Here is a 288,358-nt window from a genome sequence, read left to right on the forward strand (position 1 = left end):
GGTTAATCTCTGCTAGTTTCACAAAGGATGTATCCTCCTGTCCAAAGAGCCGCTGCTTTGTAAATTACACTAAGAGAATTCTGCTTCTTTTGGCTCTGGTTCCATCAAGACGTGAAAGGTGATGATTTCAGAATTCTGTCAGTGCTCTGGCAAGCCCAAAAGATTCTCAAAGTGATTTTCCGGGAGAATATCCTACTGGCGAAGTAGGTCGAATCCATCTGGTGTCTTTTAAAATGTTCCAGGTCACCCACTGTCCTCTCATGAGGCCATGAACTCGTTCCATCCACCTGTTCTTAGAAGGCAACCCATCAGCTGTGCTGTGCACCTGCCCTGCTGTGCACAACACATCACCTGTGCTGTGCACCTACCATCAGGGTATGCCTGCAAGCCATAGAGCTGGAACCCATTTCTTAGACTCTGGCTGGGCAGGAGTCTGCTGATGGGTGATACACACCCACCTGACCATCTACACCTGTGTCGGGGACACTGCAGCAGCTAAGCAGAGGGTTGGTTGATGGGGTTTTTAGAACTTACCACAATATGACATTTCTCTTTTGACTGAATTCACCACAATCTTTTTAAAGCAAAAATATATTTAACCTTCTTAGCATGAGGCTGTAGGGCTATAATTTTAATCTTTCCTTGATCTTCTTCCTTCCTAATCTTTTCCCTACAAAAAACCCATCTTGGGGCTTCCCTGGTGGCTCAGTGGTTGAGAGTCCGCCTGCCGATGCAGGGGACACGGGTTTGTGCCCCGGTCTGGGAAGATCCCACATGCTGCGGAGCGGCTTGGCCCGTGAGCTGTGGCTGCTGAGCCTGCGCGTCTGGAGCCTGTGCTCTGCAATGAGAGAGGCCACAACAGTGAGAGGCCCACGTACCGCAAAAAATATTAAAAAATTTAAAAATTTTTAAAAACCCCATCTTGGAAACTCAAAAATGAATATCAGCATTTCTACTCACCATTGGGTTTAAGTTATATTGGCGGTTGAGGGTCCAGAGGACCAGGTCATACACCCCTAAGTCTCTCCTTTTGCTTCCAACACCTGGTCCAGGAAAAACAAGTTCTGAATCTCTCTGTGCCTGGAAGTCTTCGTTCATAGAGTGGAATAAAAATGCGTGGTCTCTCCTGAGGTGAATGAGATCATAGGTACCAAAGTGCTTTGAGCAACTCAAAGGGAAGGTGCGTAACCCAAACCTTTATTACCTAAGAGATTGAGACCAGGTCAGAAGGGCCCATAGGCTCACAATCATTCTACTGCTTTGAACACTGCAAGGACTGGAGAGCTTTCGTTTTCATCTTCCCCAGCCTCACGGGAAGAATCCTTTTTCAAGGGTACATCAGTTATGAAGAACATAGTGTCATGAGATACAAAAACTGTCACAGAATGACAGTCAAACAGGCCTGCACTTTACCTGCTGATCATGCAGACAAGCCAGCCAGTTACTGCTCGGGGAGCTGGCATACAACAGAGTAGACCTAACCACCAAATGCGGGTACAGAATTCAGAATAAAATTCCATCCCTTGGGGCGTATTCCATGGGCTTTTTCTGCTCCTGCTTCCACTGGTATCTGGCCTTCTGGTAGAAGATGATGATGACCACGGTGAGTGTGTTTAAAAGAATGACGAGCAGGATGAGCCAGAAGGAGTATCCATAACTGTGGGAGGTTCCTTGGTGAGTGATTGCTGGATAAAGCGGGTAGAGCCTCTGGGCCAGCTCTTCTGAGAGGTGATTGGACTGTGTGTTCCCCACAAAGAGCACCATGGTTAGGAATACGAAGGATGCTGAAAGGAAGAAATAGTTTCATAGGTAACATGGTGATACATGTTTTAATGTCACTGCTTTCCTTTATCACACGTTCTCTATGGGTATTCACTGAATATCTACACTGGGCTTTACTCTCTCTTAAGCATTAGGGAAAATGTAAAAGAAATGAAAGGCACGAGCCAGATCCTAGGCTCCAAATGCTAAAGAGGGTGCAGGGCAATTGTGGACAGGGACCAACATTCAGCTCAAGTCCTTTCAGAAGGAGCTGCTCTGCCCACTTGCCTGGGCAATGAACCTAGCAGGTGTACTGCCTGAGTGATGAATAAATGCTTGAACACGGGGGTCAACGGGGAAACTCTCTAGAGAGACCCGCGGGATGGGAAGGCTGAGGAAGGACAAACAGAAAAGGCAGCCCAAACAGAGACTCGTGGTGGTTGATGAACTCAGAGCATCCGGGTCTGTGAGGCACAAGCTCATCTGATGGGGAGGGGTACTGAGGGTCCTGAGCACTGGATACAGAGGATGAGCCCACCTGGAGAGCTCTGAATGCCGGCTCGGGAGCCGGGGTTTCATTCTACACACAATAGAGCACAGCATTTAACCAGGAAGGATCTCTTTACTAAACTCATTTTAGAAGAGCATTTTAGTAGCGTATATATGTCCATGCCACCACCAAACGTAAAATGGATAGCTAGTGGGAAGCAGCCCAGCTCGGTGCTTTGTGACCACCTAGAGGGGTGGGATAGGGAGGGTGGGAGGGAGACGCAAGAGGGAGGAGATACGGGGATATATGTATGCGTATAGCTGATTCACTTTGTTTTACAGCAGAAACTAACACAGCATTGTAAAGCAATTATACTCCAATAAAGATGTTTAAAAAAGTAATAATAATAATAATACCTACCTGGAAGGGTTGTTGTAGGAATTAAATGAATTCATATTAAAAAAAAAAAAAAAGAAGAGCATTTAAAATTTTTATCTTCCCTTTTTTATTCTTCACAATGTCCTTCACTAGAGCACATTCCCGCATTTTGACTTTGGAAAGCTCCTTTGGCCTAGTTAAGGAACATAGCTCTGGAGTCAGAGAGAGCAGGGTTCAAGGGCTCCAGCTACTGGCGCTGGGAGATGAGTTTAGCTTCTCTGAACCTCATCCCTCATCTTCCAAATTGGGCGAGCTACAGACACATAGTAGATTCATGGCTGCTTAGGACTGGGGATGGGCTGGGGGGAGGAGTTTCCTTCTGAGACCATGAAAATATTCTAAAATCAACTGTGGTGATGGTTGCACAGATCTGTGAATATACTAAAACCACTGAATGGCACAGGTTAAATGGGTGAACTGTATGGTATGTGAGTGATCTCTCAATAAAGCTGTTTAAAAAGGCGGGAGGAGGAAGGTCAGGGCGCAGACGTTCCAGACGGCGTGATGCTGCCAGTGCACCGTCCGGTGGGGTGGGGCCTGAGCGCGCCAGCTGGCTGTCCGGGAATCCCCAGGACTGAAGTCCTTTGGGACACAGGCTGCATGACTCGTCATCTGCTGACATTTACCCAGAACTAGAAGGACATTTTGGCATCAAACTTGTCCTGATCGTAACCCACACCCAGGGAACGGCCCTCCAGACGCCCTAATGAGAGGGCTTCTGCATGAGGAGTTCTCACTCTCCATGATGACGGTCTTTCATCCTCAACCTAATGGTTTTATTGCTTAATAATAAAAGGAGTGGGTACATACAAAACCCCTCCTCTCTGTGCTATGCGTCTCACACCCCTTAATTATCCTTCATCCTGCTCTTGGGAAGTTTCTAATGAAAGCTTAGTCATAAAGGGGTAGGATGGAAATGGGTTAAATGCTTTTTCCTGAAGTGGATGCTTTGATTTGAATTGGGAGGGGCCGCCATGGACACGGATGCTGACCTGAGCCCCCTGAAAAAGGGCACGCCTCTCACAGCCTGTCGTCCGGCTTCTGGGACAGAAGATTTATTGGGCCTGGAGGGAGCCCCTGGTAGAAGGAGGAGGCCCTGAAGGCTCGGGACACTGGCTTCCCACCCCAGCCTGTCCCCATCGGGCCGTGTGGCCTGCCGGGTTACTCTCTGCTCTCGGTTCCTGGACTGAGGATCAAATGTGTTGGGACACACCGTCTGCAGGGTTCTCTCGGGCTCCATCATCTCTCAGACTACAGTTCTATCCCCTGGGGTCAGGGTTGCGCCATGCCAGGCTGGGGTCAGAGGGCACAGGGGCCTGGGAGGTGATGCTGGTATTTTTCTCCTCAAAGCAGAATCCCAGGGCTTCCCTGGTGGCGCAGTGGTTAAGAATCCACCGGCCAATGCAGGGGACACGGGTTCGAGCCCTGGCCTGGGAAGATCCCACATGCTACAGAGCAACTAAGCCCGTGTGCCACAACTACTGAGCCTGCGCTCTAGAGCCCGTGCGCCACAACTACTGAGCCTGCACTCTAGAGCCTGTGAGCCACAACTACTGCAGCCCGTGCTCCTAGAGCCCACGTGCCACAACTACTGAGCCCGTGTGCCACAACTACTGAAGCCCGTGTGCCTAGAGCCCGTGCTCCGCAACAAGAGAAGCCACCGCAATGAGAAGCCTGTGTACTTCAAAGGAGAGTAGCCCCCGCTTGCCACAGCTAGAATAAGCCTGCACACAGCAACGAAGATCCAAGCCAAAAATAAATAAATAAATATTTCAAAAAAGCAGAACCCCCACCCGATCCTTCAGAAACAAACTAGCGAACCACGCCCTCTTCTTCCTTGCAGCCAAGGAGAGGGTGTCCAAGCCCAGCCTGGAGAGGGGTGTGTGGCCCTTTCCTCTGCCTCCAGGACCCCTGTGGGCAGCCTGACCCTTGCCCTCTCCCCACGGTGACCCAAGGCAAGGACACAGTGATGGCATCTCTGTGGCCAAAACCCTCTGCAGGCTGAGCCTCCCGTGAACTGAGTTTTCACGAAGTTCCCCGACCAAACTCGAGGCCCAAGTCTGCCCTATCAAAGCTGGAGGCTGTGAAGGCCTTCAGAGGCAAAGCCAAATGCTGAACAGAGAAGCAAAGTCAAAGTCTCCGAGTGTGTTTCTGCCCAGCTCACAGCCTCTCTGTGTGTCAGGACTTGCCCCAAGCCTGGGAGGGAACGTGGCGGGAGTTTGCTGCCTGGTAAACAATTCTTTGTCGTTAGAAGCAGGTGGGGACCAGGGTGAGGGAGGCTGCAGGCCCCATGTTCCATGTTTTCCTCCACAAACGTGCCCTGTGCAAAGCCAGCTTAGACTCGATCATGGAGAAAGAGACTGAAAGCCTGGGGCTCCCTCCTGCCGAGCTGGAGGGATGCGCTCCGAGCCCTGCAGGTGGAGACCGACGAACGGGGTCCGGCTTTGTCCCACTGGGCCCACATCGGACCTTCCCGTCTGGTCCGAGAGCCCGATGTTCCTCTCGGATCCATCCTCCCCAGCTCCCAGGTGGTCAGTCCTCTGCCAAGGGGCTCAGTCTGTGAATTCAACCCTGCCGGCCATGGAGCTTGCTCCAGAAATGGAGAAGGGCAATTCCAGTGAGAGTCAGATTTGGGGGGAAAAGTCGTCTTTCCTCCTGGGGTTGCTGCATTGGTGATGGGCCAAGAAGGGCTGGCAGCCCTCCTGCCTTTAAGAGGACCAGCCCAGCTGCTTAATGATACAGGGAACACTGGAGGAGAACAGAGTTCTGACGGTGCTGGCTGAGACCCTGGATCCAGCTGTACCTGAAGCCACAGCGTCACTTAGCTTCTTAATCATATGAGCAAAAATTAATAGAATCTATTTTTTACCCTGGCAATGAGTGCCAATGAGTCTTGCCTTTGCTTTGGTTGATGGAGGTGAACGAGCATACTAGAAACAGCTTGGGGCTAGGAACCCTGGCATCTGGATGAGGATCTCTGACTTTAGAGCCAATTCCCTCAGCTCCACTGTGAGCCAGGCAGCAGGAATACTCATTCCGCAGGACTGTTGTGCCTGGTCCACAGCAGATGCCCTTTAAATTGGGACATTTGTTTGTTTTTACCACCGGGTAGTAAAATCACAGAAAGAAAGGAAAGGGCTAGTCTTGTGTGGATGTGGCTACACCAGCCTGACACCAAACGCTCAGAGCTGAGGGGTGAGCGTGCAACGTGGCCATGGTGCAGGCTTGCCCAGGGCAGCCCAAGTTTCCACCATTGTGGTGCACGATAGTTATGAACTGCGCTTGCTTGAGCAGTGAGTTGCATGGCTCTCCCTTGTATCCATGCTGGGCTGGGACTGGCTCACACATCTCCTCAACCATTAGCTTGAAAAAGGCCTCAGTGGAAGTGTTTACACACTCGCACCAGCCAGGGCTGCAGTCAGGGCTTCCCTCCCCCAAGAGCCGGGTGTTCGTTCTCAGCACAGCACCATGGGGAGCCACAGCACAGGGGCCCCTCCAGCCACCTGCAGTGGCCCGTGTGAGGACGGCCTCTCAGCAGGAGGACAGGAGAAAGCTGCTGCCCAGAGCGCCTCCTCCGAGGCTTCCTTACAGCCTAATATCCAGGCCACCTTTCTTTGCCCCTGAACGTTCCTGGTCTGTGTTAAAAATGCACCACCGGGCTTCCTTGGTGGCGCAGTGGTTAAGAATCCACCTGTCAATGCAGGGGACACGGGTTCGAGCCCTGGTCCAGGAAGATCCCACATGCCATGGAGCAACTGAGTCCATGGGCCACAACTACTGAGCCTCCACTCTAGAGCCCGCGAGCCACAACTACTGAGCCCACGTGCCACAACTACTGAAGCCCATGCGCCTAGAGCCCATGCTCCGCAACAAGAGAAGCCACCGCAATGAGAAGCCCGCGCACCACAACGAAGAGCAGCCACAGCTCGCTGCAACTAGAGAAAGCCCGCGCGCAGCAACGAACACCCAACACAGCCAAAAATAAAATTAAAAAAAAAATTTATAAAAATAAATAAATAAATAAAGTATCTTATTTTTTAAAAAATGCACCACCTGTGGCTTATACACGAGCACCTCCAGAGCCGTCTGGTTAGTAGGATGGGCTGCTTCTGACCCGATCTCGAGATCAGGTTCTCATGGTGGAGGGAGGGAAAGAGAAGGAGAGACCCGGCTGCCCGGCAACGAGGCTCCCACGTGACCACGTCCCTGGGCAGACACAGTGGCCACAGAGTCCATGAGACCCAGAGAAAGTCCAAAACACTGTGACTCAAGCTGGGCTCCACTTCCCATCCCCCACCCCAATACCTTTCCCAGCAAACAAGTAACACAACCTAGCAACACCGCCCAGCAACATCCGGGACTCACAGGTTGCCCATAAGAAGGGCACTGGCCCCAGAGTCTCCAAAATGACATTCTTGGTGGCTCTCCGTGCCACAATCAGGTTTAGATTTTAAGCCAAGTTGACTGCTGTTCTATGAGGGCAAGAAGGAGACTAAATAACACACATGCATGTGTGTGCATGTGTGTTCACGTGTTGACTTCCACACACCACATGGAGCCTAATTTGGAGTCAAGCACACCACAGGAGCCCAGGGAATGCTTTGTGGATGCGTGTGTTCAACTCCTTACACCAGATACTCCAAAGCAAAGACTGGGTACGTCATATATTTTAACTCCTAACACGCCTTCCTCACCTCACTCCGGTCTCTTACCTGGGCACCTAAAACAGAATTTTATTTCCAAAGATACTGAATAAATGCTGTAAGTTTACAAAAATAAACCTCAGCCGCCAGCACGCAACTCAGCACACAGGGGGCCCTCTTAATGCCCATGGCTCGACCATGACCGTGTGTGTCCACGTGTGTGAGAGGGAAGCAGGGGGACAGAGGCAGAGAGCGCGTCCTCTCGGTCGATACTCACCGCTGAGTCCACTCCAGGTGTACACCCCCATCGGCCCCAAGAACGTCTGATAGGGATTCCTGATGCTGTTGTACAAGGTGAACACAGAGCTCAGCAGCGACATTAACAAACTGAGGACCAGGAACACGATGACCACGAAGTGCAGAGTCTTTGGGGAAGAACTGTTCAATGTCCCTAAAACTAAAGCAATGATTGGTAAGTACACAGCACCAAATGCAAAGACCGACTCTGGACCGGAGGCCAGGTCCACCCTCGCGTGCCCCATTCTACCCGCTTAGGCGCTGGGGTTAGAAACTGTCAGCCTTTTCATAAAATTTGCTTTTTTTTTTTTTTTTTTTTTTTTGCGGTACGCCGACCTCTCACTGCTGTGGCCTCTCCCGTTGCGGAGCACAGGCTCCGGATGCGCAGGCTCAGTGGCCATGGCTCACGGGCCCAGCCGCTCCGCGGCATGTGGGATCTTCCCGGACTGGGGCACGAACCCATGTCCGCTGCATCGGCAGGCGGACTCCCAACCACTGCACCACCAGGGAAGCCCTGCAGTTTTCTTAAGGGCAGGGGAGCTCCAGAGGTGGATATGCACTTGCGTAAAATGAAACACAGGTGCCCTGGGCCGTTTGCCATCAGTTCCTGCTTTTGCCATTCTCCTCTTTCTAACCACCACCAGCCAGCCTCCCCAGACATCTGTTTCCTCCGCTCCCTCCTTGGTTTACAAATTGAGCAGACACCAGAGACGCACTCTCCCCACACTTACCTGGAAACCCAGCCACGCGTTTATAAACATCTCCAAGAGCAGCCAGTGTGTTTCAGGCCCTTAGGAGATTGCCACCACATTCAATAAAGTGTTTACCAAGAGGGTCTGTGAAAGTCACAGCGACAGAAGGAAAAAAGTAAATTGGGAAAAAGATTTCAGAGTCCTTAGCAATGTACTAACACCATCATTGGGAATTACAAGGTGTTAGAACCATGATGGGGGTGGGAAAGAAAAAGTAAAAGCTTCCTTCTTTCTATTCCTGATTTTCAGGTCCCCTGGGAGCGGGCAGGAGCCTCTCACATCTTCACCCCAGAGCAGCTTTAAAGAACAGAAACCAGAACGGCCACGGAAGCCTTCTTGTTCCGCTGTGGATGGCACATTTTCAGGAATGGGGCCCTGGGAGCCAGAGGAGATCTGGAGCCTCCTCCCGAAACGTGTCCTGGCAGCAAGGAGCCCTCTCTTTGCAAGGTGGCCTTTTCCATCACTGTGTCTCCTTAGTCATTTAAAGGTTTTTCATTCTGTGTCTCTACAACATTTACCCTGGATCCTAATGCTCCTTTTGGAGCGACGCAGAATCCACTCCCTCCTCTCCTGCCTGGAGCCTTTCCCAGTATTTGAAAAGGGATATAAACCCCAGTGTGTTCTTCATAAGACGGGATTCCAAAGCTCCTGCCAGCCTGGCCCCGACTCTGCACACATTTAGTCTGACTCTACCTCCCTACCCGTGCTGGCCAGACGGGCTCAACTCTCCTGATAAGATGTGACGATACATGTGCGGGGTCCATCCTCTCTCCATCTCTGAAGACCCACATGTTATTAGTTCGGGTGTTCTTCTTTTTAAATCAGCGGTACTTTGTGAGGGAGGTAAATTTCCTGTCATCGGACGGAGGGTGGGCATGAAAGAGATTTGGCCAGCAAATCTGCCTTCAGACATCTGGACGTTGGGGGTCTGGTTGTAAAGACCCTCGTGTGAGAGAATTCATCCTGGTGGCCATGTCACGTGGCCAAGCCCAGGGCTGGAAGTGTCTCCAGACAGAGTGGGGATACAGGCAGGCAGGAGGGTGTGGCCAGCGGACAAGAAAGGAGTCAGGAAAGACAAGGAGCGGGAGAAAAGAAATGTGGGTATTGGGCTTCCCTGGTGGCGCAGTGGTTGAGAGTCTGTCTGCCAGTGCAGGGGACACGGGTTCGTGCCCCGGTCCGGGAAGATCCCACATGCTGTGGAGCGGCTGGGCCCGTGAGCCATGGCCGCTGAGCCTGCGCATCCGGAGCCTGTGCTCCGCAACGGGAGAGGCCACAGCAGTGAGAAGCCTGCGTACCGCAAAAAAAACCCCAAAAAAACAACAAAAAAAGAGGAAGAAACGTGGGCATGGTCTCCCATGAGCACAGCTACAGCCCTTCAAACCCCACGGGAGACCAGAGAGGACAGAAGAGGGAAAAACCAGTTCAGCAACACGGAGCCATGAGTTCACCACTCAGTGAGATGGGCCTGGGTACAAAGTTCAGCGCGCACACGTCCAGTCTGCTCATCCCTAGCAGTGCCCAGCCCTCGTCGAAGTTTCTGTTATTAACCCATGGGAAGGGCTAAGTCTCAGCGCAGCCCCCTTTGTTATGCACTCCAGGTAAGAACTCTGAAAGGCATCCGTTAAACTGAGAATTCGGTCCTCTCTGCCACCCCCTGTTGCCTGCATGGGGATGGGTGGGACCCCATGGGCCCCCTGCCCTCCGGGAAGCCGTCTGGGCTGGGACAGTTCCGAAAGCCCTGCCCTCGAGCCCGAGGCTCTAGCTCCTTTGCCTGGCTCACCCCGGAGATGCAGTGGTGAGGGCTTGGTGTGGCTGTGATGTAGCACACACCTATTTTGTAGCTCGTGGAAGATGACACCAGAATAGGAAAAACAAGAAGCAGGACACACCTGTTCAGAGGTGCAGGGTCAGATGCTGCAGATGTTTCCAAGCTTAGTCACCACGGCAAGAACCACTCCCCTCTGTTAGACGCTCCCACAGCCTCTGCCTGAGCTGGAAGGAGGCAACCCCAGCATCGAATCAGAAGTTTGCTGGGGACTAAATGACCTCTGCCCTTAGCCAATAAGACAAAATTTGGATACTTAACTAGAAAATAAAAATTTCAGCATGGGAAAAATGTCCTGTGTCCAAGGCACAAAATTGCCCTGGGGAAACTTTCTTATTAAAAGCTGTAAATGGATGTTCATTTGCAAATGGTGAACATTCCACCTTTCCAGAGTAGATTAGAAAGTGACAGTCAGGTTTGACCTTTTTTTTGACTGTTGGTAAGATCTACTAGACATCAGTTCTCAAAAGGGAGTCCATTTGGAGCCTACTGACTCACAGTTTTCTATGAATTAATGTGACAATTTATCTTAATTTTAACTGCCATATTTCCAAATTCTGTTTCGGCCTTCTGAATTCCCTGCCACACAGGTATGACAGCTGTATCTCCCCTCCCATTCCTGGCTCAGAACTCAGACAATGAAAGCTGGAAATTCAGTGAAAGTTGGCGAGCATGAAATCACGATCAACCTCCACAGCATCTGACAGCTGCTCTCTGCCTACAAAATTAGCAAATACATTCTGTTCTTTTTCCTTCCTTTGAGGGGTCAAGCGTCGGAATCGAGAAAGCCACCTCACAATTGAAACTAATCGCTCGGATTCTGGCAGCCCCGGGGAAAGAGGCCACGGCTCCCGCAGCTGGGAGGCCGAAATGTACTGGGTGGTGGGCAGTGCACAAATGGGGGTCATCGGGACATCCGGGCTTCCTGTGCATGGACATTTATACTCAAGCCCCACTGGCCACCTGGCCCTTCTAGCTCTGGTTTTCAGGAAGTCCTCGGAAATTGAGGGAGAGCCGGTGGCTTTTTTGTGTGGAGGAATGGCCTCCACCCCCTCTTCAAGCACCTGGTCACCAGGGGGCCTGACCCAGTGGAGCTTCTCAGTCCCTGGACCACAGTGTATCCCTGGAAGGGCTCGTTAACTCCATGGATCCCAGAGTGTGGCCTAGGAGCTCTCCCAGGACATCCCAGCGGATGGCTTCAGCCTCTCGGAAATTGACGAGGGGTGTCTCAGAAAGAAGGATGGGCTGAAGCTTTTTCTGACCCTTTCTGCTACACCGTCCAGTGTGGTCATGTCTCTGGGGGAAATGATAGGTTGCCCCCACCGTGAGGGAAAGTATGGGATGTGTATGGGGTGGGGTGGGCAGATAGGAGAAGTAAGAAGGGGCTTTTTGTAAATTCTGGAGATATAAACCTCTTTTCTTCAGTTCAGCCTTTCTTGCAGTTCATTGATTTTTGCAGCCGACTCACTTTCCTCATTATTTTTAGCTTGAGCCAATAGTACAACTTTGAGTTCCCCCGGAACAAAAGGGGTAGGTAGTGAAAAGGGACTGGTGGGCAGGGGGAGGCACATCTGGGGTGAAACTGCCCCTTGTTCTCAGAGTGACCTGCACACACCTTTGTCCTACAAGTAGTGTGGGCTGATGGATTTAACTGATGGGGTCGGGGCCTTTCTCTAGAAAGACTAGGTGGTGAGTCCACCCAGCTCCGTGCAGTTCCGCTTGGGATCCAAGCCCCTCACTCACATAGTAGCTGCTCAGGAAGATTGTTTTGAACCAAAATTAAATATCCAGAGTCTTTGGAGTAGCAGGGCAACGTGCTCACTGGTGGACACCTGGCACTTTTCATCTGGGTGTTGGACAAGCTGGGATGCCTCTGGATGAGGCTAGTAGAGTTTCTGGTGAGCCTGAGCTGCCTGAACAATCTAGCTACACCACGGAGAGTTTCCTCCCCAGGTTGGACTGATTCTTTTCCTCACCAACTGGTGTATTGTAGGCGGAATTATTTTGGCAAGTTGAACTCAGCCATCATCACTTCATTTCAAAATCTATAGCCCCAAATCGGCACCATGTAATAAATCCTATGTAGAAATATAGCAGAGCTTTGCAATATTCATTACTCTCTGGAGATTTCAGTGTGAACTCATCCTAGCTAAGAAACTGACATGGTTAACTTCTCATAGGAAAAGGCAATCCACCACAGCAGGGCAGGAAAGTGGCATTTATACGATGATTTTATTGTACTGCCAATGGTTGGTTTCTGATTGGAACTAAGCCCATGTGGTCCTAAAGAACCTGTCTCACTGCGCGTTTGCAGTTCTGCTCCCGGGGGACCATGTCCACACACCTGCACCAGCTGAACCACCATCTACATTCGGGTTACGTGACTTTTCCCTCTCCGAGAGGACTGTTTGCAAGTGTTCCCAGTTCAAGGACTGCTAAAACCATCAACACTGAAGACCCCCTGGGCTCTGAGGGGTCCCTAGCACATTTTAACGCCCTGCAATTGTGCAGCATCTCAGTGCTTGGGAGGTCATTTATTTTCTACAGCCCCTGGGGTGACTGGAGGCAGTGACTTGAAGTTGGAATGTGGTTCTCTGGGGAAAAGAGGAAAAGTAGGAAAAAAAAAAAAAAAAAGAAAAGAAAAGAGTAAAAATAGAGAGCCAGGCAAAGCGAATGCAAATATTCCACCTCCTCTGTGGTCCCACTGGGCTGCCTGCCGCCTTCAGAGCTATCCTTGACCACAGCTGTCCCTGCCCTCCCAAAGCCACCATGCTCACATCACTCCCATGGGGTTCTAGAACCAGGCGCTGACCCACCCGGGCCTCCTCGGTGCTGCTCTGGATGTAGGGAGTCAGGGATCTCATTGAAGCCAGTTATCTCAGATTGGAGCCAACTGGTTCCAAACAGACACTGTATGAAAATCAAAAAGTTCCCAGGCTGTTTTCTCATATTTTAAAAATTTTACAAGTGTCTGGAAATTCAGGAAGTAGAACAAATTTTGGTTTTGCAAATGCTATTCACAGAACTGAAAGTGGTAGTGAATCTTTGAAAGTCTTCTTTTCTAGTCGCCGCAAAGAGAATAGTCCTCATTTTCCTGAGGACCTGAGGCTGGTACCGGAGGAGATGTGCAACGCTGCTAAAATACTGGGGGAGTCGCTGCTTTTGCTAAAGTCTAAAAGGCAAATTTGTAATTTGGAAATATAACTATGTTGCTCTGGATTTAAGGAAATCATTTCATTAATAAAGTCACAAATTAGAGCTAGAACTTGGAGCTAATGTCAAAAGCTAATGTCCCACCATTATGCACGGCATGAGGGCTAAACATTACATATTTGTATAAGGCAGAAAATGATGTACGTTTATAAGGAAAGAGGTAATGACTGCATAATACCTGATAAAGCCTGTGTAGTGAGCTGCACGCAACACCCTTCGAAACAAAGTCAATTTAAGGTGGTAAACAAGTTACAAATTTGGTTTTAAATTTAGAAAACATAATGGTATATATTCAAACTTCAAATGCCAAACAAATAGCTAAATTCAACTTATCATTCTCAAGGAATTTTTGTTTTCCATCCATTGAGAGTGGGACATTAGTGTGTATGAAATCAGAAAAAATATTTAGGAATTCCTGTAAAATTTTCGATTTTATAAATCGAATCGGCTTTATAAATAAATCGACTTTATAAATAAAGTCGAATTTATTCGACTTTAATATCAGTTCCAACAGCAATGAGATATTTTGGAGGTAAGACTGCAAATTCAAATCAGTGAAAGAAATGAATTTGAGATATAAGGATAAGAAATTGTCCATATTTTCTACTTTATTTTTTCCTTGTGTAGATGCCAGTAATTAAGTTCTGGACAGAGGTTCTTGCTCCAACTAAAAATCCAGTCAATACAGTTAAAAATGCTGTCACTACTGGCTGTAGATTACCATGTTGGTGCTCCATATTTTTACTTAACTATTTACCTATCAGTACACTCTGTAGTACTCTTTAAGCATAGCCTCTGCTAGAATGATTTAGACTGTTTTTCTAATAGACACAACCAGAACCGAGGAAGCTGAAATAATGATTCAGTGAATTTTCAAAATTAAAGATATGCGTTCATATCTACAGCCCAGCTAAGTTCACAAGGAAATTATTTTTGAAGGGCTATTTGGCCCAAATACAGGACGGTATGAATCTTACCCAGTTAATTCAATCTCACTGTATCCATTCAAATGAGTTATGATTTACCTCCAAAACTTTTGTCTGCTTCTGCAAGTCCATGATTCAATTCTTGAACACTCTTCCCATGAAAGAGTCCGTAGGTAATAATCACACTACCATTCGAAGAAGGGTCACTAATGCTAACTGTACTGCGAATCCATTCTTGAGTTGTAAGAATAGAACAAATTACGATGAAAGCCCCCAAGCTTGTGACAAAGCTGGATAAGAACATCAATCTTTTCGTTGCCGTAGGCATCTTCTCAGGAAAATAAGGATCCTAGGGTAAAAAAACAAAGATCTTTTTATAATATTTCTGGACCTTCTCATTTGGAGTCCAGTATTTAGAAATGGAGTCTAACACTTGCTTGTAAAATATAAAACCTCTCTCTCCATGAGGAAGGGTCATACTAATGAACATTGGACTATGAACATGGTCATAAAGATTTACAGTAGCTGAACTTTGGTCTGGAGTAAGAGGTTGCTGTGGTTACAGCCAACCAGCAGGAACAAGGGGGTAGGCATGGTCTTTCCAAGACTTCCTCAATCACACAATTAATTTATAACTCTTTTCAAATGCCTTGGAAGGAAGTTCAGCCTGTTACGTCCGGAGAGAACTAGAATTCCTAAATAATGAGGGAGCGGAGGATCCGTACCCCCCAAATGTTGCTGATTCTAGCAGCCGACAACATAGAGCCCCACTTACCAAGGTTAATGACTTGACCCTGACAAATGTTCCAAAAGGAAACCCTAAGGAGATGAAGCCCTTGCTAAAGATACTGGAGAGTGGAAAGAGAAAAGTTGACACCTTATTTGTAGACCTTGATAAAGAAGTGCACCTTGCAAATTTCCTCTTTCAAATTGGATCACACCTGCACATTATTTAAATGATAACTTGAGAGGTTTCATCTCTCTTTCTCTTTCGTTCTCTGATGGAAGTTGTTCTGAGCATTCCTGCTTTAAGTCTTCAGGACTCCATTCTCCCTGCTGAGTGGCGAATAGTTTGTAAATGATCATTTCTGGCCCTCAGAGAAAGTCCCCCATTTGGCAAGAAGATCATTTCTCGAGATAATAAATAGATGTTCACAGCACATTATGTACACTTCTTTTTATTATATTCTTTATCTGGCTATAAAGTAATATTGTATATGAACATTTTCATCCTGTACTTTTCTTGGATAGCACCTAAATTATTTGTGGAATGAGTTGATAATGTCTGTCTTTCCCACTAGAATAACTAGACTATGGACCAGGAGGTGGACATGTTTGTTTGGGCCACCACTAGACCCAGGGTCTGCCAAAGAGCCTGGCACAGCAGACACTCAGCAAATATTTGTTGAATGAGTTATTGGGGATATATGTACAAATATTCCACTATTATGGACATTTATGTTGCTCCAAACTTTAAATTATAATTGAAAAAGAACAATGCATGAACATCCTTCTAGATAAAGCATATCTCTGAATATTTCCTTGCTTAGATTTCTAGATGAGAGTCAAAGCATGTGAACGTTTTCTGAAGCTGTTGCTATGCATTGCTAAGTTGCTCATCAGAAAAAGTTGTACCAAGTTAACCACACACCCTTAACACAGTGAATGTGCATCTTTATCTTCACAACATTGTATATTATGGGGAAAACTAGTTTTTTCTACTTAAGTCTATTCATTTTAACTACATTTTTAGGGATAGGACAGAATTTCCGTAGTTATGTCCTTCTAGTCCTTCTTCCAGTCTGAAAATAATGTTATATCATGATACAAGCATTATATATGCTCGTTAGAAAAAATATCAAATGGAACTCACAGAAAAAAGGAAGATAGCAAATATAATTTTAAAATTCATCCTAAAAGAAAAAATTGTGTTCATACTTGGGCAATGACTTTTATACCCATATCCTTATGCCCATACACGTTTATATTAAAATCAAGTTCTACTCTGTGTTCTATTTCATAATCCTCTGTTAAAAATCTCAACAGTTTGTCATAGGACTCCCTTTCATGCCAGTACAGCAGGTTTACCATGGTATGAAGTAATCAGAATTTATTTATACATATCCTTCTTGGTGGACATTTTCGTTTTAAGAGTTTTTTATATGGTACATTCTGCATGTAAGTCCTTTACTAGATATATGTTTTGCGACTATTTTCTCCCAGCCTCTGGCTTATCTTTTCGTATTCTTTGTAGTATCTTTTGAAGAGAAAAATTTTCTAATTTGGATGAAGTCTAATTACCAATTGTTTTCATTTTGTGGATTGTGCTTGAAATGTCATATTTAAGAAATCTTTTCCTAACCCAAGATTGCAAAGGTATTTTTCTCCTATGCTCTCTTCTAGAAGTTTTATAATTTAAATTCTTACATTTATGATTATTTGCTTATTTTGAGGTTTTTTTCTTAATATAGTATGAAGTAATGGCTGAGATTCATTCTTATACATGTGCGTATGCAATTGTGTAAGCTTGATTTCTTGAAAAGATTACCTTTTCCCTGATAGATTGTCTTGGCATCTGGCATCTTTGTTGAAAATCAGATGACCACATTGGTGGGTCTCTTTCTGGATTCTCTATTACAAAATCTTTTTTCCCAGCTCTGTGTCAACTCCAGGAACTGTTTGTCACACTGCTTTCCAGTGGCTCTTTTCCTGTGACCTCAGATGGCTTCCTCTCACCCTTATGTACCAGCACCCAACCAAAGATTTGAGGGATCTCCCTGCAGATCTCTAGAGCTTGCCTGGGCAGCCATCTCTCTCCAGGACTCTGCACCACCAATTTTAGCCACTTTTGCTTCCCCAAACTCTGATCTCTTTCTCTTCAAATCCAGATGATTACTGGCTCTTCCTGGTTTCTTCTCTTGCACCATTGCCTGTGAATTCCTCCTTGGAAACTCCCTGGTGCAGTGGTCAGTAAAACCTCATTTTGGGGGGCTTCCCTCGTGGTGCAGTGGTTGAGAGTCCGCCTGCAGATGCAGGGGACACAGGTTCGTGCCCCGGTCTGGGAAGATCCCACATGCCACAGAGAGGCTGGGCCCGTGAGCCATGGCCGCTAAGCCTGCGTGTCCGGAGCCTGTGCTCCGCAACGGGAGAGGTCACAACAGTGAGAGGCCCATGTACCGCCAAAAAAACCCCCACAAAACCTCATTTTTTTCTTTTCTTTCAGGAATTAAAGCCCTATTCTGCCTAGTGTCCAGTGTCTAGAAACCCTTTTTTAAATATATATAATTTTCTGTTTTATTACTGGAGGGCCAATCTGGTCTCTGTTCCTCCATCAGGGTCAGAAGAAGCAGTCAGCTTTTATTCTTGAATGACAGCATGGCTGCTACATTTTCTTCCCCTCAAAATTTTGTGCATATTACTCTGTTGTCTTTTGGCATTGAATGTTGCTGTGGAAGTGTCTGAGGTCAGCTTTATTTCTTCTCTCTGATTGTGACTTTCTTATTCTGATAGCATAGTTATAAAAGCCTTTATTCATGAAATGCAGTAGCTTGACCTGAATACATTTTGTATAGATTGTTCTGTATCATTTTTTTTCCTCATTGTTAAGTTGTCTTTTCAATCTGTTCACTCAGTTCATGGCAGATACATTTTTTCTGTATCCTGTTTCTGAATTGTGAGCCCCATTCGCTGAAATCTTACCTTGAGGCACATCAGTCATTCTTGGGTTGGGTTATCTTTGACCTCCACATCCACCATCTCTCTCTAATGGCTTTGGTCTCTTTACCTTCTTCCTCTGCACTCACCATTACTTTCCTCTGTGGAGATAACTAGTCTTTCAGTCAAGTCTTTTTCTCGCTTATGTATTTAATCTGAAATGGTGTGGTTTGGAGTTTCGGTTCGTTTCTATTGCTTTATTATCTCATTATTCATTTCTTATTTGAATAAATTCTTCTTCGTATAAGTCTTTACATGGCATAATACATGCAGAGGAAACTCTTCATTGGATTGTGTTTTCCCAGCCCCAGAGGGTTTGCTGTGTCTCTCTTTCCTTTGGCTGTATGTTTACATAGTCCCCTTGGCATTTCTTTTTACCTTGTTTATGCTTAACCTGGGCAGTTCCGTCCAACCATTGCTTTGTTCTAATGCATTGTGAGTGATTTCCGCTGATATTCTTCTTACCTTATCTGGGCTCACTTTGTCTTATCTCCACCAAGCTTCAGTTTTTGGCTGGATGACTTTCTTTCACTTTTTCCACCGAATGCATCCAGGAGGAAAGAACGTACAGCGCTTTGACAAAATACCTAAATCAAGGTGACTTAAGCTCACACACGTTTCAGGTAAGGGAAGTCCCATGCGTAACCTGGCACAGGGCCTCAGACGAGGTCACCTGTCTTGTTCTCTTTCCTGGTTATGTTTCCTTTGGATCTGCTCCTGAGTTCATGGACTTTCATCCTCGTCCAGAACTTTTATCCTCTCAGCTTTAAGTTATTGCAAAAAACAATTATATGCCTCTACCCCAGACATCTCTTGGCATTTTATGAGCTCTAAAGCTGTCACACACATACCTCCTAGAGTTGGGGGGAGGTGGTCTTGCTTTTGATTCATGTGAGTTTGGGGAGGCAGAATCTGTGATCTTGCTTCAAGTCAAGAACCTTTTCCAACTAGGTTTGGGAATCTCAGAGGGCTTGACATTGGGGACCGTCTCTCCCTCTGTTAAGAGTGAAGGATGTCTGGGGACTCCTCCAGGGGCAGGGCCTGCATGAAGTATGGGCTGAGATAGACAGAGCTGGGTGTGGCGGACAAAAGAAAAGTGATGTCAGAGCCTGTGGTATAGAGGCTGCTGCAAATAGAGCACAGTCCGGAACACAATGACTTCATAGACTGGAGAGCAAGACCAAAATCTGGGGTGAAGGTCATGTCAGCGCCTGGGCAGTGGCCCTGGCTCCAGACTTCCCACAATTCCATCATTCCAGCTCCACTGGTGCCATTTTTGACAGATGTGAATTCCCACCTCTAATTCCTTAATATTTTTTCTATATTCATATTTTTAAAAATTAATTGACTATGATACTATCTCCATTAGCCTACTTGTAATAAAATCTCAGATGATGTACCAATATGAAAATAAATACATGAAAATAAATATGCAACTCATATATGAAGTTTAAAAATGGCCGTTTTGTACTGTCTACCATATACAATCATCTCTGCCTTCCTCCGCAATATAGCGTTACTAAAGGATTCTTGCTTTGGAAAGTGCTAGTCTAGCTGAGAAAGCACTGGGACAAGCTGTTAGCTTTCTTGTTTATTTCTACAATTTGAGGCTGCTGATTTCTTCTTTTGTTTGTCATGTGGGTTATTAAAGGTCAACTTTTTTTTAATCGCAAGTATACATCTTACAGCACCTAGAACTCTAAAGAATATAACAGGATTTATTTTACTATTTTTAATTAATTCAAGTACATTTTCACTTTTGTTATTAAATGTATGTAGACTGTGTGTACTTTGGGATCATTTTAATAGAGAAACTACCTAGACATACTCATAATTTTCCTTTAAAGAGGCAATTAAAAATTTTTTTAATTATTAATTTTTTTATTTTTTATTAAAGTATAGTTGATTTACAATGTTGTGTTAATTTCTGCTGTACAGCAAAGTGACTCAGTTATATACATATGTATTCTTTTTCATATTCTTTTCCATTATGGTTTATTACAGGATATTGTATATAGTTCCCCGTGCTATACAGTAGGACCTTGTTTTTTATCCATCCTATATATAATAGTTTACATCTGCTAATCCCAACTCCCACTCCACCCTTCCCCCACCCCCTCCCCATTGGCAACCACAAGTCTGTTCTCTATGTTTATGAGTCTGTTTCTGTTTTGTAGATAAGTTCATTGTGTGGTATTTTAGGTTCCATACGTAAGTGATATCATATGGTATTTATCTTTCAAATAGGCAATCCTTTAATACATAAAAGCCTTTCTTAACATTGCAATACTTCCAGAAATTAAACATTTAAGAACTAAATTTCTATCCTGCTTTAATAGCTGATAAGAAATAGCTGTCTATCTCCTATTTACCAAGAGACTTTCCTTGGTATCTCGGTGCTCTATTATATTCTATTACCAACATTTTTCCTCAATTCCTGAAGCAAGTCAAAAGTATACACAAGGTGGGCTTCCCTGGTGGCGCAGTGGTTGAGAGTCCGCCTGCCGATGCAGGGGACATGGGTTCGTGCCCTGGTCCAGGAAGATCCCACATGCCGCGGAGCGGCTGGGCCCGTGAGCCATGGCCGCTGAGCCTGTGCTCCGCAACGGGAGAGGCCACAACAGTGAGAGGCCCGCGTACTGCAAAAAAAAAAAAGTATACACAAGGCAAAACCTAGGTGGATACTAAATCATTCCACAAATAATAATGTTCTGTGGATTATAGACACTAATTTCATGGTGAAAAATAAAGAAACTGTCATTTCGTTCTGCCAGAAATCCACTGAAGGTCTTCAAGTTTCTCAAAGAAGTTGAGGAAAAAATATACTTTTGCCAAAGCATAAACATTTATGATTTTTTGAGTGGGGACTAGGAGGGAATTCCATGCATCCCTTGAAGCAGATCATGGAAGGTGCTGAATTGTTTTATTATTTGGCCTTCCAATGGTATTTACTCCAGTTTCTATGTCAGTTTACTTAAGGGATTGAATCAAACTTTCTTAATCATATAAGAAGAGAAGTAATTAATGCTATTTGTCATTACAGGTGGAATGGTAACTGCACTCATACTCACATAGTGAAAACGTATCTCCAAAGAATCACACACACACACACACACACACACACACACGTATTGCTCATCTATTTTTTTAAAAAAAACCTGGATCCAGTGACCAAGAATTCTATATTCACACATATACTCATATACTTGAAATGACATATGAATGACATATGAACAAGGATATTCCACATAGCTGTTTTCGTATTAGAAAATGACTGGGAATAACCTATGTGGTCTACAACAGAAGCAGAGTTAAATACATTCTGGTGCAACCACATATTGACTCCAGTGGCTAAAATGAACAAAGTAGGTCTATAAGTACTAGTATGGAAAAATACCCATATCTTGCAATTTAGTTAACAGAAGATTCATATATATATATACATATGTTTGCAAATGCCTAGTATTCCTCTGGAAGATTAGACAAGAAACTGGTAACTAAATTTGTCTCAAAAAAAGGCGAACTGGTTGTCTGGGGAACAAGGAAGCAAGGAGACATGTTTTTCATTATTTCACTTTTTGAACCTTTTTCATTTTGAGCCATGTATGTGTTCCCTAAGTATAAAGTTAACTGCTATTTAAATAACATAACCACATAACTTTACTAAACTAATTACAATTCTAAACAGCACATAACATAAAACTTGAATTGACACACACACACACACACACCCACACACATATACACACATATATATTAGTTCATTCATTCAAAAATCATTCACTCTGCACCATTTAAGGTGCTTGATAGGGACTAAAGATGCAAAAATGACTTAGACCAAGCCTTGGGGGGAAGGGATCCATATAGATAATTACAAAACAATGCAATAAATATTTAAAATAAACGTAGGAAATCCTGTGTTAGCCATGACAAAGTAAAGATATCAAACTTATCTTCCCGCCATATAAAAGTATATAAAACTGGAAAAACACATATGGTAAAGTTTTTCTGTTTTTGTTTTGTTTTGTTTTGTTTTGTTTTGATCAGTGGAAGGCTGTGATCCTTGAAAGAAAGGAAACGTATGAAATGATTACAACATTAACCCCAGCATTCTGACTGGGAAGTTTTCTAAACTGCAGCACAGGGAAGTAAAGCCCAAAGAGAGAGCAGCTTTGTGGCTGAGTAGAGGAACAGAAATCAAAGTTTGTGGCTACTGGGGAGGCTGGAATGTGTGAGACGGGGTTCCAAAGCAGAATAAATCTGTGCAGAAAAGAAGTTCTAGAGGTCTGCATAAGAGTTCCTGAAGTCTTCCATAGAATACTAACTTGTACATTATCAGGGTGAAACTTCAGTGAAGTCTGTCATAAAACTGGGGCTACTCTCAACTAAAAGGATTTCTACAGACTTATTCTAACAAAAGCTCAACCAATCTAAACTCTCAGGAATGTTGCATCCTGAAAACGATTAAAAAAAAAATTAGACCTGTAAAGGAGCAGGAAAATAATCAGGACCAAAAAACTCAATAGATGCACATTCAAAGATGACATAGGTGTTAAAATTAGCCAAGAACTTATAAGTGCTATAATGAATATATTCAAGGATTTAATGGAAAAGCTGAATACAATAAACAAACTTATGAAGAAACTTGGCAGAGAAATAAAAATTAGTTTTAAAATAACCAAATAAAAATTCTATGACCTAAAAATACAATATCTGAATGAAAATTTCACTGGATGGACTTAAGAGAAGATTAAGCTCTGTAAAAGAAAAGATTAGCAAGCTTAAATATATAGCAATAAAAACTAGGCAAACTGAAATACAGAGGAAAAAATGGCTTAAAAGTTTAAAGAGCTTCAGTAACTTATGGGACAATATTAGGATATACCACATACATATAAATGAAGTCCCAGAAATGAGGGCAGGCAGAAAACATTTTAAAATAAATAATGGCTGAAAAGTTCCCAAATTTGATGAAAACTATAAACTAGATATTATAAACTATATTATATACATTATGAACAAGAAGTACAACTAATCCCAAGTGTGATAGAGACAAAGAAAACTGCGCTAAGACATATTTTAATCAAATTAAAAAAAATGAGAAAATCTTTGAAGCAAAGAGAGAAAAAAGGTACATTACCTAAATTACTGATATAGGTAATAAAGCATGAAACTCAAAGAGGTTTTGCTGTGTGAAAGAAACTAGAAATAAAAAAGTGTATTCTGTACGATTCCATTTATATGAAGATCTAGATCAGGTTAAACTACCTATGGTAATAGACATCAGAACAGGTGCTGCCTTTAGCAGGAGTAGGAGATTTTCTGGGAAGAGGCATGAGAGAACTTTTGGGGGTGATGTAAATGTTCACTATCTTGATAGATGCATTTGTCTTTATTTATTAAACTGTACATTAGGATCTCTATAATACATGATATATTATTCAACAATGAAAAGTAATCCAAGAAAAAAAGGGTAAAGGAAAATTCCAGCAAAGGGTCTGTCCTCATGATTTCACTGGTTAGCAAATGTTAATACTTGGGCATAACTTGGGAAAAGAGGAGGGAGAAGGATAGATGGGTAATGTAAAAATGGAAAGTTCTGGATCCACTAGAGTTACTCATTCTGGCACATTCTAGAGATTGGAATAGCCATCCATCCTGAGTTTTCTCTATGTGGGGACAGGTCCTGAAATCAGTCTTCCTGGGCTTCCCTGGTGGCGCAGTGGATAAGAATCTGCCTGCCAGGGCTTCCCTGGTGGTGCAGTGGTTGAGGGTCCGCCTGACGATGCAGGGGACACGGGTTCGTGCCCCGGTCCAGGAAGATCCCACATGCCACAGAGCGGCTGGGCCTGTGAGCCATGGCCGCTGAGCCTGTGCGTCTGGAGCCTGTGCTCCGCAACGTTAGAGGCCACAACAGTGAGAGGCCCGCGTACCGCAAAAAAAAAAAAAAAAAAGAATCTGCCTGCCAATGCAGGCTACACAGGTTCGATCCCTGGCCCGGGAAGATCCCACATGCCACGGAGCAACTAAGCCCGTGCGCCACAACTACTGAGCCTGCGCTCTAGAGCCCGTGTGCCACAACTACTGAAGCCCGCGTGCCTAGAGCCTGTGCTCCACAACGAGAGAAGCCACCGCAATGAGAAGCCCACACACCGCAAGGAAGAGTAGCCCCTGCTCTCCGCAACTAGAGAAAGCCCGCGTGCAGCAACGAAGACCCAATGCAGCCAAAAATAAGTAAGTAAGTAAATAAATAAATAAATAAAAATTAAAGAAAAAAATCAGTCTTCCTTCCTTGCCCTGCTCTGTAGCCAACAGTCACCAAGACCTTCTGATTTTGTCTCCTAAATTTGAGCAAGTTTATGTTAATGTTTCTGGACAATGTTTAAAAGCAAACTCTGATTTCTGTCTACATACCAATTTTGCCTTTTTTGCTTATTCTTCTAGAGATCTTTTCTGGCCTCAGCATTTTAACTTTGACTGGCATCTGTTGAGCCCTTAAAGCATGACGGGCATTATCTGGGTTACTGCAGAGAAATGCAAAGGCCGGGTCCTCCAGTAAAATGGAAGATGAGACACATAACTATAGTTAACATTACCAGTCACAGGAAAACTGCCTCCAGCTGTGTTTTAAAGGAAAGGAGCTGCATGGCTTGGTGAAGAGGAGGAGGTGAGAGACAGGTGGGAGGATGGCGTATGTGAAACCGATGGTGGTTTAAACAGGAAGTGCGTCAGGGGCTAAAGAGGAAGCTGTGGAGGTAAAGAGGGCCATGTCCTGGGGTCATGAAAGATGAGAGTACGGAGGTGTTCAGGATGGCAAGAGGCTGGGGCTGGTCCTCAGAGCCTAGGAGGGGAATAAGGGAATTGATTCTGATGTCAGGAGGGGCCTTGAGCCCATGAGAGGTGGAAGGAAGATGGATACGGAGGATCAAGGGGCTTCCGAATGGGAATCAACACAACCCTGGATCGATGTCTCTGACGACACACTCTTGTACGACAATGATGAATGTCTTCAGACTTCAGAGGTGGAGGGATATTGCTTAATTCTGGGAAGAATCGCTGGGGTCCAGCAGAGAGGATCTCACCCGGAGAGAGGCACCATCTGCCCCTCATCATGTTCCCCCAGCTGCTGACTTTCCAACAGCAGATGTCTGACAAAGGCAACTTGTTCCTCTCTTCTTGCATCACAGTCTCTGCCTCTGCAGCCCCGCAGGGTTAACAAGCAAAACTGTGCTCATCAGAGTTTGAAGTGATCGCCTCCTGTACAGAAGGCTGGCTCTGGAGGCCACCACGGCAGGGACATTGACAGCTGGGTGGAGTCACTGGGCTACCTAGCGCCACCTGACCTGGGCTGTTCCCCCAGGGCGTGCTCAGGAGGGAGCCGCCCACCTGCTGGTCTCCAGGGCGACCAGGCTGCCTGGCGCTGGGGCTGGCGCCCCTCCTCTGTTCTGTCAGCCCACAGGCTTTTATTGGGCACCTCCTGGCTATCCTGTTGCGTCAGGAGCTGGAGATGGAGAGTTGATGGGGAGAGGCACAGCGTGGACGCTCTTGGAGCTCACAGCCCTGAGAGAGGGGGCAGGAGGGGGCCATGACTGACGCCCTACAAGTGAACAAACCTTGTGAGAGAGGACCCGAGGGGAGGGGTGCAGGGTGACTTTCCAGAGGCAGTCAGGAAGAAGGCGCAGGCCAGGTACCATGGAGGGGAGTCTCAGGTGGGGAAGAGCTGGGCTCTGACCCTGAGAGACGGACCTGGGGGCTGGAGCCCAGGGAACCGGGTGAGGGGCTCAGGAGCAGCTGAGACGTCAGGCAGAGCCTCCCACGCGTTTGGATTTTGTTCGGAACGGAGGCTTTTAAGCAGAGGACTGGCAGCACCGGGTTCCATTTGTAGGGGTCCCCCTGGATGGTGTGCTTAGAATGGATTGCCTAAACAACAGTGAGTCAGAAGTTGGCGGACCACTGCAGTCATCAGATGAAGGCAGTGGAGTGGGGAGGAGGGGCACATTCAAGAGGCGTTTTGGAGCTAGAGCAGGAAGTAGACGTAGGGATGGATTCGAGGTGGGAGGGGAGGTGGAGATAGGATGCCTGCCGAGAAACAGAGTCAGAGCAAGAGTTGGGTCTGCCATGGTAGACAACCAGGAGGACCAGAGCCTGGAGGAGACCACCAGACGAGCTGTGCTTTTCTGGAGCTCCCTGCATAGACATGGTATTTAAAGTCCTGGCGCTGGACAAGATCCCCCAGGGACAGCATGGACAGGGCAAAGCAAGAAAGTTGAGTTCAAGTTCTCCACTCTTTGACCCCTCTTTACACCCTGTGGAAAGGAAGTTGCATTGTGGATGGTCTCAGCCAATAGGTGGCCATCCTCCTCAGCCTTTGGGGTCTACAGCTCTGTCCAGAACAGGTCCCAAGTGTCCCAGAAGGTGGTCTGCTGGCTACTGATACAAGGTGGGGTAACATACCCTGAATATCACCTTCTCACCATTGGTTCCTTCATTCACAAGCCATAATGAGTGAGGTCCCTGCAACAGGGATGCACTATCCTTCCTGAGGGCGGGGGCCTTGGACCAACGTGGAGGGCACAGCAGGAAGGCTCAGAACCAAGATGAGACAACATGTATCCTTTCTGCCCTTCCCCATGGAATCTCCTTTACTGATAGCTTGCAAGAGGTCACCTGGAAAGCCGTGCCCCAGGAGAGCCGGTCCAGACCCCTCTGGCAGTCGCTCTTCCTCCTGCGTGCACTGGATATCGCCTTAACGACAAGTAAGCCCTTTTCAACATCCACCAAGTGGCCGCCCTTATTCCCGCTTTACAGAGGAAGATACCAGGTCAGGAGATTTCCCGGCTCTCCCTACTTCTCCGAACCGGAGACAGTACAGGGTGCCTGCCCTCTGCTCTCCTGGACCGACTGCATGGCCCAGAGCTGGCGCCCAGCCACGCCACTTCCTGGTGTCCAGGACCAAGGCTGGGTAGGACGGGCCTTTCCCGCTCGTAAAAGTGGCTGTCACACCCTGACCCCCTACATGATGCCTGGGTCCGGGCACTGGGGCCCCGGCCAGGGTCTCCGCGCGGGGCACCAGCCTGGGCTAACGCCCAGGCTGGCCGGGTCCCGGCCGGGCGCCGGCCATCCCTGCGGGGCGGAGCCGCGGCCTCAGGTGGGGCGGGCGCCGGGTGCGCTCCCCGCGCCGGACACCAGGCGTCGCCCCCGCTCCTCGCGGCGCCGGGCCCCCGCCCCCGCCGCGGAGCCCGAGCCGAGCGGCGCGCAGGAGCAGCGGGAGCGGCCGGACAAATTTCCTGCTCGGCTGCGGGCGGCGCGGGTGCGGCGGCGCCCGGACCCCGCGGCCTCCGCGCGTCCCCACGACCCTCCTGCGCGCCCGGCGGGGACGGCGGGGCGCCCCGGAGGGCGGCGGGCGGGCGCCCGGGAGATGCGGAGCCGCCGCGGCGGCGGGATCGGCGCGACCGGACCGGCCCCCCCGAGGTGAGCGTGCGCGGGGTGCGGGCCGGGGGCCGCGCGCCCGGGGCGGCCGGAGCAGGCCGGGTACGCCGCCTCGGCCGCCGCCGCGGGAGGGGCCGCGCCGGGGTGCCGGGTCCCCGAGCCCGGTCCCTGCCGGCCCGCGGCGCGCCCGGTGCCAGCGTCAGGGGACCGCGCGACCCCGGCCCTCGGGCCCCGGGCCCCCCCAGCCCAACTTGGCGACCAGGTTGGCAGCTCTCGCGCTCCCTCTGGGTAAGCGGACCAGAGGAGCGTGTGTGTCTGCGGGTGGCGACGGCGCTGGGGGGACGGCGACAGGGAGGACGCGTGTGAAAGCAGACGAGACCGAGAGGGGGTGCCGAGCGGGTGTGTTGGGGGCTGCCGCACGCAGGGGTCGAGACGAGACGGGCGCCTTTGGAGGAAACGACTCCGAGTTGCACCAACTCCGGGAGGGCGTGCGCTGCTGTCCAAGCGCCCCTTGCCTTCCCAGGGAGAGGAGCGGAGTGGGATGCCGCTGGGGGCTCAGAGATGCGGCAGGGAGTGCGGAGGAAGTGGGCAGGCCCCGCTGGCCCAGGCCGGCCCGCGGCGTCAGCGGGGTGACCTGTCAGAGTTCCTGGGCCAGAGGGCAGCGCAACGGCAAGCCCGCGGGCTTCCCGGGACCATCTGGGAAAGGCCGGACAACCCCTAGGATGGAGAGGCATAGCCAAGCCCTGAGTGATTGTGCTGGACTTGACCTAAATTCCTTCCTGGCATGGCAAACGTTTCTAGAAAGGTGAAACAATTATACTGGCAGAATCGTGATATCGATCTGTCTCGGAAGAGGACCTCTCTACCAGAGTTTCAACCCAGGAAGCTCAAGGAAAGAGGAATCCGGCTCTGTGTGGGCTTGTATTCTAGAGTGAGAGGTGGTAGAACTGGATCAAAACCGGCAAAGGCTGGTCACGTGTTTCAGAAGTCCCTGGGCCCATGTCCAGCCATCTCCTGACCCCCGGTGCCTCTTGACCCAGGGTCCCTGGAGGTCTTTGTGTCTGGAAATGTCAGTGAATTCCGGCCTGTGCAAAACAGACTCATGCCCATATAAACTGTGGCAGGGAGGGGGTAAAGGGAGGGCCGTGCCTTTTCAGAACCAGAGCTCTCAGCCAAAGGAGGGTGTGAAAGGGTGAGTGCCGGTGGCCCAGGCTGCCTCCTGACTGCCATGGTCACTCATCCTTCGTGGTATGGGGCAGAACTCTGTGTGCGAATAGGGCTGAGGTCTGGGCTTTCTGAGCACAGGCTCTAAGCCTTCGGGGAGCAAAGGGCCAGGTGGTGACATGAAACAGGCCCTTCCCCGATGTGACACTGCCTCTGACCGTGATCTCAGGGGCTGAGGTCTTTGTTCATTGGTGTTAGTGATGCCCGTGAACCAGCAACTGCCCCTCCCCTCCCCACAAAATCCCCAGACTTTCCACGTGTCAATGAGACTTAAGAGCTAGATTTGTCCCTGTAGAAGGCCAGGTCGTTAGATGCATCCAGATGGTTTTAGATTTAAAGCCATACCTACTTAGCGCCCCCAGCCAAGTGAGTTGTGGGCAGTGGTTGAGGAAGTTCATGTTACTGTCACTGTGATGCCTCCCGGGACCCCTGTGGAGGCACAGAGGGAATGTGAAGCATTGTGGTCAGGTCCACAAGCCCTGCACGGGGACCACCTCTCACTTCTGTGGAGGGACACCTGGCCCCGAGATGGCCAGGGACAGTGCCTCCAAGGAAGCCTCCCGGAGCTCTGTGTCCTCGTGCTTTACCCCTTCCCGTCCAGGGATGTGTGTGTGAGCAAATCATCAACCCCTGAGAGCGCTGCAGCAGCTGTAGGATGGGGGTCCGGGGTCCGCAGGGGGGGCGTATTGAAGGTGGATGTGTGAGAGTTGACAGCAGTTGATGGTTGGTTAGCAATGAAGCTGGAATGTGAAGGTGGGTCTCCTTTGAACTGTGCCCCCGTTGGTCCACTTGTCTCTCCTTCTGCTGCCATCATCCCAGTCCAAGCCATCCCCCCCCCACCTTTTTTTTTGCCGTACGCGGGCCTCTCACTGTTGTGGCCTCTCCCGTTGCGGAGCACAGGCTCCGGAGGCGTAGGCTCAGCGGCCATGGCTCACGGGCCCAGCCGCTCCGCGGCATGTGGGATCTTCCCGGACCGGGGCACGAACCCGCATCCCCTGCATCGGCAGGCGGACCCCCAACCACCGCGCCACCAGGGAAGCCCAAGCCATCCCCCCTTTTAACAAAACTCCCTTCTTCCAGGTCAGAGGCACATCCTAGCCCAGACCAGTCCTCTGCGACTCCCAGGCTCAGGTGCCCACTCTCCCTTTCTTCTGGGATGTCAAATGCCCCCAACTCAACATGTCCCAAATCAAACTTGTGAACTCCCCTGACCTAGCCCAACACTTTCCTAATGTTTTCTTTATCCGTCTAGTCTAATCACACCAGCCTCCACCCTGCTGTGGAAGAACATGCTGGATTGTCATTTCCCTGAGGACCATACTGTGTCCTCTGCGCCCAGCCAGGCAGGTACCTGACAGGAGGCTCTAAAAACTATCATTGGACGAATTGAAACATTTTAGGAGTGTGTCTGCGGATGTAGGGGAGTTTGTGTCTTTTTAGGGGATGTCCGTTGTGGCTGATAGTCAGCCACTCATTTTTTTTTTTTTTTAATGTGATTGAACTGGATCCTGGAGAGATAAGAGAGGTCTGTCTAGGGACCACATTGACAGTGTTTCTGGAGATGCCCGACATACTTGCTAAAATGACTGTCTGAACTGGACCAGAGTGACCCCAGATGACCTCCCAAGGAGGCGGGTTGGAGATCAGTCAGGAGCCCCATGGACACCACCCTCCGTTCCTTTATTTGACATGTCTTTTTAGTTTATAATGTTTGCGTTACACTTACAGAGGTTCTGCTGTCAAAACAAGAACAAATATATCCATTAGGCTAAAGACTGGCCTTCTTAATATTTGATTATCACTAGGAAGAAATTGCGTGTCCCAAGATCGCCTTTAGCACTTCTCTTGGCGTGCCATCTCCTAGTGAACCAATGGCTGGCTGTGTGCTCCCTGAAGGCACCCCTGTGCTTTCCAGATTTTCAGAGATGGAGCCTGCTCAGCCCCCTACTCTGAATCTCCTTCCCCTTTATCTCCATCTTCGGGACTCCTACTCATACCTCAAGGCCCACAAATGCTTGTCTCCACAAAGCCTTCCTAAGCCCTCTCCATAAGAGATATCTCTCTTCCTTTTAGTTCTATAGAAGGTTACCTGTCCTGAAGCAGCTATGAGAATCTGTTTTGATTTCCAGTTGACTTGTTTATCTCCTCTACCAGGTCATTTGTGTTTTCAGGGTGGAAGGTATGTCTCTGAGAGCCTGGGCTTTGCGTTCAGGTATGGATTCAAATCCTGGTTCTGGTATGACCTTGGCTGAGTTATTCAAGATTCATGCCTCAGTGTTCTCTCCTCTAGAATGGGAGTGATAATCTCTACTTCACAGGACTGTTGTGAGAGTGACAGTTGATGCATATAAAGTACCAGGCACATGGCTGGCACTCCGTAAACTGTGGTTATTAGTCCCCTCCAATACCCGAGGCTGTGTATTGCATGCAGTAAGAAACAGTGATGTTTGAATGAATAAATGAACAAACTCAGAATCCACATGAGTAGATAGATACCTTTTGTGTGCCTTCCACAGTGCTAGATCAAATCAATACGGTGGGCCATGCCAGTTAACTTTATTTTTTTGCGTGATAATTTGAAAGGTGATGTAAAATTTGCGTGATTAAGTATTTTAATCTGTGCTCTGTGAACAAATCCATTCTTTAACACACGCCATTGACTCTTCAATGTGTGAATGATCTGGTAGGCGGAGATGCAGTGTTTTATGTGCATTAGCCTGGGTTCCTGGGCTGGAATAAACCAGGCTGTGTGCCAGATGCAAGTGAGCCAAACCCGGCCTCGAGAAGTGGTGTGGTCTGGAACCAGCGTGGCCCCAGGGTCAACAGAATGGCTTCTAGACGAGAAAACAAAGGCTGTGACACTGTGGACTGCCCCCCAAACCCTCAGAGCTTCACTTTTCTTACCTGCAAAGAGAGATGTGTGGCACTGGGCCATCCCTGAGCCCCTCCCAACCCCAGTGTGCTGATTGATTTCACCCATCCACGCTGGTGCAGGCGGTGCTACTGCCGACCGCACGCCTGGCTGCATCCACAGCCGGGCGGCCTCCCGTTCCTGGTTCATCGCGGGGGCCACATCCTCTCTGCGCTGGGTACCAGATCTACCCAGAGTAGCACTAGGCTCATGGGTATATCCAGCATGGCGTTAGTTTTACATGCTGACCCCAGACATACCGAAAGGCTTTTTTTTGGAAAGTTAACGTCTCACTGTTGTGTCACTTGGGTTTTTCTCCAAAAGCAGAGTGCTGGATAACATTCTAGATGGTTGGAGTTTTAGATCAGCTGCACCGGAGGAAAACGGGTTTCCTTGAGTTTTACTAAATCCTCCAACAGATATGCAGGTGTACGGCTGTGGGGCTGGGGGAGCGTCTGCCGGATTCAGGCTGGGAGACCCCTAGTTTGGGGATTACCAAACTGGCTTCCTTTTCTTCTCTCAGTCTGGCTGCTGTTCCCCAAACCTTGTCCATCAAGGGCCGCCCCAGGTGTTCTACCTGGGGAGTTTTGATGTGGTTCGCAGCCTCTTTGAACTCACACGGCTCCCGGCCCAGAGCCAGAAACGTGAGCCTGATGTCTTTCTTTCAACTGTGCAAATACTTCAAAGGAGTTGTCAAAGCCTACGAAATAAAAAAATTTAGCAATATCTTTCAGAAAAACAAACATACCCTTTTATATTGATTCCCAGCGAAATAAGAAGCAAGTAAATATATGTTTTTTTAATGTGTGTTTTTAAATAGGTTTCAAATATAATCAAGAGTATATTGGATGAGAGATCCAAAAAGGTGACAACGTTTTCTTTCTCCCTGAAACAAATATAAACTCCAGCAGGGGACAGAGGAGAGTTTGAAGGAAAAAAATGATCCTTGGTTATGTGCTAAAAACCTGAAGCGTTTTGGGCAGGTGTTTTGCTGTTCTGTTTATTGGGTGGGGAATGAAGAATTGATAGGAAAACTTGTCTGGACCCCAAGTCTGGGTTCCAGCAATGCTAAATATGATCTGGCAGAAAGGCTCATGCCGGAATGAGTGTTCGGCGTTCAGCCATGCTCCCCGGCAGGTGCACTGGCTGCGTCATCCTCTCCAGGGATGCTGGGTTGCTCGCCAGGTGCCTGGAGCTCACAGGGCATCCAGGCTTCCAAGAGAAGTGGAAAGTGGAGCAGTGGAGGGAGGGGAGGAAGTGACAGACCCGAGTGTGAGCTCCCGGGCAGCGGAGGAGGCTCTATGCGTAGGGCTCCCCCAGCAGTGATTTTACTCTGTCTGAGAACCAGCAGTGGATCTGAGCCCCGGGCTTTGCTTTTCACTGGCACGTGCCCAGCCCAGGACTCAGAGCACAGGCTTTGGAGCAGAGGGATGGGGTCAGGCTGGGGCTCTTGACACTGAGGCTCTGGGCAAGTGACTTACTATCTCCCAGTGTGACCCCTCCTCTTTCTGCTGGGGACAATGACACTTCCCAAACAGGGTTGTTATGTGGATGGATTGAGGTCACGTACAGAGAGCACGGCCTCCTGCTTACCAGACGGTCACTGGTACTGCTATCACGTCCAGGAGTCCAGGGGCGACAGGACTGGCATCAAAGGCTCGAGACGATCTGAGCTCTGATTTCTGCTCAGCTGCACTTGCTTGTCCTCAAAGCAAGTCACTCCATTTCCATTCTGTAAACACAGGCATTTTTGGTTATTAACATCCTTAAATCTATTTGGTCGTTTCCAGCTGAAGATTAGTCAACGATTTTTGTACTAGGGAGCAAATTACTTCCATCTTTCTTCTCAGCTAAGATTTTTGGACGTCCTGTCGCCTAGCTCCTTGGTTACAATGTGTTATTCTGAGTGACCTTTGTACTCAGCCTTGTTATTTTGTTTCTGACCCCCAAAGGACTTGGCGTTTTCAGGCTGTGTCCCAGGGACGGGGCTTCCATGGGTCTGCTCGGCTGAGTTCAGCAGACTTGGCCTTGACTCCTTTGTCAATATGCACGCGTGCCGGGGGTGGAAGCCCGCTGGGGCAGAGCCCGGCCAGTGCCAGCTCCTGTCCCAGCAGGTACCCCGTTAAACCGTGGGAGCTCCGGCCTCCCTTTCTTCCTCTCTGGGTCAAAAGGCTGGCCTCAAAGGGGGACACCCACTTCCATGATTTGATGTCACAGCCCTGGGGCTTCCCCTCCCTCACTCACCAGTCTGGCTGGATTCTTGTCACCGGATAAAGCTTTTCTCTGGTCGTTTGAAATATGGCTCAGGAGGGGCTTTGAGGGCTTTGAGGACACCAGTGGTCAGTTTTTCTTACGTCGCAATTTTCCCCAGGGCTGGCCTGCTCTTAGCCATTTTATACTAATCCACTTGTTACAAAACAGGGGAACTATCAAGATACTCAGCTTTTTATCTTCTAATGATTGTCCTCTGAGGAGGCCTCCAAGTTTTTCATTCCAGAATGGGAGCCCTGGATCCTAGTACCTGTAGGCAAGCGTTAAGGACCAAGGCATAGCCTGAGACGATTTCAGAGAGCAAGGGGGTGACCTGTCACTTCCATTAGGGGCGGAGCTATCATTTAGACCCAGACACACTGCATCTCAGAAGCGGAAGCTCTCTCAACAATTCCAGGGGCGCAGGGGTAGGGAGTCAGTACGAATTAACAAAAAGTCAGGATACTTGTATCCTTTTATGACATTCAGGGATTTACAGTACCTCAGTCTGGGCTCACAAAATGTTGCCTTAGGGCACTTGCTTTAATGACCAGAAGACACATAAATGCTCTTTCAAAGAGATTAAAATACTTTAGCTTCTTAAACATGTAAAAATAAACCCATCTTAGTTGCACTAGGACATTGGCTAATCAAAAGAAACTCTCCTTTGCAACCACATTATTTCAGGTCATCTCAAAACCTGCCTGGTTACTAGTAAAAGTATTCCTTGTAATGAACGCTTTTCTTCAGTAGGTGGTTTTTCTGGCTCTGAAAGTGGCCCTAGTTTTGTAAACAGCCGAACATTTAAGTCCTGGACATCAAAATGCTTTGAAACAGTCACCCCGTCCTTCAAGTTCAAATACAGTTGGCTCAGCACTGTCTCCTCCTGAGCTTCTGGCAGCACTTCATTAAGTGCATCAGTAATTCAATAAATTACTTTTCGCCAGTGTTGCGAACATCAGCTAAAGTTCAGTCGTCTATTGGAGATGGTATCAGTCTGCTCATTTAAATTCCTTTGAGCAAAGTCCTGATTTTGGCCCAACATAATATAAGAATGCAAGAGCCAGAAATTTAATAATTTTCCACAGAATTGGGCCAAGCTAGGCCTATTCTTAGCCAGCCAGTGATATTCTTTCAAAGGATATTTCTTGGTTTTCATCAAATGTGGGTAGTATTTAAAAGAGTCTGTAAGGTCGTATAGAAGGGACAAATGGGGATTTAAACATTTATTGAGTATCTACGATGTACTTGCACTGGGCTTAACACTGGTGTTACAGAAAAGTCACAGTGCCTGTCCTATGGGTGCCCCACACCCATAGGCGGGCAAAATGCATCATTTCCAGGGCATATATAATGTAAAGGTGGATGCAGAGGTGGAACAGAGCTGTCAAGACGGGCTTTTGAAGCGGGGGCCTGGAAGGGCTTCACCAAATAGAGCAGGCTTCATTTTCAAGGATGTTTTCTTGGCAGCCAACAGGGCTAGAACATTCCAGACAGAGGGGCCTCCGTGTGCTAGCCCAGCGGTGAAAAGTAGCGTGACCTATCTGAGGAACAGCGGGTATCTGAGTGCCGCTAAAGCCCAGGGATGATGAGAGTGGGACAAGACAGATGGAAAAGCTTGGGATTCTCCAGACACTTCTAAGAGTCTGGGTTCTGTGTGATGGCCCAGCGGTTCTTAGCCTGTTTGAGCTCACGTCCTCCTTTGAGATTCTGAGGAAGACTACAGACTCATCCTGCAGAAAAATGCATGTGTCTACAGTTTGTTTGTTCTTACAGTTTCACACATGAGTCTTGCCTGACCAAGGCCCTGACGTTTTTGGCTGGGAAGACTGCTTTGCACCTGGCCAGATGCAAGATTAAGGGATGATGATAAGACCAGATTGTAGGCTGAGTTGGAGGTGCCTTTGGCGGGGAGCCAAGGTATTTGGTGACTAGAGGCAGGTGATTCTACTACGGAGAGTCTGCCCAACGAGGCTTGAGGACAGTTTTTCATCTTAAAACTGGTAATGACAATGTTTGTGCATCACCCTGCTAACAGTTTATCTTTCTTTTTATGAGAAATTTGGTTACAGCATACATTGTACATGGAGGATTGGACAGTATTCCTAATAAAATAACATGAAATAGGTCATTTAATGGTGGCTGTTGTCATCAGAGAAGCCGGCTCAGAGGAACTGTGGTAGGAGGGGCTCACGAACCTGCATGTGGCCACCGTTGGCCTCTGACAGGTATAGACTGGGAGTCACCCCACTCTCTCCCTGCACCCAGGACTCTTGCCTTGCAGACCTCAGTCTAGCTTGCTGCATCACATTTTAGGTTTCCTTTTTAAGTGGAGAAAAGCCAGATTTGAAGCAATGACGTTTATTAAAGGAGTGGAACACAGCAGCTGGGGGAGAGGCTCGAAGAATCATGGTCACTTACGCAAACCAAATCTGAGGGATGCTTAATGCAGCTGGCCCGCCCCAGCTGGTCAGCATCCTGGCAGTTGTCCCTCTGGCAGAAAGAGAGGAAAGACGCACACTTACAAGAGTGAAGAAGCCCGGCTGCCCCCGAGGAAGAGCTTCTGACAGAGGTTGAGTGCCTTTGCCGATTTCTTAGCCGGCCGGAGTGAGAACCTTCCCTGTAGATTTACACGAACTGGCCCAACTGGGAAACTCAAGTCCTGTCTTCCATGCCGGGGAAGGGGAGTTTTCCTGAGGGCTCCCTGGGCTGTAAAACACCCTTCAGAGTCATGGAGGTCAGGAATGATGGTGAGCCCCGCAATTGCATTGCATTAAAAATTCATTTTCTCGGGCTTCCCTGGTGGCGCAGTGGTTGAGAGTCCGCCTGCCGATGCAGGGGACACGGGGTTCGTGCCCCAGTCCGGGAAGATCCCACATGCCACGGAGCGGCTGGGCCCGTGAGCCATGGCCGCTGAGCCTGTGCGTCTGGAGCCTGTGCTCCGCAACGGGAGAGGCCACAGCAGTGAGAGGCCCGCGTACCGCAAAAAAAAAAAAAAAAAAAAATTCATTTTCTCAGGATTTCCCTGGCGGTCCTGCGGTTAAGACTCTGTGCTTCCACTGCAGGGGGCGCGGGTTCGATCCCTGGTCGGGGAACTAAAATCCACGTGCCGTGCAGCCAAAAAAAAAAAAAAAATTCATTTTCTCCCTTCATTTTACAAATGGAGCCAGGTCCAGGTACCTTTGTGTGCAGAACAGTGCCCAGGACGGACATACGACCTGGCTCAACACAACCACGGTTTTGTGCTCAGGAAACTGAATTCACTGCACACTAAAGAGTCACCCGTCCCACTGATTTTCATCAAATAAAAAAGAAAACACTTGGGCTTCCCTGGTGGTGCAGTGGTTGAGAGTCCGCCTGCTGATGCGGGGGACGCAGGTTCGAGCCCTGGTCTGGGAGGATCCCACATGCCGCGGAGCAACTAGGCCCGTGAGCTACAACTACTGAGCCTGCGCGTCTGGAGCCTGTGCTCCACAACAAGAGAGGCCATGATAGTGAGAGGCCCGCGCACCCCGATGAAGAGTGGCCCCCGCTTGCCACAACTAGAGAAAGCCCTCGCACAGAAATGAAGACCCGGGCTTCCCTGGTGGCGCAGTGGTTGAGAGTCCGCCTGCCGATGCAGGGGACACGGGTTCGTGCCCCGGTCTGGGAGGATCCCACATGCCGTGGAGCGGCTGGGCCCGTGAGCCATGGCCGCTGAGCCTGCGTGTCCGGAGCCTGTGCTCCGCAATGGGAGAAGCCACAACAGTGAGAGGCCCACGTACCGCAAAAAAAAAAAAAAAACAGAAATGAAGACCCAACACAGCAAAAATAAATTAATTAATTAATAAACTCCTACCCCCAACATCTTCTTTAAAAAATATATATATATATGTATATGCTGGGATAAACTGTAATGGAAAAGAAAATAAATGAATAAATACCAAAGCCAAGTCTACCTTTTTGCTTTAGACATTTTCTCTTTCAGAAGTTTGGGGAACTGTGTGAGCTCCCTGTTTAGAGTCTGAGGACAATGCCTGCCTTAGGTGAGCAGCCTGAGACTTGCCGGGGTCACAATGCCTGTTCCTGGTACCATGTCCTGACCGGGACTCAGCATCTTTTTTTTTTTTTTAATGTAACTTACTTTTTATTGAAAGTATCTTGCATTCGTGACTGATGCCTTCTGCGTTACGCCACACATTTTAACATTAAAGGTTAAATTATTTTTTACACACAAGTAGTGTTTATGGTTTTCCCCACATAGGATTACTGATTATAAAAAGATGACACACCATATGGGTCAAGTGTCTTTTTTAATTGAAAAGCCAGCAAACTGTCTAATTCTATTTCCTCTCAGACCACAAGCTGAGTAGTAACTGAGCCTCTAGCCAACATATTCAAAGCTGAGAGGATTAAAAATGCAAAAACACGTCCTCAGATCCAATTAAGGGAGCCCTGCTACATACAGGGTAATCAATACCGGTGGACTCCAGGAAGCTGGAAGACATTCTGATAACCCCACTCTGACAACATTTACCTCAAGTAGCCTTTTTCCAGTTTCCAACCCATGAATAAAGATAATACGTTGTTAATTCTATTTCAGAAAATTTTTTGCAGGTTGTTTTATTTACAATGCCAGCTTTTAAAAGTCACTAAACTGAAGTTAACTGGACAATAAACTAGGCAGAAATTGCTTTACAAAAAGAGGGAAAGCCCCAAATGCCACTTTCTATGGAGAACCCACAGTTCAGTTTTATTCAGAGCAAAGAAAAAAGAACTTTTGATCATACTAGAAGAAACTGAGCCATAAGTTTGGAATCTGTACTGAAACTACACGTGCAATGAGGACAGCATTCTGCTCATACAACTGATTTGCTGCTGCATTTGTGGACTGTTTTTCTAATATTAACAATGATAAAGCAGTGCAACTAGTATTTGGAACAATCCTTACAGTGTTACAGCATCAGACACAAAGTTTCACTTCTCCTCACACCACTGGTTCTCTTTGCGTACCTGGGCTTCCTCTTCTGCAGTAAAATCGTTTTTGATATTGAGTGTCTTTCAAATCTCCTCAGGAGTTTTCTCCTTGATCATATTGGCAGCAGTCTTGCAGGTAACATCAAGCAAACCTTTCATGTCTAAGTAGTTTGCTGCCAGTATAAGCTCAAAAAGTGTTCCTTGGTCAACTTTCAGGAATTCTTGGTCCCAAACAGGGATGTCATCTGTTCACTTTTCTTTGTTCTCATCATCCTCAGGAGGGGGAGGATCAGCCTATTGGTTGGGTGCACCACTGAATGACCTTTTTTTTTTTTTTTTTTTTTTTTGGCGGTACGCGGGCCTCTCACTGTTGTGGCCTCTCCTGTTGCGGAGCACAGGCTCCGGACGCGCAGGCTCGGCGGCCATGGCTCACGGGCCCAGCCGCTCCGCGACATGTGGGATCTTCCCGGACCGGGGCACGAACCCGTGTCCCCTGCATCGGCAGGCAGACTCTCGACCACTGTACCACCAGGGAAGCCCTGAATGACCTTTTTTAATATTGCTGCCTTAACGTTTGGCAAGGGGACTGGATCATCATCTCCTCCATCGTCCATTCCCAAATCTTCCAACATGGTCTTAATAGTCACAGATTGTTTCACAATTTCAACATCAACTTCAAATATCTATCCGTCAGAACTCTGCAACTTAACTGAAGGCATGGTGTTAGGACTCAAGGAGACGACGGGCCAGAGACTGATGAGAGTGGGGCGGCGTCTGCAAAAAGAAAAACAGACAAGCGGAGAACAAGGCCAACCGAGCATCCTTTTCCTGTTCTCACCACCCTGGTGGGCTGACCTCTTTATGCTCCCTCCTGTGTCTGACCCCCTGTTCAGTTTTGGGGCTTCGGGAAATGGGGGCCCCTCGTGTGGAGGCCCCGCATGAAAGCCTACCTTATGTGTCTGTTTCGACAGGAGTTGAACGTTCCAGCCTCGAGCAGAGTCTGGAGGTGAGGGGCTATGGCCTCACTGCTGGGCCTCCATCCTGTGTCTGCTTGGCCTGACTCTCGCCAGCCTGTTCCTCTGGGTGTGGTTTCGGCCCGGCCAGCTGCGTCCAGGCGGTATTTTAGAAGGCAGTCACGTGTGTTTCTTGCACGTGGCATGCTTTTGTTTAGCAAATGATTTATTGTTTGTTATAGTAAAATGCACATCCTGAATGGGCAGGCAGTGCCGGGCAGAAATCAATGACATCAATCCTCGTTATTTTACTTTGCAATGGATTTTTTTGTTGTTTCGTTTTGTGTCAGTATAGCAGTGATTTGTAAGTGCTTTACAGAGATTATGCTTTCTTTAGTGACCGGCAGCTTGGAGATTGGAGCAGCCAGGCTCGACGTGCTGTGTCCATTTTCAGACCTGGCAGGCAGGGAGCGTGGCCATGCTTCCCAGACTGACTTCTGAGCCGATGGCCTGAACGATGCTGGATGGGAATTGCTTGGCTGTGTGGATGTAATGGGCTTGGTTGATGGCGACTATGTGCATTGAAACGTGTGGAGTGATTGGTATCTGGTACCCTGGGGCTCGACCCCTGTTGCCAATGATACGAGACATCGGTTAGGTGCCCATGAGGAGAGTCCCTTGGCCTCCCTGGAGCCTGAGGGGGGCCTGCCTTCTGGGAGGAGCCCTTTGCTGCCTCCACTCTGAGCCTGGTTGAGGGTCCACTCTGTTCCCCACCCCCAGCCAGGGTACATATCCCCAAGGAGCTGGTGGGTGTGCAACTGCCCTTAGGTCACCACACTCCCCTCTGATCACTGGTGCTAGCTGGTGGGGGTCCCGGTGGCGGGGCGGAAGAAGCAGCTCCCATTACTGATGTGGCTGTAGCCTCCCGGGCCCGTCTGTGGGCGGGTCTGCTGGAGAGTCTGTACCTGGGTGTGGGCTGACCCTTCCTCCACGACTCCCCTGGCCTTCCTGGGGGCCCCAGTGCAGAGGAAGGTGTGATGTCGCCCCGCAGACTGGGAGAGGCGGGCTGTGTATTGTCAGGGATCTGAGGGTGTCAGACGTGGAGACACGGTTCATTCCACTCGGGTTCACAAGAGGCCTCCTTGACTTACGTAACCGAAGGTTCCGGAAGAGCGGGATCCAGTCGCTCAGCGTTGCCATCAAGGTCCGCCGTCCTTTCCCCTTTGCCTGCACAGGCTCTTTCCCCAGCAGCCTCTCATCCCCCCAGGAGAGAGCCTTTCCAGCAGGTGCAGCCGTAGACTCCCAGGTGGGTCTCCTTGGCTCTGATGAGCCAGGCCTCGGCCACTTGCCGTCCCCAAAGCTTGCACCGTGGCCAGGGCTCACCCTATTCTGACTGTCCAGGCTTGGGCCCTGTGTCCTGCCAGGGGTCGGGGGTGGAGCAGCTCCCTCCAGATCACCTTGGGGTGGGGTGGCTGGGGCCTTCAGGGGAGGGGAAGAGGCTGGACCACTCAGGGAGCAGGATGCGAGGACCCCTGGGCCTCCTGGGAAGGGTCTTGGAATCAGAGGAGGGACTTGGACTGGGGGAGGTGAAGGCGGGTTCTGAGGAAGGGGAGGTGGCTGATGAGGGGTGGGCTGGGGGCCCGGGGGGCCGTCAGTGGTCTCCTTCAGTGGGCCGTGCATCAGGCAGGTCCCAGAGCATCCTGCATGCCGTGAGGTCGGCAGCTGCATGTTTCACAGAGCTCCCCAGGGCATCCCGATGTGTGGCCAGGTGGAAGACGCCAGGGGCTTTTTGCAGGGGCCCAGGAACGAGGTCGGGACTCTCCACAGTGACAGAGGGCAGAGGGTGGCCCCGGAGGTATAGGCGGCCCCGTGGCTGCCTGGGCAGGTGGAGGAGAGGCACCGATTCCTCGCAGGGCCGACAGCGGGACTGAGATGGTTCCTGGTACCCACGGCTCTCAGGACTGAAATGCAGCCGTCGTCGGGAGGGGCCGGTCCCGAGCGCCTGCACCGAGGCGGGCTTGTGACCTCGGCGAACCCCCTTCGTTCGTGCTCCGCTCCCCTTTCAGTCCGGCCGCTTCTGTCCTAAAGGGGAGCTCTTGGGTAGACTAACCCACGACGAGCTGTTAGGGACTCGGGGGGCCAGTTTCAAGCGTTGCTTTTTATAAGACGACAGCTTGGGAAAGCCGAGGCCTAAACAGATAAACAGTGGAGGGTGGGATTCCCAGCAGCGTGCTGGTGATGGTGGAGGCTCCTGCCCGCGGCCCTGAAGCCCCAGGAGACTTGTAGTCACGTCCGTCCGTCCATTCACTCATCCGTTCAGCACATATGAACGGAAGACCTACTCTGTGCTGGGGCTCCAGTGCTGAACAGAATCCACGGGTCCTGCCCTTGCATCCTCTACCGGGCGCCTGGGCTTCCATGTCTGTCTGTCTGTCTGCCCCCAGGATTCCCCTTAGAGGCCGGTGGCGCCCAGCTCAGCCTTGCTCTGGGGACCGTGTGTGGCGAGGGGACCGCCCCGAGGTCCTGGTGTCATCCACGTGGGACTGAGAGGCTCTCCTGTGCCGGGAACCGTGCCCGCTTCCCTACCCCGTGGATCCGGAGCAGCGTGTGTTCATTAGGGGCCCCATTTCCACGTGGGTGTTGATGGCTGAGTGGCCGCCGCCTGGGACTGAAATTTTGCCAGCCTCTCTTTAAAGAGCCCATCTATCTTGTAGTGAATACAGATTCCTGCGACTCTCTTCCTAACCTTAACGTTCAAAGGAGGTCGGACTCGAAGGCCAAAGTGGGCGGCAGGGCCACCCACCGGCTGTGGCCGGGCTTGTCCCCCCCAGGCCCCCTTCTGCTCCCCGCTTCCCCACTCTGCTCTCTTGTGTTTCCCCAGTCTCAGCTCCACCCCTGGGGCTTCTTCTTCCAGAACCCCAGACCCCGCTGAGCTCACCCTCCCGCGGTGGGGACACTCGCGCTGTGGAGGGAGCTCAGGCCCTGACCCCAGACACCAGCCCCGCTGGTGGCAGTGGCCATGTCAGCGGCTGTGGCCTCGTGCCTCTGGCAGCTTTCCCGCCCGCTGCACGCCTGCTCAGACCAGTGGCCCCGAGAGCCGGCACTTCACCTTCAGAATGGCCGGCGTGCTGTTCTTTTGAAACGACTAACAGCAAAGCTAGTTCAAGAAATGCCCGTTGTTTCCTCCCTCCTATTACCCAGTCTCCAAAAAATGAAAAGATCCGATGGCCTCATCACATGAGGAGGCCAGGGGGACAGGCTTCCGGGAGCAGGGGCCACCCCGGGGGCTACAGGAGAGACCCTGACTCAGGCCCGAGGAACCACAGGTGCCCAGGGCTACGTGCTGCAAGCCTGGCAGAACCGAATAGCAGAATGATTTTGCCCAGCTGCTCCTGATTCGAAAATCATTTTAGATTCGTTTTAAGGGCTCCATGGAGAGTTTCTACTTTGGGAAAAATTCTATCAAGACACCCTAGCATTGGAGTCACAGTCTTTCTTTAATGCAATGTCCAAACCACACATAATGTTACTTCTTGTCACCTCTGGCAGGATCTGGATGAACCCGGGATTGGAGCTGACCTTCAGGTGGGGTGCCCACACCTTGCATTCATCTCCCGCTGCCTGATTTCTGGTCGGTGGGAGCTCAGCCCCTTAAAAGAGCGGCGTGGATCCTGATGAAATCCGTGCGATCGCTGCACTGTCTGGCCTGGCAGGCGGGCAACTATTTCCCTGCAGGAGGCTTAAGCTGGAAAATATCCATGACGAGTACAAGGCGTATTTGGGTGGAGGTTTAAATGCTGCGCCAAAATGCATAAAAAATACAATTAACCACGGTGTGAGGTGGACCATGTCTCTGAGAAACTGAGTGTCTGAACAAATCAGAGGAGCACGTGAGAACGACCTCTGAAGTGTTTTTATCGAGAAAGAGTTTGAGCTGGAAATGGGGTTGAGTTATAGGGTCACAGGCCTGCTTCTTCATCAGGAAGGACAAGGGGATGTTTTCAAGATGCGTGACGGGGCAGACGTATGTCTGTCGGAAGGATCTCACCAGTGGCCTACGGTCGGTATGTTCCTCTCTGCCCACCGTCCCTTCCTGTGTTCAGGGGGTATTTAATGACCCAAGCAATAAAAACTGCAACATTAACCAGCACAGCGTGGGTGAAGTGTTCAGTAGGGTCCCATTTGGTTACAGAACACAGAAACATTGGCACGGACCCCCGTATCTTAGTGCTTTCATCTTTCCTAAAAACTATTGATAATATATAATTTTTAAATCTAGAAGTTATCTAGTACAACTGTAGCTGAGCTCGCTAGAAGGTAGCTGCTTTAATGAATGAGCAAAGTGAGAAAACCTCAGCCATCAGTACCATTTCTATTTTAAGCAGAGGCATTTGGAGGAGTCCCTGGGATACTTTGAAATGCACATTCCCAGGTACCGAAGAGGTTGTCCTGTGGACTAAGCAAATGCAGCCTTCGGCAGTTTTGTCTCAGCTCACCTGTCTGAAGCTAGTACGTCTGAGGCTTGGCTGATCCACTTCCATGGCTGCCAAGCTGACGTCGCCTGTGGTCAGGAGGCCTCAGGGCCTCCCCATGTGGACACACATCCATAGGACAGCGTGAGCATCCTTATGACTGGCAGCTGGCTTCCCCCAGAGAGAGTGGTCCCAGAGAAAGCAAGGCAGAAGTTGCAGCATCTTAGCCTCAGAAGTCACAAGGTCTCTTCTGCAATATTCTACTGGTCACACAGCTTAGCCCTACTTATGCAGAGAAGGGTGACCAGCCCTTTCCACAGAGTGGGTGCTGGTGAGGAACCTTCCTTCGTTTATTATCCTGGGTGTATTAGTTGTGGCTTTTGGCTGTATGCCACAGAATTGAGAAAAGCAACTGGACAGAGGTTACTGAATAGTCCTTAGAATCAAATGGAAGACTGGAGAACCAGTTTCAGAAAAGGGGCAGGAACCCGAGAGGCTCACAGCCTGAACCACAGTCCAGGCCAGGCTACAGGACGTTTTGATGAGGATGTGGCCTGTGGTCCGTGGCTGCTGGGTCTGCTGGACATCGCTGCCCCTGGGCCCTCGCAGCTGTGGCCTCTGCCTGCAGCTCCAGAGCATCCCTGGATACACAGCTCGCCCGCAAGAGTCAGTCCTGGGTAGGATCGATTGTTGGAGCCTGCGTCACCTCCCTGCCAGAGTTTGGCTGCCGGTGCGTGGAGGTGGGACCACAGGTAGTATCCTGCACTGGGTGGAGCGCTTTGAACCACCGATGGTGCACGTAAGAGGGATGCCAGGAAGTAGGACAAGAGTTGGGGCTGCTAAGGGTGGCCCCCAAACACAGGCATTCATGCTGCCTGGTTTGTACTGAACTCAAGGGCTATTTTTGTCTCCAAGTAAACCCAGGATTACATATTAATATATTCCTGAAAAGTTATGTTAATTTGAATCGTGGTTTATATACACTGGCTAAGCTTAATACCTTTTAGAAGTCTGTAGATAATCCTTTTGTAAAGCAGCTAATCCTTTTAGGGAACAAATAATCACTTCTTAACAATTTTTTTTAAGGTCAAGACTCTATATATTGTGTTTTCTTTTTTTTTTTTTTTAATTGTGTTTTCTCAAGGCAGAGTATCCAACTTTTAGGTTTCCTCCTTTGTTCATAGTGAGGAAATGTTACAGCTTTATAGATAACTGTTTGCAATGTCTCGTGCTGTGTGAAAAAATAAACACTGAGGTTTTTTTTTTTTCATTTTCTCCTTCTCTACTGTAATTGATTGTCTTCTGGAAGGAAGTATAGGCTATTAAAATTTTTAAAGAGCTTGTTTTTATTTTGTTCTCACCCATGAGGCTGTTTTCATATGAGCATGCTTAGCCGTGAACGAGTAAAGAAACAAGCGTTTATAGTTGTTCTGTCTGGGAAGTCAGATTTGGAAAATTCACCTTTAATATTAGTTCTTTTTTCTTCTGTGGGAAGCTTTCACGTCACAGCAGGAATATTTGGTTCCATTTCCTAGAGCTGCTTTCACGTTTCCTGGTTAACTGAGTGCAGGAGCCTGGACAGCAGGGACGTGGAGCAAGACAGAGACATGGGCACTGCTCCATGTGACCTGGCGACAGGTTCCGTGTGTGCAGAGTAATCCTAGGGGTACAGGGGCAGGGAGAGCCAGCAGACGGGGAATGGGAAGCAGTCGGGAAGTGGCTGTCGTGATCTAATAGGGAGACGAGAGAGACAGAGACAGAGACAGAGGGACAGAGAGAGAAAGAGACAGAGAGCTAGAGAGAGACAGAGATGAGAGAGAGACACAGAGAGACAGAGACAGAGAGACAGAGACAGAGAGCTAGAGAGACAGAGACAGAGATGAGAGAGAGACACAGAGAGACAGAGAGAGACAGAGACAGAGAGCTAGAGAGAGACAGAGATGAGAGAGACACAGAGAGAGAGAGAGACAGAGACAGAGAGCTAGAGAGAGACAGAGGTGAGAGAGAGACACAGACAGAGACAGAGAGAGACACAGAGAGACAGAGACAGAGAGAGACAGAGATGAGAGAGAGACACAGAGAGACAGAGACAGAGAGAGACAGAGACAGAGAGAGACAGAGATGAGAGAGAGACACAGAGAGACAGAGACAGAGAGAGACACAGAAAGACAGAGACAGAGAGAGACAGAGATGAGAGAGAGACACAGACAGAGACAGAGAGAGACAGAGACAGAGAGACAGAGACAGAGAGAGACACAGAGACTAGTAACAGCTGCCATTCAGGGGCCTCCACGTGTCAGGCGCGTGCATAGCTCTTGTCTCTTTCCTCACGGAGTTACAGGAGCAGGCGGGTTTACTGGAGTGGCCTCCGCCCCAGGGCAGGTCACACACCTGCAGGAAGGTGGCACGTGTGTTCCTATGTCAGTAAGACTAATTCAGCTACCTTTTCCTCCAGCGTTGGAACCCGTGGGTGTCATTGGTTGACACTAGAGGAAATACTGACTTCTATTTTCAGAGGCCGTGTTATTCAAAAATACATTCCTTTAGCTACTGGAATCATACTCATTGGGACAAGATGCCCCCTTCTGAGAAGGCACAGGAGGACACAGTGGATTCACTCCGTGTGGCTGCATTTTCTTAAGCTGAATATGTGTAAGATGTCAGGCCATCTTATGGTTAGCAAAACTGAGGCTTGGACAAGTGACATGAGTTGTTCAGGGCCATTTCCCTAGAAGGTGGCAGAGCTGGGCTTCCAACCCGGGTCTGTCCGCTTTCTAAGCAGGGCCTGTCACCAGACCTGCGCACTGGGCTGTGAGGAGCAGAACAGCGTGGAGGGGATGGGCCTGGGGATCTAGGCCGCTTGTTTTGAGCCTCTTTCTGCAATTCCAGACCATGATTCTGAGATGGCCACATCTTTGAATAAAATACGTGGCTAAAGAAAATACAATAAGTAACATTTGTGAGTGGGTTATTTTGGTCCTTTATATCAGAATACAGGTGATTCTGATTCCGTGGTGGGACATAGAGTGAATGACTTTCCTGATTTAATTTTACTTTTAAGAGTGAATAGTAATATCCATTTATCTGGCGCATTTTACTGTGTTATTTATTATGATTATTATATTACTATTATTATTAAAATGGATTTTTCCATATTTTATATTGTATTTCAGTATAAAATACAAAAAGCACCATCATATTTTGGCCAGAAAAATTAATGCACTCTGCAAAAACCATCAGAGGGAATATTGATTTCCTAGATACAATAACCCTGAATTACTTTTTTTCTCAAGATTCGTAAATTGCATTTGGTAGCCTTCAGATTTATAGTTAAAGCAAAACGTTAAAGAAGATTTATTTGGGATATTGGCTGTTTTTCACTCATTTTCCAACCATTCTCATGCAATATCTGAACAGACTTTAAAATTCCTTTCACTTAACAGCGAAACAATCCTCTGAGTTGCTCTTGTTCTGTTTATCCAGTTGTCATCGTGTGCTGGCTTCCTGCCCCTTTCAGTAAATCGTGTTTGTTATTGACAAGCCTGTTTGTTTCCTTGGAGCTTGGAATTTCTGAGCGGGAAGGAAATAGTAGAAAACTTAGTGCAGATACAGCAATTCTCTGTTTTTAAATGCACATGTTACCATCCGTTTGTATTGATTCTATCCGGCCTCCTTTTGGAAGTTTTCCAGTGCCAATCCATTCCCTTTTTACGTCTTTACTGGTTTTTCTCTGTGCGTCTAGAACCATTTGTTCTGGGTGTGTGACAGAGTTGCTGTGCTGGGTTAGACAGCATGCTCGTCTGATGCTGAATCCACCTACAAGGCTGAGTGAATAGGAAACATCCTACCCTCAGTACAGACTTGGAGGTGTATACTGGAAATGTGTATCTATCTTTGAAATAACATTTTGGAAAGCACAGTGTTAGGTAGATAAGGACTTCACCGATGTCACATCAGAAAAAAAAATAATGGGACTTCCCCGGCAGTCCAGTGGTTAAGACTCCGTGCTTCCAATGCAGAGGGCACGGGTTCAATCCCTGGTCGGGGAACTAAGATCCCACATGCCGTGTGGTGCGGCAAAAAAATTTTTGAGAAAAGAAAATCGTAGCCTTTGGTTTCATAGTGTTTTTTGTCCAGCCCAACTTTTATAGCTGAACAAAATGCTGAGAGCAGTGTTGGAGGTCAAGGTCACCATAAATCAGCTTTCACACTGGAGAATGAAAATTAACTGTATAGTCATGCAAAGTGACATGTCTGTTAAATACAGAGATTGTTGTGAATAGATTTATGCATTCAATTAGTTTGCTGTTGTCAAAACTACATTAATTGTAAGCCCAATGACATTGTTTGCTGTTTCAAATCACTTTTAAATTACACATGTGCTACTTAATCTTAAAAGCAAAATTAAACCTTGGATTGGCATACATTTCAGGTTACAACATTAAGCCATTGTATTTGGGGGGAAGGAGTTTAATACGCATTGTAAAATAAAATTAGGAGGTGCTTTGCATTCATGGTGGCTTATGCAATTAGATTCTGTCAACTGTAATTTTTCAGGTTAATTTCTTCCACCATGTGTGCTGTGTAAATAATAAAGTTATCAATCCCGATTCATGTTAAAATTATTATATAAATCCTTAGTATTAAAACAACAAAGTATTTTAAGTAAATTACTTGGAAGTTTGAGTTCTGTGGTAAATTGGTAAAATTGATTGTTTTTTTTGTTTTTTTAGAAGTAAAAAGAAGATGGATATTTTATTTGTTTAACAAATACAGGTGTTTATTGAGTCTCTACCTGGGCCAGGTGCTGGGGACCCAAAGGTCAGGAAACCGTGGGCACCGCCCTCAAGAATCTTCTAATCTAACATGGTATTTCCAAAGGGTTCTCTGTGACATGTATCCCCTCCCCAAGGGCCATGTGTGGTCAGGTGCACTGAGAGCTGTAGCTGCATCAGGTGCCACTTGGGAAGGTGTGAGGACGCCAGCATTTCCAAACTGTTTTGGCCACAGAGACTCTTCTCATAACATCGCTGATCATGTTGGTCTGCACTCGGGGATTCTTAACCTGGGATTTCATGGGAGTCTATGGATAGAATTCAGAGGGTCTGGAAATTTAGATGGGGAAAAATTTACACTTTATTTTCATACGACTGGCTTCCTTTGTCATCCTATATTCCTCATCCCTTAAAACACTTTTTTATGGTGGGAACAATATATATATATATATTTTTTTACTTTATGGTTAGTTTTTACTTATTTTTTTATTGAAGTCTAGTTGATTTACAATGTTGTGTTAGTTTCAGGTGTACAGCAAAGTGATTCAGTTATACATATATAATTCTTGTTTTTCAGATTCTTTTCCCTTATAGGTTATTACACAATATTGAGTAGAGTTCCCTGTGCTGTACAGTAGGTCCTTGTTGGTTATCTATTTTATATATAGTACTGTGATATATATGTTAATTTCAAACTCCTAATTTATCCCTCCCCCCACCTTTCCTGTTTGGTAACCATAAATTTATGTCTGTGGGTCTATTTCTATTTTGTATATAAGTTCATTTGTATCTTTTGTTTTAGATTCCACATATAAGTGATATCACATGATATTCGTCTTTCTCTGCCTGGCTTACTTCACTTACGAACAATTAAAAAAATCTTTTTTCAGGATTTAAAAGTCACTCTTTTTGGTGTACAGCTCCATGAGTTTTGACAAGTGCATAGAGATGCGTGACCACCAGCACAATCAAGACACAGTCTTTGCCTCCCCAACTAAAACTACTCTTATGCTGTTCCTTTACAGTCAGACCCTCCAACTCCACCCCTAACTTCTGGCAGCGATTGATCTGTTCTCCATTCCTAGAGTGTTTGCCTTTTCTAGAATGTTCTATAAATAGGATCATACAATATGTAGCCTTTTGAGTCTGGCTTCTTTCACTTAGCATATGGGTTTAAGAATCATTCTTGCTGTGCTGTGTATCAATATTGCTGAGTAGTATTCCATGTATGGAAGTACTCACTTGTGGTTAACCATTCTCCAGATGGGGAGAATTTGGGTTGTTTCCGTTGGGGACACTTATGAATAAAATGGCTCTAACATGTGCGTATAAGTTTCTGTGTGAATCTAGTTTCGTTACACTTGGATAAGTAAGTAGGATGGGGTTGCTGAATCACATGTATGTTTAACTTTATAAAAAACGTTCAAACTATTTTCCACAGTGTTGTACTATTTGCTTTTCCATCACCAGCGTATGAGCGTTCCAGTTGCTCTGCATCCTTGCCAACATTTACTGTTGTCTGTTGTTTACTTTTCTAATTTTGCCATTCCTATAGGTGAGTAGTAGTAGCTCATGGCAGTTTTAATTTTCATTTCCCTAATGACCAATGGTTTTGAGCAACGTCTCCTGTGCTTATTTGCCAAACTGTACATCTTCTTTGGTAGTGTCTGTTCAAATATTTCGCCCATTAAAAATATTGGGTTGTTAGCCCTATATATTTCATTTTATGCAATTAAAAACATTATTCTGAGAATAAGCTTCACTAGATGGCCAAAGGGATCCATGTCACCAAAAAGATTGAGAACCCTTGGGAGACACACTAGCTTTAAAATATCTTTATTATTTACATTTTTGCATTTTATTGTGGTAGAGCTACCTTGCTCAGAGACTGACTGCCACACCGTTTCCAAGGTAGTAGCTTGCCCACAATAGAATACACCACCATGCCATCTTTCTTTCTTTCTGTTCTGAGTACATTAAATAGGATTTCACAAAATCACTCTCAACTGTGGGCAGGATCCCCTATGCCTCCCTCCTCTTTGGTGAACTGTAAAGCATTTCTTCTGTTTTTATTAATGAAATTCCTTAGCCGTCCTTGATTCTTTACCCAAAAGGAAGGAATCCTAAATTGCAGGAAAAATGTGAACCAACATATTCCAGGAGAGTGGTCCTGTTCCACCTTTTAAGTTAAGAGCTCTTTCTTAAGGCAGGACACAAGTGTGTGTGTTTCATCACTGCTTGTGATTATGTCCGCAGCACCACGGACTGTCATATTTTTCTGCCTTGATCTCTGTCTTTTTCATCACAACAGAACTCATCTCCCAGCAAAAATGTTTTTTTATCTAGTGGAGCTATTTTTTTAAAGCCTCTGTGGGCTCTTTAAGTGGGCAGCTAAATACTGACTCAGTCGTATCTGAATCTATGGGTCAATATCATCTTCAGTGGCTAACGTTTTTAGGAACCATATGCTTATTTATGATCAATATATCCGTTTTGTGGTTCTCCTAGTAAGGAATATAAGGAAGATACAAGGTACAGAAATTTGTGCCATAATATTTTAATTCAGTGAAAGGCCTTACGTAGGATTCTCTTCTTCCCCATTGGAAGGAAAAAAAAATTGGAAAAGAAAAGTAAATGCACTGTGTGTGCTGAAAATTTGGCAACACGCAAAAAATCGTGCCATGGTGAAGAGCTCTGCCATGTGTTAGTTATTGCTTTAGAGTGAGTTTTAGTGATAAATAGATGCCCTACATTTTATATTTGGCACACTTAGCATATGCAAATATATATATGTTAAGTGCTTGTCATTTGGGAAATCAGAGACATAAAAATACATTCTGACCTTCCAGCTGTGCACAATCCCTCTGGGAAAATGAAGAGCCACACAGGTAAAGTGACAAGGACAGTTATAAGGAAGAGTCAAGTCTTGTGACTCTCACGTGGGCACATCACTGTAGTTTTTAGTGTCACTTCTCTGTTTTTCTCTTAGAGAAAGGAGGGTGGGAAACGGCACTTTTGCTCATATGCACACGTGTGTGCCCACGGCCACTCTCCCACTCGTGCTTATCAGTTTCCTGTTGCCAATGTGATAAATTCCTGCCAATTTAGCAGCTTAAAGCAATACCCACTTCTGATCCCACAGTTTCCATGGGTCAGGAGCCCAGGGCGCAGCTTCTCTCTGGCTGGTTCACTGCTTGGAGTCTCACAGGATGAGATCAGTGTGTCGGCAGGGCTGTGCTCCTTGCTGGAGACTCTGGGATGTGTCCTCTTCCAAGGTCATTTAGACGAGGTCCCGTTTCCATGCTGGCTGAAGGTGGAGGGTGGGCCTCAGGTTCTAGAGGCTCCTTGGCTCCTGGCCCCCTTCCCCCATCTTCAGAGCCAGCAGGGTGGGGGGAGTCCCTCCCCTGCTCCCACCATCTGTGCCCACCCTCTGCTCCTTTCCTGCCTTTAAGGGCTCGCGTGACTGCACTGGACCCACCCGGGTAATCCCGGATGCGCTCCCTACTGTAAATTCGGCTGGTTGGGAACCGTCACCCCCCTGCCAAGTCCCTTCCGAGCAGCACCTAGACTAGTGTTTGATGGGTTGGAATCTGGGGGATATATATATATTTTTTAAACATCTTTATCGGAGTATAATTGCTTTACAATGGTGTGTTAGTTTCTGCTTTATAACAAAGTGAATCAGTCATACATATACATCTGTCCCCACATCCCTTCCCTCTTGCGTCTCCTTCCCTCCCACCCTCCCTATCCCACCCCTCTAGGTGGTCACAAACCACCGAGCTGATCTCCCTGTGCTCTGCGGCTGCTTCCCACTAGCTATCTACCTTACGTTTGGTAGTGTATATGTGTCCATGCCACTCTTTCACTTTGTCACAGCTTACCCTTCCCCCTCCCCATATCCTCAAGTCCATTCTCTAGTAGGTCTGTGTCTTTATTCCTGTCTTACCCCTAGGTTCTTCATGACTTTTTTTTTTTCTTAGATTCCATATATATGTGTTAGCATACGGTATTTGTTTTTCTCTTTCTGACTTACTTCACTCTGTATGACAGACTCTAGGTCCATCCCTGCCAAGTCCCTTCCGAGCAGCACCTAAACTAGTGTTCGCTGGGTTGGAATCTGGGGGATATTTTTAGAATTCTGCCTCCCAGCCCCCTGCACGTGCACATTAACATCAAAATAACAAAATGTCAGGTTCTCCTGAGGGACTGTTTGCAGCAAAGGGATTCGTTTCCCTTTCCGAGACAATATGTGCAGAGATAATTCTGTGATATTTACACATTCGGTGTTTACGCCTCGCAGATTCCATTATCGTATCTTTAGGAATACTCTTTACATAAATTAAGATGATTTGTCTATTTCCTGAAAACATAGCAACATGCCACACATTCTGGATGAAAATGAGGGATTGTTTACATCATGGGCCAAATTAAACTCTGGGAGAATTCTGAAGTAGGATAGATGGAAATGTGCTCAACTGTGTGGCATATTTTAGGTTTCCTAGGAATTTCCTTTCAAGTATAATCGCAAATTAATATTACAAAGCTATTATAATATCATCTAATATCCTAATATGTATCTGAGGTCCCCTGGCATTTAACAGAGAAAGTAATCCTAAACACACATTGTTTTCCTCCATGGGGTTGCCCAGGACAACCTCTATCACCTGGGAAAGACAGATCTACCCCATGTGGTGGAGGACAGGGGCTGGGGTCAGAGAATTTGGATTCTGCTTTCTTCCCCCACCCCTCCTGGCTGGGCTATTTGGGGCAAGTTCTGTGTTCTCAAGCCTCAGTGTTAACCATCTGGGAATAATAATCCTGACTAGACTTTAATGAAGTGACGTCTAAGAAAATAATTTGTGGGGCTTCCCTGGTGGCGCAGTGGTTGAGAGTCCGCCTGCTGTTGCAGGGGACACGGGTTCGTGCCCCTGTCCGGGAAGATCCCACATGCCACGGATCGGCTGGGCCCGTGAGCCATGGCCGCTGAGCCTGCGCGTCCGGAGCCTGTGCTCCGCAACGGGAGAGGCCACAACAGTGAGAGGCCCGCGTACCGCAAAAAAAAAAAAAAAAAAAAAAAAAGAAAAAGAAAAAGAAAATAATTTGTGAATTAGGAAGAGTTAGACACCTACTAGTTAAGCAACCAAAGAGAGAGAGAGAACGCAAGTGATTGAAAGTCACTCAGCTTTCTCACACTCGTTCTGACAAATTCTGGAACCAGTATAGAGGAGGTGGGGTTTCTCCAAGGAAGGCTCTTTGCAGGGGATAATCTTGGAATCAAAACCAAAAACGCTGGGGTTCGTCTTCCCTTTTTCTCAGCACTAGAGCGGGTTCATTGAGAGGAAGGGTACCAGGTCCGTCCTCAGCTCCCTGGTCTCCATGTCATGGCTTCCCTGTTGAGAGCCCGAGTGTGAATCTCTTACGTTAAGAGGATATTCCTGTCCTTTAATGTGTTAGAATTTTACTTGCTTTGGAGAGAGAGTCACACACGTTTGCCTTTTGGGACATGTCTTTGAAATCCATCCTCAAGAAATAAGATACTGTCTGCAAACTGAGCTTGGCTATCTCTCCAAACTGGGAACCCTAATCTACTCCGTGGCTAGCCTGGGGAGGGTTTGAGTTTCCCGGAATTCCGCATCTTTTCCCAGGATAAGCACATCTGTAGGAGATGTGCTGGCCCCTCCTCACCTCCCTAGTTAGCCTTGGTTTAGGAAACTCAGAAGCTGACACCATGCAGCAGGAACAAGACACCTCTGTCCCATGTTTGCTTTCATGGGGAAGGAGACAACCTGTCCGCGAGGGAGCCAGGTGTCTCTGACGCTGTGGCCCAGGGCAGCACCCGCTGGAGGCCTCCTTCTTTAGACCCGTGAGGAGGGGACTGCTGTGTCCCTCACTGGCTGCGCTGAGCGTGGGGCTGGCATTTGGGGTCCCGCGATGAGCATCCTCCCTGAGAGTGAATTTCCTGCCAGCCCTGCCCACCTCCCCCCGCTGCCCTCCCCGGCCCCGCCCCGCCCCGCCCCGGCCCCCATGCACCTCATGCAAACCCTCTAATTAGCGGGTGCCCCCATCTTCATCTGCCCTTTTGTCCTCCGGTTTCCATGGAGAGGCCGGCAGTAGGGACACGTGACTGACGGTGCCGCCCTCCCCCTGGAGCAGCCCTCTGGGTGCTGTGGGGGGTGAGGCTCCCCTCTGACTCCCCCGCCCCCGTACAAAGCTTTATGACACAGGCCCTTCCGCCCAAGCTGGTGTCTAAAATCTGCCGCTCTGTTCTTTGCCCCCAGTTCTGTCCCTGGGGATCCCCCTTCTCCCACAGGACCCACCCCGTCTCCACCCAAGGGCACCTTCTCTGACCCGTTTTGCAGGGCACCCTGGCTTGGAGATGGGTCTAGCTCCCTGGCAGCTCCAGGCTGGAGGCTTTCGGGGGCTGTGGTCTCCCTCCAGTGCCCGAGACAGGGTCTCCTAAGAGTCCAGAGGGTCACAGAGACTTCCCACAAGGGCCTCACCAAGGTAGAAGCTCCTGGAAGGAGCACCTGGTGTCCGTCATTAAACTAAGCCTTGAAACCACATGATTTCTTACTAAGGCAGTAACCTTCCTCCTTGCTGTGCAGGTGGCAGAGGCCTCTGAGCCTCAGGTATGTGGCCCCTGGGGCACCCTGTCCTGGTGTGACAGAGCGGTGTGTGTGTGTGTGTGTGTGTGTGTGTGTGTGTGTGTGTGTGTGTGTGAAGGGACGCTCTTTCCTGAGCTCCCCAGACTGCAGCCCAGCCCTTCACGTTTCACTGAACACAACCCACCTCTTATTTCTTACTTAAATTTGAAAATTACTCTCTCTAAGATAACCCAGGGATATCTGATGTCATCCTTTAAATGGTGATAGTATTGTATCCTCCATGATACTTAAAAACAATTTTACAAACCTCACCAATCACAGCCCGGTAGAGATGATCCCATAGTGAAGTTCATGTCAAGACTGTTTCATAAATGGGTACGGATTTGGGGTTTATCTTTTTTAAAAATGTAGCTTGAAACGACATTATTGGAGCTGTTTATTCAATATTTGTGATATTTAATTAATAGCGGCCAGTGTGTATATATGTACACACACACACGTACACATGTCTGAGTTTGCCTGGACCATTAACCCTATTGAAGAGAGAACTGATTCTGACACCCAGGCGGGTGGGTGTCATAACCCCCGAACCGCTTTCTCAGATTGCTGACTGTGCAGAATCATTCCCTGGCTGATCTAGTTGCAATTAGCTGAGAATTCCTAATTCCAGTTCAGCTTAAAGATGACCAAGTGTTTGTTGTTGTCATCCTGTAAAAGGCATGAATAATGATTCTTGAAACAGTGAAGGCGGCCTGTGTAGGAAGTGACAGGGGTGTTGAGAGCTGAGACTCGTAATCCCTACATCTATGTCCTCCACCCTCCATATTCTGTTCTCCTGGAGACAGAACTCTGATATTTTTATTCCTGAAGAGGCTTGGAAAGCAAACACAATGCAAAAGTAAAGGTGCCGATTCCAGTGATCTGGCTGCAAAATTTTTATTAATGGGATGCAGGTTTTAAATACGTGATTTAAATTGTATTTATTCAGATGACAGTGTCTGTTGAAAAAATATCTGCATTTTTCCCCACCTCGGGAAGAAATCAAAGGCACTTTGTCATGAATCATTTGGCTAAAATTCCTCTCCAGCACCCTGTACAGTTCACTCATATCGGAATTGGTGAAAATCGGGTGATTTGCAACTCTGCACTTGCCCAAATTAAACCACGAGTGTAATTTGTAATTAGAATCCTGGACTTTCCAAGCTGAAAGGAGGTTCTAGCAGTTGCCCAACAAGGGATGGCATTTCGCTGATGAGGAAACAGAGGTCCCGGGGTCGTTTCTCACCTATCTCAGTTGGGAAAAAAGGGGGAATTCCATGAGTATGCCTTTTTTAAAAAAATTGAAGTATAGTTGATTTACAATGTTGTGTTAGTTTCTGGTGTACAGCAAAGTGATTCAGTTATACATATATATATATTACTTTTCATATTATTTTCCATTGTGGTTTATTACAAGATATTGAATATAGTTCCCTGTGCTATACAGTAGGTCCCTGTTGTTTATCCATTCTATATATAATAGTTTGGCGTATGCCTTTTTTTTTTTTTTTTGCGGTACACGGGCCTCTCACTGTTGTGGCCTCTCCCGTTGCGGAGCACAGGCTCCGGACGTGCAGGCTCAGCGGCCATGGCTCACGGGCCCTGCCGCTCCGCGGCATGCGGCATCCTCCCGGACCGGGGCACGAACCCGCATCCCCTGCATCGGCAGGCGGACCCCCGACCACTGCACCACCAGGGAAGCCCTGGTGTATGCCTTTTTAAAATAAGCTTCTTGTAAGTTTGTGTGTATACATATGTGTGTGTAAACTCCATGGCTCTTACTTATAGATATTAATAAAGATGTATGACTAATATTCAAGTAGATGATACTATCTCTCATATTCTTTTTAAAAAGCTTTCATTCCCCTATGTCTCCGAATAGCAGCCTAGTAGCGTGCAGAGCTGGTTAAAAGTCAGGAGCCCTGCTATACTCGCCAGGCCCCGCCATGACCCTTGTGTGCAAAACTGCTTTCGTGTTGGGACTCAGTTTCTTCACTGTGAAGGGAATTGACAAACAAAATCTCTCAATGAAATAATAGTTGTGAACAAGCCAGCATGGCAGCCCCTTAATTGGGGGGGGGCGGTGCCATCAAGCTGGAATCCTCTAAGTTCTAATCATGGAGCACAGCTCAGTCATGACTAATTGTTGGTTAAATGGACATTTTGAAAGTAGTCGTATACTTTCTTCAATCCAGAACATTTTTAGAATTGATATTACTTTTTTTGTTGTATATGTTTAAGGTATAGAACATGATTTGATATGTATACATTAGGAAATAATTACCACAATCCAGCTAATTAACATACACCTCACCTCAAGTAATTACCTTTTGTGTGGTGAGAACACTTAAGATCTACTCTCTTAGCAAATCTTAAGTATACGATACAGTGTTATTAACTGTAGTCACCATGCTGTGCATTAGATCCTAGGTCTTATTTACCTTATAACTGAAAGTTTCTGTGAAACGACGTCTCCCCATTTCCCCACCCACAGTCCCTGGCAACCACCAGCCTACTCTCTGCTTCTATGAATTTGATACTTTTTAGATTCCACATATAAGTGAGATCATAAACTATTTGTTTTTCTGTGTCTGACTTATTTCACTCAGCGTACTGCCCTCCAGTTTCACCCATGTTTTTGCAGACGGGAAGGTTTCTGTCTTTTTTAAGGCTGAGTAGTATTCCATCATCTCTCTCTCCCTCTCTCTCTCTCTCTCTCTCTCTCTCTCTCTATATATATATATATATATATATATATATATATATATATATATATGTATATATAAATATATATATAAAATATATTTGAGTGTGTGTGTCTCACATTTTCTTTATCCATTTGTCCATCAGTTGGCACTTGGTTTGTTTCCGTATCTTGTCATAATGCTGCAGTGAACATGGAGGGGCAGATGTTTCTTTGAGGTAATGATTTCACTCCTTTTGGATATTTACCCAGAACTGGGGTTGCTGGATAGATATTACTTTTTAAATTTTTTTTCACAGCTTTATGATACATTTCACCTGATATTACCTCTTAATATTCTTTTTTGATACTGGTGAGAAGTATGTAAGTTGATAAAAATTAGTATCCTTGCTTCTGCATTTGGAATTGGAAAAACAGAAACAGAGCCAGTCACCTTTGTCAAGGCATTATGTCCATCCTCAAGCCCCAAATATGTGCTCTCTGACCCTGTCTGGACCTGCACATCCCAGGGCGCTCCGTGTTGACGTGAGTTAGGATGTCGTGTTATCAAACCTTCCATGAAGAACTCGAGGAACCTGACATGCAAAAGCCTGCTACCGCACAGGGATGCTTCCCTCTCTTGGAACAAAATTGTGTGAATGCCTTTCTGAACAAAGGCTATGAACTAATCCCCATCGTTCATTATCTTTAAATAGCATAATAACATTCCAGTAAAATGCTTTTCCAGATATTTCAGCAAGTGAAATCACTTGCTTGTGCTTCACATTGTAGCTTTTTCAGTAAAATATGACTTTAGAACTTTTCACTCCTGTGAACAAAAGGGACACATTCCATCAATTATAGAATTCTTCTTGGGATCTTTTTTAAAAAATTCTTTCATCTTTCTTTATTTTTCAAACATCCTAGCCTCCTGTAGCAAAAACACCCAGGACATATTAAACTTTATCTTTGGAAGATGACTGCAGTGTATGATTTTCCAAAAAAGGAATCTTACATTTTAGGTCTAGTTATTCCAGAAAAAAAAAAAAAACCAAACCAAAAAGAGGCCCAAGCTCAGAATTGTTTGTGATCACTGGCGATCGCAACGCACATTTTGAACGTTCAGTTGAGCACAGGTCACTATATCTCCATGTAGGGGATACGAGGGGAGGGAAAGCATGGCCCGGCCCTCACTGGGATTCCAGTCCAGGTGGGAAGGCAGTTCAGGTACACGGGAAGTGGGAATAACAACCATGGAGACGGGTTCCGCACAGCCAGGGAGGAGGCAGCACCTGTAGGGCAGAGAGAAGAGATGGACCCCACGGGGAGGCAGCTGGGGGCGGGCCACTGGGATGGCTGACGCTGCAGCCCGCCCAGGCTTCTGGTCTACCCCATACACCCATCCCCACAACATCTCTGAAAACTCTGCCCTGACCTTGTGCTTCCTTGATTAAACACCCTGGAGGCTCCTGGTCATCTTCATGCAAGAATCCCATCTGCTTAGTCCCAGGGACAAGTTCCCTACCAGGCCCCTGCTGACCTTGGACACCTCCCATCCCGCCGTCCCCCGGGCACGCTCCAGTACTCAGAAGGGCCCCAGCATGGGCTTCTGAATGGACAGACGAAGGGCTTCCCACACGAGCCCATGCAGAGCAGAACATCGGCCGGAAGGAGGCACTGAGCTGGCCAAGGCAGACATCTGTCCGTAGGTGCTCCTGGAACAAGGCTGGGCAAGATGGGAAAGAGCAGTAGGGTTGGTGTCAACAGGAGGTCCTGCGGTGTCTGAGAGGTCAAGGTCAAGGTCAGGACCACTGAAAAGGCTGGGCCTGCACCAGGCTGTGGAGGGTGCACTGATGCTGAATGTCTCCAAATGTTAAAGTCAAGAACTTCAGATTAAACTTTCTTTCCAACTAGAATCTCCTTCTTCTCCATCCCCGGGTTCCTGGACAGCCACCATTCAGTGGGAACAGCACAGATTTCCTGTGTGCCCATTCCGTTGTGTGCCCGGCCCCGTCGCCGCAGGAGGGTCACAGGGCACAGGCCAGGCAGATGTGGTCCAGGGACCGGCAGAGCCAGGCTGGGAGGAGCAGCACCTGCCCCGGTCACAGGGGCCGCCCCACTCAGGTTCAGCCCAGTGCAGCCCGGGTGGGCACGTCTGAGTTTTGAAAAGATGCTGGACATCTTTTTTGTGTGAAATGCTACAATTTAAAAATGTGGACAGGGCTTCCCAGGTGGCGCACTGGTTAAGAATCCGCCTGCCAGTGCAGGGGACTCCGGTTCGATCCCTGGTCTGGGAAGATCCCACATGCCGCGGAGCAACTAAGCCCGTGCGCCACAACTACTGAGCCTGCGCTCTAGAGCCCGAGAGCCACAACTACTGAAGCCCGTGTGCCACAATTACTGAAGCCCGTGCGCCACAACTACTGAGCCTGTGCTGTAGAGCCCGAGAGCCACAACTACTGAGCCCACGTGCCACAACTACTGAAGCCCGTGCGCCTAGAGCCCATGCTCCGCAACAAGAGAAGCCACCACAATGAGAAGCCCGCGCACCACAATGAAGAGTAGACCCCGCTCACTGCAACTAGAGAAAGCCCATGTGCAGCAACAAAGACCCAATGCAGCCAAAAATAAATAAATAAAATAAATAAATTTAAATAAATAAAATAAAAATAAAATAAAAAATAAAAATGTGGACAACTGAATAAAATATTCTTTTACATAGGTGAGCTAAACAGGCTGTTTCCTGCCGGCCTTTGGTCTCTGGGCAGTCAGCTTTCCACCCCAACTGATGCATTCTTCGTTCATTTCTTTACCTCCGGGAATCCATTCCTCTGCCCTTTCCACAATCTAACTCCGCCTCCTCCGTCTTGCTAAAACCACTTGAGCCAAGTCCCCGTGGGCATCCTTGAAGGCTTTGTCTTTATATCCAGGCTCCTTTGGTTCATGGACACAGGCCCAGGGGCCCTTACCTACAGACAGGTGATTTGTAGAGCAGGAAACAGGTAAGGTGGTAAGGCAGCCCAGTCCTCCCCCTGGGCCAAGTGCAGAGCAACGGTGAAATTGTGCACTGTGTCACCTGTGGGAAAAAAGGCAAAGGAAATGGGCAAAATGTTGACACTTATCTGCAAAGCTGAGTGTCTTTTTATAATATCTCACAGGGAGAAAGTAGGTCAGCATCCCCCAATGCAGGCCACTTCTCCTGCAGTCCAATCAAGAGCGTGTAGATGCTCCACTTTACGTGCCAGGGATCACCAAGCCAGAAGTAATGAGAATGAGCGGAAATGAAAAGAGAGCCTTACATTCCAGGAAGGCATTTTAAGGAAAGGGAACCAAGGAATCTCACTCCGTCTGCTCACTAGCAGCTCAGAGGCTGTAAAAACCGCTAGGGATGGAAGAGAATTGGGGAGATGAGGAAGTCAGGGGATTGGGTGCTGTGTATCTGCCTGTCTGAAGTGAAATTTTATAAAATAAAAATTTTTCTTTATATTATATGATAGCTTTGATTTTAAAAATTGACTTAACTAACAAGCCCATGCCTTTCATAGGTCAACTTGATCGAATTCAATTTGACCCTTTGTCTTTAGACCTGAAAGCCCAGTGCATACAAAGTGCCCATCAATGGGTGGATGAATAGATAAACAAAACAAAGTCCATCCATACAGTGGAGCATTATTCAGCCTTGAAAAGGAAGGAAGTTCTGACCCAGCTACAGCAGGGATGAACCTTGAGCGTCCTGTGCTCAGTGAGATAAAGCCAGAGAACAAATACGTGTGATGCCCTTCAAGCGAGGTCCCTAGAATAGTCCGATTCACAGAGATGGAAAGTAGAATAGAGGTTCCCAGGGGCTGGGGGAGGGGAATGGGAGCTGTTGAACGCGTGTGGAGTTTCACTTTGGGAAAAATTCTGGAGATGCTAGTGGTGAAGGTTGCCCTGTGAACGGACTTAATGCCACCGAACTGTGCACTCAGAAGGGGTTCAAATGGTAAATTTTATGTTAAGTATATGTTACCACAATTTTGAAAAGAATCCTGCAGGAGCAGGAACCTGAGGGTGGCGTCTGGGATCACAAGGCCAAGACGGCTTTGAGACTCGGAAGTCATTTTTATCACACAGCCCGGGATTCTTGAGTGATTTTCTTCTTCCCTCTTCGGTCCAACAGAAACGTCAATGATTTTTTTTCCCCTCAGTTTTGTCCTTGTCTTGTTACTCTGCCAGGTACCACCACATCCTGTCCTAACGAAAACAGTCAGGTTCTTTAAACTAGAAAGAGGTCTTTTCAGGAAGCCTTCCGTACGTGTGCCGTTCCAAGCAAAATGCGGTCATGTCTCTATCAACTTTTGAGAAATGTATTTTTTCTGAATACTGCAGTGGTATGTGTTCATCTCTAAAAATCGAGACCATATCAAGATGCTTTCAATTCTTTCTCCTGTCCGGTCTCGTCTCCTCTGGGACATCTGTATTGAGGAATAACGCCTTCCCGGTCCCTTCTTAGCCGCTCTCTCCCGTTAGGCCCAAGGGCCTGGGGATCCCTTCGGTTCTGATTTTAGTTCCGTCGATTCCGGAAGTTCCCTGCCTTGTCTTCTCCCACACGGAAGGAAGGTCAGGGATTGGGAACAGCCCATCTCAGGGTCCCCGTTCGGAGGAAGCGCGGGGCAGGACCCTCCCACGCGGGGCCAGGCTACAGGCACGCAAGGACCCCCGCTCCCACCCCCCGGCTGAGGCCCCAGGCATCCGGAGTCTCGCTGCCTGGAGTTCTCTGGAGGCCTCCTCGGCGGCGGCGGCGGCGGGAGAGCTGCACCCGCTATCATTTTCTCAGGCAGATGGGGTTGGAGAGACTTGTACCACTTGATTCTGCAGCTGGCCAGCACTTCCCACAGGGGTTTTGTCTGTCCTCCCATGTCTCCTAATTCTGGGCGTTCCCAGCCCTCACATCCACGAGAAGAGAGCTGGGGAGGCCTGCTCTTCAGCAGCTGGACAGGCGGACTGGACGGGCACTGACCATGCCGGAGCTGGGCCTGCCTGCTGGCGTGGACAGTGGGGCTGGGGGGCCGTGCGCACATGGAGGGGAAGTGCTGCTCTGGCTGTAGACTTTGCGGAAGGAGGAGGAGGGGTCCGCATGGGCACCGGGGCTGCAGAGTCTCATAAGAAGCACTGGGGCTGTCCCCGCAAGCTGGCGAGCTCAGCGCTGTGGAACTCGAGAGCAGGCGGAGGTGTTCCCATCAGGGAAACACATCAGCCAGTGGACGGGGTGGAGGACGGCAGCAGACCAGGGCCCTCCTGCCGGGAAGGCTGAGGTGCAGGTGGGCAAAGGGCCTGGTGGGGGTTCAGGAACCACACGGGGGGATAAAGCAGGACTTGGGGTCAAGAGTAAAGCCTTAGCTGCTGTGTCCTAATGACAGTGTGGTCACTGTGAGGTCAGGGCCAGATGAGCAGCCCTGGGAGGTGAGACAGTGATTGGATGGGTAGATGGATAGGTAGGTGAGTGCATTACCCCTGGATGCATAGGTTGATGAAGCTAGAAAAGTAGGCAAAGATCAGATCCTGAAGGCCCTATAGGGAGCTTGAGGATAGTCTGAAAGCCATTTACAGAGTGTAAGCAGGAGATCTGTGTATATGAAAAGTGCTGCTGGCTCCACGTGGATGAGAGGCTGATGGAAGCAAAAACCAGTTGGAAGGTTGATGCAGTGAGAGAGAATAGTGCCTTGCAGTTAGGTCAGTGGAGAAAGTGGGCCGATTCCACAAATTTCAGGAAGCACGATTCTCAGGTAACAGTGCCTTCGATGTTTGGGGTAAGAGCTGGAGACACGAGGATGACCCCCAGTCGATTAGACAGCTGGGGGGACAGCAGCACCCTCCACGGGGGCAGCAGGAAAGGGGGAGGGTCAGGTTTGGGGAGAGGAGGGATTATGGTGACGGTCACAGCGCTGCGGACTTGGTGGCCTTGAGCTTCTGGCAGGCGCCTCCTCTCCAGGACCCTGACGGCAGGCCCCGCATCATTCTCGCTCCTTCTCTGCATCCGCAGAGCCTAGCTCAGGGCGTTTGCAGGTGGGCTCCCTAGGGAACGTGGAGCTGGGATCAGAGCATCTCCAAAAGCCTTCCTCCCCTCTGATCTGTGCCGCTCCCGCGACACGTCCGCGGGGCAGAACGCGGTCACTTGAGGAGCTGGCAGGTCAACACGGAGAAGCCTCCAGGGCCGTGTGGCCCTGTCCGGCCGCGTGCCTCAAGCCCGGGCCGTGTGCCAGCCAGACTCTCGGGTCCTCGCCTGGAGGCCCCCGCCTCGCTCCCCGCTCTGGGCGCTTGCGTGCGGAGGCCCCTTGCTCACGACAAGTGTCGCCAGCACTGAACGCAGGGAAGCTACTGTGGACGGAGCGTGTGCCGTCTCCCTCCGCGGGAGCGGGGCTGGGCAGTTAACCAAAGACCCGCTGTTCCGACACATCCTCAGGGAAGGAGGTCCTGTGTGCCCGGGGCCGTCACAGAGGCCATCGAGGGTGAGAGCTCCGAGGGTGGAGGCCGCGGCCACTTTGTTTTCCTGTCGGTGAGGCACTTCCTTCCCGAGATTCATCACCCCCTCCTCGTATGCTTGCACAGAAATGCATCGTCTGGTTCATCCATCTTCCCTCCTGACCCCTGCGTTTTCCCCTGGCCCGACGCTGGAGTTGAAGAAGAGAGAGCGGTGGGTCACCTCTGGGGGCCATGTGCTGACCTGGGGTGCCTCCTCGGGCTCCTGAGAGAGGCCTGCTCTGCTGCGGCCTCACCTGGAGGCGAGGGCGGCCCCGGATGGCTGGGATGGGGCAGGGAGCAGGCTGGAGGAGGACGGTCAGATCCTGTGGGGAGGCTCCTGAGGTCTGACAGGCCAGGCGAGGCGTCTTTCTTCTAGGGGCGGGGGCGGGGCTTCTCCAACAGCCTGAGTTACGCTGATGATTCATTGCTGTGACAGAAGAAAGAGGGAGCTCCTTGTTTCTCACCGTTATTGCAGGAATATGTTTGCTTCCCTCAGCACTTCTGAGACAGTCAGAGACGACTTCCAGGGTCCCCAGCTGACCTTCCAAACGAAGTAGTTGAGCCGCATGCGCTTGGTGGGCTTCTCTTGTCAAGGTCCAGTTAGAAAGATGAGCCAGGACATGGAAGCAACTTAAGTGCCCTTCGACAGAGGAGTGGATAAAGAAGGTGTGGGACAGGGCTTCCCTGGTGGCACAGTGGTTGAGAATCTGCCTGCTAATGCAGGGGACCCGGGTTCGAGCCCTGGTCTGGGAGGATCCCACATGCCGCGGAGCAACTAGGCCCATGAGCCACAACTACTGAGCCTCTGCGTCTGGAGCCTGTGCTCCGCAACAAGAGAGGCTGCGATAGTGAGAAGCCCGCGCACCGCGATGAAGAGTGGCCCCCGCTTGCCACAACTAGAGAAAGCCCTTGCACAGAAACAAAGACCCAACACAGCAAAAATAAATTAATTAATATCCTTCTTAAAAAAAAAAAAAAAAAAGAAGGTGTGGGACAAATATACAATGCAACGCTGCTCAGCCATAAAAGGGAACGAAATAATGCCATTTGCAGCCACATGGATGGACCTAGAGATGATCATGCTAAATGATGCCGACTTGCTAGTCAGAGAACGACAAGTGCCATCCGATATCACTTACATGTGAAATCTAAAACAAGATACAAATGAACTTATTTACAGAACAGAAACACGCTCACAGAGGCAGAAAACAAATTTAGGGTTACCAAAGGGGAAAGGAGTACGGGGAGGGATAAATTAGGAGTTTGGGATGAGAAGATACAAACTACTATGTATAAAATAGATCATCGACAAGGACCTACTGTATAGCATAGGGAACTCTACTCAGTACTGTGTAATAACCTACGGGGGAAAAGATTCTGAACAAGGATCTATACATATATATAACTGAATCACTCTGCTGTACACCTAAAGCTAACACAACATTGTAAATCAACTATACTCCAGTATTAAAAGTTAAAAAGAGGAAAGATTCCACAAGCTCAGCTCATTCTGAGAAAACCCACACCACAACACTTTTATTTTTTGAACTTTCCTTATCTTGCTTCAAAGTAATTTCAATTTTCTCAATATCCTGTCCCAAAGATGTGGTAACATAGTTGGTGCTGTATGTTGGGAAAATTGTCCCTGGGACAAATTGTAGTGGTGTGAATGAAATGATGGTTCTCCTCTAAATGATTCCATATTTATGTTAAAAGATAGATACATAGAATGCATTGTAATCCTCAAGTGATTAAAAATAAATGTACGTATCAATTTAGTTTCATTATCAAATTAAATAATTTATTTATTTGATTGGAGACTCTGCCACAGGGCCTAAACACAAAGAAAAAAAGGTGTCAGAATTCACGGCGGGTGAATGGCCATTTGTGCCTATATTGTTTGATGGGTACTGATCACCTCCTAAGTGGCCAAACCTGCTCAAGGCCGTAGGAGGAAAGAGATGAAAAATCAGACTCTCTGCCCTCATTTCAGGGCCAGTGAGTAAGAGCACATGCACAAAGATGTTTACTGTGGCAAAAAATAAAATTAAATAAAAAATGTAAAGGCCCATCCATAGGGAAAGGTCGATAAAATATTGTTTCCACTTCTGCATCAGGGACCAAAATGCTGTCCTTCAGAGGCATGCATTGGACCTCTAGGGGCTGATGGGGTGGGGTGTCTGCGACGCTTCATAAACGAGAAGAACAAGATACATCAACGTGTTGTCGTCTCCCCAAAGCCTGCACCTGTGAGCACTTGTCTGCCTCTAACTGTGGTCAAGGACAAAGGTGTGCAGGTTATCACGTATCTGTACTGGACCACATACACTCAGGAAAAGTCCCTGACTTTTAAAATTTGATATACAAACTAAAACGGCCTTACCCTGTAACCGGGATGGGGAAAACATGGTTGGCCGTGGATCACCAAAGTTCAGTGTTCCTGGACCCCAGGGGAATGATGTGGGGGAGGATGGCATGTATGTAGAACAGTTTTTTCATAAACTTGTCATCTGTATATTTCTTCCCTGAGGTATCTTTTTGGCTCTTTTGCCCAATTTTTAATCAGGCTGTTTATTTTCTTATTGTTGAGTTTTGAGAATTCTTTGTATATTATTGATAACAGTCCTTTATCAGGTATGCGTTTTGCAAATAGTTTCCCCCAGTGTGTGGCTTCCCTTCTCATTCTCTTGACACTGTCTTTCACTAAGCAGAATTTTTTTAAAAAACTTTATTTAATGTCATTTTATGTGTTTTTTTTTTTTTTTTTGCGGTATGTGGGCCTCTCACTGTTGTGGCCTCTCCCGTTGCAGAGCACAGGCTCCGGACGCGCAGGCCCAGCAGCCATGGCTCACAGGCCCAGCCGCTCCACGGCATGTGGGATCCTCCTGGACGAGGGCACGAACCCGTGTCCCCTGCATCGGCAGGTGGACTCTCAACCACTGCACCACCAGGGAAGCCCCAGAAAATTTTAATTTTAATGAAATCCAGATTATCAATGACTTCTTTAATGGATCACGCCTCCAGTGTTGCATCTAAGAAGTCATCACCATACCCAAGGTCATCTAGATTTTCTCCTATGTTATCTTCTAGGAGTTTTAGAGTTTTCAGTTTTACATTTAAGACTGATCTATTTGGAGTTAATTTTTGTGAAGGGTGTAAGATCTGTGCCTACATGCATTTCTTTGCTTGTGGATGTCCAGTTGTTCAAGCACCATTTGTTGAAAAGACTGTCTTTGCTCTATTGTATTGCCTTTGTTCCTCTGTCAAAAATCAGCTGACTATATTGATGTGGGTCTCTTTGTGGGCTCTCTGATATGTTCCATTAATCCATTTGTCTGTTCTTCTGCCAATACCACATTGTCTTGATTACCATAGTTTTGCAGTAAATCTTGAAGTCCAGGTAATGTCAGTCTTCCAACTTTTCTTCTCTTTTAGTAATGTGCTGGCTCTTGTCAGTCTTTTGCTTCTCTCTATAAAAGTAGCATCAGTTTGTCAATATCCACAAATAATTTGCTTATATTTCAATTGGAACTGTATTGAATCAATAGATCAACTTGGGAAGAACTAGCATCTTGACAATATTGAGTTTTCCTATACATGAACATGGAATATCTATTTATTTAGCTCTTCTGTGAGTTCACTCATCATAGTTTTGTAGTTTTCCTCATAGAGATTTTGAAATTTATTTTGTTTGATTTATACCTATTTCATTTTGGGGGGTGCTGGTATAAATGGTATTGTGTTTGTAATTTCAAATTTCATTTGTTCATTGCTGATATATAGAAGAGCAATGACTTTTTTTATATTAACTTTGTGTATTGCACCTTTGCTCTAATTGCTTATTAGTTCCAGGAATTCTTTTTTTCCCCCCGCTGTCAATTCTTTCAGATTTTCTACATAAATAATTACTATTATCTGTGAACAAAAACAGTTTTACTTCTTATTCCCTTTCAGTATACCTTTTATTTCCTTTTCTTGTCTTCTTGCATTAGCTCGGATTTCCAGTATGATGTTGAAAAAGAGTGATGAGAGGGGACATCCTTGCCTTGTTCCTGATCTTAGTGGGAATGCTTCTAGTTTCTCACCATTAAGTATTGTTAGCTGTAGATTTTTTAGTAGATGTTCTTTATCAAGTTAAGGAAGTTCCCCTCTATTAGTTTGCTGAGAGTTTTTATCATTCATGGGTGTTGTGTTTTGTCAGATGGTTTTTCTCTTTCAATTGATATGATCATGGGATGTTTCCTCTTTAGCCTGTTTATATGATGGATTACATACATTGATTTTCAAATGTTGAACATACTTAGCCTTACATACCTAGGATAAATCCTACTTAGTCATGGTATATAATTCTTTTTATACAGTGTTAGATTCTATTTGCTGATATGTCATTGAGGATTTTTGTATCTATGTTCATAAGGGATATGGGTCTGTGGTTTTCATGTAATGTCTTTGTCTGACTTTCGTATTACGGTAATGCTGGCCTCATAGAGTGAGTTAGGAAGTATTTCCTCTGCTTCAGTCTTCTGGAAGACATCGTAAAGAGTTGGTACAGTTTCTTAAATGTTTGGTAGAATATACCAATGACCCATCTGTGCCTGGTGCTTTCCGCTTTGGAAGGTTATTAATTATTGTTTCAATTCCTTTAATAGATAGAGTCCTGTTCAACTGGTCTATTCCTTTATTTTTTAAAAAAGAGAAATCCAGGTTAATTACAGGTCAGGGCTTGAGGGCAGTGAAGTACAGTGCATGTGCATCCTAAAAGGCCCCCCACTTCATGCATACTCACTCATTCATCATTCATTTTCACATTCATTCATTTAACAGCCACCTACTGAACCTGTTTAATAGGAACAAACCCTGCATCAAGATGACAGCCTATGCATTTCTTAGGTCTTCCTCTGCTTGTTCTTGAATTCCTTACCATTTTTGTTTCTAAAGTGTAACTGCACAACTTCAATAATTTAGATTTAATTAGTCTATATTTTGTAATAACCATTGAAATTAGCTTGATAAAAGGCAGTCTTCCTGAATTTGCAAACAAAGTGATTGCCAGGCAAGACAGAAGCGTGAGTCCATTGCTGAGAAGATGTTTGTGTTTAAACCACACGCTGTTCAGATGGAGGTCAGCACGTTCTCCGTAGGGGTTTAGGACATCACAAGAGTCAGACCCACTTGGAGTGACCCTGGTTCAGCCACTTGCCAGGAGGGAGACCTAGGATAGTCTCCTTACCTCTTTAATCCTCCCTTCTCTCACTTGTAAAATCCAAATAATGATACCAACCTTGCAGGCCGCTTGTGCGGATAGATGGAAGAATGCTACAGAGCTTCTAGCCCAAGGCTTGGCAGGCTGCCAGTGGTAGCTCTTGTACTTATCTTTTTTTTTTGCGGTACGCGGGCCTCTCACTGCTGTGGTCTCTCCCGTTGCAGAGCACAGGCTCCGGACGTGCAGGCTCAGCGGCCATGGCTCACGGGCCCAGCTGCTCCGCGGCACGTGGGATCTTCCCAGACCAGGGCACGAACCCATGTCCCCTGCATCGGCAGGCGGACTCTCAACCACTGCGCCACCAGGGAAGCCCACTCTTGTACTTATTAAAGTGAGGGAAGCTGTATTGAGGGGAGCTGTATTGAGCTTCTCCTCGGTGTTGCAGGGGATGCAAAGTTCCTGTCCTCACAGAGAATACAGTTGCTTGGGAAGCTAGAACAGAGGGAAGATTATTACTATAGAAGATGGAAAGTGATCAGAGATGAGGGGAAATGAATGCATGGCAGAAGCTGGTCAGAAAGGAGACCCCCTCCCGCCGCGTGGTCGAGGCTTGCTGGTGTGCGTAGTACCTGGTGGACTCAGGGTGCCTGGCGCTGGATGGTCAGATGGTGGCATCTGAAGTGGCCTTTGGAGGGCAAGGTGGGATGTGCATGGGAGAGCGGACCGTTCCCCCCCTGCAGCCCACAGCATCTACACTGTGCTCTGCATGGAGCAGGCACATAGTATGTGGGCACTGAGTTGGATTTCACAAAGAGAGAACAGTATAAGGAAAAGCACACAGGGGAAAGCCTCCTCTGTTTGCTAAGAGCCATGATTTCCTATCTGCACGTTTAAAAGCTCCTTTATTAACTTCTCCTGGCCTTGGGCCCTTGGATGATTTCCCGGCTATAACTTAGGCCTCGCAGGATTCATTCTTGTTCATCTGCATCCAACTCCAGTCTCCTTGGGGTTGGGTCTCACTTGTGACTTCACCTGGTCCCCTGTGACCCGGAGCTCCTAGGGACACAGACGCGTGCACACACACACACACACACACACACACACACACACATACATCTTTTCACAACTGTAGCTTTGTGTCCCTGCAGCCGGGAATGGGTCCAAGTCATGTGTGACCCCTAACTCGATCAGTGTGTGAATTTACCATCACCCAGACCTTGCTGGAATTTATGAGCCCATAGTTCCATTAGCCCCCAAATGTGAGACTTTTTCTTCTACGGGAACAGGTGGTTCCCACTGGCCCCTCCTCTCGGCTGTGAGCACACATTCAGATGATGCCAGCGACTCGGCTGGTCAAGGCAGAGTCTTGGGTTTAAGAGGGGCCTCTCCTCCTCCCCAGCGTGTCCCGCATGTATATGGCCTTCTCCGGGGCACATAAGTGCTTTTTTCAGCTCCCACAAATGAAAACGATTAGACATTCAGCAAAATATCCCAGCTGCAGTCTAATTATTTCATATCATTATCAGTGACAGCCTCCCCTTTTTGGAGCTGGGATGGTGGGAGGGGAGTGAGAACACTGTTGGCTTGTTGTGGAGCTGTTTGTAGGGCACCCGGCGGGGAGAATCGAAAATGCTGCCTTAGAGGCCCCTCTTTGGGGCTGGGTGGGGCGAGGGTGTGTTTGGAAGCGGGGGAAGCGTGGTACAGGCCAACAGCAGCCTTGGCATTTCCCTCCGGGAAGATGCCCCTCTTCCTGCCCAGGACCGGAGACAGTGCAGCACGACAGTGGTCAGGTGGGGGTGGGCTCTCCCAGGAGGCTGTGGGGTGGCCTGGCACCCGAGAAGGAACGAGGCGGGCACACAGGGTGGAGTCGTCTTGACCAAGGCGGGCACCCCTTCATCGGGTGGCCGCCCTTTACGGCTGTGTGACCCTCTCCACCGGCATCTGTCCCCTTCTGCACTTGGTAGTCGTGTGTGTCTTTGTGTGTCAATGTTCTCATTCCCGTCCTCCACCCGCAATGCCACCTGACAGCAAGCTGAGCAGGGCCGGGACCCTCTTGCTCACATGCTGTCCCCAGGTGGGGCAGGTCCTGGCATGAGTGCAGGTACTTGGCAGGTGCTTGTGGAATGAATGAATGAATGAGTGAATGAATGAGTGAATGAACAGATGAAAGAAGACATGAACTACACCTTGGACGATGCCTGGCGTGTAATGACCGCCCAGGAGATGCTCGCTCTGGTGGATGGGAGAGAGACTCGCCCTTTCCTTCATGGATTACTGGGTGGTTTTCATTTCATTGAACAATAAACCTTCATTATCTCTCTTTTTTTTAAGTTTTAGGTAATGACAGGGAAACACAGTAAACATTCAGTCAGTCCTCCTCGCCATGGCCCAGGGGTCAGGGGAAGTCTGGCCACCCAGGGCACACGGCTCTGGCCCCCAGCAGGAGAGGCTTCCCCCAGGCACTGCTCCTAAACCTGCAGGAAGGCTGACACCAGTGGAGCACAGGCCCCGTGCCTGGTCGTGTGTCCTTCTCAGAGAGAAAGGGAGGCCGGCAGAGAGGCCGGTCAGGGAGCCCAGGCCAAAGGGTCAGGTGACTTGTCTCTGCTCACCAGACAGTGAGCCCAGGTCCACTGCTACATCCTCTGCCTGCGGCTACTCTGCTTTGCCAGGCACAGACCCGCGCCCGTGAATAGAGGCCACCATCATCTGGAGGGGAGGGGTTGTGCCCTGACGCGCAGAGTCTGTGGGGCTGGGGACTGGCCGAGCCCGCAGGCACCCATCCAGTTCTCACTAGCACTTCCACGTCCCCTGCATTGTCAGCGCACTGTCAGAACGAGACCCGTGCATTTTTAATCAGCTGCAGTCAAACAACTTTCAGTGTTTATAGAACAAATGCCCTGTTCAAGGCACAGCAGTGGGGCAGACATGGGAGGCTCCGTCTCTGGGATCCCTGCCCACGCCAGCGCCCAGGGGGGTGTGCGCTCGGGGTTAGGGTTCCTCACGTTCTGTAGGGGAGGAAGGAACAAAGCCCTGTCCCGAGAAGCCCCCCGACTGCTCACGTCACTGTCCTTGAGAGACTAATGATGCTCGTTATCAAGAAGGTTGATTTTTTTCCCTACAGTCTGATCTCTGGGGCCGAGCCTCTGTGAGAGCCTAAGCTGGACCACTTAACAGGTCCAGGCAGAGAGAGTGTCTTGGCAAGTGTTTCCCTTACGTGGCTGGTTAGGATGGGTGAAGCTTTCATCACTGGGGTCCGTCCCACAGATTAAGGATGATCTTCCTGGCCTCAAAAGGACCTCAAAGCTTTATCCTAGGGAGTTCCCAGACACTCTCCCATTCTCCCATCCATCCCCTCCATCAGTATGTTCCAGGCCACCTCCTGAGCATTCTGGGATCTCTCTCAAGCATTTACCACTGGGAGAAAGACAAGGTGTATTTGTGAAAAAGCAGTGCTTCATTTGGCTTAAGATCAGTTCAGGGTAAACATGGGGATGAGGCAGAGGTGGTTTGGAAAAGTAGTTTGCCAGCCTGATCATTGGAGACGTGCGTGGGGAGCCATAGAATGTTTTAGAGCAAGGTCATGGCAAGGTCAGATCTGCACCTTAAAAGGTAGCAACTGGCCAAGAGGAGAGGAGGCTTGGAGACTATTTGGGACACTACTGCAGGAGTCTGTTCATCACACAAACAGACGTGTGCTAAACATGAATTACGTACCCAGGCTTGTGTTGAGCGCTGGGAGGATGAATTGGAAATGGTGATGCCTCTGACTGAATCCGGACAAAAGTAGCCAGAGCTGAACTGAGACCAGAGGTGGTAGAGAACAGGGAGCTCTCAGCAGCCTCACAGGCGGTGGATGAAGCCGAGGATGCCCTGTGTGGGTTAGGAGTGCAGCAGTGGTTCTCTCTTGCCCCCCACCCCAGGGCATTTGCTGGAGACATGTTTGATTGTCATGACTGGAAAGATGGGGGGAAGAGTGTTACTGGCGTTTAGTGGGTAGAGGCAGGGATGCTGCTAAACATCCTACGATGCCCAGGACAGACCCTATGACAAAGGGTTATCTGGTCCAAAATGTCATCTTGCCAAAGCAGAGGACCTCCAGGCTAAGGTAATGTCTAGGTTGGTAGGAAGGGATCTTACCATCCGCAGAAACCAGGGCCTGGGAGAGGAGCTAGGTTGGGGATCTCTGTATTGCCTAGTCAGGGTATTTTCAGGTTCCTATATGGAAGTGGAAATGTGCATCCAGAGACCTTGGCTGGGGAGGCCTGGGCTGAGAAACCTTGGCTGAGGCTGGAGGAAGGATGTGCCTGAGGAAGGGGGTCCATGGGGGACAGCCACTGAGGTGGCAGCTAGGCACCGCCCCCACCGAGGCACGTGAAAGTCCAGATAACCCAGATACCGAGATACCGAGGGTCCTTCGCCTGCCCCTGAGGGGCTGGGGCGAGCAGACTCAGCCGAAGGCCTGTGGTGTGGGCCGTTTCTCCATGCGCTGGCTGGATGCGATGTCTGGAATGCTCTCTCCCACCACCCTTGCATCTAATTAACTCCCTCACCTCCTTTAGCTCTCAGCCAAGGTCGCTTCCTACAGGAAGGCCTCCCTGACTACTAGTCTGGGTCAGGTTGCATCCTCTCAAAGAACTGTTTGTGAATGTAAACACGTGACTCCCATCTGTCTCACCCCGCCGCCCTGTGAGCTGCCTGAGAGCCAGAGGGGCTTCTGAGTTGGCCCCTCGTGATATCTTCAGAGCCCAGCACATAGTAGGCACTCAGAAAATATTTCATAAATGAGTGCACTTTGTCCTTGATAACTGAGAAAGAGTCTTCTTTGCATCACTTGTATGGCAAAATCGAGTTGACAAATCCAAATCAGGGGGAGCGCTTCCAAACCTGGAGAGGTCTCCCCCCACCCCTGCCTCACCTAGAGGGGCAGCATGTGTGCCTGTGTGTGTGTGTGCAGAAGCCACTGGGCTGGGGGTGTTCTCCAGCAGTCTGAGGCCACAGCACATGCTCACCTTCTGGGAAAGCCTGGGGCCCTGGGTACCAGGTCCTCTGTGAGAGAGAAGAAGCAGCGTATGCTCCGGCCGAGGGTCTCCAGCCCCTGTGCCCCAGCTGCCTTGCCCTCTGTGCTGAGATGGAAAGATAGTTCCTCCCTCCTGGAGGAGAAAGCAGGCCCCATACCTTCCATCTCTCTTACTGCTCATCCTTTGGTCCAGGGGTTCAGGCTTATTTTCGTAAAGCAAACATCAGGGTTAGTGCTGGCCCCCAGGTTTTAAAATCTTCCTCCCGGTGTTGTCTAGCCTCTTTCCTGTCGAGGCCACTCCCTGCAAAGCTAATTGCATTTGAAGTTGAACCCAGTGTAATTGGAGTCCATTACCTCCTCCTGGTTGGCAGGGTATCCTTTTCCTTTATTAAATTTAAACTTTTAGGGATTTATTTGTATAGGTGATACTTCTAGCCATCTATAAGAATTAATGAAATGCCTCATTCCCATGACTAAGAGTAGACAATTCTCAATTTTAAGGGAAAGATTTACTTCTTTATTTATAAACCTAAGTGCCACAGCGACCCTTTTCATATTCCAAGGGCGCTTGCATTACATGGCAATCCTTTCTGCAAAGACACAGGTTGGTAACATTCGGGAATATTATTGAATACTTTGGGGAATGCAAATTCTGTGCAAGTAATGATTTAACAAACAAACCCAAAAAGCACTCTGCATCAGTGAATGCCGTGAAGAGTTTCATTTTCAATAAGCACTTGCGGTCAGATGTCTAATTTTCAGAACACGGGCTCAGCAGCAATCTTGTAGATGTCGGCGTTTTGCTGGGAGATTGGCGAGTTCTCTGGATTGCAGGAAACTGCGGTCTGGGTGAGCGACAGGGTCCAGCCAGCCAGCCTTTCATGTCTTCTCCCACTGAAATGTCCTGGAAGCATTTGGGTTTTAAATGTCTCTTTTCCCAAATCTCATAAACCTATGAAGATCTTGCACTCTACATGTGCAATTCGGTCCAAGATGGATTTCCTTAATAAGCATGTCACTACAGCAATAAGCGAGTTTTACTTCTGAAGAAGCTTCTTTAATTTGAACTTCCATAACGATATTTTTATAATCATCAAATGGAAGGAAATAGATGCCGGCTCCCTGACTTTTATCTTTCTAAATGTCACAGGAATGGCAAGGATGTTGAAAAGACAAAAGAAGCGCTTCAATTAGTAATTCCCATGGTGACTAATAGAGGTTGATCGTTTTTTTTTACCCTTTCTGTGGCTATTTTAAGTACTTAAATTGATTTATATCCCCGTGGAGATGTGAAAAAAGCATGGATTGCGTTTGTCCACTCCGCTGGGAGTTTGGGAGTTTTTCTGTTAGAAGCCATGTTCTTTTCATTTTTCCCCAGGTATTTGCAGTAGAAGGTAAGAGCCAGATCCCAATCGGAAATGTTTACATTTCCTTTAATTAGGAAGAAGTCACGATTCCCCTTTGTATTTCTTCCACTGTTTATATTAAAACATAAGTGCATAACCAATTTCATTTTGTATTCCTCTTACAGTTTCTATGAAAACATAAATATAAATGTGTTTCAGTGGCCAGACATTAGATGAGAAAACTGGCTTAATTTGAGCTGAGCAGGGGGACCAACTCGTTGGGTACCGTGAGGGTCTGAGCCCAGAAACCTTGTCTCTGTCTGGTACCCACTGTGGAGCATTTAGACCATGGCCAGCGTGGGGTTGGGCCCATCTCTCACCTTGTTCACTGGCTGTGAACCACACCCCGGACCCTGAGGTCTCCTGTCTTTCCTCACTGGCCCCTTTGCCTGCACCGCCCGGCCCCTGGATGCCTCTGCATGGTCGCTGGTCCACAGGTGGCCCTGGCTGAGTGCAGTGCCAGCTCCCACACCCACTGAACTGGGCAATGAGCAGATGCGCCGGGTCTTCACTACGCATACGGACACCTGAACAAATGGACGGGCATTTCATCCTCGTTTTAACACAAGGAGTGGAACTCAGCGGTCCAGGCGCTGCATCTTGGGTCGGCAGTGTTCGCTGTCTCTGGCTGGACGTCCATGTTCTGATAGGAACTGTTCTGATAGGAACTGCTAGAAGGTTACCCATCATTTATGTTTTAAAGTGTGTCAGGAAAGGTAGGACTAGGGGAGGTGTCTCAGGTATAATACGTCAACAGATATCACAGGCGAAACATACACAGAGGGAAACTTTTGGGAGAAGGTTGTGGTCCTGGTTATGATAAAAAGTCAGTATTTATTAAGCCTGTGGCCTGAGCCAGACACCGTAGAAGTTCCATTATGAACGTTACCTGGCACATCCCACATCTTTACAAGGTGGCCAGCCACTCAGTTTTCCAGGGAGTGGGTGGTTCACCGGCCCGTGGGATTTTCAGTGGAGAACAAGAAGGTCCGGGGCAAAGCTGGGCCAGTCGGTCACTACATTTCCGACTTTCCCAGGGTAAAGGGGGACTCCCCTCATTTTGTACATGGAAACCCCACAGCTCAGAAAGGGGAGCCTTTCTCCTCTGGCAGAAGGACAGATCCGAATCCATGTGCTTTGACCACAGCCCCTGATCAGCCCCTGAGAGGCAGTCCCTCCCACCACTGAAGGGTCAAGGTCATCCGTAGGGTCAACATCATAAAAAGATTTACATGCAGATTGAAGATTCCTGTCCTTTTGCAAACAAAAGTCAGAAAGTCATTTCAAATAAAGTTCGTGCCTAAAGGTAAACAAGCTTGTGCCCTAAGAAATCAGGCTTCTGATGGCGAACAAGCAAACACGCCAAGGGCACAGTCAGGCCAGGGGTACTGTGCCCTTCGACCCTTTAAGTCTCTTGATGCTAAAGGTCATCTGTCGCCCTGTTGGGTGAGAAGCAGGTAAAGCGAGGATGTTTCTTAGTTGATCATATTTGCAAATTGCTTTTTTTTTTTTTAACATCTTTATTGGAGTATAATTGCTTTACAATGGTGTGTCAGTTTCTGCTTTATAACAAAGTGAATCAGCTATACGTATACATAGATCCCCATATCCCCTCCTTCTTGCGTCTCCCTCCCACCCTCCCTATCCCACCCCTCTAGGTGGTCGCAAAGCACCGAGCCGATCTCCCTGTGCTATGCGGCTGCTTCCCACTAGCTATCTGTTTTACATTTGACAGTGTATATATGTCCGTGCCACTCTCTCACTTCGTCCCAGCGTACCCTTCCCCCTCCCCGTGTCCTCAAGTCCATTCTCTATGTCAGTGGCTTTATTCCTGTCCTGCCCCTAGGTTCTTCAGAACCATTTCTTTTTTTAGATTCCATATATATGTGTTAGCATACGGTATTTTTTTTCTCTTTCTGACTTACTTCACCCTGTAGGACATACTCTAGGTCCATCCACCTCACTACAAATAACTCAATTTCGTTTCTTTTTATGGCTGAGTAATATTCCATTGTATATACGTGCCACATCTTCTTTATCCATTCATCTAAAGACACATTAGTTAATTTGTTTGCTTATTTATACAGGGTAAAAAGCAATACCAGCAATGATCCAAAATAGTAGCTCAAATGACGACTACTGAGCATCCCTCCCGATGTGGGTATACTCACAAAGGGAGCCGCTGAACAACCAGCAGGGCCGAGGGACAACACGGAACCAGCTGCCACACAAGCCTCCTGCTGCTTTATCCCTGCTTCCTTTCCTCCTTCTGGGGCAAACACTCTCCCCACCTCTAAGCCCTCCGTTTGTTTGACTTGCTTTTGAACTTTACGTAATTATAGAGTATGTAACACCTTTTATTCATGTTTTGTGAAAACGTACGATGAGCACGGCGCTGTGCAGTTTCTCAGTGAGTCCCCATGACTTGGCTTTGACGGCATCCCAGTTGGCTCTTATGGACGCGTGTGTCCCCGTGTAGGTCACAGAGTCGTCTTAGTGGCCAGACCTCAAAGGCCGTGCTCACCGATGACCAGCTCACAGACCGTGTGTGTTCAGGAAGGCGCCGCCACCACGTGAATCGATGGTTTAGCATTCGGTGTAGCTGTGATTCGGCGGAGCGCTTTGGGCTCTGTGCGGCTGGGAAGGTTTCGGAACATTGCAGTCGCCTGCGCTCTGGGCTGCAGCAGGCAAGTTGGGACGAGGAAGTGGCAGCCGCCTGGGGTGGGGGGGTGGGGGTGGAGGAGGGAGGGGAGGAGCCTTCAGACGTCATCTTACGGGGCAGCTACCACAGACCTGGTGTCCAGGGAAGGCACAGCCATCTCGACAGACGGTCCCCGGGCAGCCCCGGCTCTACCCAGCAAAACGTTCGCCCACCCTGGCCACCCACAGGGGTTGTCTCTAACAACCAGAGAGCTGTGGGTCAGAGCCCGGGGCAGGAAATGCCCATCGAGTCCATCCTGGGGACGGGCGTTACCGGTGTGTCGTCTTGGTAATCTGTGCTCTTTACCCCCAAGAAGGGTTTGGGGCAACTTGGGGAAGGGAGGCTGCACTGTGTCAGGATGGTCGTAATTCGGGTGGGTTTGGGTCTGCGTGCTGCCTCCGCCTGGAGCTCCTGAGTCTGCGTCTCTAACTCTGCGTTTCTACCCTGTGAAGCTGGAATAATAACCAGGCGGTCGTGAGAATTCAGTTAAAACTATTTGGTGGAAGACCCTGCACAAGTAGGCATTCCACACATGCCAGCTCCCTTTCCCTGGAGATAAGTTGTGATTGCAGTTGTACCTTAAATTCGGTCCTAAGCTTCCTGGCTGACATGGCAAAAACGGAAACACAATGGCTCGTATTGTTCTAGTCTGATTAAAAGAATGTTCCCAGTTTTCCAGGAAGCATCAACACTTTCCTGGTGCTAGATTCTAAGACAGCTTTATTTTGAAAGCCAGCGTCATTCAGTTGATGGTGTTTGCAGCAATGATTTTTTTTTCCTCCAGAAGATGGAGAAATCCCCGTTCTATCTCCACAGCATGTATTAATCCCTTAATTTAAGAAATACTGATCTGAGAGTATAGTACTAAATTAAGTATGGAAAGCTAATACCTTGGCATAGGATTAAGTAAGTTGTGTTTCTCCATTTCTTTCACCATCGCTTTTTCGTGGAATCTTATGATAATAACATAAAGCAAAAGAGCGTAAAATCTGGAAGAACTAGAGGGGACCCTGGGTTCACCCAGTGCTCTGGAGCCTTCCAGGGTCACCGTGCGGGTGAAGGAGGTGACATCCGTACCCGCGCCCGGTGGTCTCTTGGCGTCGGCATCTGTACAGGAGCCAATCGCACTAGGGGTCTGTAGAATCATAGCGAGTGTAAACTAGTTAGTCGAGACCGGAGTGAGCGGCCGCCACCGTCCTCAGCATTTGTGGACATGCTGGTGCCTGTGGTGGTCTCTGCTCCCCGGACTCACGGGCACCGGGTCCAGGAGGCAAGGAGCCTTGCAGAGGGAAGCGTGGGTGTCTCCCTCCCCTGCCCGGCAGCTCAAGAATTTGGATTCCTTTGCCCAAAACATTGCAGTTGAGTTCTTTGTTTTTCTCCTAGAGGAAACTTCACACACACACACACACACACACACACACACACACACACACACATAGAATAGTGTGTAACCAAGGTGTTTCCCTGGCCTGCAGTGGCCTGGGAGCCCACCACTCACACATGCAGACTCTGGACCAAGAGAGGCAAAGGTGAGGGGGCTGGGAAAGGTAGGGGCCACTGCACAGCGAGGTTCTTGGGGACCCTGTCCTCGCAGGGCCTTTGAGAACAGAGCTGCTGTGTGACAGCGAGAGTGCCTTAGACCTCGGAGCTGACCAGGCCAGGGAAGGGCAGTGAGGGGCCTTATCACTGTAACCACAGCTTTGCAGGTGAAAGGTCTGCATTTGCAGAATTAGCTGGAATCAGAGCTACAGGCCTGGAGCGCCCTCCTCCTGCCCTCCTCCTGCCCAGGACCAGAGCCCAGATTCCTGTCCTTAGAGGCAGCCCATCTCTCCTCCCTCGTTGCCTGTCCCGGGGGGTTGGGGGGGACCCTTCCTTCACCACTGTTGACAACGCATCTGTTGTAGTTTTTTGTGTAGCCCAAAGCATCTCATCAGATGCTTCAAACATGGTAGGCATTCGAGAAATATCTGCTGATCAATTGATTACATGTTATAGCCACAGATGGAACGATCCTACAGCCTCCTAAAAGTACTTTATAAAATGATTATTCTAAACTCTGAAGCTTGAAAATTTTGACGATTCTTTCATTAATCCTACAGCAGTCTGAGTTTACTAACGGACTCTAAAGTTTTCATTACAGCTGCATTCATGAACGAGATAACCTGATGTTTCCCTCCATGTCGAAGATTTTAGGTGGATAATATTCCTACTCAAGTCATAAGAGCCATTTATTGGAGAGAGCCCATTTTGTTTTAATTATGAACGATTAGTCATTTGAAAAATAACCCATCCCCCCAGGTGAAATTTATCAGGGGCTAGTGGTTGGACAGAAAGGCTTCTATGCCATCAAAATTAGTTGACACAGCAAAGTCAACTGGGTCATTATCCCGACCCATATCTGTGACGGAACCAGAGGGCTGCCTGTCTAACACACGGCAGCAAAGGCCGCTGTGTGCTTGTCCCACGCAGAGGGCCTGCCTGTATGTCACACGAAACTGAAATGTTAGGGAAGGTCTTTTTGTTGCTGTCATTTAATGGGTACAGAGTTTGTTTTGCAAAATGAAACAGTTCATCTTGCATATTACATAACAATGTGAATATACTAAATACTACTGAACTGTACACTTGAAAGTGATTGAAATGATACATTTTGTGTTATGTGTATTTTTTTAATTTTTAGTTTATATTGAAGTATAGTTGATTAACAATGTTGTGTTACCAGTCAGAATGGCCATCATCAAAAAATCTAGAAACAGGGGCTTCCCTGGTGGCGCAGTTGTTGAGAATCTGCCTGCCGATGCAGGGGACACGGGTTCGTGCCCTGGTCCGGGAAGATCCCACATGCCGCAAAGCGGCTGGGCCCGTGAGCCATGGCCGCTGAGCCTGCGCATCCAGAGCCTGTGCTCCGCAACGGGAGAGGCCACAACAGTGAGAGGCCCACGTACCGCAAGAAAACAACAACAACAACAAAAAAAATCTAGAAACAATAAATGCTGGAGAGGGTGTGGAGAAAAGGGAACACTCTTGCACTGCTGGTGGGAATGTGAATTGGTACAGCCACTATGGAGAACAGTAGGGAGGTTCCTTAAAAAACTACAAATAGAACTACCATATGACCCAGCAATCCCACTACTGGGCATATACCCTGAGAAAACCATAATTCAAAAAGAGACATGTACCAAAATGTTCATTGCAGCTCTATTCACAATAGCCCAGAGATGGAAACAACCTAAGTGCCCATTATCGGATGAATGGATAAAGAAGATGTGGCACATATATACAATGGAATATTACTCAGCCATAAAAAGAAACGAAATTGAGCTATTTGTAATGAGGTGGAGAGACCTAGAGTCTGTCATACAGAGTGAAGTAAGTCAGAAAGAGAAAGACAAATACCGTATGCTAACACATACGTATGGAATTTAAGAAAAAAAAATGTCATGAAGAACCTAGGGGTAAAACAGGAATAAAGACACAGACCTACTTGAGAATGGACTTGAGGATATGGGGAGGGGGAAGGGTAAGCTGTGACAAAGCGAGAGAGAGGCATGGACATATATACACTACCAAACGTAAGGTAGATAGATAGTGGGAAGCAGCCGCATAGCACAGGGAAATCAGCTCGGTGCTTTGTGACCGCCTGGAGGGGTGGGATAGGGAGGGTGGGAGGGAAGGAGATGCAAGAGGGAAGGGATGTGGGAACAGATGTATATGTATGACTGATTCACTTTGTTATAAAGCAGAAACTAAAAAAAAAAAATCAATGTTGTGTTAGTGTCAGGTGTACAGCAAAGTGATTCAGTTATACATATACACGTATCTATTCTTTTTTGAATTCTTTTCCCATTTAGGTTATTACAGAATATTGAGCAGAGTTCCCTGTGCTATACAGTAGGTCCTTGTGGATTATGTATTTTAAATATAGCCGTGTGTACGTGTCAGTCCCACACTCCCCAATATGACCTGCGGTGTGAGCTTCGTTCATCGCGAGGGTTACACACAGTTGGACGTGGCAGTCACTGAGGCCGGCACATTTGCACAGAGGGTCACCCAAATGCTCAGGGCCTGCTGAGTCCACTGCACAGAAGGGCCCCGCTGGGCACAGGGGCTCCGGCCCTGGGCGAAGGGTCAGGGAACTGTTGGGAACACGGCTCTTAGACTAACAGACTCGGGTGGAGGATGAGGTTTGTCCTCACTGAGGGATGTCACCCATGTCTCAGCGCTTCTGTTTCCTCCTCGGTCGTGGGGAGGGTAGTCCTTGGCCCTTCGCTCTAAGGGGAGGCTTCGGGGAGGAGGTGCCTGCCCGGGGCTTGACACGCAGCGCGGCCACGGGGTACACAAGCCCGTGCATGACAGCCCATCCTTGCTGTCCTCACAGTCACGGTTATTTCAGTTCTCAGATAGAATGACTAAATGGGTAAGGTGGGTGCCATCCAGCCCTGCCCTGAGTGCTTCTCCCTCACGAGGTGGTTTTGGGAGGGGGTCCCAAGAGCCCGTGGTTTCCAGTTTAGTTAAAGTGGAAGGGGGTTCGTTAGAAACTTGGCTGCTTTGGAGTGAGACTCCCAGCTCTCTGCTGGGCAAAGATACGGGCCAGGGGTCAGGCGGCTCGCTCGGGCCAGTCGGGGACACCTGCTGGGGTGGCCAGCGGGCCGAGACAGGGTCTGTTCAGTGCCTTAGGTCCTGCCAAGTTCAGGCCTGCTCTTGAGCTCTGGGCAGTTTTCCCAAATTCAACTTCCAGAGTTTTACCTTTTCAGAGACCCAGCTCTGTTTTAAATGAGCTGAACATTCTTTGAATTTGCTCATGAATCATTGATCTGAGTTTGGGCTTAGATGGGAAGATGGTTCTTTGGTGTCCTTGGCTGCAACACATTCCATAACCAGTGGCCGTTTAAGGAGACAAGGGCGTTGTGGCTGGGGAGACATCTCTGGAGTGTCCTTCCCCTGGCCGGCTGGGTCGCGACTGCTTCCTTGGCCATGGCCCTGGGCACTGCTCCTTGTATGCAGCTTGTCTCCCAGGAAGGGATTCCTGGCCCGGGCATCAAAGCATCAGGATTCCCAAACGTTGGAGGTATCATTGCCCAGGGGCGGGAGCACATATGCAGCTGGATATTGCTTCAGGCCTGACCTCTTTCTCACCACGTGCAACTGGCTTCCAGGTCGTCCTGTGGATCAGAGAGGCCCCTGTACTGGAGGTGTCCAGCCTTGAGCCTGACAGGTCATCAGTGCCCCTCTGACCCCTGTGCACATGGCCCCAGCCCACTGCCACCCCCAGGGGGCAAGCAGTGGCCCCTCTGTCCTGAGCCACCCCTTACCTGGACCTTCCCCTCTCACCTTCACAGCCCACAAGCTCATTCACACAACGCTGTGTGCTTGGATCTTCCTCTGAAGCCATATGTGACCTCATGTGTAGAGGCCACTGAAGTACAGACAGGACATGGGACCTGCCCAAGTTCACCTAGGTAGGAAGGTCACCCGCCTTCCATGGCAGCAGTGGTGGGGCCTGGCTTGGGGAGCAAATGCGCTGCTTCTCCCTCCCTCCCTCAGATCTGGGTCACAGGGCAGACCACCGGCCGGCCATACGCGAGGCCGGGGAGGGCCCTGGGGTCCCTGCAGCCTCTGACATCTCCACGTTTACCCCAGTGCCCGGGACTGTACAGATTGTTTGTGGAAGCAGCTCAAATCCATTCATTTTCAGATGACTCCTTGAGTGGTAAAGGAAGAAAATCATTTTCTTTGAGAATGATGGGTACGCTGCCTGCCAGTGGAAGAGGAGGGCTGACCTTTCTAGGTAGACAAAAGAGAATGCGAGTCAAACACGACACTTCTGTCGCAGTATATTGTTCCCAAATGGAGCGCTGCATATTTGTGTTATAATGCCGTTTTTGTTTTCAGATGAATACTGCAGTTTTCTTACGTGTGGAGGAGGGATTCCTTACAAGTTCACAGGACTTTTCCTGTGGCAGGGCAGGGGGAAAATGGGCGCCCGTCCTCAGCAACAACGCATATCAAGCCTGGAGGCTTTTTTTTTTTCTTACAACTTTATTGGAGTATAATTGCTTCACAATGGTGTATTAGTTTCTGCTTTATAACAAAGTGAATCAGTCATACATATACATCTGTTCCCATATCCCTTCCCTCTTGCGTCTCCCTCCCTCCCACCCTCCCTATCCCACCCCTCCAGGCGGTCACAAAGCACCGAGCTGATCTCCCTGTGCTATGCGGCTGTTTCCCACTAGCTCTCTGCCTTACGTTTGGTAGTGTATATATGTCCATGCCTCTCTTTATTAATAACTCAGTGATGTATGAATTCCCCGAAAGCTCACCTTCCATCATGAGCTCTCTGTCAAATGGCCGCATTTAGTTTTTCCTCTTTAGGACAACACATTTAATGCTCAAGATGATCTCTTTCCCCTCGTTGTTTTAAAACCGGCGTCTTCTCTGAGCATTTTCCACAGATTCTTAATAATGAACTAGTTTAGATGGTTCAGATCAGCCAGTTAAGGTGGGGAAAAAATCATAAAGTGTTTGAGGGGTTCTGGGCAAAATAACTTGTTGCTTAGTAGATCTCTTAGTTATCTGGCTTACTGGGTTTCAAAGCCTTTCTTGGAAGACTTTATTCCAAGTTCGTTATTACTAACCAACTGCTCTGCTCTGGAGGCCGTGTTCCTGAAAAAGAACTGCGCCATTTTATAAAAGGTTTTCTCTTATGATGCTTATATATGTTCTTAGTCTCTCAGTGACATCCTCTGGGTGTCTGTGAGGGATTCCCATACACATCACTTCCTGGCGACTCTGAGACTAGGACCCCACCTCCAGGAATGGCAAACCTTCTACCTGGGTGCCCAACTCAGGTCCAAGGTTACCTTGATTTCTTCCTTCCCTTTCTTTCCTCTTCACATCCATTCCCCAAGGCTGGTGGGCTCTTCCCCCCTTGATCTGTAAATAGCCGCCTCCCCCGGCTCCATCCCCACTGCCAGTGCCCTCAGGGGCACCTCCCCGTCAGATCCACTAGCCACGCTCAGCTCACCCCAGCCTTTGACCTCTCCGCAGCCAGCACAGTGACCTTCCTTGCAGAGAGCAGAAAGCGATGTCCAGGCTGCCAGACTTCTGCAGCCCTCTCATGGCTACAACCCCAATCCAAATGCCTTTGCAGCTTCCCAGGCCCTGCCCATCTCACATTCCAGATCCGTATTAGTGACTCGCTGGGTATCTACGGAGTTCAGTGCTGGATCCTGTGTGTGGGTTTACCTCATCTGTTAACCCAGCACAGTGGGATTCTTATCCTTATTTTGCAGGGGGGGAACGAAGGCTCAAAAAAGTTAAGTGACTTGTTTTAAGGTCAAAGCCAGGATTCAAATCATCTGCCATTTTTAGAATGTTCCATGAGCTCCCCAGCTTCCTAGCCTTTTTGTCATCTGCCTGGAGATCTTAATCTTGAGAAAGATGCCCTGACTTCGGCCAACATGGGTTAGGGGCTGCCGCTGCCATCTCTCACAGCCCCTGGGCTCCCGTGATCAGAACACTCACCCCCGCCTTTCCGTGATTTGTTTTGTTTTGTTTTGTTTTGTTTGCGGTACACGGGCCTCTCACTGCAGTGGCCTCTCCCATTGCAGAGCACAGGCTCCGGGCGCGCAGGCTCAACGGCCATGGCTCACGGGCCCAGCCACTCCGCGGCATGTGGGATCTTCCCAGACCGGGGCACGAGCCCGTGTCCCTTGCATCAGCAGGAGGACTCTCAACCACTGCACCACCAAGGAAGCCCCTACTCTACTTTTTGACTCTGAACATTTCATACAAGTGGAATCTGGCCTTTCGTGATTGGCTTTTACTTAGCCCAGTGTTTTCCAGGTTCAGCCATGTTACAGAGTGCATCAGAAGTTCATTCCTTTTTCTTACCAAGTAATAGTCCATTGTATGGATAAACCGTATTTTATTTCTTTATTCATTTGTTGATAGACATTTGGGTTGGTTCCACTTTTTGGCTGTTAGAAATAATGCAAGTTTGTGTGTGGATATGTGTTTTCCATTCTCTTGGGTTTCTACTTAGGAGTGGAATGGCTGGATCCTGTGGTAACTCTGTGCTTAACCTTTCTCATACTGTTCTCCAGAGTGGCTCTATTACTTTACAATCCCACCAGCAGTGTATGAGGGTCGTGGTATGCGTTTTGAAAGATAAAGTCTCATTTAACAAGGAGATCATAGTGTTCCAGCACCGGTTGTTCAGTCCCCTTTAAGAGCCATTTAAAGGTTGTAGCCCGTGGCTACAGTTCTCGTCTCTGTCTCAGGCCCCATCCTCTGCTGATCCTAAAGGCTTGGAGGGAGTCTTGAGTATTTTCAGGTATAAAAGGAAGGCTGTGAGTTGAATGTGTTAGGAAACTAGGGTGAGGTGTCCTGGCCTCTGGTGGATGAGCTCTTCCATTTTCCTCCTGCTCTTTGGTCCTTAGGAAGAACCACACCTGCTGTAAATTCTGTCTGTGGGTTTTTCTACAGTGTGTGGGACAGCGCTTGCGTACCTGGAGAACTTTGGTCCATAACAGGGATTCAGGGACTATTTTGTGAGTGACACGCTGAAGGTAATGCTCTCATACTTGGACTTTCCAAAGTCACCTTTCTTCCCCAAATCTGCCTTGTTGATTTAGAGCAGCTCTGAGGGTGGAGCAAACACCTGTGCTCAGAGCCCCCAGGCCACCCAGAAGTCCCCTGCAGACAGTCCTGTTGGAAGGGGGCTGCTTTGTGTCTCTCTCTGCCCGAGGGACATCTCTGGTCACAGAGGATATCTGGCCTGCATGTGGCCCAGCCAGAATTTCTGGGGACCCCAGGAGCAACTCCTTTTATTCCAGGTAGAACGGACCAGCAGATGAGTGATTGGTCGTGGAGAAAAAGTAAAGCGATCAAATTAATCTACTGATCTTATTGCTCTGTAAACTGGAAAGTGATGCTGACATTTGATGTTTTTAGTAGAAAGTTGTGACCCAACCTGAGGAGCCTGGGTGCCCATCCTACAGATCAGGACCCTGAGGTCCACGGGCGCAGTGGAAAGAATGTGCCAGCGTTGTCTTGGGACCTGGCTGAGCGTGACTCAGTTTACTGTGGTCCAGTGGGATGGGATGGGGGTACAAGAGCCAACACCCAGGAAGCAAGAGGGCTGGGGCCAGGGCTTAGGGTGGGACCTTGCTTCATAAGAAGAGTGTGTAAAGTGAAGCAGGCTTGGTCACAGGCGTGTGACTAAAAACAGGGGTGAAGGGGGAACTGGCTCACACGTGACCCATAAGGAAGGGGCAGACCTCCAAGGAGGTGACCCGATTGAAGAAACGTCACCTGCTGATAAGCTGAAGGGCTCCTGGGTTTCCTCTGTGGATGAGAAATATCCGTTTGTCCAGTACTGCAGAAGAGATAGAACCATCGTTTATGAGGCAGGATTGCCAGTACTGGTATGTTTCCAACAATAGCCACTTTTTTCCCTCTCGGAAGTTTGTTTTCGTTTTTAATTGGAGTCTAGTTGATTTACAATGTTGCGTTAGTTTCTTCTGTAGAACAAAGTGAATCAGTTATACATGTGCATATATCCACTCTTTTTTAGATTCTTTTCCCATATAGGTCTTTACGGAGTATTGAGTAGAGTTCCCTGTGCTGTATAGTAGGTCCTTTCTAGTTATTTATTTTATATCTAAGAGTGTGTATATGTCAATTCCAATCTCCCAATTTATCTCTCCATTTTCCCGGCTGGTAACCATAAGTTTGTTTTCTACATCTGTGACTCTATTTCTGTTTTGTAAATAAGTTCATTTGTATCAGTTTTTTTAGATTCCACATATAAGCAATAGCATATGATATTTGTCTTTGTCTGACTTACTTCACTTAGTATGATAATCTCTAGGACCATCCATGTTGCTGCAAGTGGCATTTTTTGGTTCTTTTTTATGGCTGAGTAATATTCCATCGTATATATGTACCACATCTTCCTTATCCATTCCTCTGTAGATGGACATTCAGGTTGCTTCTATGTCTTGGCTATTGTAAATAGTGCTGCAGTGAACATTGGGGTGCATGTACCTTTTCAAATGAGAGTTTTCTCCAGATATATGCCCAGTAGTGGGATTGCTGGATCACATGGTAGCTCTATTTTTAATTTTTTAAGGAACCTCCATACTGTTCTCCATAGTGGCTGCACCCCTCTTGGAAGCTTTTGAGGGAGAGTGTGAAATCTGCACCCCTACCCCAACATTAGGAGACTCAAGGGCCCTGGGCAGTTTCCAAGGCAAAGATAACAAAGCAGAGAGGGAAGCTGGACCCCTGGTATTGGGACTGGATTTTACATGTGGGCGGGAGTGACCATCCAGGGGGAGTCAAGGGCCCAGGGGCTGCATCTCGGTGGGACTAGGCCCGCTTTAGTCCTTTTGGATTCCTCAAGGTGGGCTGGGTGGGGTGGGAGAGCACGTGCCTTACATGTGGGAACAGGTGCACTTCAGGACTCCCATTTCCCATCCTCTGAATCTCCTCACCTGCTTCTCAATGCTCAGAATCTCCTGCAGGGCTCTGAGCCCGGCTCTGCACATTGAGAGAGAAAGAGCATCACTAACGTAGCAGGTGGACACGTGCACACAGGAGGACATGTGCACACAGGAGGACAGTACACCTGTCGCCGAGCCTGGCTGTGTGATGCGTTGGAGGGCGGAGGGGAGGGGTCAGAGGGGCGAGCCGTGGACCTCACAGACCTGCCTTCCTCTCGCCCTCTGGGCCTGACAACCTCCCCCAGCAGAGGCTGAGCTGAGCGTGCTGCGGGCACCAGGCCCTACTCAGAGCCCCGGGTGGGCCTCACAGCAGTAGGCCCACCTAGGGACATGCACAGACCACACAGCCCAGGCAAAGAGCCCTTGTGCCTTTTAAGGACTTAGTGCAGCTGGTTCCGTTTCCCAAGAACTCCGGGAGGCAAGCAAGCCTGTGCCCAGGCCCTGGAGAGGGATCCTTATGGCAAGTTACTTTATCTCTGGACCTCAGTCTTCCCATCTGCAAAGTGGGTCTAAACCAGACTCTTCATCAGAGTATTGAGAGGATTCAGTGAGCACTTAGCAGGATGTCTGGCTAAGTGAGCACCTGGAAAGATACCTGTCCTCAGGGTTGATACTTTCTCCAGAGATGTTCACACCATCCCTGCCCTCAAGCACTGGAGCCCCCACGAAGAAGCTACTCATGGCGAAAACACTTTTTGAAAGATGACAGTGACTAACTGCCACTATATAAGAAGCGTTTGTGCCGAATGAGAGAGGTGGGCATGTGAATTAATAACGCCCAAACTGGGGGCAGGAGGACGAGCCCAGGGAGCCCTGGCACCGGGCAGGGGGCGGGGCATGTGCTTGACCCACACCTGCAACCTGCACAGATGGCCCGTGAGATGGGAGCTGGGATAGACCACCCTCCCCTCTGGGGCTTCAGAAGGGAACTCAGAGAATCCATGTCCTGTGTTCCTAAATTCCATGGCAGTGATCATGGCATAGACAGACGTGGAAGAGTGGAAACGAGCAGTCGTTTGTACTTGCAAAAATGGAGTCCTTGGCGTGCTAATTTGCATAGTTTCCTAGTCCAAAGAGGGGACCCCCAACTGTGGGGTAGAGAGGTGCCCTTATGTGCACTTTGGGGGCTGGGGATTGTGCTTCAGAAAACACTCTTGAGAAGCAGGCAACGATGCACATGGATTTTCTGAGCAGCTGCCCATGAATAATTTTAAAAAGTTGCCAAATATTTAGAAGTCCAGCTTGTTCGTCATAGATTCACAGAATGGGTGCCTGGGGAAATGGACTTCTTTTCAACCTTGGCAACATCGTTTTAAGGACCCTCCCCCTTTTCCAGGATGGACAAAAGATTCTCCCAAACTGCTCATCATTCAGAGAGGTTTCCTTCCAGCCTTTCTTTCATGCATTAGAAAATACAGAAATTAGGGCTTCCCTGGTGGCGCAGTGGTTGAGAATCCACCTGCCAATGCAGGGGACACGGGTTCGTGCCCTGGTCCGGGAAGATCCCACATGCTGCGGAGCGGCCGGGCCCGTGAGCCATGGCCGCTGAGCCTGCACGTCCGGAGCCTGTGTTCCACAACAGGAGAGGCCACAGCAGTGAGAGGCCCGCGTACCACAAAAAACAACAACAACAACAACAACAGAAAATACAGAAATTAACAGCTTTGCTGATGCCTGGATGGTAAACAAGGAAACCGTGAGACTTGGCAGAGTATGAGATCAGTGAGGACCTGAAGGGATGGTTCAGAGGCGTTTTGCCTTCTCCCTATCCTTTGAATCAGCAGCAGGAAGCAGGGTGAACTTGGTCCTGCTTGGACACAATGCTGAAGCAGCGATGGTTTCATCCATTTCCACTGCCTTTGGTGGATGTGATGGGGTTTCAGTTGCTTTCCCGTGTGTAGTGATTTTCCTGCTCGTTGGACCCCCAGTCGTCCTAGTCGTTGTTATTGAGTGTCACCATGACTGAGAGTGAATGACGCTCCTGCTATTCCAAGGGCTCTGACAAGTGGATCAGGAGAAGCCGGTCTTGGGGAACCCGGGAGCCCAGGAGAGTGCCGCCACGATGGAGGAGCCTCACGCTGGGGTCTGATTATCCCAGGAAGATTACTTCAAGTCTAGGGTCCATAGTGTCTAATTACGTGTGTTAGATTTTTATTTGTGTGGCCTTGCTTTTTAAGATTTTAACCCATTGTTAAAAGTTCACATTTTAGGTGCCCTGTACATGTAGAAATACATATACAAACATTTAAAAGTAAAATGCAGGGGCTTCCCTGGTGGCGCAGTGGTTAAGAATCTGCCTGCCAATTCAGGGGACACGGGTTCAAACCCTGGTCCGGGAAGATCACACATGCCGCAGAGCAACTAAGCCCGTGAGCCACAACTACTGAGCCCACGAGCCACAACTACTGAGGCCCGTGCACCTAGAGCCTGTGCTCCGCAGCAAGAGAAGCCACCGCAGTGAGAAGCCCACACACCACAACGACCTGCTCACCACAACTAGAGAAAGCCGCACGCAGCAACGAAGACCCAATGCAGCCAAAAATAAATACATTTATATATTAAGAAAAAAAGTAAAATGCAGATGAGCATCCCAAAATTTTTAAAATGCTGCTGCCCATTTAAAAGAGAAGCTTGTAGATACACCCTCGGCAGCATACAGTCCACCCACTCGAGTGTTTACAATGCTTCAGGCCCAGGGTGTGTACAAAAGGCATTTTTACTTTTGTCTGAACTTGGAAAGATTACCGAGTTCTGTCCATCTCAGAGCTTGACAAGTCAGAATAATTTTAATTTTTTCCTTAAATAGAGCTGTTCCGATGGACTGATTCTAAATTGTGCGGTTTTATTCTCTGCTTAGCAAGGTCTGGATGCACAATAACGTTGCTGGGTCTTTCCATATCTTGTGAGCGATCAGGACCAACCCTGCAGTGCAGCCACTTCCTGTGGGAGTGCCTGCCCCCATGACCTTGCCTGCCCTCCCCGCCCCCAGGGTGGACTTCCCCTGCTCCATGGCCTCGCTTGGCCTCTTTCCCAGGGTCTAGCTGGGCATCCTCCTGCCTCTTCTCCCTGGAAGCAGAGCGGCTGCCCTGTAGGCCCCAGGGCCAGACCTCCACACTTCCGTGGTCAGGAGGCCCAGGGCTTCTGTGAACCCAGCCGCTCCCATAGGGTTATTTCTCCCCACAGGAAGTATGTGGCCAGCCTGGGCCTTTCTAGATCTTTCCAGCCCATAGACCACAGTGGAGCTCCTTCTAGGGTTAGAAGGGACTTTACGAAATTCTGCAGTATGCATGTCGCCCTGAACAGAAGGTCGTTTTGTGGGCCCTCCTCCTGGCAGGCAGTGCCCCACACGCTAGGAATGTAAAGAAAAGGAAGACGGTCCCTGGAGGAATTACAGCTTTGCTGGGGGGATGGAGACAAGAAAAGAAAAAACAAGCAAACCAGAGGAAACCACATTGTAGGCTGATCTCAGCATCCCTGGGTTAGCATCCCTGCTGCCGTGCTTCCTTGTTCTGTGTGACACAGGTCAAGGAGCTCACCGAGCCTCAGTCTTCTCATCCTTAAAATGGGTCTCATCTTGCCTCCTAGGATTGGCTGTGGGCAGCGGGTGAGATGCCACAGGAGCCACCAACGCACTCGACTGACCCAATGAATCAGTAGCTTCTCTCGTTTCCTTTTTTAGAGGACGGTGCTGTTCTAGTAAGACCAGGAGCCTTTCCAGCTGTGGCACTGCCCCGTGCAAGCTCCTCAGAGACACCCCCCTCCAGAGGGACGTGGGTCTGTCCATGGGAACCAGCTTCCCCCACCCCCGCTTTTTAATGTGCTTATTTCACCATTTTAGCGATTTGCTCATATTACAGTAGCCATCTGCAGGAGGGCCTTGGGCTAAGGGAAGTGTTCATGTGATAAAGGCTGACTTCAGAGGATATTCTGGTTGCTTGATTTTTGCTCTAATTCTGCACTTTAGAGAAGCTGATGGCTGTGGTTTCACGTGAACGTGTGTGAGCCCCAAGCCAATATAATCTGCGATCTGTTTGTAGAGCCCACTGTTTCATGTATTTTTGCTTTGCTTTAAAAATCACTTCAAAGTTTAATTCAAAATTATTAATCGGGCTCGTTTGGGATTTAGTCCACGGTACTTTTACTCATTTATTTAACCATCCGTTGACTGTTCTTTTTCGCCCTGTGGTTTTTAGCTGGGTTTGACTCAAGGCTGCAGCCCTGCTAATGCCTATCGCTGGGTTTTGTTTTACATTAAAATGACTCAGCATTGCATTGGAAGGGAGTTTTGAGCATTTCTATGAATCCTCCTGAAATATTAAGGGTACCTTGCACTCCTGGCTTGTCGCCATGCTTGGCCCCAGGCAAACACCACAAGTCACTCTTTCCAGCATCTTCCCAAGCTCTCTGGGGGGATTGGAAGGAGTGGACTCTTGTAATAAGTTATTTCTACGAAAAAGTGGTTCCCATACCCCCAGTGAGCCCCTGCCGCCCAACACTCAGTTCTCCCCTTACCCTCCCCCCACTTGCTTTGTGTGATGCTGGGCTCCTTTGTACTCTGGGAGCTCTGTGACTTTATATGCTACTCAACAGATATGTCCTCCATTGCTTTTTTGTAGATTTGTGGAACTTTCTATATCCAGAATCTTGTCATCTGAGCATAAAGAAGAAGTCCTATTTTTTTCTTTTCAATTTCTGTGTATCGTTTTCTTGCCTTAATCACATTGACTAGGACTTCCAGGGCAAATATGAGTGGTGAGAGTGGGTATCCCTGCCTTTGTCCCGATCTTAGGGGAGAAGCATTCAGTCTTCCACTGTGAAGAACAATGTTAGCTGTGAATTTGCCCAAGTAGATTTCAAGATTCCTCAGTATCAGAAGAACTAGTTAGTCTCCTTCTGTGGCTTCAAACCTGCTTCCCAGGTCAACTTTGTAATTGGTGCAACCACTTGTTATACTTGTGTGCTGTAGAGGATAGTCTTTGGTTTAACATATCTATAGCCTGACCGTGGCTAAGATAAGTAGTCTATTTGGTGGAAAACGCCGTGAACTGCATTAGCTGTTAAAAATAGCGACATCAAAACATGATTCCACCGTGCAGCAGGCTGAAGCGTGATAAACACAGTGCACGGTCTCCAGCCACGGGGTGATGAAGGCTCACAGCCCTGGTGTGAGGCTGCCTTACTGGCCTCTCCCACAAGAGCAAGGTCATGTCTGTCACCTGAGCAGAATGGATAAACAAAAGGTGGTCCATCCATATAATGGAAGAGTATCCATCCATAGAAAGGAGTCAGTCCTGGTAACAGGCCACAACATGGGTTAACCTCAAAAACATACTAAGTGAAAGCAGCTAGTCACTAAAGGCCACATACTATACAATCCCATTTATATGAAATTTCCAGAATCAGCAAATCCATATCGGAAAATAGATTAGTGGTTGCAGGGGCCAGTGGGTGGGGAGAGGGTGGTCTGGGGGAGTCATGAGCTAATGGGCAGGGCGTTTCCTTTGGGATGATGAAAATGTGCTACAGTGAGATGGTGAGAATGGTGGCAAAACTGTGATGGTGCTAAATACCATTGAATTGTATACTTTAAGCAGGTGGACTTTATGGGATGTAAATTATATCCCAGTAAAGCTGTTGAAAACCAAAGAGCATGAAAGCTAAATGAATGGGGAACGAGCAAGCTGGATACTGACTGAGCTGGAAAACTGGGGTGAAGGGGGGTGTCCTGTGTGGGTTTTAAGAGGCTGTCTGTGGGGAGCTGGGCTGAAGGGATGGCTGGGGGTGGGAGGGGACATTGTAGGTCACAGAAGGAGCCGCTAACAGATGGAGCACCTTAGGGGCCAGAGGCTAACACTTCAGATCCAGGGCTGCCATGCTCTACCATCAACCAGTGACTGTAGGAGCATTTGGGGCAGGACACTTTTGAAAGCTGATGATGGCAGCAAAAAGAAGTTATTATTACAGAGATTAAAAGGCCTCAAGAAGACCCCACATCATGAGGCAAAAACGGGCACATTCAACTAGTGCTGTAGAAAAAGCAGTGGCTAGAACGAGCACTTTTTTTTTTTTAAACCAGAAAACTGACCCTCTCTTTTTTTCTTTCTTTTTCAGACTATAGCCTTCGTTTTCTCTTGGTAAGTACAAAACTTTAAAAAATTTTTCTCTGATGTGTAGCTAACTAGCGAAAAAAAAAATGTTTGGGCTTTCAATGTTTGAGAAGTATTATCTTCTAGAGAAAGAAGGCCATATGGTCAGCGTGTTATATTTGAATTTTATGCCTTAACTGGCTTGAACAGGCTCATATCACACTTTTGGTTACATCATTTTTTTTTTTTTTTTTTGGCGTTTAGAATCTGGCTCAGCTGCTCAGAATCCTGAAATGTATTGTTGAGAACACAATTTCCACACGCGTGCCCCTCACGGACTTGTCCTTACTTTTGAAAGGGCCTCGCCTTATCGCAGTGGCACGCATTTGGGGACCGCTGGCAGCACAGTGGCACATAATTGCATTGATGGTAATTGCTTCTTAAATTGATCTGCTGTGGGGAAAACTGCTGAAAAGGAGTTTTTCCAGACTGCACTTTTAGTGAAAAAAAGAAAAACAACAGTGTTGGCATTCCATAATTTTTTACCTTTTGAGGCAATATTCCATGGCCTCCAGGTCCTAGTACTTTGTAAAAGAAACACCATCGCCTTTTTTGTGTTCGCTTAATCAACTTAATGCTGTCAAGTTTCCTAAGGAAATTGAGCGAAGACCATCTAAGAGCTTTTGAAGTGGCTGCAGCCTGTGGGCAGGTAACACATGGTCTGCCCTGGTATGTGCACACCTCTTGTGAGTGAACCAGGATGTGGGCCGCTGGGATGTTGCATTTCTCAAATGAATCACCTTATTTGAAATACCTTGACTCTGTTCAGAATTAGTCTAAGGCTGATGGGTGGATTCTTTGGCCCCGGCTGGCCCCTCTTTTCGGGGGTGTGCCTTTCATTTGGGCATCAGGGCTTATGGTTATTCCTGGTGTGATCAAGGGCATTTTGGTGTACAGACTGTTTCTCCTTATCTTGAAAAATGCTAAATATAGTCAAAGATTTATCAAGACAGAGAAGAGGAAAACTTCCATTTCCTACCTACTCAACTAATTTTGTTGTCCGTGTTCTTTATCCTATAATTATTGGATGTTGATGATTCTGAATGGCACACTTTACTTGGGCAAATGGTCATGGTGGGATCAAAGAGAAGGGTCATTACTGGAATAATATTAATGGGATGGAGACTTAATTAGAGGAAGTCTGCGATGCCTTCTTGCCTCAGAATCCCAAGCGAGAGGTATTGCTCGCTCGTGTGGGTTGGAATGGATATTAAACCTGCTGCCATCAAAAGCAGTGGACCCTGACCGCACTGAAATTCAACATTTGAGGGCAGGCCCCGCAGACTCATCTCCTTCCGAGATACAAGGCGCAGGTTATGATGCGTTAGAAGTGTCTGACCTTTGCTTCCCTCAGCTCTCGACTCAGCACTGGCCCCTCCACACCCAGGTGCCATGCACCTGCTCTAGGATTTCCTGGCCTCTTGGAGGGTTGACCTGCTGCCTGGCCATGCCTGGGTCAGCCTCACTTTCAGCTGAGTGAGCCCATGACCTGTGCTTCTAGGGGCCCCTAGCCTCCAGTGTCTCAAACCAGCCCCACGTTCAGAAGTTCATGCCCCGTCCAAAGGCAGCTGAGCCTGTGTCCAGGAGAAGACTTCTGACCTCTGGTTCTACCATAGGTGCTTGGCAGCCACCAGCTTCAGGCAGCGACTCTTCCACCTGGTCCCATCCTTTGCCTCCTTTTCAATAGGAAAGTAAAGTTGTGCTTAGGGAGCTGTGAGTCCTCAGACTAAGAGCGTTTCTGAGTTCCAGAGTCTTTCTCTTCCATGTGAGGAAAGTGTGTTGGAAGCATGAACTCCCCAACCATGGCTACCTTAGGCTCTGCCTTTGTTTGGAATTGTAGGTCTTTTAGCCTATGGCAAGTTCATTGCCAAACATTTCAGACTCCTTCCAGAGCATCAGGATTTCAGCTAACAGAATGGGATTTATTTTTCATTGGTGAGGTTGGAAACTTGCTTTTGAGTCAGTTAGAACTAAATAAATAGGTCACCTTGGGCAGATCGGGAGAGAGTAAATGCCCTGAGGTTGGCCACCCCAGGCCACCGTCCACACTCGGTGCAGTGGCTCCAGAGGAGTGAACATGCCAGCGTCTCAGGTGTCAGCTCTTCCTAGGATTCTTATGACATTTAAGTGAAATAACCCAAAGTCTAAGCATTTAGTAAAATGGTTATTGTCCACGTCATCAGAAAATGATGAAAATTGTTTCCAATGTTTAAAGAAGGCATTTAACTGTATAGTGATGTATTCGCTGTATTATAATGGATATTTAAAGGCATTTCCTTGTCTAGAAATAATCCCTGATTTTTCATTTAACAAAAGACTCTCCGTGTTAATATTTGACTTTTTTTTTTTAATTTATTTTTGGTTGCGTTGGGTCTTCATTGCTGTGCGCGGGCTTTCTCTAGTTGTGGAGAGCGGGGGCTACTCTTCGTTGCAGTGCGCGGGCTTCTCATTGTGGTGGCTTCTCTTGTGGAGCACAGGCTCTAGGCACGTGGGCTTCAGTAGTTGTGGCACGCAGGCTCAGTAGTTGTGGCTCACGGGCTCTAGAGCACAGGCTCAGTTGTTATGGCACACGGGCTTAGTTGCTCCGCGGTATGTGGGATACTCCCGGACCGGGGCTCGAACCCGTGTCCCCTGCATTGGCAGGCAGTTTCTTATCCACTGCACCACCAGGGAAGCCCAATATTTGACTTCTTAAAAAAAAAAGTCAATTTTAAACTGGAGAAAGAGGAGTCCTTTTAGTACAACCACCCATTCTCATATTTTTCTTCTTCTTTTTTTCAGTATCTAAAAATAGATTTGGGAAGTAATACTATAGTTCATATTGATCATCAGATACGACCAAAGTTCCCTCAACTGGGGAATGCGTGCAACTCTGTGGGTCTCGGTTGCATAGCGTTCAAAAAATGCAGTGGACTTTCAGAATTAAGAATATACGGAAGACACATAATTAAGGTTTAAATATTTTCTCCAGGCTCTTTGGGGTCTTACGTTGTTATACCAAAGCGTATCCACCAGTAAGTAAAATTAAATGACACTGCAGTTTGACGATTTCACTTTGGTTCATGGAAATACCCAAGGAGTAAAAGAAAACCAAATTAAAGTGCTAATGTTAAATAACAGTGAATTTAATTTTTAAAGTAACTTAGAATATTCATTCACTAGCCTTGTCCTCTGTAAGGATCTATGAGTCCAACTCTACCAGTTTCAATACATGTGATTTTCCTCTTCCAAGTCATTTTTCTTCCTTGGTGTTGGTCTGAACAGTCACCATGGTAGAGAGGAAAAAAATAAAGAACCTGAAGGTTTTTAAATCAACTGCAGGGGCCTTGTTCTCCCAGGGTGGGGTGTTCAACTCCAAGCATCCTTTCTGCCTGTCTCAGCTGGGGTTGCATTTCTGTTGGCAGAACAGGTATTCTATGTCCTGTCCTGGTTTCTGAATCTGTAGGCAGAACAGAGAAGCATGATGGGCAGAGCACAGGAGATTTGAAAACTTTCTAAGAGATTCAATTCCCGTTTCCTTCCTTTGCCACGTTCTCGGGGTTTTATTAGCATGCATGGACTGCGCGGGTTTCCTATCCGAGCAAAATGTGTTTCTCCCAACAACGAAGCAGTTATTCTCCCGCAAACTGAGAATAGAAACTGACAGCCAGTTGGAAGAATGCCTTTGGATCTGATGGTGACAAACAGCTTAATCCCTCATTTATTTCCATTTCCATTTTCCCCCAGGAAAGTTTCAACATTCTTCCAAGAAGTACCTCCTAAAAGCGTCCAATAAGTAATCGTTTGTCATATAGCAAAGGCATGGATATTGAGCTGTCAGAGTTTCCATTTAGAGGAAATAGGAACATAGCTCTCCTATATAAACGCGTGTCTCATCTCTGAGCTCCCAGCAGACCCAGTTCAGAGCTGGAATTCTTCTTCTAGAAATCCTGTTCCTGCTGACAGGAAAACATGGATTCTCGCAGGCCAGGATGGCTCCCCAGCGTCGTCCCCGTAGGACAAGAGGTAAAGGGAAACTGAAAGGGGAGCCTTTCTTGTCCCTTGGGATTTATGTCATGGTTTATTTTTATGTAATGTAATTCCTAAGGTATTTAAAAATTGGGTTAAAGAATATTATCAGGACGCATCCGTTAAATGCAACATTGGCAAGCACTTTGGTTAACTTTGTGCAGCCCTGGGCAGGAAATCTGGTACTCATGCTTCAGGAAACTGTTTAATGCACCACGGCTCTGCCAAGTGGTGCATGGGGATGGTACGGAGGAACGGTCTGCTTTGGGGCTGCCAGGAAGCCAAGTAAGGCTCACTTTTTAGGAAAACAATCCCCAACTATTGTTGGGGCCCTGGGTTGCCTGGATGACACATCAAAATCCCACCCATTTTAAGCTGGACATTTTCTATTTTTATAATCAAAACCGCCCTCTTAATTTTCCTTAGCAACTAGATTTGTGAAGTGGCATTTTAGTTAAAAGTGACGCATTGAGAAAGTGGGAGGTAGTACCTAGGTGGCCGGGCAGCAAGCTGGTTTTCCAGGAGCTGGTGTCTGGGTTCATGAGGGCAGGGCCAGCAGTCTGGTGACAAGGTTGTCCCGTCTGTGTAGCTGACGTTGTAGGGACAGATGGCATCGTCAGCTGCAGATCTGTGCCGACTGCCTGGCTAAAGGCAGCGTTCACACTGGGGAAAGAAGACAAGATGTTTATAAAACCGTAGGGTGTGTGACTTACAGAGAACGTTCTCAGACCCACTGGGCCACAGAGTCAGGCAGGAGTCCTGCCACCACAGGGAACGGTCATGGACCAGTCCCCACTGGATACGGGACCTCACCCCCAGCTGCAGTCCGATCCACCGGGGACGTCCCTGTGTGAATCGGGACATTCAGCCAGCAGGAGACTCGGTGCATTCTGTTCCAAAATTACCAATTGGGAGTGACTTTTTAAAGACTGCTTATTGCGATGCAGAGTTTGCTATAAACTATTTAAAATGTTGGGAAAGGAAAGGTCCCTGTGGAATTGCTGAACAAAAATGTGTCACATAATGGATTCTCTGAGTAGCTTCTCTCCTTGTTTTGAATCGAAATGAACATAAGCTAAAACCAGAACTTGGATTTGTGTTATTTCATGATGGGGGCTGATGGAATTCTAGCAACTTTTAAAAAATATGTTGACGGTGTTCAACTGATTTCAAACAACTCTCCCAAGATTGATCTGCTCTCAGAAATGGTACAGATTTTGTGTTCAGGTCTTACATATATGTAACTATTTTTAAAGCTACCGTGTTGCTGATGAGAAGTTAATTTTTTAAAAAAATGTCATGTTGGTGGAAATTATTATTTGCAAAAGCAGGACTTGATCTATTTCCTGTTTTGCCAGATAATGTTGTAAATGCCTTATGCTGAAAACCTAAATGGCATTGCTGATAACTCACGTGCAGTTCATTGTCTTCTTTGGGCCCCATTGACACGTGGGTGCGGTCTAGGTGTGGTTCTCACCTCCGCCGTAAAGATGGGGAGACGGAGACTCGGGCAGGCATGGAGGGGTGAGAGTACAGTGGGAAGGGGCTCACGGGTCCCCGTGTTCCCTGCACTGAGCCCAGGTTCCTCTCAAACCTAAAAACCAGTCAGGTCTCATGACCACCTCCAAAGGTAAGGTGCAGACCTGCCAAAAAAAACAAAAACAAAAAAACACACAACGCATTTTCCGTTATGGAAAATGTGATTTTTCTGTTATGAAAGTAGTAGAGCTCATTACTGACTAAGGACATATCCTGTGGATTCTGCAAACAGTTTTCTGGTAAATAATTATGTTTGGGAACAGTTTTATGATTGCCTAAGTTGATCTTGGCCAGGGTTCCAAACCGTTTCCTCACGTTATCTGCTGACCGAATCCAGTTTTCTAATCTCTTCCCACACTCTTGCCAGGCTTCCTTTCGGCGTGGCCAGTGGTCTGTCCAGTCACTCGCCCAGCGTTTATCAGGTGTCTCCTGCAGGCTTATGACTGTGCCAGGTCTTGAAAAATGCAGCAGTAGATGCTAGTTCTGATTTCAGGAAATATTGCCTGCAGGGTCGATGTCTGAGTCCTTTCTTGAGCAGTTCTGATTGTGTGTTCTGCGCAGTAGCCTAGAAAAGGATTGGTCAGAAATCAAGCTTAGTTCTAGAAAGCTGAATGACTTGGACGTGTCCCTTCACGCCCTGAGTCACACCTTCTTTGTTTAAAACATAAAGAGCCCTGTAAGGATTTTTTAAAGGTCCCTTCATGACATAAAGTTCTGTGATCGAGGGCAATGCTTCTCTGGGTTTTGAGTTAACAGCAGAAAGGCCCCTCAGGTAACCACTGCTGTGTATCCTCCGTGTTTGGGGGCTGTCACCTTCATTGCCTTCCCTTCTGGGATGAAATTTGTACCTTGTGATGTAAAGGTTCTATAATCTTTGCTTTGAAAAAGAAGCAGCTGTGTTGGTGCTTTCTCGTCCCTTCTCTCTCTTACTTGTATCTGCTCTCTTGCTGTCCTCCGAAAGAAGCAGGAACCTGTAAAAGAGGGTTTTATTCCTGGAAAACACTATTGGAAAAGCAACCTTCTTCTTTCTGTGAAGTTGCTTCCATATATGCGGGAAGTAAAAGCTGGGATTCCGTGGGTTTTGATTTTAAAACTTAAGCAGGAACATTAGTTAACAAAACAAAGGTCCTTTCTCCACTGTTTTGCAATCCATCCTGGCAAAGGGTTCTGGGAGCCTGCTATGGTGTATTTTACCTGAAGAACTGTTGGACGGGGAAGGTGAGTTGCTTCGTCTCATCAGATACCATGGAAACCCCAGTACCACTCTGCCCCCCTCTTGTGAGCGTCCTCCAAAAAAGATCCTGGCTGCAAAGTGTGTGTTGCTGAGATGAAGTTGGAGATCCTGAAAGCACACGATGTGAGCGTGATCAGATTCAGAGGCATCACTGTTTCCAGGATCTATTTTTGGCTTCCTTCCAATGTGAAGCCAACACCGACATTCTGTTGTGCTGTTTCCCGCTGTGGGTGGATTTATTTAATTTTTCATGAGTGATTCAGTACCCATGGCTGTCTGTTTTCCTCCTGTGCAGCTGAGGATTAAGTCATGTTTCCTTTTAAAAATTACTTTTGATAGAATCTGAGTAACGTGGTACTCAGAGGGTTTGAGACTGAGGGACACAGTAGTATCACTAAGATAAGGCGCTTAGCTTACAAAATGGCAGTGATGGTGTCACCCTGTGACTGGGATGATCTCCCCCAGAGGGAACTGCGTCTTATCAAACAGCCAAAAACATCTCTCTCTATAAAAATGTTCTTGTAAGTTGTGTGATTTTTTTTAAACATTTTTTTTTCACGTTGCAACAAATCCAGTCCACTTGGAACGCCACATGGTAGGGTTCCCTAACAGAAAGCCTAGTAACGGAATCAGTTTCCATGCAGGTCCACGCTTTTTCCCCCGAGTGGCCTCTGTCTGCCCGGCTGGGTTCTAGTAACCCCTCTGTGTCCATCACCGTAAGTGACAGTAGCTCTGGACAGCAGAGCTGTTCTGCTGCCGTCTCAGGCTCACTCCTTGCCAAACGGCTTGCACTCAGCGGCATCCCAGCCCTGCATGAGGAGTGAAGATCATCCGTCTTTACCATGAGGCACTCCCTCCTGGCCCGAGCACAGACCAGGGATCCTCCAGACAAGCAGTCCAGGCGCCTGCCCTGCACCCAGGGCCTCCAGCATCAGATCTCCACGGTGCTGCCTGAGAAGATGGGTGAGCACCAGGAGGGCAAATGCAGGGACCACAAAGGTCTGAAAGCAGTAGGAGATGGTACAAATCAGAGAAGAATAACAAAGGAAGATGGGGATGCGGTGGGAGGGCAGGTGGGCAGTTCCGTGGGGTCAGTCCAGCCGAACAACATGACCAGGAAAGGGGCAGAGGAGGGGCCGGCCGAGGGGTCAGGAGGCTCTTGCCGTCCCTCCCAACGGGCTGGGTGGCTTTAATCAAGTCGCCCACCTCCTAAGAGCACCGTCTCCTTAATCGCCCACCCCTGGAAGCCTCCGGCATTCTTTCCATCCAAGATGGGACCCCAGGAAATAGCAAAGCTCTAGTACAACATTAACAGCACAAGAAGTCATCTGTGTTCTGGGTGAGGACACTGGAAGGTGCACGAGGCCATGGCTGGGGGGTTGCTTTTCTTTAGGGACGATCTGCCTTTAACCAACATCCTAGGTTCAGGCTCAGGGCTTCCCCGAGCTGTTTCGCTGTAAAAGAGACACCCCTTCATCAGGGTGGCTGCTCCTGGACCTGGTAAAGCTCAGGAGAACCAGATTCCCTGAGAGCCAAACTGCAGGCCTGGAGCAGGAACCTCCGATGCTCCATCCGTATGTACATGCACCACTGTCAGACCTTCAGCTACCACACCAGACATCCAGGTACCACTCCAGACATCCAGATACCGTGCCGAAAATCCACACAGCATGTCAGAAATCCAAATATTGTGTGGGAAACCCAAGTACCTGGTCAGAAAATCAAGAACTGTATCTGGGCCTTTGTAATAATGGTACAAATGGGAGTCTTCATTTTCACCGGACCATGGTGAGCCCTTTCTGAAATTCATTTTAGAGATTAAAAATTTAACTTTTATTTCAGCTGGGCTATAACACTCCTTATAAAAATGTGTCTGTTGTATATATCACAGTGTCCCTGGCAAATCTGAAAAAAAAGTTGAAATTGCCCCTAATCACAGAACCCAATGGGCTTGACTGAGGGTAAACAGATGATCGAGGAGACGGTTCCTTGAAATTTCTACACCAGATTCTGGGAAAGTCAGAGAACCGTATCAGTGGTGTCTGAGCAATCCTGGCAGTGCTCTCCAAAAATCCACAGGAAAGGGTTTCCTTCAAGGGTATGGTTAAAAGAGAATTAAATACTAATCTTGAGGAATGAAAAGTCAAATTCAGAGAATGGTCTGATGGCATAGGACTGCCTGTTCAGCTTTAGAAAATGCATATTTAAAAAAAAACTTCTGTTTTCTACTTTTTCCCATGATTTATGTAATGTGTGACACTTAACGTGAAACTAATGCTTGATTGGATCCTTGCAGAGGGACAGAAAACAATCGATTTGGCCCCCATGGCTGACTGTGACATGTAGGGACGTGTCAGCTCCTGGAGGACAGCAAATGTCCTAATTCAGATCCCCAGGGGTGGCCTGGCACGTAGCAGACCTCCGCGTACAGTGGATGAATGAGTTAATGAATGAATGGACTGAGGGAGACTGGGGAGCGAGGCAGTTAGTAGAAAGAAAACTGCATTTTGCCTTCTCCGCAGTGCCTGGGGCGGCACTTAGCAAGAGCAGGGCCACCTACAGAAGATGCCAGATTGCTTGTTCAAAAGGCAGGATAAAATCTTTTTCCTTTCTTCCGTGGTCTCTCTCTGGACCTGCCAGAGCGTTTTATACCTTCCATGTAATGTCATGCTCCCTGAGGGTACGGGGATTCTCTCAGGCAGTATAGACCCTCAGAGATGCCTGGCACCTGCCCTGGAACTTGGCAGGTGGCGTTTGCGTATCAGGGGCCAAAAAGGGACCTTTAGGAACCAGTCCTGGGAAGGAGGCAGAAGGTGTGAGTCGAGGCCCCGAGCCCCTGGCAGGACGCAAAATTGTTCCATCAGACTTCACTTGCCAAACACAAATGCAGAGACAAAATTCCTCCAAATTCAAGAAAGTGGCTGCAGCATTAAGCCCCAGGCCCTGAGCCCCTTCTGAGTCTCTGGTCTCAGACCCCGAAGCCGGCTCTGGTGTGAGAAATGGTGGTCAGAGCACTGGAATGTTCCCCCGGGGCATTTTGCGATAAGGGATTTCACACCCCCCCCCCCCCATCATGATCTATTTCCAGCTAGATCTTTACTTCTCCCTGCTTCCATCATTAGTTTCTGGAAAGGTCTCCCCCACCACCCCCCACCGCCAGCGCTGCCAGCCCCCCAATCCCGGGTGACTTTCTGCCACCCTGTTTCGATTTCTTTATATTGTTGTGGAAACACTCACTACTCTTTGGAATGGCCATATTCATCCACTCTCTCCCCTTCTGGAATGTAAGTCCTGTGTGGACAGGGATCTTGTCCCTGTGTCCCTGCACACAAGTGCTGGCACATGAATGAATGAATATGCTTTATTACCCCTTACACTGCTTTAGCTCCATTTTGGAGCAAGAGGGATATAAATAAATAAATGAAGGCAACTAACAAGCCCCAAGATTTCCAGTAAATCCCCCAGGATTTCGTCTAACGCCAGACTGGCTTCAATGATTTCTTTCACAGGTGAGACTGAGCTGGTATTGTTTTACCTTGTGCCTGCATGGCAGATGGCAAATGGACATGCTGGTACTTCTGGCCCACTTTTGCCTGAACTCGGGGGAGACCAGTGTTCCAGGTGTGCACTGGTCCCCAAACCAGGCCAGAACTACATGTTTCAGCTCCATTTGGTTGTTTTCTTTTTTTTTTTTTTTACGGTGCACGGGCCTCTCACTGTTGTGGCCTCTCCCGTTGCGGAGCACAGGCTCCGGACACGCAGGCTCAGCGGCCATGGCTCACAGGCCCAGCCGCTCCGTGGCATGTGGGATCTTTCCGGACCGGGGCACGAACCCGTGTCCCCTGCATCGGCAGGTGGACTCTCAACCACTGCGCCACCAGGGAAGCCCTCCATCTGGGATTTTAATGGCAGTTCTCTTACCAACCCCTTCACTCATTTTAGGCAGATTCCTAAGAGCTAAGGGGTATGCTTTCCAATCAAAGGCACCTACACGCCTTGAAATTCCTTGTCTTGAAAGGCATGTGTTTTAGGCCAATCAATTAAAGGTGTAGTCTAATATGAGGACCTGTTATCCACCAAAGGTTTTATACACCAAGAAGAATGACCGAGGTTCAAGCCCAGCACATCGCCATGTAAAGGAGCTGGCACAGCACAGCGCTGAACAGTGGGGGGTGCCAGCTGGACCCAGCTCTCAGAGCAGCCCCCAGACCCCGGGGGAGAGGCGGGCAGGGCTAGGCACCTCGATTTGGAGAGCTCTCACTGCCCGGGACCCCTAATTATCACCTTCCTACACCAAGCTGCTGGTTGCAGCCTTACCCTCCCAGTCCTGGGAGAGTAGGTGACATGGGTAACTGAAGAAAATACAAGGAAATTAGGTGAAAAAGACCTGAATGTGCCAAATAAATCATGCTAGCCTGAACTGACCCTGCGGCGTGGAGTAGGATAGGATCTCGGAATTAACAGTGTGTTTTGTGTTATCCCACAGGGGGTTTGGTCAAAACCCCCTGAATTTCAAGCAGGTAAGCTTTTAGCTTTTTTGCAGCCCACTGTCATAGAAGGAGTTACATTCAGAAGCCGAGTCTCACCACTTCGCTGTATTTTTAGAGAGTGAGAACACCATCCCCTCCACGACCCACAGCCCTCGTAAGCCCTGCAGCCTGGACCTCCGACTCGGCACTGTCACATCCAGGAAGCTCCTGGCTGCAGCGGCCTCCTCCTCGCTGCCTGGGCTTCAGACACGTTGAGCAAGAGGCAAAGCACACCATCTCTCCAGGGAAATGGATGGAGCAAAATCAGGAAAACAAAAACAAGGAAACTGCCTATAGCCGAGTGGGTTGGTATATCTCATGAGTAGACTTGGTGCCTCTCAAAATCTCCTTATCCTCAGAACTCAGAGCACCTTAAGCCAGGAGCCATGCTTGGGGTTCTCCCCTCTGAGAAGGAAGACTTCAGATCTCTGTGGCTGGGGGTTGAATACTGGGGTCATCCTGGCTCCTGGGGAAGGGGTGCGGAGAGTTCTTTGCTCTGATGGAAGGTGGCACCACGGGATTGGTGCTGAGGGCGGAGTGATTCTTCCTGGTGTGTAAGACCTATGGTTGATAACAGGTTCTCATCTTAGACTGCATCTTCAGTTGATTGATTTAAACATATCCCTTTTCAAGGCACGGGATTTCAAGGCTGGTAGGTGGCTTTGCTTGGTGGGCATATCCCTTGAATCTTGAAATACATCGGAACTGGATGGAGCTATTTTTCTCCCTCTGAAGCAGAGGAGGTTAGCTCATGGCGGCCCCCCCTCCAGGAAGAGAGGGTGCAGCCCGGGGGCTTGCCAGAATGTGGGTGTCGCAGCCAGGAGGCCAGGTTCAGGGTGTCGCAGCCAGGAGGCCAAGTTCAATCACCAGGGGCTGCCTGACAACCAGTGAGTCCTGTGCTTTGTAGGGCCTCCATGTAAAGGACTTAGGTCCCAGAGGCCCCTAAATTCTCGGGGTCTGTAGATCCAGAAGAGCACCACAGAACTACTGGTACTCAGCTGATGGCCCAGAGCATGCAGGCAGGGTTTGGAACTGGACGGTACCCAAGGCTTCTATAGTTTCATAAATAGCTCCATGCAATGGATTGTTATAAACACCTATGCAAACCTCCTGTTTTCCAATGATGCTGCAATAGTTGATTAATGCTTCTGGATGGCATCACAGGATGACTGAAGCAAGCAGTGCTTGGAGTTGTGGTGAATTTGCTGAGCATGAGAGGAAAATTGTCAGGTCAGGAGCCTAATCATTTTTAACTTGTCTCATTTGGCATTCTGTCCGAGTTTACACTCAGGCTACACATGCACACACACTGGAAAAAAAAAAAATCCCAGACCACCTTGAACGAAATGGTTTTGACCTCTATTTCTAAAATGTGTGTTAGCATGAACAGGGAGCTTTCTCTGAGGGTTCAGCAAGCAATCTACTGCACCTGCTTCTGTCTTAGCTGCCAACCTTGGGTGTTAGAGTGTCAGGTTTCTCTGGGAAAATTCATGTCATGGACATCTTGTTGCCAGGAAGCGGCACCATTCACTTCTCATTTCAAGATGATGTAAAGTCTCCCATGTTACTCCCAGCGTGGATGCAGAGCAGTGAATGATGTCTAATTGTTTGGAAGGGAGAGAGCTGCTCTAAGAAGCTCCTCTAAGAAGCGTGCAATGTCGGAAGCTTCCATTGCTCCGCAGCATTATAACTTTACTTCTGTTTCACCAAAGGCAGTTAATAGGGCTGAAGACTCTCATGCATATGATAGTAGAGAGAGGGGAGTATCTTCAACCTGCCCTGCTGAAAACATTGCTTCCACCGTAGAAAATAACCCCCTAGGAGAAGATGGGGGATGGGGGCAGGCTGCATGTTGCATACCAGGGGGCAGCATGTGGAGGGAGATAGTGGGGCCCCCATTCCTCCTGCATTACACTAACTCTAGATAAAGTCTATTCAAATTGCTCAGGATTCTAACCAGACAAACTCCAGCTTAAGGATTTTTTTTTTTTGTCAGAATATCATCACTGGAAGCTTCCCCAGGTTTTATAACTGTGGTGCCTCAATACGGAAGCCAAGTCAGTGGATCCCCGTCCATTCAGCGCACCTCCCAGCTCTCAGCGGCCACCCTCCGCCTCATTTCGTGTCCAAGCTGAGCTCAGGAAGACCCTTCTCTCCCCTGAAGGAGGAGTCAGAGAGGTGCAGAGGTGGCTCAGACCACACACACTCAGGCTGTGAACCCACAGACCCAGGCTGATGCGCCCCGGCTGCCGGGAGTCACTCTGAATGTTACAGCCCTCCTTCCTTCCTTCCTTCCTCCCTCCCTCCCTCCCTCCCTCCTTTCTTCTTTTCTCCCTCCCTTCCTCCCTCCCTCCCTCCCTTTCTTTCTTTCTTTCTTTCCCAGGGCACAATGAAAAGGCACACAAAGCAGAAAAAAAGCGTTAAGGGTCTTAAAATATAAAGCTTGTTCCTTTCTTCCACAGTCTCTCTCAACTTGCCCTGGTGGTGTTTTTTTGCTATTTTTTAAATTAATTTTTTATTGAAGTTTAGTTGATTTACAATGTGTTAAGTTCTGCTGTACAAAGTGATTTAGTTATACATATATATACATTCTTTTTTTTAACATCTTTATTGGAGTCTAATTGCTTTACACTGTTGTGTTAGTTCCTGCTGTATAACAAAGTGAATCAGCTATACATATACCTACACCCCCATATCTCCTCCCTCTTGCATCTCCCTCCCACCCTCCCTTTCCCATCCCTCTAGGTGTTCACAAAGCACCGAGCTGATCTCCCTGTGTTATGCAGCTGCTTCCCACTAGCTAGCTATTTTACATTTGGTAGTGTATACATATATATACATTCTTTTTAAAGATTCTTTTCCATTATGGTTCATCATAGTATATTGAATATAGTTCCCTGTGCTATACAGTAGGACCTTGCTGTTTATCCATTTTATTTTATTTATTTATTTATCTTGGGCTGCTTTGAGTCTTCGTTGCTGTGCGCGGGCTTTCTCTAGTTGCGGTGAGCAGGGGCTACTGTTTGCTGCGGTGCGCGGGCTTCTCACTGCGGTGGCTTCTCTTGTTGCGGAGCACGGGCTCTAGAGCGCAGGCTCAGTAGTTGTGGCTCGCGGGCTTAGTTGTTCCGCGGCATGTGGGATGTTCCCGGACTGGCAGGAGGATTCTTAACCACTGCGCCACCAGGGAAGTCCCTATCCGTTTTATATGTAATAGTTTGCATCTGTTAATCCCAAACTCCCACGCCATCCCTCCCCCACCTCCTCCCCCTCATTTCTTTATGAAGTGGGAGTTGTAAGAAGTGTGTCTATTCATCGTTGCCGCCTCAGTTTCTTAGGCCCCCACGGCATTCCTTCCTACCTGGAGAGAGTTCTCTTTCTGTCCCTAAAACAACAAGCTTCTCAGCTTTGAGCCTGGCCAATCTTAGTGTCATGGCAAAAAAAGAAATGGAAAAAGGCAAAAGAAAACAAACACCAAACAAATAGAGTGTCGGAAGAAAAAAAGACCAGAGTGCACAGGTAACATGAGTTCAACTCAGGTTAACGTAATGAATTGGGGCCAAACTTAGATTTGGCATTTTCCTTGAAGTTTGGCTTTGGTAAATGACCTACCTGCCTCTTCCAAAAAGTGACCTCTGAAATCCAATCCAGGTGATTTGATTTCTCCCCTTTCGATTAACACTGTGGAGTCAGGAGTCCAAGCCGGCTCTCAAGACCATTTGCAGTAGGAGGTAAGGACAGCTGACTGCTCACCCTGAGTGTCCAGATAAATTTTGTGTTTGCTCAGAAGGAAATGTGGTGAAGTCCGTGTGCTCCAAAGGAAGGCTCCCACCTGCCATTTTCCTGGCGATCTCCCATTTCCCTCCTCTGCTTTGGGGCTGTCACGGGGTGGACACCCCTCCCACGATCTGGAGTCAGGGCTAGAGCCTCAGAGAACCAGCATCTTTGAGTTCAAAGTGAGTTCCGCACTTGAACGTTTCATGCTCAGGAAATCAGGGCTTAAAGACTGAAAAGTCAAATCAGTAATTTCATTTATTTAAGCTACACTTCACAGGTTAGAGACCTCAGGAATTAATAAATAAGTACATGGACATGTATTTGTGTGCAGTTGTGTGTCTACTAGTTACAAGTAAAAGCAAGATAGGAGACGCACAGGTAGGAGCATTAAGCTGTTGCTTTAAAAATGAATATGGCAAATAGCCCGGAGCTGGAAACAACCTAAGTGTCCATCATCGGATGAATGGATAAAGAAGATGTGGCACATATATACAATGGAATATTACTCAGCCATAAAAAGAAACGTAACTGAGCTATTTGTAATGAGGTGGATAGACCTAGAATCTGTCATACAGAGTGAAGTAAGTCAGAAAGAGAAAGACAAATACCGTATGCTAACACATATATATGGAATTAAAAAAAAAAATGTCATGAAGAACCTAGGGGTAAAACGGGAATAAAGACACAGACCTACTTGAGAATGGACTTGAGGATATGGGGAGGGGGAAGGGTAAGCTGTGACAAAGCGAAAGAGAGGCATGGACATATATACACTACCAAACGTAAGGTAGATAGGTAGTGGGAAGCAGCCGCAGAGCACAGGGAGATCAGCTCGGTGCTTTGTGACCGCCTGGAGGGGTGGGATGGGGAGGGTGGGAGGGAGGGAGATGCATGAGAGAAGGGATGTGGGAACAGATGTATATGTATGACTGATTCACTTTGTTATAAAGCAGAAACTAATAATAAAAAAAAAGAGTATTAAAAAAAAATGAATATGGCAGAGGTTCAGTTAACATAAACTCCCAACAATAAAAATGTACAGTTCCTCATTTCTCGTCGTATTACTTTTGCCTTTTTTTTTTTTTTTTTTTTGCATTCAAGAAACATTTGTTGAGTACCAATGTAAGTAGATTCAGGCAACTAATTGCTTTACATTTAGTTTTTTTTCCATTTTTTCCATTTTTTAAAATTTATTCTTTATTTTTATTGAAGTAAAGTTGGTTTACAATGTTGTGTTAGTTTCAGGTGTACAGCAAAGTGATTAAGTTTTATATATATAATTCTTTTTCAGATTCTCTTCCATTACGGATTATTACAAGATGTTGAACATAGTTCCCTGTGTTATACAGTAGGTCCTTATTGTTTATTTTATATACAGTAGTGTGATCTGCTCATCCCAAACTCCTTAGGGTTTGCCTTTTTGAAAAGCATTTCTCAAGTCATTGGAAATAGTAAGAAAGCTCTCCTTAAATTAATGAAGGGAAAAAATAAGATATTTTTGGATGTTTCCTCTTGTTGTTTGAGATCTTGCTGCCCACGCGGGTGCCGGCACACACAGACACTTTTGGCCGTCCCCATTCACCACCACTGTGAGAGGAAGATGAGTTCAATTAACTAAGTTTTACGCAGCCAGGTGTTCGTTTTCCGAAAAAAATCCCGTGCGGGGTGATACAAATGGTTTGATTTAAGTGTGTGGTGTGACTGCATCGGGAAGCAGTGGAACCCCAGCAGCGATACTGCAGCATCACCATGGCAACCGGTAGAACTAATGGCCCCCTTCGGGAATAAAAGAGATCTCAAATCCTGTTGCAGGCGAGTAGCATTGGCTGCCTGCCGTAGAGATGGTTTCTGATGATTGTTTCAGAAATTCCTTATCAACAGAAAATGAACGAGAAGTGGCGTTTTCAGAAAATGAATGGATTTACAGGCAACTAATGTGATCATCTAAGGCACCCAGGAAGGCAGGGTGGCGAGTTATTCCGTGCACGCTGCTATTCCGGTAGCTGCTGGAAGCCTGGTCGCTGGCCCTGCCACACAGAACACGTCTGTAGGATTGTTGTCGACCTGTGCTTCTTTTATAGGCTTTCCACTTCTGTCTGGATTTTTGCTTTATTGGAGGCAGAAATAATTGGGAATTCAATGAAAGAGTATATGACTACCTAGCACAGTCCTTGGTACATAGGAAGTACTCTGTAAACAGTACTTCAGGTCAAATTCTCAGGACAAAATGAAAGTGCCTGGGGCTGGTCGGAGGAATTGTAATATTGACAGTATGTATTGACAACAACAGCAGCAGCAGAAGTGAGACGTAGCAAACTGTCCTCTAGACATTGGGGGCTGCTTTGGTGCGTTGATGTCGGTGTTCCTTCCTGAAGATGTGCGACTGGTCAGACTTGTCTGCACAGCCTTTTACCTCGTGCACTGTTAACCGTGTCCATGGGAAAGGCATTTTCTTTATGAAGGGGCAACATTTCCAGGGATACAGCTTGACCCATAGAATGTGAGATAAAGAAGCTCTGTAAAAAAAAAAAAACAAAAAAAACTTCCACTTTAACGCAAGAGAAGGAGAACTTGGTGAGAACAAGCAGCCTTGGCAGCTTCAGTTTTTCAGATAACAGACTTGAGAGTAACACTTGGGGGTCCGTTTCCCTTTTTATTTTAGGAAGTGCTCTAGAGAGAAAACAGAGATCTTTCTTTTATAAGAAGTTCTCTCTTCAAAGCAGCATCATGCCTGAAATAGAATTTCCTCTTAGAATTTTCTCTAAGCTAAGTGGAAAACTCTAGAATAAAAGATTTTTACCTTTAAAGCCTATTTGGGGGAAAGGCTCGCATCATACGTGTGTGGCAGAGTTTTCCTGCACGTTTTCTTCACTTTCAGTTGTCTTTCAATTTAGTTTTGCCTTGAAAGAATTCGGGGGAAAGGATAACACTAGTGGTAATTTTTATTTGGAAACTAAATCTGAAGCATGGCGGACTCGTGATGGATCTTGCAATGTCTGTGCTTGCTCTCTGCGGGCTGTGAACCCCGCTTGTCCTGGGCGCTGGGTGTCTTCCCTTCCTCTGCCTTTTCAAGCGCAGTGCACCGGAGGGTTTTGATGACCCAGCTGGGACCGCCGACTGCAGCAGCCAGCAGCCGGGTTGCCTTGCTTCCAGCAGCCAGACTGCTTCTCTGCCAGCTTTCTTCCTGATTTATTTTAAACTTAAAAAAAAAAAAAAAGGAAAAAAGGGCACTCCACCACTGCAAATTATAAATTAATTTGCAAGTGTTGATTTCAACTAGAGATGAGCCATCTCTCCTGACACTTTTTCCCCTACTGGATTTTGGGCTCTGGTTTGTGATGACATAGTCTGGGTACTGCAGCCACTAGCCTCAGAAGGAGAATTACAGAGGGAATACCCACGTAAATTATGTATTGCCTTCTGCATCAGTAGCCTGCTTGGAAATGTTCAAATTGTCAACCGACGAGACTCCAGTGCTGTGGACATGGGTTTGAATGAATTGATCACCTAGGGGCTGTTCAGAAAGCCATGCTCTGTAAGTATCCGGGGATGCACAACACAGATGGGAAAAGGGATTTCTGGAATGTTCTTTATGTCGCTGGTTTTGGTTGGGAGAAAAATGCATTTTCCAATAGCTTTTAACATGTAATATCTAATGTTGCCTCTCACTGTTAATTTAAGAATGTCACAGCGATTCTATTCTTGGTCAGGTTTGTATGTGAGCTTATGCTACCAGTTTGTAAAATGTAACATCCGTGCAGGTGGTGGGTGAGCAGTTTTTACAAACGATTTGTGCAGATTTTATGTCTTCCTATGCGTTAAATTGCTATTTAACATATAAGCATTCTCTTTCACTTAAAATATAATATCTAAATGTTCTTTAAGCAAAGAGAACGTGCTTAAGATTTTGGACATGCATCTTTCAGCTAACGTGGAAATTATAAAGACATTTTAGGAAATATTTGACATGAAAGCCGACTAACCAATTAAAAAATGGGAGGAAGAGATTTTTTTCTAGCTGTTTTCTTTCTTTCCTTCCTTCCTCCCTCCCTCTTTCTTTCTTTCCCTCTCTCTCTCCCTTCCTTCCTTTCTTTCAATTTCTTTCTTTCTTTCAATTTCTTTGTTTTTCTTTCTTTCTTTCTTTCTCTCTCTCTTTCTCTCTCTCTTTCTTTCTCTCTCTCTCTGTCTCTCTCTCTTTCTTTTTCTTCCTGCCTTCTTTCTCTCTTTTTTCTCCTACTGCTACAGTTAAGGCTGTATCATTTTGTAATTGCATCTGTTCTCACAGTGACTGTATGTTTGATAGATGCTCAAATTACTTTTCAATTGCTAATGCTGCTCTGTGGGTAACTCAGATACAACTCGCCTTTGAATTATTTTGGATACATATGGTGAGAACAGGCTTCCTGCTGAGAAAAAAATATTAGGTTGCTTCCTACGAGGTGGTTCATTTAATCAGTTTATCCTGGGACGGCAGTCTTTCCCGGCAAAGTAGAGGGAACCCTTCCAGGCTCTTGCACACTCCTGGAGGGATGGCCCTTCATCCCAGTGTTGCCGTAAGGACTGCACCTGCTCGCTCACTCGGGACCACGCCTCTGGAGGTGCCTGTGCCCGGTGGCCGGAAACTGCCGTGCCAGGGCCGGCCTTCTCCCCGGGACCCCCGTTAGAAGGGCACCCCTGTGCATGTGGGCCCCCAGAAACATCATGAATGGGATCCACAGTTCACCTTAAATTTTGCTTTTTTTTTTTTTTTTTGCCCTGTGAGAGCACATCAGACTAGTTCATGTTAGAAAGTCCAGAGTGAAAAACTTCATAGCACTTTGCCTCTTATGTGAAAGTGCGTCCCTTACCTTCCAGCCAACTTAGGTGCCGTCTGGCTGTTCTTCACTAAAGAGAAGTGTGTGTGTGTGTGTGTGTGTGTGCTGTGTATGGGGCAGCACACAGAAAAGAGCAAGGGACCACTTCTCTGGGAGTTGGAAGCTAAGAGCATCCAGTCATAAATTCCTGTTCTTTCACACTGAGTGGCGTGGTTTTTGGTGTCCTGGCAAAAGGCTCGCGGTCAGGAAACCCTGAGCTGTTGTTCCCACAGTACCTTATCCCAATCATGCACAGGGTGAATTCTGCACGACTTTTCTGCCTTTTGATGTGATTTAAATCCTCCTGCTCCCAGTATGGCTTTGGGGGCTGTGAGGTGGCCTGGGGTAGCTCCTTCTCTGTCCCCCGGATCCTGGGCGGGCTCAGGGCCCCGCTCCCTGACACAGGCAGACTGAGGACTGTGCCTTCCGTGTCCTGCCCCTCGGGACCTCCCGGGGGGGCTGAGGGAGATAACGTATGGGGAAGTTCTCAGAACCAGGAACACATGGAGTCTGTGACAGTCAGCCCCCGCTGAGTAGGGCCGCCATGCGGCAGCTTGCTGTTCCTCTGTAATAAGGGGTCTAAGGGCTCAAGGGGTTATGGTCTCACCTGGTTTCCCCTCCCCCTGGCCCCCCTAAATAAACTCCCTCATTCGTGTTGCAGGAAGAGCACCCCCACTGTCTGATGTCCGGAGGGCTGGCCCCTGCCTCGGGACTTCACTTACAGTCTGTGACCCCTGGGCAGGCACACTCCAGCCCTCACCCCCTCCCTAATCTAGAGCCGTGTGCCTGCTGAGCGGAGAGCTGAGCTGTAACAGAGTGTGAGTGCCTCCCCGCATTGGACCGCACCCCCGTTTGCTTACCTGTGCTGCGGGGAAGCTGCAGGAGGGAGCCCATCCCGGGAACAGGGGATGAAGGTTCCTGTTTGCAGGAAGTTTGTGTAAAGGTGGCCCCCCGTGCAGGAGGGCTCCAGAGGGGCCAGGGAAGAGAGCGAGTACCCTTCAGGAGGAAGCAGGAGTGGGGGTCACTCTGCTTCAGGGCCCCAGCGATTGGAACGGGGGTCCGAGGAGGGAAAACACAACAGTGGGTGGGTTGGCAGGAAAAGCGGACACCTCAGAACCCAGGAAGGCAGGGCTGATGCTTCCTTTTTCATCTTCATCTTCCCTGCTCCTGGCATCCTGCCTGACACATAGCAGGTGTTCACGCAGTTGCTTCTACATAAATGAACATGAGCTGGTGAACGAAGCAACATCAGTTGGTTTTGCAATATTTGGGGGCGATACGTCTCATGTGTGATGTGTTTTGTCTCTCTACAAACACGCATGCGTAGCTACATAGTTTGAAGTATGGAAAAGCGTTGGAGCCTTTGGATCAGAGGCTGGGTTGAAATCCTGACCTGTCACTTCCTTGCTTTGAGACTTCGGGAGTGACTTGACCTCTGGAAGGTAGTACCTTCTTCTTCAGTGGCTGAGGGACTGAGATGACATGATTCTTGTAAAGCGCTCAGCAAACTGCCTGGCCCTGAGCAGGCTCTGTAGAGCATCACTGTTATTGTTATTATTTCTTCCTTCATATTCTCCTAATTGCACTGGGTAGCAGTCATTTGTATTTCTTTGGGAAACACATTTAAAAAGTCAGCCACGGGCTTCCCTGGTGGCGCAGTGGTTGAGAGTCTGCCTGCCGATGCAGGGGACATGGGTTCGTGCCCCGGTCCGGGAAGATCCCATATGCTGCGGAGCGGCTGGGCCCGTGAGCCATGGCCGCTGAGCCTGCGCGTCCGGAGCCTGTGCTCCGCAATGGGAGAGGCCACAACAGTGAGAGGCCTGTGTACCGCAAAAAAAAAAAAAAAAAAAAAAAAAGTCAGTCACGCTCGGGGGAAACAAACTTTCAAAAATGTTTTCTAATGCGTTAAAGAAAATATTTGCACCATCGATTTTAAAAGCATGCTGTACGGTTTGCATTTCAGAACTGTAGTCTGTTACCTTCATCCTGCTACTAGTGTAAAAAAAGAAAAAAGAAAGCAGCACAATACTGAAGGCAGTTTTTAAGTCTAAACTAATCTTAAGTAGCTGGAAGTTAAAAGTGCATTTTTACTCCATCCGTTTATGGCTGTTCACACGCAGACATAAGGTGCTGGGGTTCTGCCAGGGTTTTAAAATTAGAGCAAAAGAAGTGAGACCCAACTTAATTAGTATAAATGTTGCCGTGTGACTTCTAATAATGAGTGTAATTTGCAATGCATGCTCACCATGTAATTTAGCACAATGGGACCCACAGAATGTAGGACTAGTATTTAATCAAGAGAAATGATTAATGCAGAAAGGGATGAAGTTTGGAGATTGGAATCCTGTATAGAAGCCGTGCGTGCCCACTGGGATATTCCGCTTATAGCACCATTTTCAACACCCCTTCTGGCCCCACCCCAGAGGAAGCTGTGTCAGCTACTGAGCTGTGTGACTGGCAAATTACTCAGTGTTTCTGCGCCTCAGTTTCCTCATCTGTGAAGTGGGGACAACAGTGGTCCCAATCTCTTATTGTTGCCGTGGAGATTAAATGAGTGGACAATGGAAAGCCCTGGGTATGCAGCACTCAACCAGTGTCTCGCCGACTCTCACTTTTGTGATCGTTTTCATTCATGAGTATCTTGGATGCCAGGCTGGGGAGGGTAGCTTTTATCCCAAAGTACAGTATGGGGTGGTCCTGGGATGCTCTGTCTTTACTGAGGTGAAATTCACATCACCTAAAACTAGCCATTTTAAGGAGTACAATCCAGTGGCACTTAGTACACTCACAGTGTTGTGCAGCTATTGTGCCTACCTAGTTCAACGCATTTGCATCACCCCAGAAGGAACCCTCTGTACCCCTTAAGCAGACAATCCCCATTTCCCCCCCTCCCAAGTCTCTTGGGATCACGAATCTGCTTTCTGTCTCTATTGTTTGATGTATTCCGGTATTACATAGAAAAATGAAATCAGACATTATGTGAGCTTTTTGTCTGGGCTCTTTCACTTACCATTATGTTTCTGAGGGTCACCCAGGCTGTAGCAGCAGTGCTTCCTTCCATTTCATGGCTGCTCTAATATCCCATTGTATGGACATGCCACAGTTCCAGTTCGTTTGTCCATTCCTCAGTTGATGGACGTTTGGGTTGTCTTTTGCCTTTTGACTATTGTGAAGTATGTTGCTATGAATAGTGGTGTACAAGTTATTGTACTCCTGTTTTAAGTTTTTTGGATATATACCTAGGAGTGGAATTACTGGGGATAGAGTAGTTCCGCGTTGAATTGTTGGAGGAATCCCCCAGGCTGTTTTCCACGACAGCTGCACTCTTTTGCGTTCCCACCAGCAGAGTATGAGGTTGCTGTTCCTCCCCCCATCCTCGCCAACACTTGTTATGTTCTGTTATTTTTTTAAAGTCTAGTCATCTTAGTGGGCATGAGTGGTATGTTACTGTGGTTTTGTTTCTGTTTACGTTTCCCTAACTATTAATGATGTTGAGCATCTTTTCATGTGCTTGTTGGTCATTTGTGTATCTTCTTTGGAGAAATATCTATTTAAGTCCTTTTTTTTTTTTTTTTTCTTTTGCGATATGCGGGCCTCTCACTGTTGTGGCCTCTCCCGTTGCGGAGCACAGGCTCCAGACGCGCAGGCTCTGCGGCCATGGCTCACGGGCCCAGCCGCTCCGCGGCATGTGGGATCTTCCCAGACCGGGGCACGAACCACGTCCCCTGCATCGGCAGGCAGACTCTCAACCACTGCGCCACCAGGGAAGCCCTGTCCTTTGTTTTTTAATTGGGTTATTTGTCTTTCTGTTCTTGAGTGGTAAGGGCCCTTCATATATTCTGGGTACTAGATCCTTATCAGATACATCATTTGCAAATACTTTTTCCCATTCTGTAAGGTGTCTTTTCACTTTCTTGCTAGTAGTACCCTTTGATGCGCAAAAGTCCTGAGATGGTTTTAGGTGGAAACAGAGCATAGCAGCGAACAATTCTGAATCATGAAGGGAGAGATTCTTCCCTTCCTCATCCCCTTCCAGTCTTCCTCATGCTCACAGCAGGGAGAGGCTCAGTTTGATGGCACTGTGTCTTCAACACCTTCACACATCTTTTTAACAGAAAGAGAACAGGCTCTGGCCCAAGAGCCTTCCACGGGGCCAGTGTTTAGCAAGAATTGCTTCCCCTTCTCCACTGAGCTGATTAAGATCATCACTATATATGGCTAGCGGTGCTGGGTTTCCCATTTACGCTAATGACAAAGCGTTTCCTTTTAAAGCAGCCGCGTAGCACAGGGAGATCAGCTCGGTGCTTTGTGTCCACCTAGAGGGGTGGGATAGGGAGGGTGGGAGGGAGGCTCAAGAGGGAGGAGATATGGGAACATATGTATATGTATAGCTGATTCACTTTGTTATACAGCAGAAACTAACACACTGTTGTAAAGCAATTATACTCCAATAAAGATGCTAAAAATTTAAAACAAAGCGTTTCCTTTTAAATACATGTATTTGGTTTTTTTAGGAAAATGAGTGAATGATGAGACAAAGCTTGTGATGGTGACGAGAGGGTACAGATGCGTGGGTACTGCCTGAAGGTCCCTGGGCACAGAGGAGGGGTGGGTGGGACCACCCATCTGGGAGTGGGGTGCAGGGTGGACTGCAGGCACCAGGCTGAGCGGGCATGGGAGGGCCACCTGGCTGCCACCACGGCCTCCCCGGGGTGTCCTGGGGGCTGTGCCCGGCCCTGCTCTTTCTGGCTCCTCACTTAATCCTGATGGCTGCCCGGTGGGTGCAGACGGTCTTGACCTTCAGGGTGAAGAGACAGAGCATGCGAACAGTGGGCAAGTCAACTGCGAGGCGAACGTGGAGGGTTGGGGACTGATGCATGTAGGGGATGAGCAGGAAGGAGGTCTGGAAGGATCTGGAAGGATCCGGAAGGATCCAGAAGGACCCCACAGCCAGTGAAGGGGCAAGACAGGCAGACAGGGAACTAGAGGCATTTTAGAAACCTCTTCACAACTTTCTTAGCTCAGCATCTGTATCCATTTCCTACTGTTGCTGTAGGAAATGAACACAAACTCAGTCACTTAAACAATAGATACGGTTCTCCCACAGTTTGGGAGGCTGGAACTCTGAAATCAAGGTGTCAGGAGGGCCCTGTTTCCTTTGAAGGCTCCAGGGGAGGTTCCTTCCTTGCCTCTTCCAGCTTTTATGTTTCCTGGTGATCCTTGGTGAGCCTTGACTTGTGGCTGCATCACTTCAATCTCTGCTGCCGTCTTCACATGCTGTTTTAGGAAAAAAAAACAGCCTTTCTTTCCTCCTATGTGTCTCCTTCATGTCTGCACAGAATGCTTCACTTCTGGTCACAAAACATGTGGAGGTTTTCCCCCACCAAGCAATTCTCTGTGACACCAGCTGGGCATCCTACAATTTAACTGGATTCTAACATCATCTGGAAATAGCGTCAGATCCCACAGGTGAAGGGATCCCTCCCACGAGACTGCTCCCCCTTCAAATGCCAATCACAAGTCCAGGTTGTCACCTGAGCTTCTGACCGAGCGGCTGTAAACTGAAGGTTCCCACAGTCCCTTCCTCGGGTTCAATTAATTGGCTAGGGCAGCTCACAGAACTCAGGGAAACACATCTACCAGTTTATTAAAGGATGCGATAAAGGATACAGATGAACAGCCAGATGAAGAGATACATAGGACAAGGTCTGGGAGGGTCCTGAGTGCAGGAGCTTCTGTCCCCATGGAGTTGGGGTGTGTCACCCTCCCAGTACATGGATGTGTTCACCCACCTGGAAGCTCTCCAAACCCTATACTATTGTAATTTTTATGGACTCTTCACCAGGCATGAGCAATCATTAACTCCGTTTCCAGCTCCTTTCCCTTCTCAAGAGAATGGGGCGGGGGCTAGGGGCGTGGGCAGGGCTGAAAACGTCAAGCTTCTAATCATGACTTGGTCTTTCTCATGACCAGCCCCCATCCAGGAACTCGTCCAGAGTTGCCTCATTAGAGCAAAGGACATTCCCATCACCCAAGCCATTAAAAGCATTTTAGGAGCCCCTGTGCCAGGAACCAGGAGGAAGATCAGATGTATATTACATGTTATAAATCACAGTGTCACGCGTCCTTCTCTGTGTGTGTCTCTCTCTCCTCTTCTAATAAGGATGCCACTCATTAGATTTAGGGCCCCCCCTAATCCATTATGACCTCATCTTAACGAATTACATTTGCAAAGACACTGTTTCCAAATAGGTCACATTCTGAGGTTCCAGGTGGACAGGAATTTAGGGGGAGCACAATTCAGCGCAGTATGGAATCTGTTGCAGGTCGGCTGCTTGTCCTTTTCCACTGCAGATCTTGGGAGTGGTAATGATACTATTGGGCTTCCTAAGACCGTAGTGAGTCCCTGGACCTTCTCTCTGGAGCTCAGTTAGGGTCAGCACCCTCGGGGTCCCTGGGCATGATTTCACAGACCAAGGAGAAAGCAGACTCTCACAGGCAAAGGTAAATCTGAGCGCAAGCATTTTACACACTTCTAGGAGCCCCTTAGGTACTTAACTAACTTTGACTTGCAAGTCACTGCTTAATAAGTCTGTTTCCTCCTGTCTGAGCCAAAGAGAAGTCGGGAAGTCTAGTCTTTCAAGCTTGCTGCATTGTTACACAGCTTCTAGATGCAAACCGGCAATGGGGCAGTATTGATGCTCTGTCGATACAGAGTTGCGTCTTTATTGAAAACTTTCCTGCATGGAGTCGCAAGACACCTGATCAGTACCCTTGTCCTTTCTTTCCATCTGGGTGACTTTGCCAGACCTGGGATACAGCAGGCAGGTGATCAGCAGGCCTTTGGATGGATAAAAAAAAAGAAGGAAACCTCCCCCGGGGAATTGAAAGGCCCACACCCCCGGGCGCCCATGACTGTGCCAAAGCCCTGCGAAAGGCTCCTTCACCAGAAAAAAGCCTTCTGGGGTGGCTCTGCCCTAAAGCATTCTCCTCCTTCTCGTCATCGCGTTCAAATAAAAGGATGCTCTTTGCTCAAAAGAGACTCCCCTCTGACACAGCCAGGTCCAGTGTCGCTGTGCTTAAAGTGGCCAGACCTTGCTTGACCTCAGCGTTTCTAAACACAGTTGAATAAACTCAAATTCTCAGGGCCTGTTTCCTATTTTCCTGTTACCTGACTTCCTAGCAGGTTGGGACATCCATTTCCTTCGAGGTTTCTTTTCTTCCTTTTTGGGGGTAACAGAACAAGGAATTTCTCTCAAAGGACATAAAGTTCTGTGATTCTATACTGATAAATATTCGAGGAGATGCAGCTGGTGTTTATAGAGATAGCACTTGGGGAAAATAAAGCTCAACTCAGGCTTTTTTTTTTTTTTTTTGGTAAACCATTTGGCCATTTCATTCCCTCAATGAACAAATACTTATTAAGCACTTATTTTATGATGCAGGGCCATTTCCCAGGTATAATAGATAAAATGAAGTTTCTGAGTAGACCTGTTTGGAATCCCAAACCCACAAAATGCTAACATCAGTTAGTGCCAAAACAATTCATGGAGTTCCATGACCCCCTTTGGGGGGGGGCGGAGTTAAAGTAAATATTTTCAGTGAATTTTTGGAATTTACAGAATGTGTGTCCATTTGTTTTGAAAGGAAATGCTTTTTAGTTTAGATGGAGTCCTGTGCTCCCTGTGCCTGTCCTGATAAAACCTTACAGTGTTTCAGAATACTTCCCAGGTCTGGTGAGCTCACTTTGATCTTGGAGACATGGTTTTCTAAAGTCTGGTTGTTTGAGACTGCCTGGGCTTGAATTCAGGCTCTGCCATTATATGGCTGTGTGGCCTTGAGCAGGTTACTTAACCTCTCTGGTCCCTCAGAGTCCTCTGCCATAAGACAGGCATGATGAGTGAAATATTTTACTATTTTACTATTTTACTATACTGTCTCAGAGAGCTGCCATGAGGGTCAAGTGTGTTTATGTGTAAAGTGCATGGACCCATGTCTTGGGCCGGAGCAAGTGCCCTGTGATGTCACCATCACGAACAGCCTCAGCATCCTTACTTGACCCTCACCTGCACGGCTCACTGTGCTTCTGGAAATGGTTGTCTCTGAAATAAGGGCACAAGTTCTGTCTCGGTACCCGAGTGCTACATGGCTGAACTTCCTACTCCTGGTGCTGACTTGGGGTGAAACTCAAAGCTTGGCATCTCCCCGCCGCACACAGGGCTCGCACTGGGGGTAGCAGGCAGCTCCCCCCAGGAAAGAAGTCTGCCCTCGCCTCCACCCAAGGGACAGCACAGCGGGCTCTGTGCCATGAGCACCTGCCCTGGGAACACTGCACAGCAGGGACGATGCATGGAAGCTTGTGGTGTCCAAGAGGCGTGCTGTCCGGGCGGGTCTCGGGCATCCTTGAAGGCCTGGGCAGAGCCATGCTTGGTAGATGCTGTGGTGGGTGGGTGAACCCCAGACATCTCACTGTCCCGGAACTGCCGGGCCCTTCTGGGGGTTTATGTCTCGGGGACTGAAAACTGAGGCCTCTCTTAGGTTTCCTTCCCCAACTCAGAACACCAGTCTGTAATAAGAGAAATAAAATGGATTCTGTTGCTTCTTGTTTGGTTGCCTTTGAGCTGAACATATTTTAAAGTGTTTATTCGCATTCCAGAAAGGGTGTGAAAGGCTCTCTTCTTATCTTACGGACTCTCCCCCAAGTCTCGTGAGGTCATTGTTTTGCTCATTTTACACACTCAGAGAGGGAAAGAGTTGGCCCAAGGCCACACAGCTAGAGAACCGGAGCTCAGGTTGCCCTGAACTGGTGGCCCAGGCTCTTTCCAGTGTTTTCCATGCTGCCGGAGGGGCAGCTGTGGTTTAAAGGATGCTAAAAGGAATGAAATAATTTGGGATTTTAAAACTTGGAATTCTCCAACCCCCTCATTGTTTAAATGCCATTAATTAGATTGAGGGGGATTTTAGGCCATTTCTGTTGGGTCAGGTCTCATACGAAGACCTGTCTCATGCCAGCCTGGTGACCTCACCTCCATCCGTCTCTCCTAGTCAGGTGGACACACAGTGGATCATCCGAGCCCTGATGCTTTGAGAGAGAAAGAGGACACTATGGAAAATTAGGCTGGGGACGGGCCTAACTGAGACCATCCAAGGCAAGCAGGGCGTGTGGTCACTCTGCACACAGTAACAAGGGTCATTCACTCTGCAAATCCTCCTGGGCAGCCCCTGGGCGCCAGGCCCTCTGCTGGTCGTGAACCAGACCCACATCCCATCCTGGAAACCTGGGGGGGTTTGGAGCACGTCTGCACATGTTGTTCACTCGTGGCCTCCTCTGAGCCTCACATGGAGACGACACCCCACTTGACAGGCAGGCTCTCAGACAAAGTGGCAGGGCCGGGGGCTCCCTTGGCCAGCCCGGGCGGCAAGAGAGAGAAGAGCACAGCTTGGTTCGGGAACTGACATTTTTCCTTGGACTGAGGCATACAAAGCTGCTCCCTGGGGCACAGGTACGGTCACCACACCAGGGACGGGCAGTCCCCACCCTGTCCAGCTCCTGGCCTCCCCGCTCACATTGCCCCCTCGCCTTTCCTCCCTGCCCTCCCGTCCTCTTTTTCTCTCTCCATCGCTTTTCCCCCAAACATAAATATCAAAGCCGTTGTCATCAGTCAGTTTATTAAATAACTGATAACTGATCCATTAAATGGAAGCAAGTGATAGGCCAGCATGTCCTGGAAGTCTTCCGTCTTAATTAACTGCCACCGCTGCCCTTGTCCCCCACTTGATTTGTACATAATTTGAGTTATAGTTTCCAGGATAATTAATTTTAACGTGTATGGAAGAATCGCTATGGTGGGAACAAAGCCCATTTCCTGAACGTGGCATGCTGTCTGATTTATAGTCTCTCTCACTTCAGGCGAGGAAAGTCCATTCAAGTGTTACATTTCTTAGCTGAGGGAGAGGTGGAGTGTCCACAGATTATGAAATAGAATTCCAGGCTGGGAAATAGGTGTGAAGGTGCCCAATGAGGAGAATTCAGAGGCACCTCGCGATGCTAGGTACTCATCCCTTCACTATAATGCATGGAGAGAAGGATTATTAGAGAACAAATAATGGTCCTGGCGTTTGTGGGGTTGCTGTGCGGCGCTGTGCAGGTACCAGAAACCCCGCTTCTGGAGTGACCCTGGAAGGATGCTGGGTGGGTGAGAGCCTGACCTTACAGGAGGTGGGAACGTTCTGGGTTGGAGTCTCGGAGCCCCGGACAGGTGCGTGCGGGTGGGCTGTTCCCTGGCCTCCCCGCCTGCGCCACCTGCTGGCCATCTCTGCTATCGCGTCCGGGTTTGCAGCGACTGCGCATGCGTGGAGTCAGGGTCTCGCCCCCGCCAGCATTCTTGATGCTTCCAAATTCGGGTGCAAGTTGAGCCAGTAAAACAAATTATAGAATTATAACACTTGAATCACTTGAAAGCTCTTTCTTGGACACTCCTATCCCTCTGGGATATTCCGCTTTCTAACTCCACGCTCATTATTGTGTGTCTGTCCCATTAGCCTGTGAGCATCTGAGGGGCACCCTGCACCCCCGGAGGGTACCACGCCGCTGTGGGTGCCTCGAACGTGCCGGCTCAGGGGCGGCACCCTGAACACGGGGTGTGTGTCTGTAGCTGCTCCCTCCCACCTGCTCAGAGCAGAACATGGGCCGAGAGTTCACTTGCGTCCCTATGGGTCTTAACAGACAGGCCCTGTGCCCTTCGACCACAGAGGAGGGGGCAAGAGACCTGGCCCGGGGTGACAGGTAGAGGAAACAGGTGTCAGGGCTCTTTACACTAGACTGGCTGCCTTCTGGAGCCTCCCAGTGAGTCACAAAGGCAATTTTGGGACAATGAAATGCCCCGGGGATAGTTGCCATCCTGGTCACTCAGAAGCCCAGCAGCTTCCTGGCCAATACGCCCAACTTCTCCTTGCCCTCTGCTCGTGAGACGCAGCATCCCCAGGACCCAACAGCTGAAATATCCGCTGCTACCTTCTTCTCTTGCTTTGCCAAAACCCCAGGTGGAGCTCCTGACCAAGGTAGGAACAGGGAGAGACTCCAGCCTCAGGAAGGAGCCCACCCATCAGCTTCTCCCGACAGCCGTGCCGCTGACTGCCTGGATTTCTGCTCAATTCAGGGGTCGTGATGATGCACGTAGTATGCGCTAGGCAAGGTAGGGGCATGGTTTCCTGCCCACAGGAACTTCCCAAAGTCCGGAATGGGGCGGTTGGTCCCTGAGGCATCCACAGTACCCAGGACGTCTATATCGAAGGCAAAAGCAGAGTAGACTTTCAAGTGTCTGGTGTGGTCACTCCCCACAGCCCCACCCTGACCCACTGAAGTTCTTTTCAGGGCAGAGCTGGCCCCCAGTCAGAGTAGAAATCCCCTGAAGGCAACATCTCTGTCTAATCTTGTTGATTAACAAGGCCACCTCCTATGCTCTGTGTCCAGAAGACACTCAGTAAATATTTGTTGAGTGAATAAACACATAAACAAATCTCTATTACTGGCTCCTGGTCGTACTCAAATCAGCATTTCTTTAAAAATTCATGAGTGCCATAATGTTTCCCAGAGTGAGAGCAAACCATTTTATGAAATAAGCATGAATTTTCTATTAAAGAGAAGAGTATCAATTTATTAATATTCCCAAAGGGTACCTTTTTTGGTTTACTGCTGTGCTGCTGTTATAATTTTCCATAATTATATGGTGTTGATGGTAGTTTACTGACGGAGCATTGATAACGGAAACTGTAACCCTGGAACTATTTTACTTAAAGTGTTTAGCCTTACCAGATGGAAAGTAATCAGTTAGCTGAGTGGAGGGTGGCACAGAGAATAGACTCCCCCAAAACTGTAAGGAGGGGAAACACAGAATTGTCCTACGGATCTGAATCCGTGTGATCTAAACAAATAGCAGGTAGGCTGTCTATTAGAAAACCTGTCGGGCTGATTTAGAAATGGAGGGAGAGTCTGAATCCTGAGTGCCACTGGGGGCTGGTGGTAGAAAATATCTTGATAGAACTCAACATTTGGGGTAGAGCCTGTTGAGAAAAGCAATCCTGTAAACAAACAGTCCCACATTATTAAGAGAGGGTGTTTAAAGAGCGGTCCCTGGGGCTTCCCTGGTGACGCAGTGGTTAAGAACCTGCCTGCCAATGCAGGGGACACGGGTTCAAGCCCTGGTCCGGGAAGATCCCATATGCCACGGAGCAACTAAGCCCGTGCGCCACAACTACTGAGCCTGCGCTCTAGAGCCCGTGAGCCACAACTACTGAGCCCGCGAGCCACAACTACTGAAGCCCACCCGCCTAGGACCCGTGCTCCGCAACAAGAGAAGCCACCACAATGAGAAGCCTGCGCACCGCAGCAAATAGAGAAAGCCACGCGCACAGCAGCAAAGACCCAACGCAGCCAAAAATAAATAAATAAATATTTCACCAAAATTAAAAAATAAATAAATAAAGAGAGGTCCATGACGGAGGTCTTGTTTATTTCGTTCACCGTTGTAGAGTAAGTGCCAGTAAGTAGTTGAATGAATGAATAAATGAATAAATGAAGCGACAGTTGACTTACTTAGATTAGACCCAAGCGGCCTTGCTTCAGGCGTGAAGTGGGCCAGGGCTTCAGAAGGGACCCCGGCCCCTACCTCCCCTCCAGACACAGAGAGTGTGTGTATCCACCATGGTTGAGGTGCCCAGGGAGGTTCCAAAGCAGCTTCTTTGAGTTCCGAAATATGGCGAGTTCTTTTCTTAGTTGCAATTTTCAGGCAGAATTTTCTTCCAAATAACCAGAGGTGCGGTTATAAATAATTCATGCACATTGTTTCCCAATTATCATTTTTCAGGAGATGCCAGCAGTTCTTTGAAGTCTTTCCTTCTTAAGGGACAGCGACCCACCCTGTTGGGCTGGGCCAAGCTTCTGCCCTAATTAGGCAGTTACACAAGAGACCTGGGCGAGGAGGGTGGATTTACTTTTAATAAGAGAAGATTAAAAACTGTGTATCTGCCGCATATTAAAGAAGACGGAACCAAATTAAAATCCTCCCACAGCTGTGGACAGTCGTGGTCTGAAAAGGAAGTGTTTCACTTGGAATTACTACAACTTCTTGCTTTGAGTCAGGAGAAAATTCAGTCTCCCCCAACCCCGATTTCAGAATCATCTGTTGGCGTTCTGAGCGAGAGTGCTGGGGATGGAGAGGCACTTTAAATCCGGACACCGGGCCCAGGTGTCCCTTGGTGGAGTGGCAGCCACAGGCTGTGTGATGAAGGAGGTAGAGTGGGAGCCGTGTGGCACGCTGCCCACCCAGGCTCCTGGTAAGCGGCCAGCTCACGCAGCCTAGCAGGAATTCAGGCCAGACCTGCTTTTCCCAAGAGAAGCCAGATCTCCAGGCTTTATGTAGACTCTCCCCCTTTTTAAATATTTCAAACTAATTTAAATCCTTTTAAGTCATCAGCATACACCTACTCCTTGAACCCAGCAATTCCACTTATAGGCATTCCTTCAAATGAATGAAAAACACTTGCCCACAAAAAAAGACTTGCACCCAAGTTCATAACAGCTTTGCTCATAATAGCAAAAAACTGGGAAACAACCCAAGTGTGTATCAAGAGGAGACTGGGTAAGCAACATGTGGTAGTCGTGCAGTGGAAAACTCTTCAGCAGTGAACAGGGGTGGACCTCTGACGCCCATGGCCACAAGGATAAGCCCTGGAAACCTGTTAAGTTTAAGAAGCTGAACACAAAAGAGTATTGTGTTTCCATTTACAGGAGGTTCAAGAACAGGCAGAGCTAACCATCTCTGTAGACAGAAACCGGAATAGTGCGTGCTTCTTGGGGTTGGGGGAAGAGTGGACAAGAAGGAAGTTTCTGGAAAAATGGCCAGTGCTCTTCATGTTGACTGCATGGGGGTATACATTTGTCAAAACTCATCAAACCGTAGGCTAAAGGTCTACATTTGACTGCATGGAATTATATCTTTAAAATTGTATCTTTAAAAATCAAAGAAAAGGGCTTCCCTGGTGGCGCTGTGGTTGAGAGTCCACCTGCCGATGCAGGGGATGCGGGTTTGTGCCCTGGTCCGCGAAGATCCCACATGCCGCGGAGCAGCTGGGCCCGTGAGCCATGGCCGCTGAGCCTGCGCGTCCGGAGCCTGTGCTCCGCAACGGGAAAGGCCACAGCAGTGAGAGGCCCGCGTACTGTAAAAAAAAATAAAAATAACAAAAAAGAAAAGAAAAGAAAAGAAAAACTTTCAAAACCCAACGCACCTCAAACCTAGACTGTCCGTGGATCACGCTGCGTCAGCAGGCTTGGGTTTGTGACTTCCGTGCTTCAGTGAATTTTTACCCCTCGAAGCATCCAGGTGGAGAAGCACATCCCTCACCAGCAGGTGTGATGTGATGTGATAGGGGCGGGCGGGATGGGCAGGAGGGTCCCCCTGGCCAACTTGCTGCCCAGCCCATGAAATGGCACCATTTTGAATTTATTGCTAGGAGTTTGACTTTCCTTCAAATGCAGTTGAGAGGCACATGTTCATCTTTTCAGAGCCAGTGACGGTGACCTGTCAGCCTTCCTGTCTTCCTGGTCGGGGGACCTGTGCCGGCTGGGGTCTGGGGAGAATAGGGACAGAGGGCATAAAGCCCACCTTTGCCCCGGATCAGTCAGCCAGGCGTCTAGTGGAGCCCCTCCTGTTCCTCCTTTCCTCTGCAGGGGTGTCGGGGGTGTGGGCGAGGAGAGTGCCCGTCCAGGAGGAAGGAAGGCAGATGTGTCCAGGTGCACGCGTGGAGCACCTGCTGTGTGCGCGTGGGGCTGCCGAGCCAAGGAGCCGAGGGGCTCACACATGGGGGAGACGGACAAGGCGGTTGCTCAGGGTGCACGGGGGGGAGCAGGTGGCGTGGAAGCAGGTACCCGGGTCTCCCGGGGCACGGGTTCCTGGAGAGCTTGGCTGGGGTCAGAGAGCTGAGGCTCAAGAGGAGTTTGGCTGGCAGAGCAAGTGGTGGGGAGACCAAAACAGCAGGAGCCAGTAATCTACGGGGAGCAAGAAGGCTGGCGTGTCTGCTGGGTGGGGGGAGGGTAGGGGGGGCTGGAAGGCGAGATGGGGCCACCGCCCAAACCCACCCGACTGCCGTCTGGCCTCAACCCTGAGGGCAGTGGAAGCTACTGATGCGGCAGGATTTTCATTTGATGAAAATCGCGACCTTAGCAGCCTTGAAGGCCGGCTTCAGAGGGGCCCCTCCCTGCCTTCCCTGCGGGGCCCACAGGGACCGCACACAGATCCGGCCCCACATTCGGTGGGCTTCTCGTCCCCGCGACACACCCGCAGACGGGCTGCTGTCCTCCACACTCGCCCCCCAGACTGAGAGTGCGTCCTGGACATTTTCAGAAAGCAAATGACTGATGGAGGTGGATCCTGGAGGTGATGGGAGCTTTGGAGTGGGGAGCATGAGAGGGGCTTCTGAGATCCATGGCGTCCTGTCCAGAAACCTGAATCACAGTCCTCGACTGGATGGGAAGCTCTGTCTGCTCCCCAACGCTGCTTCCTGGGCTCCTGGTCGCACAAGCGTCTTCAGGGGCGTTGATTTCAAACAGCAAACAGAGCCATCAGGCTGCCCGGTGGCTTCTGGCTCTAAGTCAGACACAGTGCCTTCCTCTGCCAGCTCCCTGCCATCCTGCCTCTTGAATCTCCCGTCTCGTGGTCCAGTCAAAACAGGTCTTGTTCACGCAGCCAAAATCTATACGCGTGCGGCCTTGGCGGTGCCCATGTTTCTTCCTTTCCCAGAAGTTCAGTGAGACAGGGCGGGACTGGTGAGCTGCCCAGAAGACTGTGCTGTAATTGCGGTGTTTCCACCTCTCTGTCCCCCCCAGGCTCGTCCTGGGCCTTCAATAGGCCCCAAGTGCTGGGGAGCGAGCCCTCAGGCCAGGCTCTGCTCTGTGTGGTTCTTCCTTCTCTAAATGCTGCACGTCTAGGGCCTTCTGTAGGATTTGCCTTTGTAGCCAGAGCGTCAGCCTGGAGCACGTGTCTGCTGCTCTGTGACTCTTCGATGGTGTGCCCTGCTTAAGCCCGGCCCATCTGCTCATTCACTCATCTAGTCATTGCTCGACAAATGAGTACCCACCATGTGCCCTGGGATTGTCCCCAAGGTCCCCCTTGGACCGGGCTTTCAGACCAAAGCCAAGCTGGTGAATGGAGAGGAGGTGGGAAGGGTTGCTGGGGCAGGGTCCCGTGGGAGGTGCAGGGTGACAGCACCCACTGTGCCCCCCAAGGACCCCTGCCCTTCTGCATATGACCTGTGAGGATGGACAGTCTGGCTTTGCCCAAACTCAGAGTGATGGTCCCTGTGCAGCAGGGACCCTTGTGACAAGGAAGCACCAAGAGCCTCTCCAGGGAGATCAGGATTCTCTCCCTGGTCTCCCAAAAGGCTTTGCTGCGAGGTGGAAGCTGTGTGAGAGTGTGTGTGTGTGTGTGCACACGCACGCTTTGCAAGGGGCTACTGTGGGAATGAAAGGCAGAGAAATTATGCTCAAAGCCAAGAAAATTGATCGCTGGTAATTGACAGTGGGCCTTCTTACTGAAGTGTCAGAATTTAAGCAACCAGTGATGTGCTTCAGACGCGACAAGGTGCACAGTTGTGCCTCAGAAAATCCTGGCTTTGCTGTTGGCTCAAGGGTGACATCTTGCACTGATGCAAAGCCAGTTTTTACTTGATTTTGATTTTGCTGATTGATCTCTTGATCCCAAATCCAGATATAATATCATCGGACCACAAATATAAGCAGTTTTTTCCACTGAATTTCTGCCGTTTGGTTGCCAGCAACAGAAACCTACTTAAGGACAGTTCAGTGTACAAAAGAAACTGCCTTAGTCTGACCGTGGGTATTTGGGTTTTAAAGCCTGGATAACTAGATAAATCTGGATCTAACCTCGCCTCAGTTTATATTAGATAACAAAACGACACACTGGGCTTTGGAATGACAAAATGGCCAGTGGCTTCTTCAGATCCCCTGGCCAGCTGGCCCGCCCCCTGGGAAGCCCTGCCTCCACTGTCCTCCGGGACTCCGACCAGCTGGTGCCTCTCCCTCCGGTTTCGTGTGGATCGAACTACCAAGAGCACAACCCTGGACAAGCTCACAGCACTGAGGCTCCTGGTCCATCCTGAGGGGTCGGTGAGGGGGTCCAGCCTGGGGGCCACCGGGAGGGATGGACTTTACTGGGAGCCACGTGAGTTGAGAGGCGTAGTTAAACCGTATCTCAGCCCTGCTCAACCCAAGGAGAGGGCATTTGTGCACAGGAGGGTAGAGGACCCAGGCGCTGAGACCCAACGTCTCGGGTGCAGGTGGCGTCCATCCTCCATGTGCTGTGCTGGCGTGGAGGAGACTGTGGCCTCCTCGGTGGGGCCAGGGTCCTCATCCTGTGAGCCTCGGCAGCCAGAGCAAAAGCCCTGCGGGTTTGGGAGCTGATCACAGAATGGAGGCAGGCTGGATTTAATGGAAGCTGAAGTGCAGTGATCGGCTGGCACCTTGTTCCACAGACACTTGCAGCCTCAGGGCGGCTTCTGCACCCCTTCTCCCGGGGCCACCTCCACCCTTCCCCAGGGAGTGGGTGCCCCGGAACACATGCTGTTTCCAGAATTAGCCCAAGTAGAGCATTCGGAAGAAAGTCAAGCTACAGCACCCTCCAAAGCCAAGAGTCTGTCATTCAATGCTCCTGCCGGGACCCAGGGTCACACAGCGATCTCTTCTGCTTGCACGGTGCCCAGGAGTCTGGCCACCACCCATTACAGGACCTAGGTTGCCTGCTACAGAGGGGAAGAGAAAGGTCCAAAGACACCTTTCAAAATGCTCTTGGGGGGAAACAAAGAAGGAAAAAAATGATGCTGGAGTTCCAAGTTTCTTACTGGATCTTTTCCCTTTTGCTTCTCCTGAGGCTGCTTTTAGGTGAAGGGTCACCATCTTTATTTGACTTTTTTGTCGATTCTACATCTTTTTCCCAAGGGCTTTGATTTCCAGTGTAATCAACCTCAGTTTTCAGGAACGATTGTAGAATGTGCATTTAGTTATTGATCACTGGCCAAGCTCTGTGCCCAGGCGATCGGCATATTTGCTGAGTTAAATTAACCCAAGGCTGCAGCAAGGATATCTAAGCAATTAGGTGGAGGGTGTTGGCTTACGGTCCCTGAAGTTAGGGATGGAAGTGTTGGTTTATTTACGGACCCTGTTTGAAGGACGTCACAAATTGATTTACTGACACAGCCCAGGTGAAAGTTGAGTGGAAGTCACAAGGTAGAGGAAGTGGTCTTACCTCATCACCCCCTCGGAGGTGTCCCGACCATATTCTGAAGCCCCGGAGAACTCTTCACATGCCTCGCTTAAAGCACAAGCCCCTCCTCCCTCAGCAGCACCTGGGCTCCCCAGGGGCACCCAGCACACCTGCTCCCTGCAGGTGCGCTTCTCAGATAGGACCCGAGATGAGGGCCGAGAAAGCAGGGCAGGCCAGGGCTCCCCAGGCTCTTTGAAAATGGTGTCTGTGCCTCTGAGAATCTTCCTGCGTCGGCAGGTGGATCCACATGGCCCTGATGGGTGTTCTTCTGGCTGTTAGTGAAATTCGGGTCCAGAAAAGGAGGCACGGCAGCTTCAGAGTGGTGGGGGCCTGTCCTTCCCCGACCCCAAGCCGTCCCCCTGGCAGAGGCCCAGGCTTCCCTTGGCCTCCTCCTGGCAGCGTCCCTACAATGTTACTAGATGCTTTGCAAACTCTGCCCTCCCCCTGTGTAGCACCTCCCCCTGTGTAGCACCTCCCCCCGCCCCGCCCCGCCACGCTCCCCGCCCTCAGGAAATGCAAGACCCTGAGATGGCATGACTCCCAGGAGATCATATTCAAGTTCAGAAGAGGAAGCAGACAGGAAGGCACACGGATCAAAACCCACCCGCTGTCAACACCAGCAGAGACTGCCAGGACGCGGGCTAGGGTGGAGAGAGCAGAGCTTCCCAGGGCAGGGGCAGGGCCCTGGAGGTGGGTGCGCTGCCCAAGTGGACGAGGGCACGGGTGGCGTCCACCCAAGGGAGCTGTGTGGACAGGCCCGAAATGATGGCTCAGGTGGAAAGAAACCACCATCACTGAAGAGTCACCTTCAGTGAGATTGTAGTGCTTTGGGCTGTAGCACCAGGACATCTCCGTGAATATTAAGGTACAATATGATGAGAACAAAAAATAATCCTAGTACCTTTCCCAGGGAGTAAAGATCACCCTTCATATTTGCTACACATAAATTGATAGCACCCTCCCCTAGGGCCATGGCGATTTCTGATTGAAATAGTAACAAGAACCGAGAAGGCATTGGGGCAGGATCCTTGGTGTCTATTAACTGTTGTTTACTTATATCTGTAGAGATTAACTTTCTGTCTTCTGGGCATTTTTTTTCTGGCTCATAAATAGTTATTCTGCAATAATAATTTGGTTGGTTTTGGTAAGATCTAAAGACTATCCCAACGGAACTGTCTTGTCACTGCTGAGGTGGTAATTTTTAATGAAGAAAGGATTCAGTGATGTTATATCTTCTGTGAAATGACAATCAGCTACTGCAAGTGTAGGAAAAATTAATTGTTGGTACTTTGTGAAGCTCACGAACAACTGATTGTGAGACATTTGTTTCACAATGTTTCAGGTGAGGCCGCAGAACCTTCGTCCGTCGTCTCTGCTTTTACGTAACCGCCACTCAGGATGAAGAGCTGCACTTAGAGGTTTTCAGGGGTTTCTTCCTTTGTTCTTTTTTTTTTTTTTTTTGCAGTACGCAGGCCTCTCACTGTTGTGGCCTCTCCCATTGCGGAGCACAGGCTCCGGACGCGCAGGCTCAGCGGCCACGGCTCACGGGCCCAGCCTCTCCGCGGCATGTGGGATCTTCCCAGCCCGGGGCACGAACCGCGTCCCCTGCATCAGCAGGCGGACTCTCAACCACTGTGCCACCAGGGAAGCCCTTTGTTCTTTTATGATAATAAGAAGGATGGTTTTCTTCTCAATAGGGAAAAAAACTGCTGCAATAAAAGTTTAGCTGTACTTCATTACTGTCTTATTTGGCCCCAACTATGGAAACATGGTAAGTTTCATGTTCTCTAGCAGGTGGACTGGTCGTTGGACTCGTTGGTGTTTAAACACATTCAAGTACAGCTTTGGGGTCGGTGAAAATGTGCTTTGGAGAAGCTTCCTTGGATCTTCAGTCATCTGTCAATCTGTTGTCTCTCCTGTAATGGAGAAAAACTGAATTCTTACAGAAGAAGCTCCTTCACTTTTTCTTCATCTTCAAGAGGGCATGTTGCATAAAGGGAACTTGCAACTTCTGTAGGAAATTGCAATGATCCCCTAACGGACTTACAGACACGCCTGTGTTCTTACGGGCCCTTCCTTGTGGCCAGGGAAGAGTGCTGCCATGTCCTCAGCCCCTCGCTGTGCTGATTTTGCCCCAAGTATCAGGCCCTGTTCAGCTGGGCAGGCAGGGAATTCAGTGTGGACCAGTACATGAGAGGTTCAGATACACAGGGGCTTTACGTCGTCCTTGGGATTTTTCAGAATTTGTTGATGAAATCCATCTCAGCCTGTAATACACAAGTGTGCACACAGGTCTTCAGGAGTGCGTATAAAATAAAGCACAGAGATGAGTTATAAAGGACCTTTTGGGCTTCCCTGGTGGTGCAGTGGTTGAGAGTCCGCCTGCCGATGCAGGGGACACGGGTTCGTGCCCCGGTCCGGGAAGATCCCACATGCCGCGGAGTGGCTGGGCCCGTGAGCCATGGCCGCTGAGCCATGGCCGCTGAGCCTGCGCGTCCCGAGCCTGTGCTCCGCGACGGGAGAGGCCACAACAGTGAGAGGCCCACGTACCGCAAAAAAAAAAAAAAAAAAGGACCTTTTACTCTTAGACGTAACGGACTTCCTGAATTCTTTGAAGAGCAGCTGCTACTCTGTTGCTGTGTCAGCATCAGCGGTAGTAGATTTGGTGGAATTCCCAGTGCGGACACTTTGCTTGGGACCCTCCATCTGTTCCTTTGAGGGGCCCCTGCTTTGCTCAGGGAAATGCCTTCTCCAGGTTCTAAGCCTCACACTAAGGAGGTAAGCTCAGCACACGGCCAGCTGAGGATGGAGTAACAGTAGGTTTATTGCCCCACTTTACAGACAAGTAAACTGAGACATCCGTCCACAGCCACCTGCCTTCTCCCCCTGAAACTAATAACTTAAAGTTTCCAAGAGACCAGTCAAATTTGGGCAGAGGCTGAACTTCCAGGGCTCGTATTCCCCCACACTATACACCCTCTTCTTCCAGAATGTACCCTTTCGTCCAACAAATCAAGTCTTGTTCTCGAATCCTGTAAAGTTCAGTTTACGGGCGCCAACTTGGGCATGGAAGCCAGGTCCTCTGTGCCCTGTGCCTGCACGTTCCCTGCAGACCTGAGCCCGTCCACGCAGCCTCGCCCTGTGTACCTGAGCAGTCAGTGCCCATTTACAGGCGGCTCCTGCACACCTGGTCTCCTTAGAGCCCCTAATCTCATGAACGCAAGAGAAGAAGAACATGACACGAGGACAAGAGAGAGATTAAACTAAACGTCATGTACCCTCTGCCCTGCCATGGAGGACAAATTACCTACTTTTTAGGAAAAAGTTGAGGGGCTAAAGATCCAAGTCCAATCACCATGTTAAATTCTACTGACTTTATTGAACAGAAAGGATTTCGTGTTGAGACTTTTACTTTAGACAGTCCTCAAACCAAGCCTGTGATGTTTGTGACGAAACTCCCAGTTCTGCTGGGAGAACTCCCACATTCCCAGGGAATCTCAGCTGAGGGTCTGGGGCTGCCCTTGTCTGCGTCTGCCTGGGCTGGGCCAGGGGAGCTCAGGACCAAGGACTGGCCAGAGACCCACTTACTCATGACCATGTTTATCACTAGCGTCGGTGTAGTGGAGTTTCCGGCCCCATGTCTGGAAGGGTCTGAATTGCCAGGACTTCAGTGAGACCCAGAATCTGGCAAGTCTGACCCGTTAGGTGAATGATCTGAGCTTGTGCTGTAGTTTTCTAAAGGAGAGTGAAAGTCAGTGTCACGGCAGACTAACTCCCAAAATGGACACGTGGAAATCTCCATTGCCATGACCACTGGAGGAGAAAGGACGTCAACAGCCCTGCACGTCACAGCTACCACGGAGAAAGGACTTGCGCCCCCTGGCGGGCAGGTCTTGGGGCCCGGGGGCCAGCCCTGCCGGTTCCCACGGCCTTGGAGCAATTGGCTCCCCCTCTGCCCGTCCCCTGGTTCTCCCAGATCTGTCTGACTCTTCCTTCCTAGTCTGTTTGACTTTTTTTTTTTTTTTTTTTTTTGCGGTACGCGGGCCTCTCACTGTTGTGGCCTCTCCCGTTGCGGAGCACAGGCTCCGGACGCGCAGGCCCAGCGGCCATGGCTCACGGGCCCAGCCGCTCCGCGGCACGTGGGATCCTCCCGGACCGGGGCATGAACCCGTATCCCCTGAATCGGCAGGCGGACTCTCAACCACTGCGCCACCAGGGAAGCCCTTGTTTGACTTTCTTTTCTCCGGGAGCCTCTAGGCGTCAGTGGTCCCAGCGTTCACTCCATGTCCCATTTCTTCTTTCACTTTTGCTTTGCTCAGGTCCTTCAGCCATTGCCAAGGTCACCTGCCTGCTGGCAGCTCCCAAGCTCCACCTCCAGCCAGAACCCCCTCGGAGCGTCACACCTGCCTGATGGACATGACCTGCCGGGTGGTCCACAGGGCTGCAGACTTGACCCTGAAGGCGCTGTCCCGCCCCTCCTCCAAACCAGCCCCTCCCCAAGGTCCCCTTCTCCCTAGAGCTCCTCTCTGTTCTCTGGGCTGTACGCCCCTCCTTCCAGCGAGTTACAGACCACGACCCTGACACCCTCTGATAGGGGAACCAGATACAGCAAATTAAAACCAGCCAAAGGAAGCCCAGCGAAATGTGAGTTCCCAGTAAACAGCAGATGAGTCTCGGTATAAGTATCCCCGTGAAATATTTGGGACATACCGATATCTGGGTGCTCCGTGTTTTACCTGGCAACCCTGCTTCCCAAGTATTTCTCCAGTCTTTCTGTGCACGCATTTCCGATCCTTCCCATTTCTTGCCTGGATGCTGCCGTCTTCCAGACACGCCGAGCTCCACAGAGACATCAGAACCACATCCTCTCCCGTGTGCAAGGCCTTTACACCTGGAAACCACCCGGCGTGGCTGTGTCACGCCCTGCTCATGACGAGCCGTCCCAGCGGCCCTGAATTACTCATCATACCGGACCCATCATTTAGCCAAAGGGCCTCGCAGATAAAATATGTAAAAGTAAGTTGCTGCGTTGCGGCCGGCCTGCTGTGCCCTCTGCTGTGGCATGTCCCACTCACGGCAGCATGTGCCCTTTGCGTGGATTTGGAGTGTGCCGGGCCTGCAGGGGGTGCCTCTCATCTGCCCCGTGGCCGTGAGTTCTCTGGGCTTCCCCAGTGGTGGTAAATCGTGAACTCTGGGTTGGGCATGAATGGGCTGCAGGTGGGTGTGTGTTTACAGACAGGGGTGGGAATCGAGGGGCCCCGGCAAAGCAAGCCCCCAAAACTCCCAAGGGTGGAAGGGTCGGCAGACTGCTTTGCTGTGGCCTTAGTGACAGGGGGCGCCCCACGCAGCAGGGTGCCCACAGCTCTGCACACTCCTTTTGCGACGCAGCATCCCCAGCGCCACCTCCCTGCACCTGCGACAAACCTCTCACCTGCCCACGCTGCCCGCAGCCTCATAGCGCATCTTTACGCTTTGGAAGTTGCCCTTCGGGAGCGCAGAGGAGTGGGGAGGAAGAGGCCTGCGCGGGGGGGAAAGCCGAGCCCCGCGTGCCGTGCAGTACACGGAGCGTGGGCGCCCCGTGGGAGCGGGTGAGCGCCAGAGTCCCGCGCCGGGCGTGGGGACTGCGGGCCTCCGGGAGCTGGGATGGCCAGCCTGGGCCTGTCCCCTTGGTGTTCACAGGGGAGGGCAACTTCCTTTCCGCCTCTGGCCCCGCTGTGTCGCACACACCGAGTGTCTTCATGTCTCTGACGTTTGTGGTTAGAACCGGCCTGGTTGGGACACTGTAAGCTGCCCCCCAGGCTGGCCGCCGAGGCCTTGGGAGGTGGGAGGCTGCACAGACCCGAGCTGCCCTCACTTCTCACCCGCACTGGTCCAGAATGGCTCTGCTCAGAGACCTTCCCGCCAGACAGCAGAGAGCCCCAGAGAACCTCAGAGACAGCACGCGTGGCCCAAGCCCGGAGCCAATGGGGCCGTGTCTGAGGGCTGACCCACGCCCGTCCATCCGGGCTCCATTTCGAGGACTCACTTGTCCTTGAATTAAACACATGGCTCATCTTCTCGCTGAGGTGAGAACTCTCAAAGTCCCTCCAGTCATTTCTCTAAGGATAGTGATGAAAAATAACCACGCAGAGAGTTTGGACGATAGATCGACGTGCTCATTGCTCCCGGTTTTCCGGATCTACTTTTCTTTGTGAGGCCCGTGGACCTCGGTGAGCTTGAAGCAAACCTTCAATAGTGGAGAGCAGAGAGGCCCCTTTTGCTCCTAAAAGCAGGCAGCACTTTGTCTCCTAAACATATCACTTTGTCATCAAACGGCAAGGTACATTTTCAGATGCTATTACATCAGCTGATTTTATTGTATCAATATTTCCCCCTATTAAAAGGGAGAGAATTTAGTTAGCTCTGCGGAAGGGCCATTTTTCCTAATGGATTGAGAACTCATGGCCTCAAATTTGGAAAAAGACTGTGGTATCCATTATTCCGAGGCCAAGTAACGTCACCTAACGGTGGCTGTGACATCTGCTTTCCTCACACCCGTCTCCCCACACTGCGTCCTCTCACTCAGGACCCAGCCTCTCCTTGAGCTGAGTTCTCTAGTTCTCTTGTCTCGGGGATTCACTGAGCCCAGGACATGCCTCAGGCTGCAGACGGGGCACCCTCATTCCCCCAGTGCTCTCTGCCCTGACAGCCTGGGTGGTGGCCAGCAACTCACCCTCTGACCTCCCTGTCCTTGTCTGTCCAAGGCAGAGGTGGCGCCCGCCTCTCTGGGCGGCTGAAAGGGGAGGCTCAGACGAGGGGACCCTGGGGGACACGACGGGCGATGCAGGCCCTGCCTGGCCGAACTGCCCAGGCTTGCCTCCTTCATTTCCCCCTGGCTGTCTTTCCCCTTTTTCTCTCCTAACACATGGGCTTCCTTGCTAGTCTCCTTTCAATGATGTTTCAATGGTTTGACATTTAGACCCGTGCAGTTGCCTTTGTCCAAAAGCAATTAAGTTCCAAACTTCACCAGCTACGATAAAAAGCACCCTTTTGCATCTTTTCCTTTTTAACAAGCAAAGCCTTCTCTGAAAAGGCAGGATGGCTGTGGATACAGGGGGAACTTGCTAAGTCTGCACATTTTACTGCTTAAGGGGGTCTTACCATTGTTATTGAAATCTCTCATCCGTGTAAGTATATTCACCCCTGAAGCTTGGGAAAGGTCTGGGTTTGTTTCTCCTTTACCGTGAAAACACATCTTTCTTCTTTTTATTCTTCCGCAATGCGTAGAAAAGTAATAATTTTGCCCCGTGGGTAATATTGTCCTGATTTTCTAGAAGACAGGTGTGGGGGGATCAGGTACCAGACATCTAGGTAATCAAGGCCCCAAGGCTCCTGGCGTCCCGGCTTCCTCAAGGGTTTATCAGGAGGCCGGGAGGGGCTCAGCTCTGCGCCCGGCAGGCAGAAAGGGCTTGACTCGTCTTATTAGGGGTGATTTCAGAAAATTGCTGCTGCCCCGCCCTGTTTCCCAGGCGAGCAGCTGAGGAAACCGCTGTCTGTCTGTGCTCCTGGCGGCTGTTTTCCAAGCACAGTCCTTTCTCAGGGGCCTGAGGGATGGAGGGATGCCCGGAGCCCCAGGTTCATCTCTCACCGACCCGCACCCCACGGGTGTCGAGCGGTAACCCCGACTGTAGGTGAACAGCAGTGCTTGTTGGTTTTCTGGGACCACTGAGGTCCCCTGTGTGATCATCCTGGTTGCAGCTGCCTTTCTGCCCTCGGGATTTGTCAGCAGGCAGAAGGCTCGTCCTCCTGGCCTTCGCTTTGCTCCCTAGCCCGGAAGGGTGAGGGCAGCGTGTGCCTAACTGCAGGCCTGGGAGCGTGTGCAACTCTCCGTCCGCGCACACACCCCGCCAGGCTTTGTGCACACGTGGCCTTCAAGGGTCTGTAAAGCAGTTTGGGGTCACCTGAGAGGGGGCGATGGCTGGCCTTTCTCTTTCCGCTTGCCCTCCACTGAGGGCCTGGATGAGCAGCTGCAGAGAGCGCCCCTAGCCCATGCCAGGGATGCCCCCTCCAGTCGGGCAGACCTGGCTGGCTGGGACGACAGGGGGTGACAGCCGCGGGAGGCTGCCCAGGGGCCTGACTTCGTCCGGCAGCAGCAAAGAGGCCGAGAGGCCTGGGGGCAAAGGGCGTGGGTACCCCGAGCCTCCCCCCTCCTCATCCCCAGGGAGAGCCCGGCAGGCAGAGGGAGGCCTTCGGGTGGTTCTGTCTGACTTTGGCCAGGGGCCTGGCAGCTTGCCTCTGCTCTGGAGACCAGAGGAGCATGGGGTGGGCTCCTAGAGAGTACTGAGCTTCCCCAGCCTGTCTCATCCATTATCCTCAGAACCTTCCAGAGAGGGCGGGTGGCAGACATTCTAAGCCACGGTGCTCAGGCTCAGGGGAGGTGAGGAACCGTTTCTGTCTGCAGTTCGATAAAGGATCTGCACGGCTCTGCCTGCCTCCGGGCCGGGCTGGGGGGGTCTCTCTGTGGAGCCTGGAGGCCTCGCCCCGGGAGGACACACGCAGCCACCCCGGGACCTGAGCCCACCGCCTGCGCAGGCGGAGTCGCCCACCCTGAGCTCTTCCACCTTCTCCTTCTCCAGCTGCCTCTGAGGGTCACTGTGACTGGCGTTCCCCAGGAAAGAGTGGGGAGCAGGGGACACAGTGCCCTTGGCCCTGGCTCTGCCCCGCCTGGGCAGGTGACAAGGGGCACGGGCTGTGCCTAGCTGGAGGAGGCTCGCACCGCTTCTGCTCCTGGCCCGCAGCTCCCAGCACAGTTGAGGGACCCGTCACTAAAGCCCAGGGGGACAAGGGAGAGAGGCTGTGTGTCCGGGTTGGGGCCGACTTTGGACCCTGATTATGGGCTGGCTAAGGCCCCTGCACAGCCGGGCTGGGTGCACGCACTTGGGCTCAGGGGCTGCCGGCGCCTTGCCCCACCTACGTGCATTGGTGGTTCCTGGGCATCAGTGTGGCAACAGCCGGATCTGTCCAAGCTGTTTCTGAAGCTTGTTTGCAGAGAAATGGTTCTTTTGTGGGACAACAGGGAGCTTATCTCCCTCGACACAGACCATCCCAGGAGGGCACGACCTCCACAGGAGACAAACAGAAGGGACAAGGCACAGACCTTCTTGACGAGGACCACGGAGTGAGTGAGCATCCAGGCTCCGGGCCAGCAGGCTCCGTCGTGGAAGTAGCAGCTGCTTTCCCCACCCCAGGCTGTGCCCACTGCTCTGGCTGCTTCCAGGGGGAGTGATGGGGTGGAGGTCTTCTCGGGAAATAGCAGCAGTCACTTTGCTGAGGTTAAAGTCTCTCTGCAGCACGCGTGGTGCCCCGGTAGTTCTAATAACCAGCCCAGGCTGATGAGTTAACAGGATTCACTCACAGTTATTATCTCGTTGGATCCTCTTGTTTTACTAATTGGGGAGGAAGTTCAGAGAGGTGAAGTGGCCTGGCAAAGACCTTCATCCGGGTGGGGGCGGGAGAGGAGAGAAAGAGAGAGAGTGTGAGAGCAACAGAGATACAGAGACAGAGAGATGCTAAACGCAGCTGGGCCTTCAGTCCCGGTAGAAGGTGGACAGGAACCTGCTCTGCTTTGCCTAAGGGGTTTATTTCCTTCCACCACGTTCCCTGAGCATCTCCCCTGTGCCAGATGGACGCACGCATGAGAGCAGCTCCGCCCTCAGGAAGCCCCGGGGCAGGAGTCATTCTGCCCAGTGGAGTGAGCTTTACTGCAGTCCTGCTGGCACGCTTTTCCTGGATGTCTTTAAGGTAACCCTCCTCAGCGTTGCCAGGAGAGACCCTCGGTCTTCCTTATCCTGGGCAGGTCCTGGGGCTTCCTAAGGACCACGTTCTCTGCATGGAGGACCCCCCTGGCTCCTGCTGCCCCCCTGCTTCCTCCTCCCACTTCCCACCGTGGACCGGTTGACTCCTCACTGAGAAGACACCCCTCTCCCCAGGCGGCTTTGCAGACCTCCCTGGACAGGGTAGGTGTCCCCGCCCGGCGCTGCCACCTCACCGTGTGTGGCCCCCTCCCAGCACGTCAGAGTTGCATTGTCATTATTTAGTTATTTCCTGTCTCCTGCTGAAACACGAGCTCTGAGGGAGGGAAGGCGGTGCTCGCTTTGTTCCCTTGTCTCTCCAGACTTTGGCAAACAGTCGACTCGGTAAATATCCCTGAAAGAGAAAGAACGAATGAACAAATAATCAACCCAACAGATCGTTGCCCGTCTACAGGGGTCACGCAACGAGCCAGTAAACTCATGCCTTTGGAATCAAACGTGCGTGTAAACCTAGCCACCGAGGTTTAGTCCACCCCTCCCTGTCTTTGGGCAGCTCCACATCTCATCGCAGGTGGGTGGAAGCAGCGTGGTCCGAGGTTCACCCGGTGGGGCTCACCCGGCCCTTAGAGTTGGCCACCTTCTCCTCTGTCGTCCACACTCCTGAGTGGAGGGTCAGTGGAGACCCACTTGTCACTGTCCTGTCACTGAGTCCCCAGGGACTGCTGCATCAGCATCTCCTTAGCAGCTGTTTTAGGAACTCCGTGCGTGAGGATGATGGATAGAAGATGCAGGACGTAGTGCCCCGCAAAGCATGACTTTTCATTTAGATCAAACGGCTCTTCTTCGTTAATTTTGCCTGTTTTCAGCTCCAAGTGTCATTGTGCACTTACCGAAGGTGAAGTGACAGGTGTTAATGCTCCCATAGCAGACCAACCTCACAAACCATCAAAGGAGGCCAGTTTGAGATCAGAGATATTGTCAAGCAGTGATTTTCAAAATCGGTTCATTCTAATCTTAGTTCTGTGGTTTTTCCATTTCACGGAATCCAACCACAGCTTGAACATTTGCTCCGTCAAAGATAAGCACCTGACATGATTGCTGATGTTACTGCAAATTTGGTGAAAGAATTCAACATCTATGATACAGTTATTTGTTTTGTAGGATAATATAAATGTTTGTGGTAAGTGTATCACCCTCAGAATTGATTGTGGTATACAAATAATTTATAATTGTGTCCACACCAACTGGATGTTCTGTCAGTTAAAATAGAAGCTGTACATGTCAGACTTTATAAATGGTGATAACTACAAGAGTAATTGAACTAAAAATGTACGGTAATGAAGCCGATGTTGAATTTTCTAAAATACTTCGGCTCATAGCATGAATTTTCCCTTCTCTATTCAGCATCAGATTTCAGAAGTGTTTAGGCCGTCAAAGAATTACTTTGTAAATCAATCGGAGTGTCCAAATGGTGAACTTTTCTCTAAATGAGGCCCTAAATGTTGGCTTCATTCTGTTATAAATTAATTGGAAATATTTAATAGTAGCCATCAACAAATAGAACACCAAAAACCACAACCACAGAACAAAACAAAACCAAAAACTCTCAGCTTTGAGACTTTTATAGAATTACAAGTATTGAAAACATAGTTTATGAACAGGAAGACATTAAAATTTATTCCTACAAAAGCAAGGAAGGGATAAACAAGAGCTCACAAGATGCTAAATGAGAGCTCACAAGATGCTATATTGAAAAAAATTACAAGCAATTTCATGAAGAAATGTAAATATTAAGGATATTGAAGAATATATTAAAAGTGAAACATACTAAGAACAGACAAGGCTAGGAAATTTATTGGAGCAGGTGAACATGTACTGAGAATAAATATTCTGTTCATGTTTTTATTTTATTTTCATAAAGACAATGTAAAAAGCTCCCCCCCCAATATTGCTGTAATGTGCATTGATATGTTAATTTTGTCATCTAGAATTTTTTAAGTTTTAAAAATAGTTTTTGAGCAGAACTCCATAATAGTTTCCCATTTTAATAAGACCAAAATGCTCTTCAGTAATTATTTTAGAAAGCGTATAGCTTTAGTTGTTTTAGCCCCTGCTTCACTCTCAAAAGGGTCCTGATTTGGATGAGAAAGTACACGGCGCCCATTCTGAGGGCTCTAAGTGCGATGGCTTTAAATCTCGACGGCTCCCAAATCCTCATGTGCTCTGTTGTGAAGGAGCCTCGTCTGTTTTATCAATGTAATCGAGAACAGAAGAACCACCTGGGAGGGGCTGGAGCTGCAGAAGGAAAACACTACCCCCTTGGGGAAGCAGGGGGCAGTCTGGTTCGGTCAGCCAGGACACCCAGGGCTACTTGGAAAGGGCACTTCTGGGCCCCTCTGGGCAGGAGGGGTCAGCCAGGCAGCCCCTCCTCAAAGACAGCGGCTCAGGGAAGGCGCCAGCCCTCAAAGCGCTGCAGACCCAATCGCCTGGGGTGGCTGGGACAGTACCCGGTCTGCTTGGGACACCCAACACCCAAATGACTGTAACTCACACCGGCTGGTAGGACCCCAGGGAGCAAGCGTCGGTCTCCGACTTGCTGGACCTCAGAAGCTGGTGGGACGAGTCAAGGAAAAGGGGAGGCGGGGCCGCGCGTGAGGGGAAGCTTGTGAGCAGGGGCTGGGGGTGGGCAGGGGGCAGGAGAAGCCCTCTCCTCCGGCTCCACCTCCATCTGCTTCTGTCCTCCTGTCCCCCAGCTGCCACTGCCCGGTCTCCCGCCCAGTTCCCCGTCCCGTCCCTAAGCCAAGCACCCCATCCTCACCTGTCTGCCTCCCACTTACCCTTGGAATGAACTCAAGCCCAGCCCTCCCTTCCAGCCAATCCCCAGACCCCCCTCCTCTTGGTGGTCTCCACTAGAATGGCCCACAGCCCCCTGAAATACAACCTGTCGTCCCACCGCAAGGACAGCAGGACAGTTCCCGTGGGGTTGCGGTGAGGGTGGGAGAGGAACTTTATCCCAGAAGCTCAGCCAGCCTGTCACACGTCATAGGAGCCCCCCAAAGCGGGGCCCCACTCCCCCGTCCCAGCTGATGAATGATGTCCCCTCCCATCCACCTCCCAAGGTGGAAATCCCAGCGCCTCTGACACCCCACTCTTCGCCACGTCTCGCTGATTCCCATCCACGTGGATTCCACCCTTGAAACCCCCCTCACAGGCCGCCTCCCTTCCATTCCCACGGCCCTGCTTTAGTCCAGACCTGCTCCATCTATCGCCTCGACCAGCACATCTCAAATTGTAACGCACATAGGACCCACCTAGGGACCTTCCGAGGGGGTGAGAGGCCTGGGTGGGACCTGGGATCCTGCATTCCTAACCAGCTCCCAGGTGAAGCCCATGCTCCAGGACCATCCTGGGGCAGCAGAGGCTAAATCACACCCCCCTTCCCTCCCCATCTTAACAGTGGCTCCTGATGGCTTCCAGTGCTCACTCGAAACTTTCATGGCGGTTCATTGCTCAGAGCCAAGGTTTTCAGCTTCAGTCTATGTAAAACCCATCACTGCCCATATATTTGGATTTCCAACATCTGGAATCTGGAGTTAGGCCCAGGAATTGGCATCTCTGTTTAATGCCCCCAGTGGTTCTAAAAATGTAGGTTTTTTGGGGGGGTTGTTTTGGTTTTGGGGAGTTTATTTATTTATTTTTGGCTGCATCTCCAGGCTTGTGGGATCTTAGTTCCCCAACCACGGATTGAACCTGAGCCCCAACAGTGAAAGCACCAAGTCCTAACCACTGGACTGTGAGGGGACTCTGATAGTCTAGGTGGTTGATGGAAAATGAGCCTTTAACACCAAACCAAACGCTTTACCATGGCACTCAAGGGCCGTCTCAACTCAGCCCCATCTTTCTGCCTTGCCCATCCCTGCTACCTGCACGTACCAGAGGTCCAGCAGAACAAACCGTCCACTGTCTGGACAGTAGGCCGTGCTGTCGTCTCCCTCAAGCCCCTGTCCGTCCCCTCTGTGTCCTGGAGGGACCGCTTAGCCCTCCACCTCTGGGGAGCCTTGGTGACCTCCCAGGGGAGTCACTGCCCCCATCTTCCGTCCTTGGTGTGTGACCACACGTCTCCAGAGCGTGGGAGTGGGTGTCTTAGGGGTAGCTGTTTCCCACTTGTCCTTCCAGCTCAGGAGGAGCTGTTTCCCCTAAAGGGCAGGGACAGGTCTGTATTCATCTTTGCATCTCCAGGACCAAGCGGGCTGCCTGCCCCAGAGCCATTTCCTAAAGAATAGTATTAAAAAGACATCAAATGGGGTTTAGAAAAAGACAATGTTAATCAGATGTATAGCTGGCTGACTTTTGAAGGGTGTAAAAATAAAGTCTGCTTTGTTGGAAATAATCTGTTTTGATAATCTCAGTTTTGGAGAGCAATGTGCTTTATGCCCCACAGTACTTCACATTTGGTGAGCACACAAGCACGGATTAAATACAACTCATTCCAAGTCAGTATAGATTTAATTACTGTTTGAAGCATTATTTTTGTACTGATTCGTGTCTGTGTTTATCAGGTGGCTTGTGCAAACCCTTTGAGGGTGAATGGCCAGGGACCGGCAAGCTGTCATTGGCCTCTTAAGGGCTCTGATGAAGGGACTCTAGGTGGTGGGCTGGGTTTGAATTCTGCAACGTGTAGTGCCCTCTGCTGGTCACACCAGGCAAATCACCTGCTGCTCCAGGAGGCCCTTGCAGACCTCATGGTGTCTGATTCCTGATCAGCTCGTCTTGTCTGGCCTCTCTTTAGATCATTGAACATTTGGAAGGGAGGGTTTTTAAATTAATGCACGGGAGAGAAAAATGTTCCACCTAGGAAGTCTGCCTCTCTGGGTTGTATTAAACCAATTAATACTTTCTAATCAATTACACTACAATTTACTCAAATATATTTTTTTAGTGATCTCATTTCCTTTTCTCATTTTTATTGAAGTATAGTTAATTTACAATATTGCGTTCGTTTCAAGTGTACAGCAAAGTAAAGCAAAGTGATTCAGTTATATATATATATTCTTATATATATGAGATTCAGTTTTATGTATATTTATGTATTTTACATACACTTTTTTCAGATCCTCTTCCATTATAGGATATTACAAGATATTGGGTAGAGGTCCCTGTGCTATACAGTAGGTCCTTGTTGTTTACCTATTTTACATATAGTGGTGTGTATCTGCTAATCCCAAATTCCTAATGTATCCTCCTCCACCTCCACTATCCCCTTTGGTAACCATGAGTTTGTTTTTTTATGTCTGTGAGTCTGTTTCTCTTTTGTAATAAGTTCATTTGTGTCATTTTGTTAGATTCCACATATAAGTGATATCATGTGATATCTGTCTTTCTCTGTCTGACTTACTTCACTTAATATGATAATCTCCAGATCCATCCATGTTCCTGCAAATGGCATTATTTCGTTCTAAAAAGGAGTAATATTCCATTGTATATATGTACTACATCTTCTTTATCCATATATTAAGAGTATCATAATAGTGCTCAATAACAATTTTTTAATGCAGTGTATGCAGAGTGCCTGTCGGGGGTTGAGGGCTTTTGTCTCCAGCGGCCCAGGATTGGAATAGCGGCTCCTGAGTTTCCTCTGGACTGGATATGGACCAGTTCCCCCGTGGGGCCTCAGTTTCTCAGTCCTGGAGGGATTTCTGTGAGGGTGATACCCATAGAAAGGGTCTAGCACACAGTAGGTGCTCACAGAACGAGAGCTGTTTTGCATGTGTGGCTCACTTAGTAAATCTAAAATATATTTTGGAAACAAAAAAGAAGAAGGAACTAAAAGTGTTGATCGTGACTGTGGTAGTTGTTCTGGGATAATTGTCATGATGTGCTCAGAATGGTTTCATTTTAATAGTGGTGATTTTGCTAGAAAATGATTGGGTTTTTTTGCGTTCATTCAGAGCCCTCTCTAATTACAAGTGTTTCTTGGCTTTGGTCCATTCGTATTCCCGAGGGAGGCTTCTTGCAGGAAAGTGCCATCTGTAGGGCCGGGCGCCCAGGCTGACTGTGGACAGGGCTCGTGGGTGGAAACGGAGGAGGGCGTCCAGGAGGGAGGACACGCCTGCAGCATCAGCACCAGATCCCACCCGGCAGGTGCCACTGCCCACCTTCAGCTGCAGGGAGCCCTCGGGAGGGGTTTCTATACCACCGAGAGGTCACTATCCTGATCCCCAAGGATTTATGGTGTCTTGCCAAAATGGAGCGCTGAGTAGGGGGTCCCAGGTGACCGCCTGCAGGTCTCCTGGGCGAAAGAGCCTTTTTCTCTGTCGAGCCGCATTGCAGTCTGGGTTTGCCCAGCACGTCTGCCCATCCACCCAATAAATAGTTTCCCCCATCCCCGAGGTGCCCGAGTGGGTCTGTCAGAGATGAGCTGACCATGACCCCTCCTCCAGGAGGGGGCTTCCCTCTGCTTCCCCTGAGAGCTCAGACCAGAGCAGAGTCCAGATGCAAGGCCATCAGCCCGGAGTCGTGAAGATTACACGAGATGATCCAGGAAAGCTGCTGGCAAAGTGCTTGGCTCAGAGGAGCAGTGACATGACGCCAGCTCTTCATCCCCAAATCACTATTCACACCTCACGAGGCAGGGGACTGAGCTGAGCTTCCTGACAGTTAATCAGGCTCCGGAGTGTGGGACAGGTGGACAGCCAGGGGCTGGAGATTTTCGGGGACCTTTTCCTGTGGCTCAGGTAGGAGGTACTCAAGGCCGGCACCCGGAATAAGGGCCGGGGTGTAGTTGTGGTTGTGGCCGAGGGACAGCAAAGGGGGACCCTGTGCAGGTGGCTGGACCCCCCCTTCCAGCCCCCCAGCCCTGTGACCACAGGCTACGTAACCGAGGGCGCTGATGCATCTCTGGGCTGCTGTGATGCAACACAGAAATACTCCACGGTGTCCCCACGGGCACAGCGAAACGTTCCTACATGTTCAACAAGTTACTGTCGTTGGCAATCCTCAAGTCAAGGTGACCGGGCCTCTTGCAGGGTCTGTGAAGCTGCCTCTCAGAATCCCAGACCTCGTGATGTTTTAAGCGTTTATTCTCCCCTGGCACCTCCAAGTCCTTGGCCTCCTCTCTCCCTCCCGAAACAGGCAAACAAACAAAAAAGGAAAGTAACCTGAACAGCAGGAGCCTTTATAACCCGAGGGTAGTTATGGCGTTACTAACCTGGCTTGTTCTAAGGTGAGGCTACTTCCCACGATCGTGCCCGTACAAAGACCTCTCCCCCTACCGCAGACTGACAAAGCCACGCTCCCGAAGGGTCCCCACTGTCACCCCGATCCCCGGCCCGCTGTTTTCCTTCCCGAGTCCTGTGTCTTCCCTGGGTTTCCCGCCTCGGTGGAGGCTGGCCGTCCCCAGGTGGGTGGCGGGCGAGCCCTCTGAGCCCGTCCTGCCTCTTCCAGGGTCGCCATGGAGCCCTTCTTTCCGCTCCTGCTGGCCGGCGTTAGCCTGCCCCTCGCCAAGGCTTTCAAGGGCAACGAGACCACCACCGCGCAGAGCAACTGGACCTCCACGACCGCAGGTAAGGGCCCCCCCGCCCCTTCCTCCCTGCCCGCCTGCCCGCACTGCCCACTGCCCCGCCTCCTGATGGCCTGGCGGGGTGATGGGCCGGTGAGTGGGCAGTGTGCTTCTGACACTGCACGTCTGTAGAGCAGGCTGGCTAGGAGAGCCTTGCTCCGTATTTGACTGGAGCAAAGCTGAGCGCTCGGGAGGCAGCGGACATGAGCTCCCAGCCCTGCCCTGGGCTGAGGGTCCGTGTCAGCTTGGTGGGACGGAGGGCAGGATGGCCCCCTTTGTGCTGAACCCAACTCAAACCAGCCCTGAACAAACATGGATGAGTCAGCGGGGGATATTTAAACGCTGGTGTGATAGCTGATGACATTCATTAAGAAATTAATATTGTGGGGCGAGATATTGGTATAGTAGTTAGGTTTATTTTAAAAAATCAGTCCGTACCTTTTAGAGACGCATACTTGAATATTGACAACTGAAACGACAAGATGTCTAGGAGTGACTTGGAAAAGAATGAGTAGCGGGGCGGGCCACAGACGCACACAGTCGATCCAAGAAAGTCAGGGGGCAGATACATGGGGGTTCGTTACTCTAGTCTCTCACTGTTTTTATACTTTGAAAGTTAAAAAGGAGAAAAGGAAAAGGAATGCCTGATACATGAGACAATATGGGTGGATCTCAGAAACATGCAAGGTGACCAGACAGAGAAGAGCACATGTTGTATTTTCCATGTATGTGAAACGCCCGGGACAGGCAGATCACTGGGTCTGGGTGCAGGACGGGGAGCGACCACAGACGGGCAGGAGGGATCTTAGTGGGCTGATGGAGAAGTGGAGGTGGTGGATTGTGGCGATGGCTGCACAACTGTGAATTTACTGAAAGTCATTGAATCGTGTGCTTAAAATGGGTGTGTTTTATAGCTAGGAAATTTTACCTGAATAAAACAATGTAAGTGCGATGCAGGGTTAAAAGAAGAGGAGGAGAGGGAGAGAAGAGAAGCAAGAGCAAATGCCCCTGAATCGCCCGCCTGTGTTCACATCTAGCTCTGCAGCTTAGTGGCTGAGTGACCTTGAGTAAGTCGCTGACCCTCTCTGTGCCTCAGTATCCCCAATTGTAGATGGCGGTGATAATAGTGCCCACTTCTTAGCAGCGCTGTGAGGATTAAGAGAGATAACCATGCTGGGGTGTAGCGGACTCCTCAGTGCTGGCCGTTTTTAGCGGGAGAGTTATGTCGTAGGTCATCCGGCCAGACTCTTAACCGAGAGTTGGCTGTTCAGTATCTTTTGGTATCTCCTTCTTGGACATGTGCCTGATACAGAGGGAGGCCCAGCTGGGTCGGTTCCAGGTCCCCAAGGAGTTGATATGGATCTCCTGGGCACCGCCGTGCCTCCCTGGTAGACTTGTAGGCCTGTCTGTGTCTGCCAGCTCCATCCCATGGCAGGGCCAGCAGGAGCCTGTAACCAGCAGGGACTGGACCTCCACTCTGCACCCAGGCCTGTTGCCAGTTCCCACACTGCTGCTGCATCCCCGTCCCCTCCTTCCCCCAAGACTCCCAGACATAAAACTCAAGGAATTCTCTGATAGGGTATCACTTGGTGTATTGGTCAGGGTTCTTCAGAGAAACAGAATCAATAAGATATATAATTATATGTATATTTATTATGAGGAATTGGCTCACATGATTGCAGAGGCTGGTAAGTCCAAAATCTGCAGAGCCAGTGTGCCAGTCTTCCTATGGAAACTGCCAGTCTTCAGTGTCCGTCTGAAGACTGGCAGGCTGCTGTAGAAACAGAAGGAGTGATGCCCCAGCTGGAAGGCAGTCAGGCAGGAAGAATTCCCTCTTACTCATGGGAGGCTCCGGCTTTTTGTTCTATTCGGACCTTCAACTGATTGGATGTGGCCCAACCCACAGTGCAGAGGGCAATCTGCTTTTCTCAGAATACCAACTCAGATGCTGGATCTCATCCAAATGGCCTCCCTATAGAAATACCCAGGTTATTCAGATATATTGACCAAATATCTGGGCACTTTGTGGCCAGTCAAGTTGACACATGAAATTAAGCCTCACAACTTACTCATCACAGACCTTCAGGAAAACAAAAATGATCAACTTCCCTCCAGGAAAAAGTTGGCCAAGGTGATTAGAGTTGACACCATTCAGCCGGGGTCGAGAGTTCAATCCCCATCCAGCCCGAGGGCTTTACGTGATTTCCTAACCCTGGACAAACATCCTATGAAAGCCCCTAAGAGCAGGGACAAGTGAGGCTCCCTGCTGACCTAAGCCCCCAGCTAGAAGAGCCCTTCGAGGCTCCTGACCATCTTCTGCACTGAGCAGCACCCTCTTCACATTGAAACCCCAGAGAAATTCAAAACCACAGAAAAGAAAGACCAGAAGCCCCAGCAGATAGAAACTGCGCTTGTCATCCAGCCTCGTTTCAAGCCGGCCCTTGGGTGCCAGGTCATCGGCGGAGCACTGAAGCCTGGGATGCTCAGGACAGTGCTTCCCTGGGATGGGCAGAGAGGAGCTGGCCTCTGCTGGCCCAGTGCCCAACACCTGCAGGAACATTTAACAAAACATTCAGCCAGGCAGAGCATCCTTTGCCCAAAAGTAGGGAAGAAATGCTGCAGCTGAGAGAATGCACCTGCAGATGGCGCTGTGGTCACCGTCAGGGTGACAGGCTCCCTGCTCCTGGGTTCACCTAAAAATAAAATGCTTGGCTGATAATTGTCTGTGGCTGTCAGGTGTCCTTACACGAAGCGGGACGGTTGTGTGACCTGGTGCCCACCAGAACGAATGTGAAAGTCACCTGTTGCAGCCTCTGCAGGCTTGGCAGTGGCTTCTGGTCACTTCCAAGAGGGAAATCATCTGGCTCAGGGCCCCTGTTATGTGAGTAGATGGGCTCCTGTGGCCTAGAATTCCGGAGGACACCTGACCGACCGTGTGAGGTGCCCTTTGAAACTTCATCTGTTCCCCAAAAGAAGGATGAAGCATCATCTGGGATGATCACAGCGCTTTGCCAGTGTGTTCCAAAATAACCGGAAATCATTTCATTTGCTCACCAAACAAAATGTATTAAATAATCATCAGGAGACATTATTTTACACAAGTAGTTGAAGATAAATATCTATAAATTGTATAGCAAAATGTTACTGTCCAGATTGTATGAAGGATTCCTAAACATTAACAAGAAACAAAAAAAGACAGTAGGAAAATGGTAAAGCATTTGACCAGGCAAAATATGAATATCTAATTAAGTATGTTTGTGAATCATGAAAAGGCGCCTAACCGTCTAGAAATTAGGGAAATGCAAATTTAACTGGTATTATTTTACTTATCAGATTGACAGAAATTAAAAGAATTACTAATATCTGGGAGAAATAGGCTCCATCGTACACTCTAGGTGAGTGTAGAAGGTGGAAACATTGGAGGTTGGCAATTTGCAGTTTCGATTACAGTTTAACGTGTGTGCACAGAGTACAAAGGGTCCGCTTCCAGGAGCTCACCTACCCAAACCCTTGTGAGATACACCAAGATGTGGACGTGAGCTGCAGAATTGTAGGTAACAGCCAAAAAGTTGGAAACAACCTAAGTGTCCATCCAAATCTTGGTCTATCCAAAAAGTGGAAATTCAAGGGGCAGTTAAACAAAATGAAGAGGCTCCTGTGTGCTGACGCTGAAACTCTCCAAGACAGACGACCCAACGAGAAAGCAAGTCGCAGAGCTGCCAGATACCATATTTCATCTGGTGTTTTTTTTTCCCCACATTTCACATCACTGTATCCTGAAGTGTGCCTTAATATCTTTTTTCCTTTCTTAGTGGTTCATAAAGCAATAGCACATCTTACGATCCGTGGAGTCTTAGATGTGATGAGAGAGTCGTTAGGACTCCAGTTATCAGCGAACCTGTAGGTTTACGAATGTAAACGTGTAGGGAAAATGTCAGGGCAGATACACCCCACAGGTTTAACAGCGTGTAACTCTGGGAACAAGAAGGAATGGCTCTTGCCCGTGACTGTTTTTTTTTTCTTTTGCGGTACGCGGGCCTCTCACTGTTGTGGCCTCTCCCGTTGCGGAGCACAGGCTCCGGACGCGCAGGCTCCGCGGCCATGGCTCACGGGCCCAGCCGCTCTGCAGCATGTGGGATTTTCCCCGACCAGAGCACGAGCCCGCGTCCCCTAGCATCGGCAGGCAGACTCTCAACCAGTGCGCCACCAGGGAAGCCCCCGTGACTGTTTTGTGTTTGGTCTGAACATTTTGCAGCAGACGTGGATCCCTGTGTTGCTCCTATCCACGAGAACCCAGCAAAACGCACAAGGAACAGGGTGGGAGCAGACTTGTAAAGCGCCCTCTGCTGGTAAACAGCGGGTCCTACAGGGAACTTGCCCACCCCAACCCCCGCCCCCCCAACCAGAACACAGCTGCTGCGCCACCTTCTTCCCCTCCCTCCTCCTCTCTCCCACCCCTGCCCCAACGCTGCCCTCCCCCAGGGACCCCCAAGGCAGAGCAGGTCCGCTTTGGAGGAACATCATCCAGTGCCCCCCTTACTACAAGAGGGGACCCCAGAAGGGGGGTCCCTTCGTCAAGGCCTTACACAGAGCTCTTTAGGGCTGAGGGGGGAACCAAGGGGCCTCCCGCTCCCCTGCTGCCCACCCTCACCTCACAGGGCCGTCCAGCACAGCGGGCGATCCGCACAAGTTTAAGTGTGCAGGTGCATGGCTGAGGTCAGGACTCACACGGCAGCCCCCGACTTTCAAATTCCAGGACCAGATTCCGTGTAAGCCGACACACACGTGTGCACACTTCTCAGGCGTGCATGGGCATACGTTTGCACGAACATCCATGCGCACCTGACTTGGAGCATTGGCTGCGTAGCATTGGAGGAGATGTGGGGAGGGGGCTTCTCCGAGTGGACCCCTGGGGTACTTACCTCCAGGAGAGGCCCCCTCGGCTCCCCAGCCCTAAGCCGCAGCCCCACCCAGTCTGAGTCACATCGACGTGAAATGAAAACAGAAGGAGACTTGAATTTCCTCTTAGTCATCACCTGACTTCCCATCGGGAGCCCATTGGTGCCCGGGAACACAGCCCAGCCTGCAGAGGGTTTTTCTGACCCACATTGGTTTACAAAATTGTATTTGGGTTGAACTGCTTACCAATATTTAAAAATCAGATAATTTTTACGTAAAAATATAGATTTCTTCCTTCGGTAAATTGGAAGAACTGAGCACGCTACGTGCACCTCTCCTTGGCCCCCGTGGGCTGGGGCTAAGACGCGGCCAGCCCCGCAGACAGGGCATGGACACCCCGCCAGTTCCCTGAGCCCCACGGGGCCTGCTGGTCCTTGGCTGTTCCCGCCTGACCTCCATCTTCCATAACAGAGGCGGCTGCTGACACCTGACAGAGACCCCGACCAGGGGAACCCCTTTGTCCCTGTGGCCCATCGCTTCTGTCCGGGTGCACGGCCCCTTTCTGGGGGCCTTGGGTCATTCAGCCCCGCTCCTTGAGGGGGTGCCGTGGAAATGCCCACGTCTGTAACTGCAGCCTTGACTCCGGGCAGCATGAGAGCGGAGGCTGGACCCTGGAGCCCCTGACGGTTCCAGGGGTGGGCTGTCTGTGATCCCGGTGGCCACCTGAAGCTCCCGGCAGGCCTGCGCGCTCAGCTAGGCCCATCCAGCCCTCGGACCTACGAGCTGGCCCGTCAGTCACCGCCAAGGTTAGGCTGAGCAAATGCAGAAGTGGGGAGCTCAACAGAAGGGACGCCCCGGGAGAGCAGAAGGGCACCTGCCAGGCTCTGCGGCTGCATCTGGACGGGCAGGGATGGAGCTGAGTGGGCTTCGTGGACGAGGGCCTTTGAGGTGCCCCTTGGCGAGCGAGGACACTTTGGTGTGGAGGGGGCCGCAGGGCAGTCTCAGGAGACAGGAGCTGAGTCAGAGCGCTGGGGGAGGGGTGGGGTCTGAGGATGGCGGCCAGGCCACCAGAGCCCCCTGGAATTCGGGCTTGCGGGCCAGGCCCTGGGCAGCCACGGGGTGGCCACGTTGGGTCCAGGGACGTGGGACCTTCTGATCCAGGAAAGACAGATGCAAGGGGAGCGCGGGTGGTGCCTGGTCACCAGCTTTCCTGTGGGCGGGTGAGGTCGGGAGCTCACGGCTCTGGGAGGCCGGGTCACCACGCGAGCACGGGCCGCTGTCCTGGGACAGAACAGCAGGGCGTCTACACTCCCACCCTCCTCCACCTCCCGTTAGGGGGAGGGACAGGTGCCCTGGGACCTGGGGAAACAGGTCACACGGGGGTCTGGGCCTTTACTACCCAGCAGCAGGGGGCCTTGGACACGTCAGGTCCTCAGATCGTCAGCTCAGATTCTTCCTGGTGTCAACGCTGCTCATCTAAGTAGAGGGGCCTTTGTGGACCCAATGGACCAGGATGGTGGACTGAGTTGCAAACTGTAAAGTGGGGTTCTGGTGTCCAGGAAGAAAGGCAGATGAAGGAGGGAGTTTGCAAACTGTAAAGTGGGGTTCTGGTGTCCGGAAAGAAGGGTTGAGAGGGAGTGGCTACTTTGCAAACTGTGAAGTGAGGTTTTGGTGTCCAGGAAGAAGGACTGTTGACGAAGGGAGTTTGTAAACTGTAAAGTGGGGTTCTGGTGTCCCGGAAGAATGGCCGCTGGGAAGGGGGGACGCATTGGTGCCCTGTAAAGTGGGGTCTGGCGTCAGGGAAGAGGGGCTGGTGGGAGGGCCGCTGTGCCAACTGCGAGGTCTGGTGTTGGGAAGCCTTCCTTGCCCAGAGCCCGCGTTCCCTCGTGCCTCGGGTCCTGATGGGGACCTGCGTCTGCCCCCAGGCCCTCCGGCCCCCGGCCCTCCGGCCCCCGGCGCGCCCCAGCCCCTGCTGGCCTGGCTGCTGCTACCCTTGCTGCTGTTCCTGCTCCTCGCGGCCTACTTGTTCAGGTAGGAGTGTCCGGGCGCCGGCTCGCCCAGACCTGCTGGGGAGGAAATGATGCGCGAGGCTGTGACTGCAGATGAGCTGGCGGGGGCTGGCCGGGTGGCAGAGGGCAGAGCAGGGGCGGGGCCGAGGGGCCAGGGCAGTGGCTCAGCCATGAACAGCAGGAACAGCTTCTCTCGACTCACCTGGTGGGTATCCCCGGGGCTCACCTGGTGGGCATCCCCGGGGCTCCGGGCTCTCGGCAAGCTCCCTGTGCTGACACCTCACGCGTCTGTGTCTCTAAGGTTCAGGAAGCAGAGGAAGGCGGTGGTCAGCTCCAACGACAAGAAGATGCCTAACGGAATCCTAGAAGAGCAAGGTAGGGGGCCGAGCCGGGCCTGGGGGGGCTGTGCCTTTCTGACACCTTAACACTTAAATGATGAACTCCTCCGGCTTTGCGACGTTCATCTGGCTTTACCTGGTATCATGCCGTCCTTTATAACTGGAGTTTCCCCGTTTCAGAACTTGTGTCATTTTCTGTCCGGTGTGAAACAGACGTTTGAGGCATTTCAGTTTGTGGCTTTGGGGGAGACACTGTTCATATCCTGTTGTTTTTCCAGGATTTCAACATATAACATTTATCAGTAAGCCTTAGATCGTCCTAAGATGAGACAGGCGGGCTCATAATTTACAGTTCTCGAAAGGGTCCCCCTGGAATCTGCAGTTTTCCGATCAGCTAAAAGAAGGGAATTGACGTAGCAACGTGCTTATTTAGCAGGGAGGCTCAGAGTAGCTCAGGGGGAATTTCCTACCTTTCTTTGAGGTTCCAAATTCAGCTACTAACTTGTAAATTCTACTTACAAAGGCACGTTGGTTTTCTTCCCACGCGTTGAGATGTCCCAGAAAGGTATACGAGGCAGAGTCTTTTAACAATACTGTTCACACCAGTGACTACGGCTTCCTCAGTCAGCTTGCTGCCTGGTCCTCCCGTGGTTTGGGGGAGCAGAGGTGCCGTCAGACCTCAGACGTATTACAAAACCGACCCGGCACACGACAAAGCATATCGTCAGCAAAGGACCTCAGCCAGACCCAGGAGGGCGGTTTTGCCATGCTGGGAGACCCGTGACCCTGGTTCCATGATGACACGTGGCCTCCGGGCGCCACCTTCCTGCCCCCTTCTCCCTGCCCTGCAAGTCCCAACAGCCCGGATGGGAGGAGGAAGTCGGGGCTGGTTAGGCCGCCTTGCTCATCCTAGAGTGACTGTCTCAGGAGGAATGAGCCCTGGAGGGAGTTCTTGGCTGGCCTTCAGAACAGCTCTGCAGGTGGGGACAGGCCCTTTTGCAAGTGACAGCAAAGTAGCGTTGACCTTGTTGAGAACAGCAGCTCGTTCCCTAGGAAGAGAAGCACATGCCAGGACGTCGCTTGCTGTCTCGCTCTGAATTTGTGAACGCAGCTTGGCCGGGGACACCCTTGAAGTCTGGCCCTTCTCCTTTTCAGTGCCGCCAGCCCCTCCCACCCCTCCCAACCAACCCCCCCCGGAAAAAGGAAAAAAAAACAGCAATGGTTTCTCTTATTTCTCTTGGAGCTTATGGGGCTTGAGTAACCAGGACTAGTTGTTACAAAGAAGACAAGGCTGCGGGTGACTCCTACCGGAACTGACTCCCAGCCTGTTACCACTTTGCGCCCAGAAACCTATTGTTATTCTGCTCCATTTCAAACCTGGACAGCTGAGCTGGAGTGTGAAGCCACCTGAATCCCTTGAGGAAGGAGCAAGGCCTGGAGGGAAGGAGAGGTGGCTGGGGGGGTGAGTGAGCTGGGAAGATGAGGCACCTCTGGTTGGTAGGAGCAGGGGACGCCAGCCAGAGGGGCGTCCGTCTGTCACTATGAGTGATCAGGGTGTGTTAAAAGAGACAGACCTTTGCATTCGGCTGCTCAGGGTCTGAGACGACCGCCCCCCTCCAGCTGTGTCGTTTCCCCAGGAACGTTGTCCGTCTGTCTGGTTAATGGCACCCATCTGGGAATATGGCTTAAGAAGCCCTGTGTTTCTGTGGATCCCACAGAGCAGCAGAGGGTGATGCTTCTCAGCAGGTCCCCCTCGGGGCCCAAGAAGTACTTCCCCATCCCCGTGGAGCACCTGGAGGAGGAGATCCGGGTCCGGTCGGCGGATGATTGCAAGAGGTTTCGGGAGGAGTTCAATGTGAGTTTGGGGCCCCCCTTTCTGGTCACGTGGACGGGCGCTGGGCCACGGGATGTTGTGTTTCAGGATAAATTAGCCCAAAGGCTCAGAATGCTTGCGTCCATCGAGACACTGTCCCAAACATGGGGTTCCAGGGAAACCTGGTTTCTGCCGTGATGACCCTCCGCTAACCCTCATTCCCATGTATAAGACGGTTGAGAAAGAGGTTCAGAACCTCCTTGCAGCTCAGACACCCTGGGTGCCGTGTTCTAAAGTCAAGTGTGACGGAAACGCCGTTATCTCGATCATGTACAAGACCAGGGCCTGAGCGGACCACAGGATAACAGTTTCACGCTGAGAGCAAAGGAGCCCCCAAACCATCCTGCACAACATCGATTAAACAGTCGAGGGGCTGCCTTGAGGGGACACTAGCTCTGCCTGGACAGCCCTTTGATTCTGCCCAAGTCAGTGTGTTCATCCTGCTACCGCTGTTTTGGATGAACTTAGTGATGGCAACAGCTAAGATGAATTTGACGAACCGGTCCAGCCCGATTGGTAGCAAACCGATCCTATAACGATCAACAAAAATGCAAATGTACATTAATGACACCTCCCCTTGTGTTGCTAATTTTTAAATTTAATGTCCCTTGAATTGTGAATCTGCTAGATAGATAGATGGATAGATAGATAGATAGATAGTTATAGATGCTTGGATGCACAGGCAGACAGACAAGACACACTGGGAAGTGTTGTCTCGGATTTGGCTGTCCAGTGTTTATCCCTGATCGTGTTTTGAGTTTTCTTTTATGCATCTTCCTCATATCGTATATAGCCGTGCGCTGGTGTTGAGCTTGAAAGAGGATGGGTTTCCAGCAGGGGGGCCACCTGGTCCTGGCCCTGCCTGTGGCACCGCAGCCCCGCCCGGCCCATCAGTTACTCTCCTGGAAGCCACAGCTTCAGTCATCTGTGAAGCGACGGGTGTGGGGGGATGCCTTAATGACCTCACAGGTCAAATATGAGGCTCTGACTTCCTAAACAGCAAAGAGTTGTACAATTGTGACATCTAAAGACAGCATGACTCCTGCTGCAGACAAGTGACTTTTCATCCAGAAGCAACCCACGAGGGCACGGCAGGGTGATGGCGCATTTAGACCCGTGCTTTTGTTTATTTTTTAACACAAGCCTCACCTGCCTTTATCTTGCTTCCTTTTAATTGTTTCCAAATGTATCCCCTTTTTTGAGATATTAGGTCATAGTGAAAGACAGCTCCAAGCAGTATTGTTTTGCAGTCTCTCAGCCTGACAAGAGAAGTTAATTCTCCATTTTCAAAATGACTATCCAAGTTGGCAGCTACAGGACCATTTCCTCCACGTCCATTCTTGTCCTATTTCCTCTTGTACTTATATTTCTCCACGTGGAGGCTGGTGACTGGCCTGGCCGAGGGAGGGCTGAGTCAGAACTCGCTGGCTGTGCCACCATCTCGAAAGCGAGGGCCCGGGAAGAGGGTCGGGCAGGTAAGGCACTTGTCCCAGGTGCAAAATTTAAGGGGGCGCCAAAACACTCTGTCATCTGGATAAATTCTATTTTCATGCAGCTTTTAAAAATCATCAAAATTGGATTTCCCTGGTGGCGCAGTGGTTGAGAGTCCACCTGCTGATGCAGGGGACATGGGTTCGTGCCACGGGGCGGCTGGGCCCGTGAGCCATGGCCGCTGAGCCTGTGCGTCCAGAGCCTGCGTGTCCGGAGCCTGTGCTCCGCAACGGGAGAGGCCACAGCAGTGAGAGGCCCGCGTACCGCAAAAAAAAAAAACAACAAAAAGAAAAAAAAAAGCAAAAAGCAAAAAACAAATCATCAAAATAAATGCAAGCCATCCATGATAAACAAAACAGCACAACTGTAAATCAAGACAGGGTCACTCTGGTGTTTCCTGTTGCCCAAGGCTCCGACATGGCTTATCACCACACGGTTGCTGATCCTGACGTTATTTAAGAGTTTGAGATTTTGGTTCTCCTGGATTTTTTTTTTTTTTTTTGCGTTTAGATTTTTTTAGATGTTGAACTTGAATGTGATTTTTCTTGATTCCTGGGTTGGGGGTCCTCCTTTCAGGTCTGCAACCAAAGCAAGTGCCTTGCTCCGCTCTCCCCAACCCCTGCCGCTGAGCAGCCTTCCCAGCCGCCCTCCTGCCCACGGCCTCCACTCAGGGAAGGGCCGGGAGAGAGGGTCGAGGGGTCGAGTCCAGCAGCACGGAGCCTGGTCCTGGCTCCAGGGGACCCAGGGCAGCTGCACGGCCCCCTCTGGACCCCAGTTTGCTCCTCTCTCAAGTGAACGGCAGGCTCTACTGGGAGCATCGCAGCTGCCGTGACCAGCCCGCTCTTGGCGCCGCTGGTGGACACGCTTGAGATGGGCCCCCGGTGCTCTTCCTGTTCTTTTCTCACCCTCTGTCCTGAGCTCGTCTCCCAGAAACTGTGCAGGGAGACGGATGAGCCTCAAAGCAGTCGATCCAAATGAGCTGGAACTTGTGTGTATGGCCAGTGGAAGCTGCCGTGAACTTGACGAAGTAAAAGAGGGCCTGGCACTGGGATCCGTTCAGTGGGGTGATCAAGGTGTGGATGCTGGAGACGGGCTGCCTGGGCGCCTGCCCCAGATTTGCTTCTTACCAGCCTGGAGGGCTCGGGCGACGTCCTTAACCTCTGCCTCAGTGTCCTCGTCTGTGAGATGAGGCCCTCCCAGCCCCCATGGGAGTGTCTTAACACGTGAAAGAGGTAAGGTGTGTGCCCGGCTCAGCCCGGCGTCTGCACGAGGGGAGTCTGAGCTGCCGTCCTGCTCAGGACGACTTCTGTGAATATCCAGTCTGCCGTCTCCACCCGCGATGGTAGAACGCTGACCTAGTAAAGTCTGTTCCAGGCCCCCGGTTAAGTCCCTGCAGGTGAGGAAAAGCCCCCCTCCAGACAGCTTCTTCCACGAGCCTCTGTCCTAGCAGGTTATTTTAAGCCCAGTGCCTAAAAATGTCACCTCAAACAAACAAACCAGCAAAAACCCTCTTTAGCCAATTTACGTAACCGGACAATCAATCACAAGGTTGTTATCAGCCAACTGCTGCCTGCACGGCTCACTCGGGGCGCTGCAGGGGTTACCCAGCTATGGCAGACCACACCCGCCCCACCCCAGAGCTCCCTTATTAGCCCTGTGCCTTTGGAGCAGCTCAGACACAACTGACAGCAGGAGAAAGTGCTGGCCTGCTCTGTGTGGGCGGCCATTCTGTGTTCTTGGAAACGGGGTATGAGTTCGGGGCGCAGAGTGCTTTGCCTCCACGGTGAACCTCTGTGCTGCCCGCCCACAGAGTCAGGATCATCGTCCCATCTCCGTGTTCTGCTCTCCGGTCGCTGCGGGGACCACACGGCTGGGGGTGGCAGAGCCGGGTCCATCCTTACCGTTCAGACCCCTCCGGCCACTCCTTCACCTTCCTCACCTTCAAGAGGAAGAGGGAGGCTTCTTGGTTTTGTTTTGTTTTGTTAATTTATTAATTTTAATAGAGTATTTTTTAGAGCAGATTTCGGTTTACAGAAAAATTGTGCAGAAAGTACCAAGTTCCCATATACCCCATCTTTCCCTGCACCGTTTCCCCAACGATTAACATCTTGTCTGAGTGTGTTACACTTGTCACAACGGACAAGCCAACATTGACTCATTATTACAAACTAAAGTCCGGGTCAGGGTTCCATTGCTGCACATTCTGTGGGTTTTGGCAAACGCACAACGTCATGCATCCCCCGTGATGGTCTCAGGCCTCATTTTTGTTTTCAGTGCTGGGGTCAAAAGAACTTTGGGGTGAAAAAGAGAAGGCTCTAGAATGTTGCTACAAATTTCACGTTGAGGCTTGGTCAAGAAACTCAGTGTTAAGACAGCTCGATGAAGAGCCAAGAGCTCCCGGGGGAGGAGGTGCTCGTCTGCCAGAGAACTGCCCACCAGCCTTGCCCAGGTGCCCGCCGGGCTGGCCTCCACACTGGCCCTGGCAGAGCCTGTGGCCACTGGGCGTGGTAGGGAGAGAGGACATGGGCTGGCCGGGGCTGGGTCTGTGATGGAGAAACCCCCGACCTGGGAGAAGGGAGCTCTGGGCCCCCGTGGGCTGCACACCCGACGTGGGGCCTTGGCTTTGATCCCAGGCTGTGCCTCAGTCTCCTGGGCACTTACAGCCGGACGCAGGGAAGCCCTCGCTTGTCCCTACACTTAAGGAAGCGAGTGCCCTTCTCGTGGTCCAGGTGCCAGCTCCAGGTGCCCTCCCACTGCCTGCTACGTGCTAGCCAGGTGACTCTGGACAATTCTGCAGCCACCCTGGGGTTCTCTTTCCTCATCTGCAAAACAGGAGTGATCCTGGTGTCACCTGATAATCAGTAAGTTGTGAAGGCAGGTGACCCGACCTCTCCCTCAGTGCCTGGCACATGGTAAACACTCGATAGAGTTTAACACCAGTGACCCCTGGTTCATCTGACGGTCAGGCTGAATGTTGAAGGATGTGATTTGGGGGTTCAGAAGGCTCTCTCCCACTGTGCACTTCGAGGAGCCCCCCTGAGCATGGAGCACCCCCCCAGCAGCAAGCAAACGGGAAGACAGTTGGCTCTAACAAAAGCCGAGGGCCTCTTGGCTTTTGGAAAGAACTAGAAGTCAGGACGCTGGGCTGACACCTGCTGTGCCACATGTCAGCTCTAGGGGCCTGGCTGAGCCCCTACACTCATCTTCCTCCTCTAAGACAAAGGGAGGGTTAGGGCGGTGCGTGCAGGTCCCCTGGGGAAGTCGTAGCTGCTGTGGGGGCCTGGGGTGGCCTGAGGTCTGCATTTTCAAGGAGCCTCCAGCTGTGCCTGTCCCACTGGTCCTCAGGGTGCACCAAGTCCTCAGCAGGTGAGGGCTCGAGGATGGTCCTTCACCATCACTCTACTCGTCCTCAGCCCAGCATCTGGGTCCTCGGTCCCGATCAGAGCTCTGCTGGGGCCAGTTCCTATGTACTTGTGCAGGGCCTGCTCTGGACCAGGATCGTGAGTCCTGGGGGTTTGGTGGCAGTGCACAGGCCAGCCCCTGCCTTAATGCGCTTCGGGGTCCAGCTATGGGTCATCATGTTATCTGCACCTCCGCTGGCCCCACTAAGCAGCAGGCCCAAGGGGAGGCGGGCCTGTGTCTCCATCACATCTCTGCCCGGTGCTGGCCCAGCGCCTGAGGCAGAAACTTCTACAGAAAGGAGCAGAGAGATGGGCACAGCACTGGAGGTGCTCAGAGACCAGGTTTCTGGATTCCCGTGCTCAGTAGGGAGGTGACGTAAACACGGTGTTGGATTCCTCACGTTTAGTGCTGACCCTGCGTTTTCTTCTAGTCACTGCCGTCTGGACACGTACAAGGAACTTTTGAACTGGCCAATAAAGAAGAAAACAGAGAAAAAAACAGATATCCCAACATCCTTCCCAGTAAGATTTTACTTTTTTTGCGTGATGGGTGGCATTTTGACTAAACTCAGCCTTGCCTTGCAGCTACTGGTGACCCTGCCTGTCCAGGCGCCAGATGCTCGAGGGCTTGGAGATTAGGGCCTGGGTCAGCGCCGCGGCTCAGCCTTCGCAACTGGGAGTCTAGGTGTCTGTCTCCCACCCAGGACTTGGGTAGCCTGTGTTGCTCTGGGTCTGGCTGCCAAGCCTGTGTTCGCTGTTGAGACCTGCGCTGCCTGGTCTATTTGCCCAAGAGGGGTGCCTCCTGCACCAGCTGGCAGGGCTCCTCCTATGGACCCAAATTGTGCCTGGGTCTCGGGCAGCTGGTGGCCCTGGGCATCTGCCGTCTTGGACGCAGTGCTCCTGCCACCAGCAACAAGGCTCCTGTACCAAGGGCAGAAGTGGCAGAATAAGAGAGCTGTCTGACATTGGCAGCTTTGCGGGAAGGCTTAGAAGTAACTGGATCTTTACCACCACAGCTAAAGGTGGCCATGGGTTGGGGAGGGCCGCCTCCAGGGGGTGGGGGGCCGGGGAGCGGACACATCTGTCCAGGGGCATTGCTGGATGGGCTGTGCCTTGGCCTCGGTGCCAAGACAGACCCCCAGAGTTCCAAGCTGCCTTTGTGGAAGCTGGCCCGGGAGGTTTGCGACGTCCTTCCTCCATGCTGGACCCTCCTGTTGGCTTTGCCATCAGGCTAACGGGGGCAGCCTCAAAAACTCCAGGGAGTTCACGTTTGAACCCCAAACCAAGGCCTCCCCGTCCCAGGGAACCACCCTTCTCAGGCAGTGCTTCCGTGGGGTGGACCAAGCTAGCCTGTGCTGGCCCTCAGCGTGTCGGCTCTTGGTTGCATTTCTAGGGTTAGAATTGAGTCCATCTGCTCTGTCGGTAGGAGAAGCTGTGGTCCGCCTCATCTGTGTGGTCTCTGGATTATCAGCACTTGATAGAAACAGTTCTTTCCCATTTTGCGTGCATAGGATTTATTTGTGGTTTTGTTTGGGTTTTTTTGGGGGTTTTGTGGGGTTTTTCTGCAGAGCCCACCATGAGCCTGGGTCAACTAAAACCAGAGAAGTTAACTAAGTAGTCTCCCATCCAACACATATTTGTAGAGGCAGCCAAGGGAGCACCAGGGAGACGGGTCAGGAGGCCACTGTGGTCACACAGCCGAGCTGAGAGGGTGGCTTGGACCACGGTCAGGTTCTGGACACACTGCAATGATCATGTTGAGAGGACTTGCTGTTAGATTGGGTGAGACTTATTGGAGGCAAGTTTCACGGCTTGAATAGCTCAAGGGAAAGGAAAACCATGCAGGAGGTTGGGGATCTTTGGAATGTTTTTGGTCGAATAAAAATCAGGATATTTGGAAGTTAGCATCTAGTATTAGTTGAATTAACTAGCTTAATTAATGACTTGATGCACTGACTGCAGAACGTACGTGTAGAGGACCCCCTCAGCGCCAAGCCCTTTCCTAGGTTCCTGGCCTGCATTCTTCCCCTTATCACTCACTGAACACTGTATCTTTTAAAGCTAACGATTACATTGCTAATTAAGAGTAGTTTTGGGGTTTCCCTGGTGGCGCAGTGGTTGAGCGTCCGCCTGCCGATGCAGGGGACACGGGTTCGTGCCCCGGTCTGGGAAGATCCCACATGCCGCGGAGCGGCTGGGCCCGTGAGCCATGGCCGCTGAGCCTGCGCGTCCGGAGCCTGTGCTCCGCAACGGGAGAGGCCACAGCAGTGAGAGGCCCGCGTACCGCAAAAAAAAAAAAAAAAAAAAAGAGTATTTCTGTTGGGAGCTCAACCGGGCGGAATTAGCGGCCAGGTGTAGGAATTACCTGCACCCACCACTGCTCCCAGATGTGATGGCCAGGGGAGTGGGCACCACCTCCCCCGAGGATCACCAACGAGGCCCAGCAGGACCTGGTCCAGCACAGCTTCTCTAAGCCGTGTCCTCCAGCTTGTACTATGGAAGTGAGTTGGCCTTTCCTGCAGGTATGAAAATGTGGGTCCTGCCTCAGACCCTCCTGGCCCAGGAGTGCCACGTCAGAGGTAATTGAGGGTGCTGGCCATCCCCAAGGGCCCACGGGACCTCTGCCAGGATGTGAGCGTTTCATGTTGGTGGGAGGATGCGTTTACGAAACAGTGGCCTGGAGATACTCGGGGTGGGCCCTGGAGATGGCCAGCTGGGTGGCATCTGGCGTTTGGCATCAGCCAGACACAGGAGAAGCGTAGCTGATTAAACTGAGCAGGTGGCCAGAGATGCCCTGGGGCAGCTGGATCATAGGGATATCGTGCAGGGGGCTCCCAGGCCTGCTCCCCCCACCCCAAGGCTGGGAGACCCTGCTCTTACTCAAGGTGGGGTCAGGGTCCACGGGCAGGGAGAGGGGTGGAGGCCCAAGGCCCGCAGTCTGGTACCCTGCCCCTCCCCGTCTTCCCTAAGCAGAGATTCGCTGTAAATGTATCAGATTTACGAGGTGCCCCTGGGGCAGGAGCCCAGTCCTGGATGTGGCTCTAGGGAGCTCTGAGGACAGAGGTCAAGATGCCGGGTGTGTTGAGAGGCTGCATGTTCCAAGGGCTCCACGACCGGTAGCAAGAGAGCATCCTCTTTTCTGGAAAAAAACACCAACACCTGGTAATTTTAAGAAATAGTGTTTTGAAAGAGAAGTGTGACTTTTTAGAGTAAAAAGACAGGAAGCTCTTAGAACTGCAAGATGCTAAATCTAACCAGAACGCTATTTTTTACCCCCTGCTTTCTATAGCTGTCCTCAAAAGGGTAAATGGGTCCAAATTATGTTCAACTAGCTTTATACGTGTTCAGCCAGAGCTGCTTCTGCCTCAGGGCTGTCAGCCCCTGAGCAGGAGGGTCTCATGGCCGAGCCTCTGTGGGCTGTGAGTTTGAGGTTGGACACCCTGACCGCACTGTGTGGGCCGTGACTGACCCTGAGAGCTGCACTGGCCGTGCTCGCTAGCAGCAGTGGTACAGTGTCCAGACAGCTCGCAGTCAACCCAGCTTCCTTCCATGTAAATGGGAGACGTACAACCTGTGACTAGGAGGGGACAAAGCAGGGACCAGGACAAGGAACTATTCAATAATTAATGCAGTAAATACATATGAAGTACCCATCATGCTCTGTGCCCAGCGCAGCATAATAAACGCGGAAGCAGCTTGATCCCTGGGCCCCGGGCCAAGTCTGGGCATCCCTCATATTTCTTCTCCTGGGAGCGGCCGGCTGCTTACACAGCAGCGGGGAGACCCAGGGCCAGGGCCACACCACCTGTAGGGACCCATGAAACCATCTAATTTCTTTGCGAATCAGAAGAAAATATATACCTAATCCAGCCTGGTTCACACTCATCGTTTTTTTTTTTTTTTAATAAATGTATTTATTTATTTTATTTATTTTTGGCTGCATTGGGTGTTTGTTGCTGCGCGCGGGTTTTCTCTAGGTGCGGCAAGCGGGAGCTACTCTTCGTAGCGGTGCGCAGGCTTCTCATTGTGGTGGCTTCTCTTGTTGCGGAGCACAGGCTCTAGGCACGCGGGCTTCAGTAGTTGTGGCACACAGGCTCAGTAGTTGTGGCTCGTGGGCTCTAGAGCGCAGGCTCAGTAGTTGTGGTGCATGGGCTTAGTTTCTCCACGGCATGTGGGATCTTCCTGGACCAGGGCTCGAACCCGTGTCCCCTGCATTAGCAGGCAGATTCTTAACCACTGCGACACCAGGGAAGTCCCTCACATTCATCTTTATACCAACTACTAATACAGTTGTAAAGTAAAATGTGTAATTTTTTTTTTTGGAGAAAGGGGCCCATGAAGGCAGAAGTGATGTGGACCCATGTAGGTCACATAGGGCCCTGGTTGAAAACTCTTCCACTTGTGTGTACACACAAATACATACCACAAGCATATACATACACACCACAAACACACATATACACCACACTCACATAAATACAACACACATTCCACACACTGTAGACAAGACGCACCACTATACACCCCACAAGTACACACCACACACACACACACACACACACACACACACACCCCACAGCCCTCCCTGGTCGGCCCTCCCACACTGGAAAACCGCTTGTACCACAGGCCAGAATCTTCCAGTCAGTCCGTGTGAGTCTGGCTTACCTTCCTGCTCTGGGGCAGACCTGAGCATGAGGACTGGGGTCTGGAGTCCCAAACCCCAGAGCCCGGTGTCCATGTGTCCAGAGGCAGAGTTGTGCTCCTCCTGGAAAGCCTGGGAGACTGGACCCCGGAAGTGGTCCTGAGGGTACCCACACTGGTCAGTACTGGGGCCTGATTTGGGGTCCAGAGAATATTGCCATTACACTGTAGGGGTCCCGCACGTTCTGCTGTGTCTACGTGATGGTTCAGCAGACCGACTCCTGGACCCTGAAATCCTTACCTGTCATCATCCCACAGGTTGTACTGAGCTCCTGTTTGGGGCCTGGCTTGTCCTCGGTGCTGAGGTACAGCAGGTGCTTCCCCGACCTCAGGGCACTGAGGATCTCGTGGGAATGTTTAAGAAGAATGTCCCTTCTGTCCCGTGATCACCATGCTTATGTCCTTTGTAGTGTGTAATACTGTGCATGTGATTCCCTTGTCCTAATGTCATGGTTTTTGTGTTGGGTTTTTTTGCAGATGACCATTCCAGGGTAATTTTAAGCCAGGGGGATGGAACCCCATGTTCAGACTACATCAATGCTTCATACATAGATGTAAGTACACCCAGCCCCCCACCCAGCATGACACTCACGCCTGGACCATTGGGGGTTGAGTGTGAATCATGACCATTGGGCACTTTCTTCTCTGGGGCCACAGATGTAAATTGTCACAACTTTCCTGAGCACAGTGGCCACACTGGTCACAGCACAGAGAGCATGAAAGTGCTGGGCCTTTTGAATTAGCACCTGTGTCGGGGATTTGTTTTTAAGATGCAGATAAGCCCTAAGGATGTCCATTACAGCATTATTTATATCACTGACCAAACAGAACAGAGGGGACTAGTTAAATAAATTGTAGTAAAATCATACACAATGGATTATTAAGAATCCATTTTAGTTGAACCTTAAAAGATCATTTAATAGAAATTTTAAATTATTATAAAAATTCAATATAAGAGAATGTGTACATATTAACCAATTTAAAAAATATATATATATATACATGTGTGTCTGTGTTTCTGCTTGTGTGTGTGTCTGGGAAGGTATTCACAGAAAAAATACTGGAGAGGGATATACAAAAATAATATGTTATTTCTGGAATTCCTGGTGAGTTTTCTTCGTACTTTTCTGTGTTTTCCAAATTCTTCATGATGGATACGTGTTACTTTCCTAACAACAACAACAAAATCCTTCCACAATGATAATTTTGAAAAATTATTAATCTGATTTTATTTTTCTAGGGTTATAAAGAGAAGAATAAATTCATAGCAGCTCAAGGTAAGCTTTTTGTTAAGTTACTTTCTGAACATGATTTTGGTAAAATTACATGGAAGGCGATTGCTTCTTTATCCGGTACCAACCATCCTGAGGGTTTATGTCGGCTTTCTGTACGTGTGTGTGCTGCTACGTTTATATAGCTGATCAGAGTCTGTGTAGCCTTTCCCGAAGCACAGAATTCAAAGCTGTCATGAATCTCACACAGCCTTGCCACTCGCTGTGTCTGCTTCACTGGCCAGGAGTGTCCCATCCCCTGGGAGCTGGCCAGAAATGCAGCAGCTCAGGCCCCACCCCCAACCTGCTGCTGTCCCTGAATTTGCATTTTGGCCAGCGTTCCCAGGTCATTCTGCTCAGTAGAGTTTGAGAAGCGTTATACTGTGAGGTGATGAAACTCCTCCCAGGAACAGGGCTTCAAAAGAGCAGAAGCGTTGGAACCTCTGAGAACATATGCCCCCCCTCTGTGGTCAGGGCAGACAGACATGGAGCGTTTGGGGGCGTCTGTCATACAACAGGCATGTTAGATGTGCAGCCACACGATGTGTATGTGCAGACAGACACATGATCTGTTTCCACACCTGCATGATTTAAACCCAAACACCCAGTGGTCTGGGTTGCCATTTCAGCATGTCGATACTTGCGTCAGAAAACCTTGAATCTCCCTCGGCTGGCTAAGCTCTATGTGGCTTCCCAGTTGTCGGGTTTGGGGATTACTTTCAATCCAGCATCTCGTCCACCTTCCCAGGGGTTGTCATCCCCAGGAGCCAGTACTGGTGCGGTTGGGTGTCACTGGAGCTAAAACTAGGTTTCCTAGACATCCTCACTCAGCAAGACCCTTTAGAGCTGTGGGGCCCAAAATTCAGTGTAGATCAAAATCTTAAATGCACATTCCCTGAAAAATAGGGAGATACACATACGCCCACAGAATAGGCCCAGCTTTAAATGTCAGAAAACCTGACAAACACTAGCTGACACCAATAGAAATGTCTTTTTCGTTCTTATAAGCAGACATCCAGGGGAAGCAGCCCAGGGCTGGGGCGGCAGCTCAGGGGGGAGGGGCCTCTTTTATACCTCTCCACCCTCCATAGTGTCATCCTCAGGATCACAAAACGGCTTCTGCACCTCGAGGCACTGTGTCCCTAATCAGGCAGGAAAGAGGGCAATGGGCATAGGACTTTCTTCCAGGGACACTTTATCTTTTGTTCAGATCCCCTCCCCAGGGGCTTCAGCCCACATCTCACTGGACAGCATTACTGGCTGTCAGGGCAGCCAGAAGATGAGATGTTTTCAGAGGAAGGGGGGTTAGACGTGGCGCGCGGGTCAGTCAGCCTGCAGTGTCTCTCTCTCTCTCTCTCTCTCTCTCTCTCTCTCTCTCTCACACACACACACACACACACACACACACACACACACACACACTCTACTTCAGCAGTTCTGGATGGAGGGTCATATTCTGAGGCTTTCACAAGCACCCCAGTGGCCACAAACCACTTTGACAGGCAGCTTGAAACCCAGCTCCCATTTGAATAGCCTTTAGGCCCGTGAAGATAATCACCCAACTGGGTCTTACTTAGCTCCTGAGGATTTCCCAGCCCCAGTGGGATATCGGGGGGAGTGGCAGGACAGAATGGGGAGGCTGCCACCTACTCCGGCTCTGGGACTCTGTAGGGTGTGAAATGGACCAGCAGGCCCATCACCCCCTTCCTCAGGGCAGGTGGGGAGCAGCCGTCCCGGGGCCTGAAGGCCAGGGCGACAGGCCTGGGGCTCGCAGCGACCTCTCTGTCTGACTTCGGGACCATCCTCTACCCCCAGGCCCTAAACAGGAGACAGTGAATGACTTCTGGAGAATGATCTGGGAACAGAAGTCTGCAACCATCGTCATGTTGACCAACCTGAAAGAAAGAAAGGAGGTAAGCCCAGCCTCTGAGTCACCAGCACTTTCTTCTCCGCTGCTTAGCTGGGGCTATGCTTACCACTTCCTTTTCCTTTCTCTCCCCCCGTCCCCCCAGCCGCTTATCACTGCAGAAGAGCAAAAACACCCAGTGGCTCACAGCATTTTTATTTTGAAATAAATTCTCTGTGTTCCAAGGATCTCACTGTCCTAGACTATGATATAAAAATGATGCAGAATTTTCTTCTTGCAGCTGAGGGTCGTCCCTGGTAGGCTGCTCCACGGTGGGAGCCATGGATTTTAATAGAGAGATTTTTAGTATATTGGACATGTAATGTGTTGAGCCTCAGACCATAAAAAAATGATTTCCCGCTTATTATTCAGACCAGAGAAATGCATCTGAAAGAACAAGGCGTATTGAAGTAATATTGATTTGTCATGTCAGTGTGTTTAATTAGCTGTTTCTAATTATGCTAATTATGTAATGCATGTACATTATAAGAACTTGAGATCTCTAGGTTAAGCTGGTTCATTTCCTATGGGGACAGGTACACGTTGGCCTCTGTCTCCTGGACAGGGCTGCCCCAGGTGGGGTGCATGCAGTCAGCCACCCGGCAGACCCGTCATGCAATTTCTATCCACTGATGGGGGCTGGCGCCAAGCGGAGAGCATGTGAATGTAGATTATGTCAGGAGGTGACAGAAAATATAGAGGAGAGTAACGAGGACAGTGGTGGCCCGGGAGGGACGGGCCACCCAGAAGGCAAGGCCAGGCTGAGGGTGCAGAGACGCCAGGGCATTCTCATGCCTGGGAGTCACTCACTTTTTAGCCAAAGGGACACAGACCCCTGTAGGATAACCCGGAACACAGCATGATTGTGGCTCTGGAGGTGTGGAGGGGAGGAGGGGCGGCCCCCCGTGGGTCCTGGGCCAGGACCGGGGCAGGAGGGCTCGTTTAGGGGGTGATGGTGTCGCTGGGTCTCCAAGACTGGGCTGGTGCGGGGAGGGATTGCATCGGATGCAGCTGGAGAGAGGCACCGGGGTGGGGAGGTGTGTTCACGAGGCCGGGAGCAAATCTGCTGGACCCAGAACCAGGACGCCCCCGCGGGGACAGAGCGGCTACAAATGCATCAGGGAACCGGGGCTTGGGGCTTGAACGTCGGGCTGAGACGGGTGGGCCGTGGAGGGCCTCGGCGGGTTTCTCAGCGGTAAGCAGGGGCCTGTGCTTTAGGAAGTGAGCTCTCGCTCTCTCTCCAGAAGGAAAGACTTGGGAGCCGGAGGGACGGACGCTAGTGGCAGGGAGACTGTTCTCGCAGATTCCAGCGTGAGGGCCAGCACGAGGGTGGGCGCGAGCAGGCCAAGAGAAGACCCAGCCTGGAGGGAGACGTCCGTCCTGCTGGCCTCTTCCCAGAGTCTGCGCGTCCTGGCACTCGGTCAGGCACGGGCCCAGAGGCACTGATTCCCCTGACCCCGCGCTGGCCTGGGGCTGGCTGGCCTGTCTCCAGCGAAGCCCAGGCAGCTTGGCTGGGGCCGGGGCTGCCCGTTGAGATGGAAGTGACAGGCCGTGGGGAGCTCAGCTGGGGCAGGGGTGGGGAGGCCAGGCGGCAGGCGGGGCAGCCCTAGGGGCTGCCACCATCACTAATTTGTTCCGCCCAAAAAAGCACCGGAAGAGGCTCCACCCACACTTTCGGGTCGCGGAGAGGAGAGGGGTTTTCTTTTGTTTTCCAGGGAGCTGGGACAGGGCTGCGGAGGGCCAGCCTTCTCTGTATGAATCTTGCCCTGGCCTTCCTGTCTCACCGGAAAGGGGGGGAAGCAGGGGGTTCCCGGGCAGGGACACGGCCCCCGGGGGGGCAGGGCGGCTGCGTGGGAGGTGTCCCCACGCTCTGGGCGGGTGCTGCGGCAGGACCTCGCCCTAGAAGAGGAGGCTGACCTGGAGCCCCGTGTCCCCTGGGACCAGCTGTCCCCTGGGACCAGGCTTCTGGGGGCTCGTTTATAAACACGAGACACAAGGAGACCAGTGCAGAAGCGGCGGGACTCAGAAGACGCCCCCGGCTCCCCCATCAGTGATGCTGTTGCTACGTTACTTGACATTTTCCCTCCATCTTTCTCTGCAGAAAGATCCTACTGCATTTTTCTGTCTCCGTGACTCAGAGCCGGCCTGCTTCTGTGTCTTGATTTTCACCGTTTCAGATGAAATCATTTCTCAATACAGTTCCCTTTTTCTTAATTGCTTACACTTCTGTTGTCGTCTCCCTGGCTTCAACATCCTGACTTGATGTTGCGAAATGTACCTGCTCTGCCATCTCATGATCTGATGGGAGGGAGGGACGGTGCCCGCCGTGTAGACGGGAGCCCGCCATGTAGACGGGAGCCCGCCATGTAGATGAGAGCCATGTAGACGGGAGCCATGTAGACGGGAGCCATGTAGACGGGAGGCTGAGGGCATGGAAACAGTGCACACACTGCGCGCTCTGGGGGCCTGAGAAACAGCCCTCGGGTCCCCGAGTGAGAGTTTGTCAAAGTGAGAATCTCTGGAGGGTCCCTAGGAGGCCAAGACTGTCCCGAACCAGGACCTTCAGGGCTTGGTTTCTCCTCGGGGTCCCTTCCGAGTCACCCGGGCCCAGGCCGTGGAGGGGAAGTTGTCTGGTGGGTGTCACCACACAAGCTCTGGGCACTGGTGAATACCAGCTGATGCTTGTTTTATAAGATTATTAATCCCTCGTGACTCGACAGCTGTGCCCTGTGGGCAGTTTCCAGGGTAAACGGCTTGCTGACCCCAGGGCCTCTCCCGTGGCTGTGGAGCCGGTGTCTCCCCCTTAGGCGGGCCTCATGCCTTCAGGTCCTCCTTGTAGGAGGACAACCTGGGATCAGGGGCTGGAGGCCCCATCCCCACCCTCTCGTGTGGCCCTTTGGTAGTTCTGGGGGAGGGAAGGCAAAGGAAGGGCCTCTCTGTGACCACGCGCCCGCTCTGCAAATTCCCACATCGGCCTCCTCCCGGCTGGAAAAAACTTAGGAACGTTCAGCTGACCGCAGGCTTGTGACTCTCCCACGGAGGACGGGTGGGATGCAAATTTAGTTTGTCCGTAGTGCCGGGCAGGAAAAACGACCGCTGAATCCGACGGGCAGTGCTTGGGGAGCACGTGGTCCTCCGGGGCTTAGAGCAGCCCCTCCCAGGTGAGGCCACTTCTGCTCTGGTCCCCGGCTCTGCAGGGAGCAACTCAGCCCGACGGTTCGTTCGATGTGTGGGGTTAGCGAGTGGATGAGTGAATGAGACATGAACTGGAAATGGTCCGATCCTGGTCTCAGCCCTGCCGTTCACCAGCTGTGTGGCCTCAGTTTCCCCATTGATAAGATGGAAACACAGTTCCCCAGCTGAGGACTATTTCACGGGAAGCTGGTGTGTGTGAGGTCTTGTGGCCATGGCCAGGGAGGGGGCAACGAGGTGCTCAGAGGTCCCCACAGAGCTATTGTTTCTGTTCAATTGTTCCATGCAGGAGAAGTGCCATCAGTACTGGCCGGACCAGGGCTGCTGGACCTACGGAAGCGTCCGGGTGTGTGTGGAGGACTGCGTGGTCCTGGTGGACTACACCATCCGGAAGTTCTGCATTCAGTCCGTAAGTACCTTACATCCTGGACTTTTCTGGAGAAACAGGGTAGGGAGTAAATACCCGTCTACGTTTATAATAGGAAGCGCTTTGCCCGCGGCTCTCACGAGTGGAGGATGAGGCTCGAGGAAGTGCCGGGCGGGGATGTGGGACGGTCGTTAGTGGGCCCAGGCCGTGAGTCTACAGGGCAGATGGCAGACAGGTGCACGTGGGCCTTGAGTCAGTGCCAGATGCTCCTGGCTCCCAGGGACCTTTCTGGGTGGAGGAAGTCGAGTCAGTGGGAGGGTTATGGGCATCCGCACTCAGTGACACAGTGTCATTTCACACACTGGAATGGTGAGGTGAGTTTTTTTTAGCAGTTTCAAAATTATGTCTGAAACACCTCATTAGTTTTCCCACTGATTTCCTGCTAATCCTCCTTCCCAGAAAGGATTTAAGGCAGTCTTCAATAAAGATACCTGTATGCAAGGCAAATGAAGTAGAGGTTTAAGAGATTAAAAAAACCCAGAAAAGACAGAAGGTCATGTCATCAGGAATCGAAGGTGGAGTGAGGGGTGTAGACAGATTACAAAATATGAGTCTGAGGTTCCGAGAAACCACAGCAAAAAAGGAAAGAGGATGAGCTTTATCGTTCTTACTATCCCTAGCCTGCCTGCCTCCCCAAAGCGCCCGCGCGCGCGCGCGCGCGCGCGCACACACACACACACACACACACACACACACACACACACACACACCTTCCTAATACACCGTATAACTTTCTGTGGCTTTGGGCAGACAATCAAACCTGTGTTCTGGGTCATAAAATTTGAGAGAGGCTTTGAGGCAGGGGGTGGAGGGGTCTCCCGAGGGTAGGCCAACCACAACTTTTCCCCGAAAATTAAGATGCTTATGAGAGTGAAAGCTTATGCTGTTGGTAGTTACACGGGCATAAAAGTTAGGCACACCGGGATGCAGCCACCCTGCTTCCCAGCGGGGTCCATGAGCCCTAGGACCGTCTGTAGGGATGTGTCTGGCTGCCTGGGGCCTGGCCTGGTCCTGGGACAGGTGACCGTGGGTCCTGCTCTGCCGCCCCTGCTGCCATGGTGCTGTGTCCAGAGCCGGCAGTAAGGATCAGGGTCTCTCACTCTGGGGCGTCCAGCCTTCACTGATGGGTCCCTCCCTGCACCCATGGCTGCACACAGCTGGATGGCAGAGGGGGAACCCAAGCAAGCATTCTCAGAGCGTGATGGTGGGGAAGCCTAGGGGCCGCCCCACCTGCTCACATCTCCGTGTTTCCCCGCAGCAGCTCCCCGACGGCTGCAAAGCCCCTCGGCTTGTCTGCCAGCTGCACTTCACCAGCTGGCCCGACTTCGGAGTGCCTTTCACCCCCATCGGGATGCTCAAGTTCCTGAAAAAAGTGAGGACACTCAACCCCACGCACGCCGGGCCCATAGTGGTCCACTGTAGGTACGTGCGGGGCAGGGGCCACGGGGAGGGCCCTCTAGGGAGGACTCAGGCCCTCGTGGGAAAATCACCAGGGGACGGATAGCCGGGTGGGCAGAGAGGCAGCAGGGGCGATGTGAAAGCACCTCCCAGATACCGGGTGCAGCTCAGAGAATCCCTCAGGGCAAGAGCCGGAGGGATGTTCCCCATCCGGGGCGGCAGAGCCCTTTCCTCAATGCCACCGGGGGAGAAAGCCTAATGTCGGATCCACACAAGAGCCGAGAGGCCCAGGTTGATGGTGGGGATGGAACTCTGCCATTCACCCCCCGGGGACCCTCAGGTCACCTCAAGGAACGGAGATGGAAACCGCGCGTCTATAGGGGGTCCACCTGACCTCTCTCAGCAGAGGTTTCCGCGTCTGTCATGGGGAGGACAGCCTCGGAGGGGCTGGGACTCACCTCTGGGAGTGGGCTTTGCAGGATGCTGAGCACTGCACGCATGTAAGTTGCTGCGGCTGTGGTTACAGCCGCAGCAACTAAGGTGATGGAAGAGCAGGTTTTGAAATGATGGCTTTTCCCAGAACATGTTCCCCTCCGCCTCTGCATACCGGGACATCCTCTGGTGGTTCTCACGCTGAGCTCTTATTTGCTCTGGGCTCCCCAAGCCATAGAGTCAGGGCTCAAGTCCACCCCCTCTGTAGCTCATGACTAAATGCCAGTTCGGCTTCGAACACGAAAATCATGGTCATGAAAAGGCCTTGGACTTCTGGGTGGCCGGCTGGCGCGTGCGTGTTTTGTTTTTTAAGACAAAGGCGCAAAGATGAGAACGTCTTCCAGCCAGGCTCCTCATTCTTTGGTGGATGCACGGCCAGAACCCGAAGGTGCTGGCCAGATCCCTTCTCTGCCCCAGCCCAGCGGCTTCTGCTGTGCCCCTCATTGCCCAGGCTGGGAGGTTTGGGGGTCGCTGGGGGTGGGGAGCGCCTGGCGTCCTGGCCGGGGATGGAATCCTGGATCTGCACCTGGGAGCTGAGCAGCTATACATCAGGTGAGGTGACACCTGTAAGAGTCCCGTTACCTGGCCCTGCACGCTCCTCCCAGCAGCTGCACTGGAGGGGGTGGGACGTGGTCTAGCCCAGCTCGGCCCCCTCAAGGGGGCAGCCCTGTTCTCAGACGTCCTGGAAGCCAGAGTCTGCGTGCCGCTTCTGCTGAGCACCTGTGTGGCAGGTTTGGAGCACCTGTGTCACTGGATGCAGGTGCCTTTTGCCCCTGGCAGGGCTGTGATACTCAGAACGACCCTGTCTTTAACAGCTGGAAACCCAGTGTCCAGTCGGCGTGACACCCAGTGAGCAGGGCCCTTCCTCTTCAAGCCTGGACAGCCGGGCCACAGGCCTGGGTTCCTGCACGGGGATTTCTGAGAAACCCCGCAGAGATGCGGGCCCGCGTAGCCGAGTCAGTGGGGTCGACGACGCCGGCAGCTTGTCATCGGGCGGAGAGTTTGAAGGGCCCCCCGCTGGAGAAGCGGCTGGCAGGGAGCTGTGTGCTCAGTTCCCGTCAGCTGCAGGAGGCCACCGGCTGTGCTCTGGCAGCCTCTGTGTGGCATCAGGGGCGGCTGCAGGCAGCCGTTCAGTGCCGTTCTCTTCTGAGGCCTCTGGATCCACCGTGCGTGCGTGTGAAAACTCAGTGTGCGACCCTCCCCTGCTCACCCCGCCCCTACCACAGGTGCCCCGGGCAGGTGCGTTTGCCCTTTATCTTGGTTTCCATCCTTGGTTCCCCTGTGGCTGTGAATCTCAGCCTTTGCCATTGAACGCAGAAGTCGTCTCTGGGGGTAATGCTTTATTTCCGTGCCGCCGATGCAGCTCCGGGCCCTCCCTGCTGCTCTGTGCTCTGCTTTGCCAGCGCGTTTTTGTGTGCGTGGAAGGGAAGCCCTCTCTGGGTCTGCTTTCCCGCAGAGCTGAGTTCCCCTGCAGGCAGTTGGGTGGTCTGGGTGCTGCCTGGCAGCTGCCTGGCAGCGGGTCACGTGGTGACAGCAGTTCCCACCAGGAGTTCAGGCCAGCCGGAGCCCCCCTTGGAACAGGGAGGAGGCTCCCGTGGGCTGGCAGCCTCCAGTCTCGGGGGGAGCGGACTAGACCTCCTCATTCCTCCAAGTTCATCTTCTCATGGGGTCTCCTGGGGCTCCAGAACGTGCATCGCCCGGGGGTGGGAGGTTTCGCGATTTCCTTCTCTCTCCCACACTCACCCTCACCGTCTCCCCCTTAATCCCTTAAAAAGAACCCACTGCCTGCCCGCGGTCCCTGTACAAACAGCAGGAGGGTCTCTAGCTAGGGCTGTGAGCTCTGCGCCAGCATCCAGGGCCCAGGAGGGAAAGAGCGCCCGGCCCGGGGCTTTTCCTCTTGGAACCGGCCTGGTCCCTGTCCCTGCTCCCAGGTGCTCCCCGCCCTCTGCCCCGCGTGCACCTGGGCCTCCTGGGCTCTCGCAGCCTCGAGTCCGCTATTTCCTGGCCTTACCACTGACCTGTTGGGTGGGGCGCCTTTAACTGGCTCTGCACCTGATGATTTCCTCTTACTTCGAGTTTGTAAAGAACCAAGGCTCCCGAAGGGGCCTCTCCTGTCTCTCTGCCTCCCCTCCCCTCAGTGTGATGAGCGGGGAGTCCTTCCGAGGGCGAAGGCCTTCACTGTCTGTCCTAGCGCCGTTCTGGAGACTAATGGTCCGGAAAGAGCGGTACCACCCTCCCCCCAGAAAGAGGAACAGGGTGGGGGACTTCATTCATTAAGTTGTGAGCCTTTTCGTTTAAAAGATCACCTGGGCTGCAGGGGCCAGAGGGGGAAAGCCCCGTTCAGCCAACTAACCCGACAGACACCCTGGGCTGCCACGTGCAGTTGTGGTCGATGCTGCACATATGAGTCTGGGCCATTAGGGGTTTATTCATCCAGCGGATGTTGGCTGAGTCCATTTGTGTGCCCCCTGAGCCCTGGGTGTTGGGGAGACACATGCGGATGGCCTGCACTGGCTGGTGGGCGTCTAGATGAGACAGGTGGGGTGGCGGTGGGGAGACTGCTGTGGAGAGAGTGCTGGGAGGGAAGGAAACCCGAACCCAGGAATGGAATCGGGCAGCTTCCTGAGGCGGGAGACCTCTCAGTGGAGCCCCTAAGGACCAGCTGGCCCCAGCCAGCCCGGAGGTGAGGGCTCGGATCCCAGACAGAGCCCCCATTTGCATGACCTCGGCTCCAGGGCCAGCAGACCTGGCCTGGGGTTCTCCATTCTTATGAAGAGCCTGGAAAAGCCACATCAAGCATGACAATAAAAAATCCAATTACACAAGTGATAAGGAGAAGACGACATTTGGTAATAGAGGAAAAATTACCTGTAGAGCTCACCCGTGGCTTAGGACACAATTTCCAGGTAGAGGGAGAGATTTGAGGTCTTTTCACTAGGATTGTGGTGCCCTCTGGTGGCCTCGTGTGGAATTGCTCTTTATTAACCGAGGAAAGTTTGTGTTCAGGGATGAAGTGGACGTCTCTGCGGAGGGCGGGGCGTCCTCCAGGCTGCAGGCGTGTTCCGAGGCCCTGTCATTCATTTCGGGGAAATGTGACTCATGACTTGGCGTCTCTCTTTCTCCCCCAGCGCGGGCGTGGGCCGGACGGGCACCTTCATAGTGATCGATGCCATGATGGACATGATGCACAACGAGCAGAAGGTGGACATCTTTGACTTCGTGTCCAGAATCCGCAATCAGAGGCCTCAGATGGTTCAGACGGACGTGAGTAATACCCTCCTCGGGCCCAGCTGCCCGTGCTGGTGTGAGCTTCGCACAGCAAAGCCAGACGCCCCAGGATGTGTGCCCTCTCCCCAGGGTGGTGCCCGCAGAGTGGCGCCCGGCAGGGAGAACGTCCTCAGTGATGCCCGCCGTCACACGGTCAAGGCCATAGATGCTCGTTATAAATGGCCATTAATCTGACTCTGCCCCCAAGCCCCCCTTCCCTTTACACAAAGAGGAGAGAAGGGCCCCCTTGGAGCCCACCTGCGTCTCCCCACAGATGCAGTACACGTTCATCTACCAAGCCTTACTGGAGTACTACCTCTACGGGGACACCGAGCTGGACGTGTCCTCCCTGGAGAAGCACCTGCAGACGCTGCACGGCACCACCACCCACTTCGACCAGGCCGGGCTGGAGGAGGAGTTCCGGGTAGGTGCCGACTTAAGGGCCACCATTTACACGAAGCTGCTTTCAGTTGCTTCCCCCCTTGATTGACCCCAGAAAAATCAGGGGAGCCGTCCTGCCCGTGACTTCCGAGGGAAGAATACTGGGGCCTTTCAGAGCTTAGCAACCACCTGTGCAGGGGGCGTGTCGTGCATACGCTTTTATTTCCCAAGACTCAGGAAATGCCTGGGGAAGCAGACAGGCATTTCCACTGAGCAGGTGCCCTTGACGGTAGAGCTGTTAGAAGGCTGATCTCTCGGGAATGTCCGGGTTTTAACTGCATGGCTGTGTCCTCTTGGCCGCAGAAATTGACAAATGTCCGGATCATGAAGGAGAACATGAGGACAGGCAACCTACCGGCCAACATGAAGAAGGCCAGGGTCATCCAGATCATCCCGTGTAAGGCAGCCCGGGCCGCGGAGGGTAAACCCTTGAGGCAGGCGTGATCAGGCTGGTACCCTCTGGCTTCAGTTGCTAAGAAGTCATTGCCCACCCACCCCTGTAAACCAGGGGTCAAGGGCAGAGTGCCCTCTGGGAGCTCTGTCAAGCGTGGGGAAGGCACGAGTGACCCAGACAGTCCTGTGGGTGTCAGACGGGCAGCTTGTGACCTGGGCTTGGAGACAGGAGAGGGAGGACTTCGTGGAAGCGGTGAGATTCTGGCCTGACTCAGTGCCTCCTGATCCTACATGTCATCCAGTTCTCCCCCGAGCCTGGGCAGAGGCATGGAGCCCCCCGTACACAGAGTGGGGGTCCTGGCCCAGGATGTGTAGCAGAACCAAACTCAGCTGAGACCTTCCAGGAAGAGGCCTGGGGATGGGCGAACCGTGGGCAGGGTGGCATCGGGCACTGGGCTGCCCGGGGCCTGGGGGCCTGCAGGAGCATCAGAGGAACCATGGGGGGAAGAGGAGGGTGCCCGCCTTGAGGGGAAGAGGAGCGCCTCGCCCAGATGTGCCCTCCAACTCCCCGCCTGGACTCAGGCTCGGGCAGGAGCGGATCTCACGTGGACCTGCCCAGGCAGGCAGTGTGTGGGCTGAGCAAGTCCTCTTCAGCCTCAGACCCTAGGGTCTTTGTGGCTGTGATGTCCCCGGCCGGCTACCCCGGCTTGCCTGCCTGGCCACACTCCTTTTACTCTTTAAATTTACTTTAATGCTTACATTTTGGTAGGAATTACCTCGGTTTATGACAAATGAGAACGATAAGTGGATTGCTTTAGAACTTTCCCGATAAAACACAACTTCCCTGGGCCAGTTGAACTAACCTATTTTAGAACGTAAACCTTCCGATGAGTTGACTTATTTTAGTGATTTTATCCGTAAGTTTTATGTCTCGGAAGCTCCTAGCAGCGTGTTCACGTTTGCAAGGCAGGATGGGGTTGGTTCTGACCCAGGGGACGCACTGCTTTGCAGATGACTTCAACCGCGTCATCCTCTCCATGAAAAGGGGCCAGGAGTACACGGATTACATCAACGCGTCCTTCATAGACGTAAGTGCGGCGGCCCCGCCCTGCTTGCGCGCCTGGCGAGGACGCATGCGCTCTTCATCTGTAATCACAGAGACTCTTGATGGACTTGCTTTCACAATCAGAAAGGATGGACACGCCCACAGAAATCCAAACCATTTCATTAGCAGACACTTGCTTAAAGGAAAGGAATAAGGAACTTTGGAAATAGAGGATGTAGGTGCGCTGCTAAATAATTTGCTATATTTCCATTCTGCTTTTTAAAAATTTATTTAATTAATTAATTTATTTATTTTTGGCTGTGTTGGGTCTTCATTGCTGCACGCGGGCTTTCTCTAGTTGCGGTGAGCTGGGGCTACTCTTGGTTGCGGTGCGCAGGCTTCTCACTGAGGTGGCTTCTCTTGTTGCAGAGCATGGGCTCTAGGCGCGCAGGCTTCAGTAGTTGTGGCTCCCGGGCTCTAGAGCGCAGGCTCAGTAGTTGTGGCGCACGGGCTTAGTTGCTCCGCGGCATGTGGAATCTTCCCGGCCCAGGGCTCGAACCTGTGTCCCCTGCATTAGGCGGAGTCTTAACCACTGTGCCACCAGGGAAGCCCGTCATTCTGCTTTTAATACATAGTGACTTCCCTTTTACCTCTCTGTTGCACACCACCCTCTATCAGTGCTTGCACACGCTTTCTCTTGCATGTGCTGTGCGTGGACAGCATGATTGTGTTTAGGCCCAGTCTTAGGCTGCTTAGTGCACAGCAGAGTTAGCTGATGAATGGGCAGGAGAGGGCATAGCAGCCAAGTCTGTGCAAGGATTTTTGTCTGCAGATGAGAATGCTGTGCCAGGGGTCACTTGGGCCCGAGGAGAGGACCTGGGACTTGAACCCACTTCCTCCAACTCCATGCCCAGGCTCGCTGCCCCACTGCGATGCTAACTTAGCTGTGACACATACAGACATGTTAGAATCAAAGCCAGCCCAAGCAAGGGGTTCATTATACCCATTCAGAGGTGACCTGGGGCTGAAGGGGGCTGTCTAGCTTGGGCATCTTGACCTGTTTTCTGAGCGTGTGCCAGCTGGAGCTTGGCTCAGGCCCTGGAAGCCTGGAGAATACTGTCCCTCATCCAGCCCTGGGCTGTCCTACACTCACACGTCCCACGGTGGAAATGGGTTGGAAGGAAGTCGGACTTTAACCTCTGCTCCCACTTGAAGGGCTACCGGCAGAAGGACTACTTCATCGCCACCCAGGGGCCCCTGGCGCACACGGTGGAGGACTTCTGGAGGATGGTCTGGGAGTGGAAGTGCCACACGATCGTGATGCTGACCGAGGTCCAGGAGAGAGAGCAGGTCAGGCCACCGCCCAGCCCACCTCTGGGGCCGTTAACACACACCAGGTGCAGCCCACCTGATGTGACTACCTGTCCCTTGTGCATGTCTCACCTGCTGTCGTCTGTGAGGCCAGGCCACAGCTACTGAGGAGGGAGAGAGGCTGGAAATGAAAAAGGGTTTATTTCATCACCACGCCCACCACAAGTTAGTCGTACCTACCCACTGGCTTTATTCTTAGCCTACATTTTATTTAACCTGCCTTGAAATTCTGCCATCTTGTGTTTGCCACAAATACAAATTTGGTCACAACCTGTTGAAGAAAAAGACATTTATTCACTTTTTTTTGGAACAGAAAGACATAGGTATTGATATATGTACCTAATTAATATAGTTCTGGTAAAATTGAATGAGTTAAACGTTTCTTTTTTCCCAAAGATCCATGCATGGCCTTCTTGTTTTTTTTGTTTTTTTGCGGTACGCAGGCTTCTCACTGTTGTGGCCTCTCCCGTCGCGGAGCACAGGCTCCGGACGCGCAGGCTCAGCGGCCATGGCTCACGGGCCCAGCCACTCCGCGGCATGTGGGATCTTCCCGGACCAGGGCACGAACCCGTGTCCCCTGCATCGGCAGGCGGACTCTCAACCACTGCACCACCAGAGAAGCCCCGGCCTTCTTGTTTTTATTTAATAACATAATAAACAGTCACAAACCCACCATCCAGCTGAAAAACCAAACTTTTGCCAATAATGTACATTTATCCAGATGCTCTCCCAAGAGGTAACCACTATCCTGAATTTGTGTTTTTTGATTTCTTTGCTTTTTAGAAATAGTTTTGTTAGGATATAATTCACATACCATACAATTCATCTTTCTAAAGGGTAGAATTCCGTGGTTTTTAGTATATTCAGAGTTGTGCAACATCACTAATTCCAGATCATTTTCATCACCCCAAAAAGAAACCCCATATCCACAAAAAAATCACTTATACCCACTTCCTCCCCCGAGGCCCTGCAACGACAAATCTACTTTCTGACTCTGTGGATTTGCCTCTTCTGGATATTTCATATAAGTGGAATCATACATGTCTTGTGATTGAGCTCCTTCACTTAGCGTAAATGTTGTCAGGGTTCATCCGTGAATCAGTTCCTCGCTCTTTTTTACTTTTTATTGTATAAATATACCACATTTCGTTTATTCATTCATTAGTTGACGGATATTTGCATTGTTTTCACTCGGGCTATTATGAATAATGTTTTGAACATTCATGGACACGTTTTTACATGAATGTTAACTTTTAATTTCTCTTAGGTAGACACCTAGGGGTGTAATTGCTGGGCCATATCATGACTATATTGCAAACTCATATCACTTAACATCTGGAGGAACTGCCAGACTGCTTTCCAAGCAGCTGCCCCGTTTGCATTCCAACCAACAATGCACAAGGTTCCATCTTCTCCCCATCCTCATCAACACTTATCATTATCTTTTCAATTAAAGCCACCCTAGAAGATGTGTCCTTAGCTTTTTAAAAAATCTTTTTATATCACGTGTGTGTATTCCTAAAGAAACAACTGTTTAGTTTTGTCTGCTTTTGAACGTTATTCAAAAATTGAGTTGGGGCTTCCCTGGTGGCGCAGTGGTTGAGAGTCCGCCTGCCGATGCAGGGGACATGGGTTCGTGCCCAGGTCTGGGAGGATCCCACATGCCGCGGAGCGGCTGGGCCCTTGAGCCATGGCTGCTGAGCCTGCGCGTCCGGAGCCTGTGCTCCGCAATGGCAGAGGCCACAACAGAGAGAGGCCTGTGTACCTCAAAAAAAAAAAAAAAAAAAAAAAGTTGAGTTGGTTTTTCCACTCAGAATTATGCATTTGATATTCTCCTATGTTGCTGCCTATAACTGTGGCTCATTCATCATTATTTCCTTATACTCCACGACACAAACTGTACATCCTGCATCCATTGACTTGCCCCTTCTCCTGTCATGGGCATTTGAGTTGATTCCATTCTGCTGTTTTACAAACAGTGCTGTGGGTACTTTCTTGTGCGTGTCTCCTGATGCACAAGGAATAGTAGGTTCCAAAGAGACAAAATGCTGCATTGGAGAGTGTGTGTGAAAGTTTGAATTTGCAAGACGTTTCCTGATGGCTTTCCAAAGTGGTTGTGGTTTCCAAAGTGGTCAGTGGGTGAATATCATTCAGCGACATCCCTAGGGTTGTCTAACATCCTCATTTTTGTTAATTAAGTAGGTATAAATTTCATCTCTTCGTGGCCTTGATTTGCACCTCTCTGATCCCTGTGAGGTCAGGCGTCACTATGCATATTTATAGAGGACATGTTTTGTCTTGTGCAAAGTGCCTGTTCATGCCTTTCACTCATTTTTTTAGTGGGTTGTTTGCCCTTTTCTTATTGATTTATAGGATTTCTTTACGTATTCTTGGTACTGATCCCTTGGTTTTACGTATTGCAAATATTTCATCCCAGTTGATGGTCTGTCTTTTCATTCTCTTGATATTTTTGGATGATGCAGAGTTAATTTTATTATAATCTGATGTTGCAACCTGCTGTATCATGGTTGGTTTGCTCTTTGGGGCTCTTGTTTGTTAAATCTGTACCCCAAAATGAAAAGGTATTTTCTTCTTCTAAGGCTTTCACAGTTTTGTTTTTGACGTTAAGTCTGACCCTGTCTTGGTTTGTTTTTTATTAAGGTTCAAGGCTACCATATATGGTAGGGCAAGTTCTACGCTGCCCAACTCCAGGAGGGGCTGGGGCATTCATATCAGCCCAGGTAGGGTGTGAGTCAGGGATCCAGTTCCCTTTTCCCATATGGAGAACTGATTTCCCAGCTCCATTTACTGACTAGTCTCTCCTCTGTGTCATGTCACTTCTGTTCTGTATCAAAGTTGCAAATACATGCACGTCTGTTTCTGGACTCTGTTCCCTTGGTCAACAGGCACTGGTAGCATTCATATTCGTGTTTATATGTTGTTTTCTTGGTCAGGCGAAATACGTTAAATGCTTTGAGAGCGATTCTGCATCAGATCGTCAAAACCACTAGCAGCAAATTCTTTCTGTGTTATCCCCCAAGGATAAATGCTGCCAGTATTGGCCGACAGAGGGCTCAGTGACTCATGGAGAAATAACGATCGAGATAAAGAGCGATACCCTTTCTGAAGCCATCAGTATACGAGACTTCCTGGTCACTTTCAATCAGGTATTGTTGCCAAAGCCCTTTAATCTCTCGTGGGCATCACTCGGGGTCTCTGCTTGTCATTGTGCCAGGATGTCCTGCCCTTTCGGGCTTTTCCGGAGCCCCACGTTCGATTAGTATCCACGGTCCGTGAGGACAGTAGGAAGCTGTGTTATCAAGTGGCCGATCTCCCATAAGATTTGACCTCCGTGGTCCCCTGCCTCCTTGCTGGAGCACGGGGGTGGTGGGGCAAAGTGGCGAACTCCGAGAGGTGTCCCGCCGCCACCCGCTCCCCAGGAGCAAAGACCGTGGCCGAGAGCAGGAGGAAGGAATGGATGACGCCACAGAGGCCTCCCTGGGGCTCTCTGCCATCCCCCCTCCCCACCGGGTCTTGGGCACTGCTCCGTGGCAAGCATGGGGACGCTGTGTGTCAACTGTGGGTAAGATGACCCACCTATGGGATTTGATTCTGAGCTCAAGGCGGTCAGAAGAGTGAAACCCAGCTTTGCCCAAAGACTTGTTCTCCTCCACACGGGGCACAGAACGATCCAGGGCCACTTGACTCAGAAACTGCTCATCTCCAGCCTTGAAGGGACGTGTAGGGTCCTGGCTTCTTACAAAAAGGGATGATTCCTGTTAGCTCAAACAAAACTGCCAAGGATCCCATAGAGGGGTCTGGTGGGCCCTGGGGACTTGGGGGCGCATCCTCTTGAGTGTCCTGATCCCCACCCAGAAGGAGGCACTGCTGGCCTCTGCTTTAGGGTGACCATGGCCTACAAACACCCTGACGGGAGGCCAGCCAGATGGGAGCTCTGCTGGCCGCCAGACACCGTGGCCCGAGTTCCCGGGAGGGCAGGGGGGCCTGCGGTGGGGCAGCACTGAGGCACCCTTCCCACCCAGCAGCCCCCGGCCCGCCAGGAGGAACAGACCCGGGTCGTGCGACAGTTCCACTTCCACGGCTGGCCGGAGATCGGGATCCCCGCCGAGGGCAAAGGCATGATCGACCTCATTGCGGCCGTGCAGAAGCAGCAGCAGCAGACAGGCGATCACCCCATCACTGTGCACTGCAGGTGAGCGGCCCCTGGGAGCCCGGGCAGCCCTGCTGGTGGGGCGGACACAGACCCCACGCCCAGTTCGCTGCTCCCAGCAGCATCATTTGCCTGGACGGTATCCTACCTTAAGCACATCACATAACGCAGATGCATAGGTGTCATCTTACCATAGCACACAGAAGCCTTTGGGCGGAAGGAGTCATGAAATGCCTCAAACACACATTTCTTTGTGCTTTTTAAGTTGTCAAAAAAAAAAAAAAATTGCCAAGCACCGCTCAGACAAACCCTGACCTTGAGTCGTCTTCGTTTTTTTTTTCCTTTCTTTTTTTTTCTTTTTTTTTTCTCGGTACGCGGGCCTCTCACTGTTGTGGCCTCTCCCATTGCGGAGCACAGGCTCTGGACACGCAGGCTCAGCAGCCATGGCTCACGGGCCCAGCCGCTTCGCAGCATGTGGGAAGACCCCTCGTCTTCGTTTTGAAAGACCATCTGACTCTGGCTGGTGTGCCCAGCCAGCATAGCAGGAGGCTCTTCTTGAGCTTCTCACGGATGTCCAGGCCGGGGTCCATAACGGAGGGCCCGCCGCTCCACGCCCTCCCTCTCAGCCCGGCTCCCGAGTCAGGCCCAAGGGCAGAGGGACACACTGGGGGAACCCCTGGACACATCTGGGCGCCCCCAGCAAAGACTTTGAAAGACAGCATTACGAGGGTAGAGGGTGAATCCGGCTGAACCTAGACACGTGCCAGCTCACCTTTTTTCTGGGCCAGGCCCCCCTGCTGGCAGGGACCTTGACCACCCTTGCAAAGCTCTTCCTTGCGTTTGGGGAGTTTAATCTTGGGGGTGCTGATTTGCCTCCAAAGCTGCACTTCTGTTCCTTTGTCTACATGTGTGGCTCCCTTTTTTTTTTGCAACTGCCATTGGCACCGACTCACTTCGCCTTGTAGCTAAATAACACCCAGCTTGGAGGGTTTGGGCCTCTTTCCTTGTCTGGGACCCGCCTGGCGCACTTCCGGCCTGGCCAGCAGGGGGAGCACATGCCTCGGTTGGTTTCCAGTCCCTGGTGCCTTTGTAGATGTTGTTTTGAGTTCCTTCTTGTTCCACCTCCGCAAACCCAGACTGAGCTTAACGCGTGTTGGGCACCAGGGATGCAAAGGTGAAGGAGACCCACAAGGTCATCCCACGTGTGAAAGGCAGACGCAGGGAGAGCAGCCGTAGAGTCAGCCCACAGGTGGGATTCCAGGGCCCAGAGGGCAGCCGTGCATCCCCAGAGGGCTCCCTGGAAGAGGCCAGCCAAGCCCGCCTCCATTAGGTCTGGTCTACGCAAGGAAGAAGGGAAATGGTTCCACCAGCTTAAAAACTTGTAACTGGTCCTGATTCAACTCATGTTGTAATTAGGCAAGTGTTTTAGGAATTTTATGTTTGCTGACGCTTAGTCCAAAGCTAAGCTACCTATCAGTGACTATTAAAAATCCAAGCTCCGGGGCTTCCCTGGTGGCACAGTGGTTGAGAGTCCGCCTGCCGATGCAGGGGACACAGGTTCGTGCCCCGGTCCAGGAAGATCCCACATACCACGGAGCGGCTGGGCCCGTGAGCCATGGCCACTGAGCCTGCGCATCCAGAGCCTGTGCTCCACAACGGGAGAGGCCACAGCAGTGAGAGGCCCGTACCAAAAAAAAAAAAAATCCAAGCTCCAATCATTCCAGTACTGACATGTAGGGCTTGGCGGAGGCTGTGGGATTCTCCTGCCCGTGGGTGAGTTTGAGTATCTCATCCAGCACGTTTTCTCTGCAGTGCTGGAGCTGGGCGCACAGGGACTTTCATAGCACTGAGCAACATTCTGGAACGGGTCAAAGCTGAGGGGCTTTTAGACGTATTCCAAGCTGTGAAGAGTTTACGACTTCAGAGGCCACATATGGTGCAAACCCTGGTAAGAAAGCGTTTCCAGAGGAATGGAGAATGGTCTCATGTTGAATTTCATGTCTGTTTCATTGAAGGAGTTCAAGTCCACGGGGAAGGAGGGAGGTAAAGTTTCCAAGAAAAAGAGCCAAAGCTTCCAGTCAGCTCACAGTAAAGCTCTACAGACACCTTCTTCCCTTGCGTCTGGCTGGGGTCTGTCCCCCGGGCAGGACACGGGAGGAGGGGCACACCCATGACTTCAGATGACAAGACCCCTTGGGCAGAGGCACAGATGATAGCAACCGTTACGTCAAAGTGACCTGTTCCTCCAGATTCCAACCTACATTTAAATATGCACCAAGTTCAAAAACAGCACTGACGCGTACAGTCCTGATTCTTGTCATCTATCTTCCACTGTTCGTTTGGACTCTTTTCCTTGGCTGGATCTCACTCAGCCTCCAGACACTGCCCAGGGGCCTTACTTAAGGAGTCCATGCAATGCACAGTTCCTTCTTACATTCTCTTTCATTTCGTGGTGAAAACACACACTTTCTGGTTTTCAGAAGAGATGCCTCTTCACCAAATTCGGTGATAGTTCTGCAACAGCCAAGGTCAGTTTTAAAGGCTGTTACAACCCGTCGTTTTCCCCAAGGCTTCTTCTTTTAGCACTTGCCCTCCCGGCCCGGCCCACTCATTCTCTGTGCTAACTGGATCCCGACTCAGGCACTTTCCTTTCCTTTCCCTTCCGGGGGGGCTGGGTGATCGGGTGGGAGTCTTAGTAGCTGGAAGGGAGGACCCCTACCGTCCATTCTTGGCTCTCCTGACAACTTCCCTGCAACCTCAGGGCAGCAGTTTTCTGCCTCATCTTTTCTTCCCCTGGAAAGCCCAGCTCCTTCCCATGATGGCTGGACTGAGACTCCAGAACGGCCAGCCAGGCCTCTTCCAAGCCAAAAGCCTGTAGATTTTTGTTCAATGGGAATTTAGAGAAGAGGCTGAACCCAAGGTGTTGGGAAAGACGAGGGAGGGGGATGAGGAACCGCCCTTGGTCCCCCTGCTTCCCCAGCTCCCATGTTCACTGGGCCGGCAAACGACCAGGGTCTGCAAGGAACCAGACCCTTTTAGGGTAGCTGTTGTTACTTGAACCTGCCTGCTGACCGTTGTGCACGCGTGGCTTTCCAAGACGCACAGTAGGCTCACTAAGAAAGCCCTGCCGTGGCCATTTTCCCCATCTCTTTCATTTCCTCTTTTGAGTGCCCATTAATGGGCCGTGTCACACAACCCGCTTTCTGGTCCCCTGTTAACCCACCACCTGGCTCTAGTCTCACCAGCTCAAAGAGCCAGTGGGAGGTCAGGAGTCAGATGATGTCCAAGTGTTCTAATAAGTTAACAGCCTTATACATAGGCAACACATTTTTCTTTTAAATTCTAGTAAAATTGATATAAAGCAATGCCCTTTTACAGTGTAAATTTAGGCTTAAAAATCTATATTCTATCTTATTTAACTTCTATAGATTATTTTCATTACACTATGAAGTTTGATGTTCAGTATGCTCATTTTTTTTCAGTTCAAAAGTGGTTGTTTTTAAGTTTAAATATGAAAACTAAAGATCTCTCACTCAGACTGTCCAAAATACACTAAGCTAAAGTTAAACTGAACATTGACATTTTCTATGTAGAAAAACAGCTTTATTTGGAAATGTTCATGCGCCTAAAAACTAAATTATATAACAGAAGCTGATACACAGTAGGATATACAGCATTTCAATAACTGGTCAGACTTTTTTATGTCTTCTCTTTAAAGTTTCTCCTAATTAAATTAGGCAAAAATTTTTTTCATATTATTTTAATGTGTTCTTGTTTTTCTTTTTCAGGAACAGTATGAATTCTGCTACAAAGTGGTACAAGATTTTATTGATATATTTTCTGATTATGCTAATTTCAAATGAAAATTCCTGCCTTAAAATATTTTTTAATTTAATGGTCAGTATATTTTGTAAAAATCATGTTAATTTATTTCATAGTTGACATTAATATCCTCCTAATTTCTTTGTATATATTTTGTTATGCTTTAAAGGCCACCTGCTGTAAAGTTATTAAATCTTAAATACCCCTTTTAAAAACTGGAATAATGTATTAAGGTCAAATAATACTCCATAAAATATATATTTCTGCTAATATCAGTAAAAATATTTTAATTTTTCATTAGATTCATATCATTTCATTTCACACAGTCAGCACCTCTAAATGTTAAAAATCTTAATATGACAAGTGTGTTTATTTATGCAATGTGCTAACCACAACTTCTTTAGAAAACAGTCGAGGACTCAGATATCGGTGGAAAATACATTTTCCTGACACTGATTTTACAGCCCTGAGCAGTGGCAGTTTTTTGAAAGCAAACTGTTTGTGAAGATACAGTGTAAATAGGGAATTTTGTAGTCCTCAGTCTCAACCCACGTGGTTTATCTTTACATTTTAAAGATCAAAGAAGACTTTACAACCTGAGTCCAGGTCTAAAACACACTGGAGTAGTCAGTGACTATATAGTAATACTTAAAAATGCATTTATTCAAGGCTGTGTCGTGCCATCTTGGCCAGATGAGAAAAGATGTAAAGGCCAGTGGTCCAGTTCGCACGGGCCTTGGGTCCGGCAAAACCAGTTATCAGAGTTTCAGTCCCACGGTGCTGGGCGCTGCTTGACTGTCCGTCTGTCTGAGAATCACACCCACTGCACTTCTCACTCCCCCCCGCCCCCCGGCCCCCCGCCATTCTGCCCTGCTTGTCTTGAGCTGTGCCTCAGGGCATGACAAAAACCACTTTCATTCCAAAAGGTCAGATAGAGCATCTGACACACCTGGAAGCAAGGAGCTCCCCCCTGGTAGAAACAGTTGGGCAGCCACAAACAATTATGCTTTAAACTTTCTGAGAAGCATTTTGGTATTTAAAAATCTGTTGTAAAAGCTAAGACTGTTTGTAAGAAAAGAAATCTTAAAATCTAGATTTATACAGTTTTTTTAAAGTCCCACTCATCGATATTTAATAAAAGAGAAAGAGAAATCCTTAATCTAAAGGCTAATTTATTTTTGAATGGTTACTAGCGAGACCTCTGACACTGGATAATAATGATCTCACTGCCAGACAGGACTGGCTTATGGGGCAAAAAAAAGAGAAGGGATGAATGTAGAAAGGTTTGATTTAATGGCAGTGATCTGTCTGTGGCTGATAGGTACCTAGCAGATGAGCACAATATTAAAAAAAAGACATCTGAAAACATTTAACATGTGCATTTTGGGGTACACTTTTTGCTTTTTAAAAGAGATGTGAATGTGAAGGCCTTCATTTGATATTTCCACTGGTAACTGATTGCACAAAGGTAACCCAGGGTAAGTTACATCCTAATAACAAGCCCACGGGTAATCAAGCTTCTGCTACTCCTCCGAGCCCCACCCGAGGGTCAGATGAGGTGCCCAGCTGGACGGACAAAAGCACAACTTCGTGAGCGCTGCCATGGCCACCAGCCTGCAGCCCTGGGCTCCACACACAGCTGAATGCGTCCCTCACCCTTCTGGGTACAATGATTATGCATTTGGGTCGAAGAGAAAATGGAGGGAGCTTTGCAAGATGCACCTGGTGGCCCTGTTTGTTTTCATCGTTAAAGTCCCAAGCCCGAAGCCCTTCTTGACTAAAGGGGAAGAGAGAAAACTGAGCACCAAAGCCTAGAAACAGAGCCGGTGTTTGTGGTGAAGGCGACCTATAGGGGTCATAGAGTCAAGGCGCCTGGATTGGGGTCTTAATTGAGGAGCCTTTAATGAGAATCCGTCAGGTCCTTCAATGGTCTTACTGGCATCTCTTGTCTTGAGATTAAGGTAGACCTTCTTGGGAAGCGCCCCGTTTGTGTGTTCTTCCGCCCCCTTGGTGCATCCCCCTTGTCTGCTGCGCTTCCGCCCTCATGGTTCTGAGAACAGAGCAGAAGCCACTGTCCCTGGGTTGCAGGACCCCCTCCGCCTTTGGGGCAGTACTTGCCTCCCAGCAGCTGCAGCCTCCTGGCCTCGGCCACGGTCCCGGTTCAGACAGCCGTGGTGGGCGCTCCGGGACTCCTGTCCTCTCTGTCTCGCTGGGATAGGTTGACTCTTCCTCCCCTTTGGTGAAAGAAAGTCCATTGTACATAACAAAACAGCGCCAGGCTGGTAAAGTCATTTTTCTTTGCCAGTTTTCTCTGTTGCATGCGGCTACATTCAAATGCCAAATAGCGATTAGAAGACTACCATTCTGATCTCCTTGCTTTATCAGTCACTGTGTGACTCACTTTACTGTTTCTCTCCATGTGCTCTACGAATGAAGAATGCATACCAGTGTTTTAAAAGGTATTTTTATGTGTTTTTAAAAACTTTTTAAAACGAGCCTGACACCTCTGTTTCAGCATTTGGAGTCATGCCCATGTTATTTTTTTAAATGTGTGATTACTGATACTTCTGTTGTGTTTGTGTTAATTTATGTACAATCTTTATAATATATGTATGTATTCCGGTTTCAACTCTCATTTTTTCTTTTACTCCATTTATCATTTGATCTTGCTCTGATTATGATGCCAGTGAATGCTGCTGAATTCTTTGTATATGCAAATTGCAAGATCCAAAACATTCTGATGCAAGGATAAATCTTTACTTTGACTTCCAGCCTGCGTCTCTTTCTTCACCGAAACCTCCTTATCTCGTTCCTCTGCCTTAAATCCTTTTAGACAAGACATTCATTAGGAGGGAAGCATTGATTTATGCAGACAATTTTAGGACTTGTAAAATTTAGCTCGGACGTGGTATAGAAACAGCCCCCCGGGCATGAGTGGGCATGATGGCCAGTGGGCCGGTCTTCAGAAGTCCTGAGGGTGTGTGAGCACTGGTCACAAGTGGCCCTGCAGAGGGCCCACGTCCCTCCTCGAGTCCAAACAGGGCTCCGAGCTCTGAGCAGTGGTTTCCCAGAATCTACGAGGAAGGTGACCACGTGCTCAAAGTCCACAGCCAGGTGGGGTCAGAGAGCCCTTCTCATGTCGCTTCTCCTCCTAAAACCTAAACACCTATTAGGCCTCCCTTTACACACCTTGTGTCTCTGGTGACCCCAGCTCTCTTTTTCAGCTTCACCGCCCTTCCCCAGCTCACGCCCCAGCTTCCCCTTTTAGATATTCTGGGCCTAATGTGAAAATCTAAACATATGCTCTTTATTCTTGGTTGTATTTATTTAATACATTTTATAAGCTTTGTTATATTTGTTACAGATGTGATTAATTAGGATGAGGGCCTAGGAGTCGGGTGGGCCATTAGGGTGGGTCCATTCTACTCCAGTATGAGGGCGCCTTTATGAGAAGAGGCAACTTGGACCCAGAGACACACGCACAGGGAGAAGAACATGTGAAGAGAAGGCAGGCGTTGGAGCGATGCTTCTGCAAACTAGGAAGCCCGGAGGCTGCCGGAGACCAGGGAGTGGGTTCTCCTTCACAGCCTCGGAAGGAAGCAACCTTGACTTGGCCTTCATTTCTGCAGGACTGAAGACAATAAGATTGGGTTGTTTGAACCACCTGGTTTGTGGCACTTTGTTAGGACGGCCTTGGCAGACCAACACCCTGCCCCCGCTCTGACCCCTACAGCCAAGGTTTCTGTTGTTGGATGTCCCCGAAAGGAGCCCTGAATCAAGCATGTGGGTGCAGGTAGCTAAAGGGGAGGAGACCCCGGCACGTGCGAGTGAGGGAACAGGACGGGAGGGGCAGCACAAAGACACCCCCCCCCCGGGGACTCGACTCTGCAGTGATGCCCGAGGGCCTCCCCGAATCGCCCTCCCAAAGGACTGGACCCTGGAGCCTTGCCCCGCCACTACCCCCGGCCCAAGTTGGAGGTTTTCTCCAGCGATGCCAGCCCCTGGTCTCAAAGGACGGTGCCACCCTGGCGACACAGGGAGATGCGTTTGTTGTACAAGTTCAAAGCAATCAGAAAGAGTGTGCACGGACTTGGCCTTTCACTGGGTTCCTCTTTTCCACCTCAGTCCATTGGTAACTTTGGGGTACCTCCTTCCAGACAGCTATCTGCAGATTTAAACCTGTACAGTTACATAAACACACGCACTCTTGCTTGATTGTTTGTTTATAAAAACAACAGAGCTGAACTCCAGGTATATCATCAAATCCAGGATGACAAAATTGCCAAACCCACTTTGTTTTGCTGAGAAAGCAAACACACTGCCAATTATTTCTTGCAAGACACCGTCAGTTTTGTTTTGTTTTTTTTTTTGCTGTACGCGGGCCTCTCACTGCTGTGGCCTCTCCCGTTGCGGAGCACAGGCTCCGGACGCGCAGGCTCAGCGGGTGTGGCTCACGGGCCCAGCGGCTCCGCGGCATGTGGGATCTTCCCGGACCGGGGCACGAACCCGTGTCCCCTGCATCGGCAGGCAGACTCTCAACCTCTGTGCCACCAGGGAAGCCCAAGACACCGTCAGTTTTGAGATACATCCTGATGTTCGAGAGGTTAATATGTAAAAACCTTGTATCTTAGAAACGACAAAATGCACTACCTGCGGGCAGTTGTGTAAATTGCCCCTTTGTCCCGCCTTAGGATTGGGCCATGTCAGCATACACACAGCTTCCTCATCCTGTCTAAAGGTTGCTTGGCATTCCTGGCATAGAGCTACTCTGATGGACATAAAACGTGGAGACTGACCCTTTGTTATTCATGTTATAAATATTTCCCTTTGACGCTTTATAATAGACTGTCGTTGGTGGCTATCTAACGTCCCTTGTCCAGGAAGCTTGGGGACTTACCAGCCAGTCGACAGGGTTGCTGGGTGTGTGGGTGATTCTGCCTGGCAGCAGGGCCCTCTGTGGCCCTTGCATGGCGGCACCCAATAAACGCGTCAAACCAAACATTCATGCCTGTGGGATCATCGTGTAGACGCCACGAGGGGCTTCATGTGAATGAGTCCTGGGCACTTTTTGTTCCTGTGGAGAGCAATGTTGCTGACATCCATGTGTCAGCACGGCGCTCTGTACCAGGAGACAGCCCGAGGCCTGGGGGTCTGCACGGCACCGGAATCAGGGTCCCTCGGGCTGTGGCTGGAGCATCGCATCTGTGTCTGGGAAGATGACCCCACCAGCTCCTCTTAGAGGAATCGTCTAGAAAGCCCAGCAGACGGGCAGATCCCAGCCACAGTGTCTTAACGTCGTCTTTAGTTCAGCAGCTGGACTTGACTCTGGAGTTGACATTTACAGTGTACTTTCCACGACAACCCGGACACCTCCAGCCAGTGCGCCCGTCTGCTGAGGCCTGAATTCCTCCGTCTTGACTGTGTTTAGGACTCAGGATGGCCCTTCCCTCCTGCCTCAGCCCCTCCAGGTAGTAATGAACTTGACGTCCGGACACCCAAAAGCCTTTCTCTGCCCCTGACAGACTTCTTCCTGGGAACAAAACGACCCACCACGGGCTCCCACCCCCTGACTTGCCTGCAAGTTCACTCCCAGGATCTCCTCACGTTAGGACGGCCAACCTCGGGGCCACACGCATCTTCGTTTGCTGACTCTGCGGCCCTGACCAAATCCCTGGGACTCCCCACTTCTGTGCAGACGAATAGGACACAGCCAGGGTTGTGGGGAGTCCCCTTCCCCAAACACAAGGGCTGTTCCTGCAGGACCAAAGTGGGCCTGCTGGCCAGGAGGGGAAGCGACTGTCCGGCCACGTCAGAGCTGGGGAAATGCAGACAGGAGGCCAAGGAGCCCACGCCGACCCCAGCCCGCCTGCACTCACTGTCTTGCTTTGGTTTGGTTTTCTGCCCCTTCCCTCCCTTTAATAAAGAATGCCACGGGTTTTAAGATCATTTCATCCCAGACACCTCCCGCACTGGGTCACCAGGGTATAGAGACTTGTCCATCCATGGTCTGCCCTCCTGGATGGACAAAGCTTTGTCCTAGAGGGGGGCGTCTAGTTTTCACTGCACTGCGTCCCACGAGGATGCACAGCAAGACCCCAGGATACAAAACGGGGGACTAACCCAGCCTGGGAAACGGGGATGGGGGTGCACGAGGCTTCTCTGAGGGAGTCTCACCGGAGCTGAGCTCGGGGCTGAAGGGGACCATCTTGTGAAGCAGGAGGTGGGGAAAGTCCCAGGCAGAGAAAAGAGCAGAGTGTGTGTGTGTGTGTGTGTGCATCTGCATGTATGTGTGCGTGCGTATAAATGCATGAATGTGTACCCAGGTGTATATGTGTGTAGGAATGGGTGTGGATCCATGTATATGTTTATGTATAAGCATGTGTATGTGTGTAGGAGTGGGTGTGGATCCATGTATATGTTTATGTATATGCATGTGTATATGTGTGTAGGAATGGGTGTGGATCCATGTATATATTTATGTATATGCATGTGTATATGTGTGTAGGAGTGGGTGTGGATCCATGTATGTTTATGTATATGCATGGGTATATGTGTGTAGGAGTGGGTGTGGATCCATGTATATGTTTATGTATATGCATGTGTATATGTGTGTAGGAATGGGTGTGGATCCATGTATATGTTTATGTATATGTATGTGTATATGTGTGCAGGTCTATGTATGTGTGAGGGTGGGTGGAGGGGTTTAACTAAGACAAGAGTTGGCTGGTACAGAACTGGAGCAAAAAAGTCAAGGAGAGATTGTGGCAGCCATATCACAGAAAAGCTTGGAGATGAAAAAGTAAAAATAGCTTCCATTGTGCTCGCTTCGGCAGCACATACACTAAAACTGGAACAATACAGAGATTAGCACCGCCCCTGCACAAGGATGACATGCAAATTCGTGAAGCATTCCATATTTTTTGTTATACGGCAGAAACTAACACAACATTGTAAAGCAATTTATACTCCAATAAAGATGTTAAAAAAAAAAAAAGAATAGCTTCCATTTACTGAGAACTTTCCATCAGAGGGATGTTACTCACTTGGAATCTGAGGCTCAGAGAAGGTACCAAACCACACAGCGAGTAGGTATTTATTTCTTGAACCCCATTCTCAAACAATTAGCCTGGCTAAAATATTAGTGGTTAATATTTCTGACCCGTCACCCTCAAGAATGCTAAATAAAGGATGTGTCCTGTGGACGTGTGTTTTTTAAACACTTGTTTGAATGACCTTTTCTAATCCAGCACCTACAACCCTATAAAATAAAACTACTCTTATGCTCTTGAAATACTGTACTTACGAAAGCGAGAAAACATGCTGATATATTTCAGTGAGCTTTTTGGTTAGAATTGAACCCTAAGAGCTTTTTAATTAATTTTTATCCCATTCCCCAGGCATACAGCTAATTGAAATTTTTCTATATGTAAGGTTCATAATTATTACTAAATGTGAAGTGTTGGCAGAACAACTTAATTGTAGAAAATTCCTGTTTTACAATTTCTTGAATCGTGCCTACCTAAATGACACGTGTGACTCACACCTTCAAATAGAGTGCCTTTTCTAACGAGGGTTGCGCTTCCTAAAATACTCTCCCCTCTGCTCGCCAGAATCCCACCCCTCTTTCTGGCCCCTCCCTGCTTCATCCTCAACCCTCCTACCTCCATCTGTCACTCACCCTCCCTTAAGATTTCAGACAACACTGTCTAAAACTGTATTATAGCAGCCAAAATAGCAAAAGCAAATACCACTGACTCAGCAGACACGCCTGGATTCATGTATTCGTTCAGCAAACATTTATTATTATGTGGACCTGGCTCCATGCCAGACATGGGGGTTACAAGAGTAGACAGACAGGGGCACCAATGTTACAGTTCACACTCTAGGGGACAGCGACCTTTTCTTATCTTCCATCCTTACCTCCACCTGGCAAGGTAGGTGAATGGGGAGGACTCCATACAGGTGACTGCAGGGAACACAAAGGAACAGGAGGACAAAGCAGAACAAAGCAGAACAGCAGTGTGATGGACGGCTCTGAAACTGAAGACAGACGGAAGTCCAGGCTTAAAACGAGATGTAGGAGCCATGGGCTCACATGTTAAGTGACTCAGAAATGGTGGGGAGAAGAGTCTCATGCTCTGTGGCTGTCAGAAATGGCCGTTCTCTTGGGGGAAACATTTGGGTTTGTGTTGCTCCCTGTCCAAGGTGACCTGATGGGGACTAAGTCAGGCCAACAGGTGTGGTCAGAGAAAACACAGGTGAGAGCAGATTTGCAGAAAGCTCAGAATATGTAAATGACATGAAAGCTCAGAGGGGTGCTACAGTTTGGAATTGAGGGGCACCCTGGCCTATGGCCCTAAGGTTGAGTGGGGGGGATGACTTCTCAGATGAAAGCAGTCCTAGTTTAGACAAAGATACTGAACGTGAAAAAGGCAAGCTACCCGTCATTCCTCAAAGTCTCATCGTTAGCCTGAAAATGGCATCACAAACTGTCCTCCAAATCACAGTTATTCCCTTAAGTGGTCAGGACACCAAGGAGAGGACAGTCCTGTGCAGACGACCCACAGTCCTAGTGCCTGGACCCGAGGTCTCCCCAGTGTAAATGTATATCTTGTAACTTTCATTTTTCTCTTCCTATACCCACTCATTCATATTTCCAGAGTGCCTGCCTGGTGTTGGGGAGGCAGGATAGAAGCCCCGCCTTTCACATTTGGATGGAGGAGGTATGTACATGAGGGACACAGACACACACAGAAACATGTACAACACAGCACGGCAAGTTCCTGAGCCCACGGCCAATGGGGGTTGACCATGGAAGTCACAAACTCCAGGGCTTCATCTCGCCAAGTTGAAGGCCACACCTTGGCAAACCCTCCCCCGCCCCTGCCCCCCACTCACCCAAGTTTTAAATTTTTTTCAGTTTAGGAGACCCAGCAGTCTCCTTCATAACCTCTGCATGGGGGTTTGGAATAAACTATTCAGAGTTGGAAAATTCCAAGCTTTCTTCCCTTCAACCTGCCCTCCCCTCCAGACAGCATTATTTACAGAATTCACTTTAAAATTTACGGCAAATATTGTACTACAACTTATCGCTAAACTACATTCTTTACATGTTTTTCCCTTTTAAACTTCTTGGCTATTTATCTTCACTGTCTCGATGACTTCTGGTTCTTATTTTCTTGACACCCACATTGTCATTTTCCTGTTTGGGAACAAAAATATAACTCTTAAGTAATTTAAAAGAACAATTATTGTAACCGACTCTGCAAAACCCCGATCCTTTCTAGGTGTGATGCAGGTCTTTAGTCCTAGAAAATTAATCTTGAGGTTGGAAATAAACTTTAAGATAGAGCCTGTAAAATTTGCCTTAAACTGTTTTTACTATTTAATTTTTAAAGTTAAATATTGTGTCCTTTGATAGAAAGGTTTGTAAGCTATTTTAAAGTTAATACATCATAAAAGGAGAAAGAAAATTTCCACACAAATACATACATTTTCACTAATTTTCATAAACACCATTCAGAAAAAGTGAATTCAAAGGTATAATCAGGCTGAAATCTTTTTTTTCTTTTATACACAAAGACAATTATTTAAGACCTTTATTAATAGGTGCTTGCAGTCGGTTGACTGCTTTGAAAAAATCAAGCTGTAAACTTTTATTACAAATAAAAAATGAGGTTCTTAAAAACCTCAACTTGACCAGATGTGAAACAAATTAAAAACCAGAAGACCCAAAAGGTTTCAGCCTGGTTTCTTTCTCAGGCCAAAATCTTTAGGGTCTTCTAAACAACTGAGGTGTTTGAAGGGGACCGCCCCTCAATGCTACGTGAGTGTCAGCAGAGAACACATTTGGGACGGGACAAAGGACACCAGACTGCCTCCCGGGTGGGAGCTCTGAACAGTGCTACCCACCTAAACACACCTCCACCTGCTCTTCATCCCAGCTTTCCAAAGGGATGCCTTCGAAATGAGGCGTTACCCCTCTGGAAGTTTCATTCACTCTCTAACCAGGGACTGAAGACAGCTGCCTGGAATCTTAATACAGGGTGCAACGAGCAGTCAGAAAATACTAACTGGATAAATCTCTTTTCCTTCCTTTTTAAAAAATTTTTGGCCACGGCAAGCAGGATCTTAGTTCCCTGACCAGCGATTGAACCCGAGCCCCCTGCAGTGGAAGCTCGGAGTCTTAACCACTGGACGGCCAGGGGAGTCCCATGCCTTGTTTTTCCTGAATGATGACTTTGTAATGTGAATTTACTATTCAAAGTGGAATTCCCAAGCCAGATACACCTGAATATAGAGACACAAAATGTGGCTTAGATTCATGCCTCTTACATTAGTCTAACCGGGAGCTGGCAGCGTGTTATTACATATCATGTGTTGTGTCTGCTCTAGCAACATGGGGCAAAAATTATACTGAAACATTCTATGCACTTAAAAAAAGAGAAACAGGAAATTACTTGCCTTTTGAAGGCTGTTGGCACATCTCCTGGCACCCCGGGTTACTCTCTGCTCGGATTCACTCTCAGAAGGGTTTCCTCGAGGGCGGAGAGTAATCTTTCTGGATCTCAAACCCTTGAAGTCTGAATATTCCGTTGCTTCTTTCTCTTCCTGCTTCTTCACGGGGATTTCCACCCTTTCCTGCCTTGCTGTCTCCTCTGCTGCATCAGGCAAAGGCTTCTGATTCTGCTTCCCAGATCTCAAGTTCCTCCTTCTCTCTTGAAATTTGCCCCCAGAGGTAGGATTCTCAGCTCCATCTTTTGGGCTTTGTAGCTTCATCTCTTGGGAAGTCTTCATGGACTTCTTTTCACTTCTCTTTATTTTCATCTTTCCTGCTGATATAACAGACCCAGGTATTTGCTCCTCTATATTGGTTTTAGTGGGGCGCCTGGTACGCAGGGATATTCCCTAAAAAAATTCAAAAGACATCCACAAAACATCAAGAATGAGGAATACAAATCTTAAAACTCAACATGGAGAAAATCATTTGAAAGTGAACTCAAAGGGGAATTAATTGGAAATTTTTCCATCGGTTCATTTTCTAAGATGCCAGTAATCTAATCGAGTCAAGGGAGTGCCTGTCACTTTGTTCCAATGGAGAAATCACCATTTCTACTGATAAATCATAAGTAAGGAATTCAGTATAAATTCCAATCACAATGTCTGAACGTCATATACGTCAGTCTGATTATAACAAGCGTTAAAAGGGTATTCCAGGAGAATGCCCCATTATTCAGGTAGTAAATGAATTCCTAATCCTTTAACAATCATTGATAGAGCAGGACAGGAAAATCTCAATTTCTGGAATTGAATTTTCAAGCTTCTCTATCTGACAACCCTGACAGTTATGGTCTTCCCAAGACACACGCCCTGTGTAAATCGTTCTAATTGTTTCAGTACTGATGCAGATACTACTTCTACCCAGCACTCCAGGTCTCGGTGTCTGAAACAAGGCAGGACTGAATTGCCCACTTTTTCTCAGCACAAAGTTCCACACCTTTGAAGATGAACACAACTCAGTCACTTCCCGAGAAGTTCTTGGCAAAATGTATAATAATAATTCTGACCAGTTATTTTCCCAAATTAGCCTGTTCTCTCTAGAAATCCCCAAAGGGTGCTTTACAAAGGTCTGCAGTTACTCAGTGTTGAATGCAGAACCCACGGGGAAAGGGTACCCACACATACATTCGGGTTATGTACAATTTATAGCAAACGTTATACCAGAATGGAGAGCACCCACCCAAGATGACATGGTACGATTACATCACACGATTACATCACACCACCCGTCACCTTATTTGGAGCATGCGCGTCTTCTCCTTGTGGATCCGTAGCTTCAGTCTTCGTGTCACTGGTGGGCGGGTGTCCCACAGGATTAGTTCTTTGTGCCAAAATCCTCAGACTTCTCTTCTTCACTCCCGAGGGTTTGGGGGGCTCCCGTCTCTCCCTGGGGGCTGTTCTCTGCTTCTTCTGGAGGGGTTTCTCTTCCTCAGGGTCCTGTGCACCCATCGTGGGGCGTAGCCTCTTCCTGCCCACAACCCTTGCATCTTCTCCCAGTTTCCTCTTGGGGGACGGGGAGATGCAGCTTTCACCTGGTGATTTTACAGGGTCTCTGCTGCCCACAAGGTCTTCCATGAACCTTACTTTAGGGGCCCTGAGGACTCTTCGGGATATTTCTACAGGTCTTCTGTCTGCTGTTTGCTTTGGGGCTCTCTTAACTCCAGAAGCAATGCTTCCCAGTTCCTTGGCCTGATCTGGCTTTTGGAAGAGCTCTTTGAAACTGGCCGGATCTTCCAGGGGTTGGGCCTTTTCCTTAAATGTTCTTAGCCGACTCTTGACACAAATTACATTTTCTGCTGAGTCCAGGTTCTGCCTTGAAGTTTCCTTAAACACTTTGATATTGTTCTCATCACCTACTGGTTCTCTGTGCATGGTTTCCCCTGCTGTTTGGATGGGCTCTCTGAGTACTGAGAGCTCTTCTAGGTCTACTTTTCCCAGTGGTGACTTGAGCCGCCTCTGTCTACTTGCTGACCTGGTGACTCGTTCGGCTGGTGGAGATTGGCAGGGCACTGCAGTGATTTTCACATCACTCACCGGTTCTTTGGCCTGATCCAGCTTTTGGAAGAGCCCCTTGAAACTGCATGAGTCTTCCACAGGCTGGGTCTTTTCCTTAAATGTTCTTAGCCGACTCTTGATGCCCATTACATTTTCTGCAGGGTTGAGTTTCTGCCTTGAAGTTTCCTTAATCACTTTGCTGTCTTTTTCATCGCATACAGGCTCTCTCTGCATATCCCCTGGAGTCTGTGTGGGTTTCTTGGGCGCTGAGGGCTCTTCTACACCCACTTTCTCTGGCGGTGACTTGAGTCGCCTCTTTCTACTTGCTGGCCTGGTGACTGGTTCAGCTGGTGGAGAATGGCAGGGCACTGGAGCGATTTTAACATTGCTCACTGGTTCCTTGGCCTGACCTGGCTTTTGGAAGAGCTCGTTGAAACTGCACGAGTCTTCAACAGGTTGAGCCTTTCCCTTCAATGTTCTTAGCCGACTCTTGATGCCAATTACATTTTCTGCCGAGACCAATTTCTGCCTTGAATTTTCCTTAAACGCTTTGCTGTCTTTTTCATCACATACAGGCTCTCTCTGCATATCCTCTGGTGTCTGTGTGGGCTTTCTGGGCGCTGAGGGCTCTTCTACATCCACTTTCCCTCGTGGTGACTTGAGCCTTCTCTTTCTACCTGTTCGCCTGGTGACTGGTTCTACTGCTGGAGATCTATAGGGTCTTGTGGTGGTTTTCTCATTAGTCATTTGTTCCTCTGCATGATCTGGGGTTTGGAAAAGCTCTTTGAAGCCAGCCAGGTCTTCCAGGGGTGGGGCCTTTTCCTTGGGTGTCCTTGGCTGCCTCTTGCTTCTAGTTACATTTTCTGTAGGGTCCAGCTTCTCTCCTGGAGCTTCCTGAGACACTGCAATGCCTCTGTCACCACCCTCTGGTTCTCTGTGTGAGTGTGTGGTTTCCCCTGGTGTTTGTTGAGGCTTCCTGAGAGCTGAGACATCTACCTGTACATCCACTTTCTGGGAAGGTGTCTTGAGACGTCCCTTTCTATTTGGTGTGTTGACTGGTTCTGGTTGTGGAGATTGACAAGGTATGTTGGTGGGTCTGTCACCAGTCGTTGGTTCCTTGGCACGATCTGGGGTTTGGAAGAGCTCTTTGAAGCCAGCCAGGTCTTCCAGCAGTGGGGTCTTTTTCTTGGGTGTCCTTGGCCGCCTCTTACTTCCAGCAACATTTTCTGATGAGTTCAGTTTCTGATGTGGAGTTTCCTGAAACGATTTGATGCTTTTATCATCATCTCCTGGTTCTCCCTCTGAGTGCCTAGTTTCCCCTGGTGACTGTGTCGTTCTGCATGCTGAGAGCTCTGTCTCTATATCTGCTTTCCCCAGAGGTGTCTTGAGCCATCTCTTCGTATTGGTTGGTGTGACAATTAGCTGTGGTTGGGAGGACATGCAGAGCGTTTTGGGAGTTTTGACAACAGCCCTTGGTTCCTTGGCATGATCTGGGGTTTGGAAGAGCTCTTTGAAACCTGCCAAGTCTTCTAGAGATTGGACCTTTTCCTTGGGTGTTCTTGGCGGCCTCTTGCTTCCATTTACATTTTCTGCTGAGTCCAGTTTCTGCTTTAGAGTTTCCTTAGATAATTTGATGCTTTTATCACCATCCACTCGTTCTCTGTCTGAGTGCCTGGCTCCCCCTGGTGTCTGTGTGGGCTTCCTGGGCGCTGAGGGCTCTTCTACATCCACTTTCCCTCGTGGTGACCTGAGCTGTCTCTTTCTATCTGTTTGCCTGGTGACTGGTTCTACTGCTGGAGATTTATAGGGTGTTGTGGTGGTTTTCTCATTAGTCATTTTTTCCTCTGCATGATCTGGGGTTTGGAAAAGCTCTTTGAAGCCAGCCAGGTCTTCCAGGGGTGGGGCCTTTTCCTTGGGTGTCCTTAGCTGCCTCTTGCTTCCAGTTACATTTTCTGCAGGGTCCAGCTTTTCTTCTGGAGTTTCCTGAGACACTGCAATGCCTCTGTCACTACCCTCTGGTTCTCTGTGTGAGTGTGTGGGCTTCCTGAGAGCTGAGACATCTTCCTGCACAGCCACTTTCTGGGAAGGTGTCTTGAGACGTCTGGTCATGCTGGTTGATGTAACAACTGGTTCTGGTGGTGGAGATTGGCAGAGCATTTTGGGGGTTCTGTCCTCAGTCATTGGTTCCTTGGCTTGATGTGGGGTTTGGAAAAGCTCTTTGAAGCCAGCCAGGTCTTCCAGGGGTGGGGCCTTTTCCTTGGGTGTTCTTGGCTGCCTCTTGCTTCTAGTTACATTTTCTGATGAGTCCAGTTTTTCTTCTGGAGCTTCCTGAGACAATGCAATGCCTCTGTCACCACCCTTTGGCTCTCTGTGTGAGTGTGTGGGCTTCCTGAGAGCCAAGACATCTTCCTGCGCAGCCACTTTCTGGGAAGGTGTCTTGAGATGTACCTTTCTACTTGGTGTGTTGATTGGTTTTAGTTGTGGAGACTGGCAGAGCATTTTGAAGCTTTTGTCAGCACTCATTGGTTCCACTGTGTGATTTGGTGTTTGGAAGAGCTCTTTGAAGCCAACCAGGTCTTCCAGGGCTGGGGACTTTTCCTTGGGTGTTCTTGGCCGCCTCTTGCTTCCTATTACATTTTCTGCAGGGCCCAGCGTTTCTCCTGGAGCTTCCTGAGACACTGCAATGCCTCTGTCACCACCCTTTGGCTCTCTGTGTGAGTCTGTGGGCTTCCTGAGAGCCGAGACATCTTCTTGCACAGCCACTTTCTGGAAAGGTGTCTTGAGATGTCCCTTTCTACTTGGTGTGTTGATTGGTTCTAGTTGTGGAGACTGGCAGAGCATTTTGAAGCTTTTGTCAGCACTCATTGGTTGCACTGTGTGATTTGGTGTTTGGAAGAGCTCTTTGAAGCCAACCAGGTCTTCCAGGGCTGAGGCCTTTTCCTTGGGTGTTCTTGGCCGCCTCTTGCTTCCTATTACATTTTCTGCAGGGCCCAGCGTTTCTCCTGGAGCTTCCTGAGACACTGCAATGCCTCTGTCACCACCCTTTGGCTCTCTGTGTGAGTGTGTGGGCTTCCTGAGAGCCGAGACATCTTCCTGCACAGCCACTTTCTGGAAAGGTGTCTTGAGATGTCCCTTTCTACTTGGTGTGTTGATTGGTTCTAGTTGTGGAGACTGGCAGAGCATTTTGAAGCTTTTGTCAGCACTCATTGGTTGCACTGTGTGATTTGGTGTTTGGAAGAGCTCTTTGAAGTCAACCAGGTCTTCCAGGGCTGGGGCCTTTTCCTTGGGTGTTCTTGGCCGCCTCTTGCTTCCTATTACATTTTCTGCAGGGCCCAGCGTTTCTCCTGGAGCTTCCTGAGACACTGCAATGCCTCTGTCACCACCCTCTGGTTCTCTGTGTGAGTGTGTGGGCTTCCTGAGAGCTGAGACATCTTCCTGCACAGCCACTTTCTGGGAAGGTGTCTTGAGGCATCTCTTGCTACTTGTTGGCATGTTGACTGCTTCTGCTGGTGGAGATTTATAGGGTACTGTGGTAGGTTTGTCATCAGTCACTGGTTGCTTTGCATGATATGGGGTTTGGAAGAGCTCTTTGAAGCCAGCCAGGTCTTCCAGGGGTGGGGCCGTTTTCCTGGGTGTTCTTGGCCGCCTCTTGCTTCCAGTTACATTTTCTGCAGGGTCCAGTTTCTCTTCTGGCCTTTCCTGAGACACTGCAATACCTCTGTCACCACCCTCTGGTTCTCTGTGTGAGTGTGTGGTTTCCCCTGGTGTTTGTTGAGGCTTCCTGAGAGCTGAGACATCTACCTGTACATCCACTTTCTGGGAAGGTGTCTTGAGACGTCCCTTTCTATTTGGTGTGATGACTGGTTCTGGTTGTGGAGATTGGCAGAGCATTTTGGGGTTTTTTTCATCAATCATGGGTTCCTTGGCATGATGTGGGGTTTGGAAGAGCTCTTTGAAGCCAGCCAGGTCTTCCAGAGGTGGGGCCTTTCCCTTGGGTGTCCTTGGCCGCCTCTTACTTCCAGCAACATTTTCTGCAGGGTCCAGTTTCTGCTTTGGAGTTTCCTTAAACAATTTGATGCTTTTATCATCACCTGGTTCTCTGTGCATGGGCATAGTTTTCCCTGGTGTCTGTGTGAGTTTTCCGAGGGCTGAGGCATCTTCTACATCCACTTTCCAGGAAGGTGTCTTGAGCTGTGTGTTTGTCCTGGTGGGCGTGCTGACTGTTCCTGATCTGGGAGATTTACAGAGCATTTTTGTGGCTTTGTTCTCTGCATCCACTGCTTCCTTGGCATGAGCTGGGGTCTGTAGGAGACTTGGGATGTCCACCTGGTCCTCCTCAGCCTGTGTCTTCTGCAAGCTCTCGAGGGCGGTCAGGTCTGCTGCTAGTTCACACTTCAGCTCTGAAGCTCTTCTTGATCTCCTCACAGCTACCATCTTTTTGGAATTTTCTTTTGATTCCATGTGTTTTGTACATGTTTCACTTTCCTTCATGTCTCCCTCCAGCTTCTGCTCTGGTTGTGGTGCTTTCCTCAGACATCTTCCCAAGATGTTCTCAAGAGCGTCAGGTTTGGGGCCTTCGTGTTTACACTCTACACCTGGTGTCTGTGAGCGTTTGAGCCCCATGGACCTTCTAAACTTGTTTGCACTCAATGTTGTCTTTGGTGTCGTTGCCTCAGACGCTGGAGTTTTCATCTCAGCACCTGTTGTTTTATACACGTTCCTAGGAGTTTTCATAATACTTTCATTTATTTTAATACACTGGCGTCTTAAGGCAGGGCTCGCAGAACTTTGATCAGACAGCTCTTTTGGTGCATCTTGAGTCCCGGGGGACACATTCTGTCCTATAAGAAATTAAAACATGCATGATGAGTATATTCTGTGCACTGTGCGCCAATGTGGTGTTTTAGCCTCATAAGGTATTTAAGAGCCAATAAACCAGCCTCCCATCCATCTCAGGATACGAGGCTGCCTATGTGGCCATAAATCTGCCTGACATGAACCACACACAATTAAGAACAACGTTTTTGGGTGACACAGAGTGGGGTCATGCCTAGGCAGTGGTAAGGGTCTATGGGGATCGGATAAAAGAAAAACATTCCTTAGGCTGCCAGCCAGGTCTCAGTGAGCTGAACACACACATTTTTTTCATCAAATGTGAGAAACAGCTGTTTCATCTGCTGGATCATCAATGCAATAATATGGATTATACTTAGTGCGCTAAGGGTCCATGTTACACAGGAAACATCAATTCTTTAGCAACAGGAAGCATCTTGAGTGTAGCACACTGTCCCCTCTATGACAGAAACTCAGTGACCAGTGTAAATGAGAGAGAAACAGACTCACATCTCACTCTCATCCTGCAGCAGGTGCCCAACCAGAGATTAGCAGGAGTACCTGCGTGGTGCACACCTGCTGCCTTTCTCTTTGCTAATTGACAGCACTCTCCCATTTGAGTAATTTACATATAAGTATGATGAGAGATCGTTACATTTTCCTGCTTGTCAGCCTCTTTACTTATGCTAAATGAAGAAGGCCACGTGTACACACGTAGCTTACGGTTAGTTAACAGGCATGCCTTTCCGTGCAAGTCTCTGAAAGCCAGTGCTAGTTCAGCTGCTGATAGAAACCTCCCCTAAGAACAATGGGACAGGGAAGCTGGACATGGTACTTTATCAGGAATATCTGTCGTAGAGAAATAATACAGTAGCTGTTGTGAAAAAGGAAGACCATCTACAGTTTCCACTGAAAAGATCAAAGTGCCAGGGGAAAAAAAGGAAACCAACCAGAATTTTCTGAAGCGCACGGCAGAGGTTTTTCTCCTGAATGAGGTACTGGAAGTTCTTTTCCAAGCAAATCCTCTGAATTTGAAAAAGTGGAGGGACACAGGCTCATCCTTTGTGGTTTCTCTTTCACTGGAGTCTTGAACATTTCAGGCAGCCCTGTTACATGAAAATAGCAGAAAAACAGTTAACAGACTGCTCATACCTGCAAATAAGCATGCCTGTCCTCACGTACAACAGAGGAAATGTCGGAAGGCAAACAACAGATCACTCCCTACAACTTCTGGGAGACAGGGTCTCACAGGACAGGTTGATGCATCAGCTGTGAACCCATATTTTGAAGAGGGCAATGGGAAGTTAGACTCATATATGGCCTCTTCTCTGGCCTTCCTCTTGGAAAGAAAATGGAATGAAGGAAGTCGATGTCCACCCTCTTCTAGAGTAAACTCCAGCTGTGAGCACTGGCCAGAGGACAGAGGCCGCCCTTCAGGGTCCCTCTCCATGCATCCCAAAATCTAGGGCCCTCATGCTCCTTCGATAAGTCCTAAGTTATGCACTACAAGAGTTTATGTACAAATACAATGTCCAAATTTTAAAAGTGAGGTAGGACTGCCCATTTTTAGTATTGTCAAGTAATAATATCACCATCTTTTCATTTTAACACCAAAAGGTAGTACTAATATAATCTCAGAAAACAAACAAGCAAACCCATCTAGTTCTCTAAAGGGAAGATTTAAGTTTCTCAAACTCTCATTCTCCTCCTGTTCTCCTTACTTTTCTCATTCTGACATCAATGGACCAAAACACTCTCTCAGTCTGGCAGCCGTCTGCAAATTGTGTTTGGGAAGCCTGTTCTGAAGGCACCCAAGCCAGGCAACTCACTTAAAAAGCTCATTCCTCTGCCACCATTCAGGCCTTACTTAAAATATTCAAGACTTAATATTTCATCACATTAATGTTTTGTCATAAAAGTACTCACACCGAGGGGTAGCCTTTGCTGAGTGTCTAGAAAAATGTTTTGAAGGAAGGCTGAGAAAATTTACCATCCCAGGTACTATTTAAACTTCTATTTATCTTATAAATATTTTTGAGAATTTGTCTTCAATGCTTCATAACATATATAGTAGTACACTCACATGTGTGCATAATTTATAAGGATACACATATAGCTGCGTATTGGGTGGTATAAGCTCAAATTGTTTTTTATGCTATCAGAACTCTGGCTATCACTGTTCTACATTTTTACAGTTTGCTTTTAAAAAGCTAATAAATATGTTGATCCAAATGCGATTCTAATTGGAGGGTATCTTGCATGGGTTTTATAAGCGGTACAACAATTCTCCCATCTTAAAATCTGCCAGGAAATAAAAACAAGATTCCACCTAATGGATTCAAGTGTCACCTCCCTCCAGAGGTGCTCAGAATGGAAACCACTGGTCAAACGATGTAGCAGAAAATCCCAAACCCAGGGTCTTGCCGTGGTTCTAATCCAGTACAAGTGTCAGCAGCTCACATCACACTTTTACTGAAAATAGCAATACTGGCTCAACTATGAATGGTTCAAAGAAGCCTTTGTTTCATGAACCAGCTAAGCTACATGGAAGGAAAGGAAATCTTGAAGAAGGAAAATATCATTCAAACCAATTGCTCCAACTCTGGCAATTAGAAGAGCAAGGCTGCTTTCTTCACCATAAAGCTGCTGCCAACGTCGTATACCTGCGCTGCTCTCCCAGGTAAAGATGTGCATTTCCTGCCATACCTGCTTCCTACAGGCCACGTGACCCCAAATCGTCAGGGACCTGGCCTTGTTCTCCAGTCCAGCACCCTCTTCCTTGAAAATCATGACCCTCCGAGTTGACTAGATTGTTTATCCTCCTGTCCCATGCACAGCAGATAAACAAACGTGATACCCACCCATGTGGACCCACACAGGAGGATGAAAGGGTTCTGGTTCCTAAGAGCCATGGCTATGCTTTTACCTGAAAGATCTTCACTAAAGTCCATTGGTTTGTTGACCATGAAGTTGCTCAGCACCCTGTAGGGCCGAGCCGGCCCGTTCACTTTCTCGACGTGCGCTTTCCCTATTATTATGGTACAGGGAGAGTTTGCGTGGCCTGTGCTAAATTGATTGTGAACGATGCCAGTCAGCTTCTGGAAAACAATCAGGAAATCAATAAAGCGTCAAAGCCTCAATCCACACTTAATGTATCCCTTAATCATATTATGTGTCAAAGAGCAATTCACATTGGAACACCTACCTTCGGAGTACTGGTTCTTCTTTGCCTTTTGCTCAGGGGTCTTGGAGGGCCACGTTTAACACCTTTGGTCTGGGTCTGCTTGGTACCAAGTTTTACCACGTCTGCCCATGATTTTGCCACTGTCACACGGAAAAGATGTTGAGACTTTTCAAAACAGGCACTAACGAGAAAATCAACCTTGAAAGCTATCTGCTGATACAACACTAACCAACTAAGTTGGCCTCAGAAGCGCCACTCCTTCTCTTGGAACAAATCATCTGTAAGATGCCATGCTGGCTTCGATCCACGGAAGCTCTCTTGGAGGGCAGGTTGCCACTTTTTCTCCCTCCTCTCTTGGGAATATCTGTCTGATGTGGAGATGTGCCGTTGCTGGAGATGGAAGACGCCTTGGATGAGCTATGGCATCGGTCGGGCGCATCTGGAGAAGCGGGAGCAGCGTTAGGGGCTGGAGGCCTCATGAACGCATCCTGTGCAGTCGCTTCCAGACAGACTTCTGAAGACTCTTCTTTCCCTCCTGGCTGAGGCTGCTCCTGACAAGATTTAAATGTGCTTATGAAACCTGACCACAAATATAACTTCTCTGTAGGTTCAAGATGACAGAGGAGGACGTGTGCTCACTCCCTCTTGCACGAGCACCGGAATCACAACTAACTGCTGAACAATCATCGACAGGAAGACACTGGAACTCACCAGAAAAGATACCCCACATCCAAAGACAAAGGAGAAGCCACAATGAGATGGTAGGAGGGGCACAATCACAATAAAATCAAATCCCATAACTGCTGGGTGGGTGACTCACAAACTGGAGAACACTTATACCACAGAAGTCCACCTACTAGAGTGAAGGTTCTGGGCCCCACGTCAGGCCTTCCAATCTGGGGGTCCGGCAACGGGAGGAGGAATGCCTAGAGAATCAGACTTTGAAGGCTAGTGGGATTTGATTGCAGGACTTCAACAGGACTGGAGGAAACAGAGACTCCACTCTTGGAGGGCACACACAAAGTAGTGTGCGCATCGGGACCCAAGGAAAGGAGCGGTGACCCCATAGGAGACTGAACCAGACCTACCTGCTAGTGTTGGAGGATCTCCTGCACAGGCAGGGGGTGGCTGTGGTTCACCATGGGGACAAGGACACTGGCAGCAGAAGCTCTGGGAAGTACTCCTTGCGTGAGCCCTCCCAGAGTCCGCCATTAGCCGCACCAAAGAGCCCGGGTAGGCTCCAGTGTTGGGTCGCCTCAGGCCAAACAACCAGCAGGGAGGGAACCCAGCCCCACCCATCAGCAGACAAGCTGAGTTAAAGTTTTACTGAGCTCTGCCCACCAGAGCAACACCCAGCTCTACCCACCACCAGTTCCTCCCATCAGGAAACTTGCACAAAGCTCTTAGCCTCATCCACCAGAAGGCAGACAGCAGAAGCAAGAAGAACTACAATCCTGCAGCCTGTGGAACAAAAACCACATTCACAGAAAGATAGACAAGATGAAAAGGCAGAAGGCTATGTACCAGATGAAGGAACAAGATAAAACCCCAGAAAAACAACTAAATGAAGTAAAGATAGGCAATCTTCCAGAAAAAGAATTCAGAATAATGATAGTGAAGATGATCCAGGACCTCAGAAAAAGAATGGAGGCAAAGATAGAGAAGATGCAAGAAATGGTTAACAAAGACCTAGAAGAATTAAAGAACAAACAAACAGAGATGAACAATATAATAACTGAAATGAAAAATACACTAGAAGGAATCAATAGCAGAATAACTGAGGCAGAAGAACGGATAAGTGACCTGGAAGACAGAATGGTGGAATTCACTGCTGCGGAACAGAATAAAGAAAAAAGGATGAAAACAAATGAAGACAGCCTAAGAGACCTCTGGGACAACATTAAATGCAACAACATTTGCACTATAGGGGTCCCAGAAGGAGAAGAGAGAGAGAAAGGATCAGAGAAAATATTTGAAGAGATTATAGTCAAAAACTTCCCTAACATGGCAAAGGAAATAGCCATCCAAGTCCAGGAAGCACAGAGAGTCCCATACAGGATAAACCCAAGGAGAAACACGCAGAGACACATAGTAATCAAACTGGCAAAAATTAAAGACAAAAAAAAATTACTGAAAGCAACAAGGGAAAAATGACAAATAACATACTAGGGAACTCCCTTAAGGTTAACAGCTGATTTCTCAGCAGAAACTCTACAAGCCAGAGGGAGTGGCATGATATATTTAAAGTGATGAAAGGGAAGAACCTCAACCAAGATAACTCTACTTGGCAAGGATCTCATCTGGATTCGACAGAGAAATCAAAAGCTTTAAAGACAAGCAAAAGCTAAGAGAATTCAGCACCACCAGGCTTTCTATTTGTTTTATATTGGAGTATAGGTGATTAACAATGTTGTGTTAGCGTCAGGTGTACAGCAAAGTGATTCAGTTATACATATACATGTATTTATTCTTTTTCAAATTCTTTTCCTATTTAGGTTATTACAGAATATTGAGCAGAGTTCCCTGTGCCATGCAGCAGGTCCTTGTTGGTTATCTATTTTAAATATAGCCATGTGTACGTGTCAATTCCAAACTGTTTAAATCTGGAAGCACCAAATGTTTCAACCAGTGTCTGTCAAGTATATGGTAGAGATGGGAGTCTACCTCTGTCACTTAAAAAAAAAAAAAGTGGAGGTTGGGGGAAGGAAGCACCAAACAAATCTTAATTGGGGTATTTCAGGTGGAAAGATGAAAGGAACTTGCTCATGAGTGAGGCTCTTATCTAAGTCCAAGGAAACACCGTCCATGGGAATTTCACCACCTTTGATCTGCATGGAAAGATAGCCACTCACTTCCAGGAGCCCATATAAAAGGGAAGGAAAGGAGACATACCTCCCACGCCTGTTGGTGTGAAAGGAAATTAAAGACTTCCCAGGCCCTCTGATGAAGGCGAGCTGTGGGCCAACACCTTTCTAGAGCCCTAAGATCACAGCCTAGGGTAGGTGATGAAAAATTGTAAAGAGCTGATGATGAAAATCATGGGTGTGCTGCCATCCAAGATTTTTCTTTTCACCTTGTAATTCTAAAAGGGGAAAACACCAAAACCTTACGGTTCTGTGTCATGATGCCTCCAGATTCTTTCCAAATGTATTTACTATAACCCTAGCATGACCACCTGGCTCTGCAAATGTGGTCAGCAGGAGGCCTCTGCAGAGGAGGAAAGTCCTGAGGACCCACCTGTGCTCAGTCACCCTCGGGCCGTGGTTAGGAACCCAGGTGTTCATTTCCCAACACCCACATGAATGAGCTCTCAGAGACTTTTATATTTTTACTTTGTTATTAGAAAGAAAAAGGTGTTCATTGTCATTCTACTAGTGTGAGGGGTTGGAAAGAATATGGACCAAGGATGTGCGCTCTCATCAGACCCGAAGGGGGGACCAGTGGGTAAACTCACCTTGATGATTTTCTTCAGGACGGTTGGCGTGTGGGTGACCAGAGACCGTCTTTGCTTTGGTGTCTCTCCTCTTTTGAGAGGTGTGTTAGGAGGTAAGTTTTCATCGAATAATTCAGGTCTCAGGCAACCACCAAAGGAGACCCGCCTCCTCTTCAGGGACACCCCATCCATCTTACCTAGAGGAATGGGTAGAGACGTGGAGAGGGCAAAGGAGAACCATACCACAGGTGTGAGTTGTTTCCATTTACCATTAAAGACAAACTTACTGTAAATTCACTGAAACCTGGCACCTCACACACCTTTACTCTCTTGTGATGTTGACAAAGGTGATGCTGCTTCAAGAGCTCAGGAAAGATCCAGGACAAACCACTAAATGCCAAGTCCCAACCTGACAGGACAAGGGCTTTCTTTAAACATTGACAAGTCCTGTGTGGACAGAGCTTAATAAAAGGAGTGGTCTGGAGCAGTGGATCCCACTTTGGAGCAGGGGGATGATGCGGATGAGGCTTCAGCAGTGGCCTGAGAAAGCTTTTCCAAGAGACTCACACTTGGGTCTCATTCAGACCTACCCAGTGAATAGAATCGAGCTGGAAATGTCTCCTGGTGATATTGACAGATGGGCAATTCATGCGTCCCAAGCCCCACTACCCATCTTTGCGAACCACTTGTCAACATAAACCCTTGCGCCCCTTTTGAGGCGCTCCTTTTGTAAGACTTGTGGGAACCCCGTGACTGATGTGCGTGGATCTGCTTTCAGAGCCGCACACCCCTGCCCTGGGGGCTCCCTGCAGAAGCAGAGCTGACAGCAGGGCACAGCATCAGAACACCTGGGGGCCCCCGAGGAGCGTGGGAGGCCCTGGAGCTACCACGCCTGCTCCACGGGTCACATCTCTGCCACCCATGGGGTGCCATTAGGTTACTGGTTTCCCCATTTGCAAAAGGAAGATAACAAAACTCCTGTCCCCCCGTGGGCCCTCCTGCTGCCAGAATAGAGGATGGGAAATGAGTGTCTGAAAGGCACGTAAACCCATGGGGATGGGGCAGGTGTGCTCTAAGAGCCACCCCACGTGAAAAGATTTCCAAGGGATTTCCACTGACTTATTCTAGAGGATCAAACTCATAGGATAAAAGAGCTTACAGTTCAGAATTAAACTCCTGTGAAAAGCAATTATGCTTATGCTTATTCTCCTTTGTTTTATGGTAGACAGAAGAATCAAATATGTTTTTGGACCACCTTATCTCCTTAGACCCCCTGCTAATTCTTCCCTAATAACCAGCACTTCTTCTGGTTGGTTGGTTATCTGGGTCTTCACGCAAATCTATGAGTAGATGATGAATATGTGCCTTTATGTGCCTCACAGAGCTAATCATTCGTGAATAAAGGAAGGTCCCACTAATTCATACCTAGACATAAGGTAGGTGTAAATTTGGGGGGGAAAATAAATTTACAGCTAAATAAACTTACTCGTGGAATCGTCGAAGCTGCTGCCGTCAGCCGAGCTAAGACCGGGTAACCCAGGGCACACCGGATCAGCTGCCACGCCCAGCTTCTCAGGCTTGTTGAGAAAATCGCTTTGAATCTTCCTTTCAACTTGAGGGAACAATGGAGCTGAAATTGTCTGATGCAGAATCTCTGTTTCTGTTGTCAGATCGTCAACATTTGTAGGAATCCTCTTCCTCTTCCTGGGGCAAAGTTTTTCTGGTGTATTTCCCAAACTCTCAACTTTAATGGACGTTTGAATTCTAGGTAAGAACTTCCGAGGAGGAAACGTTTTATTATCTGCCCTGGAGCCTTCACTTTGATCTAGGTTCAGGGATGCACCACCATTGACAACACTCAGGTCTTCACTCCACCCACTCCGTGAGGGACCTTGTTGTGAATCTCGTGTGGGGGTCGTGGTTTTCAGTGTCTCTATCTCTGTGCAGAGGCTGCTGGGACTCCTGGTCTCCTTGGGGGTCTGAAATGCCTCCTCATCACTCCTCTTTCCCTCAGTCTGGCTACTTCCTCGTTCTCCTGAAGCAGGGTCTGCCTTAATTTGGGGGCTTTGGCCCGATTTGGGTCTGGATTTATGTGAGACCAGAGTCTCACTCTGTAAACCACCAGTGCTTTCTTTTTCTGTTGTGCAATGACTCTGTGATCCTGATTTTCTGCGATTCTGTAGAACATTGACTTTTCCTGATTTCACATCTAACTCCACCTTCATTGACTCATAAAGCTTCTTAAAGGGAGACTCGTTTTGGTCACTACCCTTAAGACACTTTCTAGAGGAAAAAGCCTTCAGTTCTCCATTACTGATCCCGAATGTTACACTGGAACCTTCTTGAGAATCCCCAGCAGTGGGAGCTGTTGCATTTCTGCCGTTACCTCCCGGACGTTCTGAGGAATGAGCGCTGTTAGGTGTTTTCCCAGCAACAGGCTCTTCTGAGCCACCTGAGACAATACCAGCTCCTGTGACATTCTTCCCATCCACCACAGGCCTTCCTGAAGCAGCTTCTTCCGTGAATTTTGAATGGGCACTGGAATCTTGAACGTTTCCATCTTGACAATGAGTTATGAAATAAGAAGCAGAAATTCGAGATTTTCTCAATGATTAACATGGGCAATATTCACATTTTAAAATTATTTCAAATTGTCTTAAAAACCTAGCTTTCCACTTAGCCTACAAATTTCTTAATGTCCAAAATGTATTATGAGGGTATTCTGGTACTAGTTCCATGATGAAAATAAATAAATCACTTTAGCCTCCTATACCTCCTATAACCAACAGGAGACATCCAATGCTATCAATCTGCTCCGAATTAGGGGGACAACTGAGCATGACAATTCGTCTCTCCATGGACCCTCCAACAAGCATATGGCACCCATACATCACCTGTGAGAAAAGTTAACTCAGGTGTCTGCCTATGTCTGTCCCTTCCTTGCCACAAAGCTACACAGAGAACAGATCTTACAGGATCCCAGACAAAACCAAAAATCTACTAACCAAGGGTGGAAGGGAAGCTAGATCTTGAGACCCGACGCGAAGGCTCCTGTGAATTGGCAGATAAGAAGAGTCATTTAGATGCCTTTTCAAATACCGACAGTCATACTTACTAAAATGTTCTTCCTGTTGATGACCTTCTCCACCCAACTGTTCTTAGAGAACTTTCAGAGACTCTGAGAAACGAGCCCAAGACATTGGGCTGGTACTCGTAACACAAGCATTTCTCAGTTGATTGTTTAAAAATATAGTAATAGAATAAGAAACAAACTTGAAGATTAAAATTGCTTAAATTGAATCTCAGTGACTTTTTATAACTTCCTTGAACTTCTATGAAAGAAGAATCAAAGCTAAAAGTAAACATCATCCACACTCAGTATCTGGGAACCTACCAAGGGCACAGAATTATTGACTTTACACTGTTTTATCAGAAGTTGGCTACAGGACCTGTGGGTGAAGTGGGGCTCCACTTAGCATGTGTGTTCATTGCTGGCAGATACTAAGGGTTTATCTGAAAGCCCAGAAGTTAAGGCAAAAGCGAAAACAATGCACCCAGAGGCCCTGTACCCTCAGAGCATGGGGCTGGGATGCAGCCCTCCCGCTGGGCCACCTTCACATTCCTTCCCAGGCAGCTTTTTAGAGGTGAGGAACAACTACAGAATAACACAGATGTAAGATATAAAAGTCCAATATTGTTTCAAAGGAGGAAAAATAATATCCTCTGAACTATTAGGGGGGAAAATCACAAAATATATCCAAAGGCAAATACTTCAACTTCTTTCTTTAATCAATTTCCGATATCTTGGTATTGAATACGCTGCTTCTCAAACTTCCCATGTGAGGGCTCGGTTTCTAATTTCCAATCTGAAGTTGACAAAAGGAATCATATGACTGAACAATAAAAATGAATTAAAATTTTAAAATGTGTGCAAAATACAAGCCCTTATTTTTTGTACTATAATATCCAATAGCCATAAAAATCACTGTCAAATAACATGTTCTAAGTATTCAACTTCAATATTTACATTATCACAATCCAGAAAACGAACAGGTCATAGACTACTGGGCCCTCTTATCTAACCCATAGTCCAGCTTTTTGGTTGGTTTCCTTATACCTACTAACAAGTTAGGAGTGGCGTTGGTTGGTGGGTGGGATACCTCAAAAGCTAGCTTTCCCCCAAAGCTGATGAGCAGGGTTGACATTAAAGTTAGTCCTCTGGGGAAGCAAGGGCACATGGCAGGAGCAGGGAACTTCAAATGCAGAGCCCACTGCTGATTTCAGGAGTATCTGTGCTAAGCCTCTTAGGCCAGGGAATTCCAACCAGGTCAGAAGAGAATAGCTTGAGTAGCTTCATAAGAAGTAAGAAGGATAGGAAGTCTCAGGATCAACCCAGAACCTTCTAAGTCCTACTAAATCTCCCAGGATGGGCCCAGACTGCATTTTAATAAGGTGGGCCATTTGGAATACGTTTTCTCCACTGATAGACACAGGGCAGTAACTCTCCTCCAGTGTCGTGGGTCATCTGTCTGTCAAAACTGGGAAGCATCATTGGTACCTACAACTCTGATGTGATTATTTTGGATGAATAAAGACCGATGAGTACAATGGGACAAAAACTGAGCTGCCAGATCATGTGGTTCTGGAATCTGAGTTCTGCGTCAGGGTTGCCCTAACCAAAGGTTTGCAAAATCATATTGTGAGATACTTTAGGAGACTTTGGGCCCAAAGTGTAACACCTAGTACTCTCATTTTGAATAAAAGAGGAAGGATAGTTTAAATTATCTTAATATATCTAAGTTCAACTTGTTTTACTACCTTAGCGACATTTTCCTACTATAACTGGTAAATCGTTCTCCCTTGTGAGAAATCAGTGACAAAGTGCATATAAATGATTTCATATCATCATGCAAAAGAATCAGAGCCCAAAGTTCCATAATATCCCCCCATCACCTGTTCCCATCTTTGTCCTGGAAATTCAGGTGACTTGCTTCCATTCTGATGACTTTCATTTTCATACCTGAAGTGCACAGAATGACAGGCACATATTCAGATTAAAGATTTGTAACCAATGATAAAACTTCCACATCTGACTAATGTCCAAGGAGCAAGGAACAAAGATCAGGTTTTATTCAAGATATTACCTTGTTCATGGAAAGAAATCAGGAAAGTGTTTTTATGCTAAAAACTTGGGTAAATTCTTTTCTTTTGGAACACCACGGTCAGAGGTTGGGACCAGATTAAATTTCTGAACCCTGACTAGTCTGCAAGATTCAACAACTTCCCTGAGCACCTCCTGTGTCGGAACCAACTGCACAAGAGAGCAAAACCCGGTGTCTGCCAGTTTTTGTTTGTGGAAATCATCTGATGGCTTGGAAGGTCAACCAGGAAGCTGGGTGGCATCTGACACCTTTATCACTCTGTGATGTCACTCACCGCAGGGTAACCACAGAGCTCTACTTTAAGATCACTATGATCTTTTCAGCTTCCCACTTACTCCATCTGTATCTGAACAAAGACAGGCACATTTTAGGAAGACGCAAAGATATTTAGCAAGAGACATGGTTGTTCTAACAGACCTCAGGTTGTTCTAACATGGTTAGACATGGTTGTTCTAACAGACCTAATCCATTCACAGAAACTTTTATAGCACTTACTGAACTCGGGTGCCTCGGTGAGACAGCCTGATTCGAATTTAGATGCCATCTAAGTAAGCTCTGAAGCAGCCAAGCGTCTGGAATTCAGAACTCTGGTACCAGAGTTCTGAATCAAGCCCTTCTTCCTATGACCATGTCTTAGTCTTTGTTGGAGGTATTTTGTCATCTCAACTAATCTTAATTTGAGCAGCGTCTCATTTGGGGGACATATTTCTGTTCTCCATTCCTCATCAAATATTTCCTACCTAGAAATAATATTTATTTCTCTATCTAATAAAAAATATCCTTTAAAAATGAAGGCAAATTCACAAAAAGCACAGAAAAAGAAACGACCAAGATACTCAAATTAGGAAATATCTACTTAATACAAATGAAGGCAGTAATGAAGACGGAGTTCCATTTGGCAGAATGGATGACAAAAATGATCCAACTATATCTGCCTACAAGAGACACAATTTAGAGCCAAAGACACAAATAGGATGAAAGGATAATGATGGGAAAAGATATACCACGCAAATAGTAACCAGAAGAGAGGTGGGGAGGCTGTACCAATACCAGACAAAATAGACTGTAAGATAAAAATCATTCAGAGACACTGTACATTTTCTAATGATAAAAGGGTCAATCCATCAAGATCAACCAGTTATAGACAAAAGTGCACCTAACAGCTGGTTCCAAAAGATCATCTAAACCTTAAGGATTATGAAAATTGAAAGCAATGTGATTAAAAAAAAACAAAAAAAACCACTATAGTATGAAATCTCTCATCAAAAGCATAACTAAGGGCTTCCCTGGTAGTGCAGTGGTTGAGAGTCTGCCTGCCGATGCAGAGGACGTGGGTTCTTGCCCCGGTCCGGGAAGATCCCACATGCCGCGGAGCGGCTGGGCCCGTGAGCCATGGCCGCTGAGCCTGCGCGTCCGGAGCCTGTGCTCCGCAACGGAAGAGGCCACCACAGGGAGAGGCCCGCGTACCGCAAAAAAAAAAAAAAAAAAAGCATTACTAAAGGTACAGGACATTTCAGAATGATACATGATAGAGCTTCATCCGCCAAGAGGAGATAATTCTTAATTTAAACCCATAGTATGGCCTCAAAATATCGGAAGCAAAAAACTGAAAGTTAAAAAGCAAAAAGCCAAAAAAAATCTTCAATGTGTGATTTTAGCTTACCTGTCCAGGTAACTAAGAATCAGGGGAAAAATTTACTAGGACTCTAGAGTGAGGAATTTGAATCTGATGGACCTACACAGATGGAGCACTCCACCCAGCAGCTGTGGGACACACATGTTTTCCAAACACCCACGACAGATTAGTAAAAATTTAAGCATATCTGATCATAAAAAGCAAGCTCTGACTCATTTCAGAAACTGGAAATTACTCAAATGTCCATCCAGAATGAATAAACTGTGTATAATTGTGTATGTAACTGTGGATCTTATTTCAGTGAAATCCTTAAGCAGTGAGAAGGAACAAACTGGGATGAATCCATCCATCCTATCCATGCTATGAATCCCACAACCGTAAAAGCAGAACTCAATTACTACTTTATGGAGTTTAATAAAGGCAGACAAAACCATAGCAGTTAGAGATGCATGCTTAGGTAGTAGAACTCTAAAGACTTTCATGCTATCAGAAAAGCCACATTAGTGGTGTACTTGGTGCGGGAAAGAAGTAATGATTAGAAGATGCATGAAAGAAACTTCCGGAAATGCTCTGTTTATGACTTGGGTGGTGTATTAGTTCTGTAACAAAATGCCACACCCTGGGCAGCTTAAACAAGAGAAATTTATTTTCTCACAGTTCCAGAGGCTGGAAGTCCAAGATCAAGGTGTCGGCAGGGTTGGCTTCCCTGGGGCCTCTCTCCTGGGCTCCGGCCGCCCTCTGCTGCCGCTTCGCATGGCCATCCCTCTGAACACCTGCTCCCCTGGCTTCTGTGTCCTAATCTCCTCTTCTTATAAGGACACCACTGGGATTGAATTAGGACCCAGCCTAATGGCCTCATTTTAACTTAATCATCTCTTTCAAGGTCCTATTTCCAAAGACAGCCACATTCCGGGAAGCTGGGGGGTCAGGACTTCAACTTGGGAATTTAGGGAGAGCACAATTCGGTCCATGATGGGTGATGGTCACAAGACTGGTCACTTCATGGTAAGCTGGGTCATACATCTCGTTTTGTAACTTTCTCTATGAGTGCATTTTACTTTAAAATAAAAAAAGTAAAATGAATGCAGTTTCACAACACTTGCAAGCAAATGAAACTCCTTTAGGACCTGGCCACCTTGGCATAGTTACGTGCTCTCAAATCTTTGAGCTAGAGCACACAATAAACCTCACCTGCCATTCCTTCTAGATCCATATGAATTTAGATAAAGACTGTGTTGGGAATGGCAACCTCAAACATGTTGACATTCACCCGCATTATAGAAGGATCACGGATGAATTGTGAGGCTAGTTTTTGGTGGATCAGAAGGTCTATTTATTTTTAGCCCATTTCTTACCTACCTGAAAGACCGATCAACAACAGTTATCACATCTCCATGTTTTAGCTGTACAGGTTTATCAAAAGTAGATCCATTTACTTGTGTTGGATTTGTGGAACTGAAATTAAACAATATTGCCTACAAGTAGAAAAAAGAGGAAAACATGTAAACTAATAAATGGATAAAAAGTGAAAAGTTTTAAAAAACAGACTTCCAAAAACCCACTCACCTCCTGCTCATTGATTTCAATTTTGCAGTGTTGTTTGGACACTACGGGAAGCTGAATACGAATGTCACACTCGATACCCCTTAATTGAAAAGAATAAAGATTTTTTAGGTTGCTGCAATTTAAAAAACTTACATCAGTGATTCAAAATAAAATAGCATGTGACTCTATGTTTGATCTGTAAATGTAATGACATAAAGGAAAGACAAAATGAGCAATGTAAATGATCTTTGCATTTTGCCCACAATTTTTATAAGTATTGTATAAGCAACTATTTTAAATCATTAAAACTTAGAGTACTTAAACATAATTATAATGGAAAATATTAGAATACAAAATTGAATTGCCTTTCACTAAAATATCTATGCTTATAAGATCCAATGAAAGTAGTACTTTACATCAGTTTGGAGAATACTTATTGTTTGTACTCTGTGCTTTTTTTTTTTCCTATAAAAAGGGTTTATGTATGTTTATTGGTAATGCTATGTATGTTTAAAGGTTTAATCATCACCAAAAGTGCTGTTATTTCACGCTAGGACCTCTCCGTGTCTCAGTTTCTTCATATGCAAAGAGGACTCCATTGGCAAACATATCATGGTGTTCTTCAGAAAATTAAATGTTACTCATGTCATTTGCTCGGCACACAGTAAATGCTCATAACTTGTGAGCTTTTTATTGTTTTAAAACTATATTATTGGGACTTCCCTGGTGGTGCAGTGGTTAAGAATCTGACTGCCAATGCAGGGGACATGGGTTTGAGCCCTGGTCCGGGAAGATCCCACATGCCGCGGAGCAACTAAGCCCGTGCGCCACAACTACTGAGCCTGCGCTCTAGAGCCCGCGAGCCACAACTACTGAAGCACGCACGCCTAGAGCCCGTGCTGCGCAACAAGAGAAGCCGCTGCAATGAAAAGCCCGCGCACCGCAACGAAGAGTAGCCCCCACTAGCCGCAACTAGAGGAAGCCCGTGCACAGCAACGAAGACCCAATGCAACCAAAAATAAATAAATAAATAAATAAACTACACTATTAACTGACAGAGTCACAAGCCTCCTATCATTACAGACACTAATCTACAAGTAACAACAAATTATCTAGATGCAACCTGTCTTTTTACAGAAAACTAACATCAGCAGGAAGCAGCTGAAGGGAGAATTGCCAAACCCACACAGAAACTAATCAAAGACGCCCTTAGCAAGGCTCTTTGGGTCTCTGGTGTTCCTGTTACCATCCTGTGGTTTTACACGTTTGAACAGACCGTATGCCTCCTCTCCGTACTCAATACGAACCTCTGGAGTCTAAGAATATCCCTTCCTACCTGTACCACAACCAAACACTTACGAGTGGGTTTCTGGATTATGAAATCTCGCATAAAAATACACTTAATCACTACAGTATAACAACAGAATTACTGCTATTTGGTACCAAAATGTTTTTTGTTTTTCCCTTTTGAAGAGAGGGGAAGCTATGGAAAGTGAACAGCTACTTTAAGCCAAAGAAGAGAATTTGATTTTTAGGTATCAGAACATCCCAGCAAGAGAGAGAAAAAGACTATCTCATTAGAACTGAGAATCTGTTTGGCAGGAGACTGCCATCAGCAATCACTACAGATCAATGGTTCTTAACCTCGTTGGTGTTGACATCTGGGGCCAGCTAGTTCTCTGTAGTGGGAGCTGTCCTGTGCCTTGTAGGCTGCTTGGCAGCAACCCTGACCTCTGCTCTCTGACGCCAGTGGTGTGTGCCTCCCACATTGTGACATGAAAAACATGTCTCCAGACTTTGCCAAATAGCTCCTGGGGGGCAATACGGCTCTCAGTTGATAACCGCGGCTGCATACTGATTCCAAACTCAATTTTCCAGCTGATGTCATGACTGGACAATTGCCAGAGTGCTAAACAGTGATCACCTCTCATATGCCAGGCCCCATAGCAGACACCGAGTACATAATTATTAACTAGACAGTCCCTGTCCTCGGGGAGCTTAGTAGTGAGACAGACAAACCATAGCCTCATCACCATGTGTGGGGTTAGGAAAGACAAGAGCAGGGCTCAGTAAAGGCTTCTTCTCAGGTAACATGGATCCTGTCTCTGAAAGTTGTAAAGCAATCAGTCACGTAGGAGGGTAGAGAAATTCCAGAGATGAAAGTTCGAACTGGCTAAAAGCCCCAAGGCGAGAAAGAGCTCGAAGTGTGGTGGAACATGGCAGGAGGGGGCTGGTAGGAGGATGGGTTGTGGGTAGAAGGGGGTCAGGGTTCCCCAGGGGGGGTAACTTATCCATCACATGTTAGAAAAGGAGAGGGGATGTGATTAATGGTGCCTGTTACACAGGGACCAGAGTTACTGCCACCACCAACACCAAGGCGACAAAAGAGAAGTTCTCAAAACACAACCAGAAGGACGTTCCTTCCCATTTCCATTTTTCCAAAAAGACCAACAAGCCACACACAGATTCCTTCCTTCACTTGTTCAATAATATCCCCCAGCAGCCAAGGAATGCCCAGTTTGGAGAGATTTCAGATGAACACAGTGGCTTTCTAAAGACAGTCTGAAGTGAAGCAGGATTTGAGAATCCTTTACATTTTTCTCCAGTTATATCTTTATCAAATCAATTTAAAAAGTTTTGTTTGACTGAAAAAACACAACTATGTAAACATTGTCTTCGAATTCTATTGCATAATAAACAACCAGTAGTATTGACAATACATAGGAAGTCCTGAGCCAACTCGAGGGCTCACTGCTCCTAGAGCTGTGTATCTCGCCTGTTGACCTCTGGTTAGTAATATTGAGGGTTTTTTTTAAACTAAATTGTCTAAATTGTCCGCGGGTGGGCAGAGCTCACCTTCCAAACAAGCAGGTATGAAGGCTCAGTGGAAAGTGGGGGCCGTCGACCCCGCTCCTTTTGATGGTAACGAGGCGTCTTGTAAGACTCATTTTCTAAACAAGAATTTTGACTATAATCCGTACCGGAAGGTCAGGCATCAAAAGGTTTGCTGAAGCAGACTTACAAGCAATCCTTTGACTGCACTTTTACACGCCACTGACAGAATAACAAAAATAAAACACACAGGGGGTGAGGGTTATTCTAAAGCAAAGAGCTAAGAAGTTACTTGTAAGCGACCAACTGGGGTCGCGTGTACTATTCACCGCTGCCCCTGCTGCCCCGACCCACGCCTTACCTGACCCCGGTGGAAGCCCCAGCCAGGCCCGGGGCGGCCTCCACCACCCAGCGCCTCCCAGAGACCTGCGTCCAGGACGCCGCCCGCCAGGCTCTTGGCTCCCGGGAGTTCCCACCGAGACCCCACGCCAGAGCCCAGGACGAGCCGGGCCAAGGCCGCGCTCCGGCGCTGGCCCCCGCATAGCCCCGAGTGGTCCACGCGGCCTCCGGCCCCGCCAGCTGCCCCCGCCCCCGGAGCTCCCCGGCCGCGGCTCACCCAGGACGAGTCTCCCGGGGCGACACCAGTGGTTCCGCCGCTCGTCGGCGAGCAACCCGAGTCCGCACCGGGAGGGGCCGGCGACGCGTCCACCTCCGCTGCAGGGACCGGGCCTCAGTCCTCCGGCCCGCCCCTACCTTCTCCGTGGCCCCAGTCCCCGCTCTCCCCGCCCTCGCCCTCGCCGGTGGCCCGCTGGCCCTGCCAAGAGACGTCCCGGAGGTGCCCGGCGTTAGAGGCTCTGGCGCGGAAAGCCACCGCCGCGCCCTCCAGATTCAAACGATAATATCGATTCAAATTTGGCGCTGAGCGCTGCGATTGGGCGCAGGGGAGAGGAGGCAGACCAATGGGAACGGAGGGGGCGGAGCAAGAGGGGACGGGCTCCGTGGGGCGGGGCGGACGGGCTCGGCCGGGCTGGCTCCGGTGCATCCGTGGAAGACGCCCACCTGAGGGTCCTCAACTTCCACGGCACAGACAGGACTGAAATGCAACAGGGTGCCTCCGCCGCGAAACCCTTCTTGCCTTCTTTTCTCTAAGGACCAAACACAATTGTACAGTTAACAGTGGTACATAATATGTTACTCATTGCTGGAAGGTTTACAATTCTTTAAAATTCCTATACCTCCCTAAAAATAACCAATTGTTGTAAGCAAGTTCTTGTGTCTTTTCCCGGTTACACATGCATTATTCTCTTATAAAAACGCACGAAGACTATCATAATATACACATTGTTCTGTACTTTGTATTCTCTGCTTCACAAACTCCGAGGATATTAATATTGAGTACGTCTTCCTCCTTTCTTTCTTTTTTGGTGACAGCAAAGTATTCGGCTTTAGAAACCATAATTTATTTAATCTCTGCTATTGCCATAATATAGGTTTACCATGTTTTCCTCTTAGAAAAAATTCTTTAATTAATAAACCTGATGCACTACAAAATGGATGAATTGTAAAATAATTAGCCACAGGATTCCTCCACGTGTGTGACGGGACAGGGGGAGGGGAGAGCTTCTGCAGGCCCTCGTGGTACGAAGTGAATTGGGGGTGTCCGCCGCCCTCCAGCTCACTCCACACCTTTGGAGCTTGGCTTTCCTTGATCAGGAGCTGCTGTTCTGAGGACCCGAGGGTCTCTTTGATCCTGGCAGGAGATCCATGAGGTCAAAACCACCTTTGTAATACCAGACGGTCCTTGCCCTTTTCACTCATTTCTCGTGCGTGGAGGGTGGCATTTCCCCTGTGCAGAGCAGATGTGAGAATCCAGCTGTCTTTTACTAAATCGGGTATCACAGAGATTTGCTGTGATACCTGATTTAGTAAAATATATATTTTATATAAAATATAAAATAGTGTTGCTCTTTTCACTAATTTGTTTTGGATAATAGAGGTATTTTTCATTAAAAAGATGTTTCTATGTGAAACATGAAATGGGTTCATCATTGCTTTAAAATGAATTGATAAATGAAATTAAAAAAAAAATTCAGTTAATAACCTACATAAACAAAAACTCTTAGTGGTCCTCAGTGATTTTTAAGAGCGAAAAGGGACCCTGAGACCAAAAAGTTGGAGCCTTTCTATTCCCGAGATACAACGCAGAGATACATTGCCTACAGCAGTGTGGGAAAGCACCTAGAAAAACAACGTGAATGTGTAGGATTCCCAACTCCTAATCCTCTGTGACAAAGCTGATGTGGGTTGGGTAGTGTAGATGCCTGGATACTATAACCTTCTGGGGGGTTAGTTTCATTCCCTCACTTTTACACTATCAAAGAAAGTCATCCCCGATCAACCCCGTAAAATGCTACTTTGTCACTCTAACCACTGCTTGTTATCAGGGACTGCTCTGTGACTCTGTCCGGGCAGCCTAGTTAGAAGTAGGAGGTGCTAGATTTCCTGTCAAATAATCTTACAAACCCTCCGCCACACATACGTTCAGTTCTCCAGAGGGAGCAGGGAATTAAAGGAAAGACTTCGGGGACTGCCAAAGTGGGGCGCTTTGATCTGTGGGAGGACCCCTCTTTAAACCGACTGGAGGGGTGGGATAAGGAGGGTGGGAGGGAGGGAGACGCAAGAGGGAAGGGATATGGGAACAGATGTATACGTATAACTGATTCACTTTGTTATAAAGCAGAAACTAACACACCACTGTGAAGCAACTACACTCCAATAAAGTTGTAAAAAAAAAAAAAAAAAAACTGTTGATGATACGCTTGAGCAGCGGTGTTTTCTGTTGAATTGGAGGCTCGGCCCACAGCCTAAGTTTCCATTAAAGCCCAAGTCTCACTGCTGGGAGGAGCATCCGGGTTTGCAGGGCTGGCATCTATCTGCACCAGGGCGCCTTTCCAGCACAGTCAGCTTTGAACAGGACGCGGAATAAGGATCCTGTAGTTAAAGCACCGCCAACCCCGATGGGCAGGGAAGGGCTTTCCAGGGAGTCTGTGGACCCGGGGAGTTTTCAGGGAATTCACTTTCAGACCCTCACAGTCCACCCGCACTCGTGCCCAAAATCGATCAGCCCGAGAAAATGTCTGGGGGTGGGGGAGGGGTGGTGTCCCTGCCCCTGGACCGCGTCTCCCGGCCATCCCCCGTCCCACTCTCACCTGCCAGAAACTCACTACTGGGCCTTGCCCGGCACCCAATAAAGGGAAATTTCAGCAATTCCCTTAAAATCCATGCCCATTCGCCCAATTAGAGCGTGCACTTCCAATAAATTGAGTATATGTTTAATAAATATTCATCACATTTGAGATGTTTGTGTTGTTTGGTCATCTCTGTTCCAATAAATAGTATCTTTTGTAATCCCGGACACCCGGTCCTCCTGGGCCGTAGAGGAGGGGCGAGGAGGGAGGCGCAGGGCCTGGACTTCCAGACGCCCTTCCTGGACCGTCCCACCTCCCCGCCTCCCCCCACAAGCTCAGTCTATCCGGGCAGGGTCTCATCCTGGCACCCCCGGAACCGCACGGGGCAGGTGCTCCGTCCGAGTCCACGGCATGTCTCGGGTCCCAGCCCCGCACCGTGGCCCCGGGACCCTTGGGCGGGCGGCTTCATGTGGGGGTCTCGGAGTCCAACAGCAGCGCCCGTAGACTCACAACTTCATTCCCCCTCCCCGTCTCTCACTCACCCTGCTCCTCGGCCGGCCAGCCCTTAAAGTGTGGGTCTGGGAGGAGAAAGGCGGCCCAGGGGTGGGGCTGGGGTCCTTCTGGAATGGATGGTGCGCGCTCTTCCCTCACGTTGGTCACTGGCCCTGCTGAGACCCTGGAGGTCCCTAGAAGTCTGGTCACTGTCAGCTCCAGCCCCCATGCCCAGGCGCTGACCTGGCCGAGGGCACCTGCCTGGCTCCAACCTCCATCCTCGAAGCTGGACTTGCTTCCCGGGGCCCCAAACCGGGGTTCTCCTGGGCTCCCTGCTTAGGGTCCCAACCCCCCCCTCCCCAATCAGAAGCAGGACTCCCCAGCCATTCCCCTTGGCCAGCATTCCACAGGTGCGGCGACCAGGTGGTCTGTGGGGTTGCCCCTCCCTGACTTCCCACTTCTGTCCCCACTAGGTCCCCTGGGCCTTCCTTCCCAGCTCCTCTGGCAGGCTAACTCCAGCTAGGTCCAAGCACACATGAGACCACACCTCCCTCTCCAAACTCCCTCATCGCTTTCCTATTCTCTTAGTCCCAACTCTGAAGGTGATGTGATACAATCTTGCTGACCTCTGGGACCTCAGCTCAGAGCCCACTGTAGAGATCACAGATCAGATCACAGTAGACAGAATGAGCTGCTGCAAACACACACTAGATCATGTGACTTCCTGCATCACATCCTTCAGAGGTGGCTAATTGCCTTCAGAATTGAATACAAACTCCTGCCAGGACCTATGAGGCCACATGTGACCTGGGCCTCTGCCTCCTTGGTCAGTTTGATCCCAATCCACTTCCTGCTCAAGCCACCTGAGTTCTTCCTTCCCCAAAGGTGCCCAGATCCTTCTAGCCTCAGGGCTGTTGATTCTGCCCATCCTCCCCGGGAGCTCTTCACTGGGGGAGGAAGGGGAAGTGGGCTTTGCAGACAGGATGAACCACAACTAGAACAGGTAAAGAACCCCCCTGGAGAGGAGTCAACCTGGATGTTCCCGACCAGTGAAGGCCTCCTCCAGCCAATCCTATGTGCCTTTCACCTACCCTGTGTGCCCACACGCGACTTAACAGCCTGGAGAAATGGGGAACAAGGACATTGATTTCTACTCTCTGAATTTAGAAAAAGAAACTGGGACAGAACATGGCATCAGAAAACATGGGAGAAAAACAAATACCGTATGCTAACACATACATAAGGAATCTAAAAAAAAATGGTTCTGAAGAACCTAGGGGCAGGACAGGAATAAAGACGCAGACATAGAGAATGGACTTGAGGACACAGGGAGGGGGAAGGGTAAGCTGGGACGAAGTGAGAGAGTGGCATGGACATATATACACTACCAAATGTAAAACAGATAGCTAGTGGGAAGCAGCCGCATTACACAGGGAGATCAGCTCGGTGGTTTGTGACCACCTAGAGGGGTGGGATAGGGACGGGGGGAGGGAGATGCAAGAGGGAGGGGATATGGGGATATGTGTATATGTACAGCTGATTCACTTTGTTATACAGCAGCAACTAACACAACACTGTAAAGCAATTATACTTCAATATGTTAAAAAAAGAAAACATGAAAGAAATTTTGGAAAACATTTTTAAATTTAAGCTGCTAATGGTATATGTTGTCATTATAGACTATTTGGAAAATATACAATGTAGAAGGAAGAAAAAGTTACCCCAAAATGCACACACACAGAGACGCAGTCATATTTTTGTCTGTCTACTGTTTATTTTGCATAATAAACATTACATATCTGTGTATACACACACCATTTTATTTCCTATGCTTTCATTAAGCATTATAACATAAGCATTTTCTCATTCACTTTTGGTGAATATCACTTTGATAACTTTATTTCCCTGTGTTGGAACATTTAAGGTTTTCCCTAGTATTTTATTATTATAATGTGGTGATGAACATCTTGGCAAAAACCTTGTTTTGACATAACTGATTATGTTCTTAGTTTAGATCTCCCCAAATCTAGTTTCTGGACCGAGTAATATTTGCTCCTTATCATCTAACTGCTTGCTTTTCAAAGGCTTGTAACAATTTTTCTACTCAGTGAAATATGTGAGAATGCTTATTTTACCCCCAGTTCTGTGCATTCACATTTTAAATTCTCTGCTAATTTGATTAGCCAAGGATGGAATATTGTTTCAATTTTAATTATTTTATTTTATTTTTTTAATTTCTAATTTTTTAATTTTTATTGGAATAGAATTGATTTACAATGCTGTATTAGTTTCAGGTGTACAGCAAAATGATTCAGGTGTACAGCAAAGTGATCAGTTTCAGGTGTACACATATATATTCTTTTTTAGATTCTTTTCCATTATAGGTTATTATAAGATATTGACTATAATTCCCTTTGCTCTACAGTAGGTCCTTGTTGCTCATCTAGTTTTCAGTTTGAATTTTTAAATTACTGGTAAGGTTAAACACTTTTCTTTACCTTTCTAAAACTTTTCATCTTTTTTACTTTGGGGCAACAGTCTTTTTGTGCCATTTCCCTAAGTGTCTTTAATGTCTCTGAGTTTTCCTTGTCGATTTATTTAACAAATATATAAATCCTTGTTCAGCGGAGTTAGCAGAATTTTAAAAGTCTGTCATAAAGCCAAGGAATATTTAAAGCCACTTGTTGGAGTCCTTGGATAAATGTATGTAAAGGATAGAACCCACCCGCTCTCTGAGGACATTCTGTGTATGGCTGACATACGTGGTGGGGGTAAGGAACAGACAGGCTCAGAAAAGCTATCTTCAAAGATGACCCAAAAGTCCACAGTGAAACTTCCAGAGTAGGTCACTTGAGTATAAAAATGGGAAAATAAAACTAAAATAAGATTAGAAAGGACGTGGGGTCCTTGATCCCTGGATTCCTTGAAAGGACATTGGATTCCATGATCTCTGTCCAGGAATGGCTTCACTTCAAGTTGGAGCACTGGCATATCCACAGGCAGATGACAGTGCAGGGCTCTGTCAGCACATCTAGATCCCCAAAAGATGCTGAGTGAAATCACTACTTCAAAGGGGAACTGACATAGAAGGAAACAATTTTATTGGAGAAGGTTATGACTTCTAGGTGTAGGATATGTGAGTAGTTGAACTAGATTGGTAATTGATAATCTCTTATAAAAGATTATTCCTTCCATTGTCAAAGATTTGAGTAACTAACAATTTGAACCTTTCAATTCTGTGGTCTTCATAATTCTTGGACTCCCAGGGCTAGACGGTGACCCTGGAGAGAATCTCACAGGCCCTCTTTCCTGAGGTGAGGGGTGTGTCATTATTGAAACTCTCCTGGAACCACTTTTCAGTATGTGGTTCTTGCAAAACGAAAGGAAAGATCTATGCGTTTAGGTTTAGATATTTGAGTTGCTTGAGAACAGAATTTCAATATTCTAATAATTAGTTCAGACAAGTTTCTATCCTATTACTATAGGTTTTTTTTCACTGTAATAAAATCTTTAGAGATGATCAATGATGATTTATATGTAGTTATTAGAAGATTATAGAATTCTAGGTGTATATCTATCATTGGGAAAGCCCTCATTACAGCCTTAACTAAAATTTTGCCTTTGAATCATTGGAAATTTCTGGGTAGGGAAAGGTAATTTTCCTTGAGATCGACCCTCTTTCTCTTTTGCCAGTTTTAAAAAAGTGTCCTTTACATATGTCCACGCATAAAGGAAGTTTTGCTGTGTAACTTATTGAAGAGTTAGTGATGGCAAGGCTGAAATATTTACTTTACAAATACAGTTCACTGACGAGCAGCCAAGTTTCCAGACTCAGTGGTTCCCGCTGGGTGACAGACTCCCAATTGAGCAGGACAGGGACCCTAGGTACAAAGGTGAGAGAGGAACCATATACAAACCAGTGCATCAAGCAACCTGAAGAAAGTACAGGCCAATTTGGAACACTTACTGCTAAGAATAGAATAGGGACCCCTAGAAATTTGAAGCTAAAGAGTTATGAGTCCTAACCTCTTATATTAATACTGTAGGAAAACCCTGTCACCTAGGTAATAAAGAAATGAATTGCAATGGAATGTCCTAGACATTTATCATAACAAAAGAGAGAACAGTGAGGAGAATAAGTTCCCTAGAGAACAAGGAAAGCATGACAGGAAGATACAGGTTTACAAAGAGGCCTTCAAGTATAGAGGCTACAGAAAACTTGTCTTAAACATCCTTACTTGGGGTGATCAAGCTTCAGATAACCCAAAACTGAAGATACCTTTAGTAAGTCTCAGTGTTGAATATTAAATATAAATGTAAGTGCAGAACTAAGGCTACGTGATGGTTTTAAGCAAAAGAGTATCTTTTGTAGAGGGTATAAGCCCCGACAATGTAGACGTAACACAACGAATAGCAACTGGGGTGGGGTAGAGGTGAGGGTATATGGAAAAGAAAATAAGCTCTCTGATTGCCTTCTAGGTATGAACTGGGAGTAAAAGAATATTACTTCAAATTAAATATTGTGTCAGAGAAGCTTTTAGCTAATTATCAAGAAGGCTCATATTAAGAAACCAAAGGGCTCAAAAAGAAGGGACAGAGATATTATATAAAGCTGTTAGTGTAAGTGTAGCCATTAGACCATAACTACAAATACTCTGAAATATCTAAACATACAGAAAAGAGAGACAGAGAATACAGATAACATAGTGAAAGACTACATAGCTATATCAATATGTATTTTAAAATATAACAAGATTGGTATCAAATACATCAATTAATTCAATAGCTGTAAGTGGACTATTCAAACACAAAGATTTTAATATTTCTGTAAACTGCTATGGAGTAATTGCCTCCATATATTATCAAGTGCAAAAGATAAAGTGGGAAAAGTTGCATATAGCATGCTACGTTTATCTAAAAAATAAATATATATGCATATTTGCTCTTATTAAAATGAAACAATATACATATAATTTACATATGTATATACACATATATAATATATATATTATGATATACATAATATACATATAATGTGAAATACATATACTGTAAAAATGGAGGAGGGAGCACAGGGAGAAAAGCTAGATTTCTCTGAACTTTCCTTCTTTGATAGATTTGACTCTTGAATCATATTAATATTTATATAAATATAAAACCAATTGAATCAAAGATATAGGAAACCCTAAAAGTAGAAATTAAAGTGAAACTAACATTCAGGCAGCAACGGAGCCACACAAAGAGCAATACGTTGAAGTCATTTAAAACACAATAATTGAACGGTGCATCCCTTGATAGCCATTCCCCAAGGATATAAATGAACTGAAAAATAATATCAAGCAGTTTTCAATAATTGCATTGGTAGTAATATTGATGTCATTATTCTGAACTTATTATAATGGGAGAAAAAGCAAATAGGTAATTACGTGAGTATCACTAGAGAGTTTTTCAGCCTAAGAAAAAAGGATAAAAATATGAAATCCAACAGTGAAGTGTTCTGTGGATACCCTGCAAAGAAGGGACCCTCCCCTCAAGTTTGATTTGTGTGTAGGGCCTGATGGTGCCGCCTCCATCCCCCAGAGGGTATGAAAGTCTCATGACTCAGATAACTGAGGTCTCAGGGAGCAGGGTAGGCCTCTCTCCAGGTCTGAAATGGCTTGCGAGTGTGAGTACAAGAACCTGGCTGGGGTTTTACTGTGGTCAGGAGGCGGGCCGGCATGAGGGTAAGCTGGTGGCGGGGTCTTGCTGGTTTGAAGCAGGGAGCATCTGGCCCTTCTTATCAGCTCACTCAGACGTGGGGTCAGGCAGGGGAGGCGAGGGAGGGGAGGGAGGCAAGGGAGGAGGCTTAAGAGCACAGGGAGATCAGCTCGGTGCTTTGTGACCGCCTGGAGGGGTGGGATGGGGAGGGTGGGAGGGAGGGAGACGCAAGACGGAAGGGATGTGGGAACAGATGTATATGTATGACTGATTCACTTTGTTATAAAGCAGAAACTAAAAAAAAAAAAAAAAAAAGCTGTCAGCAGTCAAACATCAAAAAGCAGAGTTGGATTCCTTGTTACAGTAAGTAGATTTTGAATTGGGAATGGCAGTGTGAATTCATGGTACATATTTCTTTTAAAGTGTGAAAGAGAAGACATACTTCCTGATATATTCCCAGAAAGACCTAGAACTTACCCAATAGTCATGAGTGTCCTTACTTCCTAGATTGTGGTCTCTCAATACTGTTTCCTACTAAAAAAAAACAAGTTTCCCACTAAAAAAAAAAAAACAAGTTTCTCTATAGAAATGGTAAATCCTGTATCAGGTGCAAGAACTGAGCAGGATGACCCTAGAATGACTTGTCACACTAAAAAGCAAGGATGGGGATGGGATTTCCCTGGTGGTGCGGTGGTTAAGAATCCGCCTGCCAATGCAGGGGACACGGGTTTGAGCCCTGGTCCGGGAAGATCCCACGTGCCCACAGCAACTAAGCCCGTGCGCCACAACTACTGATCCTGCGCCCTAGAGCTCGTGAGTCACAACTACTGAGCCTGCGTGCCTGGAGCCCATGCTCTGCAACAAGAGAAGCCACCGCAGTGAGAAGCCCGCACACCAGGACAAAGGGCACCCCCCACTCACCACAACTAGAGAAAGCCCGTGCGCAGCAACGAAGACCCAACACAGCCAAAAATAAATAAATAAAATAAACAAGTAAAAAGCGAGGATGCCTCTCAGAGACTACTGGGGTCACGCCTAAAGGACCCAGGAGCCGCTGTGAAGAGGCCCCCCATGTCCCAAGTGGGGAAACTTTGATCTCCAGCTAAAAAAATATTGAATAACTACAGGGACTTGAAATGCACAAAATCTATTTAAATTCCTCAAGTTCACAATGATGCCTTCAAAAAAAAAAAAAAAAAGAAAGAAAAGAAACTCACTGGACACCTTCAAAAGATATAAGGAAACCGGTCCACTCTGGCAAAGCAAAGGAGAAGGTCAAGCTTTCATCTGCCTTTCTTCCAGGAGCTGTGCCTCAGTGCAACCACGCAGCTGATTAGGGAGAGCTTCTCTTTATAGATGCATTCAGTAAGTGATGGGAGAAGGGAAATTGTAAAAGAGTGTCACCATTCTGCAAATCTTTCATGAAAAAATAAATCCAGGCAATGATCATCAAAGGCTACTCACATCTCAGAAAGAGACTGAGCATTGAGTGCAAGCAGAGAGCAGTATACGCCTGGACCTCCCAGTGGTCTGCGAAGAGATCAGCTGGAATGGGATTTGGCCTCCAGACGGAAATACCAGTGTCCGGGAAACACGAGGGAGAGGGGAAGCAGGAGGCGGAGGTGGAATCCAGATGTGGGCAAGGCTGCAGGACAAGGAGCTGCGTGCTTCAGTATACTGCAAGGAGCAACCACCACAAAACAAAACAACACAAACAGAGGGCGAAGGAACCTATTTAAAGGAACAGATGAGAAGGTCTTGGACTTCAACCACGATGGAGTAACAAACTGGTTTTAGACTCACCCTCCCACTTCAAACAATCGTAAAACGGAACAAAATAGGTAAGGCATTCTCTGCGGGAACTGGGCCACAGCCAGCTCAGGCTGGCATCCTTGAGAGAAGAAACCACGCAATTTGAGCCATGTGCCTCCTGGCCCCGATTTCTGTGCGGGTGCAGGGAGGTGAGACCGAGTGGAGAGGAGGCATCTCCCCTTGCCGTGGGAGCAGAGACTGGAGATTGGGCTGCTGAGAAAGACGGGTTTGGCGGGCGTGATGCTGCAAGAGGAAGGGGCTGTGTGCAGAAAGGCAGGCACGCAAACACCTCGGCTGAGGGTCCTTAGCCAGGGGCTGGACTTCCCAAGTCCAGGGCAAGACTCTGCAAGGCCTGGCAGTCATTGGAAAAAAAAACCTGTCCACCTAGATTTCTATATCCAAGGAAAATACCCTGTTTTAAAAAAGGGGGAAATAAAGACATTTTCAGATAAGTAGGAATCTAGAGAACTAGAACTCATTCCCAAAACACCAGGAGGTGCAATTTAAAACTACATGGAGATGCCATTACACACCCACCAGAAGGGTTAAAATTAAAAAGACAGAGAACAGCAAATGCAGGGGAGGCTGCAGAGCGCATGGCCTTCTCAGACATTGCTGTGGGCATGTAAGTGGTGTGACCAGGTTGGAAAGTCTCAGACAGATACTTATAAAGTCAAATATGCATCTTTCCCATGATCCAGCAATTCCACTCCAAGGCATTTGCCAAAGAGAAATGAAAGCATATTGCCACAGAAGGACTTGTGTGAGCAGCTATATCCAAAACCTGGGAACAATCCAAATATCCATCAACAGGGTATGTCCTAAGAGGCTTTGTTACAGTATAAGCTGTGTTATATTTACACGGTGAAATATGGCAAAGGAATAAAAGAGAATGAAGTCTTGGTACATAGGACATTGTGACTGAACCTCGAAGAACATATTACATTGGGTGAAAGAAGTTAGACACAGATGGGTACATGTTGCCTGCCCACTTGTGTGATTTTCTAGAACGGCAAAACTCCTCTAGGATAACAGAAGTACAATCAGTGGTTTCTGGTGGGCTGCGTGGTAGCAGGATGGATTGCAAGGGGGCAGGAGGGGACTTTCAGGGGTGATGGAAAGCTTTTACATTTGGATCGATACGTTGATCACGCAAGTGTTTATATTTGACCAAACTCTGAGAACTATACACTTGAGATCTGTATGGTTTCTGATATGTGAAAAATTTTACCTGAATAATAAGCATTTAAATAAGCAAATAAAAAGCATTTTAAATGCATTAATAAATAATGCATTTAATAAATTAAATAAATAAATGCATTAATAAAAAGCATTTAATAAGCAAATAAAAAGCATTTTAAAATCAAACGAAAGCAATTCATGGGCCTTTTTGGAATTGATTTGGAAAAATCCACTGTTAAGGACACATCCATGAGGCAGTAGAGAAACTGGGGCACTGAATGAGTATTTGATGATATTAAGGAAATATTTTTGGTGTGATAATAGAATTATTATTGTGACAAAGGTATTGTTATGTTAGAAGAGTCCTGACTGTTAGAGATACACTCTACCTATTTATGGAGGAAGAAATAGGATATCTGGGATTTACTTCAAAATAAATCAGTGGAGGTGAGAGGTGGAAGTGTCCTGGGGGTATGGATGACACCAGATGCCCACGTACAACAACTGTTGAAGCTGGGTGATAGGTACAGGGGGCTCGTTACGTTACTCTTACTGCCTCTCCGTATGTGAGGCCGGGGCCTGGACTTGCCTCCTGGGACCTCGCAGCCTCAGTCCTGCTGCGTCCCCAGCCGGCCTCCCGCGCAGCCCGGCCCCGCGCCCATCCCTTAAAGAAGTTTCTGTTAAAATGTTTACAGTACAGTCATTGCTAGCATTTCAAACAAAAATCCAGCTTTTGGGTTTTTCTTGAAAGCAAAAAAAAAAAAAAAAAGCAGTCCACCCGCATCAGGCCCAGTCGCCTTCCGCCATCTGCTGGAGCCGAGTGACCGGAACGCCACTGGTCCGAGGCGCTTCTGTTTGACCCACCCGGAAGCGGAGGGAACCCGCCGGTCCGAGCCCATGCGGCCCCCGTAGCGCGAAGGCTGGGGCCGCAGCGCCATCTGGCGACGCAGCGGGGCCGCTGCGCCCTTCGGGTAGAAACGCAGGCTCCGGTGCGGGAGCGCGGCGAGGTCAGCGCAGGTGCAGAACCGCGACGCTGGGACTGGCGCTAACCACCGGTAAGGCTGCTGTTACGAGATTTTGGAGGGAAGACAGTTCCATGCTTCCGTCTAGCGTTTGTGCTGAGGTCACTGCACTTCTCAGAGTTGTGCTGACCCAGGGTGATGTAGACCCCTCAGCCTGTGCCAACACGTGGGTTGCGCTGTATCGCCCGGCAGGGTGGGCCCCGGAGACCCAGAGGGTCCAGTCTGCTCGGTTTTCTGGAATCACGGATCCTTCTCAAAACAAACCCAAACTAAGTGCTGCCGGAATAGGACTGATGGGGATATAAACCATTATCAACTGAAAAGCTCTGAATTCAGTTAAGTGCAAGTCTGTTCCAAAATACGATGGGGGAAATGGCTTTAACTGTCTCATGAAGCCTTTGGCTCAATATTGCAACATGGAGCTAATTCTTTTGAATCACTTACTACTGCTGTAATAATAACTTACTGTCTGAAAACTTTCACCTTTTTGTATAAATTTACTAACTTGGAAACTTTAGACATATTGGCCCAATTAGCCATTATGTGTTTTAGGCATTTACTGTGTCCACTGAATGTCAGGCAGTGTGTTAAAAGGATGTGACATTCCATGTTGTCCATAGGCACCCAGCCTGCAGGGGAAAAATACCCGAGAGACTTACTGATAGTGTATGATGGGTGTGACACTTGCTACCGCGGATCCTGAGTATTATTTATAGGATTAGAATAGTGCGCCATCTAGAGGAAGATCTCAGTAGTCAGACTTAGCAGTAACCACCCCAAAGATGTCACATCGGGATATGGATAGGAATGAACCCCATTCTGGTTAAGTTCCACTTCTGTGCTGTTGGGAATGTTCTCCAGGTGAACTTTGGAGAGAGATTGAAGTGAGAGAGGCGTGCGGGAGGTTAGAATCTGTCTTCCTGAGCTTACTGCGTGGAGTGTTTAGTTAGTTAACATGATTATAATTTTTTTTTTTTTTTTTTTTTTTTGCAGTACACAGGCCTCTCACTGTTGTGGCCTCTCCCGTTGCGGAGCACAGGCTCCGGACGCGCAGGCTCAGCGGCCATGGCTCACGGGCCCAGCCGCTCCGCGGCACATGGGATCTTCCCGGACTGGGGCACGAACCCGTGTCCCCTGCATCGGCAGGCGGACTCTCAACCACTGCGCCACCAGGGAAGCCCCATGATTATAATTTTTGTCGAGGGTCCGCCCTGTGTCAGGTGCTCTGCTAAGCACTGCAGATTTCTCCTCTGCCCTAGATACTCTGGTTATTCCCTCCAGCGGCAGGACCGTAAGAGGTCCTGGGGTGCAAAATGTAAGGAAGTGCTTGTGTTACCCAACGCAAGTTCCTGTGCCCGATGCCCAGTGAGGCCAAACAAAGCGAACCATCGGGGTTTGGAGCAGAGAAAGGTTTACTGCAGGGCCGTGCAAGGACACAGGTGGCTCGTGCCCCCAAAGCCCCAAGACCCTTGAAGGGTTTCAGCAAAGCACTTTTCAAGGCAAGGTGAGGGAGGGAGGGGGTGTGGTTGGTTGTTGCAGATTTCTTGGTGTCGGAATCCTTTGTTCTTACAGCTGTTCAGGGAGGTCAGGTCACGATGTTCCCCTAAACCGGCAACAAGGCAAATGCTATCCTCTGTTCTGCAACTTTGTATCTCTATGTGAATGGACTCTTAAAGGTCAGAGCCCTGAGAACAGGTTATCCTGTAGATTTCAGGCTATAGACAACGTTCTTGTACAAAAGGTGCAGAGCCAGCATGGCAAAGCACAGGCAACAGAGCCCGAAGTTTAAAGTAAAAGAACAGATCCAGCATGGAGTCAGAGTCATTCTAACCTATGGCACTTGATCTCAGAGGCTCACCCTCCACTTGCATGACCCTGAGAGCCCCTCCTTAAATTCAGTGCCCTCCCCCCGGCCCCCTGCAGCCACATGTGTGCCTCTCTCATCTGGCCCTGGTTCCCAGTTTCTGAATGAGGAAACAGAGAGGTTGATAATGCTTCTGCCATCACACAGCTTGGATGTTTCTGAGGTGGAACATGAATCCTATGGCTTTGTGTGACTCTGGCGTCCTTACACTTAACACCTAGGTTATGTAGTTCCGTCCTGTGGCTCTAGGAGTCCCTGGCCGTTTTTTAAAAAGATATCTCGGGCCTCCCTGGTGGCGCAGTGGTTGAGAGTCCGCTTGCCGATGCAGGGGACATGGGTTCGTGCCCTGGTCCGGGAGGATCCCACATGCCGCGGAGCGGCTGGGCCCGTGAGCCATGGCCGCTGAGCCTGCACGTCCGGAGCCTGTGCTCCGCAACGGGAGGGGCCTCAACAGTGAGAGGCCCGCGTACCGCAAAAAAAAAAAAAAAAAAAAAAAGATATCTCCACTGTTAGCAGCTTTACTTGATTACAAAGCAGTGGAGAAGGGCTCTGGGGTTCACCATCAGCGGGGAGCCTCGGGGGCCTGAGCTGTGTGTCCCTGCTTGGATGGGAACGGTGGGTTGGGACTTAGGTGCCATAGGCCAATGGCCACCTTAGGGCTGAGCGTACAACCTGGCAGGTGAAGATGTTGCTGAAATTTGGCCTCTGTACACCAGTGCTGGATTAAATCTCAGACACAGGGTTTTGGGTGAAGTAGAAGGAAGTAGCTTTATTGCTTTGCCGGGCAAAGGGGGCCACGGCGGGCTAATGCCTTTAAGACTGTGTGTCCCACGCTGGAGGGGGGCAGTGAGGAGTCTTACAGTGTTCAAGGAGCAGGGCGTGGTCAGCTCCGGCACATTCTTCTGATTGGCTGGTGGTGAGGTCATCGAGAGTCACCATCATCCACCTTCTGGTTCCAACCGGTCTGGGGTCTGCGTGCTTGTGGGCAGCATCCAGTTGACTTCTTCCGCCTGGAGGGGGCTTCAGTATCTGCAAAACAGCTCAAGGACGTAGCTCAGAATAGTATCTATAGTCCTTGAGGAAGAACTACAGGTCCTTGACTTTGTTTAATGGCTAAAGTATTATTATTTTGTCTTGCTTGTAATTGGATATTTATGCCAATGAGAAAGAATGACTAGGTTCACTTCTAAAATGTTACAAAAGTGATACACATTCAGTTTTCTTCTCACATTCTGCATAATGTCCGTTAAGTCTTCTTTTGGCATGAAAATGCATCTTCCTGGAGCAGCAGCTGCTTTGGAGAGATGTGAACCTGGGTTTACCATCTTTCCTCACCCCTTATCACCGTGGTGACAACTTTCACAGGAGAGCAATAATAATACTGACTTTGGGGGTTTATTTAGAGAATGACATGAGATAAGATGTGTGAAATGGCTGTTAGGGGCTGAATTGTGTCCCCCCCAGATTCACACATTGATGGAGTTCTAACTCCCAGTATCTCAGAATGTGATAGTATTTGAAGATAAGGTCTTTAAAGAGATAATTTATGTTAAAATGAGGTTACTAGGGTGGGTCCTAATCCAGTATGACTGGTGTCCTTATAGGGAGAGGAGATTAGGACCAGACACACGCAGAGGGAGGACCAAGCAAGGACACAGGGAGAAGACGGCCGTCTGCGAGCCGAGGAGAGAGACTTCAGGGGAAGCCGGCCCTGAGAACACCTCGATCTCGGCCTTCCAGCCTCCAGAACTGTCAGAAAATCCATTTCTGTTGTTGCCCAGTCTGTGGCACTTCGTGATGGCAGCCCCAGCAGACTCCCACACCCGCTCTCCCAGGCCTAGTATATATTAGGCCCCCGGTAAGTCCTGATTTCTTTTTCCTCTTTATTGTCTTCTTTTGGGAGGCACTTTATTATTATTATTACTTTTTAATCACGGTCACCTTAATAGCAACAGTTTTTTTTCCTTTTTTGATTCTTGTCAATATTTTTTAATTGAAGTATAGTTGATTTACAATGTTGTGTTAATTTCTGCTTACAGCAAAGTGATTCAGTTATACATAGATATACATTCTTTTTTATAAAATATCCTTTTCCTTTATGGTTTATCATAAGATATTGAATATAGTTCTCTGTGCTATACAGGAGGACCTTGTTGTTTATCCATTCTATATATAAAAGCTTACATCTGCTCACCCCAACTTCCCACTCCGTCCCTCCTCAATCCCCACCCAATCCTTGGCAACCACCAGTCAGTTCTCTATGTTCGTGATTCTGTTTCTCTTTCTGACTTACTTCACTTCGTATGATAATCGTTAGTTGCGTCCGTGTTGCTGCATATGGCGTTATTTCATTCTTTTTTATGGCTGAATAATATTCCAGTGTGTGTGTGTGTGTGTGTGTGTGTGTGTGTGTGTGTGTATCACATCTTCTTTATCCATTCATCTGTCAATAGACATTTAGGTTGTTTCCATGTCTTGGTTATTGTGAATAGTGCTGCTATGAACATAGGGGTGCATGTATCTTTTTAAATGATAGTTTTGTCCGGATATATGCCCAGGAGTGGGATTGCTGGATCATATGGTAGTTCTATTTTTAGTTTTTAAGGAACCTCCATACTGTTCTCCATAGTGGCTGCACCAATTTACATTCCCACCAACAGTGTAGGTGGGTTCCCTTTTCTCTACATCCTCCCCAGCATTTGTTATTTGTAGACATTTTAATGATGGCCATTCTGACCCGTGTGAGGTGGTACCTTGTTGTACTTTTGATTTGCATTTCTCTAATAATTAGCGATGTTGAACATCTCTTCATGGGGAGGCACCTGATTTTATTAATTCACTTTCTTGAGGTCAGGAATTGTGTCGTGCTCATTTTGGCTTTGGCAGTGTCTAACACACTCAAGGTTTACAGCATGAGTGAATCCGGATGCTGTTTCTCAAAGTGTGTTCTGTGGCACAGAGTCCCAAAAGACTGCATTTGAAAAAACGGTCCCCTGGTCAGATGACTTTGGGAAACACTGTGAACCAGCTTGGGGAGGGGACATGGGATTCATCAGGGAGGGGGCTACGTCTGTGGTCCCCAGGAGCCCACCGACAAGAGAGCAGAGGCCTCTCTTGTGGGTCTGTGACTCCTTGTTGCAGGGGCGAGCCTTTGGTGACTAACTCGACACTTGGCAATCACGCGTGCAACTGAGATCCACTTGTGAAATAATGACTGCAGTCATCTAAGAAATCTGAAGATTCGCTTCAGTTGATGAAACTTGAAACTTGATGGAAAATTTTCCTAATAGCTTTTTCACCCTGGTTTGCAGGTATTTTCTCAATACCTATTCATGACCTTATTTATAACTTGGGCAATATGTGTTTCTTATAGATGCAAGAACGTAACATTGGCTCCAGTTGTTATGGAGCCATCACATACATTTATTTCATAAAATATCACAAGGTTCACAAACCAAGATGATTTGATTTACATAAAGCAGGGTAACCCATTGTTGGTTTGAGGAGTTTGTTTCCTAGTTGAATTTTGGATCACCATGACCCGATGAGGTCTTCCTGTTTATGGTGGGGAAACCCTACAGGCAGAGCTTCACAACTCTACTGCCTTTAGCTTTCTAGGAGTGATTTACCTGCATTGCTCCTGTGTGTTATCTACCGTGGTCCAACGTTGTCTAAGTTGACTTGGAATTCAGCGAGGCTTGACTGCAGTTTCCCTTCTAAATGGGCCGTAGATCTGTCCAGATATCACTGTCAGAAAACTGTGCTCACAGACGTGTGTTGTTTGATGCTAATTACGCTGTGTATGTTTTAATTAATCTACACATTTTTTTTTTTTTAAATTAGGGAAAGCCAGTAACTACCTCACACTCTCCAGCTTTACATTCTTTTCCTTTAGAGGCAATTCATATTCCTGCTAGCACTCACTGCCCGTATAGCTGTGGCCGCATAGGGAGAAGTCTCTGGGTCGTTGGTTGCTGAAACACTGGAGAACCTATGATTGGTGGCCTTGGCTCAACTTAAGGGGGCCAGGGGGTGTTTTTCATGGGCTGAGGCTCCTTCACCCTTTCCCCAGCAGTCCTTGGACTAGCCCTGGAGCTGGCCTGGCTAGTACCCTGTCCTCCTGGAAGTTAAGAATAAAGAAAGAAAGAAAAGACTGGCATTTATTGAGTGCGAAATGTGTGTCAGGCATCTGCTAAGGTCTTTACTGGGGTCATCTGATTTTATCTTTACAAAAACTCCATGAGGAAGATTCTTTTGTAGAGGGTCATAATCATAAGTATACTACGTTGCAGTGGTTACACAGCTCATGAAACAACAATTTAAATTTTTTTAAAATAAATCAAAGTTGTACACGCACCTGATTTAAAAAAACAAAATAGTTTTACAAGGTTTGTTGAAAGGCACACATCTCCAACTCAGAGCTCCCCTGTCTATGTCACCTCCCTCACATGACACCTCCCCCCAAGGTCATCCCTTTTGCATTGTACCGATGTATTCCGTGCTGGCACGACTCCTCCTGGGCGTCTCAGTTTTAAGCATGGTCTTTTCTCTGTGAAGACGAGAATGCACCCCTGTCCCTACCTCTATGCCTACCATACACACTCATACCCTTATGTCCACCCGTCCACTTCCTATACTTACCCTGCAATCCTGATTAGAACCGTGTCTGCCATCACAACTACATAAATACTGTTCGAAGCTCAGCCACGTAGTAAATTATGGTCACTGTTTATTGCACATTTTTTGTTGTGTTTTTCCAGGAGTGAATTTTCTTTAATTTTCTCTCCCAATCGCTCAGTGTGGTGCATTCATCACGAGGTCATTTGTGTTAACCCTCAAGACCTCTAGGTGCCTTCCCTACTCTCAAGTTTCCTTCTTGAGGAAAACCTCTCCCAGATGGCCCTCTCCTGTCCTGGGCCATCCAGTCTGCACTGTTTGCTCCTGACACCTGTGTTCCATAAACGCTTTTTTCCTCTTTCTAACTCTCAAGCACACCTGCTGGTCATCTCCTAAGAAAGGCTCATGGGAAGCCTGGGTCTGAAAAACATCATTATTTCACCTTACACTTACTGCATTTCTAGGTAGGAAATAATTTCCCTTGAGAACTTTGGTGGCTTCTGCCCACCGTCTTTGGCTCCTGGTTTGTTGCCCAGAATCCTGAAGCCGCCCGGGTTCTGGATCCTTAGACGGGCCTCTTTTTCCTTTTGCCTCTTCCTCTCTGGAAGTTTGAAGGATCCTTTGTTTGTCCTCAGAGCTCTGAATTTTCACCATCATGTATGTTCCTATGGGTCCAGCTTCATCAGTTGTATTTGGGCTTCTCGTAAGCCCCTTTCATCCAGAATTTTGTGATCTGGGACATTTTCTAGAATGATTTGTTAGCTAATTTCTTCCCCTTAGCCTTCACAGTTCTTTCTGTCTGGAAACTCCCGTTATTTGGATATTTGACCTCCTGGGATGATTCTTTAATTTTCTTATTCTTTCTTTCCTGTTAACCAATTTTTTTTTGCTCTGTGAGATTTCTTTGATTTTGTGCCCCAATCTTTTCGTTGACTTTTTTCCATCTTTCTTATAATATTCTGAGTTGCCAATAACTCTCTTCTGTTCTCCAAATATTCCTTTTCATGATCTCTGTCTATGTTATACGGTTGTGAGCTCTGGTCTCCTCTCTCCGGGGATATTAAGGAAAGCTTTTCCCTGCTTCACACACAGTCTCAGTCTCCCTCAACAGGCTTCTTTCTGTCCATTTGTTTTGGTCACTGTTTACTGGGTCATCTGCTTTCCTCTACTGGCTCCTGTCTGCTCACCTTTATACACACATGACAGAATGCCCATGGCATCTCTGAGTTCCTGGGGCTGTGGGCTGGGAGCTGGGCAGTGGGCTGGGTCACCCGGGTGGTGGGTGGTAGCTTCCACCCCATGTCAAGGTCTGTAGGTCTTTCCTCACAGGTGGTCGTGAAACAGAGCAGGACCCTAGGGTCTTGGCCCCGCATGTCCTCCGCCTGCCTTTTGTCTGTGGAAAAACTTTAGCCGAAGAAAGAAGTGAGAAAATTCAGAAGCAAAGAAAAGCAGTCAAACAGGACAAAACAATAATAGTTTAGTCATTAAGCAAAGTCAAGGACCTTTACTTCCACCTCAAGGGCTGTAGATCATATTCTGAGCCACATCCTGGGAGCTGTCTTATAGATACTGAAGCCTCCACCAGGTGGAGAAGTGAACTCCATGATGACCAGGCTGGAGCCACGACAGAAGCTGCCACAGTTCCGAGAACTGGCCTCAAGGAAATGGGAACAAACCGACCCTGGAACTGAAGATTAATTATATTGATACTTAAAACAATCAAGATGATGCTGATCAAGGTGAAACTGATGACCAATTTCAACATGACTGTCTGAGCTGCCTGTGCTGTGTCTGCATGGAGCCCCCTTCCTCAAGCTATAAAAGCTCTTCCCCCGATGGTCAGTGGGGCCGACTCAGCCCTCCCCCATGGTTGCTGGCCTCCAACATAAAGCAAACTTTCCTTTCCACCAACCTGGCCTCTTTATTGGTTTTTGAGTGGCGAGCAGCTGGACACCACTTTCAGTTACAGTCGGATCCCCCAGAGGATATTCCCTGTGTCCCCTGCCTGGAGGCGACAGGCCTTGCTGCCCAGTGGGAGAAAGGCTGGCATCTCGGCATCTGTGGGCTGTGTGCACTTAACCCCTCTGTTCCTACAGGAACTCCCGTCCTCATCTGTGTCCATTGACCACTGGCCCAGGGACCTCTGTTATGGACCTCTGGCCTCCCCTGGAGGGGGAGGGACAGTGTCCTGGTAAGCATAGTGGGACGGGGACTCTCCTGCCTTGTGACCTACGTTCAATACCAGTCCCACCCTTGAAACCCCTCCCTCTGCTCCCAGAGGCCCTTGTGCTACCAGTGCCCCAACCTCTTGGGTTCTCTGGGTAAACCAGGGTAGCTTTTGGCCTTCTTGGCCCAAGTTCAACTTTCAGGGCCTGCTCAGTCAGTTACCACCTGTCCACCTGCCTCCAGCTTTTCCAAAATGTTCTTGCAGTCGTCTTTCCTTTTCTTCACACTTGAGTGAGAGGCTTTTAGTTTTTGACTTTTGTCTTCGTATAAGGTGAAGCCCGTCTCCCTCCACCTGCAGCTGTAGGTCTGTAATTCTTGTTGCAGAGTGATGCTCCTTTGTATGATGAGATCACATTGTCAGTCCCCTTGTTGATGACAGTGGGTCATTTCTGATGGTGGCTACTGCGAGCTTGTTGCAGGCTGCGAACATTCTTGTGCGTGCCTTGTGGGGCACATGTCCTCATTTCTGTTGGGTATGTATTTAAGAGGGAAATTGCTAGCAGGCATAAAAGTCTATGCTTCCTTTAGCAGACGCTGGCTGACACAACATTTTCCAAAGTGTTTGTCCAGTTTTCACAGCCACCAGCAGCACCCGGATGACTCCACACCCTCACCTGTGTTTGAGCCCTTCTGATGGGTGTCACCGTGACCTCACTGTGTTTTCAACATATTTCCCTGTCGAATGACGACATTCAGCACACCGTCACAGATTTGAAGGCCTTTGGCTGTTCTCTTTTGTGAAGTCTCTGTTCAAGTCTTTAGCCCAGTTTTCCATTGGATTGTCTTTTTCTGATGAATTTGTGTTTAAAAATATATTCAGAATGTCAGTACTTTGTGAGATAGATAAAGGCAGACATACATGTATACACATATATGTATACACACACGTGTAATCTTCTACTCTGTGGGTTGGCTTTTCATTCTCTTAATGGTGTTTCTTATTTTAATTTTAATTGTAACACAGTCCTGTTTAATGATTTTTCTTTGTAGTATTTTGGGGGTCTTGTTTAAGAAATCCTTGCCTCCTTTAAGTTCGCAAAAATGTTCTCCTAAGTTTTCCCCTAAAAGTTTTATTTTACCTTAGCCTGCAATCCATCTAGCATTGGTTTTTGTGAATGTTTTGAGATAGGAGTATGTGTGTGTACTATATATATATATAAAATATTTATATAAACATATATAAAAAATATATAAATATTATAAAACATAATATGTGTTATATATAAATACATAATATAAATAATATATATAAATATATATATAAATAAATATATTTTCCCATTTTTCCCCAATGGACATCCAATTGACCTAGCACTGTCCTTTCTCCTCTGCATTGATGCATCACTTTGCCCTAAATATATATATATATATATATATATTTGTTTGTTTTGTTTTTGTTTTGGATCTCTTTATTTCTGGTAATGTATGTCCTCCAGGTTTATTCTTCTGCAAGGCTGTCTTGGTTATTCTGCATTGAGTTTATAATAATTTCGAGAGGATTGACCTTTTAGCAGTTTTCAGTCTTCAGTCCAGAATCTTGGAATCTCCCTTCATTTGTCATTAGTCCTCTCAATAGTGTTGAGTTAGTTGGAAAGTTTTTTGAAGGTCTGCGCACACACTTCACTCACTGCCCAGTCATTCCTTTTTTAACCCTTCAGCCCCCATGTCAGCCTTGGACTAACAGAAACCCATTCTCAGAGATGGCTCTCCTTCCTTGTTAACAAACCCAGTAAACTTTTCTAACTTTGTGTCCCTGTAGACTTCTCTGAATTTTTAACACCAGTGCCTCCTGGTGGATTTTGACTTTGCTTAGTACCACTTGCCCCTTCCATTATGACAAGCTTACAGTGAAAAAAAAAATTCAAGTTCACATCCCCATACTTTGAATTCCAATTTTGTTCTCACACCTAGCCTCTTTAAAATATTAATAGAGGGCCTCCCTGGTGGCGCAGTGGTTGAGAGTCCGCCTGCCGATGCAGGGGATACGGGTTCGTGCCCCGGTCTGGGAGGATCCCATATGCCGCGGAGCGGCTGGGCCCGTGAGCCATGGCTGCTGAGCCTGCGCATCCGGAGCCTGTGCTCCGCAACGGGAGAGGCCACAGCAGTGAGAGGCCCGCGTACCACAAAAAAAAAAAAAAAAAAAAAAAAAAAAAAATATTAATAGACTTTATATTTTATGAATGTTTTGGGATCTACAGAAAAAATTGAGTGGAAAGTATAGTTTCCCATATACCCCCTCAACACCCCTCCCCCCAGCCCAGTATCCCCTATTGTTAATGTCTTGCATTAATGCAATACCTTTGATACAACTGATAGCGAATCTTGATACATTATTAACTGAAGTTTATAGTTTACATTAAGGTTCACTCTTCGTGTTGTACATTTTATGTGTTTTGACAAAGGTGTAGCCATCAGTATCATATAGAATAGTTTCACTGCCCTAAAATTCCCGTGTGCTCCATCCATTCATCCTTCCCTCAAACTCCTGAATCACTGGAAACCATTGTCTTTTTACTGTCTTCCTAGTTTTTCCTTTTCCAGAAGGTCATGTGGTTGGATTCATACAGATTCTTTTCTCTTAGCAACATGTATTTTAAGTTTCCTCCATGTCTTTTCATGGCTTGATGGCTCGTGTCTTTTTGTCACCAATATTCCATTGCATGGATGTCACAGTTTGTTTATCCAGTCACTTATGGAAGGACATCTTGGCTGCTTCCACGTACTGGCAATTATAAACAAAGCTGCTATAAACTTTCATGTGCAGGTTTTTGTGTGGACATAAGCTTTCAACTCATTTGAGGAAATACCAAGGAGTGGGGTTGCTGGATCAGATGATAAGAGTATGTTTAGTTTTGTAAGAAGCTGCTGAACTGTCTTCTAAAAGGAGCTCAACTGCTTTGCATTCCCACTGGCAATGAATGAGAGTTTGTTCCTGTAGTTTCATATTCTTGTCAGTACTTGGAGTTGTCAGTGTTTGAGATTTTAGCCATCCATTAGGTATATATGGCATCCATTGCTTTTTTTAAAAAAGATTTTTATTTTATTTATTTATTTTTTGGCTGCATTGGGTCTTCCTTGCTGCACGCGGGCTTTCTCTAGTTGCTGTGAGCGGGAGCTACTCTTCATTGTGGTGCGCAGGCTTCTCATTGTGGTGGCTTCTCTTGTTGCGGAGCACGGGCTCTAGGTGCACGGGCTTCAGTAGTTGTGGCACGTGTGCTCAGTAGTTGTGGCTCACGGGCTCTAGAGTGCTGGCTCAGTAGTTGTGGTGCACAGGCTTAGTTGCTCCCTGGCATGTGGGATCTTCCTGGACCAGGGCTCGAACCCGTGTCCCCTGCATTGGCAGGCGGATTCTTAACCACTGCGCCACCAGGGAAGCCCACATCTTCTTGTTTTAATTTGCAGTTCCCAAGTGACATATGATGTTGAACATTTTTTTCATATACTTCTTTGCCATTTGAATATCTTCTTTCTGTTCACGTTTTTTGCCTATTTTTAAATAAAGTTGTTCATTTTCTTATTGTTGAGATTTAAGAGGTGTTTTTGTATGCTTGGATACCAGTCCTTTGTCAGATATGTTTTTGCAAGTATTTTCTCCCTGTCTGTATTTCGTATTCTGGTTCCCTTGACAGTGTCTTTTGCAGAGCAGAAGTTTTTAATTTTAATGAAGTCCAACTTATCAATTTTTTCAAGGATCTTATTTTAACACCTAGAATTTTTGTTTTGTTTCTGAGCCTTAAAATATGCAAAAGCTTGACTTTGAACTTCCTCCAGAGCCAGACTTTGTGTCGTTTTCTTTATTCCCCACACGTCTCTTGTCTTGCTATCCCATCATGGACTTTCCCTTTTCTTCAAAACCAGATGAGGGCAAATAACCCTGGGGTGCTGCTGTCAGCTGTCTCTCTGCCAGGCCCACTTCCTTGTCCCAGTCCCTGTCCCAGACTCTGGCCCACTCAAGGCCCCACTTTGGCCTGACTCTGGATTTCAAAGGTCAGAAGTATATCCTACAGATCACCCCTGGGGCCAGAGGCAGGCAGAATCATCATTTGTTATGGAAACGACCTTCCATTTCAGAAGTCCTGCAGCCTCCTCCTTGTTCATAAAAGTTTACATTTCTCGAGCTCCGTGATTGGCTCCGACTTGCTCCTAATTGCTTGGGTGATGGGTGTAATACGAAGCGGGAGATGATGAAGGACAAGGCCATTACCTGAATGGTTGCCTGTTGCCTGTCTGGGTGAGGGCTGTGTGACGGAGGGAGCGGTGTGTCCCCTTCCAGAGGAGAAACCCCTTTGTTTTGCAACAGGAAGCCTCTGGTAAGCTGAAGGCAGCATTCATTTTAGACTGGGAGCTCTCAGGTGAGGTGCAGCTGAGGTTGTATGACTTCAGCAGTTACCTCTTCATCATTATGCCACTCCTACCCAGGCCATCTCCTCTGTAAACACAGGCAGTGACTTTTTAAAAGAATTAATTGATTAATTTTATTTTTGGCTGCATTGGGTCTTCATAGCTGTGCGCAGGCTTTCTCTAGTTGCGGCGAGCGGGGGCTACTCTTTGTTGCCGTGCATGGGCTTCTCATCGTGTGGCTTCTCTTGTTGCGGAGCACGGGCTCTAGGCACATGGGCTTCAGTAGTTGTGGCTCACAGGCTCCGTAGCTGTGGCTCGCGGGCTCTGTTAGCCCTGAGCACAGATGGGTGCCTGGTAGGTCCACAAACCATGATGGTTAAAGAAATGAGCAAGAACGTTGGTGTCTGAATCTCTGGATGACCTTGGCCTCTCCTGCCTGGGTGTTCTAGAACCGTTCCACACCAGCTGTCTTAGGGGGGACGGCAGTTTTTGTTCTCTCTGGGCCCCAGTTTCCCATCTTCAAACCTTGATGTGGTTAAAAAATTTTTTGCTTTATCTATAAAGCCCTTTATTCAAACCAATAAAAGCAGGGGTGTGTTTTGAGGGGGGTGAGGTGAGTGAGGAGACAGGAAGCAGACCCCAGCCTTGGAGCCCCGTTCCACCTTGGAGACCCCTGGGGGTCCTAGGAGCACGTGCACAAGCCGCTGGTCTAGGTAGCTCCTAAGATCCTTGGCAGTTCTGCACTCACTGGCCTCCTATGGCTTTCCGTCCACAACCTGACTCATCAGTTCAGCAGCCTCAGGCCAGCTGTTTCCTCGGACTCCCTGTGTTCATTTGAGGGGCCAGCACTCACCAGGGTGCCGTCTCTTCAGGCCCAGCCTTCTGTGATTCACAGAGGAGCCCTTGGGAGGGGCCTCTCTGCATTTCCAGTCTCTCCCTCTTATCCCGCTGTCACCCTGCCAGCTGTCACCCGCCCTCACAGCTGCGGGTCTGGACAGTGCCACAGGCCTCCTTCCAACCCCCCTCTTTTCTCTCCTTCCAACCCCTTGTCTTTCTTCCATTGCATGAGGCATGAACAGAGCTTCCAGGCTAAGCCTTTTAAAGCGCAACTTTAGCCCGTCACTTTCCTCCTCAGAAGGTCTAAATGCCGCACTGCGCCCCAGTAACCGGGAGATAAAGCCTCTCTTCTCGGCAGGGCACTTCGGGCTGAGCCAACTCTGGTTACCAGCGATCTTCCCAGTTTTGTCTCTTAGGGTGCTCGGCCGCCACCCGCACCTGCGCCAGGCTGGCTTGTCGGCTCCCTTGCAAACCGTGAGGAGAAGGGAAACAGAGGAAGAAAGAAAGATACACGTGTAAAAACAGGAAGGAGACGAGATGGAATTTCCGCTCCTCCCTTGTCTCTGGCCGGCTCTCCCAGCCCCGCCCTCCCTGCTGGAGGACAGAGACGTCCCAGCCCGCCACTCACTCCTTCTCCGAGAGGTAGGGAGAAGGAAAGAAGGAAGAAAGAGAGAGGGAGGGAGGGAGGGAGAAGGAAGGAAGGAAAGAAAGAAAGGAAGGAAGGAAGAAAAGAAAAGAAAAAATCCCTTAGAATAATGGCAGAATTGTGGTGATTAAATGAGCTGACAGGTATTTAATCATAATTCATTAAAAATCTCAAAGTATATCTCAGTGATTCTTGGTCTGTCCTATATAGATTAGAATATGATGTAAGGGATGTGGGTATATACACCTGCTCATTGCAAAGGAACGGGCTTTGGAATGAGGCTGACCAGGCTGCAGTTCTGGCTCTGCGGTGAGCTGTGTGGCCTCTTGTGAATTGCTGAACCTGTCTGAACCTCGTTTTCCTCACCCGTGAAAGGGTAAATAAAGCCTGCTTCTCAGGGAAGCTGTGAGAATGAAATTAGTCAACTTAGGTGGACCTTACAATCCATGATGGTTTCACTTTCTGCCCCCCTTAAAGCAAAGCTCCCTCTGGGTCTCTGCCTGGAATCCCCCCTGTCCTGTTCTTTGGGACCCACAGATTCCCAGGCTCTGAGCCTGGATGTGGAGGGCCGGCCTCAGGGAGAGAGAAGGTAGAGCAAGGAAGTCCAAGGGAAAAGCAGGAATTAAAGCTAATGAGGATCTCCCTGTGCAGCTTGGGCTGTAGGGAATCCCATATGGGGGGCGTGGTCATGGGCCACAGCTCCATGATTCAGGGAACTTCTGGCTGCCAACGGTTAAGGCAGGATCTGGGTTTTATGTGAGGGGAAAACACGAATCTTAGATCACTATTTCTTATCATGTGTAAGATAACATTATTCACACTCAAAAGGAATGATCACGTGTATTAATTGAGAAGCTGGCGTGTGGAATAGGTAAATTAGGGGATTTTTCTTTAAAATGTGTACAACATTTTGAGCCAGGCACAGAAATTCTACCACAAACTCCAGATTATTTTGAGAAGCTGATCTAATAAAATGAAGAATTAGAAAAACCACCCATAACAGCTTAAGGAGAATTCAGTGATTTGACAAGCAATGTACATGGTATTTTTTTTTTTTTTTTTTTTTTTTTTGCGGTACGCGGTCTTCTCACTGCTGTGGCCTCTCCCATTGCGGAGCACAGGCTCTGGACGCGCAGGCTCAGTGGCCATGGCTCACGGGCCCAGCCACTCCGCGGCATGTGGGATCTTCCTGGACTGGAGCACGAACCCGTGTCCCCTGCATCGGCAGGCAGACTCCCAACCACTGCACCACCAGGGAAGCCCTGTACATGGTATTTTGTTAAGTGAAGAAAACACACTTTCTAAAACAAGAATGTGTAGGATGATCCCATTTTATGGAAAACAATACGAGAAACATATAACATATATAGACAGCAAACCATCTGGAAAGACATATCCTACTGCATTTTTTCTTCTTTTGAATTATTTTTAGTGCTTAGGTTGAGTATTCCTTTGGTAATAAGAAGCAAACAAAAAAAGTCCTACTTTTATGTAACTCTTGGGAGAAATACATGCTCCACCTATGAAGTAGTCTTGCAGAAATAATCAAACTCCATAGATGCTGTAGATTCAACTACCAACTCCCAAGAAATACAGGGGATGGAGGACTGTGTAAAGGAGACCCACAGGAAAGCAATCAGACCAATACAAACTGAGGGGAACGCTATGGGTTAAGCCACTGGCTTCTGTAATAGATAAAGAAATTGATGAGAGATAAAGATGGAGACAGGAGGAGGAGAGGGGAGAGAATTTAGAAATTAAAAGAGGCTTAAGAGGGCTTCCCTGGTGGCGCAGTGGCTGAGAGTCCGCCTGCCGATGCAGGGGACGTGGGTTCGTGCCCCGGTCCGGGAGGGTCCCACGTGCCGTGGAGCGGCTGGGCGCGTGAGCCATGGCCGCTGAGCCTGCGCGTCCGGAGCCTGGGAGAGGCCACAACACTGAGAGGCCCGCGTACCGCAAAAAAAAAAGAAAAAAAGAGGCTTAAGAAATGCACCAGCCAGTTAACAGCATGTGAAACTTATTTGCGTTTTGACTCAAACTGTAAAAAAAAGTTATCATCCAGGAGATTTACGGGACAATCGGAAGGTGGAACTCTGACTGACTATGTAATGCTGTTAAGGAATTCTTGTTAATGTAATAGGTACAGAAAGACCGACTCTTTCAAGATGGATCTCAAATATCTCCAGTTGGATGGCCAGGCTGTCCAGGATCTGCTCCCCAGTAATAAGCGGGGAGGGGGGCAGGTGGGGGTCCCCCAGACAGCAGGACCGGCCACGAGTTGCTGAATATCGAAGCTGGATGGTGGGACCCGGGGTTCACATCACTGCCCTCTTTACTTTTGTGCCTGTTGACATTTTCCTTAATAAAGAAGTCTGAAGAAGCTGCGCTTGGTTTTCTCAAATGACTCAGACCAGCTCCCTGGACTAGAGAGGTTTCTGCCCACCTTTCTCTGGAGGACCCTGCAGTGCCCCTCCTTTGCTGCTTCGTCTCCTTTTCCACTTACTCTTAATTATCTGGAGAATTCTGGGGCTGGACTCGCTGGAACCTTGGCAAGGTGCTTCGAGGCTTTCCATTCTGAAAAGATTTCTCTGTTGAGTATCTGAGGACCACAGCTTTCCGAGCTGGGAGGCCTCCTCGTCCCCCATGGCTGTGCCACGCCAGCCACTGCCACTCAACGGTGGGCAACAGGGCACCACCTTTGCCGTTCAGGTACGTTACCAGCTAAACCAAAGTTATTAGCCTTAATACAATTTTAAAACAATTATTGAGCTAACTGGATGCAAATTAAACAAAATGAACCTATAAATATATGTTTTTCAAATTAGTAATTGGATTTTTTCATGATCTTTGGTGTGACATTGATAAGCTGCCGCTCATAACGGTCTAATTAGGCAATATGTAAACTTTGGCACTTGGTTCTGTCCTAGTGGCTTTTTCAAATGATGTTTGTAAAATTTGCAATTTCATATTACAGATTAAAAATTAAAAACTGCAGGAGGCTAACATTAAAATGAGAATTCATTTCAGGGAAAGCCCTGTAGACAAAATTCACCCTAATAGAATTGTGCATTAGGGGCCGCAAATCACGATGTATAGTTACACAAGGGAAGCCTTGTCAAAACCAGTATTGTTGGTCTGTAGTTCTATTCACAGTATTAAACCCATCAGCAAAGCCACTTTGGGGAAAATGTGAACATTATCAAAGAACAGTAAATTAGCAAGAAATTAAAGCATATACCCTTGCATTTCCAAAACAAAAGATCCCTTCATTAAAAACCTTTCATCAGTGGTTTAATATTCATAGCAGTAATTTGCATAACTAAATCAGTTTTCACTGATGAGAGACGACCAAAGTTTTTTCACTAATTTCTTTTCTGAATGAGCTCTCTAGTTTTTTGATTAAAATTTCACACCAGTAGTTGAACAGAATTGAATCCATGGCTTAGCCATATTTGCAAGTATCATCTTTTAAAACACCAGATTAAATGTTACTTCTTAGGAAGGCAGGTATTGTTCAGATCGCTTTGTTTACTTTAACTGCATATATTTTTCTCTCCTGGAAATTTGGGCCTTGAGTAGAAAAGGTTGACAGGGACACAATCAAGTTGATGGCGTTCGGAATTGTTTCTGGTTTTTTTTTCTGAACCTGAGGGTGGGCATTGTGTGAAGAAGCCGCTGCGGCCTTGCTAGTTCTGGCGAAGTCATCTGCCTGCACACGTTAGGAATTCCAGCATCTCTGTGAAAGTGCCGTGATTTTCTAGCGCTGCTTCTCCTTAGAAAAGGTGGTAACGTGGTGAGGAGAAGAGGTGAGGAAGCCAGGTGGTTAGACCCTGGGGATGGAACAGAGGGACTGTGATTTGCAGGCTTTGGTCCTTTGGCTGTGACACACCCATCCATTTGTCTAGCAGTTTAGTCCAAGTTAAAACTAAAGTCACAGCCTATGTTCAGAGCGAGACAGTGCATGATTATTTTCTTTCCTCTTTCAACCTGAGGGGCTCAAAGATAAATTGGTGCACACTTTTTGGAAGAAGGTAGTCACATGACTTTCATCAGTTGTACGTGATTTTCAGACCTTTTGAAAAATTGTGAATGAAAATACCAGTGGCTCTCCCGGGTGTGGAGCTTTGCTGCTAACTTGAAAAGCCGTACCGTGAAAGGTGCATTACCCCTTCTTCTGCGAGCAGCATCTCCCCACTTACTCGGTCCCAGGCAATCCCAAGTCACTGCCTGAAACGTGGCTCAATAATTCTAACTCTGGGGAGTTGTGGGTCAAAACCACTATCTTCCCAGAGACATTCAGCTCTTACTGGTGAATCAGTTTCTGGAGAGTCCTACATTTGGGGGACCAGTTGTATTTCTTGATACCCAAACCAAGAAACTCAACCATTGACATAAAAATGAGGACCTTAGGAGAACATTTTTTTTTTTTATTAGTTTCTGCTTTATAACAAAGTGAATCAGTCACACATACACATCTGTTCCCACATCCCTTCCCTATTGCGTCTCCCTCCCTCCCACCCTCCCTATCCCACCCCTCCAGGCGGTCACAAAGCACCGAGCTGATCTCCCTGTGCTCTGCGGCTGCTTCCCACTATCTATCTACCTTACGTTTGGTAGTGTATATATGTCCATGCCTCTCTTTCGCTTTGTCACAGCTTACCCTTCACCCTCCCCATATCCTCAAGTCCGTTCTCAAGTAGGTCTGTGTCTTTATTCCCGTTTTACCCCTAGGTTCTTCATGACATTTTTTTTTTAAAATTCCATATATATGTGTTAGCATACGGTATTTGTCTTTCTCTTTCTGACTTACTTCACTCTGTATGACAGACTCTAGGTCTATCCACCTCATTACAAATAGCTCAGTTTCGTTCCTTTTTATGGCTGAGTAATATTCCATTGTATATATGTGCCACATCTTCTTTATCCATTCATCCGATGATGGACACTTAGGTTGTTTCCAGCTCCGGGCTATTGTGAATAGAGCTGCAATGAACATTTTGGTACATGTCTCTTTTTGAATTATGGTTTTCTCAGGGTATATGCCTAGTAGTGGGATTGCTGGGTCATATGGTAGTTCTATTTTTAGTTTTTTAAGGAACCTCCATACTGTTCTCCATAGTGGCTGTACCAATTCACATTCCCACCAGCAGTGCAAGAGTGTTCCCTTTTCTCCACACCCTCTCCAGCATTTATTGTTTCTAGATTTCTTGATGATGGCCATTCTGACTGGTGTGAGATGATATCTCATTGTAGTTTTGATTTGCATTTCTCTAATGATTAATGATGTTGAGCATTCTTTCATGTGTTTGTTGGCAGTCTGTAGGAGAACATTTTTTTAAAAATTAGTTAATTAGTTAATTAATTTTTGGCTGCGTTGGGTCTTTGTTGCTGCGCACGGGCTCTCTCTAGTTCCGGTGAGCGGGGGCTACTCATCATTGTGGGGCTTCTCACTGCGGTGGCTTCTCTTGTTGCAGAGCACGGGCTCTAGGCACGCGGGCTTCAGTACTTGTGGTGCGTGGGCTCAGTAGTTGTGGCACGTGGGCTCAGTAGTTGCGGCTCGCGGGCTCTAGAGTTCAGGCTCAGTAGTTGTGGCTCACAGGCTTAGTTGCTCCACGGCATGTGGGATCTTCCCAGACCAGGGCTCAAAGCTGTGTCCCCTGCATTGGCAGGCAGATTCTTAACCACTGTGCCACCAAGGAAGTCCCAGGAGAACATTTTTATAAAGTATTTATGATGGATCGTCTTACATTCCTTTCATCCAGTCAGTGTATTTATGTAGAACCTATTGGACACCCAGTGCTGTGCTTTTATTTCACAGAGATCCTGAAACTCTCTGTGCTGTGGGTTCAATAAGTGGCTACACAGCGAAATTCTTGTCTGGTAGTTGTATGAAGCTGGGGATGGCAAGTTCCACTCTTCAGCAGATGAGATTATTTAGGGCAGGACAAAGTCAAGTTAAATTTTTTTCTCTTCAGATTATCAAGTCAGCTTACCTACCTGTTAGCTTTATATAACAGGTTTATATCACTAGCAGATCAATCTGAATATCTTCGAAACTAGGGGGAAACATCCCGTTTCAAGAGAACTTAAGAAAAAGCTTTTTTCCCTTTGACAGGCCTGTATGTCTCGTTTCATTGTCCACGGCTCTTAAACAGGCATTTTTATGGACTGGTCCCTATGGCTGCCCTTAGCAGCTTCCTCGTCCCTGGAAAGTGAGGGCAGAGAGAGTGGACATCTCCACCGCTCCTGGAGGCATCAACGGGACAGTGGACGCAAAGGAGGAGAAGATTGGAAGGCATGTATGTGTCTTGGACAGAGTAATTTGGCTGGTGGCAGAAAAGACTGAGGGAGGAAACGCTGACTGAAGGCTTCCTGTGGGGGGGATGGAGGGAGAGAAGGCAGCAGTGTGTGTGGGGTGACCCTGGCCCCGCCTCCATAGGATCTGGTCTTGGACAAACCTGTGTGGCCTCAGAGCATCCCCCTCTTCCCTTCTCCGCAGAGTGGTTGTGTCCAGCCTAAGGATGTAGAGGAAATCGCTTAGAAAACCACACTGGCCTAAGCCAAGGTGGCCTGAGATAAAGTGAAGTCCAGGCGCGTTGTCCTGGAAACACAGGGGTCCAGGAGACGGGGCTGTGTGTGCAGATAGCTGTCCTTTTCTTTCCACTGGGCTCCTAATTTCCTGGTCGTCTTTGACGTTTCAACGTGTGCCCGCGTCTTCCGTAGAAGTATATGAACTAGAGACCAACCAGAACTTTTTTTTTTTTTTTGCGGTACACAGGCCTCTCACTGCTGTGGCCTCTCCCTTTGCGGAGCACAGGCTCCGGACGCGCAGGCTCAGCGGCCATGGCTCACGGGCCCAGCCGCTCCGCGCACGTGGGATCTTCCCGGACCGGGGCATGAACCCGTGTCCCCTGCATCGGCAGGCGGACTCCCAACCACTGCGCCACCAGGGAAGCCCCAACGAGAACTTTCTGATACATGCAAGGGTTATTATTAAATAGAAGTTTTAAATAAAATGCAGGACAAAGAGGGCTGTGATGGGAAGAAAAAGCAGAAGTAAGGGAGGAACACGCTTGAAGTGTGACTTCAACGGCCGGGTCGGGGTCTGGATGGTAACCTTGACCAGGCAGCCAGAAGGGAGTCTGCCCACGTCCGGCCCTGCTTGGGGGGAGCTGGAAGGTGCTGGTTCCCTCAGTCGCCTCAAAGTCCCAACGCCGGTGCCCGCTGACAGAGGCCACGTTTGCTTTTGGATGAACGTTTTAGAGCAAGGCTGGCCACCAAGCACTAGGTCCTCTACTGAGCTCTCTCCACTTTCAGGGCTGATGTCCAGTCCCGTTTTAGAGGGACGTATTGGTACAGCCTGCGGCCCAAATTCAGGCCCACGTTGGTTTTCCAGGATTGAAGGAACCCTCAGATCCCAGCACTACCGATGCCTGACGCGTCTAATCTCTGACACCCCGCCAGCTCAGGAAAGATTTCATAATTAAAAATGTAAAAATGTTAATTACCTGAAGATACTTCCTGATGGGTAGCACTAATCAGGAGGGAAATTGATGGTATTGAGACAGGGAAAATTATTAGATTAAGCAATATTCATGGGAAATGTATCTCCTAAGAACTCTGTGTGTAGTCCTGCCTGTTTGATGGTATTTCTACATTATGTTTTTTGGTAGGAGGAAATGCACTAAACTAAAAGCGAATTTGATGAACTGCGCTGGTCAGAAAGCAAGGTATGTCTTCCTGGTCAGAGAAGTAATCAGAGACTCAGGAACGATGCAGGGAGGAGTCGGAGGAAAGGACCGTGCAGCTTTGATACTCTTGTGGCCTCATGAGAGAGGGCTCTCGTGCTGGAATTTGGCGGGGGGTCCTGCTGAAGATCTTGGCTGGGCTAATTGGTGAGCGGGTTGGATTGTGTCCAAGAAGGGCCTGTGGGCACCTGTGCTCACATTAGGGGGGGTGTTTCTCCAGCTGGTCTGTACCCGGCACCTCAGAGGTGCATCGTCTGTCCTATCGGGTGCCCTGGCTGCCTGGCAAACTTCTGTAAAGGTCCATAGAGCAAATAGTTTCAGTTTTTCCAGGACTAACTTCCATCCCAACTGCTCAGCTCTGCTGAGGTAGCTCCAGAGCAGCCATACACAGTTCATACACAAACCGCATGGCTGTGTTCCAATCAAACTGCATTCACAGGCACTAAAGTTGGAATTGCATACAATTTTTACATGTGATGAAATAGCTTCTTCTTCTTCTTTTTCCATCATTTTAAAATGTAAAATCCATCCTTAGCTCGTGGCCCAGATCAGGCCTGCAGACTGTAGTCTGCCAGCACTGGCTGTGTGAGACTATCTTAGAATCTTCATTGGCAAATCTCCTCCTTGATCAGTTTCATGTATTTTAAACTCTAGAAATGGAACTTTCTGTGTTAGTTGAACAAAACCACAGCCTTAATGAGAAGGTAAGAACTGAGAAGTCTTGGTGGGTCCCAGGGGATAATTTAAGTTGAATAATAATTCAAGTCTTTTGAATTCTGGCATTTAAAAAAATTTTTTTATTGAAATATATTGATTTACAGTGTGTGTTGGTCTCAGGTGTACAGCAAAGTGATTCAGATATATCTATAGATATATATACAGATACATCTATAGATATATATACAGATACATATATTCTTCTTTAGATTTTTTCCATTATTACAAGATATTTGTTTTTTGGTTTTTGGGGTTTTTTGCGGTATGTGGGCCTCTCACTGCTGTGGCCTCTCCCATTGCGGAGCACAGGCTCCAGACGCTCAGGCTCAGCGGCCATGGCTCACGGGCCCAGCCGCTCCGCGGCATGTGGGATCTTCCCGGCCCGGGTCACGAACCCGTGTCCCCTGCATCGGCAGGCGGACTCTCAACCACTGCGCCACCAGGGGAGCCCTATTACAAGATATTGAGTATAGTTTCCTGTGCTATACAGGGGGTCCTTGTTGGCTATCTAGTTCATATGTGGTAGTGAATTCTGGCATTTTGTGTGCTTGGTATGATGCACTGTTTAGACAAGAGCTTATGTGGATATTCGTTCATTCAGTGATTTACGTACTCATTCATTGACAAAAGAGTCGAATGTCTCCTTGTGTATCAGACACCATGTGAGGCCCTTGGAGACGCAGCTGTAAGAAGCTTAGGCAGAGCCCCTCTGTCCTGGAGTTTACAGCCTAGGGAGGCCGACTGACATTTGGCAATACCTGCACAGATACCCATGTCATGATGAGTGTGTCACTGTTATTGTAGCAGTGCCTCACCTGTACCCCTTGCACCTTCCAGCTACCAGTGTCAGCCTGTCTGTCTGCCGGCGCTTCCCTCCATGCCTCCTCCCCCACCCGTGGGAAGCCCTGTGGGCTGCAGCAGGTGTGCACACCTGAAGTGCTGAGGAATCGATACCTCATTCGATCTCACCCAAGGACTTTAGGAGCAGGTGTATACATACCCCAGCTCCCTTGTCCCCTGAGTGGGGAAATGCTTCTGTTTTACACAATTTCTTAGAGTTTCCTCCATGGGATTAATCTCTCATCCCCTACACTGGTCACTGGCTTGAAAACAGACAGACATGTGACAGCTTGTGATTAGCCTGTTGGATCAGGGAAGCAACATTTAAACTGAGTGCTGGCAGAAGAAGTGGGATCTAGCCCAGGAGGGCGCCAGGGGTGTGCATGTGAGTGTGGGAGGACCCTGAGTAGGTGGAAAGAAGCCGGGGGGTCTGACCACCCACCTGGCTTGACACTGTGCCAGGTGAGGGGGTACTGAGACCCCTGCTCTCGTGAAGCCAGAGGTCAACTCTGGTCAGATTCCTAGAGGAAGAATCTCTGGGATGTGTCTTGATCTTTTAATTTTCATATTATCTTCTGATTCTCTCATTTTGCCCAATGACAAGCCCATGAGTGTTGGGAGGGAAAATATTCTATGTATGTAGAGAATGAGCTGCAGAAAAGTTGAAGGAGCACAAAGCTAGTGGGGCTCTGGGCTCTTAGACCCCTGGTGTTTCTCCCTCTGTGATACTACCGATGGTGCCCAAGGAGGGAAAACCATCTTCTGCAAAACTGGGGATACCTGCGTACTGCGCAAAACCATTCAGAACACTCAGAAGTAGACCAGAGTCAAACCCATTGGGAATCCTAGCACCCATTGGTAATGCTCTGTGTGCAGTCTTCTGCACGTTTTCTACAGACACACATGGTAACACATATATGTGTTTTATAAAAATAGAATCCAAGGAGATGGCTATTCTTTTCAAACCTATCTTTTCATTAGTATACGTGAACAATGTCTATGTCAATAATTAGACATCTAATAATAGATCATAATAATTTCAGATGGATGTACTGTATTCCAGGACATGGATATCCTGGGATGTATTTATACATAATTTTTGCTATTATAAACAAGGTTGCAATGAATAGCCATATATGTTAAGGTGGGCTGATGTGTCCAGCGATTCCCGTAGGCTCAGTGCACGGACTCAGAGCCTGCTCAGAGCTGCGTCCACATTAATTGATCCTCTAGTGTATCCTCCTCCTCCAGTTGGGTGTAAGGGTGCTCCGTCCCCATCCTTATCAGTTCCAGATATCACACATTCTTTGATTATTAATAACTCGTAATAGTACGACTTTTGAATGTGCTCAGTGTTGTTTGCCAAGCTCTGAGTTTGATGCTTTTCATGCATTGACTGGTTCCCTGTGGGTGGCAGGATAATGCCCTCCCAGCATGTCCATATCCTAACCCTCGAAACCTGTGAATATGTTACCTTTCATCATAAAAGTTTGCAGGGACTTCCCTGGCAGTCCAGTGGTTAAGACTTCCCCTGCCAGTGCAGGGGCTGCAGGTTCGATCCCTGGTCAGGGAGCTAAGATCCCACATACCTCGCAGCCAAAAAACCAAAAACCATGAAACACAAGCAATATTGTAACAAAGTCAATGAAGACTTTAAAAATGGTCCACATCAAAAAAAAAATCTTAAAAACAAACAAACGGGACTTTGCAGATGTGCTTATGTTCATGATTCTGAGGCAGAAAGATTATCCTGAGCCCAGTGTAATCACAAGGGCCCTTAAAAGGTGGAAGAGGGAAGCAGAAAGTCAGAGTTGGAGAGAGATTGGAAGATGCTCCACTGCTGGCTTTGAAGATGGAGGGAGTGCCAAGGAATGCAGGAGCCTCTGGAGGCTGGAAAAGACAAGGAAACAGATCCTCCCCTAGAGACTCTGGAAGGAACGCAGCCCTGCTGACGCCTTGATTTGAACCCAGCGAGACTCTCTGGGACTTTGGACCTCCAGAACTGCAAGATAACCAGTCGGTGTTCCTGTAAGCCACTAAGTTTGTGGTAACTTGTTACAGCAGCAGTAGGAAACTAATACTGTGCGCACGTGATGCCCTGGTGAAAATTCTGCTCTGATCCCCATTTTATAGAGCAAACTGAGGTTTGCTTACTGCAGTTAAGTAAGGGGCCTAAATGAAAACAATAAGATTCTTTGTAATTTGCAGCACATCTAACAAGAGGCAAAACTGCATCTGGGGCCCAGGTGTGTTTTTCTGAAAACGATTATCAAATAGACTTTAGGCTGTTTCCTGCTACCAGTCTGAGTGGCTAAAAATGTCATCTCATCATTCAGATTTGCATGTCTTCAATGTTATCTTTTCATGTTTATTGGCCATTTGGTTAATTTTCTACTCATACCCATTCCTATTGATTTGTTGGAGCTTTTCATATTTTCAGCATAAAACCATTGTCTGTCAGGCAAATTATGAGTATATATTTTTATATACTCATAATATACTCATAATATATTTATATACTCATAATATATTTTTTATATTTTTGTTGTTTATCTTTGTTTAAAGTGTATTTTCTTATATCAAAGTTTTTTTTAATTTCTTAATTTTTTATGGTAAAATCTGTCCATCTTTTTTTAATGGTTTATATATTGGCATTATAATTTAAAAAGACATTTTCCACTCCAAGATTGTATAAATATCCATGTTTTCTTTTAATAACTGAAGGATTTATTTTTTATATTTAAATCTTTGACTCCTGTGGAATTTATTTTGGTGCTAAGTGTCTAAATTAATTATTCCTTTCCCTTTTCTGAATTTCCATAAGTTCCTGGATCTGTGTCTCTAGTGTCTGTACTGTGATCCATTGCTCTGTCTTTCCTGCACCAGGACACATAGCCTTAACCCGGTCACTTGATGAGATCCTCCAATATATGAAAGGCCAGGGTCAAGGTTGGGGGCATCAGATGTGCTGTTCCTATTGTCTTATTTTACATTTCCAATTTATGAATAGCTTACACCTATGTCTCTTTGTATTGTGCTTTGTTATTTCATTTTAATATATATTTTGTCTTATTTTTTCTCTTCCTGTTTTTGTTTTTTGCCATAACAATCAAAAAAGTTTTTTGTTAATTTATAAAAGAATTCTTCTGGTAATTTAGAAGCTGTACATATTCATCTTCTAGGCAGATAGCAGCTCCGCTCACTCTATTGTTAAAAAATTTAAAATAGCATCACTGGTTTGATTATTTGGTGGTTATGAAAATGATACATGACTATTAAAATTATCAGAAACTGTCTGAAAATGTAAAGAATTGAAAGTCACCCATCATCATATCACCTAACTACTATTAGCAGTTTGTGGTATAATTTATAGACCGGATGTCTAAGTAACTCTCCATTCACGTTGTTCGGTAGTGTGTTTTGTTTCTGTAATAAATATCCAGGATGTCTTCCCATGCACATAAGTTAAACTACATCTCCATCCTTAAGAAAGACATAATAGTCTATTGTATTAATTTATCTATACTCCTATTGTTGAATATTGGGTTTGTTTCCACCTTTTACTGTTATAAACAATACTGCAATGGATATCCTGGTTCCATTATTTCTTTACTGTGTGTTTTCAGTTGTTTCGTCAAAGATGTTCATATTGGAATGGCTTCTGTCCTATGTTGCCAAATTACCATCTCAAGAGACTGTGCTATTTTGTATTTCCACCAGCAATATAAAAGCGTCTCATTTGCCCTACACCCTAATCAACATGAGCTTTATTGGTCTTTTCTTTTTTTTTCTTTTTTTTTTTTTTTGCGGTACACGGGCCTCTCACTGTTGTGGCCTCTCCCATTGTGGAGCACAGGCTCCGGACGCGCAGGCTCAGCGGCCATGGCTCATGGGCCCAGCCGCTCTGCGGCACGTGGGATCCTCCCAGACCGGGGCACGAACCCGTGTCCCCTGCATCGGCAGGTGGACTCTCAACCGCTGCGCCACCAGGGAAGCCCTATTGGTCTTTTTGATCTTTGTCAGGTTGGTGGTTAAAAATGGTATCTCATTATTTTATCTTTAGTTATTTATTAGGTTGAACATCTTTTTTTATTATCCATGAATATTTCTTTACCTTTTGAATTTGTATTTTTCTTTTTTTAAAAAAAATTGTTTATTTATTTGGCTGCGCCAGCTCTTAGTCACGGCACGGGTGATCTTCATTGCCGTGTGCGGGATCTTCTTTGTGGCATGCGGGATCTTTAGTTGCAGCATGCGGGATCTAGTGCCCTGACCAGGGACCCCTGCATTTGGAGTGCTGAGTCTTAACCGCTCGACCACCAGGGAAGTCCCTGAATTTGTTTTTTTTTAATTTTATTAATTTATCTATTTTTGGCTGCGTTGGGTCTTCATAGCTGCGTGGACTTTCTCTAGTTGTGACGAGCAGGGTCTACTCTTCGTTGCGGTGTGTGGGCTTCTCATCGTGGTGGCTTCTCTTGTTGCGGAGCATGGGCTCTAGGCACATGGGCTTCAGTAGTTGTGTCACGCCGGCTCAGTAGTTGTGGCTCACGGGCTCTAGAGCACAGGCTCAGTAGTTGCAGCACATTGGCTTAGTTGTTCCGTGACATGTGGGATCTTCCCAGACCAGGGCTCAAACCTGTGTCCCCTGCATTGGCAGGCAGGCTCCCAACCACTGCACCACCAGGGAAGCCCCCTGAATTTGTATTTTTCAACCAGGTGAAGAATGAAATGGTGTCAGTGGATGTCCCTTCTGAATGACACTTTTACATCCAAGATCCCACTACTGTGGGCGGGGGTGCGGAAGACAAGATGACGAACGCACTCTGGAGCTTGTCAGGAGCTTAGCTGAGCTCTGCATGGGATCAGCCAAGCCTTCTTCCAAATGGCAATTTGACCCTGGATTGTCTTCTTGGATCTGATTTGGTACTTTCTGGAGATGCCATTTTTAGTAACATTTGCTTAGCTCCATCTGGCCATCTGAGAGTAGATTCATGGGACTGCTTGGCCAAAATCTAGGATGCCAGGTTCCAGCTAAGATTGCCCAAAGCACAGCTCCAGTTACTGCAAGAAAAGAGAACTGGGCAACAGTGACTTGTCTAAGATCATGTGTCTGGTGTGACAAAACCCATGCCTAGAACCCAGGTTTTCATTCTCTTTCTCTTAGGTTATGGTATCGCACCTTGGAACTGCCATTTTCACTGCCTAATCGTTACCTCAAAGTCTGTGTTCTTAACCTCAGTCTTTCCCATGTTGCACTCATTCACTCACTCACTCAACAAATACTTACTGCATCTGTGCCAGGCCATGTTGTAGCACTGGGTTTGAATCCAAGCTTCTTACTTCCTGATCCTGTTCAAGATACTTACCCGTAGACCTCAGTCTCTTCATCTCTAGAGTGGGAGTGAAGTTAAGAGCACCATGTGCACCTCATAGAGTTTTGTGAAAATCAAATGCCATGATGAGTGGAGGCGCCCGGCACATGCAGGATGAAAGCCAGCTTTTGTTTTTGAGAAGAATGACCTTGGCTACCTCATGGGGGAATACAGTGATATCTCTGCAAGTCTCCTTGAGGGCGGGCTGCCTCTATCTGCCTTCTCCTGCAGGAATAAACCCCTTCCCATGGGGTCCTGATGAAGGGGCCACACACAGTGGTCTCCAAGACCCTCCAGCTACAGCATTCTTCAGTCCTATGAAATCTGGTCTCTGGTCTAAGTTGGGGTGATAGGGGCTTCCAAGTTCAAGTTCTGGTTCAAGAGACTCAGCAAATCTCTTCTGGAGAAATCGGGACTATGGCTTGCTGTTTTCTTCTGGGCTGCACACTAAAATTCGAGAGTGGCTGAGCAGCCGAGTTTGACTTTTAAATAAATTATGCTGCTTCTCTTTCTCCCTCTGCCATCCCCAGGCTCAGTTCTCCCTCTTGTCCCAGGAGCCCACCCACCTGAAAATCAAAAGATGAGCTCCGTGCAATTCTGGGAGATCTGCTCTGATTGAAGACTTGCAGAAGAGCCGGGGTATCTGGGGTTTTGGAATAAAATCTCTTCTTCTGCCGACAACAGATCTGCGTCTAATCAACACCCTTAATTAAAAAAAAAATCTCAGGTACTTAATTTGATTTGCTTATTTGCATAATATTGGAGGACAAAAGAAATCTGCTCCACAGCCTGCATTTCTGCTGCAGGCCAAGGGCTGCCCCCTTGGGACCTGCCCCATACTCGGGGCTGGCCTTGGGGGAGACAGAGGGCTCCCTCCTGTCAGTGCAGTTCAGCTTCTGGGGGTAGGGTCGGGGGGAGGGCTGCTCCATAAGTGAGAAGTTTCCGGAAATGTTTTTGTAGGAAAAAAGCTTTTGTCCCACATTTCAATTGCTGGGTTAAAATGCCAGACTCTCTGAAAGTGGACCCCTTTCACCTACGTTGTGCCTGCAGTATAAATGGAATGCAATGTCAGGGGCTTTAGGGAAGGAGCTTGAAGGGGAGAGGCAGTGGGGATGCAGGGGGGCACTGGAGGCAAGTTGCCTCCTTTCACATCCTCACAAGCCATGGGTGACATTTGCTGCTTCTGTTGGTCTATCTAGCTATCCTCATTGGAGTGCCGTATAAGCTTCTAAGGGTAAATGTTCACAGCAGATTAATCTTAAGGGCCAAATTTCAAAACCAAAAGGAATGGAAAGTTCCACTTAAACAGTATTGACTTCAAGCATCTGAGTTAAGTCCCACAGGAACCTGCCTGCCCAGGACTCACCACCTGGTCTCAGGTCAGATGGCCAGGCAATGTACTCGCAGGCCAGCAGGGGGAGCCCCAGAGTCAGGAGGAGAGCCAGATAGGCGGGCAGCTTTCAGCACAGAACAGAGACTAGGAACTCAGGAAAAATTTATCTGCTGAAAAAAAGGCAGCTTTAGGAATCGGCACAGCTATTTACATTATATATTCAACGCTGTTCAGAAATGAGGTAAAATCAGGCTATCAGAACTTTGAGCAAATGTTTGTGTCCATTTTATTATTTAAAATTGTGTTTGATAAGACTATTTTTTCCCTCAAATGGTCTAAGTGATTGCTTAGAAGAGCTCCATTTTGCGTCTTTTAATTTTGAATTATTCTCTTATCTGTAATAAAGCACCAGTCAAGCCCAAAATTAGTATTCTGGAAGAAAGGGCTTAATGAGCTAAAACATTTCTATCTGGGATAGGGAGAGCATCTTATCTTGCTTAAGTGTTTTAAAAGGAATTTGCAAGGCAAGAGGCAGAATATTTGGTACGACTAAGTGGGAAAAAAAACAAACGTTGGCCTCTTCTCTTTTCCCTTGTGCATAATAAGCGAGTTCACATGGCAATGCCTTTCTGTACAGTAAAGTTCAACGTGAAGCCCTCGATACAGAACTTGGGCTTTTCATTTCAGGTGCGCTGGGATCTTTTATTAACAAGAGTTAAGGAGGAATATAGCTTTCTTTTTCCAGTTACATTTCTGGCATCGGCTGCTCTATAATAGATCATCGTCTGCAGCAGGCGACTTTGGAAATAGCTGACTATTAGCAACTTAATTGCCCTTGAATATACAATGCACACTTGTGCGGAGTGCTCACGGAGGAGGCTGCCAACAGACAGTGAAATTAGAAAAAATGGCCTCTTGGGTTACATCTGTACCGAAGTTTTAAAGAAGGAATAGAAGAAGATGTGGCTGTTAATGGAAGTTTTAGCAGGAGTTTCACAACTGTCACTCCATTGCAGGCACCTACTAGGGTTCTCGCTCTCTGTTAAAGGCTAGTCAGTATCTAGTGTATGGATAAACAGGTACTCTGAGTATCATTATCCGAGTATCTGTTAGTCCAATGACTTTTTGAATTATGGATGTAAGAAAGGTCTTTAAAATATACTATTTGATAGTAATGGTTTCATAAGAAAGGATATTTATTACACGTGTTTTATAAAGTTCTGAGAATTATGTCTGGGCTTAAAAGTCACTACATGCAGCAAGACCTCAATTATATAACATGTTAGATTTTGAAACCAAGTATCCAGAACAGTGCACGTTGGGAATTTGAACAGCCAGATATGTGAGGTCCATTTATACCCTCAGCGGCCCCAGGTAGATATCCTGTCTGTAGTGGGATAAGTAAATGCAAACATTTTCATTTGGGTAAACTATTAAAAAAAGTTAATTTAGAAGGCTGGTCAGTGTGCAGATTTTGACAGAAGATATTAAGTGAGATTACTGTTCTACCTCGGCTATTAAATGGTAATGGTGTTGGCCATGGATAGCTATGGGGACTAACATAAAGTAATATTAGAATTCTAATAAATATCCAAGGACGTGGAAAATGAGAGTGAAAAGAAAGAATGGCTTGAGCCAGGAGGCAGTTGAACTAGAGGTGGTTTCAACAGCTGAGTCGATCATTTTGTAGAAAGAAATCCTTGTTATGCTTCAATTAAAAAAACTTTTTTTCCAAATTAGCATACAATAAAATCGATTTTTTGAGTGTGTACGTCTATGAATTTTAACACATTGTATAGATTCCTGTAACCACCACCACGATCAGGATTCAGAACAGTTCCATTACCCCCCAAAGCTGCTTCCTGCTCTTCCAGAAAAGTCTCACCCTCTTCCTCTCTTAACCCTGGAAAGCCATGGATCTGTTCTCCATCCCTACAGTTTTGTCTTTCTCTAAAAGGCAAATGAATGGAGTCAAGCAATAAGTAACTTTCCGAGATCGACTTCTTTCACTCAGCAAAGTGCCTTTAAGAGTCATCCAGGATGTTGTGTACACTAGTAATTTTTTCTTTTTTATGTTTGGTTAGTAATTAATTGTGAATATTGCATGGTTTGTTATTCATTCATTAGTTGAAGGACTTTGGTGTTGTTTCTCGTTTTGGTGGTTATGAATAGAACTGCTATAGACATTCACATACAGATTTTTAAAATTAATTAGTTTTGGCTGTGTTGGGTCTTCGTTGCAGTGCGCGGCCTTCTCATTGCAGTGGCTTCTCTTGCTGTGGAACACGGGGCTCTAGGCGTGGGCTCAGTAGTTATGGCACGTGGGCTCAGTAGTTGTGGCTCGCAGGCTCTAGAGCGCTGGCTCAGTAGTTGTGGCGCACGGGCTTAGTTGCTCCGCGGCATGTGGGATCTTCCCGGACCAGGGCTCGAACCCATGTTCCCTGCATTGGCAGGCGGATTCTTAACCAGTGCACCACCAGGGAAGTCCCCACATACAGATTTTTGAATGAATATAAATTTTCATTTCTCAGGAGAAAATATTTAGGAGTGGATATTAAGTCTATGTGTGAGTTTATAAGAAACTTTCAAACTGTTTTCCAGCATGGTTGTACCATTTCTCATTCCCAGCAGCAATGGAGGAGATGTCCAGCTGCCCAGTAGTATTAGGAATTTTTACTTTATTTAAATTTTATTTTTGCCATTCTAATAGGGGTATAGTGTTTATTGTCATTTACATATGGTTTTGTTTTGTTTTTTTTTTTTTGCGTTACGCAGGCCTCTCACTGCTGTGACCTCTCCCGTTGCGGAGCACAGGCTCCGGATGCACAGGCTCAGCGGCCACGGCTCACGGGCCCAGCCGCTCCGCGGCACGCGGGATCCTCCCAGACCAGGGCATGAACCCATGTCCCCCGCATCGGCAGGCAGACTCCCAACCACTACGCCACCAGGGAAGCCCTACATATGGTCTTTAGTAAAGTATCTGTTCAAGCCTTTGCCCATTTTCTAACTGGATTGTATTTTTTTACTCTCAAGCCTTGGGAATTTGTATGTATCCTGGATCCAAGTCATTGTTGGATATGTGATTTATAAATATTTTCCCCCAGTCAGTACTTTTTTTTCATTCCCTTAAAAGTGTCATGCACAGAGCAAACATTTTAAATTTTGATGAAGTCCAATTTGTCACGTTTTTTTTTCATCTATGGATTGAGCTATTGGTGTCATGTCTTAAGAAGTCTTTGCCTCACCCCCAAATTTTCTCATGTTTTTTTCAACGTTTCAGTTTTATATTTTACTTTTAGATCTGTGTTCCATTTTGAATGATTGATGGTATAAGTTGTGAGATTTAGGTCAATGTTCTTTTTTGTTTTGTTTTGTTTTGCCTATGAATATAATTTGTCTTTCTACCTTTGTCAAAAATAATTTGGCCATATTTGTGTGGGTCTATTTTGGGTTTAATATTGTTCCATTGATCTATTTTTCTTATCTCTTATCAATACCACACTGTCTTGATTACTATAGTTTTATAGTAAATCTTAAAATTGGGTCGTGTGTTTCCTCTGAATTTTTCTTTTTTATCATTATTTTTTCTATTGCAGTTTCTTTGCCTTTCCACTGACATTTTAGAATTAGCTTGTTTATGTCTTACAAAAAAGATTCAGTCAAGATTTGGAATTATGTTAAATTTAGAGATCATTTTGGAGAGAATTGACATCTCTGTGATGACTCTTCCAATTCATTACATGTTATGTCTCTCTGTTTATTTAGGTATTCTTTGCATTATTCCATCAGCATTTTGTAATTTTTAGATTCTGTACAGATTCATGTGTAGATTCAGTATATGTTTTGTTAGATTTATACGTAAGTATTTTATTTTGAAAGGAGCTATTGTAAATGTTTTTCACATTTAATTTTGATCTCCAATTTTTCATGATTTGATTTCCAATTGTATTTCATGTAGAAATACAGTTGATTTTTGTGTGTGTGTATGTGCATTGACCTTGTATTTCTGAGAATTTTCTGACTTCACTTACTTGTTTTAGGAGTTTTGGTGTGTGTGTGTGTGTGTGTGTGTGTGTGTAATCATTTGGGTAGTCTATGTAGAAAATCATATTGCCTATGAGTAGGTACAGTTTTATTTCTTCCTTTCCAATCTGTGTATCTTCTGTGTTAGTCTACTCAGGCTGCTATAACAAAACACCACTGACTGGGTGACTTAACAAAAAGTTATTTCTCACAGTTCTGGGGGCTGGAAGTCTAAGAGCAAGGTGTCAGCAGGGTGGGTGTCTAGTGAGAGCTTTTCCCTTGGGTTGTAGAGGGCCTCCTTATGTGTGCTCACATGGTGCTTCTTCAATGTCCAAAAGAGAGAGAGAGAGAGGTCTTTGGTGTCTCTTTTCATAAGGATATTAATCCTATCGGGTTGGAGCCTCACCCTTATGACCACATTTAACTTACTTACTTTATTAGAGGCCCTATCTCCAAATACAGCTACACTGGGAGTTAAGGCTTCAACATACGAATTTTAGGGGAACACAAGCATTCAGTCCACAACATCTCTTTCTTCCTTTCTTTCCCTTCCTTCCTTCCTTCCTCCCAATTTTATTGATTTTTTTTTTTTTTTTTTTTTTTTGCGGTATGCGGGCCTCTCACTGTTGTGGCCTCTCCCGTTGCGGAGCACAGGTTCCGGATGCGCAGGCTCAGCAGCCATGGCTCATGGGCCCAGCCGCTCTGCGGCATGTGGGATCCTCCCAGACCGGGACACGAACCCGTGTCCCCTGCATCGGCAGGCGGACTCTCAACCACTGCGCCACCAGGGAAGCCCAAGTATTTGTTCTTTTGTGTTAGCTTATTTCACTTAGCATAATGTTTTCAAGGTTCATCCATGCTGTAGCCTGTGTCAGAATTTCTTTCCTTTTTTATGACCTACTAGTATTCCATTGTTTGCATTGGCTGCATTGTGTTTGTTCTTTCATCTGCTAATGGACATTTGGGCTGTTTCCCTTCTAGCTCATTTGGTAGCAAAACATTCTGAGCTTCCTTTTGGCTGATGAGTACATAGCAAGAAAGTGCCTCTGTAGCCCTTAAACTATTAGAAGATCTTGGCTCCGACTTACTGGATTACTAATCTTGCTTTTACACCTTGTTATACCTGTGATACAGACTTGTAGTTCTCTATATGGGATGGCAGGGGCCATACTGGAAAATCCTGGGAAGTTTTTCAAGTGTTACTTCTTCCTCTTTCCTCCAAGCTGCTTTCCTGTGGGAAAATAAGGAGAATAAATGGGTCATAAGTCTTAGTTATGTTGCTGAAACTTTTTTTCGAGAAGCAACATTGTAGGCTCAGAGGCGTTTCTGCTAGTGGTTCCTCACATTAACCCTTGGAGTGATGATAAAAGAGTTTTTATCTTGGCTGGAAGTATTCAAGCTTGTTATTCTTTAAATTTCTATATTCACTCTCCGGGGCTTCACTGGTTTTCTTAATATGTTATTTTTAGTGCACTCTACAAACTTTCCCTCGTGTGGTTCTGTTTGGATTGGCCTGTTTCTTCAGAGTGGAAATTATGTGAGTTATTTTGAATCGTGATTGGGTGCTACAGGAAAAGGATCAGAGATATCTCATCTTGGTGCAGGGGTGGGAGAAGCAGGATTTTGACAACTATAGATAGGGGTGGTGAGCATTTTAATTTGGGGGCATAGAATTAGTAAAGGTTCGGAAGTATGGAGGTATGGGACTGTTTAGGTTTGCCAGAAAGAGGGAGAAGTAGCAGAGGAGAGAAAAAAAGACTCTATCCTCAGAATTTCTTATTTTTTTCTGGCTTGAATGTCTACCTCCACCTACCTACACTCAGCTGAAGGTCAAAAAGTCCTCCCCAAAAGCCCCAAGCAAAGTTTTTCTCCAATACTTTGTCATATCTCTGGGATATCACACACAACTTTGCACAGGAATAGATCTTTTTCTCTCTTTCTCGTCAGCTGGGATGGGTAATTCCTGTCCTTCCTGAAAAGTTTGTGAGATCCTCGGGCTTTTTTCTCCTGGATTCTCCAGATCCTATCAAAACATCCGACACCATTATAGTTTGAAAAGAAACAATTCTTAACTGACTGATGGACAAAAGCACTGGAGAACTATTTCAGACGTACAGCCATTGAAAAGGCTCTTACAGATGAATGTTTGACGAAAGAAACAAACAGTATCCATGGAAAAACAGACTCTAGCATATGATGCAGAATATTTAATTTTGTAACCATCCATTTACCTTCTGTATTCATGTACAGAAAACGTTGGAAGGCATCTTTACCAAATTGTTAATAGTTGCTACCTCTGGGGGAAGTTCTGGATCATTTTACTGTGTATTTTGGGGTTTTGCTAAATGATTTGTGCCCTCCTCCCTGCCCCACAATAGACCGTGTTTCATGACTATGTTTTTCTCTGTCTGTTGTGGAACAGAGGTCTGGCTCTGAGTTGGTGTTTGTTGAATGCGTCGTCAGTGAATGGTGAAAATAGACGAGTCAAGGTTTAAAAATCTCTAAGGGGCTTTACAATTATTAAGACAATGTGAAAGACCTTTATAGCTTGTAAAATTGTATACAAAAACAAACGTGTTACAATTATTGTAATTGTGAAAAGATCTCCAGGCGCATTCTAGTCCTTAGGGTACCCCTCTGGCTGGCTAGAGGAGCCCCTTTCAGACTTTCCCTTGGAAACGCCCCTTCCTGGAAGTCTGGGGCAGGTAACCCGAGCTCGTGTTTAACTCAGATTTATTTTACTTCAAGTTGTCCACTTTTAGAGCTAATTTAGCAACACGCATGCCCTTTCTCAAGATTTTTATCAGGTGGTGGTGAACTTTTAATGAATATAATAGAAAACATTTTCCCATCCTTGGAAAACGGAGGGAGTTTGAAATGCATTTTGACCTCATCAGCTTCTTTCATCTGGTCTCTGTAATCAGTTTTATAAAAAGCACATGGCTGCCCGGATATACCTTGATAAAGAACAGTTTTTGTGTTCCATTAAAAAAACTCAGAGCACTGTTTTCAATCTTGAGAGATGATGGGGGTGCCGTGGAGGGAGAGATGGAGGATCTGTCTACACTGCGCCCCGGTGTCAGGGCTGGTGAGCCGGGCTGAGCCCAGTTCTCAGTTCTGCTCCCTCCTTACAGAGGCGCCATGGCGGTGCTGTTGGGGGGAGCCTCCACCTCGTCCCCACGAGGGCTTCACAGGCTTCACGCCTCAAAGCCAAGTGTCTTCGGTGACAGATGGGAGGCAGGAGAAGCACGATGGAAAGGAAGACAGACACTTGTTCTCATCAGTATCTGCTAAGGGGGATACAGAAGCTGCTCTTATGGCTTTTTCAAAGAGGTTTTCTAAATGGGAAGTTCAGAGGTAATGAGCCCTCTTCCCAGTCAGCCTAGAGTCCCGAGTCTGTGCCCTTTAGTCGTAACGTAATTATTTTTGCAACAAGTATTTATTGTAGATCCACTGGGTACCAGCCTTGTGCTAAGTGCTTAGGATATGGCTGTGAACAAAATGGTCAGAGGACCCTCTCCTCCTGTAGCCCGCACGGTGCTCAGAAGATAAACGAGGACCATCGTAAGTCAACTGGAGGGCACATTAGAAGGTGATGGTGTTAGAGAAAGAGGAAAAGGTTGAATCCAGCAAGGTCAAGAGCGCCAGGATGGGGGGAGCAGGCCTTGTGTATTTAGAAGGACAGTTGGGATACGCCTTATTGGACAGGGAAGATTAAGCAAGAAAATCGAATAGAACAATTAAAAATCCCCCCCACGTGACAGGCAAAACGCTGAGATGGGTGTACTTATCCCTAGTCAGTGAGGACTCTCCAGCTGAGAAGCGTGAGGTCTGATGGCTGGTACCCAACTCTAGCATGTGTTGGTTCCCAAGCCCTGGTTCTCCACCCAGCACTCTTTGCTCCTGGAATCTCCCCTTGGGCTTGCCTTCCAAAACTCTACCCTCTTGCCTTTCCCCCTCTCTGTCCATTTCCTCTTAACTCTTTCTGGAGTTCCTCTCTGTCACCTGAGTCTTTGAATGGTGCAGTTGTCTCTGCTCTCTGATTCCCCTGGATAATCTCACCTGCCCCATGGCTTCTGCAAGCACTGAGAGTTGGTGATGCTCGATGGTCTCTGAGCTGTATGACCTCAGCTCCAGTCCCGTCCACCCAGCTGCCTTGGCAAATCCAAACCTGAATGCCTCAAGCCTGTTTTCCCTTGGGAATTTTGTATTCTGGTAAAGGATATCTATATCTTTAGCCTAAAACATAACATCGATGTCTAGTTCATTTTATGTTTTTGTTGAGTGCTATTTTAATGGCTGCATAAAAGGCCCCTCCCGCCCCATCTGTCTATCTCACGGTCCCGTAATTAATGTGACTAATTTCCTATTGCTGAACATTTACATTGTTTCTGAATCTTTGCTCCCATAAACAATTGTGCAATAACCATCCTCATTCAGTGTTTAAATCTTTCTGTTTTCTTGACTCAGGGTCGGCTTATAAATAGAATCAATTTTTAGCTGATTTATTGTTTCCTTAGGATAAATTCCCAGAAGGCGATTTGGTGAGTCAAAGGGTATGAAGAGTTTGAAGATGTTGGTGGTTGTTCGTTGCCCTTTATGTTTAGTTTCACGCGCACACACGCATCTTCGGCATTTGGTGGTCTTCTTGGTTGATTTCATCGGGGAGCGTGTTCTCAGCCTCCCCACCTTGGGCTTCACAACCTCGGGCCTCTCAGGGCTGGTCACGCTTCTGGAGCTGTTGCAAGGGCTGCTCCTTCGTAGGTCGTGCAGGTAGAATTACTAGTTGTGTACATTACTGGTAACCTTGGGTTTGATTGTTCTCTTGCAAGGCTGAGTACACATGTTGATCGTCTCTATGAAGAGAAGGCCCATATGCAATGGAATACTACTCAGCCCTAAAAAAAGAATGAAATAATGCCATTTGCAGCAACATGGACGGACCTAGAGGTTATTATACTAAGTGAAGTAAGGCAGAAAGAGAAAGACGAATATCACATGATATCACTTATATGTGGAATCTAAAAAATGATACAGATGAACCTATTTACAAAACAGAAATAGACTCACAGACATAGCAAACAGACTTATGGTTACCAAAGGGGGAAAGCGAGGGAGGGATGAATTAGGAGTTTGGGGTTCGCAGATACACACGACTGTACATAAAACAAACAACAAGGGCCTACTGTACAGCACAGGGAACTCGACTCAATACTCCATAATAACCTATATGGGAAAAGAACATATATGTATGTATATATATTTATATGTTTGTATGTATAACTGAATCACTTTGCGGTGCACCTGAAACTAACATAACATTGAAATTAACTATACTTCAATTAAAGAAAAAAAAAGAACAGGCTGACTGAACAGCAGTGGGAGAGGTGCCGAGAGCAGGCCACCCTCCTCTAAAGCCGGCCTGAGGCAACAGATTGCCTCAGGGAAGCAAGGGTGGTGCCCGTGGGGTTTGGGAACTCCAAGGCCCGGCCCACCAAGCTGTCTCACCTCCAGGGTCACAATTCATTCGGGCCGGTGGCGGGGATTAGAGCTGCAGGAGCTCACAGCCTGACTCATCTCCAGGGCAGGGGACCTCTGGGCTGGGAAGCCAGCCCGGGAGCTGCCAAGAGTTAAACCTGAGATGGGAGGGAGAAACGAAGCTGGCCCATGTCCCACTGCATGAACCCCTGGCAGCGAGCACACTGCTCCCCCCGAGCCCAGGCCTCAAACGCTGCCTCGAGGTCCTGCCGTGGGGACAGGGCTGCGGATCCCCTCCCTAGATGACCGCCGGGCCCTCCTCGCCCACCTGCAAGGCCAGTGGTTGCAGGACTGGGCTTACCTCTGTGAGATTACCTCTCTGTCCTAAATGACCCCATCCTTTAAAAAGGTGGTATAGATAATATACGACAGAATACTACTCAGCCATAAAAAAGAATGAAGTTTTGCCATTTGCAGCAACATAGATGGACTTGGAGGGCATTATGCTACGTGAAATAAGACAGAGAAAGACAAACACTATATGATATTACTTACATATGAAATCTAAAAAATACAACAAACTAGTGAATATAGCAAAAAAGAAGCAGACTCACAGATCTAGAGAACAAACTAGTGGTTACGAGTGGGGAGAGGGACGGGGGGAAGCAAGACAGGGTAGGAGACTAAGAGGTACAAACTATCAGGTATCAAATAAGCTACAAGGATATATTGTACAACAGGGGAAATACAAGCCGATATTTGATAATAACTGTAAATGGAGTATAACCTTTAACAATTGTGAGGCACTATATTGTACACCTGTAACTCATATAATATTGTACATCGACTATACTTCAACTAAACAAAAACAGTGACAAAGACGGTGATGTTTGCTTGTCACCGCCCCCCCCCCAATACCACCCGTCTCGGCTCCCATCCCTGGCTGTGTTGATGCGGTGGGTTTGTCATTCACTGGGTCACGGGAAAGTGCAGTGACCAGCCCTCTTGGTTTGCCTGGAACCAAGGACTTTTCAGGGCTCAAATCGGAACAAGTAGGTCATCTTATGGGGACGTGACCTAGCGAGAATGTGAACTGGTGTTCTGAGTCATTCAAGGATGACTGTACGCTGTGACAGTTGGCTAAAAATAACTTCATTCCATTATTTATTGAACAAATGCGAGGCCGCATACTCAGGAGTCGGAAGCACAGCAGATCGCTGACACTCAGCGTGGCCTTGAGGCTTCCCTGAGCTGCTGTGTGGACCAGGCTGTTATACAGTATTGACCTCCTAGACTTGGGTGGAGGGTTCATTTACACTGGCATACATGACCTGGATTGTTACTTAGAGCATCAGATGAAATTTGTGTACTTAGGAAACATTTTCAAAGGGAAAATGCACTTGGATTTTACTATAAAATTGCTGAATTGATGGCTGTACAGCAGCCATCCTCATCCAGGGCAGATTTTGCCCCTCGGGGGTCACTCGGCAACATCTAGACGCATTTTGGGTGGTCATGATTGGGGGGGGCTGGTCACGAGTTACCGGCATCTAGTGGGTAGAGGCAGGGATGCTGCTCAACATCCTATAGTGCACAGGATGGCCCCACTGCAAAGAATCATCCCACCCAAACGTCAACAGTGCTGAGGGTGAGAAACTGATGGCGGGGAGGGGAGGGAAGGAAAGCTTCTGCACTGGAAATGCTAGGATGGTATCGTCCCTCTTCAGTATGTAGACAGCTTGACTTGTACAGGGCCTTCCTTCTCTTTCGACACTGATGCAGGAAGCTCGCTGGGTGACTAAGGTCCAATTAGCTTCATCATGAGCAGGGTCTGGGGAGGTTACAGAATAGGAAAGCTGGGCCTTCTTTGGATGTTCTAGAAGATTCTACCGAGGAACTGTGGCAAAAAGCCTTTCCAGTGAGCTGAGGCTCTTACAACTTCTGTACCGGAGACATCGCCACTCAGAAGGACCAGCTTATTTTCAGGGGGCTCGCCTGGCACCCTGCATGGTGTGAGTTCCAAGGGAGCTGTTATTGCCATTTTCAGAGATACTTGCATTTTAAAAAGCTTTCTTTTTGGAATAAAAAAGAAATATTTTACACTCATAGAAAAGTTGCAAAAATAATACAAAGACTCCCTGTACCCAGAATCCCCAAATGTTAACATTCTACCACATTTCCTTATTGTTCTCTCCACTTTATAGACATGTTATGATTTTTACCACCTAAGAGGACATGGCAGACCTGACGCCCCTTTATCTCTAAGTATGTCAGTGTGTGCTTTATAAAAACAAAAACATTCTTTATGAAACTACAGCACAATGATCAACATAAGGAAATCAGCACCCATGTAGTATTAGCTAGCCCACAGGTCTCAAAGTTTGTCCTGCTAACGTCCTTTCTAGCAAATTCTCCCTCCAGTTTCCCCTGCGGTTCAGTCGAGGGTCACACATCTCTGAGTTGTCCTGCAGCAGCATCTTGCTTTTCTCTGTCCTTATGACCTTGACAGTTTTTTTTTTTTTTTTTTTTTTTTTTTTGCGATACGTGGGCCTCTCACTGTTGTGGCCTGTCCCGTTGCGGAGCACAGGCTCCAGACGCACAGGCTCAGCGGCCATGGCTCATGGGCCCAGCCACTCCGCGGCATGTGGGATCCTCCCGGACTGGGGCACGAACCCGTGTCCCCTGCATTGGCAGGCGGACTCTCAACCACTGCGCCACCAGCGAAGCCCCTGACCTTGACAGTTTTGAACAGTACAGGACAGTTGTTTTATTGAATGTCCCTCTTTCTGGGTTGTCTGATGTTTCCTTGCGACTAAACCCAGGTTGTGCATTTTTAACGAGGATACTAGAGATGTGAAGTGATGCAGCCCCTCAGGGCATCAGTCAGACCATGAGGAAACTGATGTCTCTGTGCCTGTTTCTGGCCACATGAACTCTCCCCTGGTTGGGTTTCTCTCCTGTGAAGTTCCTATTTCCCCTCTGTAATTATTAGGTATCTTGGGGGTGGTTCTTTGAAGCTCCATAATTATCTTGTTCTCATGATATTTTCACTAGGTTTAGACCCCACTGATGCTTCTTGCTTGGAACAACTATGATGATGATGGTTGCCCAGTGGTGACTGTTTAGAAATCCCATCCTTCCTTCTGCATTTAGTTAGAATTCTACTGTTAGGAAGACCTTTGCCTTCTCCCTCTTTACTGTTTTTAAATTTATCTATATCCATGGACGCATGGATTCTTCTTTGTTCCATGGCCTATAACCCATCACTATCATTATTTATTCTGATGCTCAAATTGTCATAGATCTGGCCGTTGGGAGATGGCTCCTAAGTCCTCTGGACATGCCCCCATTTGTCCTTAATTTTGGCACAATATGGTAGCCCAGGCTCATCTTGCCTTTTCCCTGCACCAGCCTGGAAACCAGTCATTTCTCCAAGTGGCCCTGCTTCCTTTTATTGAAGAATGGTATTCAGAAGCCAAGATCTGGGCTCTGGGTGTGCCCATGGCAACTATTTTCTTTGAGACCCTTTCATGAGCAGACAGAGGTAGAAAATGTGTGTATGTGTGTGCATATCTATCCATCTAACATCTATCTATCTATCATCTATCTATCACCTATCTATCTATCTATCTATCTATCATCTACCCCTCCATCCATCCTGACACCTCCAATTCCAATCCAACACCGTGGGGTTCATTCTAACCTCCCTCCCTTGTACTTTTATAAATCTCTTTTCCAACAGTGAAAAACCTGGCTTTCATTATTCACAATATGTTTACTTTTTACTCAGTCCTACAATATCCATAAAATAGTTTTAGAATTGCTAACCCAGGCCACTGTGAAAAACAAATCAGATAATTGGCATTTAATCCTTTTTTTTTTTTTAACAGCTTTTTGTTTTGTTTGTAGCCTGAAGTGCTTGGTGTGGATGCAGTGCCGTGTTCAAAAGTTCCTCAAGTTGGTTCTTCTCTCTTCAGTGTGCTTTGTGTCCAAAATACATTTAGGTTCATCTGTTTCTGTTTGCATTCCATTTGGGGTTTTTTCTTCTTTCTTAATTAAAATTTTTGAGTATCTGAATTAGCATGGCTCTAAAAGCCAGAACCGTACAAATATTATCCTCAGAGGGGTGTCCCTTGTCCCTTCCCTCCCCTCTGTTCCCACCCCCTGACTTTTTCTACCTTTTCCCTTTGGGTACCAATATTGTTGGGTTTGGACTTATCCTTCCTGTGTTTCTGTTTGCACAAATGAGGAATATGCAAGTATATTTTATTTCCCTCCTTTTCCTACAATGGTATATATACCTTTTTTTTTTTACACTTTCCTCTTTTCACTTGACTAAATGTCCTGAATATCACTAATGGTTCATGAAGATCTTCCTCCTTATTTTTACATCTTCCGAGTGGACCTGCCGTATTTTACTCAGCCTCCCTCTTGTGTGTGTCCATGAAGTTGTTTCCAATATTTTGCAATGTGATGCTGCCATCAATAGCCTTGTGTCTCTCTATTTCATATTTTTGGAGGTGTATCTTTAGGTTAGATTCAGGAAGCTGGATTCCTGAAGCAAAAAGTAAACACATATGAAGCTATTTTAGCTACTGCCGTATTCTCCCTCCAAAAGGGTTTTTACCAATTGGCATTCCTACCAGCAATGTACAAGGGTGCCTGTTTTCACCAACAGAACGTGTCGTCGTATTTACTAATCTTTACCTGATGGATGAGAATTTCTCCGGTTGCATCATCTACTGAGGGTGTGGATGAGCTAAGAAACAGGTCCCTGGAATTTCATGTGCCATGCTCCCCAGGAAAGGGAAGAAAGCACCCCGAAACCTGTGCTGTCAGCACCTAACTTCAGGGTGCAGAGCCTTTGCTGATGCCCGAAGCACAGGAGCCTCCCCAGTAATGCCCGGAGTTTCTGATCTGGAAGCTTCTCTCTGGCTGCAGGGTCCCTCCTTCCAACAAACGGCCCCTCCAGGCACAGGTGTGTGAGGGGGGATCCACTGCACTCCGGGTGGCACCATCACCCAAGGAGAACCTTTGTCTGCCACAGCAGAGATGGGCAGAGAGCTGGAAGCATCCACTGGCAGGGGGCGGGGGGCTTCTCCCAGGTTCTGTAGTCTGGGGAGGAAGGCAGGTTGCTCCCACCAAGGGCCTGCTTGGGGGGGGTCCCTCAAACAGTGCGCAGCTCTCCCAGCGGGAGCTCAGCTCAGGGGACCAGGCTTGGCTGCCCAGCAGGGCTGGAGGGCTGCTTTGTGCTCAACTACCTGCCCTTCCTAGTCGACACGGGCCCACAGAGCTGCAGCCAGAGGGACAGATGGTAAGGTGGGGCAGCTGGGCTGGGCTTGTGTGCCAGGGATGGACATTCCTCCCCCCAGGAAGAAGGAAACAAAAGCAAAAGTGCTTAGGCCGTTTGGACATGGCTGCAGCACGAGGGTCTGGAAATCTTAAAGGAAGAGCCTTCCACTTACAAGTATTTCAAGTAAGAAGCAGGTGAAAGTTTTATAAATCCAATGCTTATCGTCCTCAGGAAGCTGTAAAGATTACGATCTCGATGAAGCAGGTTTGCGGTGTTCCAAGTGAGGACAGTAGGACGTGAGAAGTGAACAGAACCCTACATTTATGGGAGAATTTAACCTTCCTTTCTGGTCTCTAGTAGAACAAGTAGGCAAGAGACAAATTAAGATGTAGAGGATTCAAATAATGTAATTCATAAGGATGCAATGATAAAGGTGTTGATGAAACCTATAGAGATAAGTTGTTTTCAAGTATTCATTAAAAAAAAGCCCTACAGTCATTGTGTATTGTGTGTACTCAGAGAAAATCTCAGAAAGGTCTCAGAAGTAGAAAAGGACCAGGCCACATTCTCTACTTAGGATTCAATAAAACTAGAAATTATGGATATGTGTTTGACCATATATCCTTGTTTTTGTTTGTTTGTTTGTTTGTTTGTTTTTTGCGGGACGCGGGCTTCTCACTGTTGTGGCCTCTCCCGTTGCGGGGCACAGGCTCCGGACGCACAGGCTCAGCGGCCATGGCTCACGGGCCCAGCCGCTCCGCGGCATGTGGGATCTTCCCAGACCGGGGCACGAACCCGTGTCCCCTGCATCGGCAGGTGGACTCTCAACCACTGCGCCACCAGGGAAGCCCTATCCTTGGTTTTTAATGCCCTTTTCCAGTGAGAGGAACCAGGGCTCCTTGGAGCAACAGATGATTCTCGGACTGAAGCAGAAACACACAAGGTGAGCCTGGAGCACCTGGAAAGGTCAGAAAGTAAGGAATTGCTCAAAAAGCATAAAGATCAGGGTATGTTAAAGGGACACGGGAGCCACAACTGAAAGAGCCCCCGTGGTCAAAGCTGGAACACTTTGAGTAAATG

At 48.3% G+C, this 288,358-nt stretch overlaps 3 protein-coding genes and 1 pseudogene across 4 annotated transcripts; 1 reads left to right on the top strand and 3 right to left on the bottom strand.

Moving 5' to 3' along the window:
* Positions 1-1,503: 1,503 nt before the first annotated feature.
* Positions 1,504-14,673, bottom strand: CLRN3 (clarin 3; the record flags this gene model as incomplete). The annotated part of the gene is made up of 3 exons (XM_079706248.1): positions 1,504-1,784; positions 7,610-7,789; positions 14,445-14,673. 3 exons carry the CDS (start codon positions 14,671-14,673, stop codon positions 1,504-1,506), a joined length of 690 nt encoding a protein of 229 aa, XP_079562374.1.
* A 12,804-nt stretch (positions 14,674-27,477) lies between these two features.
* On the top strand, positions 27,478-193,452 carry PTPRE (protein tyrosine phosphatase receptor type E; the record flags this gene model as incomplete). Its single annotated transcript, XM_079702914.1, has 20 exons — positions 27,478-27,530; positions 151,351-151,469; positions 158,290-158,395; positions 158,675-158,748; positions 160,430-160,566; positions 165,908-165,998; positions 170,655-170,731; positions 171,418-171,454; positions 173,264-173,361; positions 176,836-176,955; positions 178,232-178,395; positions 181,992-182,127; positions 182,405-182,554; positions 182,875-182,968; positions 183,976-184,052; positions 185,225-185,359; positions 188,422-188,547; positions 189,427-189,593; positions 191,364-191,499; positions 193,340-193,452. The coding sequence occupies 20 exons, from the start codon at positions 27,478-27,480 to the stop codon at positions 193,412-193,414; spliced, it is 2,172 nt and encodes a 723-aa protein (XP_079559040.1). The 3' UTR covers positions 193,415-193,452.
* LOC307052902 (S-phase kinase-associated protein 1-like) lies at positions 38,830-39,548 on the bottom strand (annotated as a pseudogene). The gene is made up of 2 exons: positions 39,351-39,548; positions 38,830-39,123 (listed from the first exon to the last, which is right to left on the bottom strand). The product of its transcript is annotated as an S-phase kinase-associated protein 1-like (transcript).
* An 8,987-nt stretch (positions 193,453-202,439) lies between the features above and the next one.
* On the bottom strand, positions 202,440-228,669 carry MKI67 (marker of proliferation Ki-67; the record flags this gene model as incomplete). The annotated part of the gene is made up of 15 exons (XM_079714875.1): positions 202,440-202,575; positions 203,838-204,281; positions 205,167-208,757; positions 209,808-210,769; positions 211,712-211,867; positions 213,688-213,859; positions 213,967-214,085; positions 214,175-214,496; positions 217,400-217,575; positions 218,865-219,938; positions 220,384-220,429; positions 222,332-222,398; positions 225,536-225,651; positions 225,743-225,821; positions 228,578-228,669. 15 exons carry the CDS (start codon positions 228,667-228,669, stop codon positions 202,510-202,512), a joined length of 7,482 nt encoding a protein of 2,493 aa, XP_079571001.1. The 3' UTR covers positions 202,440-202,509.
* Between the last annotated feature and the right edge of the window lie 59,689 nt (positions 228,670-288,358).

This window comes from Hyperoodon ampullatus (genome assembly GCF_949752795.1).
Source record: "Hyperoodon ampullatus genome assembly, chromosome: 1".
NCBI classification, from domain to species: domain Eukaryota; kingdom Metazoa; phylum Chordata; class Mammalia; order Artiodactyla; family Ziphiidae; genus Hyperoodon; species Hyperoodon ampullatus.